Source organism: Rhipicephalus microplus, chromosome 5, assembly GCF_043290135.1.
Source record: "Rhipicephalus microplus isolate Deutch F79 chromosome 5, USDA_Rmic, whole genome shotgun sequence".
NCBI lineage: Eukaryota > Metazoa > Arthropoda > Arachnida > Ixodida > Ixodidae > Rhipicephalus > Rhipicephalus microplus.
In genome coordinates this window covers 72,041,605-72,302,320 of record NC_134704.1, presented here as the reverse complement: position 1 = coordinate 72,302,320, position 260,716 = coordinate 72,041,605, and the positions used below count along the sequence as shown (strand labels likewise).

At 45.7% G+C, this 260,716-nt stretch overlaps 7 protein-coding genes and 1 non-coding gene across 9 annotated transcripts; 4 read left to right on the top strand and 4 right to left on the bottom strand.

The window, feature by feature from the left end:
• The first annotated feature begins 19,206 nt into the window (after positions 1-19,206).
• Positions 19,207-39,268, top strand: LOC119174427 (uncharacterized). 2 transcript variants are annotated; one of them, XR_005110203.2, is made up of 5 exons: positions 19,207-19,446; positions 20,660-21,000; positions 36,512-36,661; positions 38,331-38,423; positions 38,983-39,268. XR_005110203.2 is itself a non-coding variant. In XM_037425318.2 (4 exons), exons 1-4 carry the CDS (start codon positions 19,444-19,446, stop codon positions 39,236-39,238), a joined length of 750 nt encoding a protein of 249 aa, XP_037281215.2. In that variant the 5' UTR covers positions 19,207-19,443; the 3' UTR covers positions 39,239-39,268. The 2 variants fall into 2 exon arrangements, 1 of the variants encoding a protein (XP_037281215.2); XM_037425318.2 differs by lacking the exon at positions 38,331-38,423.
• A 6,170-nt stretch (positions 39,269-45,438) lies between these two features.
• Positions 45,439-69,858, bottom strand: LOC119174428 (pyruvate dehydrogenase E1 component subunit alpha, mitochondrial-like). The gene is made up of 9 exons (XM_037425320.2): positions 69,659-69,858; positions 69,201-69,260; positions 68,024-68,197; positions 64,633-64,759; positions 61,568-61,659; positions 57,352-57,600; positions 55,860-55,999; positions 48,872-48,980; positions 45,439-45,939 (listed from the first exon to the last, which is right to left on the bottom strand). The coding sequence occupies exons 1-9, from the start codon at positions 69,707-69,709 to the stop codon at positions 45,751-45,753; spliced, it is 1,191 nt and encodes a 396-aa protein (XP_037281217.2). The 5' UTR covers positions 69,710-69,858; the 3' UTR covers positions 45,439-45,750.
• A 59-nt stretch (positions 69,859-69,917) lies between these two features.
• On the top strand, positions 69,918-72,732 carry LOC119174430 (mitochondrial pyruvate carrier 2). The gene is made up of 5 exons (XM_037425322.2): positions 69,918-70,074; positions 70,392-70,432; positions 70,525-70,609; positions 70,784-70,895; positions 72,518-72,732. Exons 1-5 carry the CDS (start codon positions 69,990-69,992, stop codon positions 72,552-72,554), a joined length of 360 nt encoding a protein of 119 aa, XP_037281219.1. The 5' UTR covers positions 69,918-69,989; the 3' UTR covers positions 72,555-72,732.
• Positions 72,733-72,788: 56 nt separating this feature from the next.
• On the bottom strand, positions 72,789-80,536 carry LOC119174429 (EEF1A lysine methyltransferase 1). Its single transcript, XM_037425321.2, has 5 exons — positions 80,382-80,536; positions 79,378-79,498; positions 78,755-78,837; positions 74,796-75,070; positions 72,789-73,172 (listed from the first exon to the last, which is right to left on the bottom strand). The coding sequence occupies exons 1-5, from the start codon at positions 80,384-80,386 to the stop codon at positions 73,039-73,041; spliced, it is 618 nt and encodes a 205-aa protein (XP_037281218.2). The 5' UTR covers positions 80,387-80,536; the 3' UTR covers positions 72,789-73,038.
• A 4,289-nt stretch (positions 80,537-84,825) lies between these two features.
• RpL13A (ribosomal protein L13A) lies at positions 84,826-89,114 on the bottom strand. The gene is made up of 6 exons (XM_037425323.2): positions 89,004-89,114; positions 88,397-88,469; positions 88,132-88,197; positions 86,638-86,885; positions 85,364-85,486; positions 84,826-84,944 (listed from the first exon to the last, which is right to left on the bottom strand). The coding sequence occupies exons 1-6, from the start codon at positions 89,022-89,024 to the stop codon at positions 84,858-84,860; spliced, it is 618 nt and encodes a 205-aa protein (XP_037281220.1). The 5' UTR covers positions 89,025-89,114; the 3' UTR covers positions 84,826-84,857.
• A 421-nt stretch (positions 89,115-89,535) lies between these two features.
• Orc3 (origin recognition complex subunit 3) lies at positions 89,536-137,311 on the top strand. Its single transcript, XM_037425324.2, has 19 exons — positions 89,536-89,701; positions 89,933-90,058; positions 92,305-92,428; positions 94,010-94,158; positions 97,293-97,379; positions 97,447-97,580; positions 113,938-114,097; positions 117,241-117,354; positions 117,474-117,607; positions 121,472-121,514; positions 124,336-124,449; positions 124,544-124,623; positions 128,979-129,127; positions 130,359-130,450; positions 132,479-132,567; positions 132,778-132,916; positions 135,504-135,623; positions 135,701-135,762; positions 136,727-137,311. Exons 1-19 carry the CDS (start codon positions 89,675-89,677, stop codon positions 136,830-136,832), a joined length of 2,049 nt encoding a protein of 682 aa, XP_037281221.2. The 5' UTR covers positions 89,536-89,674; the 3' UTR covers positions 136,833-137,311.
• A 6,015-nt stretch (positions 137,312-143,326) lies between these two features.
• LOC119173820 (uncharacterized) lies at positions 143,327-164,462 on the bottom strand. Its single transcript, XM_075895664.1, has 4 exons — positions 164,250-164,462; positions 149,186-149,223; positions 145,994-148,471; positions 143,327-144,287 (listed from the first exon to the last, which is right to left on the bottom strand). Exons 1-4 carry the CDS (start codon positions 164,350-164,352, stop codon positions 143,700-143,702), a joined length of 3,207 nt encoding a protein of 1,068 aa, XP_075751779.1. The 5' UTR covers positions 164,353-164,462; the 3' UTR covers positions 143,327-143,699.
• Positions 160,268-160,339, top strand: TRNAT-CGU (transfer RNA threonine (anticodon CGU)). Its single transcript has one exon. It is a non-coding gene; the product is annotated as a tRNA-Thr (tRNA).
• Positions 164,463-260,716: the final 96,254 nt, after the last annotated feature.

Here is a 260,716-nt window from a genome sequence, read left to right as displayed (position 1 = left end):
TTTTTTTTTATTATTATTGAAACGTACTAACTACGTGGTTAGTGAGAATAGTAGTGAAATAAAAAACTTCTCACATAGACTAATATTTATTTATTTATTTATGTATTTATTTATTTATTTATTTATTTATTTATTCTATCTCGAATTTTCGGCCACGCACAACGCCGATTCTTCGCTGACAACCAACGACGAATGATCTTGGCCTTGTAACAAAATCCGGCTTGCAATTAAGAGGCGAGAGTGCTCTGCGAAACCATATGCCAACAAGGGTTTGCGCATCGTTTACCATTAGAGGCGGCGAGATTTCATCGCTGTGCTCCATCCCCTCGCCTTCCATTTGACCGAGTCTGAACGCCGACATGCTTCACAATGGCGTAACAAATAAAAATAAAGAACGATGGCGTGCTTCTCCCGATGGTCTGTCTTTGGTCTCTATAGCTTTCCGCGACTAAAGATGGGAGACAAACAGTTCTTGGAAGGCAACGCAGCGGGCCTTCGGTGGCTACGAAAGTAAAAAGAAAAACATGCGTGTTCATAAACCTGCTATCTAAAGGATGACGTGTAAGGCTCGACTTGAAATATTAAAGCAGACATTGCGCCCCTCCCATAAGTGGAGGGGGGTGCGAATCTGCCCCCCCCCCCCCCGCCTCCCGCCACCACGCGCATGTCAACGCAGGTCTTAATTATGCCGTCTACCGCACAAGACTGCCACTTAGCGCTGTGACGTTATGTGCGTGCATGTGTGTTCCCTCTCTCTGTCTCTCTTCTTTTGCTCTTCTTTCAGTCTCCTCCATTCTTTTCCCCTGTGCAAGGTAGCATACCGATTAGGCCAAACTGGTCAAAACCATCCCTGTCTTTCCTCCCTTTTGTTTTCCACCAACGCAGCTCCATAAACGAAGTGGTGGGCATCTGCTTCCGTCACCTACACGAGCGCTTAGCCGATCGGTTGGTCTGCGTTCTGCTGGAGTGCAACAAGGAACCATGTCGACGTAAAACGGCAGTGCGAGAACGAAGAGTAAAGACGAGATCAAGACAGGACACGCGCTGTACTCACAACTGAGTGCAGAGTTGCGAGAACGCAGCATGTCCTGTCTTCACCTCGTTCTTCCTGTTCGTCCTAGCACTGCCACTTCACTCACTTTAAATCAATGTCAACCCGAAAAAAAATTCGAACGCACCAATATGTTATTCCATGACCAGGAAGCCGGCCAGCGCAGCGCGTCTTGCATGTCCGGTTCGACCGGCCTCGAGTGAGTGACAGGGTCGTCCTGTCTTCTCTCCGAAGGTCGTGGCTAGGCCACTCTGCCGACACGCATCTTCGCTTTCTACGCACGCGACATTGACCGGTATTATACACCGCTCCACTTGGCACCACTGTCTCGTGCGCAAGATGGCGACCTTTAGGATGACTGCCAGTTGGCGTGTGTGTTGGTATAGGTTCATGATAAAACAAGCGCCAAAAAGTACAAACACTCAGAAAGGACACAGAATGAAGCGCTCGTCCCGTGTCCTTTCTGTGAGTTTGTACTTTCTGGCGCTTGTTTCATCGTGATAGCGACCTTATTCGGAAAAAGAAGACTCGTAAGACACGCGCCTGTTTCACGTGCAGCCGTGATCGAGATCTCTGAAGTCGTCGCCGCAGGTAGACCAGCCATCTGCACATGATGCAATTGAAAGCACTTTACAGTGATCTAGATATTATAATGATAAGCGTAATGAAAACGGTGACACGAGCAACTCTCACAATAAAGGGTTCGAGAGACCATGCTGGTGGCGACAGTATGCAAAATGAAGGATCCTCACACTTGCTCCCTGGCGCCGAGTTTTAAGGAGACAGTATTAAATTTTAGGAATGTTGCACTTGCAATGTAGACACTACTCCCATTGTGAAAGTTCGAGTGGAAGAAAAAAAGAATTATCTTAATGATGAGTTCGAGCTTATGGCAAAAGTGAACCGCAATTATACAAGTGAGACGCGTTTTGTGCTCTTGTGAAAAAAATAAAAAATAGCGCCACGGCATCACCATTACGTGTGATAAAGAGAATGAATAAACTAAAACAAAAAGTCTGTCAAGCCACCGTACCTGCCACAAGAATAGAACTCGAGAACTTCGTTTCAGACCCTCATATAACACACCGCGTAGTAATCACACCACCAATGAAACTCGGAAAACGGAAAGGGGATCTCTCCTCATGACCGTAATGTGATGTTTTTCCTTTTTCCTCACCCCAAGTGTAGGGTAGCCAACCGAGCCAAGCTTGGTTAACCTCCCTGCCTTTCCTCTCTATTTATCTCTTTCTCTCTCACATCCTCAATGACCGTGATGTGATGACTAAAGCGAAAAGCCACTTTTTAAAGAAGTGCTTGTAAAGTTAGGACAAAATAGAATAAGTGAACCTTTGTGACCAAATTTAAACATTTCTTCAGCATACTGTGACCACACTTTATGTATCACTTCGTCTCCATACCTTGATAATGGCAGCAGCTTTTCGCTGTACGATTAACAAAATTTAGCCGTCCCGTACGGCGGATGGCCCGCTTTGCAGCGAGCGCGTACTCATACAACGGTAGCGACTCACAGGTGTGTGTAAGGCCACCCTTAAAAAAAAAGGGGGGGGGGGGCAAGGGTTTGTCGCAGTGTCCCCCCTTCTCATAAGGTCAATGTATGGAGTACATTTTGCACCGCACTCTTGGGTGACTAGGAGGAAGAGGGTCACTCCCCCCCCCCCCTACCCCGCCCTGCCCACCTCGTGCTCACGCTTATGGTGACGCATCGAGGTCACCTGCCGATGTCACAACTGAAAGACGCAGCAAGAATTCGGACACCGCAAGACAGTGAAAGCTGTGCTAATTTTTATTTTTATTTTTTGCTTCTTTTGGCTGCTTTTAAGTAGAACTACAAATTGTGTTAAATAATTTATATCGTTAATGATGCATCCCACACGTATAACGCGGACTGTACGTGATATATGCTGCGCGCCGTACAGGACGACACGCACGTACTACAATACAACGTTCTGTATTAACGTCATACATTCTAAATTTAATTATTTGGAAAATACTTCAACCTGCAGAAAGTGAAAGGCCGTCTGGCAGAATCTTAAAAACCTACATTCTGGTCATTAGAAGAGATGACAATGTGGGACAAGCATATATATATATATATATATATATATATACACGGCTGGTTTTTTTTTTCATCCATCCACTTTTCTTTCTTCTTAATTACATTCCATTGGTTCTAATAACTTCCCCTGTACATTCCTTGGCATTATTGCCTGTTATATCTCATTAATATTGTGTTAAAACACGGAAAAACGAGCCATTAGGTATACACTTCTTTCCCTTATATATATATATATATATATATATATATATATATATATATATATATATATATATATATATATATATATATATATATATATATATATATATATATATATATATATATATATATATATATATAGAGAGAGAGAGAGAGAGAGAGAGAGAGAGAGAGAGAGAGGGGGGGGTTCAGCATATGGTTTGATAAAATTTCACAACACTGCAACAAATCATCCGATTATCCTCAATTTCTTATTCGTTCTTACGTTCGTAACATTCATAACATTTTTCTGTGGACCCCCCCCCCCCCCATTTCTTGAGTAGTTTGAAGTTCTTCATTCGCATTTTTATTTATTCGTATGTCTTTCGACGTTGCTTTCTTTCACGTCTATATATTCATTAACATCCCTTCGATTATCGAACTCCCACGACGCTTGAGAGAGGTGAAAGGCCGCTTTTTTACCAAGGACAAAGGGAGCCTGATTGCAGAGGTACACTGAGCATGATGGCTAGTGAAATATGGCTAAGATTTGGAGATATGCATGCTGATTAGGCCATATATACCATTGCTTTGAGTACGGAGCGACTGATCCTCGCTTTTTATCTCACTGAAACATGCATATTCACACCTTTTGCGAGTATACCCACTGAACCTGCTGCCTTAGAGCCCCGAATCGCATGTTCCGCATTTTGTTCTGCTTTCTCGATGCAGTAGCATTTTTTTTTTAACACTATACGCCGCGCCGCACAGACATACCGTTTCTTTTTCTGTTTTTTTTTTGATAAGTTGCCAGATGCCACTTAATATGCCAAATAAGTGTGAGCTCTGGAAATCGTTCAAGGATGTTTCCCGCATTGAGATCATGAGATCTCCTCAAGCCCTTGCTTTCAATATGCCTTAACGTATATGGTTCATTAAAATTCTCTTTATATCTCTCTCTTCAACACAAGAATATGCTTAAATGCGAGCACATGAAATATATGCAGACGCATACGCTAGAGAGAATAGTCAGTAGAATATTAAGCTCGTGCGCAAAGGTCAATTATCCTAAGACGGTGATAATCTGAATGTCGTGAACATAATCAGTGAATGTTGCACAATGAAAAAAATGCGGTTGATCCCTCTAATATAGGAATAAGTATATGACACACGAAAGACAAGCGTGTCTTCACATTATTAATTTTCACAAAAGCAAATGTACCGATGGCTCAGTCTGCTAAGAGCCCACTTTATATCATCGTGCACCGAGAGGTCATGGATTTGATTCCCGGGTTTTGCGAATTCGCGTAACATTTTCTTCTGGTTTCTTCCTTTGTATCGTGCCAGTGTATCTTTTAACAACGTCATATCAGTGACGTAAGTGCGTCAGTGAAGTGTGGTCGCGGACCCCGGCGTACGACACTTTCGTGTTTAAAAAAAGCAGTTCGCCATCAGTACTTGGTATGTACAGTAAAATTCGTTACATAACTTTTTTCGTACAAAGCCATGCATAATGCAACCTTTTGAATATTCTATTTGATAACATAGTTGAGAAGCAGATTGAAACAACAAATGCATCTGTTATCATGTAATTGCGTCCTTTACGGGGAGATTCAAGTCGAAAACAAGTTTTTTTTTTTTCAAAATTACATATTTTCTGTTTTTATTTGCGTTGAGAAGTATAGTCTCTACTTTCACGACAAAAAAAGTAACTGCAGATTGCAATTAAACACGAAGTCGAATAAAATTGTTCCTAAAGAGCACAAGGCGGCTTCTAAAAACTAAAAGGAGCTCATTGTCTAGAGTTCCCTGGAAAGCGTCACTTGGCTGCTTGCCTTTGCATTCAGCATGAGCAGTTCCCTAAAGCCACACACTCAAAATAACAATAATTGCCAAGCTCTCGTGACGGAAGAAGTCATCTTAACATAACTTAGTTTTCACTTATATATTTAAAATGTGTTTTTCTGAAGATCCATTTTTAGGGAGCTTCTTGAGTTGATGCGTCATATATTTGGTATTTCTGATAGCCCGATCGGGATGAAATTTTACCCACATATTTATTTGCGTGAGAAGGCTGCAAGTATATCCTTTAAAACTTGGTATCGCCTGTACAACTATTGCAAACCTAAAGTGAACAATTAGTGGGGGCTGAGGATTTTAGGCAACCTCACATAATTTTTTATTGTCCATTAAAATGTCATATATGCACTTTCTTGATAGCTATTTGCGTTCTACAGTCAATGTAGAGCAATATGAGCAATCAATTTCATAGAACCATAAATTATTAGTTAAATATTATCGTGACATAAAACTAAAACTGCGCAACTCACCATAAAACTACTTCGATATCTGATGAGGCACGTTGCGGGGCTAGTTGGTTGGGGTTCATCAGTCATGTGGGTATAGAGCGTGTGTTGTCTCTCTTTTTTGCGTCCTTGTCGTGGTGCACAATACCCATATGAATGATACATATTTGAAATCAACCTAAAAACCTATATAAGCAGAAAATTTTCATTACCGTATAGGCTACGGATTAGTTATAGCTACCAAAGCTAACCCATATAGGCTTTGCGACCCGTCGTTAACGATTGCGCCGAGCCCAAGTTCTTACAAGTTACACAAGCCTTCGCAGCGAATAATAACAATGCAGCGTTGACAGCACTGGCAAGATACACGCCAGAGACAAATCACCGAGACACGCCAGAAATAATTGATTTTTAATAGCAAAAACATACTTCCGATCTTTTAAGGCTTTACCACGCCGTCGAACAGACCCTGCGCACGTGCCCTGAAATCTCTATATGAACAGTGCACTTTTCCACTGCCAGTATACGTCCTTGTAATACAATTCATCCCACACTGCGTATCTGGAACTCTGCCCGAAAGAGTACAAAAAAGTGTTGTCCAGCTAGTTTTAACGCTCTTAACATTTCCATCGCGTAGTCCGTAGGCCATGTCCTACCCTTGTTTTGCTTCCTTATTGTGCGCAGCGTGTCTGCGCTTCAGTGTTCTTTGAAACGAATTCGTTCTTTTTTTTTCTTGAACGACTGCACTGTTTTTTCCCATAAGCAAAAACCCGCGCTGCGGAATGGGTTTTTTGGTGATGAGGCTCGCGATTCGGGCAAATCGCGTCACTCATCAAGTGACAATGGTAAATGGTAATTTCATTTACTAAGTTGTGGGGTTTAACATCACAAAACCACGGTACGACTAAGAGCGACACCGCAGTTGAGGTCAGAACTGTGGGGAATCGGGCTGGTTGGTTGAATATGTGAAACTTCTCGTAGGACAGGAAACACGGGACCTTAATTATAAGATCGTAGCGTATACTATAGGGAAACAGTGCGAAAGACCACGGCAGCAAAGACGCACACACAACCAGACGTAGCGCTGACTGGCAATTGAAGTTGATTGCGTCGTAGAACGTAATTAAATGCAACATTCGTATCAATGCTCGTTAATATAATGAACAGGAAAAAAATTTCAGCATACCCACGGAGTGAATGATGATGAGTGGGGCGAAGCGTCCGTCTGTCTGTTCGTCTTTCTGTCCGTCTTTCTGCCAGTCTTTCTGCCAGTCTTTCAGTCTTTCTGTCCGTCTTTCTGTCCGTCTTTCAGTCTGTCTGTTCGTCTGTCTGTTCGTCTGTCTGTTCGTCTTTCTGTCCGTCTGTCTGTCCGTCTTTCTGTCCGTCTGTCTGTCCGTCTTTCAGTCTGTCTGTTCGTCTGTCTGTCCGTCTTTCAGTCTGTCCGTCCGTCTGTCCGTCTTTCAGTCTGTCCGTCTTTCAGTCTGTCCGTCTTTCAGTCTGTCCGTTCGTCCGTTCGTCCGTTCGTCCGTTCGTCCGTCAGTCTGTCCGTCTTTCAGTCTGTCCGTTCGTCCGTCAGTCTGTCCGTCTTTCAGTCTGTCCGTTCGTCCGTCAGTCTGTCCGTTCGTCCGTTCGTCCGTCCGTCCGTCTGTCTGTCTGTCTGTCTGTCTGTCTGTCTGTCTGTCTGTCTGTCTGTCTGTCTGTCTGTCTGTCTGTCTGTCTGATACTGCCGGTTTCACCTGACGTAGAAGAAAGTTAGACTAAGATGAGCTTGGCCGTTAAGTTAAAAGAGGAAAAAAAAGACACAAATGGACACCGATGCAAAAAGCTCACCAGTCAACGTAACGTGTGGTTGTATGTGTGCTGCTGTCCTTGACTTTCGCGCCGTTTCCCTACGACATATTCAACCAACTAGCCGACAAGTTGACCCCAGAAAATAAGACACTGGGCGACATATGAGCGCTATATCGCCCAGAGATTTTGTGCTGTAGCACTCGAATGTCGTCTAGTGTCTTGTGACCCGGTGGTGCAACGGTAGCGCATCTGACTCCAGTCGTCTAGTGTCTTGGGGTCCATGTTTCCTCCGCTACGAAGTGTTCCAGTGAAGGGCTCCGGAAATCAGCCACATGTGTTTTTCTATGTGCACCTAAAGAACTAACTGAACGGTGCTCAGGCATTTTCACCTCCATCAAAAATGCGGCCGCCGTAGCCGGGATTCCGTTATACCAAACGCACGTCACCAAATGCCGGGTCCAAATGCTGATGCAATATTATTCAGGTCATATCACACACATTTATGAAAGAGACTTGTTGCCTGGATTACACAAGCGCAGAATTCCTGGTGTACGCACGCTCGTACAGTATAGTCACAAATTCAAAAGCGCAGCACCAAAAGTACACCGACTTGCATGCGCGATTTCTCCTGATAAGCACGTCGTGTCGCGGCGAATCCGGTCTCTAAAGAAAATTTTGGCTCTGGTCAACATGTTCGTTATTACACGAACTTAATACGGTAGAAACAAGAACACGAGTGTTACTCAGCAGTAAAGTAAATTACCTTATTTCACTCAACAACTGCTGTAAATTTGCAGTAAGTAATACATACCAAGAAGGTACGTACGCCGAATGCCGAACGTACACAGGAGGTATATATAGACGAACGTATACCAGCTTACCAACCTTATTTCCTTGCATCTTCATGTGCGCAAGATCCTCCCATCCGCAATTTCCTCTTGCGTCTCCGTGCAGACGTAACTCCCGATGGCGCCCTATAGACGCAACAAGCGCCGATTTGGAAGGCTGTTCTCAGACGCTCGCACTGGGGCAATCACGGAACGACGGACTTTCCCATGTCAATGCTTTTCACGCTTGGCCAGTGATCAGGGCGACGGTCCGTCCACGCTATCAACGCGATCAGCCAGCCGCTAGTGTTGGACGATAATAATAGCACTACATAAGGCATCACTCCACGATAACACCCATGAAGCGGCCGTGGCAGCACCAATGGCTGCTGCCTTCAGTTTCAAGCATGCTGAAAGAATTCTTACACCGTGGTTTCAAGCTACTGTCGAGCTTGCAGAACGTTAGCCCGAGGGTGATAAGCTTTGATGGTCGTTTAGTGAGCGATGCGGCCCACGCCACCCATGTGCGGTTTCGCTCGACGGGCTCGTCGCCTCCGTCGTCCTTTCTCCCAAGAATCTGATGTGACCAAATCTACTGCCGTGGTGCCAAAGCGGCCACGGCAACATATCTGGCGGGATACGGGAGTGACTGTGGTGGTTCCTAGACGAGATATGGATGGGATTGTAGTGTTCCTAACGTATGCGCGACCTATACAGGATTCCCTGTCTAGCTTTAGTTATGATTTTAAGAAAACGTTGTCGATTTCTTTTTTTTTTAGGGATCAGTATCAATGGCGTAGTGGTTAGAGCATCAGCCTCGCATGCAAGAGGTCCGTGGCTCGAATCCCGGTGCCATGCAGTTACCAACCGGATTTCAAAAATCCACGTGGTGATGGAACTGGGTTGCGCCCTCACCGGTGACCACCGCCGGTAACGCACTCCCTCACCAGAAAAGGATTGGCCACCATAGTGCAGTATCTGGCCACTACCTCCCACATGCGTACGCCAATTGACTTACGGCCCTCAGTCCCCAGCGGCTGCGAAGCAACTGACCACGGTGGTGGTCAGCTATGAAACCCAGAAACGGGTGCTAAGAATCTCTAGATCCAGACAGGCCGCCACTGGGACCTGAACTTGGCAACGTTTAACGCTGTAACCTTATCTAGTGAATCAAATCTAGCTGCACTACTCTAGAAACGAGAGGGTGCTAAATGGGATGTGATATAGGGCTCAGTGAGGTTAGGAGGACCAATGAGGCTTATACAGTGCTACAGAATGGAAGCGTCCTTCCCTATCGGGGATTGGTTGACAGAAGAGAACTGGGAGTGGGTTTTCTTATTCACAGAAACATAGCTGGTAACATAGAGGATTACTATGGCATTAATAAAAGGGTGGTAGGTATCGTAATTAAACTCAATAAGAGATACAAGATGAAGGTGGTACAGGCTTACGCACCTACATCCAGCCATGATGACGCGTCAGTTCAAAGCTTCTTTGAAGACGTGGAATCGGCAATGAGAAAGGTAAAAACACAGTATATTATACTGATGGGAGACTTCAATGAAAAGGTAGCGAAGAAGCAGGCTGGAGACCAGGCAGTGGGTGACTATGGCATCGGTACTAGAAATTGCAGAAGGGAGCTACTAGTAGAATTCGAAGAACGCAATAATTGACGAATTTTTAATACCTTCTACCGAAAACGAGGGAACCGCAAGTGGACATAAAGGAGCCCTAATGGCGAAAATAACAACGAAATAGACTTTATACTGAGTGCACAACCAGGCATCGTGCAGGATTTGGAAGTGCTTGGCAAGGTATGATGCAGTGACCATAGAATGGTACGGTCCCGAATTCGACTAGATTTGAAGAAGGAACGACAGAAACTGATACGCGAAAATCCGATCAATGAGCTAGCATTGAGAGGGAAATACAGAAATTCAGAGTCTCGCTTCGGAACAGGTACTCGGCTCTTGTCGAGGAAACCAACCTTAGCGTTGGCGCAATGAATGATAATCTGACGAGTATCATTACAAAGTGTGCAGTGGAAGTTAGAGGTACGGCACTTATACAGGACACTGGCAAGATGTCCCAGAAAACGAAGAATCTCCATAAGAAAAGACTAAGCATGAAAGCCTCAAGTACAACAGACAAAATAGAGTTGGTATAGCTTTCGAAGTTGATTAATAAGCGTAAGGTATCCGATGTAAGAAGGTATAACATGGAGAGAATTGAACACGCTCTGAAAAACGGAGGAAGCATCAAAGCAGTGAAGAGGAAACTTGGGATAGGCAAAAATCGTATGTACGCACTAAGGGACGAGGAAGGCAAAATAACTACCAATATGGATAGGATAGTAAAAATAGCGGAGGAGTTTTACATACAATAGCCGGGACAACCAAGACTTTAATGCTATAAAAACTAGCAGTAACCCAGATTACACCCCACCAGTAATGATAGAAGAAGTCTGAAAATTCTTGGAGAGCCTGCAAAGAGGCAAAGCTGCTGGTGAGGATCAGGTAACATCGGATCTGCTGAAGGATGGAGGACATATTGTGTTAGAAAAAACTAGCCACCCTGTTTACGAGGTGTCTTCTGACGGGAAGAGTGCCAGAATCTTGGAAGAATGCTGACATCATCTTAATACATAAGAGAGGATATGACAAGGACTTGAAAAATTACAGGCCGATCAGCTTGCTCTCCGTAGTATACAAGCTATTTACAAAGGTAATTGCTAACAGAATTCAGATAACGTTAGAATTTAATCAACCAAAGGAACAAGTAGGATTTCGAACAGGCTACTCAACAATCGACCACATTCATACTATCAATCAGATAATAGAGAAATGCTCAGGATATAACCAACCACTATCCTTCATAGATTACGAGAAAGCGTTTGATTCAGTAGAAATATCAGCCGTCATGCAGACACTGCGGAATCAGGGCGTCAACAGGGAATCAACTGCTGCCATAGTGCTTCACAAAAAAAGCAACAGAATACCAATCAAGAAGGATGTAAGGCAGGGGGATACAATCTCCACAATGCTATTTACTGCGTGCTTACAGGAGGTTTTCAGAGGCCTAGAATGGGAACAGTTAGGGATAAGAGTTAATGGAGAGTACCTCAGTAACCTGCGCTTCGCCGATGACATTGCATTGCTGAGTAACTCAGGGGACAAATTGCAACTAATGATTACGGAGTTAGACAAGGAGAGCAGATAGGTGGGTCTTAAAATTAATCTGCAGAAAACGAAAGTAATGTACAACAACCTCGAAAGAGAGCAGCGCTTCGAGATAGGTAATAGTGCACTTCAAGTTGTAAAAGACTATGTCTACTTAGGGCAGGTAATAACCGCGGAGCCGAACCACGAGATTGAAGTAACTAGAAGAATAAGAATGGGGTGGAGCACATTTGGCAAGCACTCTCATATCACGATAGGTAGATTGCCCCTATCCATCAAGAGGAGGGTGTATAACAGCGGCATCTTGCCAGTACTTAGCTACGGAGCAGAAACCTGGAGTCTTACAAAGAGGGTTCAGCTTAAATCGAGGACGACACAGTGAGCGATGGAAAGGAAAAATGGTAGGTGACCTTAAGAGACAAGAAGAGAGCAGAATGGATAAGGGACAAACCGGGGTTAAGGATATCATAGTTGAAATCAAGAAGAGGAAATGGACATGCGCCGGGCATGTAGCGCGTAGACAGGATAACCGCTGGTAATTAAAGGTAATTAACTGAATTTTCATAGAAGGCAAGTGGGCTAGGGGGAAAGAGAAGGTTAGGTGGGCAGGTGAGATTAAGAAGTTTGCGGGTATAAGTTGGCAGCAGCAAGCACAGGACCGAGTTGATTGCGAAACATGGGAGAGGCCTTTGTCCTGCAGTGTACGTAGTCAGGATGATGATGATTATGATGATGATGATGATGACATGAAAGCGAAGCATGTCCTAGCGCAGAGACAGTTGAGTGCTTATCGTGCGTTGTTTCACAACAGGGGCGAAAGACCGAATGCTATATACAGCAACAAATTGCAATGTCATGCGAAGAACGGCAAGCAGCTGAAACTTGCAGCGCACACGTTAAGCAGAAAGCACGCACGAAATGAGCACACACAGCACGAACGCGGACAAACAGCTGCCTGGACACTTAAGCACACTGCTCAAATAGAAAGATGAACGAAATGAACGCACAGATATATACAGGACGAGAGCGAACAAATGTTACAATTATTATCTCTTCATGTATGAGCAGCCGCTCCTTTCATGAACGCGGCCGCAGCAGCGAGCGAAGTGACGTTCGTGTGCTTTTCGGCAGCCGTAACTTCACAGCAAACTTGCCGTGGAAGCACAAGATGTACAAAGCACCCCATTCCCGAGATAATCACGTGCGCGAGTGAGCCGCCACGCAAGAGGAGATATACGCACTTTGACCACGCCAGGCCCGTGTGCTCATATTTGGGTGCAGGTTAAAGAACCGCAGGCGGTCAAAATTTCCGGAGCCCTCCACTACATCGTCTCTCATTATCATATGGCGGTTTTGGGACGTTAAACTCCAACATCAATCAATCAGTTTTCAGCACGCCTTGTGGAGGTGCGTGCCCATTGCGAAGAGGGGGGGGGGCAAGACGACCTTTAGGGCGCGTGCGCCCAACGCGCGCCCGTCGTGCCATCTCGCTACTGCTGATGAAAACGCGCTAAAGTTAGTGAGCTTGCCCCACTGCGGTGGTCTAGTGGCTAAGGTACTCGACTGCTGACCCGCAGGTCGCAAGATCGAATCCCGGCTGCGGAGGCGGAAATGTTGTAGGCCCGCGTGCTAAGATTTGGGCGCACGTTAAAGAACCCCAGGTGGTCGAAATTTCCGGAGCCCTTCACTACAGCGTCTCTCATAACCATGTGGTGGTTTTGGGAGGTTAAACCCCACATATCAATCAAAGTTACTAAGCTCCGAGGGCCGCCGCGCCAGAGATACATGGTGTATGTAAATCGGCGCGTTAACTTGAGCAGCTCTAGCGCGCTCTAGCCATGGAGTGCGCTCCTGTAAACTAAACGGTGAAAAAGCGACTTCTGGCGCGTATTAACGGAGCGTGCTCTAGCTCCCCACTCCGACTTTGAGACGGTGCACGAGAGCGTGCGCCTAGTGTGACTTCCGGAAAAACTACAATAACGTGCTTCCGGCTTTTTTCCCCACCCGTTCTTACTGCCGCCAAACGGCCACACCGCTGCCGCCGCGCTGTCGGGGCGCTAAAGGCAGTCAGCGGAAATCGCTGTTAAGCTTCGAAGCACTCCGCTGCAGGTGTCGCACCCGAGCGCACTCGAGTGTGCTTCTTCAGAGTGCGCTAACTTAACGAGCCCAATGGCTCGCCGTTAGCAGGCTACGGAAGGTTCGCGCTGTGCCTTGGTGGTTAGCGTCGCGCGCTAAGGAGCACGAGGTCACTGGTTCAACGCCCCGCTGCGGAACTTCTCGTTTGTTTTCCTTTGTAATCTGCTAGTATATCTTTTAAAAAGCTCTATCCGTGACGAGAATAAGTCAGTGGAGCCGTGGTGGACCCCGGCATAAAACAATTTCGTGTTAAAATATGCCAACGCACTCTATGATAATGCGGCGAAATGCATTTTGATTTTATAATAAAAAAAAGTGCCGCCATATCCACGAAGTGAATGATGATGAGTGGGCGAAGCTCCGGAGGTAAACCTGGTAAACCATGAATCCTCTGTACATTTTGCCCACTCGATTTTATTACATCGCTCCCCCTAGCGTACGTCGCCGCACTAAATCGAACGATTGCCTTCAACCAATGACACGCGCCATATGTGACATCATTCCTATTTTATAAGATCTCGCGTCTTTCATCAACTACAAGTACCGCTTTCTAGTTTATAACATCTTGCATCTTTTCATCATCAGCTACAAGTACCACCATCTAGTAAACACTACAAGAACTAAACGAGAGGTGGCTACATACAGGAGACGGTACCGCCATCTAGTGAACACTGCAAGAACTAAACTAGAGGTGGCTACATACAGGAGACGGTACCGCCATCTAGTGAACACTGCAAGAACTAAACTAGAGGTGGCTACATACAGGGGACGCACAGCCCACGCCCTAAGGAGCTTCGCCCCTAAAAGCTGAGACACGTTCGGGGTAGCAGATACTGTAATAACAAACAAGCTACGACCATAGGCCTAGCTAGCGCGAACAGCAGCAACGTCCAGCACGACCCACTCCTTTGCAGCGCTGACGATATGGCTGCGGAGCTCTGCACGGTGTAGTTTTACGCTTAGCAGAAAGACGGAGCTCTATAATATAATAGTTGAGAAGCCCCTCGAAGACACGGGGCTCGTCTGCGTTTCCATACAAGTCTGAGATCCTGCTCCACATACCTCCGAAATCAGGAAGTTCCCTGAGGGAAGTGGCCGAGGTCCGTCAGGACGGGCGTATGTGTCACGACAAAAAAATTAGTCCGCATACCCACGGTGTCTAAGATAGAAGTCCGGCCTCTGGCTGGAAAAAAACAGTGCCAATTCCAAGCTGGTCAGTCGGCTGCAGAAGAAAGTGGCAGCCGCCACGAACCTGATACGACGAATCGCGAATAAGATGAAAGGAATGAAAGATGCCAAAGTAGTGAGAGTAATACAGGCGCATGCTTTAAGCCACATCACGTACGTTGCTGCTTACATCAATGAGGGCACACGCGAAAGCAACAAGCTGGACACGATCATCCACAGGACTTACAAAACTGCATTAGGCGTACCTCACTACACTGCCAACTGCAGACTCTTTGAGCTGGGCGTGCACAACACGCTCGCCGAAATCATCGAGGCTCAGAGGATCGCGCAGCTCGAAGGACTCTCGGGCACTAATACCGGAAGAACCATCCTCGACTCCCTCGAGATTCGTTACTACGGGATGCGGGGACTGAAGGACGCGCTATTGCCAGCGGTCAAGAATGCTATACTCACAGAGAATATGCCCAGAAACATGCACCCTGTGCACGATGCCGAAAGGCACAGATGCAGAGCGGGGGCGATCCTCAAAGAGCACGGCAGCCAAGAGTGTGTCCGTTTTGTCGATGCTGCCAGATACCCCCTGCCCGACCGAGGACAACAGCAGAACGAGCGAGAGCAACAACAATGCCAATCGACACCTGCCTACTCCATGGCGGTGGTCGACACGAGGGAACGAACTCTGGTGACGGGATCTACGAGGCTCTCATCGTTGAGGCGGCAGAAGAAATAGCCATAGCCCTCGCAATAATTCATAGAGGAAACGAGGACACTCTTATCGTGAGTGACACCAAGACGGCGGTCCGAAACTTTACGAAGGGATGGCGGCGCACATGTTGTCGAGGCGCTGCACATGCTAAATGCCAGAGCCGAAGATTTCAATCCTGGTGCGATTGTTGCCAAGTCTCTCAAGTGGTTTCCCGCGCACCTAGGAGAGCTTGGCAGCGACCAAAGATCTGACCCCCCGTCGAACCACAATGAGCGCACCCACTTCGTCGCGAGACTGCTAACCTGCCGCGACGCAGAAGAAAGAGCTGCGGATGTACGACACATTGACGATGGCGAGTCACCTGAAATCGGAGGACATAATACTTCTACGACGACGATAACAGACCCCGAGGCCTTACAGGACTGCGATGACATTATGGTTATTTTCCACGAAACCTTAAACCATTACAGAAAAACGCGACGACGTTACCCACCACCCCACATGCAGCTAGAAAGGTCTCAGGCGTCTGATTTGAGGCGTCTGCAGACCGACACATTTGAGAATCCCCGACACCCGCACAGACTGTGTCCCTCGCTGCACCCGTCACCCGGCTGTCCGTGGTACGGGCACGTGACAGCCGACATGACGCATATACTTTGGGAGTGTGAGTGAAGTGTTCGCCGCCACTACTCGGACCAGCGTGAGTGTACCCCAGGACGACTGGCTGAGCGGTGGCGAGCCGCCCTTCTTAGCCCACGTGCAGTGGACCAAATCTAGGCTGTCCAGCGAGCCAGGGCTATCGCCGAAGACATCGCTCGATGCTCAGCGGACGACAGCTCCTGGAGGCCTAGCCCGGGCCAGTAATTCCTCGTTGGATCCCGATAAAGTTTATTACCTACCTACCTAACTCTAGAATACATAAAATCAACCCTGCTTTTATTTTACGTGAAACTAGACGCTGCGTTCGTAGAAGATTCCACAATGGGCCCCTATAAAAGCCTCTTCGCGTCTTCATCCATAAATATTGGTGTCGACGCTCTTGGATAAATGATATTCGTCGCCGACCCCGCGACGAACGAGGTCTCGGCTATATTATATGCAGTTGGATCACGTACACCGCTTGCGAATGCGCGAAGCGGAAATCCACGCCGCGTGACATATAATCCCCGAAACTATACGCACCGCTAACGTCCCGAACGAAGCCGGAGTAGGTAACGAGCCTGCGCGGGTCCGTTATAACTCGTAACGGGAAAATCTTGAACTATTCCATCCCGGCGCATGCACCGACGCGACGGCTACCACATCCTCGTCGTAATTGATCGCTCCCTTTCGATTTCTATACGCTTACCCGGTCTAATAAAGTGGCGCGCGCCGATCTGGCACACGCCGCGGTCGTCCTTCGTACCACACGGAGAACGCGTCCGCGCTTGCTTGCTTGCTCATGGCTTCGGAATGAACCGACATGTGTGATGCCGCATATATATGCTATACACAGAAATACCCTTCAGACGTCCAGAGTGCGGGATTATCGCGGTCCCGTACTGAACCTGCGGGGTCATTAAAGACAATAAAACACAACTGACACGACAGGCGGCGCAATAACTGTCGAAATGCATCCCCGCGTGAACTGAATTATTCCTTTTCTTCTTTCTTTATTTCTTTGCTATCTCTCTCAATTTCTTTTCCTTTCTTTTCGGGCACTGCATGGAGCAAGAACGAACGGATCCGCCCGCGTATGGCAGGCACACTGTATTTGTATGCAGGCATTCGGGCGTTACAACATCGCTCCAACGAAATCGGTGCAGCACTATGAAGGTTAGAGCATAGATATCAACCCTTCCAGGTACGATTACAGGTGACCTGCTTTATCGCAACATAGATTACCACGATGCAAAAAAAACGCTAATCGTGTATCGATCTAATAATAGGAAACAATCTGCACTTATACTGATTAGTCGGGGCAAGCGCCAACTCATTGTAGTTATATTAGTAGTGCACCGTTCTCAACGTGACACATGTTGTGGGGTTACCTGGCCGGGCAGTTCCGCAATGCTCTTTGGATTTCAGCCCACGTGGACGCGTACTGAGTCAAGGGTTACAGATAAGGTAGGTAAGAACCTCGACACAGCACACAAAAGTGTTCATGGTATTTTTATGCGCCTATTCGTCCGCGAAGTCTGCCCATCGAATGTCACCCAATAAAAGAAAAATACGAAAGGCCATCTTCCATCCTTGTTGCGCAATCGAAGCACCCGCTCCGGGCGGCCAAAATGCAGATCGCCCCACCATGTGTGTGTATGTGCGTGTGTGAGTTCACTCTTAGCTGCCCATGGAGAGATATAACTTGGACGGTGTGATGTAACACACAACTGCTGCTGTTGCCGCTGCTGCTGCAGAAAGACTGCAGCCGCCACTGATTCTCTCGCGCCGACTCGTCAGACGACGTGAGATTAGCCATCTTGACGCGTCGGCGTCCACGTATACAGCCGACAAAAGACAGGTCAGTCTAGAAACATGACGGGCGTTGGGAATTAAGCCAAAAATAAACAGAAAAAGTATTGTTTTTGAAAATTGAAACGGAAGGCACGACGTACGTACTGCACAAAGACAGAAATATGCCGATATCAGTGATCTGATGTGTATCGGGTACACGTATGTGCATAACAAAAAAAATTGCTTGAAGGGTGGTGCTCTATTCCAGGAATAACCCCTAACGTAAACGTATTTGCTCAGATGGAATCACGGATAAGAAATAATATTTTGCTTTAGGTAAAAAAAAAAGTGGGATGGAGGACGATAGTTATAGCGTGAGAACATAAAGACCACAAAGAGACAAGAAGTACACGAGCGCTCTTTGCATTCTCTTTGTCGTCGTTCTGTTCTCGCGCTATAACTATCGTCATGTTACACCAACTAGCCCAAACTGCCACACTTTTAAGGGGTGGAGGACTTTCAGTGACAATAACTGTGATGGTCTAACGAGCACATGAAATGGAAACTGTGATAACTTTTAAACTACCCCGTAAAATGTGATAACTAACACTGCCAGACTACCCTGTCAAACACGATTGCTATCACTGCCAAACTTTTTCAAACAGCTTCCTGCCGCACAGAAGGGGTTGCAGATGTCGCCGTTTCCAATCTCAACGTCGTTTATCATAGTGTATTCACTCTAGTTCGCTCTCGTGCCAGTGCAGATCCAGAGGGGGGGGCACCCCCCCCCCCCCCTTAAAGTTCGTGTCAGCATTCCCCCTCTCCTCAGTACGTGTCATACACCTCCTATCATCAATTATAACTATTGAATGCGACCACTGTGAGCACGCATTAACAATATTTCTGTTAAGGTGGGGTTTTTGTGCTAACTAAAAACAAAAACGGCAGGACCCCTCCTTCAGTCTTACTTTTAGTGACACCCCCCCCCCCCCCCATTAAAGGAGTCGCTGGATCTGCCACTGTCTCGTGCGAAGTAGTAAAATATAAAAAGACAGGGGGGGTGAGAAAAATAATCATTGAGAGGTTTAAAGGCGAGGAGGCAAATCAGCACTCTTTAGTGAAATTTAAACCTATAGTAAACGTGACACGCAGTGGAGTCGGGGTGGACACGGTCCGGGCTACGCAGGAGAGCCGGCTCCGAGGGCGAGTGTCCCGCGCTCCTTCTCGAGGACTTGCGAATAAGAAAGGGGAAAAATACAAGATAAAACAAGAAAGATGCGTCGTCTGCCGCTCGGAGACCGTCGCCAGCGGAATACACCGTCGCGGCGCCGACGCGAACAGCGGGCGGCTGGGAAGCACGCGTCATTCAAGGACAACCAGTCCGCGAATCTTCCACGAGCTTCCTGCAGCGCCAGGAGTGCTTCCTAGAAAGGCACGACGCGCAGGAGGCCCCGATCCAGGTCTCCTATATATATTCACCGGCGCGGTGAGGTTAATCGGTTGCGCAGGATTATACTCTTCTTCGAGAGCCGCTCGGACGATCGACGCGGAAGAAGGCCGTCTTCGACAATGGTCAGTGCGGGACGTTTCTGTCTGCAGTCAAGGAACGGAGAGTAATGCATGGCAGTGGCGAGAGGCGTTGGATGATTCGTTGCGAACGGTGCGCGGTCGCAGTTTGAAGGAAAGAGCAGCGACGGAGCGCGGCAACGCTGATGTTGGGGTCCGACTTGTTACGCGACAGCAAATTATTCGTCGTGGAGCGGCGTAACGACGCGCGCGCGGGCTGACCCGATTTCTTCGGTGGTCATGCGTCGTTCCTGAATTCGTTCTCTCGTGTGGTTACTTCGCAGAGAGCAGCGGCATATAACACGTGCCACCACGGGTCAACAAGTTTTAAGAGTCAGCTTATAGAATCAAGATAAAACCAGGGTCCATGTGAGGACAAGGCAGGTGTCAGTGGTTGAGTTAAGAATTTCGTCAGTCCTGAACTGCTTATCCCGAGTGGCTCCTTTGCACTGAGCAGAGACAGAAGCATAGGACACATCGCTATGTGCCTGTCAATATTAAGTTTCAGTTTACATTATACATATAAAAACAATGTAATTGTGAGGACCAATCAGGTTATTAGTGGTCAAGAACTTTCAGCTTACTTGGGCCGCTGTACTTGTGCTCGTCCAAGCGATAATCCAGTCTTATGATTTGTTAATTTTCTTCGAAGTCGCGTTCCCCTCTGAGAAACGGTAGCCATGCACAGCGACAACGGCTCGCTGATCTTATCCCTGTACTGTACTATATTTAACCGAGCATCACATAATTCGTATACGTCCAACCAGAGGAGCAAAACATGGATGCCGAATGTCAGTATTGCTCGCTGTCTTAAGAGCTTTCACGTTTTTGTCAACAGTTACTTATGTTGGTTCTAATAAGCATATTTCACGTACGTTCTTTCTCTAGTCTATAGCTCTATGAACTGACCATGCTGCGCGAGACATGACGTAGTCTCAGAAGTTGACACGCTTCCGTGAGTAAAAAAAAATTCTTGGTTTGCTGGCTAACCATGAAACTTGATAGTTCGCGCTGCCCACGCCATGTGTTTTGATTCGTGTGTTCTCCCAAATAATTTTACATAAGTTTTTTCAACCACCTGCAGAGTTTTGAGATTGCGGGCTCTTGTCTACATTGTGCCCATAATCACAGCTGTGCACATCTGAGATGCGTTGAAGTTTCAGCTCGTTTGTGCAATGCAATGTTTGAGACGTCTCTTCTTGCCAAATCTTTGTCGCAGTCTACGTACACTCGGATGGCCGCGTTCTTCGCGGTGGTGGCTCTGCTTCTCTGCGTCCGGACGTCCTCGGGCCAGGGCGACTCGTACTCGGTCAGCAGCTTCCACCACGAGAGTTTCGGCCCCGACGGCATCGTGATGGGCCGCTCGGGCTACAAGGACTCGACGGGCAAGAGCCGCTTCACGCATTACCAGGTGGGCAAGGACGGCAAGCGCAAGTTCATCAGGGACGACCCCGAGGGTGACATCGAGTCCAGGAGTCTGCTGCCAGACCCTTCCAAGGTCGGCTTCAGCTTCCCAGGAGGGTTCCCCGGTTTCCCAGACCCGCATATCGAGTTCTTCAAGTGAGTACTAGAGTACAAAGACCTGAGTCGTCGTCCGTCAACAGCGCTTCCTTGTGGTCGGGCGTGTGCGGTTGGAGTCATAGGACATTGTTGGTGCAAGTTAGGGAACGTTAGTAAGCGACACGTCTGCAGTGGCAAAACGGCCGTCCAAAGCGCAAGCAAGTGATAGGTGAATAAGAAAACGCGCTATAGAAGAAAAAAAAAACCAAGCCAACGACGAAGCTTCAGAGAGTCTTCACAAGCTCACGATAATCTCACAACGAGTATTGCAGCGTCTTTTCGGAACTCTTGTTAGCCTGGATGCAGAGTGGTAACTTTTGTGCGAGCTGTAACCACGAGTTCTTCAGGAAAGAAGGATTGCATTGTGGGTTTACAAGGCGAGCCTTGGACTCTATCGCTAGCAAGATCTGGGGATTTCTCTCAGCGTCACAAGTAGGGTACTATATACGTTGAAATCTGTGGCGTCACAAGTACATAGCGTTACAGTTTAACCACGAGAACACAAGCTTAAACCTCAAGTTGTGCAACAGGTAATCGGGCACTACTTTCCTCATGAAATTAATGCACGTGATGTAAAAAAAAACTGGTCAGTGCGAATTTGCATACCGCGTCTTTCTGTTACAGGTCAGGAAACAAATTTGACTGAAAATGTTAAAAATAAATGGCAGACGGCTTGATGCGCTTGCGTTTTACCAAAATGTATCATATATACTCCTGGTGCTATTATTTTTATATCGCTTTTCTGTGTAACCTCAGAATACCCTCTGTCCTCACACATTAAAGCGCAACTCCTTCCTAATGTACAGGAATGCCAACGAGCTCAAGACGCTTTTTATTGCTCTCTACGCCCAAGTATGAGGCCAGAAGGGTAAGGTAATAGACCCTACAGACATACGGCATATTTTTGTTCTTCGTAAAGCCCCGCTGCTGCGACAACCACACGGACCTTCTACGCGACTCGGGCGAGATCCGGGACCACGTGAGAACAATAGACGTGAGCAAACTACATGAGGAGGCGGAAGACGCTACCCTATAAGTGTCACATCCGGTGTTTCCACGTGGGAGCAATTAATTTCGTCCGGCTCTTTGTCAAGCAAGGTGGTGCCCCTTCTACAAAGATTGCGCGTTCTCAGTCTTCTCAATCTCTTCATCTCAGTCTGAGTGATTCTATCACAGTATTTCACCCGAGTCTCTTGCTCCTTGGCCTATCATCCACGTCTCACTGTGTGTTCTGCCTTCTTCTTCAATTAGCCTAACTCAAAGCACAACGAGAAGAGAATTTCACTTAACTGGCCAATGCAGCGATGGCCAGCGCAATCAACGTTGTATGCTTTTACGCCTTCTCCAGCATGGTTATGACACCACTGTATGTACTCTGGCTACATTATATCTTACGGGACGCGGCATTTGCGAATAAATCTGAATTCCCGCGGAAGTATGGGCGTCCTATTCCAAAAGCTTCAATCCCTAGCAGCTTTCGCGTTGCTCACAAAACGAGTGGATCATTAAATTAGAAGCAGAGAACAGAAAATTCCGCTTGGTCTGGAATCGTGTCCCACAAATCTTTCCGACCGACTGTATACGTTTCTTTGCCGCGGTGCGCAGCGCGCCATATCATTGAGTCTGCGAGCGAACACACCCCTTTCACTACGCTCATTTTGTTTGATAACTGCCAACAGACAATGAAACAGAGGACGTACTAAAGGGAAATTCCCTCCATAGTGTGTGTGATGTCCTTGGCTTCATTGCCCGTTGACTTTCACGCGGCGGTTACTTGACTAAAGCGCAACCCTTCACTTTCCCGTGGTTCCTCTCTCGTACTAATATGTTTTGCCTGTCTGCTGACAGAACTTGTCCAGCTCTCTCGCCCCCTTAATTGCCGTGAGTGTTTTACCCGTGACAGGAGTTGCCGCGAGCTTGCCGGAGCTCGTGCAATATCTAAGTCTGTGGGGACGGTCACCACGGTCACCACGATAGAGGCGCCGCATGCCCCTCCCCCCTTCCGATTCCTCGTTAGTAAGCCCAGAATTCATCACCATTACCGTGTGCCTTCTATTCACTACATTAATCGAACGGCTGGAAACATCTCGTCTGAACACTTTTTTTTTCTTTTTTTTCTGCTTCTTGTCATAGTTCTCTTTATTTCACCTTGCTTTTTTTTTTTGTTTGGCCACTTCAGGTGCCTTCAATTTCGCCATTAATAGGGAACTCTGCTTGGAGTAACTTACTGAAGGTCCACTAAGCAAGACGTACATGTCGTCCTAACTACAATTCGGGCTGCTTTTCTCGTCAGATGCGGACAGAGACAGGCACACTTCTCAAAACGTAGTGGATACCGTAACATTAGTTGTACAACCACTGTTATTTACTTAAAGCCACCCTCTTTTTATGAATTTGTCTTGACGTTGAATAGGGGGCAGAAGTGTTTCGATAATCATATATATGTAAAAGCAGCATCCGCGTATCTACACCTGGTAGGTGTACTGAGCGCTGCTTCTTCTAATTCTGCATCTATCTCGGACCATTTAAACTGCACCAGGCGCCCGTCTAGCAGCGCTTGTACCTATCGGTCATGACATTGCGTAAAACTGTAGGTTGATAATACACATACATATGTCCACGTCGCAGGCGACGTGGCTGACTAATTGGAACAAGACCCGGCACCAGTTCGTCTACATTCGAAGCTCGACCACCGTGAAAACAAAAAGGAAGGTATGCATGCGCATTGAGAAGGCATAAGAGAACCGCACACGTCGACGATGCGCGCGAGACGTGACGTCATTCAGATCCGATTGGCTCGCGCCGTGGTGACGTGGAACGCATAACATCGACGGATGTTCGAGCCCTTCCATCAAGTGGCGACGACTCAGCTGGCGTTTCGGCATGCGACCGAAGAGACTATGCCACAAAGCGAAGGCGAGACTGTAGACGCGTGCCGAGCGTTGACGGACAAACCTGCGCGTTTCGCAAGAACGCAATAAACTGCCGTCGCCTCCTCCTTGGTTGTTTACCTCAGCCCAAGCGATCGGGCTGCGTGCCAAACCTTGCCAGAGTCTCTTTGTTTTTCTGTCTTTTCTTTGCTGTCTCTCGGTGACGGGCTCTGATGGGCGGGTGACGGGGAATGAAGTTTGACGGGGCGGATCAGGCAAGCTGGCGAGTGTATTTGCACACCGCTGCGCCGATGCGCACCTTCGGCTTTCCCGCAGATGTACGGTAGCATACGTGTCGCGACAGAGGTTCGTCGTAATGACGAAAGCGTGGGATTTGGCGCTTACGACATTCCCGTCTGTCCGTGCGAGCACGAATCGTGATCGTAGAGGCGCAGTAATTGTGGAAAAATAGATGGAGAAGTAAAACGTCTATACAGGTGCGCGCAGTAGCAACTTGAGATGCAAACGGCAGTCTTGCTTGGGTTGCAGGCTTTGCAGAATAGTTTCAGTGCTTAAAGTACACATATACTCCAAAAACTGGCGCCATTAACTCCCTCAAAAAAGAGAAGTGAAAGAGAGGAGAGGTTTACTAAGCGAGAGACGTAAGCTCTACCAGTAGGTCCATGTATCTCACATCAATGGAATGGCATACAAGCAGTTTTCACAGTCGCCATGCTGCTTCATAGCCATCGCCACATTTGCATTACGCTCTATAGCTTTGAGGCAACCTTCAGGAAAACACATGCGTAATTTGGCATAGGAGAGAAGGGGGGGGGGGGGCAGCCTGTTTTTCTTCAGAACTTCGATTTTTCATGTGTATATGTAAACACGGATACAAACGCACGCACCGATGTATACATAAGGAGTGGTTGAACCCTTCCAACCACCCCTGAGAAATACAAAAAAAAATAATATAAAAGGTAAAGGTTGCTACGGCCCTGACCCGTACCGAAGCTATTTGTATAGTATATGCTGTTTGTTCGCGTACGTTAAGCGCTCACTCATAAGCGCGTTCACTACGTTCACTCATAAGCGCTGATGTCGTCGGGTGTTGACGTGCGCACGAAACCGACATAATGGAATGGGTCCATTGATACGAAGATCAACCGCCGCTGCTAGTGTCGAATGAGCTGGGATGGTGCAGTGAAACTCTGCACGAAATAGACCAGACAACACGCGAGCAGCGACAATAGTAGCCGAGAAAGGGTCTATGCTAGACCACAGTTCCCGCTCGAGGCTAATTAATGCCTCAACAGAAGAGCATCAAGAGCCCCTTGAGGCGTAATTGCCAAACAAAGGCAGAATAAGCGGAATTGGTGTGATTAAAGCAACTGTTTTCAGAACTCAGCAAGGACATTGTGTGTGCGTGCGTGCGTGTGTGTGTGTGTGTGTGTGTGTGTGTGTGTGTGTGTGTGTGTGTGTGTGTGTGTGTGTGTGTGTGTGTGTGTGTGTGTGTGTGTGTGTGTGTGTGTGTGTGTGTGTTTAGGGCGTGTGCCACAGAAGTCTGTGCGGCCTATCAGAATCATAAACCTAGGTGCCACAAGAATTGGTAAATCCCACTACGCACAACTTTCGCAAATAACAAAGAAGGCAACAGTTCGTCCAATATATAACGTGCACGTTACCATATTCAAGCCACTGCCACGTGATAATTTGTGCTGAAGAAGGGTGGCGGCCATACTACCAGCTCAAAGCTTAACAAAGAGTGTCGAATAAAGAGCAGTGATACAGCCTACCGGGGCATCTTAAGCGAAGGCTTCTTTGGTAAACCTGTGTATAAGAGAGGTATGGTCAAGACGCAAAGAAACCATACTGCTATCTCCAAGCTTTCTAAAGAGTGCTTAGTAAGGCGCGGTCATACAAGGCATGTGAAAGACTCGCAGAACATGGAGGTGCGTCAGCCTGACGAAGGCAGTGCCACAGGCCTCACTGTTTCACCGGTGTCCGCGAAGCAAAGCTGGCTGAGTTTTTCTAGAAGTTCGATATTACCATCCAGGCGCTTTGAACGAATTTCCCGACGACCCGTTACACTAAGTGAAAAAAAAAAAAAAGAAGAGCGTATGTTACTTTTTTCGGTGGCTCGTCCTGACTCTCCACGCGTGCGACTCTTTTTGAGGAGAGACGTTGACTCTCTTTTGATATTGATTAATCAGACAGGTGAGCTAATCAGTGAGTATTCGAGGTTAAAGGACTGGGCAGGAGAACACGGGCACGACAGAGAAGTGGAAACAACATAAACGTTGTTTCTATTGCGCCGAGTTCTCTCTCATGTTCGTGCTTGCACGCGCAGACGCTTAACAAGGTCATAGGTGTGTGGACAGAGTGGCACCTCCCCCCTCCCCCCCCCCCCCCCCTTAGTCAGCTAAGGGGAGAGAGGCACAAAGTCTGTCCCGTTCGTTGGCTTAATAAGGAGGGAGGCGCTGAGGCGAGCCTTTGCCTCCCTCCCCTCTGAACGGCAATGAGTGTATAACGATACACAAAGTTATTAATCTATTTGAGGAGAGTCGTACAAAGGTGAGAGTCACAAGAAAAGTCAGACGGCTATTTTATATTTTTGCCTTAGATTGCATATGTACGTAATTATAATGGCGTGCTGTCATGCGTTATTTAATGTATTAATGTACAGACCAGTGGCTTACCCAGGAGATGCACAACGCCCCCCTCCACCCCACCTTCTTTTCTTTTCTTTTTTTATTCTGGCATAAGACCACTAAATGAAACTTAAACATATATCTGCCCAGCCCCCACTTAAGATCAAAATGGTGTCCTCCCCCCCCCCCTCCACCCGATAAAAATTTCTGCCTACGCCTCTGGTAAGCTGGCATGGAAGATTAAAATAGGAACAATTCAGGGGTAAAAGCGCGTTCTTTAGTTCTCGTTTGCGCCAGTGCGCACAACGTCAGCGCGACTTCGGCTTTCACACTGAATTTGCGGCATATGACGTCATGTGAGCCATGTTTGGCCACCTCATAGGTAGTTCGATCACGAAAACTAATATTGGTGTTCACGTTTAATTCGTCCATGACTGTACATCGTATCGCATTCAATTCAAAGATCAGTCGATTGTTGTGAGTAGTGGGCAGCTGGCCTTCCTCCATCACAGACAGAGTGCGTAATAAGTTTGTCATTTTCTTGAAGGAGGTTAGGAATCTGTACTCTTGGTTTTGTTCCTATATACGAATTGATTGAAATCGTATGGTCCTGCAACAGAAAGAAAAACTAAGGCACTATGAAAACCTCTCATATAGGTTTTATCGGCGACGTAACTTTCACAAGGTCAAGCTGACCAAAAGTAAGCCGTAGCAATACCCTTCAACCATGACCCCGACAAAACTCCGCAAAAGTGTTGATCAAATGTTTTTTTTTTTTTCGCCCTCGGCAAACTATGCGAAGAGTACATTAAAAATTCAACTTCTATAGCTTCTACAGCACGAGTAATTCATACATGGACACGCATTAAAAGAAACAAACTAGCGGGTCTGTGAAACTGGAAAGCACGTTAACTAGAAAAAAACTACCGCAAAGCTCGCCACAGCTGTGTAAATTCTTAGAAAAGCATGTAAGCGATTCGAGTCAATCCATCTCTTGTATCGCAATACAACGGCCACTCAATCCAGAGGCTGTGGTAAATCTCACGTATATTTTTTTTTCTCGCACGCAGTCATTTTAAGCGGCACCTAGAGGCTGATGTTTCGAGTGTGGTTCCCGATAATTGATTCTGAAGGCACAAAAAAAAACTACAAGCAAAGACATATTTATCAAGAGCAGATCAGCGAGACAGCGAACCGAATTCCGTTGCAGTCGAGTGCGCCTCCACTGCAGGAACGCGATCTGTTTCTTGATATGCTGGTTCGAGGCAGCGCGAATAGACGACGCTTGTTTACGAAGAACACTAACCGGTAAACAGGTTGCTATACATAGAGACTATTCAAAGGATGTGTTTAGGTGTCGCCGTTGCGGACTGTGACCTTGACGTTTTATATCATTGACCGCTTAACGATCAGGGGCGCCACGGGGATATTAATGGGGGTGGGTATTATTCAAAATTGACTTCCTTCGGGGGAGGAGAGGCGCGCGAAAAACTTAAGCCTTTTTTGAGTTATGAATATGCTGTTTTTTTTAGAGAGAGAGAGAGGGAACAATGACGGACAGGCGTGCGCCCTCTGTGCGCCATTTCTGCAAACACATCCATACCTGCACAGGCGTGCGTGCGTGTGTGTGTGGTAGGGGGGGGGGGAGGGGGTGCTGCACTACGGCGACCTTTTCGAACAGCAGATATCGCGAGGTCGATCTCGAACCTACTCCATCCCGACGCCTGAACGAGAAAAATATGTACAATAGAGCGGATATGACGCACTCTGCAGGGCAAACCGCGGTGCCGGGGCAAAAACTATACCACCGTGCTGACACGATGCTGCGAAACGACCGCATGTCGCGACGAACTCTTTCCACGGTGACATTCAACTCGGGAAATTCCCGAGCGGGATGTCTTGTTGCAAGCTTAGCCGAAAATAGAAGATCGTCGACGCGTTGATAAAGAACGGCGCTGCTGGCGGCATATTGAATGAACTCGGCACGACTCCGTGTTGTTTTGCAAGGTTCGCTCCCACCCATAAATATAGCTCGTTTAATTAATTCCTATTTCTGTGGCAAGCATTCCAGTCTTCCAGGTCTTTGACGTAGCCGTCGACTACTTGCCGGAATTTCTTTTCTCGGGGAAGGCTGGAGGGGACGTGACGTTTGTAGTGTGCTTGAATACGCAAGCAAAATTGAACTTTCTTGCTTTGTTTTGTAGGTGGGGAGGGGGGGGGTGATTTCCCCTTAACTGCACCCCTACCGGGATGCTATCCGCATAATGTTATGCTTGAGATGGGGAATTTCGGATAGCAACCATTTTATTCAAAAATGGTCTCACACTGCTGTTTAAAAAAAGGTTGTCTACACTATGTACAAAAAAAAACAAGGAAATCATAACACTCCAGTAATAAGGGTCACACACGCATGTTGTACATGCACTATGTTGTAGTGAACGCGTAATTACTCTAACATACATGGAAGACGTGGCATGCATGTACTAACCTTATTACTGGAGACTGAATTATAGGCAAACGCCTATTTTGTTTCTTGCGTTCTAATTGTGCCGTTTTGATGCATGAGCATGAATTAGAGGCCAAGAATGACTTTTATAGTGTTTTTATAGTGCCTGTAAAGCCTTTTTTTTTTCACATTTGTGCCTAAATTCCTATAAAAGCCTATCAACTCTTATTTCCAAAATAGGTGCCATTATGAACGCTATTAAACCTCAAATTTTGCTTACGAGTGCAGTTGGAGACCTGAATTGTGTTACCGGTCAAAATTGAGCTTTCAGAACTCCACAAGGTGCGACCTATACTCCATATCAGGAGTTCATTCCAGCGCTGTCGAGGCTACAAGGCCCCTTAGCCAATGGGAAGGCCTTTTAGCCTCTAGACGTTAATTCATCCGCGTCGCGTCGTCTGCTCGTCATCTCCCCGGCATCTGTACACACGCGTACGGAACAGGAGGTGCTTCTGCAGAAGCAGGGCGATGGAGAACGAATGCGAAACGGTGGAGTGTCATCAGAAAAATGTAAGGTCTAGGTAAAAAAAAAAATCGGATGTCCACGAGGTTTGCGTTGATGTTTGTCACTTACTTCCTAAAAAGTGCTTCACCAGGTCAAATAACAAATTTCGGTTAGATACTGGAAGTTGTTGCGTGCCACCCCTTAGTACCACAAGAATTCTTTAATGGGTTCATTACGAGCCGCGAAAGCACGATGCGAGGAGGTGAGCTTGAAACCTATGCCACCCGCCCGGTGTATAGACTTCGCAAAACCGAATTCTTACCTTGCCCTCTTCGGGATCGGAGCAACTCGGAGCAGGAAGATCACACGACGCAGGCGCATAAACACGTCATGCGCGAGCACGCAAGGTTACATCCACATGACATGCCCTATAGTCGGTTCGGTGTTATCTGTATTGTATATACTGCACATGTTTCTGCGGGATGAATTCCCCTATGCGTGCACGTTTTGAGAGGCTCGCATGGATAATGTATCCTCATCACGATACACAGAGTCGCACTGCTGGAGAGAGAGAGATCTGGTATGGGGAAATACAGGAAGGTTAACCGGAAAGTAAGCATTTGGTTTGCTACCCTGCACTGGGAAAGGGGTAAGGAGAGGCAGAAAAGTATGAAAGAGGGAGGGAGGGAGGGAGGGAGTGGAAACATACACCGCTGGAACTGCTCTGGTGCACCAGAGACACTCCAAGCATTGTCAGTGCTGGCACCGGCACGATTCCAGAATGGCGAGAACAACGCTGACGAAATGGAGGCAGCTTAGTCTCGCATCTTACTCAATACAAAGTTTTAAAACATGAATAATTAACAAGCACATATTCCGTTTGTATGTTTTAATATTTCCGTCAACTTTCATTGCTCTATTCAAGCAACAGATTGCAGAAATTGCACACGTCGCCTCGAACAATTTCCGCAGTGTCACGTACTATTACTAGTGAGCACCCAGTGCGTGCACTTGTCTAGCCCTCTCGAAATGCTCAAACCTGGCGAGGGGAGCTTCAAGGTGTTCACAGACAGAGGAGAAATTGACCCGTTGATTAGACTCGGTTAATACGAGGCTGAGAGGGAAAGTTCAGGAATTCAGAGTGTCGCTGCAGAACAGGTACTCGGCTCTTAGTGAGGAAACCAACCTTAGCGTAGATACAATGAATGATAATCTGACGAGTATCATTACGGAGTGTGCAGTGGAAGTTGGAGGCAGGGTAGTTAGACAGGACACTGGCAAGCTTTCCCAGGAAACGAAGAACCTAATTAAGAAGCGTCAAATCATGAAAGTATCAAATACAAGAGACAAAATAGAACTGACAGAGCTTTCGAAGTTGATTAAGAGACGTAAGGTATGCGATGTAAGACGGTATAACATGGAGAGAATTGAACACGCTCTGAAAAACGGAGGAAGCGTCAAAGCAGTGAAGAGGAAACTTGGGATAGGCAAAAGTCGGATGTATGCACTAAGCGACAAAGAAGGCAAAATAACTACCAATATGGATAGGATAGTTAAAATAGCGGAGGAGTTTTACAGAGATCTGTACAGTAGCCGAGACAACCACGACCTTAATACTATAAGAACTAGCAGTAACCCAGATGACACCCGACCAGTAATCATAGAAGAAGTCAGAAAAGCTTTGGAGAGCATGCAAAGAGGCAAAGCTGCTGCATGGTGAGGACCAGGTAACATCAGATCTGCTGAAAGATGGAGGACAGATTCTGTTAGAAAAACTAGCCACCCTGTTTACGAGGTGTCTCCTGACGGGAAGGGTACCAGAGTCTTGGAAGAACGCTAACATCATCTTAATACATAAGAAAGGAGATGACAAGGACTTGAAGAATTACAGGCCGATCAGCTTGCTCTTTGTAGTATACAAGCTATTTACAAAGGTAATTGCTAACAGAGTAAAGAAAACATTAGAATTCAATCAACCAAAGGAACAAGCAGGATTTCGAACAGGCTGCTCAACAATTGACCACATTCATACTATCAATCAGGTAATAGAGAAATGCTCAGGGTATAACCAACCACTATACATAGCCTTCATAGATTACGAGAAGGCGTTTGATTCAGTAGAAATATCAGCCGTCATGCAGACACTGCGGAATCAGGGCGTAGATGAAGTATATATAAAGATTCTGGAAGAAATCTACAGGGGATCAACTGCTACCATAGTGCTTCATAAAGAAAGCAACAGAATACCAATCAAGAAGGGTGTGAGGCAGGGGGACACAATTAATCTCCCCAATGCTATTTACCGCTTGCTTACAGGAGGTTTTCAGAAGCCTAGAATGGGAACAGTTAGGGATAAGAGTTAATGGAGAGTACCTCAGTAACCTGCGCTTCGCCGATGACATTGCATTGCTGAGTAACTCAGCGGACGAATTGCAACTCATGATTACGGAGTACGACAAGGAGAGCAGAAAGGTACGTGGGTCTTAAAATTAATTTGCAGAAAACGAAAGTAATGCACAACAACCTCGGAAAGGCGCAGCGCTTCGAGATAGGTAATAGTGCACTTGAAGTTGTAAAAGACTATGTCTACTTAGGGCAGGTAATAACCGCAGAGCCGAACCACGAGATTGAAGTAACTAGAAGAATAAGAATGGGGTGGAGCACATTCGGCAAGCACTCTCAAATTATGACAGGTAGATTGCCACTATCCCTCAAGAGGAAGGTATATAACAGCTGTATCTTGCCGTACTTAGCTACGGAGCAGAAACCTGGAGACTTACAAAGAGGGTTCAGCTTAAATTGAGGACGACGCAGCGAGCAATGGAAAGAAAAATGGTAGGTGTAACCTTAAGAGACAAGAAGAGAGCAGAATGGATTAGGGGACAAATGGGGGTTAAGGATATCATAGTTGAAATAAAGAAGAGGAAATGGACATTGGCCGGGCATGTAGCGCGTAGACAGGATAACCGCTGGTCATTAAGGGTAACTAACTGGATTCCCAGAGAAGGGAAGCGGGTTAGGGGGAGACAGAAGGTTAGGTGGGCAGATGAGACTAAGAAGTTTGCGGATATAAATTGGCAGCAGCAAGCACAGGACCAGGTTAACTGGCGGAACATGGGAGATGCCTTTGTCCTGCAGTGGACGTAGTCAGGCTGATGGTGATGATGATGAATACGAGGCTAAAATAACCTTGTGGCATATTAGCGGTATGGATATTTGCTCCTCTGCGACCATTCTCAGCCATGCCGAAATGGAAGAGACCCAGGAACGTGTTATCGATAGTGGACACATGAGTCACCATGCTAGACAATAAAAGGAGAGGCCGTGTTTTGCAAACTCTGCGGGAAAAAATGAAATGGCTATAGTAGACCATTGGTGCATTTGCATTGTTATGAACTAAATGATTCGGGTCCCGCACGTATTTCTTCGAAAATTGATTTTTCGTGAAATTTTGTGCGTTGAGAAAAAAAGTGGTTAACGATTGAGAGTACTAGGTGCTCTATACTATGGGAGAGTGTAAAGCCATCCCGGGGTCCTCACCCTTGATGAAGCCACCTAGTATAACCTAGGCGATTAGATAAAAAAAAGGTCAACGATTTCGAGTACTTCGTACTCAACTATGGGAGAGCAGTGAGCCGTTCCGATTAAGAAACCTAACAATTGCTTTTCACACACCAAGGAGCATTGAAAGACTTTACTCTAGCTGATTTCACCAGAACCACCGTTATCGCTCAAGCCCACTAGGCATACAGTTCCTGCGCAGTTGGTTAGTCAGGGCACTTAAAAAAATTCAGAGGTCCGTGCACTTGCACATTTCATATTCGGCGTGCAGCCTTTAAACTGAATTCCCAACACTGTATTCGGAACATTTTAATACAGCTAGCTTTCTTGGGCCCATAGTCGTGACATGCGCTTCGAAACCTCTGTACACGTAACATTTAGTATCTATAAGCTGGACTACGTGTCGGTGTCGCAGCGAGCGAAAAGTGATTGAAAGTCTCATAACTGTTCTTGCCGTACCCGAAATGGATTATACTTAAATGCATTATAGTGGGGGTACAATAACTTCTAATAACATCACTTATACTTCCCTTGGTACGATTCTCTGTTAGATCTTATTGTGTCTGACAAAAAAAAACAAGCCCTTAAATCTACACTTCTTTCTTCTATTGTGCTGTCTGTGTCTTGATTTTATCGTTCCGATTACGGCCTCCCGGGGTTGATGCAGGAACCGACACTCATAGGCAGAGAGTATAGCTTGAATGCAAAAATAAATGTGCGTGATTTATTAATCTAATTCCGGTGTCACACGGACACATTTAATCGCGATCAGGGCGATCCGGATCGGTTTTATTAATCGCGGTCAGCTTTATGGCCCCGCTGCACTTCCCAAGCTAATTCGGTCCGAGCTTGGGTCAGATGAAATGCACCAGGCGGCACTTGTGGGGCCTAAAACATGTCATTGGCGAAACTCAGCGTACTATATTTCTAGAGATCCCTTCATCAGCAATGTTATTGATGCAAGAACCGCTCGAACATCAAAACTTTGCGTACCACTACAAAAACCATTTCATTTTCATTAATCCATTTTCCCTTTAACTTTAAGTTTAAGTTTAAGTTTAAGAACTTTAAGTTTTCCCTGTCCTTAACTGTATTGGTGCGTGAGATTATCTCCGCTTTTATGTCTGGTGGCAACCGCTCGAAGCCTTCTACTCGCAGTAAAGCGGCAATTTCGTTGTACGCGCCAGGGTTTTACTTCTTGCTCTTCAGGTCTCCCAGTCGCTCCTGCCAGCGGTAAATTGCTGTAGAGGTCTCTTCATTCGACCACGAAGTACGCACATGCTGCGACGTAGTCGAAAAGTTGGCGACACCCCTAATGAGTTTGTTTTGAGGGGCTCCAACCTCTGCTACGGTGCGAGAGTTCAAGTAAGCGCGGAAGAAGACGGTCATCTGCTCACCGTCTGCTTCTCCCATAACTACATGCGGTCAATACGACTCTTAAAATATGCAATATTTCAGATATTGTTCTAATTTAAACAGTCTACAATTTTCTTTTTTTAAAATAAAAATCTAGCTGTTTTAATGTGTCTTTATTTAACTACGCTCGGTTTACTTGTTTATTGTGCTTTCAAGAAGCTTGGCCAGGGGGCGCAGACGACAGCGAAATCGCGATCTCCCAGCCAGATCACTATGCGTGCATCGCGATAGTCTTGATCCTGATCGCACCTGATCGGGATTAATAGTGACCGTGCAGCAGCACCTAATCCAGATCGTGGTTAATTGGGATCGGCACTGCTCTCGATTAAAAATGCCCGTTCGACACCATTCCATAAGAGATTAGAAACGTAACGCTATGGCGTATCTGCAGCTGGGGGCAGACTGGTGTTGCATAAGGACAGGAAGTCCATTGCTGTTACACAGTGGCTTCGGCTGTAGTGATGTCTGTGAAATACAGCAAAACCTCGTTAATTAAACGCTCGTCATTTCAGAATATCGGGCGATAAGGAGGTGTTCTCTGGTTCCGGCCAGCACGTAGATTGTCAATGACATCAAACTCTCGTTAATTCATGCTCGGGATGTGTCTTCAGTCTTTATCACTATGTTTGCGCTGTTTTTACATCCAAAACATGAACCACAAACTAGCCCAACTTTCACTTCCAGCCTCATTAATTCGGTAAAACTAGCTGCTCGGCGAGATGCTTCGTAATTATAAACAAGAAAAGAAATAGTTGCGCAAAGACTAGACAAAGACACAGAAAATATAGGCGAGCGCAATTTTCTTTTTTCTCGTTAACTCGGTCATATTTGGGTGAAACCCGGCTAATTTCAACGATTCTTGGAGTGCGTCAAGCACAAAACGACGCAAGTATGTAACGTAAAACAGCGAAAACGACGTTCGCGAACAGCCGATACATATTTCACACGCTGCGATCGCATTGTCTCTTCGCTCGTCCCGACGAAAGCGCTGGAAGCTAAGCAGGGAGGGATGGGAGGAGCAAACAAAAAAACGTCACTCGCGCCTCGTGACCTTAGGCACTTTTTTTTCTTCGAAAATGCAACTTTTTTAATGCGATTGCGCGCGCACGCGTGGACAAGTGGCGGCCTCTTGCGGCGACTTCTGTAACAACCGAGCGTACCATGTTCAAATCGGCCAATAACTGAATAGATGGGCTTACTACGAGTGATTTTTGGGCTTATTCCGTAATTTGTCGAGAGAAGAGAAAGCTATTTTTGGCTGACTTTGATAACTTACTGTGAATTCTAGGCCGCGTGCTGTGCTATAATATTTGGCTCGTGTGTTGTCGGGAGCCTCTACTACCGACAGGCAGCGTTTTCTGACCATGCTCAAACAGTGTTGCAGGGGCCCTTTAATGGGTCACTAAATTGAAACAATAAATCGCATTACATTTATAAATTGTACTGTGCGAAATAACATTGCTAAGTTCACCATAATAGGTTTATTAACGGGTCAAAATTCGGGTCAAACTATTATTGTTAAATTTCACATCGGAATTTCCGTTCGTGGAGTCACTCATTTCATTCAAAGTAAATATGTTTCGTATTTCACCAACATGGACTACACGTCATTTCCTTAAACTCGGTATGTTGGGTATGTGGCTCCCTCAGAAAGCAATGTACTTCACCTTTACTGATTGTGAAGTATATGCAGATGTTGAAACCCTGTAGACACCATTGGAAACTATGAAGTCACGGCATTTGGTACGGGAACTTTCAGGTGGCGCGGCCACCCGCGTTTTGTTCTTGTGCTTTTTTTTTCGCTTACCAAAATCTTTGTGCCGGCAAGCGAGATGATTTTGGAATAGCGAGGGAGAAATTCACTAATACAAGAAAAAATCTTTTTTTTCTTTTTAGTGAGTTTTTAAGAACAAAACTGATTTCCAATTTGTCTTCCGCTAATGACAGCTACGAAATAGAAACTGATGCCAATGGTATTCCCAAAGCATATTTCACCAAGCTGTGTTGATTTTGTATTGGGGTTTACTGTAACTCAAGCAAACTCGCTATTCGATTCGTGCAGGGCCCTGGGCTTCCCCAAGAGCGCCTTCTTCCCCAGTTTTCCCCAGGATCTGCTGCCACATGATCTCCTGCCACCTTCTGTAGCCAGCGGATCCGGAAGCTACGGTCAAGGAGTGGAAGGTCGCAAGGGCAGCACGAACAACAACTTCCCGTGAGAAAGTCAAAGCTTCGACTTTTGCATGTTCAAGCTTTACAAACTGCCCAATGTTTGCTACTACATCAACATCGCAGAAGTTTCTTCAGCCTAGTACAACACAAAGGCTGTTCATCAGGTTGAAGGCTGTGTAAAATCCCACCTGGTATTACACCAGCTTAAAACACGATGCGCATGGCAATGTAATGAGATACACAATGGCATAAGTCAAGCATTTCGACGGGACAACAGCGACATGTGTAGCTTCGGAATGACCAATGCCGTAACATCCTGCATGCCCACATGTGCCGTCCTTGTTACCGTAAAAAAAGATTGCGAGGACCAGTGGCGCAGCCAAGCCAGGAGAAGCGAGGGTTCATTGCAGGCAAGAGAAAGGGAGGAGAGCGACAGTTTTGCGGGTATCTTCATGGGTACGCACGAGACGCGAGCATGCGTATCTTGGCACGAGATGCCAGCATGCGTAATGAGACGCGAGATGAGGGCATGCGCAGTAGGGGTGTGCAGAGGGACAGCGTTACATCGGCTAGTCATAGAGCTGCTTCGCATCTAAAAATTTTAAAAAAAATGCTCAAGGACATGACGCACGCAGATGAGTATGGTAAGCTTGTAGCCCCTTGTCAACCCCCCTTCCTTAATTAAAGCCCCTATTCACGGGTACGGAATTGAAGAAAAAACGCTTGAAGCATGCAACCAATCTCTGTAACTTAACCTGTGCATGACGAATGCTAAGAATTATTGTGAGACAAATAGTGAGGCAAAAAAGCACCTTAATAAAACCACTCAACACTCAGGAAACTGTTGCAGGGCCCCTTTAAGTTCTCGCGATAGTTTGACGTTTCCAGTACTTGACAATGATCCCAATTTGACGTAATTGTCTGTTACAACTGACTCGATCACACTGACAATCATTGCTGTGGTACAGAAGTAAAAACTTTCAGTCATGCATATTTAGCCATCCTTTCATTGCATGAAAGATGGCTAAATTACACAGTCTAAACAATATTTAGTGTATACATTTCACGTCTTTAGAGGAGGAGTAGAGGAGGAGTACCACAAATTAAAAGACACTAAATGAACAGTGAAACAGTCATCCCATCCATCACACATAAAATTTTTGAAGTGTAATGCTACATTGCCCCTTTTTCAAATCTAACTGCACCCTCCTTAAATCAAACGTACAGTGCATGCATGGCATGTGACATAAGGCCATACTGCATACCAATATATGGCCTAAAGCATTCTGCACCGATGCCAAAAGCCCTCTCTATTCAAACCTATCTTCACTTAGAATTTCCTCTACTTTCCTTGAATCATATGCATTATGCATGATTGACATGCGAGATACCTTTGCAAATCAATGTATGGCCTACACGGTTTAGCACTCTTGCCAGAAGCTCCAACCTTCGCAATCCTTTCTTCACTTGGCATTATCTGCACCTTCTCTGAAACATATGTACCATGCATGCACGGAATGAGCAATAAGGCCGCTGCGTATAAATACACAGTCTATGCCATTCTACGCCCCTGCCACGAGCTCCCCCTACACACATTTGTGTGGATGAATCTTTACACTCCCCTACCCCAAGTGTGTTCCAACTTGCACGTGTGTTTATGATCCAACCCTTGCCTTTCTTGCTGTGTCCTACTGACCTACTCACGCATGCAGCTCGTCTGCACGTGCACGCCCCTCCTACTGAGATCCCGGACAACTCCTTCCTCCCGTACGGACACTACTGCATGACGTGGCGACTCTCGAAAAGTAACTAAAGTTGTCTGATTTTTCATACATAAACATGTTTTTTTCTGAGAGCTAGTTAAGGGACAGAAGCGAATAACCATGGGAACTAGCAGGCTGTTTTGACGAATTGTTTGCATTGACAAAGTAATGAATTTTGTTATACCCCCTATAATATATATACATGGATACAAAACAGTTGTTATTGTTGCGATTAAATGTGGTACTTTTGCTAAGGAATGTAATGCAAAGCAGAGATGCTTCAACATTCAAAATGAGAGTTTCCGAAAACAAGACGAAAGAGCTTCATTAACATTTCCTAGGTGTTGTCATGATATTTTCATAATGACTGCATTTAGCAAGAGATATGGAGAAAAGAGCCAGATTTCTATTCTCAGCTTCAAAACTGAAATAAGCTACCTGTTAGCTATTTCCCCGATATAGTCAGTTTGGCCTCTGAAAGTCGCGTCCCCCCTATAGGCAAGAAGATTCATAACTACAGAATTGAAATATGAGAGCTGAAAGAACATTATGACGTGTGCTAGAGATCAAGATAACCATAACGTTTTGGTGCGCTATGCAGAACCACATCAACAACAAACTTTTTCGGCGGGTCTCTGCTGCCGCCTGTCATCACCACACACCACTTCTTTCCGCCTGACCTTCTTCCACGAGAACTGCAGACCACACCGTCCCCAGGAGCCAGTGGGGCCAAGGGTACTCGCCCCGCCCCCCTGCCTGCATCGGGTCTCTCGGAGACCTCACCGCCACACAACAGGCACATCCCACCGCCACCAGTGCCTAGGGAGCAGGCAAATCAACGCTACACACTGCAGTGACAAAACGAAAAATAAGACTCGGGCCGTCAATGCCTCCTGTTCTTCCTCCCGTCAGGCAGGGAGCTGGTTGGGTGTCGCTGCTGTAGGACCACTGTCCTTGCATGAATGATGTGGAAACATCCCAATGATGTATTGAAAATGCTCCTTGGACTCTGAAGCATGAACTCAACATGAGAAACTAAGGCTCATTCACACCTGCGAGTAGCACCGGTAGCATGACCGTTTTAACGACTGGCAACCAAAAAGCAATTCAAGACACAACCTATACACATCATTGCACTAAATTTGCGTCTCCTCGCATTGCCACAGCCTCGTGAAGTAAGCTGACATCCTGTTACTGACATCTCACTGGTTCAAAGGTTAGCGGCCACAGTCACATGACTTAAAGATCAAGCAACGAGCGACCGAGCCAGAGCAGTCGCTTAATGACTGAAGTGACTATTTGCGACCAATCACCTTGCAGCTAGATTGGCCGCATGGCTTGTGCTAGTCCCAGGTGTGAATGAGCTTTCGCTGTGTTAAAGTACCATTTCTGAGCGATTCCTATGACGAGTTCCTTAAGGAACACTACTCTCTGTTCTCGTGATTTCCATAAAAGATGTCCCAGTCATTACAAAAAGCTCTATAATCCCTCAGTGGCAGTCACATCATAGCAACATAACCCAAAATGTGGCACTCTTTTCCATGTGGCATTCAGGCAGAAGCTTCGCATCAAAAAGAAGTTATGAACACATTTGAAAGTAAAATTTTGCAGTGAATGGCAGTACAGTCAATGCATCGGCAGTGAGTGGTCACGCACTGCTCAACTGTATGTAATAAAGTTTTCGCAAAGCTAGAGCAAATGTCGTCAAAGTAGCTCCAACAAAGACGTTGTCACTCATGCCGGTGAATAGATTTCAAGATGTGTAGACTAGATTCATCGAGCTAACCATTCTTTAATTATTGCCTTCGTGTTTAAATCCAAGCAACATAAGAATTTCAAGTACTGATACACTGTCAAGCCTCCATTATATTGGAAGCCGTGTAAGCAAATTCAGCGCTAAATGCAAGAACATAAAAGTATTATATGAAGAGTGTGTAAAGAGACTTTATCGAGGCATAATTGTAATAACAATGAGCAAGTTTTTTCTCCATGCATATATGAACGAAACATCCCATTTTCGCACCACTTTCACAAGAGAGTTCGTTCTTTTTTCCATGCCAGTTTGGTGCTTTTGTCAGAACTGTACCAGAAGTCTTTCCAGCCAAAGAATTGTGCACCTGTCATACCAATCACTTTTATGTCACGGACTTACTTTTACAGCAAATAAAAGCCATGTACCTTTGTGGGGAAAAAAATAAACATGTTGCAAATACTATGCAAATATGTGTAGCACACAGCGTGAAGCTCCTTTAGCTAAGCCACACACACACACGCACTAAAGAAACATGCGCCTGCAGTACTGCAGGAGGGAAAGCGTAATGTGGTATTCTATTCAAACCGTTTTCCCGTGAAGAGGTTGAGGTCCATATTACCTCGTTTACTTTGTATCGATAAGTCCTGCAGCAAAAAAAAATAATAACATAACGAATGACACTTAGTAAAATTAACAATCAGCAAAAAAAAAAGCATACTAGCACACTGAAACGAGTTGGTAATGTCGTGGTCAATGCTGTTTCACCTGGATTCCAGCACACCAAATCGTGGCGGGTGTGTATGGGAAGAGCTCTGTATCTCAGTGTGGTCTGCTGGAAAAAAATCAGTGGTGTGTCAGCGTTAGCCTGGAAGAAACTGAATATGGGGGGGGGTGTAAACCATTGCGCTACGGTAGATAAATAACATTAGTGAAAGCAAAATAAACATATCTATTTGAAGGTCAATAAAATACGCAACAGGAAGAAGCTGAGCAAGCGTGACGGCTACCCCTGCAGTGTAAGCATTTAGCAACAGAACCTTCGCTATCCCCTCCACCCCAACCATCGTATATTTTTGAACGAGTCATAAAAGTGTAAGTTTCATTGCACTTGAAAGCTGTTTACGAAAGGGTTTAACCGTAGCCATGTTTTCCTGGGTACGCAGTGGGACATGCCAACTGGAAATGCAACAAGTGCCTTTAAAGTGGGAAGCTGTCTTTTTTTTTTTTTTTTTCAACGAGAAAGTGTTTCAATTATCTAAGATGGCATGATGAAAGAGATTATGTGTTTCACGTGCGTCTACGAAATATCAAGTCAGTCTTTATGTACACTGTGCCATTAGTTTTAAAGTTTGCCTTCAGTGAAAGTATCATTTGATGACATTTTCATTAAAGTGGCAGCACATCTCTCTCTATGCTATATGTCGCCATACTCTTCACATGTTACGAATTGCAGCAAGTGCTGTGTTATAGTTCTAGCTTTCCTAGAACAAAAGTTATGAAGTTTCAGAGTCCTAACTTAAATGACTGTGAAAAGTGCCCTTTGTATTTCAGCCTCTCTAAATGCAGTTATGCTTGATGATGATTGATTGATTGGTGGGGTTTAACGTCCCAAAACCTCCATATGATTATGAGAGACGCCGTAGTGGAGGGTTCCGGAAATTTCGACCACCTGGGGTTCTTTAACGTGCACCCAAATCTGAGCACACGGGCCTACAACATTTCCACCTCCATCGGAAATGCAGCCGCCGCAGCCGGGATTCGAACCTGCGACCTGCGGGTCAGCAGCAGAGTACCTTAGCCACTAGACCATCGCGGCGGGGCAAAATGCAGTTATGCTACCGAGCAATTCTCATTTGGTACCTTTCCTGAAGCAGCAAAATTCTAAATTTGGAGAATGAAGGGTAGGCAACAATTTGCATCTTGGAGCACTTCGGAGCAGGTAACTTTAAATAGGCGAGCGCCCTGGAGACGTGTCCCTTAAAGGCCAACTCCGGCGATTTTTCAAGGTCAATGGATCTCTATGAAATTTGCTAGGTATGTTCCTTTGCACATTTTCATCATTTATGCCAAACTACAGGCTTGAGAGTCGCACTGAGTGTTTGCAAATGAATTTTAAAGATTGCCTCGAAAAGCTCACCTCGCAAGCCAGAATTATTGGCAATACTGTCTGTGTGACGTCATGTTTTGCATGTCAACGGAAGTGAAGCATCCGATGGCATCGCTGCTTTGGCTGCTACAGCATTTATTTTGCTGGCCACAAGGTAACGGCAGCAGTGTTTGGCACGGCTATAGCACGAGAAAGCTTTATTCCTTTCTCAATGGTGTTAGGCCGGCGGTTCGCTGGTCTGTCTTTCACAGTTTCCGTACTACGCACTGGCGGAACCAGTATACGGCCTCGGGTTCTTACCAAATAGTACATCATACGCAGACAGGGCGCTCAGTCGGGTTTCAGTTTTGCACATCTTTTGCTTATTAAAAATTATTTTTGAATTTCCTGAGCATTTCAGCTATCGGGCTCATGACAAGAGTGTCTCAGGAACATATAAACAGCATTACCTTGACATGTTCGAAAAATTGCCGGAGTTGGCCTTTAGGATGCGCTTTTATACTTGCGTGCACGTATCTTGAATTTCATTTTGATGAATTGGTAAAATTCAGTATTAACCGACACTTCTAGTCTGGTATACTTTAGCTGTCTTCCTAGACATAAAGTAGAACCCTGATTATACAACTTTCAGGGAACCAGGTAAAACTGTCGTATAATCCGGGAGTCATATAATCAAAAATTAAGATTATAGGCTGCGACACTCAGCCTTGCCCAAAAAACGGGTACAGACCACCCGAATAAGCCCACGGCACGACCTTGTGCCTCTGAAAGGAAGGTAGATTAAACAATTCTTGTCAGTGACAGCTGATGGCAGCATTAGTTAGTTAGAGAAGGTGGGAGCGAATCTTTATTCTGAACCTTTAGTAAAAGTCGAATCCAACGTGCATCTTTCTACGGATAAACAGCCTGAGCGTGAAAACGAAAGCGAAACCGTGTTGCCAACATCCTCTTGTCAGAGGAGTCAGCCACATTGTCATTGCTATCCCTTAATGGCGACAGACCACGAGTTGGCGTATAATGCTTTCGTATGCATTATAATTTGTTGGCTTGCGGAATGCAGCTAGTGATGTCTCCCTGTTATTATGAACGTTGACGTCAAGTGAAAATAATTTTGCACGGTGAAAATGAATGCGTCGCGCCCTTATGTGTGCGCAAGCCTGTGACTGCGAGTGCGAAAAAGGAGGAGATCAGCTGTATGTCGACCAAGAATAGTTTCCACGGAGCAAAAACATGAAAATATCAGCTTTTTGGCTGGCTGAAGCTACTCTGTCTGGATAGAGCTTGGCTAGGTAATGACCATGAATACATACGCATGCCATCGCGGCGTATGTAGAAGCACATGAACTTCCAGGAGAATAAATTTTCCATTCCAAGAAGACATCCTGTCTCACTCTACTTTTCCAATCGTGAACCTAGGGGAACACAAGTTCATATTTTGCAATCATGAATATTTGGTCGACGTTTGATTCCAGGAAAGGTGTTTTTTTTTTCTTCCTGACTTATGCAACATCACATAGAACCTTGTCGTCGTATAATGAGGGGTTGACTGCGTCGTATAATGAAGATTTTTCAATACGTTATTTCTATGGGGATTTTGCCAGGACAAAAACCCATTCGTTGTAAAGTGCAGGTTATTGCAAAACTGAGGGACATATAACCGAAGTTCCCCTGCAGTGTTTAAAGTTAACAAAAACTGGTATGTCGCGCAGCCCAGTGGAAGAGCCTTGAAGCTGTAAATGTGAAGTCGATTACTTCGGTGTACGTAGTCACGTTTTCTGATGCTCTCAGGCGTGCCGCAATTAGTCCTAAAAATTAGGATATGCATGTTATCTATCCATTTTTTATTTTTCGCTGCTTAAGAGGTAAAAGGAGGCGCACGGTGAGCAGTGGTGCTGCCTTTGTAGTGTCCAGCAAAATATGCCAAGCCATGACGCAAGCATGGGCTGTGTATGCATTCGCAGCAAACTGTCATTCTTGAACACGAACTGCTCTCGTGCTCACCGTTCGCTCCACGGGTTGTTTCTCGTGTTTGTAGGCAAAAAAATTCGGAATAAAAATGTTTCACAGCGTTTTCCACATTACCGTTCTGCGATTAGACATTCTCACAGGTAAGCTTTCAGCTGCACAAAAGAAACTGGGCACCATGAAAATTGGTTGTAGGTCCCTTTAAAGGGGCCATATAACGCTTGAAAACATCAGTGCTGACTGCACAACTCGTAGTGGCACTCGCCAGAAGTATTGCGAGAGGAAATGACAATAAAAGGCACAGACCTGTGATTGCATAAATGTAACGTTAAATGTTACCGCAGCATCACATCAGAATACGGATTACTATTCCATTTCCTTTTTATTTAGCATGGTTTTTCCCTGAAACCGGAAGAGAGCAAAGCTCTCCGACTTTTCCACCTTAAAAACTGCAAAGTCGGTGAAAGAAAGCACGAAACGCTATGGTGCTGGAGGAAATGCGCTGGATTACGATTCAGGCACCGTTGTTTGAAAAAAAAAATAAAGAAAATGTAAGGGTGTTGATAGACGCCACTGCAAAAAGAAAGATCAGTAAAGCTACAAAACATTGTAGAAGCGTTCGCAAGCTGCCTCGTTTCGCAAGTGTCGTTCCCTCTTCAAGTACTACATTATTTGTTACCATCACAACGGAGTCCTCAATACATTGGGAATAACGAGCAATATGGCAGGCAAGCTTTCCATAGGGTAGGGCTTTCAATTAATTTCATTGTACAGCCTTCCTACATGACAGGGCGAGGGAAACACGATCAGGTGAGCCCGCGAAGGGCATGCATCCATTTCATTGTACTTTGATATCTCTACGCTGAATAACTTTGCACTGCGTGGCCCTATCGCTGCCGTTCTTGCAGCACTTACCTCTTAAGCCTTCAGTATAAGCAACCAGTTAGAAAAACATGTAAACAATTAGGTCGTGAAAAGTGTTAAAAGGGCCCCTTTAAGCGTGGTACTGCCTTAACTAAAGCGATTGTGTGCAGGAATACACTACAACCTAAATTGATACAGTTACTTCAGGCAGCATGATTACTTGATTCAACATTACCTCAGTGTTTCTGGCATCTTCCTTGTCAGTAAAGAACAGAAATGGCTAAGTCAAGTCAAGTTTCTAAATGATGACACCACGTAAGAAAGAAATAAGTAGGCAAATAATGTACAATGTGACTGTAGCAACAGTATAAGGGGGCAGCCTGTTTATTTTTCACACCAATGCCTGCACCTATTATGTTTTTGACTGGCAAAATAGCTAAGTGAAAAGTCTTCTCCACAGATGCTTTGTTTTCAGGGGACTGCTTGAGAAGCGTTGGCTTCAAGTGAGCAACAAAAAAAGAGGAATAAACATTAAAGTACAAAATGCACAAATGTGTATAAAAAAGACTAAGACGAAATTATACATTTAGAAAGTGGAGAGTGAGTGTGGCAGGGGATTAAAGAAAATGCTGGGGCAATAAATAATAAACCCTAGAGAATCGTCACTACTTGCAGCAGCGTCACTTGAGGTTGAATGGCTGCGTAATCCGCATGTGCTTGTGTTCCGTGAACGGAGTGGTTCCACGAATCTTCGCGACCAGCGGATTGACATAGATGTCGGCGTACAGTTCCTCGAGCGGAACTTCCCGGCTCGTCTTTGACATTTCCGTGGCAGCCTCCACTTCGGCTTTCACCTCGGACTCTAGTTGCTGCGAATTGAGGAGAAAAAAAAAAAAGAGTGCGCAGTGTCATTGAAGCAAACCCCTGTTAAGACCAAATTATGGTGACAAAACTTACGAATATGATCAACGCAGCTTCAAATGTAGTCATCAAGAAAAACTGAATATAATAAACCCCCCATATAACAAAATCTCTGTTTCAATGAAGTGAACTAATGATTCATAAGTGGGGCTTAATGTCCCACAACCACAATATGACTATGAGAGACACACGAAATAAACTAAGAATAGTCTTACAAGAAATATAGTGTTAGGAATATATCTTTATAACAAATTTTCAGATATAAACAACTTCATTTGCTTTAATATTCAACTTTGTTAAATTGAGGTTTCAGTGTATCGCCGCTTATTTAGTCATGTATTTACCCATATGTACTAGTTTACAGCCCTCTATAGACATTGAAAAAGAGAGGGGCTGTTGATAAAATAAACACTCGTATTATACTGTAGAATTATCACAAGTTTGTAGGATTGAGTAGAGGCGAAGGAAAACAAGCGAAATCCTGTATTTACCGGATCAAAACGTGACCGCAATAGTAACACAAGAGAAGGCTCTCGATTATGCCCAAGATGAAAAATAGAATTTCCGTATTCAATTGTAACATGAATGCTGACTTTAAAATAGCAAAGATATGGAGAAAGACACTGGACTCTTCAGACAAAGCGCATTACACAATTGGATTCATTTAAACGAAAAAGTCAAAAAGTGGGGGAGGAGAAAGATGACATATAAAGGAGAGGGCAGTGAGGGCAAACTGCGCATGATCTTTCAGGGGTTGCTATCTGTACAGTGAAACATGCGCACTATCATGCACTTGTGCCATATTTGATAAAGGTAAGAAGCAGAAAAAATGTAAATATTGAATTTGATAAATGCACGTGCTTCGCTACATAAGTAGCAACTCTGCAGGATTATGCATGGTTTACCATCAGTGCCCTCTCCTTTGTACGACACACGTTCCATCCTCCTCCCCTTTTCGCTTTTCTGTTTCAATAAATTCAGTTGTTAATTGTGCTTTGTTGATGATTCATATGTGAGGTTTAACGTCCCAAAACCACCACATTATTTTCGAGAGACGCCGCAGAGGAGGACTCCGGAAATTACGACCACCTGGAGTTCTTTAACGTGCACCCAAATCTGAGCACACAGGGCTACAGCATTTCCGCCTCCATGAAAAATGCAGCCGCCACAGCCGGGATTCGATCCCGCGACCTGCAGGTCAGCAGACGAGTACCTTAGCCACTAGACCACCGCGGTGGGGCTAGATGCGCTTTGTGTAGTCCAGTTCTTTCCTGTTCTCCATTTCGTAGTGCTGCCTTTGCCTACAGTATGTTCCAACTAGCGCCCACACAATCTTTTCTAAAAAAAAAAAGAAAACTGTTACATTTGAGTAAATACAGTAAGATGGAAGCAGAAACCCATGTGATAATGTACAACAAACTTTAAAATGCTACAAAGAAATCGAAAATGCAAGAATAAATTCAGAAGCCATGTCCCTATGAAGAAAATGAAGGCAAGCAATGGTGCTTGTGTGCCTAAATGTACTACATTTGGTCCTTTCTTTCTTTCGATCACAATGTACAATTGTCCCTCCAAACGGTTTTCTTCCTCCATGCTGGTAGTTGAACCTTTACCATTGGTAAGCAACAGCTGAAGTGTTGCTTACCAATGTAACACTTCAGCAGCTACAGGCAACAATGATGGTTATGCATCTACGTCCAGGCAACATCTAGAAACAGCTTCTACATGTTTTAGAAGAGTTTGATGAAAAGAATTTGATTCATTAACATTAGTATGTTCAAGTTTACATTTTTTTCCCCCACACTTTGTCCCAAACCTCCTTAAATGCTACGAATACGATGTAGCTACCTGTACATGGGTTACTTTGGTATTTACTACCTTCAAGTTTAGCGTGAATCAAGTTAGACTTCGTTAAACTGAAAATCCTTTATTCTGTTCATCTTGCAGCGCAGGAGCTCTTGGCTTGTGCGACCTTTTTTTATGAAATAATGACCCCCTATATTACAAGTACAACCTGTAGAACCATATAGTACTATTACTGTACTACCCAATTTTTTGTATCCAACATACTATGTTCGGTTTACCAGCACAGGTGGTCAGTGTTAATGTATCTCTGAACCAGTTTCATTGGTAAATACTAGTGGATTGCATTCTGACCTCTCCCATCTTTGGTGTAATAAATAAATTGCATATTTAAAGAACAGTTGACGATTCACACTTTTGTCCATTACATGACACTTATCTGTGCTTTTTGACATAAAAGCCTCTATTTCAAGGCCACAAATCAAAATCCCGCATAAAACAAGAATGATGGGCCTAAACTGTTGTTAACAATAATATGCCATATTTTCCCACAAATAACCTGCCCCTGCTTATAACCCACACAATAAGCTAAACTTCGGAAAAATTAAAATAAAACAACAATCCCCACATATTGCTGTCGAGCCACCTTCTTTACATTACAATGAAGCAGTGCAGCAAAGTCAACTTCACGTCAAAATTTGCATAAAGCTTACATTCTGACTTAAGCTCGAATCTGCCACATAGTTTGTGCACGTTATACGCAAGGGAGTTTCATGAAAACGAAACACAAAACAACTGCAGCTAATTTATTAAGAATTCTGGTTAAAACACCAATAAAAACTCACAAGTAGTAGACAGGGCAGCCCTTACTAGTGAGTGCTGTCTTGTCTACTTCTTGTCCATGTTCTTTGGGGCACCTAACAAAAATTTTCAAACATGAACGTACACCAACTGGCCCAACTCACTATCTTGCTGATTGATTGGAGCCTGGCATTTCTCCAAGTGATATTGTGACAAGAACAAAAATTGTCTCACTTTCCAAGAGGTCTCTTGCTGTGCGCGTAGTGCGACACCTACCTTTATCTCATCACTTGTAGCCAACTGCGCACTGATGAGCTTGTCCTTGAAGTGAGTGATGGGGTCCCTCGTTTGCCTCACTTCTTGTACTTCCTCTCGCGTACGATAGCTGCAAACAGCAGACATTAGATGAAAAAATGAAAAGATGCTTAGCTGCTGTTCGGATAAACAGAAGAGGAGATAGTATGAGGATACCTGGCTTCAAAGCCAGATGAATAGGGTACCTAAAACCTTGGTAGAGATCACTCTTGAGTGATCTGGATCATGAATACAGCTGTTTCCAAGTCTCAGGATTGAGGAATGGGCAGCAAAACAGCAGTAGTTCTCTTTTTTAGGGTCAAAGCTCCTAAAGCCGCGAGTCTGTCCCTCGTAGCTCATGGTACATGACCGCCTACTTCGATGACTCACTCAGCAGGCGCAGGCGTACGAAAAAAAAGACAGATGAATGAACAGACAGACAGACAGTATACAGTTTATCTATAAAGCCCTTTGAAGTTTCGTCCCACTGATCATCATTCACTCTGTGAATATGAAACTCATTGGATCGACCACAGCAACTTTTTAAAATAAATCCAAATGATATTTGCTATCAGTAACAGAGGCTTTCTTGAACATACAACAGTCGAATCTGGATACACTAAATTTTGCATAGTATACAGCAGTTGTAGCGACTCCTTGAAAATTCCATGCAAAGTGTAGCACTGAGCTGCATGCATTTTAAACTCTCATTCATTTCCACATTTCACGCGGAGGCACTGCACCACGCTGTGCCCCTTCGAATGTGGTTCTCGTATTTTTTTAAAACTGTCACAATCTTTGAGGAATCTCTCTGTCACGCAACAGGAATTGTCCTCTAGCTTGCTTGCATTTTCTTCATTGAAAGCTAGGCAATTTCAATTTTCCTTTCAAATATGCAATGGTGTGCTTATAGTGTTCTCAATGCTTGTGATGTTGCAGTACCAGGTGTGCTGTGTCAGGCAAAAAAAGATTTAAAAAATGGCGATTATTTTAGCATTACAAATATAGCACCCCCCCCCCCCCCTCCCTAGCGTGTCACTGTTCTTAGAATGTAACGGGCCCCTGATCATGTGGATCATCATAAATATAAAAGCTAGGAATATGGTGTTATTTTGACACATGTCGGTAAATAATTCCCTCAATTTGAAATGCAATGTAGACTATACAGTGCAGTCCACTTATAACAATGTTAAAGTTCCCAAGAAATCCCATCGTTATAACGAATAATTGTTATAAGTGGGTTGACAAAAATAAAAAAAGGAAGAGCGATGAAAACATCTTAATTGCATGCAAGTAAGGTAGTGCAAAGGTCGCCGAATTCACTCATGAGTCGACTCACTTGAACTCACTCAGATTCAGATCGAGATGCGAGTGAGTTCGAGTGAGTCCGGTTGAACAAAATTTTAGCAAGCGCGAGTTTGGCTCAGTAAAATTTTGGCAAGTCCAAGTGAGCTCGAAGCGCGAGATATATTTCTTGAGTAGCACTGAGTGAGTTCCACTAATGTTTGCCGACCTATGGTCCTATCAACTCATCCTCGGCATTACTATGAGGCTTACCTGGATTTGTGTTTATACTCACATCTACCTACAAGTATTCAGAAACAGTGTCTATCATATACCATTTCAATATTTATTGATCAGAGCCATGAATCACATAAGGGGGTGCCTTGTACTCCTCTACCCTGCCAACTCTCCCAGAGAAGTTCTTGATAAATATATTTTATGTTGTCATCTATTTCAAAAATGATGCCCTTGCTGATCTGCTACCACTAAAACCTCGTATATGAAGGTACTAATCGAAAGGGGTCAAGAAGAGCACCGATTACGTCAGATATTGGTGTTAAAGAGCATTGACACCATGGTCGGAGAAGCTAATTCTAGACTTACGGACCCATGAGTTGACTCACTCTGACTCACTCAGACTCAGATTGAGCCGTGAATCTGAGAGAGTCTGTGTGAGTAATAGGCGAGTGAGTTTGATACTGAGTGAGTCCAGATGAAACTTTTTGTGAGTTTGTGTCCAGCTCAGGAAAATTTTGGCGAGTCTCAGTCCAACCGAGTCTTGACTCCTAAGGGCAAAATATATTTCACGGGTGATTCTGAATGAGCTGCAGAATTTTTGCCAACCCATGTCAACTATACACTAAATGTTTGCAGAAAAGGCATAGTATGTCAGCTTTGATTGCTTTGCGTAAAGCTGGTGCACATCTTTCTCAAGAGCATCTAGGTGCTTGATGTAGGTGAGCAGGAGGTCCTTCGCAAAAGCAAGGTCCCGGAAGGACTGTAGCATCTGCTGCGCCTCCTGTGATGACAGTGCCTGGGTGGGCTGCTCAACCGCGTCTTCGGGGTCGTCACTATCACCCCCATCCGCAGCACGGCGCGGTCGGTGCGAAGACCAATTTGTGGCGTGCGCTGTAGTTGGATTCAATTGCTATACAGTTGAACCTCGTTATAACGAGATGGGCTATAACGAAATAATGGATATAACGAGCAAATCCTAATTCCCCTTGAAAGTCCCCATACAAACCAATGTATTAAAAGCCTCATTTTAACGAGGCAAAATTAGCCTGTTATGGGATATAACAAACAAATTTTGTTAGGAAGTAAAATTTTGAGCCGATGTCACGACAGTGCACAACGCGAATTTGAGACGGCGCGCAACGCGAGAACTGTATTTAGCAGTTCAAAACTCCCGCCACGCGACCTCCAGCAACGCGCGCAAAGCAGACGGCACGCGCTGTTTCCGGAGGAGAGGTCGCTGCACGTGCGCCGCTTGGCTACCACCGACAGCGGAGCGCTCCGCAGCTCCTTGAACGTCTCGTTCTTTTCTTTCCTTTTGTGTCTTCTTTATATTCTCCCTCTCCCCTTTCTCATGGCGCTGAGGCACGCTTCCTAATCTTACATATTCCCTTCCCCTTGAGTAACCAGTTCCTAGAGGGCAGTGCAAAAGAGCGCCCCTTCTGCCCCTTCCTCTTCACAGTCACTTTCTCTGCAAGTGTTCTCGCTCGCCGACGTGAGCCGCGTTGCTTTTGCGTGCGTGTTTCTTCTCTTTTTCGACCGCTTCTGCCTTAACTTTTATCGTGCTGCGCTCGTGATTCCAGCAACATGAATGTGCCAGGCGGGAAGCGAAAGCGCATAACGCTAGATCAGAAGGAGGCTATGATAAGAGCCGTCGAATCGGGGACTAAGAAAGGCAATGTGGCAAGAGACTTTGGCGTATCGACGAACACACTGTCAACCATCTTGATCAAGCAGGAGTCGATCATCGACGCTGTTGCACGTTGCGTGAAAGGAAGCGCTAAGAGGATGAGGGCACCTGCCTTTGAAGCGGTCGAAAGGGCCGTTTTTAAATGGTTCTTGGACATGCGGGCCGTGAATCTGCCGGTGAGCGGCGCCTTACTGCAAAGAAAAGCGAGAGACTTTGCCTGCATCATGGGCTATGACAACTTCATAGCAAGTTCGGGTTGGCTCCAACGCTTCAAGGAGTGCCACGACATTGCCGGGAGAGCGGTCTGCAGCGAATCGCAATCTGTCGACGAAGCAGAGGCTACCAAGTGGGCGAAAGAAAACATCGTGCGGCTGCTAGAAAAATACAGCGCGGAGGATATTTTTAATGCGGACGAAACCTCTCTCTTTTTCAAGATGTTGCCGCACAAGACGTTAGCCCTCAAAGGCGAGCCCTGCCATGGTGGCAAACAAAGTAAGCTGCGGATCACTGCGCTACTTTGTGCAAACATGACCGGCTCTGAGAAGCTGCCAATTTTCGTAATTGGCAAAAGTGCCTCCCCTCGCTGCTTTAAGGGGAAGAGGCAGCTCCCAGTCAAGTACGTAGCCAATCGCAAAGCCTGGATGAACAGGGAGATTTTTTCAAAATGGCTTTGCGAATGGGACGAGAAGCTGGCAGAGGCGAACCGCAAGGTGTGCCTTGTTTTAGATAACTGCACCGCCCACCATACTGCTGCCGTGCTTCAAAACATCGAGCTGCTGTTCCTTCCTGCCAACTGCACAGCAAAAATACAGCCGCTTGACCAAGGCGTGATTATGTCGCTGAAGGCAGGTTACCGCAAGCGTGTGATAGACAAGCTCCTGCTCAACATGAGGATGAAGCGAGACACCGATGTTGACTTGTACGCTGCGCTCGAAATGCTTCAGGCGGCGTGGATGAGTGTGACGGCGACCACGATCGCAAACTGCTTTCGACACGCCTTATTTGCCACCGCACCAGACGCCAGCGATGAGCCATCAGACGAGCCCACTGTGCCGGATGGTTTTGCCACATCAGACGAAGCCGCTGCATCATGGACGGCACTTCGTGACGCCGGTGTCGTGCCTGACAGCGAGTCGTTTTGCGACTATGTGAGTGCGGACTCGGAAGTGGTGGCAACGGAGCAGCACCCAGACGACGATATTGTGCGCGCTGTCAGTGATCGTAACGAAACCAGTGACGATGACTCTGTCGACGAACAGGAGACAAACGTGCCGACGGCGTCGGAGGCATTAGACGCGGTGGACGTACTGCGCCGCTACTCCGGCGCTCATGAGGGCGGCGAGGATGGCTTGAACATTGGGCCGCAGCTGAGCGAGCCATCGTTCGCATCAGCGAGATGCATCAACGTCCAATTACGGACTTCTTTGCAGCTAAGTCTGCCTGAAATGCAAGCCGTGTATTTTGAAGTGCATTAAAACAGGTGCATGACTTTTTCCTTTTTATTTGGGAATGCGGTTATTTTGTTGCATACCACCGTGCGGCGGGATGCTATTTCGCCCGCTATTTTTTTGGGGTAAGCACAGTGCATAACATTTGCGGTAAATGCCCACTATGGCTATAACGAAATATTGGTTATATTGAGCAAATAGCGGCGGCCCTCCAATTTCGTTATAACGAGGTTTAACTGTATACAATATCGCCGCACTTACGCATCATATTTAAAAGTTTATTTTACAGTAGACAGCACACAAAAGCAGATGGTGCCATCATTGTTCACTGTTATATCCAATATATTGTAATAAATGGTATCGGTATAGTGGACTTGTCTGTCGAGAACAAACAAGAGCGGGGTAAGTGGATTATAATATTGGTGGCTCATACGAACATTATTTTCATCTTGTAAGGATGCGTACATTATTTTCATCTTGTAAGCATGAAGTTGGTACAGCTAGACGTGGTCAGTGTGTGACTTTTTAAACTTCAATATTGGAGGCCACGCCAAGCCACGCGTGGACGACCACGGACGAGGAGACAACCACTGCCGTAGCTCAGAGACATCGGGTGCATAATCCGCAGGTAGCAGGTTCGGTTCCTGCCAGCAGCAAGTCTTTTCATCCACCTTTCACATATACATCACAACAACTACAACACACTAAAACAGTACAATAGACATCTCCCGGTTTGTAAACAAAACAGTTTGACTTCACCTACAAGTACTCCACTCACAATTCCCAACTTCGGAACAGGCGCTGGCTGGCAAAAAAGTTCCGCCAGGGGAATCTTTCTGCATAGCAGCACTGCGTGTCTGCATTCCTTTCACAGAAATTTCTACGAATCGATTTTTCTTATGTCAAAGCTTTAAGAGTCACTTTTAACAGAATCGTGCTTACTGTGATTTGCTCGTCGTACATACCAGATCTAAAAAGAAGTTAATGCACTTCGAAAGCGAATGTGCATTTTCACGGTGACTGGCGCTTGGAGAAATACTACTTCCATGGCATGGATATGAATGTACTTAACTTTCGTCGCAATATCTGCACTGCAGTGTTAAACGAGGGGCAGTATTGGTGGCAACATGGTTTTGAGCTGCTGTGCTCGAGGTCACAGATAAGGTTCTAATGCACAGCACAAAATTGCGATCGATAATGAATAAAAAAAGAACAATGAAACACTTTCTGCCATGCATTAGACTGAGATTAACAAATCCCCGTGAAAATTAATGTGAAGTTCCCCCCTACGGCATGATGACGAGTGCAAATCAGCGCAACCGACAGGAGAAGACAGAAGAAAGAAGACAGAGTGCTGAACTTTGCAATCCCGCGCACTTTACGCATGTCTGGGGGAACTTCACTGGCCTGGCTTTCGCTCTCGGTGTTCACAATGCATTCAAGTTGCAAGTCTCAGTACTCGGTGTCCTCTACTGTCAGTTGCACTGATTGGCATTCATAATCATGCTTACTGGGTATGCGTATTCCCTGTGCCAAAGTGTACATGCCGCTTTGGCAATACTGAAACATGATGATAGCTTATGCGCATTTGTACCTTCCAGCCCTGAAATTATGCCATTTTTTCTTTCGCATTCAGTGCAATTGCTGAGATATACGCACTTGTAGACGAACGCGTCAAATACATTTTTACCTTCACTAGTACGTCAGATCGCGTTGTTTCGTCGACGACCAGTCATTGCCACTGGCCCACAATGAGAGGCCATGTTTTGCAGACAAGATGCATCGTTATTCACACACCACACACGATATTCTCAGTTGCACCACCCGTACAGGTGAACCAATACCATCGATGCCTCTCAACGCACATGACACGCCACAGTAAACATGGCACATTTTCAAAGACAGTGCCACTGTTCCTCGCACAGGACACTATGTAGGTTCACTACTCCAAGATAAACAGCCAAGCCAGCAGCGCAAATTTTTCATCACGCAGTTTATAACACACCTAGTATATGTTCTCTGACACATACCACAGCTAATCTGGCAAAAGTAAGGCGAAGTTTAAGCTTTAAAAAGAAGCAGCGCCTCGAGCACCACGTGACTGTACTACACTCAGCCAGAAGCGGGGTTGTTTTGGCGACCTCCACCATTGCCCCACGCCGGTGACATGACGCTGTGACGTACCCCAAGAGAGGTTTGTTAGCACCCCCTAGACCTTCTTTGGCTTCATTATCTGCTGGTTTTTACTGAGCTTTCGATGCGCCACTCACAATCCCCAGACTACACAACGTCTCACGTAAAACTTTTCACACACCTTGTCCCAGGATCACTCATGCTGTGACCGTAGTACCGGTAAGTTTCCACCTCCATGACCAAGGGCCCTTTGCCCTTGCGGCACATGTCCACGGCAAACCGAGTAGCCTCCCTCACGGCCAGCACGTCCATGCCGTCCACCTATGTAAACAGCAGCAAAAAATGCCAGCTTGTGAGCACACTAAGAAATCGGGGCTCACATTCAAAAAACAGCTTTGCTTGGCTAAGTACTGCCCATACTAAGCCATAACCACAGTGATTGTTTTGGTATTAAAGTGTGAATACGTTTTGGCATTAAAGTTGTGTATGTCCGTGTCCGTAATTCCAGGCAGTAATGTAAGAGAAGGCGTGCTCGTTTAATTTCAAAACTGTGGTGAACGAATTTATTTTTATAACCAGCTGCAATAAAGAATAAGTGAAGGCTGGTGGAAAGGATGAAAAGAAAACTGGAACATCAGTAACATGTGTAAGCTGTCACAAGAACACAAGCACCACCACATTTCTGTTGTTGTGATAGAAATTGTAGAGACAAACACTTTAGGCAAAAGATCACTGTCTGTGTAGGTAATGTTGCACTATTTTTTATAAAGGTCAAAAGCGATTAGGCCCAAGTACACAACATGATGTGGGTGCAAAATCAAGTTTGAGGTGGAGCCAAGAAAACTGGTGATTCTGTGCATGCTGCTCTACTTCATCGTGACAGAGAAAAAAAAGAAAAAGACAACAAGGTTTTGGCACTAGAAAGTGCAACTCGCTCAGAACTGATTGCCTTATCTTGAAGTTCTGACAATACACTGAAGCGAGGGGACATGTGATCCATTTTCTTTCTTCTTTCTATGTTGTTCGTCACATGGCAACTGAAACAAAGACAAGCCTGACTCATAGTAATTGAGTAAAATTTCTCATGTTTTTTTATGCATTCGTGGTTCTACATTTATCTCTATCAGTAAGCAAATGTTTACTGAAGCGTCCACTCCCGGTAAAGCTACCAGCTGTACACTGCTATCAATATCAATGCCTTTCATGTGAAAAACAAGCACAGTGTAATAAACAACACATTACCACAGGACTAGCCTGCATGGTCAGCAGTGCAAGCTTGGTTGTGACAGCGAAGACATGCGTCTCCACAAGTTTTATTGTAACGCACAAGGTCGACCACTGAACATTCTGGTGCACACCGCAATCTATGAACTTTTCAAAAAAGTATAAGCTTCTGGGGTTTCTATGTGCCTTATCCGCCATGACTTTGAGGCATGCTGTAACGGAGAACTCAAAACTAGTTTTAACCGCCTGAGGTTGGTTCTTTGACATACACCTTGAAAAATAGCTGCATGAGCATATTAGGATTTAATGCCTTTCTCCGTTTCATCTTCTCTACCGATAATCAAACCTACGCACTCCTTGCTAATGGCACAATACTGTAGCATTGAGCTTAATCTCATTCGAAAATGCATCGCTGAGCCAACAAGCTGAGTTCACGAGCGTGCGCTCACCCAAAGACCCGGGATGTAGTCTCCACGAGTGTAGTAGTCTGTAGAGGCAGCACCTCTGTTTACACTCGTTCCCATGGCAAAGCCATTGTTCTCACAGACGAAAATGCAGGGCAGGTTCCATAGCTTAGCCATGTTGTAGGCCTCGAACACTTGGCCTTGGTTGGCTGCACCATCCCCGTAAAGCGTAAGGCAGACCCTGTCCGTGCCAAGGTACTGGTGGGCCAGAGCAACGCCGGCTCCCAGTGGGACCTTCAAGGGACGACACAATGCCTCTGTTGAGGTGTTCCAATAAAACACCTAAGCCTGTCAATAATAATATCTCGGGTTTTACATCCTGAGAACCCGATATAATTATGAGAGACGCCATAGTGGAGGGCTCCGGAAATTTTGACCACCTGGTGTTCTTTAACATGCACCGACATCGCACAGCACACGGGCCTCAACCATTTTGCCTCCACCGAAATGCAACCATCGCGGCTGGGTGAAACCAGCAACCTTAGAGTCAGCAGCAGAGCACCGTAACGTAAGCATGTTAAAGAGGAACTGAAGCGAAACAACGACTTGATTTAGATAAATAAACTGTACACTGAGAAATTTTCACACTCATAACTTCGTTACTGGAGCAGAAAATCGAGGTTTAGGTTTCATTTTTAAGTTTCGCGCTGAAATCTCTGCACGTGATGTCACCGATTTCAAGATGTATTTTTCGTATTTTCACGACATTGACTGGATGACATTTTCTGAAACTTGGTACGTTAAGTCTATGGCCCCTCAGAGATGAATTCAATCTTCACCGATTAATCAATTTTCACCGATTAGGAAATTCGTTACGTACATTAGATACTGTCAAAATCTGTGACATCCCGTTGTTTGTTGCAGCAATTTTAAAGTGGTGTGCCCACTCGAATTTATTTTTTGCACGTTTTCTCACTCAGCAGGCGTCTTCTCGCAGTATAAGTGGCGTTTTTGGGATGGTGGAATCGTCCTGTACTAATACGCAACAAACAGTTTTTCTCTTAGTGTCGCTTTAATGCATTCAGGCAAGTCAAAGCAGCCTCTAATTTGTAATTTGTAAGGTGCAAGTGCATAGTTGTTCAGTGACATTGCACAGTTGTTCAGGACAAAGGTCTCCAATGATTCCTGAGACACAGCAGTAACTACTGACCATTGTGAACCACAGCCACAGCAGACAAGAGATTGTGCATTAACTTGGGTACATCACCTAAGTTATGATAACTAATGAAGCATAGCTGATTAAATTATAAATTGAAGGGACCCTGCAATATTTCATCAGCATGATCAGAAAACTCCGCCGATAATCAGTTGAGAATCGTTAGAACACGTGAGCCAAACAATATACCACAGCATGTGGCCTTAATCTTACAATTAATTTTAAATGTCAGCTACGAATTGCTCGCTTTTCCATAGACAAATGATGTCATACGCCGTAGTTACTCAACTGCAATGTGACCACAATTCTAACTTGATGTGCGATTTCTCATTGTGTCACAGGAAGAAAAACAAGAATTTCTGTATTCGATCGCTATGTAAGGGTAAACTTTAGCAAAAATCTGTAAATAAACTCGAATTATATTCATGTAAATATGGTACCCAAATCACTGCACCATATACCAAATGCCCACAGTGGTTGGCTGACATAAGTAGCGTGACCTGCATAGTTATGCGAACGCCGCGAGATGCCGCCATGTGCGCATGCACACACTTGCAATCACTCTGAAAGTGAGCCATGCGTTTGGAAAAAACATGAAAAGTGCTCAAGATTGTGCCATGCGCTGACGAAGGGGCGCATCTGGGCTTTTGCAAATATTCAGGCAGTTATAACATTTGGACGAATATTAATGTATTCAAATTCACTATAAAACAAATTTGAATCATCCTAAAGTTCAAAGTATTCGAAATGAATGAATAAATCCGAATGTAAACCCCCTCTTTTAATGATGGTTTCACTGCAGCGGAGGAATGCTGTGCCGTGAAGACACTCACTGTTCAAAAGTATTATGCAAAAGTACCACCACCCACCCACCAAAAAAATCTGCACTGCCACGAAGCCCCCCTTCAAGGTTAAATGAACTTATTACCCACACATTCGAATTAATTTTTTAAGTGTAAAAGCTTCTCAAATCGGCTTATATGCACTAAGTACAGTGAATTTTAAAGTCTAAAGTATTTCCCAGGTAACCACTTGAATTCTAGTGAAAGTCACATCCTGCTATTATTCGAGTTCCCATCACTTCCTTTTAACACAAAAAAAAAAAGACCCACATGCCTCGTTTTAATTTTAGAAATATTGAGCCCGTTAGTTCAGTTATAACAAATACGCTCATTTTAGATGTGAAGTGTCTTAGGACTGAGCTCAATCCGGTGTGTGGCGTGACCACCCTTACTGGGCATGCATGCCCCTTTCCCTCTCCCATTTCTCCTATGCTCCCCTCTCTCGCTTCCCAATGCCGACACAGGCAGCATCTGCTAGCGAGTGTGTTTAAAATAAACTGTGGATGCTTTAGAGCCCTGTAAGCACTCAACTATGGTATATTCAAACACTGTCCCTGTCCCTACTGACTGAGTGGCACTGCTTCGACAGCATCTGTATGATTGAAAAAAAAAAAACAGCTGCTCACGCTGCATAACCGTTCACTGGCCCCCTTGTATATATAGGCACTGAATTTGACCTCCAAGGTAGTGCTGGTGGGTGATTTCTCTGGTGCCTTGATTAACAATAAAAGTTCGCAGCATGCGCATTAACGAAAAGTGGACTGAGAGTCTCTGTGTCCAACTGAAGTCTTCTGTCTCTCATTGCCCATTAGCAGCGATTGGAATTTTCCAGTAGGAAACAACTGTCTATCACTGCATGCTTTGCAACTCCCCCGGTTTTTCTTCTGCACAATGCTACAATGAGCACGAGCGTTAACATTGCCACCAGTGTAAGCGATAGCAACCATTGCTTTGCATCTACACATGGTTCCCTTTAGCAGGAGACGGTGTAATTTTTTTTATATATAGTATGTGAAATCTACTACTTTCGAATTCATTCTGAAATTACTCGAAGCAAATCACTGTTCACTTTGAATTCCTGTACTTCCGCTCGTACTTGACAAATACAAAAATTGTTTGCAGCACTCAAATTGTGAGGCAATGGGCTCTTTTATTAAAGTCATTAGACAATTATTTTGAAAAGTGTTGCATGGCTCCTTTGAGTATCGGTTAAATACAAAATAATTTTTGATGTGATATCTTTAGAATGTCACATCAAAAGATATCACATGCACTATACAACTCCTATTTTCTAATTAATTTATTTTTTTACATAACTTTCTGTGAGCAAGTCTGATATAAATTACGTAACACTCATGGAGACCCATTGCATGATGACCTTGCGCATAAAGAATTGCTATTACCATATTTACTCGATTCTACCGCGCCCTCGATTGTAACGCACACTCGGTTTTCACGAAGAAAAAAAAAAGTAAGACATCGATTGCAACGCGCACCAATTTTTCTCGTTGGCCCGCACCATCACACTACTCAGGAAAACGACTCCTTTCGGGAGCGTCCCCACAGCCCCACACGCACGTTTCGGGAACTCCGAACGACCGCGATGCGGCCCGATTTCCGTCTGTTTCGGCACATGCGATGACTTTTCTTTTAAAAGCAGCATCGTGGTGCACTCGTCGAGTTTCTGGAGTCGGCCCTTCCATGCCGTCGATGCTAATGCACTACAAGATGACGAACTCCTCAGCACACGTACGAAGTGCCGCACATGGGAAACGCATAGGCAGAAATGGCCAACGCGCCATGCCGAAGCACGTAGAGGGCGGCCATTTTGGAAATGCCGATGGCAATAGAATGACGGTATTCTTTTTTTTTTTCGCACTCGATTTTAACACGCATGCGATTTATGAACTCGCTTAATCGGAAAAAAGGTGCACGTTAGATTCGAGTAATTACGGTACTATCATGAACATACAACAATTCAAAGAGAGAAAAAGCAGCAATTCTAGCAATGGTTGCATAACAGGCATGACCCAGCCACCTAGATTAAAAGAAGAGGAACGTGCGCCACATTGCAGGCAGCATACAGGCATTCCAGACATAGGCCTAGCACACTATGTTAAACAAGAGTTTCCACACAGCTTTGCGAGCCTCGCATCAAGGTTGAAGCCACTTGTACAGCAATCAACAAACCGTTATTTCATACCTGCGCGCCAACAATCCCATTCCCTCCGAAGAAGTCGGGACAGTAGAGATGCATGGAGCCTCCTTTGCCTCGTGAGCAGCCCGGCTCTCGTCCTGCAAAGAAACAGAACAAGTGGATTTCTATGCGGTTCAGGTCTACTTCAAGCCACCGATGACAAATGGACTTTCTGCACAGTATTGTCACGCTATTACACACAAACTTGTCGCATAATATATCATGCAGTCATATGACAAAGTTGAACAGACTAACACAAGGGTCAGTTACGTAGGGCCGGGTCTCTTGTGATCACTTATGAGTTAGTCACGGAGCTACATATCAGTTAAACAAGGGTCAGTTACGGAGGCTGAATATTTCAAGCACATCCAATTACTGGCAATTTTTGCCCATCCATCTACTATATACTGATGGAATGAACCATTGGCCGTGTATAAGGAATGAATGAGGGGTAAATCTTCAAGATTCTTAGAACCATAATGATGAGATTTATTTTCAGAACCTCTCACAAGGCACAGTTACTTGGTTAGCTTAATCAAGAACCAAAGGAGAATAAGGGCACTGTGTCTCTGCAGAGCTACTACAACACATTCACTGGTAAGCATACAAGTAAACTAAGCAATGCAAGAATAGATACATTGCAGGAGGAATCACAAACCAAAACAATGAGCTAATGTAATTTATGATGTAGAAAAAATGCTAACAGCCCATGCAAAATATAGCCATTAACCCAGAAAGAGAAAACAATGTTTACACAAAAGTCCAAGGACTTAACCCTCTCACTATCATAAAAAAAAGAAAATTGTACGAAACTTACTCAAACAATTTTTTTTGGCATTATTCGTAGCAGTTCGTTTTTCTGCATAAAACAGTACCATTATATCAATTCATTGGCGTTACTTTATTTCACTAATTACGTAAATAGGGACACATAGAAGGTGGCTTCACTGCACAGCAATACAATGAAAGATGGCTATAAAATGAGAGCCAAGCATGAAAAAGTGTAGCCATGTCCCTTCCAGAAACACAACAAAGACAAGTGTTGTCATTGGTTTCATGTTGGACCAATTTTCGTTGGCGACAAGTATTCTTGCCATCGATCATTTTGGTACAAAATCTTACGACTATGATTGTCAACAGGAGAGAAAAGGTTAACACCAAACGCTGCTGGCAATTCTAACAAGTGCATATGATATTTAGAAAAAAGTTTTTCCACTATAGCATGTTCATTAAGTGTAATCAATAGCTACGCCAGATCCCAGCAAGCCTGAGCCTGAGCACAGTAGCCTGAGCACATGCATAAACAAACTACAAGAGAATACTGAAAAGAATGTTAGTTTAAGCATGGTGATATCTGATGCTTTTGAGGCTTGAGCAAGTCCAGAAGTTTGTGTTGGTGCATAACATTACGAAAAAGTTGGGTTCTTTATTATTTTTTTTTTTCTGCATAAGACTGCTGTGCAATAAACTGTCCGGCCCCGCCGTGGTGGTCTAGTGGCTAAGGTACTCGGCTGCGGACCCGAAGGTCGCGAGATTGAATCCCGGCTGCGGCGGCTGCATTTACGATGAAGGCGGAAATGTTGTAGGCCCGTGTGCTCAGACTTGAGTGCACGTTAAAGATCCCCAAGTGGTCGAAATTTCCGGAGCCCTCCACTACGGCGTCTCTCCTAATCATATGGTGGTTTTGGGGCGTTAAACCACACATATCAATCAAATCAAATCAACTGTACATTTTATTTTTCTTATAATATACAAGTAGCCAGTGTCAACAAAGTAAGGAACTGCTGGATATTTGGGTGTATATTCACTAGGTTTGTGCGAATAGTGAACTTTTGGTTCGAAGCGAGTTGAAGCGAATAGTGATTTTGATCAAATAATTTTGAATCAAATTCGAACGATATGTATAATATAAAAAAAATAGGAAATATTTATCATGACCCAACTAACCTGCACAATATTTTTTTAATTGAAATAGGGGCTCTATGCAAATGCCATTTATTTTTTCATTTAAAGGAAGTCGAAACAACCTTGAGTAGTAGTTTCGGTAGGATGCGAGTGATAACCTGAAAGATACTTAATGTTTTAAAATTTATTTTACTTGGATCCTATAAGTCTTCATAACAAGCTTAGTAAAATGAAGAATTGATTCGAGGGTAGCATGTTCTTTTAAAGGGGCCCTGCAACACTTTTTCAAGTAGCCATGGAGCCAGTAAACATGCTTGTTGCCTCACAAATTTACTGCCGCAAGTTTCTAGAATCAGTCCAGTACGAGCGGAGTTCCAAAAACTTGTTGCATGTTGCAATTAGATTCTCTCTTCTCAACCTGATGAAATAGCTGGAAGCTAAGCAAGAGGAATGGCATGGCGAAAAAAAATGTCACACGCACCTCGTGACCTTGAGCACCCTTTTTTTTTCTCGAATACACGGCTGTTCGGTACAATTGCGCACATACTCGTGGACAAGCGACGGCCCCGGTAAGGACGAGAACGCCATGCTCAAATCAGCCAATGGCTGTGACCAGAGCTGTATATTCCTGCTTGGTTATGACAAGTGATTTTTGAGCTTGTAGTGTCATTTACTGAGAGAAGAAAGCAACTTTTAGCTTTGAAAATTCATTGTGAATTACAGGCCGCGTGCTGCGCTACAATATTTGCCTCGCGTATTCTCGGTAGCCTCGACTACCCATTGGCAGCGTTTTGTGAACACAGTAAGTGTTGCAGGGCCTCTTTAAAATAGAAGAAAAGCTTCGCGGCAAAGCAAATTTTCCCTGGATAGATATTTTCACTGCTTGGCACCCTTACATTGCAGTGAAACCACCTTTAGAAGCAATAACATGCGGATTAATATACACCTATTCGTTCATTGCGAATAGATCATATTCGATAATTTAAGTTCGAATCGAAGCAAATTCAAATACTCAACTATACGTTCGAATATTCGGAGCATTCGAATATTCGCACAAGCCTAACATTCACTCCTTCATGCCCATTATAAAACTTGTGCATAGTGACTGACAAGTAGGAAGCTCTTTGGTTAACAAGTACACAAAACATGAATATGTTCAGGCTCACCAGTTAGTTCGCAGAGAACCCCGGGTATGCTCACGCCTCGCAGGTAAGCCCAGCCGTGTGCGCGGTACGCTGTTATGACACTGTCACCCTTCTCGAGGACTGCCTCCATGCCCACTGCACAGGCTTCCTACAAAATAGTGAGACTGAAGCTACGAAAGCCCACTACATCGCATTCTTGTCACTGTGTTTAAAACGGGACAAAAATAAATGCAGATCTGCACATATTTCAGGGCTTAGAGAATTCCCACAATGTTCATGAGTATTATCACCAGAAAAGAACTTATGAAGGAAGAGAAGGCCCTGCCCAAATGATCAAACAACAGTAGCAGAGTGCCTCCAAGGGGCAGTTAACTCCCCCCTTTAGTAACCTGAGAGAGGGGGGCACAAAATTGGCCCCATACGTTGACTAAACAGAAAGGGGGACGTTGCGGCAAACATTTGATTCCCACCCCCTCTCAAGAGGAATACTGCACCAGCCTCTGCAGAAATGTTCTCATCTGGTAATGTCATCAGACCAGGGAGCACGAACATTGGTACATGGTCGTGCGCCTTAATGGTGTAAATTCCACTGGCTGCTAAAGTTACTAACTATCAACCAGATGCATTCATGTGTGAACCCATTCAAAACTATGTCGTGGCCCAAAACCCACATATCTAAGGAAAAGTCGCCAATTATAGGGCAAGTCAATGCCCAGTAGAAACAGGAAAAAAGAAAAGGCAAATCCTCTCAAGCATTATGAAATGTTGAGATTTTGCTTTGCCTATACTTGTGGGCAACTTTTTTTTTGGCAATAAAGGGAAACCTATGATGGCAAAGCTACTGCGTGTGTACTCCTCCGCGAAGTAGTTTGGTTTGGCTTCCATTTCAAATGATGACAGTGTTCTAATAATAATAATGCCACATGCAATCTGCTACGTCTGCATAGACAGACACTTGGGAGTGAAATTCGTCACAAGCTCCTTCGCTGAGTGATCGAAAGAGCTGGAGGGCGACGAGTGCTCACCAAAAGATGAAGATGCCATTTTGACTGTGAGGTGCACACAAAACGTGCGTTGTTTTCACACTTGCAAAAATGCAAAGTGACACTGCATAGAGTAAAACAAACTATGAATGCCTCCTTGGTGTATGCTGTGTCTCTTTAAAAACAACACCCCAGAGAGAATGAAGTTATGTTTTTTTTATGATTTTCACATTGGACACAGATGCGCAATTGTGAGATTGTAGTCTGCAGCGGTGGAACACGCCCACTTTGGCTCCCTGGCCTTTCCTTCATTGCCAAGAAATGTTGTCCGCGGTTATAGAAGAGCCACATTAATGTGCTGTCAGTTTCACACGTGGAGAAAATCTCGGAGCGCATGACATCACGGTGAGGCCAGTGCTGCAGTGGCAAGCCACAGTAACAGGTGACACAACTCAACACTACGCCCTTCAAGTATCTGTACTAAGTGAGCGCTGCCAGCACGTGACTGCAATACTGGCCACACCACAATGTCATGTGCTCCGAGATTTTCTGCTTAGTGTGAAACAGATTGTACACTAATTGAGAACACGTAATGACCTTTGTGTTTATGACTGAAACAGACTGTACATTAACTGAAAACACATAATGATCTTTTTGTTTATGATTATAGAAGCAACAAATGAAGGCATCTATATACTTGCATTGGAATAAAAAGGGGGCAAACCATTAATGCTGATGTCTATTGGCATAGCCAAGTGTTGTGGGGTTTAAGATCCCACCTCCCTTCACCCAAACACTTTCAGTTTTGCATGTGTATACCAGGTGCTTCAGGAAATGTGCCGAAGATCAACAAAAAATTTGGAAAATGCAATATTTTTTTTATACCTTCACAATAACTGTTTCTATAGCTGCAGGCATTTCAAGATGGCTTAAGACATCATTTGAGACAGTAATGAAGTAAGTTAAAATGCTAGTTAACCTTTCAATTGGCAGAATTAGGCAGTTATGTCAAATCGGAGTACTGAAGCCAGTCATGCGAAGAACCTGCCGCAGCTTTGAAACATAACATTAGTGGCCTAAAGTAGTTGTGACGTAATGAAATTCGATAAAATTTAAAGACAAAACCAGTAAACAGATGAACACAACAAACAGAAGACCAAAGTGACGTCACAGTTCGAAGACAATGATTACAGAGGTAATTCTTCCATGTTCGTGAACGCCATGTGTGATATAATTGAAGATGCCGCCTGCAGACCCACACACTGAAGCCTCTTGATCGTTTATGTAACAATGCTCACTCAATCTGGATGTCTCAGGAGAATATGGCCAGTTGCACTCTTCCACGTAACGGTTTCGCTGCTGAAATCTGTTGAATTTTATCACTTCACAAGTATTACTAGAGGGTGCTTTATCGAAATCTCAAAGCTGCAATAAGTTTTTACAAGAGCGACTTCAATTCTCCTATTTGACACAACCACTTCACTACACCACTTAGAAAGATAATTAACTTTTTTAATTACTGTCCCACATGATGTCTTTAGCCATCTTAAGATTCCTATGGTTACAGAAGTAATTGTGAAGGCATCAAACAAATATTGCCTTTCCTTGATTTTTGAGGATTTTGCACACATTCCTGAAAAACACCTTATATACAGATGCACATACAAATGTGAACATACAGAAAGGCTGGTTGAAAACTCCCCAAAAAAATTCCTGGCTATGCCCCTGCCAGTTCCTAGATACGAGGGCAATTTAATAGCTATTTATGTCACTTAAGTTGCTAAGACTCCGAAGAGGTATATTATAATTTTAATGTCAATTTATTTACCAACACTAGTATGTGATGAAATGCATTCTAGCAACAAAAATAACAAAGAAAAAGTTTCATTCTATCAGCTAGACTAAGTTTGAAACTATTTTCATATTGTCCACTACACTATTAGAAAGGAGCAAAGCTGATGTGAAGTCTATAAGGAAGACCATCCCCAGCTCAACTACGAAGTGCCTTTGCAAACAAAGAGGTTAAATAGATGAGTCATACTTCACTGCATTATTAAATTTGAATTTCAAAAGCTCAGGGCTCCTATGATTTGCTTCTTGCACAACTCCAACTGTTGCAGCATTCACAAAACAAGTGCATCAATGGAAGGTAATTAGAATAGAAATAACAAAATTTGTTCAGAATGAAAAAAAAAGAACATAAATACCGTGCTAGAGATATAAACCTTATCTGTGATCTAATTCAACTTTGCGGTGCAATATCATGACTTTAGCCAATGACATCTTTGTTAAACATTCGTGTTATGCTAGCCATTTTTCTTCAATTGCAGAGCTCTTGCTTGAATGTTTTGTCTTGTTCACCCCCTGACTGTGTGTGCAAAGGTAATTCTGAATACCTGTCATATACGTATTTAGAAACATTTTATTACCTGACCAGAATACAGGTGGCAGAAACCCCTGATGATTTTAGATTTGTACAAGCTGTTTGCCGCCGCTTCCAAACGACGAATCGCAAACATCTGCCTGTAAAACTTCAGTCCATCCTCTCTTGTGCAGCTAACGTCGGTCGATGGTCCCTTGTCCAACTTGTGGAGCTTGTATGGCTTTCAGTAAACAACAGACAATGTGTTACCATACAATGAAAAAAAAAAAAAAAAAGCAGATGGACACTGAGAAAAACTACAAGGTGGTATAGTTGGTGCTCATTTATCTTCCAAGGGTGGACTACTTTAAAACACAGACACAGTACCAAAAAAAAAGCATGTTTGACATCATGCGTCTAGTTTTTTTTTTTTTTTTTTTTGTTCCGTACTGTGTCTATGTTTACTAAGTGCATTTCTGATTAGAAAACAACAACACTTTGAGCATTGTTCAGAGCTAAGCTTCGCAAACCTCGAATTAATCAGTGCTAAGCTTTGCAAAGCTCGAATTAAACTAGTTACAGCTTTGATCGCTCCAGAGATGCTGATGCTAGGTGGGTGAAGCTTACTACATCTTTTTGGCTTAACACACATTACAAAGCAATGACTTTTTGAAAAAAGGCTGCAATTACAGCATCATGCGTGAATAATGATTTATACGAAACAGCAGTTTTGCGGGAGATGAAGGCATACAAGCAATATGTTGCCATTGAACAAAGATAATGATTGGAGCTAACATTTTGACGAGGAGAACCCCTAAGACGCGCACCTTGTAAAACTATTGGCACACAAACAACTTTAATCAATGACTTTTCATGCGTAGTGAAGGAGAATATAGCAGAAATTCTCAGAGGTTATAGCCCATGGGCAAGCACAAAGATCCCGAAATCGGCTATTTAAGTGTCCACAGTGAACGTGTACCGTGCCACCTGATCGAGTTCAGTTACTTCTTTGGAAGCACTCCCAATTACCTATTACCACTTGATGCAGCTTCTGTAGCTGATGTGTCGGTGAAACCACCCTCGCATGCATAACTTATTCATGCAATACTTGGTTACATGTTCTTACTTAAATCTTCAATTGAAACCCCCTTCAATACGTGAAACTATACACATGGAGATAGCAGCAAAAGAAAATAAAATGCGGCGGAACACTAACTTGGAGAAAGTAAGTTCTGTGCCGTTACCTTGGTTTGGAAGGTAGCCTCGGAGGCATTTCGCTTGCTAATAACCGCGAAGATGCACCTCTGCAAGAGAAGACGAAACCATAACAGGTTAAAATTGTTAAAAAACTATGACCCGCAACTCGAACTTGGCGCGCAATATGCCCTTGGGCAACAGCAACTCTATAACAACTGTCTTAAATGAAATGACAAGCACAGCTAAGGTGTATCACTCTGGTGCTTGTAAAACCCACAATACGAGAACACAGCGTTCCACCGGCGATCTTCATTGGCTTTGGGCAAGGGTGTGTTCTGCCACGGCCGCATGATACAAAAGACTCAGGCGTTCCAAAAGCGAGCGTCGGTAGAACAAATGAGGAGGTATCGCAGCTTTCCTCAACAAAGTGGGTGCCGTACAAATACAAACAACAACACGGACACAAGTTTTTCTCAGAGTCGGGTTTCGAGCATATCGCGCTTACCTTGTGTCCACTGAAGACATCGGAGACGATTCTCCCCACCGAAGAGTGCATGGTTCCTGAAGTGTGGGTAGCACTTTCAACACACACTCATCACCTCACTGCAAAATTTGCCAATCGCTGAAGCTCCAGCAGTGCGCCGATAAAAACGAGAATGACTAGGGTCGCTTCGGACTTCGGCGCTTTCGGCTGCTGCGACAAAACCCCGTAGAAGTCGCAAGGTCGATCATACGACGCTTTCGCCGCCTGGCGGTATTTCCTGTTATTTTCCGTCGTAGTTTTGGTTTTCCTTGTCCCATCGAAAGCAGAGCCACAGTGCCCGTGTTTTGCGGCGATGGCTGCTCTTTATCGTGCCCTTGTCGCTGCAGGGGACAGAGTTGTCCCTGGAAAACTTCGGCCGCTATGGGAACATCCGGCAGGTGAGTTCGAAATGAAGTCCTGTGCGGAACCTTTTTTTGCGTGGCAGTCGTTTCGAGTGGTGCACCCTGCTTCTCTCGCCCAGACCCATTCAAACTACGGCGGATTCTCACTAAAGGCAGTGAAAAGTAGCCGGTAGTTCGATGACTAATGTACCAAAATAAAGCAGCACTGCGCGCTTTTAATATACTCGAGGCCGCTGGCCTGCGCCTTGACAGATAGCGCGCAAAAGCACGCTCTTTTCGCGTCAATCGCTAGCCGAAATCAAATGATTGAGCCTCTGATCAATAGATTGCTCGTTCTTCAATTTTGCATGCAGGCCCCAAAACAATTTTCTTCTGGGCACCGTCATTCAAATGGGTGAGTAGTGGGCAAGACGTCGTGGCGTTCAGGTTTAGGGACGTACTCATTTCTATATTCTTTTCATGCCTTGCTGTTCACGTTGTGCGCAGGCGTTAGTGATTGCCGGAATCGGAGACTTGGCGAGACCTGCTGAGAAGTTGAGCGCCTCGCAGTCAACAGCGCTGGCTGCTACTGGTATGTGTTCCTATGTGTGCGAGCGTGTCTTGACCTCATTGTCTGTTCATTTCATTGTTGTGTTTAATGAACAAACGCCTAGAACAATTACCCTTCTCTTGTGCTTGATCAGAGCGCATGCACACACGTCTCTGATCGGCGTAAGCAAGGCTAAGTCACTTTTTCACTTTGCAGGAATCATCTGGTCACGGTACTCCATGGTTATCATCCCAAAAAACTACAACTTGTTCAGTGTCAACATCTTTGTAGCCTTGACTGGACTCTATCAGTTGCTCAGAATCTACAGGTACAGTGCACTTCAGGTGTTGCACTTTGTGTGCACCGTCAACCAAATTATAGAAGGAGCTTCAAGCTGTAATTTATACATAACCTTTGCCACCACCCCCCACCCGACTCACACATACACCTGTTTTTAATCAATGGGTCACAAAAAGAGGCCAAGAGCCCATCTGCACACTCCCTTAAAAAGAAATCATTGATAAATCGTTGGCTCAAAGCTTGTACAGGCTACCTACACGGGGTTTATCTAAAAAAGAGTGAGCGCACATATTCACAGATGACACATATTTTAGTGTAACATGACACATGAATACATGGCATCGAAAGCTTGGAAGACACTGTAGCTTTGCCTGCAAAACTAGAACCTGATAGTGTAATCAAGCCTCGTGTGCATCGCCTTTTCAACTGCTAGCCTGCTTTAGTGCTCAGTGCATACCTCAATCGTGCGTTAAAGAAAAGAACTACTGTGCATGCAACATTGGTCGTTTCAAACCATCCCATAATTCCCACTGCAAGTACATTTATTTAGTGCCCACTACGCAATTATTTTTTATTTTGCGAAAAGCCCACCATTTCTTCGTAAGGCAAAGCAAGAACCTACACAGCTGCTCTTGTTCACCTATTGATCGTGGCGCATACCCACTATGGCAAATTGGCCAAGAATCGAGTGGTTTTAAAAATTATTGTTCAGATTTAGAATAATGGAGATATAATAGAAAGATTACCGATAACCTAGAAAAGTGTAGTGCTTTATTTAATGTATACAATTACTTAGATAAAGAAACGAATTTATTTTTAGAATAGAGCAGCTCACATTGTTGATACTTTGCAGCTGATGATGATTACATATGTCCAAGTGCTTTGTAATGGGTAAACCTGTTGAAACACACACTCGTCACGCAATTCACATATTTTGATGCCTGGCCCGATTCTACACTTAAACCACGCATATTAAATGTATCGAGATGACTTTTTTTTTTCCGAAGCAGTTTCCAGCATTAGCATGGGTCTATGGTAGAACACCTACTTGCCACACAGAAAGCCTGGGTTTGATTGTCGTTCAAACCTATAGTTTTTTGTTATTTATTTTATTTGCATCTTTGCTTGATTTCTCGGTCACAGGCAAAGTTATTTTTTGCTCAAACCAATGACATTGACAATGGCACCGGAATTTCTGTGAAACAGGCTTAGTAACGCTATTGTATTAAAATTCTTGCTTATATGCTACAGAAAGCCCGAGTGTATGAGAACCAAAAAATGTGCAATATATCTGTACGGCTCGTGCTAGAATAAATCGTGATGCAGTACGAACTAGCTCACTTTGCTTTTCATGGTAAAGGACACATTGTGCAAACACGGGCACCCCAGACAACACTAACGCCAACTACCAACTTGAGTTGTTAGTCGACGTTTGTGTTGTCTCCCAGTCTTTTCAACATGAATATGTACCAACTAGCTCAGCCCCTAGTTATTCTAAGCTCAATTTGCTAGCTTGCTAAACGACACAGAAGCTTCTAAAGATAAAGCTGCCTGCACATCGCAAAGTGTTGTGCATGTATCGCAATAGCAATTAATTAAAAAAGTGTGTGCTTGGTACTAAAATGATGCCTCTCCTTTTCTTTATTTCAGATACAACCAGACCTTAAAGGTTGAGACGAAAAGCTAGGACAAGTAGGTCCTAGTCTATTACAATGGCACAACATTTGTGCAGAGATTAGCTCGTGTATAATCTGTCAATACCGGCCACTCTTTTGGAGATGTTGTATGTACGCGAAATCAAGTTACTGCAATGTAAGCTATAAGTATTTTAGGTAGGTAAAAAATAAACTGGCTTATTCGAGGCATTTGTTTTACGGCACTGGTTATTGTTACAGTTACCATCTTGGAAGTCAATATACCATTTATTGACAGTGCTTTCTTTATTCACTTTATTTTGGGCATGTATGCAAGTCTCCTCTGGTTCTTATAAACAGCAACAAAAAAAATACTGGTTACATAAAGACTAGGGAAAAATACTTTGATTAGTCAAAAACTACTAGCGATAGCGTAGACTAAGAAAACAATTCTATTAGTCATAAGAACTACGGGCGATTGTTAGGACTAGGAAAATACTTTGGTTAGTCGTGAAAGCTGCTTTCGGTCGCGGCACTTCAGCTGCAAAATTCATCCATGTTGTAATTGGCGAAGCACTTAAATTCATTGCCAAGCTTTCGCGTGTGTGTGGGCTCAAATTTGCATAGCTGGAGGCCAAGGAGCTGTTCTGCATAGGGCTCCATCACTGCACCTGAAACCAAAGTGGATGGAAATTTAATAAAGTGACAATAGCATGATTCGAAGTCACTAATGAGCACCAAAATACTACTGGTGAATTTCGAAACACAGTCTGATGTCACCGTTGCATTAGAATTCATAAACCTTTGCCTATACTGTTGGCTTGCACAGAATTCACTTGCTGTGTTGAGTGTCCCAGTTTGTGAAATTGCCTGCAATCTTTTGTCCAGATTAACAGTTTTCTCTTTCATTATCATTACTTTTCCTTGCTGGCTTCAATAGAACTGATTTGTTAAATACTATGTATACTCATTGTGTTTAAACACCTTTGAGTTGGCTACTTTCAGACTTATATTCACGTAATTGCACGCTCAACACAATACTAGATTTTCAATAGTGTGCACAAAAGAATGCAGCAGGTCTGGCTGTAAATCTGTGGCCTTGAAAAGTGAAAATATCCCGCGATGCATTATCTGAATATCACCTGATTTCTTCAAAGAAGTACATCGTACTGAAACGGCAAAAAATTGGATTTTCCCGTACTCAGAACCATTGGTATTTCATGCTCTGTCTGCATTAGGGAATCACATGCAGCTGACCAGCCTGATACGACCCTTATTTTACTTAGAACCACCATCTAAACTGTTGTATTGACGAATTACACTCTAAGCCAGCCCATTTGATGTAGAGGCCTCAAACTCTGCTCAGATAGCAAGACACAATCAAGAAATTTTATCCCACAAGGGCTTGGACAGCCACAGCCAAGGAGGGGAGGGGGAAATAGAACAAAATATCTGAAAGATATTAGGCCTTTTCTATATTTTATGAATGGGTCATTTCTGAAGAGAATTTCGCATCAGAGAATTGAAATCAAATATTGGTACTAATCTGCAAAATGCTAAGGCGTAGACGCGATTCTGATACACAGAGCTTTTGTTCTACTGCATAGAGTACCCCACAAAAAACAAAAAAAAGCTTGAGGTAAGTTACATCTATGTAGCATGCCCTAACAAAGCGTTATTAATTGCAACAGGCAAGCAAACAATGCCAGTCTGGTTAAGCAAAGCCAGAAATTTAGTCACAAAGTAAAAAAAATTAAAAAGTGGAATGAAGACAGTCATGTGCAGGTGCAGCCTGCAACCACAAACATGCACTGAGTGTTTATGACCCCTGATTTAATGTACATTTAAACTCGTTATAACGAACCTGGGCATAGCAAAATATCTACTATAATGAAGTAAATTAAGAATAGTCTTGAAATAGCTATAAAGTCATAAGCAAACCTTTATAACGAATTTTCAGATATAACAAACTTATTTTTGTGCAAGATGCAACTTTGTTATAATGAGGTTTGAGTGCATTCTACAAAAGTGCACCATTTGTCATGGCAAAGGCTAAATCTACATGTCAAAACATGGCCTCAAGACTGTCACGCAAAAGCATCTTTCATACACGTTACCTTGCCCCTACTGTCGCTCATTTCAAAAGCTGCATCAAGAAATTCAAAAATCTTGGAGGACTGGGAAAGTGTGTTACATACACTGGAGAGCAGTTAGTTCACTTGTTCACCTGAGGCAACAGAAACCATAATGGAGTCAGGAGAGCACGGAACTTGAAAAGCAATCACTGTCCTCACCTGTGCACAGAATTATAAACGTGGGACGAAGGAATTTGACGGTTTGTGCAGTTTTTGACAAGCACTCTTCGGACAGAAAAGGGGGATCGAGCACAGCCACCGTGAACTTTCCCTGCCACTCCAGAGGTATCTCGAGCGGAGCGTTGTAGTCGTAGTGTACAAAGTCTTCCTCGTGACACTCGAACCTCCGGTCGAACTCGAGAAGCTTGAGCGTGTTCTTGCAGCCAAGCTCTCGAAGCTTCGCATACAGAGTCGGACATGAGATACAAGCAATCCTGAAATGACACCACCATTAAAAAAGTATGTTTAGTTTCTTCTGCCTTCGACGGTTTTAGAAGCATTAAAGATGAATCAGCACTGAAAATTGGGCTGGTTGTTAATGATCCATCACCACCGGCAAAATATATATATAATTGAACAAGAAGCATTACTGGAGCCAATGTTTTTTTTTTTTTTCATCATTTTTTGCCTACATCTTCCTGAACTTCAATCTGGTGTCCACCATCAAAAGCATAAGACTAGGGTGCGCAAACATAAAACATACATATATCTGGGGGGGGGGGGGGGGCAAAGTAATGGACAAATTACAGAGAACATTGAAATAAGACAGAACTGTCCCTTTACTTCACCTTGCATTCTCGGTGTTAACTTTAATTTTCTCTAAAAATGTACCACTTTGCCCAATTAGCTATCTTACAAAATGTGCCTGTCAAAGGGATGCCGAATGAAAATGGCAGGAACTGAAAAGAACATCTGTGCGAAAGGTGCGAATTCCCATAAACATTCGCACCATGGGCTTTGCCCCAACTGATTGCAGCGTTCGATGCTGGTGCCGTTCGCAGTGGTTCTGAAAACCGTACTAGGAGACAAGCGAGTTGAAAAATGTGGCTGACTGTTGGGATTGTTGGCTAACCGTTTTACAGTGCACAACACAATGTTACAGTGCATAAAATTGCCAAACGTCACATCCTCTTGTTCACAGTGCGGCCGCTAGACACAGCGTTGTGTGACAAACGCATTAAATTCATTATTTCCCTGTAGTTTCTGCATATAATGAAGGTTGAGTCTATTGTTGCAGCACCCGATCTTTCTATTTGGCTGCAAATCTTGCAAGCAAAAATTTTGTGCAGTACCCTTTTAAGTGATGCAGTTAGAAATTAATGAATATGCATCATGTGTTGTTAAAAAAGAAAAATGCTACACAGATACAGCACAATTTTGGATCTAGATGACTAATCTGGTTTAATATTTTTGAATGTTTGCCATTGGGATGCTTGGCACATGATTCTAAGAATAAATACAAAATACAGCCGACTATAGTTAATTCAAACTCAAAGGGACCCCTAAATTTTGTTTAAATTATTAAGAATTTTAAATTATAGTTCTGAGATATATGAATCTGAGCTAGGTGACACCACACATTATGATTAGGCATTGATTTTATTACATTTGAAAATTCCTTAAGCTAACTGCACCCAATGAACAAAAAGCAGAGGTGTAAGGTCCACAAGTTTATTGGTCATTTACTGCTGATCAGAACTTTTAAAGAAATCGTGAATTGCCAACTGCTTTTTTTCTATATGTGCCTTCAGCACAAACCTCTCTATACCAGTTGAGAAGCACCACAGTTTACCGTGCGTGTGCTTCATTTAAAACATTTGTTTACTAGCAAAGCTTTTTTCCTCAAAGGCCCAAGGTGGTTATTTGTAATTTTGAGACTGTCATAATTATATAAGCACACAAATTTTTAAATAGTAGTGGGAAAGCAGCAGATAATTTTCAGTATGGAAGTGCAAAAACTGTGAATTAACCAAATTATGAGTTTGAATTAAGAGGCTTTTGAATACATTGAAAGTATAGAGGGCCAACCGAAAAATCGAATTTCATTTTAATCAATCAAAGGTATGAATTATCAAAGTTTGAATTATCGGGAGTCTACTTTACATACATGAAAGATACAAGGTTGACGGACACAAAGAAATACTTTGTAGAATGAAACAGTTCGGGGGACAAGAATTTTCGTGAAACTAATCAGTCGCACTGAAGAGGATCGCCACTGCATAAACATGAAAACACTAATGACTGAAGTCGGACATGCAACATAAACAAGGTAAGATTTGGAAGTGGAAAAGTACCAAAAAGCAGATTCTGATGCCCAGATGTGCGCTGAAGCAGGATTTTGCGAGTTAAATTAATCAAGCTGAAAGTGCTCCGCACAATATTCAACTCTCACTATATGAATAAATTACGGTTGTTGCAAGATTAAACTGCTTTGTAGGCAGGCATAAAGTTCTGAAACTTGTAAAACTGTGCACTCCTGAATGTCAAGAATATCCCATGACTTGGCACATAGAATTGCGTTTAAATATACACTATAATAAAGCAATAAATTAGTTTAGACTAATAAATTACACTCTGTAAACTAGCATCATCGTAAAAAAAATCACTTAAATTTTCTGCCAAAATATTTTTTTTTGTCGTCGTAGCCGTTGTAGTAGTCGGTTGCATAGCATTTCATGTTAACAAAGATGGTGTCACAGCATATTCACGGAGTGAATGATGAGTAGGGTGAAGGGTCCGTCCGTCCATTTTGGGCGGTCTGACCTCGTACTTCTGAACAATGTTGAGCTTCCAGACGTCGGTGGACGAGGCAGTGACGTTTGCTAATTCCTCGTTGGTCTTACGCACTCGTATTACTGCGGGGACGGGCTGCGGAGAGCTTCACCTCACTCGTCGTCATTCACCTCGTGGATATGTTGCAATTTTTTTTTATTTGGCCACATAGGCTCAATGAAATTTTCTAAAACATTGTATGTCAATTCTCTGACTCCCTAAAAAAGGCAAAGTGCTGAGCATTTAACGATGAGCTATGTAGGCCCTAGTACATGCTACTAAAGTGCTTGGTGCCACAGAAACTGGTGCGGTGATTTCAATTTAGGGTGACCACCAGTATTTTCTTCAATATGCATCTTCTCGCAACAAACATGGCGATTTTCGGATAGTAAAAAAGTAATATACTAATGCGAGGAAAATCTTTTCTCTTCAAGCTTTTTTTAACAGCTAATGCTCCAAATGCTTAAGCAGATAAAGAAAGCTAGCTAATTACCATGCATGATGTAAACCTTGAAGCTACCTTGTCTGCCAAGCCCACCACTACTACTAAATTGTGCTGCAGCCACTTCAGTGCTTTAAATGTGCCAACTTTCACCACAGCTCTTGCTACTGGGGGGAGGGGGTGCGATTCTTAAATGAAGAAAAAAGTGAGCCCCGTAACTGTCTCTCGGGAGGAATCGCTACTGACTAACACTAAGAAAAGCTAATTTAGTGTTTAGCATTACCTCAGTCGGATGCCAGAAGCAGTTCCTCTTACCTATGTGAACGAAGTTAGTCTTCTCAAGTCTGATGTGGTAAGTACTGTATTTGTTTGCAGAAACAGAAAGGTGTGTCTCACAATCATCATGGTTTTGGTAAATATAATAGCAAGATTGTACGTACTGTATTTTCTCCCATATAACCCAGACCAAAAAAAAAACTGAAAAATGTGCATAAAAAGTGGGGGTGTAGGGATGTGTGTGTTTTTATTTTCTTTTTTAGGGTAAAAGCAATATGTGCATATTATGTGTGAGAAAATACTGTAAATGCAAACCAAGATATCAAGATCTTAATAAAACTAGCTAAATTGAGTTGCCATGTTTGCCCTGGAAATAGAGTTCTCACAAGCTTTTGCTGTATTCAAGAAATACATTGTTGTTTTTTTATCTGTACACAGATGAAAAATCTGAAGCAGTACCTGTTCAAAAAAACAAAAGAGGCTTAAACAGCTTTATGTTAACTTATATTCACCATGTGTTGACTTATATTCAGATTACGTCAAGCTGTGGGCAAAATGTTATTCAACCATGCGATGCGCACGTAGAATGAAAATAAGACAACAAAATTGAGACATAATGCCAACTTACGCTCCTTCCGGCCCAGCTGCACGTAATGCTTCCTTGGCCAAAGCCGTCGCTGTCTCGTCACTGTACCAGAACTGGCTTAATTGCTTGGGTCAGCAGCAACATGAAAGGAAATCAACACAACTCAGATGGTTATGGCAGTGCTGTAAATTTCACTGTACGAAAGGAAGCACTTAGGCAAGATGAGACTCTGTAATCATGTAAGGGTGTAGTTGTGGAATGTCTGCAATCTCACACTTACGAGGGTGACATTGCACTTTGACATCAGCTTTATTATTTTTTTTTACGTAAGATAATATCTTAATGTACGTACATTTCTTCAGAATTCATTGCTGGATGAGGTGCATGCTGAATAAAGACAGCTATACTAAATGTTGTATCTCATAATTCATGTTAGAGAAATACCGCTATAACACGCATTATGTAGCGAGTTTTTCAAGCTATGGCAAGAAACCGAATTTCTTTCACTGTTTTGCTGCCCTTTTTAGCACCAAGTCATACAATGCGAATTTTTCGGAATTAAATTTTGATTGGCCTAGGGCACTTGCATGTTTATCGAATGGCTATATCGCACCTGTACTTCCAAAAACTATAAACCGAGCAAGACTTCTTGGAGAAGAACCAACCCAGTCCTCCTCCGGTGCGGTCCCCTTTTCTTGCTCCTCTCTTTCTCGCAAAAACTCCTCCAGCGCAGCTTTCGCGTAGTCCGACAGTTCCGGTGGGCCTTCGTCATCCGATTCGCCGGACCTGCGCAAGGAACGCGCGAACTTTCGGATATGCTTCGTTCGCAGCAAGGATGACGAAGCGAGAGGAAAACTAGTCAAGTGAAGTTTATTAAATAGTTCAGTTAAGTTACATGGTTAGCGTTATTACAGCAGGAGGTCCCAAAGTTTCAGAGAAACTGACAGGGGGACCTCCTGTGGCTACATGGATGGGGTAATTACAAAAAAATACAGCAATAGTATACGGACTTGTGAGGAATAATGAATAATCTTGATTAACAATAAAAATACGATCAATACACCACATAATGGTAATACTCACTATTGAAAAATAACATGGAAATAGTCAAAAGCAAGTGAACACAAAAAACAATATGAATGAACTCTACGTGACAAATGCAACACGTTTCATTATCAGTGTTATCAATTATACAAAGGCAAATTGAAGTGATAAAATAGCACAGAACTGTGGAGAGCTATTAACAGTTAATTACACAAATCGGATGAGTTGATTAATTCCTGGACGTAATATTTCTTACTGAAATATGTGTAAGAACGGTCTGTATATAGCAGAGTTACGTTTTTTTTTTATGCTGTTTGTATTTTCCTGCTTGGCCGACGGTCCGAAAGACGGTCAACCGCATTAGGGAATACTCCGGCCATGAGCGATTGATAAGATCAGCATGGGGTAGAGCGCAACGCACCGCTGCGAAACAACAGTCTACGCAGGCGCGATCTGCAGGAGCCAGTAAAACTGGTTTCGACCTGCGCTCTAGTTTATCGATGTCAAGCGATGAGTTCACAAATCGAAAAACCGGTTTCGTCAGCGCTGCTAGCCGCTCCCTTTACAACCGTAAAAACCGGTTTTTCGGCGAGAGACTTCGTTTGGAGGTAAATAAAGCTTTTACCTCATTTCCTGCTGATTACCAACTGCACAGAATAACTCTCCGACCTTGTTACTGCGATTCCTCAAGAGTTCGGTGGTCGCTTTTGTATGAAAGTTTTGGTCACAATCCGAACAAACTGGGCGCGGCCATTTTGACGATGTCGATGTTGTTGCTGTAAACAGCGTCGTGTTGAACTTTCGGTTTCTGAATCGTGTTGCGAGCCGACCAATGAGAAATGTCGCCACAAAATATTCCGCGTTGCTGTAGCAACAAAACTTCTTGTCGCTCGCTGTTCTTCGCTTTTTATTCACTGAAAACACTAGCCAGCTTTTCGATTCAGTCCCGTTAGCTCTCGCTTTTATTAGGGATACCGTGCGACGGCGTAGCACATCATGGACCGTCGGTCCGGCCGGGGAGTACTCCACGTTCATCTTCCAATGAGCAAGAACAAAGTGGAAGCTGCTTGTCGTTTAACGGCACTGTAGAGCACGAGCTTTCTGAAATGCTAGGGATTGATGCAACAAACCTCAATGTGATATATATCGTGAGATCCTGTAATCTCTTTAGAAAGCAGAGAAATAATATATCCGCACCAGAAATTACATAGGCACCCTCAAGCTTAAAGACCTAGGACGCTGGCAAACACACAATTCTTTCAGAATCATGTATACACATATACACCCGCTTTTACACGCATCTATGTCCGTGGGGTGGGTACATGTATACCCAGGCACATTCAATGCGGCTGTAGCAGTAAACCAGAAGCTTTTTAATCGAACGCTAACTGGTGAATTGTCTTAACCGGTTCGAAACCCGCAGACCAAGGAGTAGCAGGGCTATCACATGTGCCATTTCAGGTTACCAACACCTTCCCCGAATTTCGCGTGACTGTCCGGACATGTACTCCCGGCGTCCGTCCGTTCCCTGCAACGGTGCCAGCTATGAGCTCTTCCACTTACACTCCCATCGATCACGGGATTGCCGAGAGAGAAAAAAAAATGGGGGATTGCCCTTAAGAGTTGAACGGGATAGCGAAATCCAAAGCAAGAGTCACATGGCCTCCAAGATACACGCCGCGCGCTCGGCATCTCGGAGACTATAAAGAGGCTCACAATGCCTCACAGATAGCAGCAAATTACCCAGCGTTTGCTTTTTGCTTGATCAGCGCCTATGGAAAGGCATATGTTTTCCGCTAGATGGGCATAGTTGTCCATATTTAGCGCTGTTTGAAAGTTCCTGTGTGTTTTTAGCGGCGATGGCTGAACTATCCCGGCCTCTTTCGAGTTTGAGGCTTCCCAAATGCGCCTACAAATCACCGAACGGGCTCGTTTTCGTCGTGACACCTGTCGAATGAAATGCGTTAAAGAGTCATATTTGCAAGATTGTTTCAGCGCGCGAACAATGGAAAAAGCACAGGGTAGACAGAAAGAGCGCTGACTTCCAACTAACTTTATTTCACAGAGTGGCAAGAATACATACGTCTAAAAATGATGATTACAGAGCATGAAGGTAAAAAGCAAGCCTAATCTACACACCAGTAACAAAGCACGTGTGACGGGTCCTATATTGCCTCAAAGCCCAGCCAGGTAATCACATTCAGCTTGTGATAAAGCAACCGAAAAAGTGCTTACGCATTTATCTCCTAGCACGTGCATTTTTTTGGCTTCGATAATTTCTCGGGTAAGCTGGTCCCTGTGCCTTGCCAATATAGAGCACTGATCAAAGAGGGGCGTGCACCCACAATCTCGGCAATGAATGCCAAGATGCCCTTGTACCACATTGTTTCGGTGTTCCCGGAGCCGGCCTGTCGTACTACCTTACGTGCACGACGTCTCACACAGGCTAAAAAAGATTGCTCAAGAAGCCAACGTTCTTGTGGTTTTTTCAGCACCGGAAAAATTGCAGAAACTTTGCAAACGGGTCAATACACATTGCGCAAATTTTGCCTCGTGCTCTGTCGCGCACAGGACACGCTACGTCCCATGCGCAGTGGGAGTCGTTTACTTGATTCCACTGACGTGTGGGTGCATCTATGTCGGCCAAACCGGCAGGTGCATAAATGACCACCTCCGGGAACACCGAAACAATGTGCACATTGTTGGCCCCGTCGGCTGGATTTCTGTGACACGAGCTCTCTAACGCTATCGCGTTAATACATGCATAGCCGCACAGCCTTTCACTAAACACCAGTCTAGTAATTTACCACGTGTCCTTCAAAACTTTCGTACGTACAGTATATCGAGTACCATGCCGTCCTTGTCGGAACATCTATTGGTCCAGGATTCTTTCCGGAACATCCAAATAATCAGAAAATTTATGTCATCCGACCATTAATGCGCGTCACGGAACACGAATTTGACACGAATAGCATATGTACGAAGCAACGTTGCGTCGGCTGCGAGGGGCTTTATGCCACTGTGGACGAAATTCTACGTCAAGAGGTTGAGAAAAGGAAAAGACGCAACTTCTGCGGCTCTAGAGCAATGGGGTGAGGGTACAATAAAAAAAAAAAAACGTGGAAAATATAGAAGTGCGACTTTTTGATTACGTTCTCCAACAGCTACTTCTTTAAAGCATATACAGTACCACATCATGAGGCAGCAAACATATAGGAAATAGATTTGTCGGGAAGATGGCATAAAGAGAACTAATTTCACAGGATCCTCTATGCACACCTCATCCCACATCCCGGTCTCGACTTCCTTTATTGAACAGCTAGGGTATAACCATGAAAATATTGGCCTATCCACCTAGGCCAACAACATCTTTGGAACCTTCAAGGTGCATTTTCATTCCATATATTACTTCTAAAAACGGCCATCCAAATACCATACCAAACATCCAACCACGCGCGTTCGCACGTGCTTGGAAAATTCCTCTGGAGGCATAATTTTGTGGTGGTTAGAAGAGGAGAAAGGCACCTAATTTCTGCAGCCCGGTCGGGAGCACGGCGCAGTGCCTTTTTTTGACACCTCTGGAAACAAGTCGTGAAGCCACAGGAAGCACCCTTTCAGTCTCACCTGCGAGTTGCCCCTCGCAGCCGACGCAACATTGCTTCGTGCATATGCTATTCGTGCCACAGGGAAACTAAGCAGTACATCACAAGCACGACCATTGTGTATTAAACCCTCATTCTCTTGCTACGTGCCAAGCCCTCCTGCAGGAAACGATTCACGGAAAAGAAACAGGTACACTACGCTGCTACGAATCCAGCCACTAAAGCTATATTTGCTCTAATGCAAACATACTTCAATGCATAACTGAAGGAAACAGTAGTAGATTCATCAGTTCTAAACAAAATTTATAATGAAATAGTGCACATACTGAACATAGCTTTGCAGAGCACAGAGAAGGCAGGGAGGTTAACCAGTTAGGGACAGTTGGCTACCGTACCCACGGGAACAGGATGGTGCAACTTGAAAGACTGCTAGCACATACGCAGTGATAGTAGAAATATCGTGAGCACAGTTAACTTTACCATCACATCCACTCATCTAAGCCAAGAGCTGAGCATATCAATAACGAAATGAATTCCCCAGCCTAACAAATTAAGAAGGCAGACTGGTCTTAGAAATTTATTTCTTCAGTAATCTTGATCAAACTGCACAGGATTATGCAGTTTTTCTGCCGATTTCAAATATTTAATTAGTGTTCCTGAGCTAACAAGTTTCGCCCCCTATGGTTTCAGACCGCCATAGAAAAAGTGCTTAAAAGAGATATTTAAAATATGCCAACATAAACTAATGACTATAGATTGAAAGTATGAAAGTTTTTTTTTTGTCTTTGGGCCTTTCTCGGTTATTCTACAGCAAAATGAACTATACATTTTCAAACGCAGTTGGAATTGTTACAATTTTTGAGTATTTAAAAAGGCTTGTGCTCTAAATTTTGCTGCCATACTTGCATTCTACACACATACAAGCGTCCACTGCAAAAAAAAAAAAAAATTTGCAGATACATTGAGGCCTCAAATTTGAAGTTGCAAATTTACTTTTTTTGAGGAAATTGAAAAAAAAAAAACAACTAAAACACACAGCTTCAAAAAGCAACAATCTGATGCACATGTTTTGCAATCCTAATAAAAGTGCTCAAATTCATAGTAGAGCTGCTAACATTAGTGCCAGCAACATAAAAAAGCCTCAAAGTTGGTTCCCCATTTTTTGCAGGTTCTGCATGTTAAAAGCACCAAGAATCTCTACAGTTAGAATGACATTACAAAATATTACAACTTCCTAGAGTGTGAAAATTTACAGAGAAAAATACTAACAAACCAAATATGTGAATTAAATAAAAAACGAATTTTTTTGTCACTTTTTATCCCAAAGACCAGTTTGCCCCCTTAAACCAAGACAGGTCACTAGATGAGTTTTTTAGGAGTTGGACACTCCAAATAAATATCCCTCATCAGCTTCAGCTGGCATTTATTGACAATTAGCAGATCACCCACCAATAATACAAGACCTCATATAGCCCATTCTCTTTTATTCTTGCAAATTACTACACAGCATAGCCATAGCTCTTGATGACCTTTGCCATTGGTTCCACCTGCTTGGCAGAGAGCTCCTTGGCCTTTGCAAGCAGTTTCTGCAAGGAAGAAAGAAGGAACACATCAGCTACCATGCTTCACACATATCAAACCAGAGTTTATGTGGCAAAGGATTCTCAGTAAAGTTTTGATATCAGGTCATCAAACAATGTAGGTATGTAAGCATCATGGAATCCAACAGTTTCAATGCATCCTCTACCAGCACCAACGAGCACTTGAGATACTTGCACATTCATAATAGTTTTTATAGGATGAAGATATCAATGTTTCTACTTTGCATACAATACGCAAAAAGCAACATCGTACCCGTGGGCATCACTTTCGAATGCATAACACATTACGGCTTACAATTTAGGTAGCAAGCTAATGTTATGGAAATAACGAAATCAAGTAGTCGTGCAGTCTTGGAGAGGGTGCACAGACGCTGAAAGCCGATCAAAGCAGATTCCACCCTCACCCTGTCTGACTTCTTGGCCTTGTGGTAGAGGGCAGCCTTGGCTTTCCTCTTGAGCTCAAGGGACTCAATGACACTCTGGTACTTCCAGCCGACTTCGTGGCCAAGACGTCCGAGCGTGCAGTACTGCGGGTGGAAGACCCAAGACCAGTTTACACCAAGCCACCGGCATCATCTATACCACAATATTCACACGACATCAGCTTCTGAGGTTGATTGCACTGCCCTCCACAAGGGGGGCTCAATGTAGGTAAGGAAGTGAGGCTCATCACGACAAAAACGCAAACCCAGTGAATACAACCAGCCATTGTACTTTAGAATGTGGCAAAAATCAAGGCTAGCTTATGTTAGTGTGGCTGCTGAGTACACAGAATACATAATGGGATAGCACGTGCGCCCATGCTTCTTTTTCCCTGATGAAAGCACGGTGTTAGGACAAACTGGTCCTTCCGAGAGAAACATTGAAGCCATCTGCCGAGAGCCTTTCACTCTGCAGAAGGCGCATGCCCACCCCAGCATCTCCTTTCATGGCATGCACTTTTCTACCTTGGCGGGGGAATGTACTCTGTCTGGGGTGAGAAATTAGGACAAGTAACAAAACTGACAAGCAGACAGATGCTCTGTTTTGTTCTAGGAAGCAGCCATCGACTGAAGAAGTAAGCCCTTACCCTTTGTTCTCTTCGCAGGGTGGATTATCCGATGCATCATTCACATGTTATTGCTATCGTTGCAGTGAAGTGTTTGTCGATTTAGCCTGTTGCTGTATTCGCTCAAGCACGTAGCTGCGATGAATTGAGCTATAGGAGACCGTTTATGTGCGTCTGGAATCTCGAACTAGGCTTTTGCACTAACCATGCACAGAGCAGACCTCTTCAACAAGCACTTGTCAACTGCTCTTGCCAGTAGATATGTTGTAGCATGGTACAACTGAGCATGTTGCAGGCAAGTATTTCAATGTTTGGCACGGGACACTATCAATCACACACTACAAACACACTTTACATTGCTTTATAGGTTACAATTAATTAGCTGATTAGGCCTTAAACGAAGTAGCTGTTTTTGAGATCTCTTAACTACTCATTATATATAAAAAAATAAAACAGCTGAATATTTGAGATCAGCCTACAAGTATTCATGAACTTTGCAAGTTCAATCAAAATTTACCTGGAGTGTAAGAAAAGTTCTTTAATGCCACATATCCATTAAGTGAAACTCTGGTAATCCATCGCTTGAGGCCATACACTACACGCATCGAGCAAAGCAGCTAAGTATCGCACCCTGCGCCTTGGGTTGAGTCGAAGCACACGCAGCGCCGACGGCACCACCATGCGCTTCATGCGGTGGTATGGTGGTGGCACACCCTCGAAGACCTTCAGGCGGTCCAGGGCAAGGGAGCCACGCTTCGTCTTGTGTGGCAGCATGCCACGCACAGTCCGCCACAGGATCTTGCTAGGAGCCCTAAAGTGGTAGGGCCCCCTCGCTGGATTCACATTGCACCGCTTGCGCAGAAAGTCCAGGTACTTCACTGTGCATGGTGTGTGAGAGGAAAACCAAGAAGAGCACAGATGAGAATTGTCTAGCAAGAGTGCTAGACAAAACTGTACACCGATCTATTGTGTACAAAGCACCAGCACTCAAGATCAGGCAACCACTGTCCCTACCGCATAGCTTAAAATGCGTGTCATTCAATGGGGTTAACAGTACACTAAAGGAACACTACCTGGACAACACTAAGACCACTGCACTACATGTGCTGGGCGTTCATGCCCCTGGTGGCCATGCTTGTTAAGTGCCCTATCAAACAACTATGTAGCTTTTTGTGGTGTATATATGTTTTAATGCATAACAATATTACTAGTAACGGAAATGACAGGTAAAAAATACCAGCAGTTCTTCAGATAACATTTGTTCTTGAACCACAGCTACCCAGGCTAGACATCTCGTAGTGGTGAGTGCTTCTAGCAGTTTCCCTCAAAGTGCACCAGTGTTTGCTCAAGTTACAAGGGTTCAAATTAACACTTATTGTGCCCCTAGTGGGACATTCCCATAATAAGGTTGTGATGGGGCACTTCAGTAGTATATTCACCAGACTGAACTGCTAAAATAATGTGGCAATGGATTGCAAGATGAAATAAAACAAAACACAAGCTAGGCATGTAATGACATTTTGAGAAAACGTAGATAGAGTAAGGCTTACTAAAGCTGTTCGTAGCAATAGGTGCCTAACAGCCACTCAATAGGTGCCTAACAGTACTAACAGCCACTCATCTCTACAGCCATGCCTTCAGTCAATAGGAAACAAAAGGATACAACTATTCAAGTAGTGTCACAGCCTATATACTCACAGATCTACCCCACAACACTAAATGCAGTCGGAAGACAGATTCCTTTTCTGGCAACACAGTTACACTTGAGGCAAGAAATCGAAGCTCTGCCTCTCAGGTAGCACAGCGATGGTAGTGAACTATCCCGATCAATAAGAACTTGAGCACACAGGCGTGTGTCGTACATCTTTGTAATGAGCTGCCATTAATGCATGTGTAATCCGAGATAGGTGCTGAAGAAAAATACGAACGGAGGCTGCTAGAAGGCATAGGCCTGAAGTAAGACCTTAGCTTCCGTCATTTAAATTAGTATTACTGTGGCACCAATCAGGTACCGCCAAAGACACCTCCAAGGGGCATTTCATATGCAAGAGCATATCTTCGCGAAACAGCAATGGGCTACCCCTAGTTCAGCAGCACGTGCACCAAGTGCCCGAGCATACTTACGCTTATTCCTGAAGAAGCTCCCGGATATGCAGATCCCTTCGCATCGCACGACCACCACCCGCTGGCCTGTACGAAAGAGCAAAAACAGGCAAGTTAACGCACAACAAGCGACGACGTTTCGGCCGTAGACACGGCCGACAAAGAACTCAGATGGTGATGCATGGTTAAGGGTATAATCACATCATTTTCATACGTGTGGACGTGAAAGTATCATCATGTTTGGCGTATTACGGGAATGCCAAACGTATGTGAAAGATGTGCTTACCGTGAAGCAGTGTCTTTGCTACTAACGCTGACAGACGGCCAAGTAAGTGGCCTTGGCCGTCTATGATAATGGGCTGCAAGGGAAGAGAAAAACGACAGTCAGCGACTTGACACACTGAAGACTCACCACGTCAAGATTAAAAGAGCTGTTTTGTGTAGCGAATGCAACGTAGCCAACTAATAAGCTCACCAAAAAAAGAAAATACGAGCATGAATACCGCAAGGTGGTTCAGAACGCTCACACCGACATACCGGCATGGATAGGCCTAACACAACATGTGGTCCTACTTTGTAGATATTAACCGCTCAAAACGAGGCGAATAAAAACGACTGTTAAAGCCGTACTGACAAAGAGTTAAGTTAGGTTCTCGTGCTTCGGCTAGAACACCAATTAAACTATCCCTGGCACACTCCAAAACGAGGGCACACGTCAGTTTTCGCCACGTGAAAATAATACAGCAAGAAATAAACGAGTTTTAAACAAATACAGGCGAAATAACGCACAGTGCAGAAACATTGGACGGTAAGGAATCGGTCGAAAGAAGAAAAGTCTGCCACTGACAAATATTTAACTTGACGCGAAGCGCAAAGCACGGAGCACCACGCACCTTCCGCGAAAACCCAGTCATGTTGACCGGAGAAAAGAGCCAGCAACGGGGTTCTCTCCGACGACAGCACGACACACGCACGGTTGTCAGACCAAATGTAGATTCGCAAGATTACTAACATGGTGGCTATGACGATTTTTTATGAAGTAGCGCCAAACTGGTAGGTGTTCTGCGGTAGCGCTAAAAACAGAGCCTTTGAGATCTAAAACTTTTACAAAGCACAAAACTGATAAAAAAACTTAAAAAATTTTACACTCAATATAAAACTTAAAAAATATAGAAGTTAAACAAACAAAGAGTATTACAAAAATTTGATATACGTGCATTAGATAAAGAAGTGGCACTGGTGTTGGCAGCTAATTATTATTTACTATTACATCATTAGTTTTTTCATTAAGGATAAACCTTTTAATATATCTCATATAGGTTACTTCTAGATTTCATGGCCAATCCCCCATAGTGGGTATGTGCCAGTGCGAAGGGGCAACAACAACAACAACAACGTTGGCAGCCAAGCCAAGCTGTTCGGAGGAACCCGCATGTTTCCGAAGTGGCGCGTTTTTCTTTCTTGCAGACGCCGGCACTACGTTATTTGCCCTAGCTTTCAATATTTTTCGTGTTCTGCATCTCTATCTCGCTTGAGGCACACTACATTTTAACCAAGCTTCGCAATGGAGGACCTGAAAAGCATATCCCAAGTAAGTTTTGGATGAGAACTAGCTCGCCTCTGATTATCTTTTTTCATGTTTAGGATCCTCGCGTGTTCTCTTCTCTCTCCTCCGTTTCAAACTATGGTGTGTCTCTGGAGTCCGTTTCTTACGATACAGCCTTGAAACATGCAGTAACACCTCGACATAGTTAAAATAGTGTCTGGTAACTGCTACAACGAGGCGATGTCTGATTGTTCTTCCTGTGTTTTCGCTATGCAGGCGTGCTTTGTTTCGTTACCACGGAAAGCGAAACCGAACAAGCCTGTGCGGTCTACGGAACAGGAAATTGGTCGTAGGTACAGAATATTTCGGGAGACCTGGGCGTACCTGGAAAGAGAAGTGCTGGTAAGAACAATGGTCGGTTCAATCTTTGCTCCCGGTGGCTTTTAAGTGCGTAGCACCCTAGGGTCCCGGCTTGTTCATTCGTAGGCCTTACGTTATCACGCTCAGATGAGTCAATCCAGGCCTAAAACAAGGTTCTCAGTGCTCAAAACCGGGTAAAAACGAACGTTCAAGGCATGAAATAATATAATTAGCCCAAGTTACCGCGAAGTAACCGAAGTAATTGACCTAAAAACGTTTCAAAAACATGCGGCCGACAACCACGCTGTGCAAGAAAAGAGGGCGCCACTGCCTCGCCAAGTGCGCAATTGCTCCTCCCACCGGCGCTTCTCCGGTGCCTTTGCTACGTCTAAAGGGGTAAAAAAAACAGACGGAACGTGCTGTAGATGCCATGAATCTCGGAAGTGCGTTTAGGTGGGCTAGTTGGCCAAACATTTTAAAAGGTAAAAACAGCACGAACTAGACAAGACAAATGAATTGTAAAGGTTAAAAACAGCACAAACAAAACAATGCCACACAGGACGAGCAGCGCTAGTTCGGTGTGTTATTTTTTCATTTGTTTCATCTAGCTTGCGCTTTTTTTACCCTGTACAAGGCATGAATTTAAACTGCCGTAATAAGCAGGAAGTGGATAAAGTAAAGCGAAAAGTAGCACGTATGTCACACACGGAGTTTGTGAATCTGCCTAAATTCTATGCATGCTGGTGATACCTCGCATGTTTGCCTCAAACATTCACGTCATCAACGGTTTGGTAAACAAAGCAGAGGGATCTATATGTATGGGAATTGCTGGGGGCTCGTCTCCTGCACTTGCTCAGGTTTCACAGTAGCAGAGCTGCATTGAGCGCAGGATCTAGATTTACATGTTGCTACACAGTTATTTGTTTTTTTGTTCGGGGTTTATTCATTCTGCATTAAATGTTTGATATTATGGTTAATGCACCGTTATGGCTTAACAGTCTGTTAAGAGTGCTGCAGTCTCCCAAGAAACTTCAGTAATAGTTTAAATGAAATATTCCTGAAACAAGTTGGTTCTCAAAAGAACTACTAAGAACATTACTGCTGGTACTCTGATTCCGTGACACATTTGTTGTCAAGTGGACTGTTTTACAGTAAAGCCGTATGGCTAGGATGTGTTAAGAAGAAGTAAATAATAATTTAGGGCATAATCTCACTCTATTATGAAACAGCAGTGAGCTGCCGCGGGGTGACTCCATCTAATGAACTACTTTTGTGACGTTTTCCAGTCTGGCCCGTGAGTGCATACAAACTATAATACAGAAGCAAAGCCAGCATACATTACCTCGAAGGGTCTCTGTGCTTGCACTAGTTTCTATTTAGGTTTTGTCAGCATACATAGCTAGGGATGATGCTCACCACAGCATGAATCACTACTTATGGAATCCTTTAGGTGCTCTTAAAATATTCTTTACGCTATCATCACCAAAAGCAAGCTTTGAAGGATGCATCTCCTAAATGTGGTGATTGAGAATTCAAACGCTACAATAGGAGACGCTTTGATAAATCCTACTTCATTTCACAGATCAGGCACAACATTTTGGAGACCAGCAATACTTCTTGCAGTAGATGCATTCACAAGAGAAATAGTTCTGTGATTTTACCGCCTATAATATCATTTCTTTTTGCCTCAAAGCTGGGTAACTAACGAAGGTGTTTTGTGCTTCAGATACAAACACCATTACAGCAGACACTTGTTAAATGGAACCCGAAGGGACCTGGCTAATGTGTACCATTTAACAGCAGTTTGTTTACTGAGAGGGGAACAAGGGTGCAGAATTCAGGTACGAAACCGACCGTACTGGAGGCAGTCATTCCATTTAAGCAGCAGTTCATTGTAACAGTTTTTTGTTTACTGAGAGTCTACTGTATATAGCTGTCACTAAGTTGTTGTGAAGTGCTTAGCGTCTCTTCGTTTTCGCTGTCCGGTGTTTCATTTGCAACCTAACGCCATGCATCACGCGTGGTTTTGTGTTTGGCTCAGGTGAACGTTTACCACAGTAAAAGCGAAGCGTGAGACATGTGGACCCTTGCATCTTGCTGGCCAAACTTCTTGCATAGCCTACACAGTATTGTACCTGATGCATGAAATGAAGCATAGGGTGTGATCAACACAAGGCCACATGTTTAGCTTTGTTGATTTGTACAGAGTGCTTGGGCAGAGATTTCTTGGCTCTTTGTTGCACTTAGCTGAGCACACTATTTACAGCGTCCGCTGTCTTTTTTCACAGAGGTGCCAGGCAGAGGCACACACTGATGTTCTCGACAATGTTATGTCATTCGTTCTATCACATAATCCTGCCCTGACTGAGACGTCGAAGAGATTGGATATACCTGTTGCTGCCCTTATGATGGGTATGTGCTGAAATTGTCTGCTAATACTGTAAGCAATATTACTATTTCTCTTAGGTCTCATTTCTATGTAGCCATCATCCCTGAACCTCATTACTTGAGTGGAGACATTTCCTGTGGAATAGTGAATGAGCCTGCTAGCATTGTGTGGCCTGGTTGGGACACGTCTTATAATCCTTTTCATATATGCATAAATTGCTGGCTCGCTCACACCCACAAAGATTGCGGACTGCACTTATGCTTACACTTCAGCAGCCTGCAGGTTCAACGTGACATGTTAGCCCAGATCTCTGAATACCTCCTGTTGCCTTATTTTTTTCAGTTGTAAATTTTCAGCTAAAAGCTCTCGTGTAGAACTATGTACCTCTATCAATAATAGATTGCAGAACCAGAAATTATTAATGCATAATAACTAAAGTCTGAACCAGGCTGTTAATGATTTTATGTGCTTTGAATGTGCAACATAAGTCCATAAAAGCAGCCGTGCCTGCTCAGTACCTCGGTATCATATTAAACTTGAAAAATGCCCACGCATGCATTATGTATGTGGCACCCCTTTGACTGGCACTGATTGTTAGGGAGAGAACTTCTCGCGAAGAAATGACAGGAAAAGCTTCTTGAAGGAACCTGCTTTGGAAATTTTTTATCACACCGGCAGATAAAGGAAATGTACCTGTAATCACTTGGATAACTTTTTTACATTTACGTGTCACCTAGCATTACCTGGCAACTTGTCCTTGTGGCTTAGTAGTTGATTTGTCAAGCTATCCATAAAAATTCTCTCCTGCTTACAAAAAAAATGCTAGCAGGACTTTTTAAAATTTTTCTTTATAATCTCCCTCTCATTCTTAAATTGGAAGTACGAGTGATGAAACTACTCACAGCAAAAATAATGGATTCTGTTTTGCAAAGTAGCTAACAACATTATGATAGAAACGTAGGTTTTTTTTTTTTCGGTAGGGAAACTTTATACTGCACAGTGTAAAATTTTGAACAAGCCTCGCCTCACTCCGCCCTGCCCGCCCACCATTTTTTCAACCTGTTCTCAAATACAAAATCCTGCAGCAGTGAACCCAAGTTCTGCGAGTTTTCAGCTGTGCACGATTTCTTAGTACTTTACAGTGTGGTGCTTTGGGGTTGTTATCTGAGTTGCCACAAATCTTCGAAACATTTGAAGAACATCTTTTCCCTCTTGTCATAACACATGAAATTGCACTCGAGGATTTTCTCCAGTTCAGTAGAAACAGAAAAGCATGCATATTCAGTAAAGCATTTCATTAAAAGTGGTGGGGAACATTCTTCGCTCTTTTGCTGCCACCTTGATTTTTGGTCTGTGACCAAGTGAGAGCCCCCCCCCCCCCTATTTTCTCTTTACCTTTCACCAGTGGGAAGAGCCGCTCGCACTGGATTTCATAGTAGTGCATAGAAATACAAAGACATGATGATACACAATATTATTTCGTTATATTTTTGTGCCTCCTCTTTCATCTTGTGCTGCTCAATGAGTGACGAACCAATCTGGTACTCGATTTTTGCTCGCCACTGTGGTTTTGATTGATCATTCCATCACTCTCACATGTTCAGGTGTCAACATGTCTGACCACACTGCTGTCTTCAACCTACTGGCAAAGAGGCTGCGCTCCTCCGTGACTCCGATGGTCGCTAGGCTGCACGCAAAGGACTGCAATTCCACTGCTGCCATGATACAGAAAGTCGTCACGGACACCATGCAGGTACATCGACTAATTCAAAGCCAAGCTGTGTGAGAGAGAGAGAGAGGGACTAAGAATAGAAAAAAGGCAGTGAGGTTAACTAGGGCTGATTTCAGTAGGATACCCTGCTCTGGAGAAGAGGGGAGGGGAAGGAAAGTTTCAGAGGAGGTGAGAAAAGTCACTGTTTGCGCAGACGCACTACGGTTTCACGTTTGGCATCACACAGCGAATCTGACCAGTGTCCCTTACAAAACGCAACAGCGCTTTCGTTGCCTTTCGGAATTGTGATGGGCAGCCCCATGGCCCAATACCTTCTCCACAGTTCAGACAATACCTCGACAATACTTTCTTGCTTCCGTTTAGTTCCCATTTGCAACAAAGGCGAATGGGTTGGCAGTGGATAATTGCAGAACTAGCTATGCATTGAGGGTAGTTAAAATTTGATACCTTATTTTGTTATGGTTCATTCCGGCTGCGTATTACCCATCTGGACCAAAATACAGTTGGCATATAGTCTTCTCGGCTGTTGTTGGAGCTGTTGAGGGGACCCAAGACAGAAATACGAATTTTCTGGTATTAGTTAATTACTCTTCCTCATTTCAGAAATCGTCGCGCTTGCCACAAGACGCTTGGTAAGCGAGAAAACGGGCTAAGAAAAAGTGTGGGTGGCGACACCACCGTGCAATTTCTGCACAAAACGCTAAGTTCTTCCCGATTGGTAAAAATATACATTGTCCTGTGAGTGGGCCACAGACTTAACATACTAAGTGTTGGGAAATTTTGTTGAACCAATGCCACCAAAGTATGAAAGATACATTTCAAAATCTGTGGCATAACACGTGGAGTATTTGGCACGAAATTTAAAAATGAATCGCTCACTTTCTTCTCTATTAATAAACCTATTATGGTGAAAATAATGACACGAGAGTTCTGCGATTGAAATACATCAATATAATCTGATTTATTATTTCAATAAATGCCTAAAAGAGGGAGGATGTACCGTTGCCTCCTTATTCGACTGATGCTTCTGATTCTAAGTAATTGTGGTCATTCATATCTGTGAACTCTCTGTTTGCCTGGGAGACTCCCAATTTCTGAATAGTCCTCCTGATTGAACAAGCGTTTCTGTAAATGTGATAAGCAGTTCCTGCCAGAAATGAAAATGAGGGACAGTGGCAGTAAAAATTTCCTTGACGAAACCAACCCACCGATACACATTGAGAAGAGGCCACCACGTTTGTGTAGGGGCTTGGTTATTTGCAGCTCGGCGTGTTATTTTCATCTCGATGTGGAACTCGCAGTAAAATATCGGTGCCATGCATACAACGTTAGCTTCGCCGTCATGCAATTTTAATGTGGTCAGGTGTGTTAAGTTTTGGAAGGGTCTACTAGATTTTGCGTGTCATAGCATATTTTGCCCTGCACATGTGTAATTAATTACTCACATGTACTAGAATTGCAAGCACTCATGTGATCGCTGGCATCGAAATGGCTTATTGCAGTCTCCCAATTTCCAGAGTCCCTAGGTTGATAAATGTGGCGAGGTGTTTCATTGCAGCAAAAATTCGCCTGACAAAACATGCGATGATAGCACCCATTTCTTGTATTAAGTAAAATGAAAATCTGGGCAAGTTGGCGTTTGTTCATGATAACTGAGGGGGGCCCATGTCCCTTGTGCTCCTCCTATTTACTTGTGTGCTGTGTATTTCACGCCCCCCTCAGAGGTCCAAGTTTTTCTTCTGCATTTCAGTGCTAAATCATTGAGGACATGAATGTATTTACCAAGCAATGCATTTAGGATCACTGTACAAGTTCTGGAATTTTTGTATTGTCATTTATGCATTGAAATCAAAGAAGTATGAGAGGATTATCGCCTTTACAAGAGCAACTTTTTAAACGAAATTTCAGTTTACATGCCTAAAGTCGTTACGTATTTGCCCATTAGGTGTTCCCCTTCATAATGGTACTGCCTGTATTTATATGTAGCATGCATTTGTTAGAGGTCTCACTCAAATATTTCTGGCAGAGAAAAACTGCCAATCTTCAGTCATTCTCTCTTTATGTGCATCGTTGTAGTGGCATCGTACACATCATTGCTCAATTGTGATGCTACTATGTTACTAAGTACAGTAGACTCTTGTTAAACGGAACCTTAGGGGACCAAGGAATCGTGTTTAGTTTAACAGGAGTTTCATTCATTGAGAGGTGCACGGGAATGCGAAATTCCGACACTAAATTAGTCATATCAGCAGCATTTGTTTCATTTTAGTAGTAGTTTAATTTTAGGGGGCAGACTGCTCTTAGACATTCTTTCTTTATTTCTTCAGTGATCTTGATCAAGCTGCACAGGATTAGGCAGTTTTTCTGATGATTTCATATGTTTAATTAGTTTTTCTGTAACTCATCTTATTCCTGAGATAACATAAGTTCACCCCCTATTGTTTAAGGCCGTCATAGAAAAAAAGTGCTTAATTAAAAGTGATATTTAAATATCCAAACATAGACTGATGACTATGGATTGAAATAATGCAAGAGATTTTTGTTTTTAAGCCTTTCTTATTATTTTACAGCAATATGAACTATCCATTTTCAAAAGCAGTTGGAATTGTGTTAAAATTTTTATGAGTAATTAATTAAAAAGGCTTGTCCTTTAAATTATGCTCCCATACTTGCACCCTACGCACATACAGGTTTCCATTGTAAAAAGAATATTGTTGTACCTGCCCTAGCTGCAGAGATATTTAGGCCTCAAAACTGAACAGCTGTAAATTAATTTTTTCGAGAAAAATGGAAAAAACTGAAAACACACAGCTTCTTCAAAAAGCAACAATCATAATGCGCATGTATTGCAATCCTCATAAAAGTGCTCATAAATTCGTAGCAGAGCTTCTAACACAGGTGCCGGCAAATTATAAAGAGTTCTGCATGTTAACAGCACCAAGAATCTGGACAGTTAGAATAACATTACAAAAAATTATCACTTCTTGGTGTGTAAAAATTTGCAGAGAGATAGCAAAATACTTGCAGGTACCAAATATGTCAATTTTAAAAAATGATTTTTTTTGTCACTCTTTGATCCCAAAGAGCAGTCTGCCACCTTAAGAGATTTCCATTGCCGGAGTTTACTGTTTGACACAATGTTTCATTGCGCGCAGGTGTCGGGATCTGAAGATGTCGAAGTCAAGAGGAATGTGTGTACAATGTCTATGCTAGCAGAATGGCATGATTCAGTGGTGATCAAGGTAAGCTTCTGTTAAGATGTTGCGTTGTGTGGACTGTTTTCTTGAATGACTCTCTACCTGATGTCAGACTCCAGGGTCACCATCCAAGCGACAGAAGAAAAGCTCTCATGGAATCCGCAAAGAGGATCCAATCGTTGTCATACTTGAAGACCTTGAAGGATTCAAGGTTTCGGCCTTGCAGGATTTTATACTGATTTGCAGGTAACGTTTTACGCTTTCATTGGGAGGGAGTATAACACGATCGTGTAAAAGCATAGTTATGACTTTAAATGTTAATGTCATGGGGGGAAAACAGCCCGCACTGTGTAGCATTGTGTTGCTGAATAGAAAAAAAAGTGATGAAGTAAAACATCACTTGAATTAACTTCAAGGAACCCCAGAAAAAAAAGCTTGTTAAAGGAGCAACTTCCCTCTGCTCTCTGCCTAGTGAGAAGGAAACTGCCGGACTTTATTTAAAGTTTATTTGTTTATTCAAAGTGAAAGTGTACTGAACTGAAATAGCAATGTTGCAACGTATTATCAGGAGTTAAACAAAAAAAAAACATGAATTTCTGAAACAAAGTTAGCACCCTTGCATTTTCTGTTCTGCTTAATTGAATTGAATTTCTACTTAATTAGTATGTTTTGAAGAATACAGTAATCTTTTGCTGGCACTTGTGCACTTATGACTGCAGTGGTCACAAATTGAGTTGCCGTGTCCAAGGTTTGATAGACCCTCTTCAGTAGCACGTTCTGCTCAGTCGAGGAATCTCTAGTGCTCAGTTTCTTGCGCATGTACCCAAGCTGCGCACTTTCCATTAGAGCCGCAATTATTCCATGCCGACTCTTAATTGTCCATGATGAAGTTCGTTGCAGGGTATGAAGCATCGTTATTAGTAGATGCCAGATTTTTAGGCTCTAAAAAAGTGTTTTAGACGCCAAAGACAGGCAGGTAAAATACCATTTTAGGCCCTCAAAACCATAATTATAGGCACAATGAATTTCTACAAAAATTTAAATATCCCCAAAAAACGATGTCAGTGACTTGTATCTACGGCAAAAAGCTAAGAAAATGATACTGTCTAATATAGCAAAAAGGTACTAACGATTGAACATTGGCATGCATTTCCCATGTGATTCGAAGTATGTAGTCTTTCGTTTTATTGCCTAGAAATGTGCGTCAAGCGTCCACAATTCAATTGACACTCTCCTGGGTCTTTTGTTTCGTTGTTTCTGGGATGGGCATCTCAGAAGCAAATAACCAGACCACTGATACCCCAAAAGAGAGGGATGCTAGGTCTAACCACGTAGGACCAATTTATCCCCTATCGGTGAACACCTTAAAAAGCCCCACACTAGGTTTGGGCATTACGAGTTGACAAGCGTAGTGATGCACTGGGCACTCCAAATCATTCCTATTGAGATTTGCAAAATTACATGTCGCGGAAAAATGCTCAATTTCTAATAAATGCCACTTTCCCTTCTCGCGGCCGTGCACCCCAACATTTACGTCGTGTTTTTACGTCGCTGCTTTATGTTGACATTGGTGGGCTTGCGTTGCATACCGTACGCTCTTCATTAGAAGTTCGCTAAATGCTAGCTATATCTAGGAAACATGAAAAATGTCCTGCCTCCCGATTATATCCTGCATTTTGAACGGTACCTCATTAAGAGCATTACATGTAGCATTACTTTACTTGGCATGTGCAATTTGTGTGTTCTGTTGTGTAGCATAAATGAGGAGTACTTTGGTTTGGGCTAGCTACTTCATATCATTTTGAAAGGGAAGCACAGAGACAAAGAGAAAAGAAAGACAATGATCTTCGTCTCTGTCTTTCTTTTTCCTCTGTCTTAATACTGCCCTTTCAAAATCAGTATAATGAATGAAAGCTGAGAAAAATAATAAAACACGCAGACATAATCTCAGCTTGTTATTATTTTTATTTTTGTTTTAGAGAGGGGGGGAATAGCCTCAAGGTGCTATTCATTAATCGGCCCTCGTTGCGCGTCCGCCTCGGGAGACCAGTTGCTATAGGGTGCTCCGCTGCTAAACCGAATGCCACAAGTTCGATTGTGGCCGCGGCAGTCACATCTTTATGAAGGCGGAAAATTAGATGCTTGTGTACTGCGCGATATCGGTGCACGTTAAAGAACACCAAATGGTCAAAATTTGCGGATACCTCCACTACAGCATCCCTTATATTCATATCGTGTTTTTTTTTAACCTAAAACCGCACATACTATTACTATATTACTATATACTACTACTACTACTACTATTACTACTATCCGATTTCGCTTGCGTTCATCATTTCTGCATCGTGTCTTCGCCAACGCTGACAACGCTTAGCTCGTGTTTGGTGCGTTGACTCTGAACGCAGTTTCAAAGGGGTGACGTGGTGTATTGCGGTCACAATACATGATCTTTGCCAGCCTCTCCTAAATTACATGCACTGACTGATCCATCCCACAGAAAGTGGTAATACAGAACAGAGAACGCCGAGACGACACAACATCGATGGCATACGTGCACAAGTAGGCTGCGGCACATCACGCGTGCGTGACCTTGCTTACCCATGTTGTTCTTAGTGCGTATGTGTCGTGTGATTCTCCAGCCCCGATACCAAAGAGAACAGGGAAGGAATGAGGCGCGACCAAACAAGGCTTTTGTACAAGTTCAAGAGACACTTCCGATCACTACCCCATGTTGTACGTGATAGGAGCTTTAGGAGGTTCACCGCTTTCAGACATTTCATTTTTACATGTTTAATATGGGGAATAAACGTGAGCTTAGAATCTAAAGTGGTTCCTAGGAATTTATGCTCGCTGCTCACAGAGAGTTGGTCTCCCTTGATCGCAATATTTGGTAGTGGCATTACCCCTCGTTTGTTGGAGAAGAGTACGCAAGTACTTTTCTGAGTGTTTATTTTAAAACCATTCTCATCCGCCCATTTAGAGAATTTATTCATTCCAAGCTGCACTTGTCCTTCGCAGATAGACATATTGCATGATTTGAAACTCATCTGCACATCATCAACATACACAGAATAAAACATCGTGCTTGGAATGATTGACTGCAGGGAGTTCATTTTTACAAGAAAGAGTGTGCAACTAAGCACGCCCCTTGCGGAACACCAGTCTCTTGGGTAAATGATCTAGAGAGAGCATTTCCCACTTTTACGCGAAAGGTTCGATTAGACAGATAACTTTCAATTGTGTTTAGCACATTCCCATGGATGCCCATGGCGGCAAGATCGCGTAGAATCCCGAATCGCCATGTGGTATCGTACGCTTTCTCCAGGTCTAAGAGTACCGAAAGTACAAACTGCCTATGAATAAATGCATCTCTGATGTATGTCTCTATGCGAACAAGGTGGTCAACTGTCGACCTTCCCTCTCTGAAACCACACTGAAGGGGGTCTAGTATACTGTTACTTTCTAGGAAGTGGGTTAAGCGCCGGTTTAACATTTTCTCATATAGTTTGCATAAACAGCTTGTTAACGCTATTGGCCTGTAGCTGGCGGCCAAGGACGGGTCTTTGCCTTGTTTAAGTACCGGGATGACTATCGCTTCTTTCCAACACAATGGAATATATCCAGCTTCCCACATGGTATTGAAGAGGGTTAGGAGCGTCTATTGTGCTTCTGGGTGAGGATACTTGATCATTTCGTACGTTATACGATCGCCACCTGGCGCCGAGTTGTTGCAGTACGCAAGAGATGCCTTAAGTTCAGCTAATGAAAATGGGCAGTTGCAAGCCTCCCTGGATGGACGTTTAGATTTAAGGGGCTGCCGCTCTTCGCGTTCTTTGAATCTTAAGAACGTTTCTGTGAAGTGCGATGCACTTGAGACGTATTCAAAGTGTTCGCCTAGGCAGTCCGCCTGCTCCTCCAGGCTCTCCCCTCGGCTACTTACCAAAGGTAGGGGGTGTGACTCCCGACCCATTAACTTGTTTACCCTATTCCAAACCTTCGTTTCGTCGGTGTAAGAATTTATACTGGAGATGTACCTATTCCAACTTTCTTTCTTTGCGAGGTGACGCGTTTTTCTGGCTTGGGACTTAACCTGTTTGAAATTGTTGAGGTTTTCAGCCGTTGGGTAATTTCGGAGTAGTCTCCAAGCTTTATTTTGTCTATTGCGCGCTTTCCGACAATCGTCGTTCCACCATGGGATGCGACGTTTATTGGTCATTCCGTTGGTTCGCTTGATACATTTCACTGCAGCGTCAATAATAAAACCTGTTAGGTATGCTACAGCATCGTCTATATTAAAATCAGCAATCTCATCTCCGTCTAAAAATGTAATTTCTCGAAACAGTTCCCAGTTGGCTGACTTGGTGTTCCAGCGAGGAAAGTCAGGCGAGCATGTATCTTCTTTTGTTAACTTTAACATAATCGGGAAGTGGTCACTCCCAAAAGGGTTCTTGAGAATGAAGCACTCCAGATATGGAATTATAGCACTCGAGACAATACTCAGGTCTATAGAAGAGTATGTGTTGTGTGTAGTGCTATAACACGTTGGTTCTTTTTTGCTTAGTAGACATGCACCTGACAAAAACAGAAAGTGTTCTATTAGCCGTCCTCGCGCATCTAAACGGGAGTCGCCCCATAGGGAATTATGTGCATTTGGATCACCAACGACTATATATGGCGGAGGAAGTTCATCAATGAAGCTTTGAAATTGTGTCTTTGAAAGTTGATAGCACGGGAGAATGTAAATAGAGGTAATTGTTAGTAGCTCCCCGAACAGCACTGCTCGGACAGCAACTGCCTCAAGACAAGTTCGGAGGTTTAATTGCTTACAGGCAACACCTTTATCAACTATTATAGCGACACCGCCCGACGAAGCGGCAGGGTCGTCACGGTCTTTGCGGAAGATGGCATAATGCTTTAGAAAGTTTGTTTGTGTGGACTTGAGATGTGTTTCCTGAACACACAGCACCTTTGGAGTATGTTTATTAAGAAGTTCTCTAATATCATCAAGGTTATGGAGAAGTCCTCTCACATTTCACTGTAAGATCTGTGTATCCATTTTAGATGTGTTTTGTGCTGTGTGCTCAAGGATGGAAAGTTAGCTCACGGAACCTTTCCAGGGGCCATGACACGAGATTTTTCTTTTTTAGATCGGTCGACGGAGTCGCGCCGATCCTTAGGCGCTGGCTGCGCCCTCACGCTCGGTGTTGTGTCCATTGCCTCTTGCAAGGTGCTGGACACGCGCTCTTGCGAGCGCTGCGTTTGTTTTGAGGGCCTCGCCTCAAAAGATGAGACCTTCGCGGCCCCCAGCCCTGAGGTTGGTGGGTCTTTCTTCGATGGCGGAGCAGCACTGGCTGCAACCGCCGAGGGGGCGGATGGCGTCACCGCTGGCTCACTACGCCTGTGCCAGACAGGCGCCGGGGGCCGTCGTGGCACTGCCCCCTGACGCGCCACTTCGGCAAAGCTGGTTTCTGGTAGGCAGGACACCTGCCTTCGTGCCTCCTTAAATGAAATGTCTTGTTTTACTTTAATTGTGACAATTTCCTTTTCTTTTTTCCAGCATGGGCATGACCGCGAGTATGCGGCATGCTCCCCATTACAGTTCGCACAGTGAAGAGAGTTTTCACAGGCATCTGATGTGTGTTCTTCAGCACTGCATTTCGCGCAAGTTAAGCGGCCTCGGCAGTTCTGTGAACTGTGGCCGAACCGCTGGCATTTGAAACATCGGAGAGGGTTTGGTATATATGGTCTCACTTGAAGCCTGATATACCAGACCTCAATGGAGTCGGGCACTACACTTGAATTGAAGGTGAGTATCAGGTGCTTAGTCTGGACTTCTTTGGCATCACGCCTCATCTTAATTCTTTTCACGTTGATGACATTCTGTTCGCTGAAACCCTCCAGGAGTTCAGCCTTCGTCAGCCCTAACAGGTCATCATCTGAAACAACGCCACAGGTGGTGTTCATGGTTCGGTGTGGGGTTACTATTATTTTAGTATCTCAAAATTTCACTAGATTAGGCTGTCTCTCATATTGTTTCTGGTCGCGGAGCTCCAACAGGAGGTCCCCACTTGCCATTCTCGATGCTTTATATCCTGGGCCAAAGATTTCCATCAAAGACTTTGATACTAGAAAAGGTGAAAGTGTTCGCACTGATTTGCCGGGTGTGTCAGCGTGGATAACATGGAATCGGAGAAAAAATACTTTCTGGTTACCAAAAAATTGGAAGACTTCATCGGTGTGCCCTCTTTTCTTAGGGGGATCAGGGAGTGGGGGGAAGGAACTAGCCATAAGAGAAGGTTTATTTTCGGCAGCGGCACCAGCCACCCACCATAGAGTCCTACAAGGGGACGCTGCAGGGTCTGTAAGCACAGGCCCTGCAGACGCCAGCTGTACACCACCACTATAACCGAATATGGTGTATCTAAGGTAGGATAGCCACACAGGGTTAACCCTTGCCGCCAGGAAACACGGAAGTCAACGGAAGAGAGTAGAGGACAGGAAAGAGTTAAAGTAAGAGAAAAGACGAAGATGTGAGGGGGAGACAGGAAAAGGCGACTGCCGATTCCCCCAGGCGGGTCAATCCGGGGGTGCCATCTACGTGAAGCCAGGGTCAAAGGGGTGTGTTGCCTCTGCCAGGGGGCCTTAAAGGTCCAATCACCCAGCGTCAGCTCAACCCCGAGGATCCTCTTTTTCCCGGACACGGCAAAGCCACGCACAACTAGGCGTGGGAGGGAGTCAAAACTCCCCCGTCAGCTCTGGTCCGTGGTGTCGCTACACACCAAACGCCTACTTGCGCAGGCGCCCCTGCGGGTGCCCTGAAGAAACTGAAGAACCGCCCTGAAAACCTGAGTATTGCTGTGGGAAAGGAAGAGCAGGTTTTTCTGGGCAGCTGCGGGTAGCTGGAGAACGAAGGGAAAACCCATGGAGGGCCACTCGTGGAATGCTCGTGTTGATTCAGTGGTGGCAAAGGTCGCCAAATCATTGTACTACTTTATACAGCAAGGCCTGAGACATGTGCCGGCATGTTTACATTCAACGGTGTACTTAGCATACATTCACCGTATGCTTGAATACTTGTTTTGTATGAGATCCTTTGTCATATGTCTTTAAGTGACAAACATGAAAAAATAAGGAACAGGGCTTCAAGGTTTGTCCTAAGCAATTACTAAAAAATGACAGCTGTAACAATATGAAAAATGAACTAGGATGGGAATTACCATCATCGTGCCTAATTAAACTGCGGTTAAAGCTCCTATGTCAAGAATTTCATGGTAAAACTCGTTCCGAAATGAATGTACCTAAACAGTTCTCTTTGCACAATGGTAATTAAGATTTTAGAATGTCGTATCAGATGTCGAGTGGATGTCGAGTGGCGTATCGAATGTCGAGTGGCAAAGGATTCTAGCTTGCTTTTTCGCATCATGCTTTGGTGGCTCGTAACGAACGAATTTGAAAAATCACCCTGGTAGAACACTTTTTATTGGGTGCGCAAGAACTTCTAGTGTCTGACTACAACTTATTGTGTCACCTAAAAAGGGACGCTTAAAAAGTAAATTACAAACAAAACAGAAGCCGCATACACATCACATTTTTTACCCGAAGGCGCTGCAGCAGATGGGTTACAATGTTAAAAAAAACATGCCCTCATTGGCACAACACACTTTGTTGTCTTCATAAGCCATTTCATAGGGTCATGAAACGAACAAAAAATTAATAGAAAAATTTTATCTGATACGACATTCTAAAATCTTAATTACCATTGTGCAAAGAGAACTGTTTAGGTACATTCATTTCGGAACGAGTTTTACCATGAAATTCTTGACATAGGAGCTTTAACCGCAGTTTAATTAGGCACGATGATGGTAATTCCCATCCTAGTTCATTTTTCATATTGTTACAGCTGTCATTTTTTAGTAATTGCTTAGGACAAACCTTGAAGCCCTGTTCCTTATTTTTTCATGTTTGTCACTTAAAGACATATGACAAAGGATCTCATACAAAACAAGTATTCAAGCATACGGTGAATGTATGCTAAGTACACCGTTGAATGTAAACATGCCGGCACATGTCTCAGGCCTTGCTGTATAAAGTAGTACAATGATTTGGCGACCTTTGCCACCACTGAATCAACACGAGCATTCCACGAGTGGCCCTCCATGGGTTTTCCCTTCGTTCTCCAGCTACCCGCAGCTGCCCAGAAAAACCTGCTCTTCCTTTCCCACAGCAATACTCAGGTTTTCAGGGCGGTTCTTCAGTTTCTTCAGGGCACCCGCAGGGGCGCCTGCGCAAGTAGGCGTTTGGTGTGTAGCGACACCACGGACCAGAGCTGACGGGGGAGTTTTGACTCCCTCCCACGCCTAGTTGTGCGTGGCTTTGCCGTGTCCGGGAAAAAGAGGATCCTCGGGGTTGAGCTGACGCTGGGTGATTGGACCTTTAAGGCCCCCTGGCAGAGGCAACACACCCCTTTGACCCTGGCTTCACGTAGATGGCACCCCCGGATTGACCCGCCTGGGGGAATCGGCAGTCGCCTTTTCCTGTCTCCCCCTCACATCTTCGTCTTTTCTCTTACTTTAACTCTTTCCTGTCCTCTACTCTCTTCCGTTGACTTCCGTGTTTCCTGGCGGCAAGGGTTAACCCTGTGTGGCTATCCTACCTTAGATACACCATATTCGGCTATAGTGGTGGTGTACAGCTGGCGTCTGCAGGGCCTGTGCTTACAGACCCTGCAGCGTCCCCTTGTAGGACTCTATGGTGGGTGGCTGGTGCCGCTGCCGAAAATAAACCTTCTCTTATGGCTAGTTCCTTCCCCCCACTCCCTGATCCCCCTAAGAAAAGAGGGCACACCGATGAAGTCTTCCAATTTTTTGGTAACCAGAAAGTATTTTTTCTCCGATTCCATGTTATCCACGCTGACACACCCGGCAAATCAGTGCGAACACTTTCACCTTTTCTAGTATCAAAGTCTTTGATGGAAATCTTTGGCCCAGGATATAAAGCATCGAGAATGGCAAGTGGGGACCTCCTGTTGGAGCTCCGCGACCAGAAACAATATGAGAGACAGCCTAATCTAGTGAAATTTTGAGATACTAAAATAATAGTAACCCCACACCGAACCATGAACACCACCTGTGGCGTTGTTTCAGATGATGACCTGTTAGGGCTGACGAAGGCTGAACTCCTGGAGGGTTTCAGCGAACAGAATGTCATCAACGTGAAAAGAATTAAGATGAGGCGTGATGCCAAAGAAGTCCAGACTAAGCACCTGATACTCACCTTCAATTCAAGTGTAGTGCCCGACTCCATTGAGGTCTGGTATATCAGGCTTCAAGTGAGACCATATATACCAAACCCTCTCCGATGTTTCAAATGCCAGCGGTTCGGCCACAGTTCACAGAACTGCCGAGGCCGCTTAACTTGCGCGAAATGCAGTGCTGAAGAACACACATCAGATGCCTGTGAAAACTCTCTTCACTGTGCGAACTGTAATGGGGAGCATGCCGCATACTCGCGGTCATGCCCATGCTGGAAAAAAGAAAAGGAAATTGTCACAATTAAAGTAAAACAAGACATTTCATTTAAGGAGGCACGAAGGCAGGTGTCCTGCCTACCAGAAACCAGCTTTGCCGAAGTGGCGCGTCAGGGGGCAGTGCCACGACGGCCCCCGGCGCCTGTCTGGCACAGGCGTAGTGAGCCAGCGGTGACGCCATCCGCCCCCTCGGCGGTTGCAGCCAGTGCTGCTCCGCCATCGAAGAAAGACCCACCAACCTCAGGGCTGGGGGCCGCGAAGGTCTCATCTTTTGAGGCGAGGCCCTCAAAACAAACGCAGCGCTCGCAAGAGCGCGTGTCCAGCACCTTGCAAGAGGCAATGGACACAACACCGAGCGTGAGGGCGCAGCCAGCGCCTAAGGATCGGCGCGACTCCGTCGACCGATCTAAAAAAGAAAAATCTCGTGTCATGGCCCCTGGAAAGGTTCCGTGAGCTAACTTTCCATCCTTGAGCACACAGCACAAAACACATCTAAAATGGATACACAGATCTTACAGTGAAATGTGAGAGGACTTCTCCATAACCTTGATGATATTAGAGAACTTCTTAATAAACATACTCCAAAGGTGCTGTGTGTTCAGGAAACACATCTCAAGTCCACACAAACAAACTTTCTAAAGCATTATGCCATCTTCCGCAAAGACCGTGACGACCCTGCCGCTTCGTCGGGCGGTGTCGCTATAATAGTTGATAAAGGTGTTGCCTGTAAGCAATTAAACCTCCGAACTTGTCTTGAGGCAGTTGCTGTCCGAGCAGTGCTGTTCGGGGAGCTACTAACAATTACCTCTATTTACATTCTCCCGTGCTATCAACTTTCAAAGACACAATTTCAAAGCTTCATTGATGAACTTCCTCCGCCATATATAGTCGTTGGTGATCCAAATGCACATAATTCCCTATGGGGCGACTCCCGTTTAGATGCGCGAGGACGGCTAATAGAACACTTTCTGTTTTTGTCAGGTGCATGTCTACTAAGCAAAAAAGAACCAACGTGTTATAGCACTACACACAACACATACTCTTCTATAGACCTGAGTATTGTCTCGAGTGCTATAATTCCATATCTGGAGTGCTTCATTCTCAAGAACCCTTTTGGGAGTGACCACTTCCCGATTATGTTAAAGTTAACAAAAGAAGATACATGCTCGCCTGACTTTCCTCGCTGGAACACCAAGTCAGCCAACTGGGAACTGTTTCGAGAAATTACATTTTTAGACGGAGATGAGATTGCTGATTTTAATATAGACGATGCTGTAGCATACCTAACAGGTTTTATTATTGACGCTGCAGTGAAATGTATCAAGCGAACCAACGGAATGACCAATAAACGTCGCATCCCATGGTGGAACGACGATTGTCGGAAAGCGCGCAATAGACAAAATAAAGCTTGGAGACTACTCCGAAATTACCCAACGGCTGAAAACCTCAACAATTTCAAACAGGTTAAGTCCCAAGCCAGAAAAACGCGTCACCTCGCAAAGAAAGAAAGTTGGAATAGGTACATCTCCAGTATAAATTCTTACACCGACGAAACGAAGGTTTGGAATAGGGTAAACAAGTTAATGGGTCGGGAGTCACACCCCCTACCTTTGGTAAGTAGCCGAGGGGAGAGCCTGGAGGAGCAGGCGGACTGCCTAGGCGAACACTTTGAATACGTCTCAAGTGCATCGCACTTCACAGAAACGTTCTTAAGATTCAAAGAACGCGAAGAGCGGCAGCCCCTTAAATCTAAACGTCCATCCAGGGAGGCTTGCAACTGCCCATTTTCATTAGCTGAACTTAAGGCATCTCTTGCGTACTGCAACAACTCGGCGCCAGGTGGCGATCGTATAACGTACGAAATGATCAAGTATCCTCACCCAGAAGCACAATAGACGCTCCTAACCCTCTTCAATACCATGTGGGAAGCTGGATATATTCCATTGTGTTGGAAAGAAGCGATAGTCATCCCGGTACTTAAACAAGGCAAAGACCCGTGCTTGGCCGCCAGCTACAGGCCAATAGCGTTAACAAGCTGTTTATGCAAACTATATGAGAAAATGTTAAACCGGCGCTTAACCCACTTCCTAGAAAGTAACAGTATACTAGACCCCCTTCAGTGTGGTTTCAGAGAGGGAAGGTCGACAGTTGACCACCTTGTTCGCATAGAGACATACATCAGAGATGCATTTATTCATAGGCAGTTTGTACTTTCGGTACTCTTAGACCTGGAGAAAGCGTACGATACCACATGGCGATTCGGGATTCTACGCGATCTTGCCGCCATGGGCATCCATGGGAATGTGCTAAACACAATTGAAAGTTATCTGTCTAATCGAACCTTTCGCGTAAAAGTGGGAAATGCTCTCTCTAGATCATTTACCCAAGAGACTGGTGTTCCGCAAGGGGCGTGCTTAGTTGCACACTCTTTCTTGTAAAAATGAACTCCCTGCAGTCAATCATTCCAAGCACGATGTTTTATTCTGTGTATGTTGATGATGTGCAGATGAGTTTCAAATCGTGCAATATGTCTATCTGCGAAGGACAAGTGCAGCTTGGAATGAATAAATTCTCTAAATGGGCGGATGAGAATGGTTTTAAAATAAACACTCAGAAAAGTACTTGCGTACTCTTCTCCAACAAACGAGGGGTAATGCCACTACCAAATATTGCGATCAAGGGAGACCAACTCTCTGTGAGCAGCGAGCATAAATTCCTAGGAACCACTTTAGATTCTAAGCTCACGTTTATTCCCCATATTAAACATGTAAAAATGAAATGTCTGAAAGCGGTGAACCTCCTAAAGCTCCTATCACGTACAACATGGGGTAGTGATCGGAAGTGTCTCTTGAACTTGTACAAAAGCCTTGTTTGGTCGCGCCTTGATTATGCCTCTATAATTTATCATTCCGCAACGCCAAGTGCTTTGAAAATCCTAGACCCCGTTCACCATCTGGGTATCCGACTGGCAACTGGTGCTTTCAGGACAAGTCCGATCCAGAGTCTCTATGTAGAGTCGAATCAGTGGTCACTTCACCTACAGCGATCCTATAGCAGTTTCACTTATTTTATAAAGGTACGCGCAAACATAAAGCATCCTTCTTATTCAGCTATAAACGATATGACCGCTGCCACCCTCTACCATAATCGACCCGCAGCGAGAAAGCCGTTCTCTTTGCGTGTGAGAAGCTTAAGTGAGGAAATGGGTGTTCCGCTGCTAGAACTTTGTTCTATGCCCACAACAAAACATTTACCGCCGTGGCAGTGGCAGCTCATACATTGTGACGCTTCCCTTGCCGAGATCACTAAACATGCACCAGAAGCACATATTAAAATGCATTTCCGACAACTCCAGTCCAACTACTCATGCGTAGAGTTTTATACTGACGCTTCCAAGTTGCATGCAGGGGTGGCTTATGCAGCCGTCGGGCTATCCTTCTCGGAATCCGGTGTGCTGCACCCGGAAACAAGTATATTTACGGCTGAGGGTTATGCACTATTGTCGGCTATGAAGCATATACGGCAATCAAACATACAAAATCAATTATATTCACAGACTCGTTAAGCGTCGTAAATGCATTAAGATCCCTTTTCAGATTCAGAAATCCGGCAATAATTGAGCTGTATTCCGTTCTGTGTACAGCGTATATGTCCAACCAGCATGTTACTATTTGCTGGGTTCCTGGCCATAGAAGCATCGAGGGCAATGTGTTAGCTGACCAAATGGCCACGTCAATTATATTGCGCGCTATTAACCCCACCGCTACTGTCCCTGCAACAGATCTATAACCCTTCCTACGTAAGAAACTGCGAAACCACTGGCAACGCTTGTGGGACACAGAAATAAATAATAAGCTTCACTTGATTAAGCCGCGGTTGCGTTACTGGCCCTCCGCTACAAGAACACGGCAAACTGATCTCTTATTCTGTCGCCTCAGAATAGGACACACTTATGGTACCCATAGCTTTCTGCTGACTGGTGATGGACCTCCTACTTGTGGTAGATGTGGTGAGAGGCTAACCATCCTCCACGTCCTCCTGGAGTGTCCGGAAGCTGAAAGTGAGAGAAAGAAATATTTTGCTTTTGCATACCGCTATAATCTTCCTTTACATCCGATTATGTTTCTCGGTGAAGAGCCGCTTTTTGATGCAAAATCAGTTTTAAGCTTTTTAAAAGATGTAGTATTGACTTTTTTTAGCCCAACATTGAATGTTTTTAGCCCAACAGGTTCATAGCGTATCCTCTGTTCAGAGGATGTCGCTGTGATAGCAGCTTTCAATGACCCCAGGCCTCCATGCTCTTGTTTTAAGGGCTCTGTCGAGGCACTGGTGCTCCATGCCAAGTTTTTATTTCACATACATTTCACTTTTAAACCATTTTATGTCTCCATAGCACACATCATTTGTCATTGCCATAATTTTACTATATATATATATTTACGCACCTACAGCGACTGTTTTTTAGGCCCATTTACAGCCACGTCACATCTGTTTTATCTACACTGCACATCGCACAGTTCATTATCATCGCTCTGGCGCTCTTTGGCCACATCTGGCCCTTGCGCCAATAAACTCCACTAATCATCATCTCTCCTCCTTCTCCTGCAGACGCTAAGACGTACTTCCACTTCGGGATGCAGAAATGGTGTCTTTTTCACTCCTCATGCTCCTCCTCCAATCGCTCGCGGCATGTCAGCTTTGTCTTCGTTGAACCTTACAGTGTTTAGAAATATTAATGTTGCCTTTTTTACCTGAATAACGGTTTCACACCACGCTCGAAAACAAAATTTGGTCTTGAATAGTGCTCATATAGGCGCTAATTTGGAAAATAGGCATTTAGGCATGAACACCCAAAATAGGCATTTATAGGCACTATAAAAACACCATAAAAGCCCTTTATAACCTCCAATTCATGCTCATATATCAAAATGGCACGATAGGAACACAAGGAACAACATAGGCATTTGCCTATAATCTGGTTCTAGTTATTAGCATAAAATATTGGCCTCCTAGATAGATGCCACAGCTATGCTGCAGGAAGTGTGGCTGTAGGCGGGGTGAATATGATGTAAAAGGCATTGGATGGTGTCGAAAAATATGTTCGTAGAACTGAAATGCACTCTCCACTATATTTTGTGTATCTGAAATACGTTAGCGTTGGGTCTATTGGTGCTTTGGCAGGGGAAGTACAGAAGTTCAAACAACTGAATAGTTTGTGTATCTGATCTTTGTTGAAGTGGTACTTTACTGTAGTATGCTTAACTGGGATTCCATTAAAGGCTATAATAGAAAAGCACCAGCCACATTTCTGCATATGATAACATTGCTGAGTAGAGAGTAAGTATTCAGAAATTCTGTAAGAAAATAAAATTAGTTTTGTCAGTGAGAATTTCTTTCACGGTGAAAAGCTGCATAATCATTAATTATCTTGGATTGTCTTCTATTTGCCTGTAACATGTTAAATAGTGGGGCTGGTGCTGATTACTTGCAACAGTGTGCTAGTTCTGTTCTTCATCTATGTACAATTTTTCTATTGAAAGCTTGCATTCTCTGTAAAATTGATGCTTTAAATATTTTAAGACTTTAACGTAACCTAATCGTTCGGGTTGAGGATGTGTGCAACATGCTGAAATGCAAATTCCTGCTTTCATAAACTAATGTCTCGGTATCCCACTCTGGCACCGATTATTACTGTCTGCTCAAAATTTAGCTTTAGTGATATCTTACATTGAACAGTATTAAGGAGGGCTGAGAATACTTGAAAATGTTCATTTTTATTATCTTCCAACCAATTTGCATTTGTGGGCTTTACATGAAAGCTTAGGGTTGCCACTTTTAACACTAGAAAAAAAAAAAACGGCTCTGATGAGTGGGGGTTGGGGGGGCAAAGTGGCTTATTTATACACACGGCATGTTCAATCTTTGACTTGTAATGTCATGTATTGTGACATTGTTTGCCTAGTCAGACGTGAACATTGTGTACGTGAACAACACATGTACATGCACGCACAGCTAACCCACTAATCTCTTACCATGAAAGTAAATGCCATCATTTGGAACCTAAAGACCCAGCAATTATTATTAACACATGTTGTTCAAGGCATTGAGCCAACTGTTCTTAGGTTGGCATCTGTAGTACTTCGGAATGCACATTGATGATTTTCGCTGCAGGCGGAGAATTCGCGCTCATGATGCAAGCACAGCAAGGCTGGTGCTGATTTCTCGCTCTAGTTAAATGACGGGGGTAACTAGAGGGATCAGTTCGCTTTTTTTTAGTGCGAGATAGAAATTGGTTGAACATTGCTTGAGAGTTTTGGTGACGTACAAATAGTATTTAGAATCTTTGAAGTTGTTGAATTTATGCTTATAAGGTGCCGATAATAGTAATAATAATAATAACTGCGGTGCGATGACTAATAAGCCGACAATTGATGTTTGGTCTTGTATGCGAATTGGCAACCAGCCCACTGTCGGCAACCTTATGAGCTCTCCGGTAGAATATGACAATCCTTCGACAAGATTAAAATTGACTTAATTTGTGTATGTTATGCACGAAAGCACCACAGTGACCTAGGAATGGTTGATTTGTGTTGTATATCATTGGTATGAAAAATGAAAGGACTAATTTGCGACATGACTGCACCTTGAACCAGATGATACTAAGACATCCGTGTTGCAATACTCTTTTGTTACATTGCCCATACCGATGGGTCAACAGTGACCTGTTAAATCATTTTTTTCACAGACATTGTTTTTTCAAGTAATATCTTAACATGCCCACCTGTAGAAACAGTTGCTTAAGCATGTTTTTTTTTTACTGTTACCGACTTCTGGCCAGCCTGTTGCTTTCTGTGCAGTTATGTATATTTTTTGCACATCTTAATGTACTAACGGTATAAATTACTACTACTCGTACAAGCGGGAACTTCAAGTAGATGTAAAGTGTCAACGGGGATAGCGTGACTATTTTTGAAGTGTTTTACTTTGCTTCCCAATTGTCTATTGACTACTGCAAGCATCTGTGAAACCTGGCACCTCTTTTTTTTTTTTTTTAATGCCCACCTACTTCTTTTTCAGCAAATACTTAGAGAAGCTACCTATAGTTCTCATCTTTGGTGTTTCGACAACCGTTATGGCAATACACAACATGATCCCGCAGAGCGCTTCATCGTGCCTGGCCATCGAGACGTTCTTTTCCATGCCCGTCACTGAATACTTGAGTCAAGTGTTTGAGAAGGTAAAGCGGGCAGCATTCATCTTTCCATGTGTTTTCTATTTTTATTTTCCTTAATAGTTGTTGGTCAAGTCAGTGCTGCTTTCATGGTCATGGCATGCTAAACTTTTCATAGAGCCATTTCTAAAACGACAGTAGTAGCTTAGGTACTCTCGGTGGCAAGACTTCTGGAGGTATGATACTTGTGAAAAGTTGAAATCTTGCTTGTACTGGAGACACAGTGTCTGATTAAATTGTTTTTGTGAACCTATAGAGATATCCACTACATAATATCGCATTTTTCATAGATCATGTGTTCTAAGAGCTTCTGCTGGCCACAGTGAATGGGTAAAAACAAACAGAAGGGCCTTGTCATATTTTTTCTTCCCTACGCATGTGAGTTTTGAGTTTTTTTCCTTAGAACTGGTCTCCGTGGCATGACTTAATGGCTGTCACTGCAGGTCATAACCTTTGTGCTTTTCATAACCATTGTGCTTTTTTTGCTGCTTATTTCGAATGTTTCACTGTAGATGGAAGTACCATGATTTTACTTTATGACCCAGCTTGCAATGCTGATAGTGGATTGTGCAGACAACAAAGGTTTTTCATTGCACATTGGTATTACGATGAGAGCTGCTATGGGCCTGCTTAAATCTGTAAAGACTTGTTGTATAAGAGGGCATGCGATCATTTGAATGACATTACAGGGTACAATGCTACATGCAGTGCTCCAAAATTTTGCCTGCATTGTTGGGGAATCACATACGAAAGATTCTTATTGCGAAAGCAATTATATGGGCATCGGCGTCACCGTCATTCACCATATGTGTATACTTATCTGTATCTATAAAAACGCAAGAAAGAAAAAAAAAATCCAGAAATAGACTGCGGCACACGGAACCGAACGTCCGACCTCATTTGTGAGTGCGTGGCATTAGCCACTGAGCCACGATGGAGCACCTTTTTCATAGTTGAAACGGCACGCTATTTATATCTATCACTTCCCACTGGCCATAACCATCGGGGGAACCATCGTGTTTTCAGCATTGCCAGCAAGATGGCGCAATGGGTGCACGTCGCCAGATCGTCACAACACGCCGGCGCCCGCTCTCATCTCCCCCGTTTACTTTGCTCACGGAGGGTGAAAGATGGACGCTCAAGTGTGCATGCACTTATCTCGCGATGAGGAAAATCCTATGCCTTGGGCTTTCACTGGAACGATTTTGTTGTAGTTACCACGTGCACCAAGGTCATTGCATTCGCTGCACAGTCTACATTTGCGAAAAGGGTGCGCTTTTCAGACACAGCGAAGTAACAACTGAGACTCTCATTTGCGTTCATCTGTACCTGTGAGTAAGTTTTGTGCGTCATTTCTGCGTGAGCAACGCGGGGCACATTTTTATCTGCTTGCCGTTCTCCGCGTGACATTACAATTTGTTGATACCGCATTCATTGCTTTGCTTTTGCCGCAAAGCTGTGACCTTTTTTTTTTTAGGGCGCAGCTTTCAAAGCTTTTTCGTGCAATTCACTGTCAGCATATCCGAAAGAATCTATTGGCAATAGGATGGATTAAAGAGAGCTGTTGTGAAGCTCAGCCAAGAGTGAGTGATAGCGAAGAGAGAAAAGCCGAGAAGGTTTCAGTGAAAGCATGAGGAGAGTAGAAGCTGAAGAAATTCAGTGCGTTGAATGTCTGTCTCTGGTGACTGCTGTGAAATGCACCCACACAGCAGTGCAATCTGTTATACAACACACTGTCCGCACTAGCCACGGTACTCATAACGGTTTTATAACCGAATTTCTCAGCCAAATGCACCTCCCCCCTCCAGCAGGGTAATTTTTTTTCTCATTATAGTTTTGTAATGTGCAGAGTGTCTTTTTTCTAGAAAAAAAATTTGCCTGCGATTTTGTAGGGTGACCATATGATGAAAAACAAAATATTTTTGATAGGTATAAATGCATGCCTTATTCACGCATGATAAAACTTAAACCAGGAAGAACCTTAGATTATTAATCAGAAAGTAAGTTCTTCAGAATATGTGTGTTTCAGGGGCTCAGAGAAATTCCCAGATTACTCTCACTTGTGTACAAGTCAGAATTGTGTCATGCCCACTTTGAGTCTGTGCTCTCCATTCAAATTCGATTTCAAACTGGTTTGTGATATCCTGTATGAACACCTTACATGCACTGAATATGGAATGTTAGCAGTAGTGTAAATCGAAGGCATTGCCGCTTGACACACTCAGAGCGGAGAAACCCACGAGCATGCCCCTGTCGTCGTCCCTGTGTATGTGAATGCATGCAAGAAAGCTCTATGGTTCTGTGCCCGTCATGGAACCCGACAAGCGAGACGCTACGTCTGGTGAGAGTTAATGATATTGCCTGCGAAAGGTTACGAAGTCTTGTAATGGTCTGTAGCATCTTTCTTATACAAAGTATCCTTCGCATATATCAAACAGTGCCCACCTGTAAATTGATTAAAGCGCACTCCGGTGGGCTCTAAAGGAGCTTGTGCCAAGTGGTCATTATTTTTGAGAGACGTGAAAAGAGATAAGCACCAGAGTTTGCGAGTGGAACACTTTCAAACTCCCTGTAAGGCAAACTTACACTTACTGCAGTGCATGCATGAATGTGTTAGCCTCCACCAATGTGCCAGCCTTTATAAACCTCACAATGAAAAGTGAGAATGAACAGTGCAAGAAAAAGAATTCCACAGGATGTCAGCACTTGTTGGGGGGGAAGGGGAAGAAGTGGCGCATTTTTGTACACGCAGAGGGTGCCATAAACGTACGGCGCCGGCCAGTTCGGATTTGTTTTTGGCACTGCGTATTTGTCAATTACAAACAGCCATGCTCCTTTGCCTTAGGAAGTATCGTAATCATTGGGAAACTTTTTAAATGTCATTTTGAAGAAATGTTTTAGTGAGCTTTAAGGGTGACAATTGAAAAGTTATAGGCATTTTATTTATAACAACTTGCAATGGATAGTCAAGCTAAAAAAAAAACACAAATCTAGCTTATCACTTTTTTTTAAGTACTAATAGAATGGTTTGCAGTGCAAGTAGGTAGTGTTTATGGTGTTCATATCACTCACCACAATTAACTTTAGTCAATTGGTTGAATCATCTGTGTTGAGTAATTATAGCATGCTGTGGTACATTGCTTTTCTAGGTTCTTCTAGAACCATCCATTTCCTTCAAGCTTGGCCATGCTGTCTTCCAGTTCATTGTGGATGTCGTGCTGTTTCACGACTTTTCTCTTACAAACTTGCTTCAGATGATGAAGGCAAGTTCTATCCACAGGTTTTTTTTAAAAGATAATTATGTAGTAGTGTTGCTGTGATTGTATAGCTCCAATATATCACTCCTTGAAATTGTACATCACTTTTTCATGCTCTTTTTCAGATGGCCATGTTTGAACACTTTTACCACAATCCCTCTTCTCTCTTCTGCTGCCGCCAAGAAGAGCTGAAGGATGTGCTTCAGTGCATGTCGCAGATGGATATGAACGATGTCCTTGGCCAACCATCATACCAGAGGTACTGCGCGATATTTCTTTTCTATATATGGTCGTGGTACAAGCACTCAACATATGCATGCTCTGTGCAGCGGAGGTCCTGCTGTGCCATTCGCACTATGTTGTGTTACAATTTTGGTGGTCTGTGCATTGCTGCTCCTACACGAGATCAGCCTATGCCAACCATGCTTGTGTTAGCTACTTTCTCCTGCTTAGACAGCCGTCAAACACTTTTCGCCTTAATTGTTCCTTGTCTGGCAACTAGCCTTTGATACTGATGACGAAGCTGGCCCAATCTAATTTGAGTTCCATGGGTCAGCCTGTTAGCATTGTATTGGAGCGCAAGTGCTGCAGGTGATGTTGAACTCACTTCGATTATACCTGACTACTGGCAGCAGCATAAAATATTCGCATTGCAGTGAGGCATACCGAAAGCACTTGGAGGTCACTATACGTTGTCTAGCATGTGTTATTAACGTATCCTAAGTCTGTGCCCCCACGCATCATTTATGTGCTGTGAAATTATTTGTATGCTTAACAGTGCATGTCTAAACAATGAATATGGTGGTATTTTTTTATTATATTGAAGGTTTTTTGGTTGGCTTCATTTTTCCGGGTGAAATAAAGTTTCGACAATCCTTGCAAACAGGAACTGTGCATTCCATGTTTGCCTTCGGGGCTATGTTTTTGCCACTATACACATATTTTGTATTATGGTGAGGCATACATAAAGAAACACATCTGTCAGAAGGCAAGCATTTTTTAGCGGTTTCTTTCTGTTTGATTGCTTGGTAGCGCAATTTAGTTGTGATGCTGTTGTTTGTACTACACTTGGCAGCATAACCTTAATCTTGATTTATGCCATGGTGTAGTAATAAAATAAGGGGGTACGTCACAATTTTTGGCATGCCGTGCTGAAACATTGGCATGCCCTGCTCTAGAGCACTGTGCAAAGGACCATTGTCTACATTTAGCATGATAAAACTGACACGGAGCAGCTACATTAAATGTGTTGCGTATACTAGCACAAACACAAAATAATAGGCCACAACACCATAAAACCACCGGCATTTAACCACCCATCAATCAAAGCATATAACAGAACAATGAGTTAACAAAAGCAAATTGTGAACAAGAATAAAAAAGGCCGCGATTCACGATCCGATTCACACTGCTTCACCCCATCATCGGCATTCATTTCGGGGGTATGCATAGATTTTTTGTTGAAGCTCGTTCTTGTATGGAATCCCTTTACCGCCTCACAAGCCAGGCGCTTCGATTACTTCTCTATGCTGTCTACAGGTGGGGTTATTACTTCAGCTAACAGCTTTCATGCTGTACATGGCCTCCACGATTCTAGCTCCAACACCGACGAATTTCCGGAGCTGAACACAGAACTAATCATGGACCTGATCATGGTGTGCTACCGCTTATGAGCATTGGATGACATGTCACGCGGAGACGACGCCACCGTTTTTTTTTTTTTTTCACTCGGAAAATTTCAACAAAATTGCTCAGGGAAAACCTGGAAAACTCTGGGAATTTTGAAATGTCAATTTTGTAGACACCACGGAATGGATGCTTCCTTACGTTTCGCCTTATGTCTGTGACTAACAAAGCCAATAGATAACAAAGGCGATGAAACCATGCAGGACATTATTAGTAATTTTTAATTGAAATGAAGTAGGATATAGAGGAAAATAAAAGTGACTAAAAAGCATTGCTATGATTTGGAAGGGTTTTTTTCACCTCTATTTGTCTCATAAATGCATACTGTGTTAAAGTATAGAATACAAATAAGGATTCGTAGGGTTTTGGGGCTTTTATCATTAATTAGTTTCATATTTATTTTACTTAGTAATTTTGTTCTCAGAACATATACGTGTATACATTAGTGAGATGAGCAGCAGTTATGTGCAATACAATGAGCAGTCAATACAATATGTTGACTACACAGCTTCACAGCAGCAAAAAAAAATCGCAAATCCCAAGTACCTTGGAAATCAGTGTTATGTGAAGCATGTGCAGGAAAGGTGACTGTTGTAATTTTTTTATTCAAAGAAACGTAACGAAGTGGCGCTAAAATGTGTACAAATGCATGTGCAGACACAAGTTAAATAGCCGCATATTTTTTATACTACCAGTTGCTTACAATTGTGTAACAATGCCAACAGCAACATGGATATTAGCAACACCAGAAGCGGTAAGGTGCTGTTGTTCATGAGGATGGTATTCCTGGACACTGCTGCATAAATAAACTTCAGCGGATGGTGTTTAACTACAATCGACATTAACCCAATGCGATGGCTGTATCATATAAGCACATATGTAATGTTTATTAAATTGGATAGCCAGCACTGCAATCACAATTGAGGTTTCACAAATATTAGGGCTATTTGAAAAGTTGTTCCAAGTCCTGGTGTTGCTCAGAATATTTGATTGCCACGCAGAATGCTTGGGTTCGATTCCAGCTGGGAACCTGACTTTTATTTTTCGCATTCGCCAGGTCAGTGCTGCCGATGTTGGCTTTTTCTTAGCAATCGCACGTTGGAATCGCGCATGTCTGTTCTCGTCATTTCTGGGTCAATATAATCAACTGTCAACCACATGTGGCACTTACTCGCATACTGTGGCACATACCCGGCCATGGGTATGGGCCACACGTCTGGCAGAAAGGGTTTGATGACGTACGTGACATGATTGTGACATAGACGTAGGTGGCTAGATAGATACCTAGATAGATGCTCAAAGTGCCTGCAGTATGCAAAGAAATGGTTCGCATAAAAAAAAAATGCCGGGAATAGTTGTATAGGTACAAACTGAACGGGTAACTATAGAAGTAGTGGCTGTGTCTAACGAAAACTAGCAAACGATCTGTGTTCAAATACAACCGTTGAGTGAAGCTTCTTAGATATGGGATGCAAACGACTATGCGCCTGATCACGCTGCTGGCTTTCATGAAGAGTGGTAAGGTGGGGCAACGTTTTTATAACCAGTACAGTTTCGCAGCTCTGCTTGTTAGTCGGCACACGCAGTTGACGCGTGAACTTACGGCGCTGCTGTCTAAGTTTACTTCTCTTGCTGTGTCCCGCGGGATCAGATACGGCAGGGCACCGTACCTCTCAATGGCACATTTCCGAAGGTTATCGTGGTGGGGACGCACATGCCGCAGTGAAGTGAGACATGCAAGGAGCAGCTGCTTGCAACGTGTTGCACGTTTCTCCGTGCTCGCCTTCTTCATACTCCGCGGGTGATTTGCGAACACGTGAGGCATGATGCAAGATGGAACTGCCAGCGTCTCTAGTTCTTGCGTTGGACATTGCGTTCATTTCGGAGAGCAAGCGTCTGTTGAGAGCTACAAACCTGGCCTGATTCTAGAAACGCTAGGGTGAGGAGCGATGATGCCGCAGGGAGCATCGACGGCAACAGCGGGGTGCAAGCCTAAGGGACTTCGCTCCCAGAGACAGGTGCCTCAATGCGTTACCCTTTCGCTGATTACCACAGAGAAGCTCTTCCTGATGGTACAGTAATAGAAAGCTGACCTAAATAAGATTATCCACTCACCCCTTTGCATCTCCAAGAAGCTTGTAAAGAGCGTTTACAATAGACACTCAATAAATGGAACATGACAGGACCAGGAAAACATGTTCCGCTTGACAGGAGTTCTGTTTACTGAGAGTTGAACACAGGTGTTGAATACAATGACGAAACCAATCTTGTCAGAAGTATGTGTCTCATTTGAACAGTTCCGTTGAGCAGATTTTTGTTTACTGAGAGCCTGCTGTATATTGTTGCAAAGCATGCATTGCTCCATATCACTAATGGCTACCCTATCACATTTTGTGTGTCCGGTGTCTGTTGGTAGATTGAATCATTTTTATTTCAGGTATTTGATGGAGCAGAAGCCTTCTTCGGAAAAAGCGGCTAAGGTTGGTGATGTTTTGTTGACTCTATAGTTTAATTTCAGTAAAACAGATGGCCCTTTGTGGCAAACAAGCACCGTGCTATATGGCAAAAGTGCTGTTGGGGGTAGAAGTGATCTTTTGAAGATACGCAGATAGAGAGCTCACCGTGTTTGCTTTATTGTAAAGCGACCATGATTGTAATGCAAGGGGTGACTTTTCGTTTTTTTTTTCAGTAAGAAAAAATTAAATTTCACTATTCGATTGTGATGCCAGGGTCGACTTTAAGTCGCAAAAATGCAGAGAAAAAGTCTGGTTACATTTGAGTAAATACAGTACTAGGGACACCTGCCCTTCAAACACTTGAAACTGCTCTGAAATAATTTCAGAACACACTAGAAGCCTAAGTTTAAGCTGTGTATATGCAGAACAACAACCTTGCGAAATGTAACATTACTGTGTTGAAAAATAAACCTTAGAAAGGGTCTGTTAAATAGTTGTTTCTAATAACAAAACAAAAAGAAAGCCACCGGTAGTAGTAGTTGGGAGTGACGCATGAATCAGACTGTGCGATTCCTCAACACAACCTCTGAAACAATCTTTATGCCGACAGAGTGTTGGGAGATCTTGAAGACATTGTTCTGGAAGTTTTCTAATATATTGAACTACTAACCACAAAGTGCACAAATTTGTCCCTAAGGTGACATGGAAAGGTTGTTGGCGAGAGAATCAGTACACAATTACTAGGCCTGTAGCTTTGCCATGATTTCTGGAGGAGTACACGCTATTTGCGACTCCAACTGAGCGCTGTGCCTGGAAACGGTGCTAACAGGGTCAACCTTGAAAGGAGATATTTTACCTTGTTGTGTGCGTTGAGAAGCAGCTGCATGGTTCCTTTATTCTCGCCATGCTGCACCCGCAAACCAGAAAAAGAAGAAAACAACGTCCGAAGACCATGGAAGTATGCCGCAGTGCGTGCTATGGTGGTGAAAAAATGGCAATGTATCGTTCTGTCACTCTATACCTGAATGATGAAGACGACGCATCACGGGGAATGGTGCAAGTCAGAAACTTGCGCATTAAAAAGAAGGCGAAGGACAGCACAGCAGTTCATTCTAATTAATTCACTCGCAACAACTCAATTGTCCTTGGCGAGTAAGCCATTATTTAGCATTTGTACATAAGTGCGGAGTGTAGTTTGTGTATATAAGCAAGCGCTTTACGAAATTTGTTGAATGTGTGAGTGTATTTTTCTCATACGCTAGTTTTCTGTGCAAGTCGTAGTGCTGCCCATTCTCAAATAAAGCTGCTTTGATCCTTCCTCCCTAACATTTTGATTCGAATGTTTGTATATACTGGCACACAAATGCATGCACGAAGGTTGTGCATGTATGCATGCATGTTTGTCCGTGCATTTGTAGCATGCATAGTGTGTGTGCATATATCTGCTTTGAATATCAACTTATTGATACTGAAATTTCATGGTTTCCTGTGCATATGGGACAAGTGGACGAAACTCGAGTCACCCTCAATGAGGTGACGAATGACCTGGCACGAGGACTCGCTTGCCATGCCGGTCAGACCCGATCCGACACCCACTACCATTCCGGGGGCTATAAAGATAATTTAATCACTTACAACCACATCACAAAACATTATTACTTGGGGCGTAGGCAATTTCCGTTGCCACACCCAAATTGAACAGGGCTGTCACGCTACGTTTACTGCAAACCGGAACTTACCCCACTCAGTATTTTCTACATAAAATTCTCCCCGAGAGTGAAATTCAAGACAAGTGTGACGCATGTGATGGCATCATAGGGATCAGACACATGCTGGCAGGCTGTCCCGCTACTCTCGCCGACCCCGAAGATCAATGGCTTTACTGGCAGAGGATGGTGCGAAGTGCGTCTTATCAAGACCATATTGGGCAGTCCAGAAGGTCCACGATGACGCCAGAAGGCTCGGCCTGACGGTACCAACGTGGACGCGGCCCGCCTTGGTCTGAAAAGACCGGGCTTCAGTACACAAATAAAGTTTTGTGAATGAATGAACACGAACAAGCGCGTGTTCGGAAGCACACGACTTTATTGATTAGAAATTAAATAATATGGACTGGTGAACAAAAAGAAAGGAGCACTCCTATTAAAATCAAAACTACGATTTGCCTCACCTCGAAAAACACTGGCCCAGGCAAAGCTCTGTTCTGTAATCAAGTGAATGGCATGTGTATTCAGCTTTTGACGGGACAACAGAACTTAGTGGGATACGTGCAACCGACAGCACGAGTTGCAGTGTAGATTTACCTTGAAAACTGTTAAAGCCTTGCCTGTAGCAGTGTAGCAACCCAGCGCATAAGTGCTAGCCCCTCAAAGAGGCCCGCTGCACATGAGCATTTGCCTTCTTCCACCTCGGACTCGTTAGACAGGCTCTTCAACTTGAAGTGAATTTCATGCGGTTTGCTCGAAGAGGCTCGAGGAATAGTTACGCGCACAGCCCAACTATTCCTGCTGTTTCACCACTGAAATCCTTTATGCCGATGAGAATGATGCAGTCTGCGGCCAGCACCCTTTCACCTTCAATGAAGTAATGCGATCCGGTGCCACAATCAAGAAACTTCAGCAAAGCGTCAAGCGTAAGTACCGCGTTGGCCCTGTTGGGCACAGTCATCTTTGTTTTGTTTTTTTACCAGTGTTGCCAGCACTTAAAGCATTTTATAGAGTTGCGAATCCATTTATTACCGGTTTCTCTTGAGTTTCTCTTTGATATAAGGAACTTCTCGAGTACTAACTCTTCTGGTCTCACTGTGCACCTGACGAAGTTTATTATCTCCTTTTACGGTTCGCAGAGAATTTGTAGACTGGTGAATGATTTGCACAGCCACCACAAAAATAGCCTGCACTTGCTACACGTGTTGTACAGCTTTGCCAAAAAGCTCCCCAGCTGCTCCCTTGGAAACCATGTAAGTTGTTGAATTGCTGCGAATTTCAATCACGAGTCATTCACTGTGATAGGCTTAGCTAATGATGCACTTGTTTTCTTTTCTATTCTTTCAGTTTAGGGAAGCGTACATGACATTTCTGCAGGCACCAGTGTCTGAGACTGAAGATTTCAGCAAGTTGGTGAAGCTGATACGGTAATATTTTTTCTTTTTTTCCGGATTCGTTTTGAAAAAGTAGGCAAAGGTAATTTTATAAGGGCGTACTCTGTATTATTTTGTGCGCAGTACCATGGCAGTGTTCACAGTACACAGTATCTTATAGCTACTGCATTGGCTTTGTTATGTGGGATTCTGTTCAGTTCACTCATTAGCTCTTGGAACATATTACCAAAATTAATTGGTGACAGCAGTTTGTTTCTTCAAGCGGCTCGTACAGTTACAACTGTTTCTGCTCACAAAAAAAGATACATTTACATTAACTTATTATTTTCAACATGTTTGATGACCTATTTTATGTTCAGCAAAAAATTTATAGCGTATCTGTGTTGTTTTTTTTGTCTAGATATTCCTCGAAAATCCCCTTACGTTGACTGATTGACCCATATTACTACTCTAAAAAGCTTTTTTGAGTTATTTTTGCACCACAATTCATTCTTATTAAATTTGTAATAAGCAATAAACATCAATGAAGAGTTCAGGACATTTCTAACATGAAACACATCATCAGCAACAGCAGCTTGCACAAAGTACTGTATGTAAAACAGAATTCATGTTCAACTTCTTACAGAAACATAATCATGGCACTCACTTGGGTCAAGTTTGATTAAGCCCTATGCAAATTTTGTTCCGATGACACGTTGCTACAACAGACAATTTCATTTCATTATGAATATTTGCTCCTTCTAGCCTTATAAACACTGGTAAACTAAAAATGTTAAAATCTCTTCATTAGGTAAAGGGTCGTTTGTAGACCAACAATAAAAGAATGTTAATTTGAATTATCTTTGCCACCAAGAACACTCGCTTAACCTCAAGTAATCACCTTGAAATGAATAACACTGTACTAGAAAGGGTTAGTTATACAAAATTTCTTAGTGTATACTTGGATGAACAACTTTCGTGGCACACTCACGTACACGAGACAACACTTAAAGTATGCAGAAAAATACCTATCCTTTACAGGCTATGCTACCTTTTCCCAATAAGAACAATGTTAACATTACACTATTCTTTTATACATTCACACATCATATATGCTGTAGTAATTTATGGATTAATCTACCCGACAACACTGAAACCCCCTATAGTAATAGCACAGAACACAGCAGTACGTGCCCTTCTTTTGATACCAAGAACAGGCTGGACTTCGTATGCTTATAGGCTACTGAACATACAACCCATCATGGTTTGTGTAAACTATCATGTATTATTATTTGCCTACAAACTTCTGCATAATGTTGTTCAATGCCCGTCAGTAGCTCTGACATATAAAATGCCCACATGTTCATTACGTTCTACATCAACTACATCATTATGCATACCCTGCATAAGAACTAGCTACGGATCACACTCATTTTGTTATAATGCATCGAAACTTTGGAACACGCTACCTTGTACCATCCCAGCATCCGCATCACTTCATCTGTATAAGCAATTTCTTTACGATCATCTACAAAACTTATAGCAGTTATACTTTAATTCATGAATATCATTCTGATTTGTTGTAATAATATGTATTTGAATTGTTATGTAACTATTGTATTTATTTATTGTATTCCTTTGCTTTTGTAGCTACTCAATATTTTCCTTATAGCTCAGCAAACTGCTACTGTTAAAAAACGGACCCCTGCAACTGCCCTTCAATGGGCTCTGGGGTCCTACCTGTATATTATTAACCAGCAATTCTATGTATTTTACTCAATAAACTGATTGATTTATTTATTGATTGATTGAGCAGTCAGTGATGAAATCTGCAACATCATGGCAATGCAGATAGCAAAAAAATTTTGTGCATATTGCCTGTTCTTTGGCTATTTCCTTTTTCTATATATATGTTGACCGTGGATAAACCACACAACCTCCCTCCTTATGTGTAGAAAAGGACGAAGGTTTAACATCTGTTTTGCAGGCTCTTTCCGGGGAGTAGTGGGAGTGAATTCTTTTAGAAAAAAAAAAAAAACTTGACAGTTTGGACACATTGACTTCATAGCTTTCATAATATGCCCATTCTGTGTCAACACAGCATTTCCAGGGGTACTGTCAATTACTGAAGGCTTCCTGGAATGTAGAAACTGGCATGCTTTTCAGCTCTCTTGTTATGACAATTTGAATGGCTTGGGCCGAGCAGTGGTGCCGTCTTTCCGTGACGATCTTGAGTTGGGGAATGAATAAAAAGTTTGAACTGACCACATCTTGGCTGTAGTGTAGCTGGGGAAGGGGTGTGAGGCCATGTTTGGTAACGAAATCCACGGCTGTGAAGTTGGTGTGGTTCAGTGTATTAGGATGACATTTTCGTCGTTAAACAGCATTTTGACCGTCGCTCGTGTTCAATTTGCTCTCTTCCCTAGCATAACTATTTTTGTGACTCTGAAGCACTTGATCAACCCCTGGTGTCACTGCCATAAGCAGTCTTGATGATCATGTCATGAGTCTCACTCACAGTTTTACACAGTTTGAGGCATAACTACTCCATGCAACGCCGCTCTATTAAACAATTCATTTTCGAGATGACAAGGAGCATTGTGGTGGTTTCACCTTGAACTCTGTACGCATTGGGAACGCTAGCAGACTGGTGACTGGTGCGCTGGTAGTTTAGATTCCTCACCAGCCAACCAGTGCAATAGCATTCCCGTCCTTTGCCATGTATTTACAGGGAAAAATCATTCTTATTATATTCCAGACAAATCCTGTATGTAATGAACTTCAATTTAAATTGGAATTGTTCTTTTGCTGCCTGTACAAGTAACTTGATGGCACTGAAGAAAACTGGGATTAAATAGAAGCTAATACAGTGAAAGCTCAATAAATCAAACTCACAGTGGACTATAAAATTGTTTGAATTAAGCGGAGTTCAAATTAGCGGGTGGGTACTAGAATGAACAAACATCGTGCCACACTACGCAGGCAGTTCTCAAAGAAGCCATCTCTGGACTCCTTATGATAAACTAGGTGCTACTACTCATTTGTGGCAGGTGATATTGTAAAATATTGTTACGGGGAGAAGGCGTCTGAAAAATGCCTTTACTTTTGGTAAACAGGCAGGCATACAATAAAGAGCGCTCACCCTTTCGTACAGCTGGAGCCATTCCTCCACGTCAGTACTGTCACTGCCCGAAAATGTGCCTGAGTCACGCGGTTGAGTCAGGACGACGGTGCGGTTAGTAGCAGCTGGATGCGGTGCTGTTGGTTGCTGCGTAGTTGGACGAAGCACGGTTGGGGTAGTCTCCGAAGAATCCTCGTGTTCGTCTTGATCAGGCATCGCACAGGCAGCCAAGGAACGTCCGCTGCGTAGAATCGTCGTGGTGTTGACTGTGGGAAGACCCGCACTCTCCACCAAAATGTTACGGGGAGAAGGCGTCTGAAAAATGCCTTTACTTTTGGTAAACAGGCAGGCATACAATATGGAGCCCGGTCTGCACGAGCTCGCGCTAAACATCTTCCTCTTTTCTAGAATGTTCATTTGTGGCGCCCCGTAGCATCATGTTTTGGGAGATTTAACAGCAAATAAAATTAATTGATCAGTCAGTGATATGCCAGAAAGAAGTACTTATGCATTAATGAGAGCAGTCAGCTTTGGTGTCAAAATATGAGGCTATTAGTGCTCTCAAACAGGTTTATTTACATAGCAGAGTTAACACAATCAAAACTAAAAGTAGTCGGTAATTTATACTTGCTTGCATTTCTTCTGTCACGAAACTATCAGCATTGTTTTGCAGCTTGCGCAAGAGCTCCAGAGGAGCGTCTGAATTCTCATCTGCAGAGAAATGCGCTGTTTCATTGTTTTGCATCTGTCGTAAATGTGGTTTAGTTTGGTTTTGCAACACATTGTGATCACTGTGGGCCGACACCTGCGAGGGGCTACAAAAACCAGGGGCTCCTGGTTCGAATTGATTGTTGCAGATACAGACACGTTCAAATTATCGGGAGGTTTGCCCCATATAAGTACCACGACCAGAATGTGAGTTTAAATTAACTAAGTTCTAATTAACAAAGTTTGAATTAAATAGCTCTCATTGTATAGCTTACGCCTATCATTATTTACCAACTACATCTGGTGTGATTGCATCCCTTTAGCATTCTGATATGTGTGTTGACTTAAGAGAGATTTCTAACGGCGTATGTATATCTATACACTCAAACCTCATTATAACAAAGTTGGATCTTACAAGAAAATGAGTTTGTTATATCAAAAAATTTGTTACAAAGGTATATTCATAACACTATATTTATTGAATGACTATTTTTTATTTAATTTGTTATAACCAACATTGTCTTACACCGGGGTTCTTTATATCGAGGTTTGAGTGTATATGTGTTGTTTGTACCTACAGGGTAATGTCCATTGATGAGTTACAGAAGAGAATTGGTGATGCCTTGTTAGCTTTAGAGTCCCAGACAGACCAGTCGAAGACTCCCACAAACGTTGCTGATTTGAAAGTCCACCTTGAGGGATACCGTGAAAAATTCAAAGCTTTGACAGGTATGTGTTTCTTTATGTGGCTAATGCTACCGAATGTATTTTGTGCTTGTTTCCGAGTTAATTTATGGACGTTTGATCAGACCTCTATTTGCGTTTATAACTCTGACAAGTGTACTGTGATGAGAAGGAGCGGAAGAGGAACTGTGGAGAGGAGGCACAGTGAAGAAAAAAGAGGCCTCTCTCATTTGAGTTGTGACAGGAGATGGAGAGGGGTATGAGTGGGACTCTCTATCGCTGGATCGGTTGTGTTGGAAGGGACATGGTCCCCATTGCAGCGAATGCACAGCCATGCGTAATCGTGGCAGAAAGGAAGTGCTTCAAGCGCTCTATTATTACGTGAAAAGAGACATGTCACTTGAAGCTGCTCTAAACAAAAAATTTGGAACTTAATGATAATGAGAAATGGCCAGGACTTGAAGAGTTTCTCGTGTTTTGGACAGTCGGCCCAGTCTCTACTTAGCCAACAAGCAATTTTAATTATTTCTTTGCAATTTTTTAGGTACCGTGCATTTTCTGATCGTATGCAAAGGTTGCATTTCTTCATGTGTGCTGTGCCCATTCATGTACAGCTCTGTTGTTCCAATTGTTTAAGAAAGTAATAGTATGCTGAGACTGAAATGAATACTTGATATGCAGATATTTAAGCCATTTTGTCATGAAAATGCCTGCCATAAAATAAAAAGGTGGGTTATTTATATTGTTCATGAAGACAGTCATTGTTCAAGTAAGTGGTACGATGGGGTCCTTTCATTGTTACTTAGCTTCACACTTTGACAATGCTGGCTGATGCTGAAATCAAAGATAAAAAAGAGGCATGCATATGGCTGAAATTGGCTTCAAATACTATTGGGGACAAAGAAAGAAAATGCGATCTTATAGGCTCCGTGAATTTTGTGATTGTGTTAACGTGCTAACATAAAATCTTCGTGCTCAAGTTGGTGTTCACCAAAAAATATAGTAGTTTATAGTTGTCACTTAGTTTTATCAACTTTAATTTTTAGTTCACTGCCATTATTTATCTTGTGCCCACTGGATTGTTCAATACTTTACTGTTATAGCAGTGAAATAAACTTATGGTATCTCTGTAACTTGAAGCCTTCATTAACATTCTATCATGTTAATGTGTTTCTGGCTGAGCTCTTAATTTGCATATTTATCTGTTAGCCATACGTGTTTCAGGTGTTTGCATCCCTGCTACACATGGCTTACTGTTTTAATTTACTTCTTCGAGATGACGTTCCTGAAGCACAGGATTCAAGTGAAACACCTGAACCGGTTGTCTTGGATTGGGGGAAGCTGAGGAGCAGGTCACAGTTCCAAGAGGTGAGATCCCTCTTATGGGAGTGAGTGCTGCTACGTTTACAGAGTAGTTTTCAGCGGGTCGTTACTTTGCCTGGAATTTGATTGTAATTCTTGCATTATTGCAGAGAGCGTATATTTGCGAAATGATATGCTGATGCATTTTAATAATTTGATCCTGTACTACACCTTAACTTGAGTTTACTTCGTACTTTATAAAAGAATCTAGTAGTAGCATCAATCTGTTATGAAGTGGCATTTCATGCCTTTACATATGAACTATAATACAGTATCAGTTTAGACAGAGATTGATGAAGTGATCTTCGTTGTTAATCTTTAATACAACCGGCGCATACCAATCTGGAGCTTCTCTGAAAACTTGACATGTCTAGTCTAGGTCTAGGTCATTTCCCTGAGGCTGCGAGTCGCTGCGATAGCACAGCAGTTGTGGTGTTCGGCTACTGACGTAACACATTTAAGTTAAATCACAGCCACGGCGGCATCATTTCTGAATAACACATCCGATGCTCTAGGTGGAGCATCGCACACGTTATTCAATAACCGCAGCTTTCGAACCCTGCTGATGGCAAGTGATCTCTTTGTTTGCTTTCCTTTCTTCACAGTATTATTGGTACTAATAACCACCTCTATACTTTCCTTGGCACCGTTTTCTGTTATTTATCATGAATATTGTCTAACAAAGAAAACAAGCCCTTAAATTTACACTTTTTGCCTTCATTCAGTGTGCTAAGCAGCATACGGATCGGTACAAAGGTAGGCTCGCGTACTTGTCGATAAACAGATTTTCGTAAATGGTCACATTTATCTCGTGTATTTTCATAGACATCTGAGTGCGTGCAATTGCCAACCAACTCACTATTGTTTGTTCAGCCATCATTAATCTTGCTCCTGTGCTCTCTTGAAATGCGATGTGGCTCTATTGTAGTGTGCACTGTGCTGCTGTGTGGTTGCACTGCAAGTTGAAGCTTTTAATTTCCCCACTCTCTTCTCGTGTAAGTTTTTAAGATTTTTTCACTTGTGTTTTGCATACGGGATTTATTATGCAAGTGCAATTCATGAGGTACTTTTGCTAATGGAGTGCTTGTTCAAGGTGATTAAATTGTTTTGGATGAAAGCAAGTTCTCAACTTGAAGTGACACTATAATTTTACAACATAAGCTGTTATGAGCTTACAGCAACAGCTGAATTTGGTGCTGTTATCCACCGCCACTGCTGTGGGTGTCCACTGAAGCTAATGTGCACCATGAGGAAAAAAAGAAAGAAAGGTTCGAGGCAGACTTGAACCCAGGAATTCCGCACGACAAGCGTTTCAAGACATAGCCATGTGCTTGAAATGTTTTTTGATAAAGACCCGACAACGAATTTCATGTACAGTGAGGAATCACATCAACAAATCTTATATCGTGTGGCAGAAGAGTAAAATCGGACCAGGCATCACTTTAGGCTAGGACTCCAGCACAACCTATTAAATTCTAATAAACTTCTTTCATCCATTCATATATCGCACCATAGGATTGCATAACGAGCGAGTGCTGTAAAACTTCCCACCCATTACAGAGGGCTCGCGCAGAATTCCTCGTCCTGGTCATCATCAGGCATAGCAACGATGAAGTGTGCAAATACATAGGTGCACATATTGCTTTGAGATGCATAATGAGTGTTTCGCAACTTCACAAAATGTGATTTGTCGTGTAGTAAGGGCATCGCAACTGTACTTGCAATAGACCCTCTCAAATGGAGTTCACAACGGATGCTCTGAAGGCGCTCGTCTAGCCTAGGCTGGGAGGTGTGCTGCTTGCTCCACAGAGGCGTGACACTTTTTTGTTGTGCCGCTGTTTTGAATATCAATAAAGGCAATGCGTGCTGTTGAAAATACAGCCTGTTCGATGAAATTGCTTACACTGAAAAGTTAAAACATAATGGCTAGAGCAATGTCTGGCTGAATAGGGTTAATGCATATGCCATGTGACAAGCAGAAAAAGATCTTTACTGAGTTATTGCAAACAGATCCTTTTTTTTTGCTTTCAACAGAAACTGAAGAACCTTACGAAGACAAAACGAGTGTCTCCATTTGAAGCCTTGAGAGATGAATTTGCAAGCTTCTTTGCTGATGCCTTTGGGTAATATTGTTCAAAAATAATGTTTTTGGTTTTATAGTTGTTTTGTACTGCAAAATAATATGCACTATCAAAGGTAACCTAGCTTGATACCTACCTGCAGCTACAACTTTAATATTATGAGTAGACATAGAACTTTGATTTTAATACCTACTTATTTGGATATATCTTAGTGTAGGGTTTTTTACGTTTGGTGATTTTCTTTCCACGCAGTGATCTAAAGCCGCCATCAAGCATGCCTCTTCACGAAGTGCTCTACTATAATGATGCGGTGGCACTGAAACAGTACTTCACACCATCTCCTAGGACAGTGCTGCATGCTGCATTGACCAAGCCTCAAACAGTACTGAGGGTAAGATCTACATTTTTTTTGTGATCTTTAATCCATTCCACTCATTAGACAAACTACCCTTGCCGGCACAGCCTTATTGAATATTATATCGATAAAGAGATGTACTTATCGAGTACATTTCTATCTACCATGTGGCTTCTTTTCTTCAGCGTCAAATCTTCATTCATGCTATCAGCAGTATAGTCACAATTATGGTGGGGCTCCCGACGTAGCCCGATTTGTGCCTGTGTCGGTGGTTTGCGATAATATACGATTACGGCTCCAGACTTTTGTTGTAGGCGTGCAACGGTAAGTGGTACTGTACTTTATGCGTGCCTTAGAATGAATAATCGATAGGATGGCATACAGTAGAACCCCTCGTAATACGTTTTTCGCGAGACTTCATAGAAAGAAAAAGAAATAAGGCAATAATAATGACAATATCGGGGGTTTTACATCCCACAACCACAATTCGATTATGAGAGATGCATAGTGGAGGGCCCTAGAAATTTAGACCACCTGGGGATCACGTACACTTATGGCAGTACTATAGCACAGTTTGATGTGAATTCACCTACATTGATGCCTGTAGTGGTACAGCTCGCTCCTAAAGATAAATGCCCAGGATAGTAATTGAATCGTTGTGGTAGCTGAAGTTGTTTGCACACAACTGGAGACGGAATATCATGAACCCGGCACAAAGATTACATCAACAGGCACATACAAAATTCACAGTTTTGCCTCAGTGGCGAAGCTGTGAATGTGACATATAGAACGAATGCGCAAGTACACACCGGACGAGCGCGGACTAGGAACGATCACAGCTGTTGTTTCTTTTTGTTTGAGCAGCATGAGCCTTTTATGTAGACGGTAGCTGCAGTGAGCGAACAGACCTTTGTGCACTCTGTAATCTTCCGCAACTTTTGTGGTCAAGGCACAAGACGTACAAACCACCCTCCTCACGACATAAGCGTGGGTTACCACTCCTTGTAGGGCAAAGTAGAGGCGTATGCGCTTTGCACCGAGCAGGGCAAGAACTATTATAAAAAGCGCCCTTCGCGCACTTTGCACCATCTTGCTGGCAATTGTAAGAGCAAGCTTTAGTGTTTCCTGAGCTCTACGTACTGCCAGTGGTAAGTGGAGTATAAAAGAAAAAAGCTCGCCGTTAGCATGGCGAAAAGGAATTGCTCTGTGGTTAAGCTGTTAACCACCGTGCGCTGTAGAGCGAGGGCTCGTCTGTTCGATTTTCGAAGACAGAGCTCTCTCTTCTATTTTTTTCTTTGTCATCTGTTTGTGTACATTTTGCAACGTCACGTTTGTGATAAAATTAAGTCAGTGAAATCACGGTGGACCCTGGCACAAAACACTTTCGTGTTAAACAGAGGAAAGACAGATATGGTTTGGCCTTAATCAGTTGTGTGCCTAATGCCTTTTGAGTCACTTTCACTGCAGTACACTGGTACCATGCAGAAAAACTTACTAAGCTTGGGAGAGTGCAGCCAGTTGTCGCGGAACACTGCACATTTGATCTCTCAATCACCATTCTGTGCATGTGCCTTATAAGAAAACGAGTACCAGTATGATTTCTGACATCTAGGAAGGTTACTGGCAATCATTCAGAGTGGTTTGTGATGTCGCTGTAGCCCTAATAAATAATAAACACTACAACACAAGTGGGTATGTCGCCCAAAGTCATTTCTGACTACTACTGACAATTCAAACAAAATCCTTGGGTCCCTCAAGTTTAAGTTACGGAGAGCTTACCGTACTTCATTAAAAAAAAGAAGTAAACATAATATCACACCTTAATTGCAACTGAACGATTTCGTGTTTGTTGCATTTCGTTTCTTTTTCATATTTGAACGCAATAGCATTGAAGGACTCGTTTCGCAGAAATTTCGGTGTCGGTGTTGGCAGGGACATGTTGGTTGTGAGCGAAAAATTATCTTGTCCGTGATTGAAAAACTGACAAAGATGCTAATAAAATTAATAAAATAAAAATTACCAGGTCTGATTGAGGATCGAACCCAGGCTGTTTGCGTGGTACGCAGGTGTTTTACCACACAGCCATGTGTCTGCTTAGAAATGCAGTGAAAATAACTTTCATGCTTCACAAACAAGCGCGTCCTGTTTACAGGCTTCACAATACAACACATAATATCACAGTAATAATGCATGATACAAGCACACATTGCCATCGTGCGTCAGAACATGCAATATTCATAACGACTACGTGGTTTAAAGCTGGCCACCATTACAGAAGGCATGCACATTACTGCGCATATTACCTTAATACCCAACCACATAATGGGTGCATGGCAAGTTCAAAAACATTTCAGGTGCATAATTGCTTGTGGTTTAAAGCATGCTACCCATTATACAGAATGCAGTCATATGTGAAACCTTCATTACCACAAGCCACTTTCAACTTCATTGATGACATTGTAATAATCCACAATTTAATATTCTTGAGTAACATTCTACAATAAAAAGTATGCACTAAGTGGTTGAAGTATGCACTAGGGACATGATATCGCTATCATTTTTACATCTTGAGGCGAAGCTTCGGGGTCTCCCAATTTTTTTCTTCTCCTTCGCTTGTTGTCAGTGCGAATGCTGCAGGAACACTGGCGGTTGCGAGGTCTCCGCATCACTTCCTGACCTGAGCATCAGCTACAAGTTGCACCTGGAGAGTGGGAAACTTATAAACTTGTACGACATGATGCAGGTGCGTTATCACTTTGTTGTAGCTTGCAGCTGACGTATAAAGAGCTGTTCCCTGCTGTATTGTCTCTTTTTTTACAGTCCTTCAAGTCTGTTAAATGTGGAGAAACGACTCTGTCGGCAGAAGAGGAGAAAATCGTGCAGTATCCTTAGATGTTAGTGGGTTTATTGCACTGCATCGCGCTGAGGTGCAATTTAGCATAAAAAGTGAACGAGCTCAAGTACTATGACAAAGTATGTAAAAAGGTAGCCTGGAGCAGGCAGAATATTTAGTTAAAATAACCGTACCGAAACTACCTCGGTTTTTGATTTTGAAGGGCAATTGTTAAGCTACATATTCAGACATGCATTGTTGTCTGTGCATATTTGTCCGAACACTTTTTATGAAATAAGCATAGGCATAATATCTGGAGTGTCAGATTGCATTAAGGTTATAACGATGATCTTGTATGTGTCTACCTTCACATTTTCGGTGAGATCCGCAGATCTTCATCAAATTATGAGTCCAGGACACCTGAGAATTCGCCATTTATGGCAATGCCATGACAGGTGGCCTTTACACACTCGAATCGAGTCTCATTCCTAGCTTTTAGCTTTTTACTCTATTAAGAACACCGCGAAGTAATTTGCTATGAATTTTTAGTTGCTGCTTGAAGTATAAATAAGGAATACAAGTGTAGGGAATATGACGAATGTTTCTCTCTTGTCACCTGTTTCGATTATAAAAAACTCTAGCATCAGACAGGGCACTGCTCTAGGAAACAAGATGGAATATTAACCGGCTGATGGTGCACTATTGTGATGTCACTGTTAATACATAGCTGTATCTCTTTTGCAGGTTATCGGGCTTACATTATTTATTCCTATGGTATATTGTTTAAGTTACAGGTGCAATGACCTTGCTGCTCTATGGTAACCTTAGCGTTAGTAATTGAAAGTTAAATAGGGAAGGCAGTTTTCATTTCTGGATTATTAGGATTGTGTTTCTTGTTTATACATTGTTTTCCACTTGGGCTGATGAATAATGATTCATTGGCAACGAAATGTTCTATTTTGCTGTTTTGTCCATTTTTTTGAGACAGTCGAAACCTTGACAACTGACTGTAGGGCGCAATTTTTTCGATCCATTGCGGAACTTCAGTTTCTGGGGCTTGTGAAGCCAACCCAAAGGAAGACAGACCACGTGCAACGCATGACGTGGGGATTCTGCTGATGTTGCAAGCTGAGGTGGTGGCTGTCTGACACTGTATATTGCACCATTATTTTTGTTTTTAACATATTTGTGCACTTCTCATCTATTTGTGTCACTCATGACATCGCATTGTGTTGGGTAAGAATGAAACCTCCAATACTGATTTTGATTGAGCAAATATGATTGTGTTGAGTAATATCACAATAAATAATAGGTACTAAATAAGTGAAAGAAGCTGCACATGGCCTCAGGGCATAGCCTAAGCTTGGTGAATTCATCAATCTAGTTTCTCCATAAGCAAGCTTGGTGTGTCATAGTTCAATGGGCCTTGTCTGCACCATGGAGAGACTTTCCCAAGAGACCATACTGCCTCAAAATGGACGACAATCAGTGCTCCTTGGAGATCTCTTTGTGTTTCGTCTTTTGTAAATTGAAGTATGTAAACTTTCCTAAGAGACCATGCTGTCTCAAAGTAAACGACAATCAGTGCTCCTTCCAGATCTCTGTGTTTTGTCTTTTGTAAATTGAAGTATGTATAAGCTCAATGGCAAGTTTTAACTAGGTTTGCAAAGTTTTCATATCCTGCACAAGCATGAAAAAATGTACAGGAAAAGCTTTTTGATTCGAGCTCGAAGGTGACTATAAAATTGTTGTTCTTAAGTGCAGTTAGAATCAGCAGGCGAGTGCTAAAATGAATGGGCATCATGCTGCAGTGCGTGGGCAGAACCCAAAGAACTTGAAAGAAGTGATCTCTGGGTTCATTATTGGTATTTAGGCAATACTTTACATTTGTGCCAGGGGTTTCGTAAATTAAGGTTATAGAGCTCTAACAGTGAACAGAATTGACTTATCAGTTATTGATACACTAGAAATAACCAACAACTTACATTCATGTTAGCAGTGAGCCTTAATGTCGAAATATACGACGCTGTTTATGCTGCGAGAGATGTTCGTTTATATAGCAGAGTTAATGCAATAAAAATAAATCTAATCAGTAATTTGCTTTTGCTTGCGCTTTTGTCATGACTTCATGAGCAACGTTTGCAAATAGCCCAAGAGCCCACAAGTTGCATCCGATTCGCTGCGTCCGATTTCTCATGTGTGTAGAAATTGTGCTGTTTTTTCTTTAATATCTGGTGAACTTGATTTGGCATGGTTGTACAACACATAGTGATCACTCTGGGCCTACTTCTGCGAGGAGCAATGAAAGCCAGGGGGTTTCCAGTTCAAATTCACCGTTGTGGGTATACTGAACACATCCAAATTATCGGAAATTTTCTCCAACAGAGGCACAGGGCTGTCCCAGGACCAGGGTAGGGCGTCAGTTAGAATTGACTGTAAGTTCGAATAAACCGAGTTGGAATTAATGTGGTTTTACTGTATTACTCTCGAGCTTGACAATATAGCTGGGTTCATGAAATTGCAGTACGAAAACCTTGGGACAAAGAAAAGGAATAGCACTGTCGGCTATCTTTTTATAATAAAGTTTATATGGCACAAGCAATTGCTGTGCATCACTTCACAAGAAAGCCCTGGCGTATAAATTTCTCTAATGTTTTTCATAACATTCAGGTTGTGAAACTATGGGAGTATTCAGGCAGTGTTCCATCCTTCATTATGTAGTTTTGTACATAGATGTAGCCAATATATACACGTAGAGCAAATGGGTTTCAAAAAAGCTGCAATTTTGTATCAAACATGCCTCACAGTGCGATTGCGCTGTGAGGCATGCCCGTTATTTCAAGTCTAGCTAGGGCACCATCACTAACTCTCGACCAATATAACTGTTAATGGAAGCTATTTTATTTACTGGAATCCTAAATAAAATAATTACAGGAGCAGTTTATTGCTAAAAGCTAGAGAACTGCATTAGCATTGAATTTAGTTTCCATCTGGTTAGCTTCAGTTACTCTGATAGATAAGTTGCCAAAATTAAGCTATTGCTGGTTCTATATTACTGCAGATTAGTGACTTTATATTTTATATATTACTAACTACACCGCTCTCATGCATAAAGCTTGGTTAGTCTGAAGAAGAAAAACTGGTAGTGTCGCCGCATGAAAGCTTCCGGGTCAGTTGGCCGTGACAAGTTGTAATATCACGGCGTCTTCTGTGGAGTGTTATTAGACTACCAACAAAAAGGGATATTAATCTGTTGTAAACGATACATAAATTGAACCGATGAGATTTGAAAAGAATTGCCGATATAGAAAGTACACCTCAGGAGTGAAGTCGTGTCCATCCTAAGATGGCTGTCACTACCACTGTGTGGGGCTAGTATGAAATGGCAACATATCAGCGAAGGGAGCGTTTTCACAGCACGTCCTGTACTAGTTTATTATAGCGCTATTTCCAGGACACGTACTGCTGATTGGTGTCCTTGTGCTTCCAGTTCCTACAAGAAACTTCTAATGCATAATAATAATATCTGGGGTATTATTTCCCAAAACCACAGTATGACTGTGAGGAACAGCGTTGTCGAGGGCTCCCGAAATTTTGACCATCTGGTGTTCAGTGCACTGACATCGCACATTAAACAGTCCTTTAGCATTTCGCCTCAATCGAACTCGCGACCTTTGGCTCAGCAGCCAAGCACTCTAACAGCTACACCACCGCAGCCTAATAAGCTTCTACTTCATAAAAAAACAAAACAAAAGAAGGGGGATTTTATAGGGACCTTAAAACGGTTTTTTGAAGTCTTGTGAGTGTTTAGGCTAGATCATCATCAAACCATTCGCACCACAAATTTAGTGACACGCTGTGTACCAAGGCCCTCTGCCTGGCCTACTAAACTCATCAGCCACGCTGGCATCACTAGCTATCGCAGGGCTCTCATGAGTGCGCTCCACGATTTGAGCTTTAGCCAGTCTAGACCTCAAAGATCGCATGAAGACAGGTAGTGCACAGACTTGGAGGTCATCACACAGTGCGCCTTCTGGCAGCATGGACCCCGTCTGGCAACAGAGACAAAGATCGAGGAGTGGTTCATATCTACTCAGACAGGTGCCGCCATCCTACCAGCTGATCTTACTTCCATGCATTCTACAGCCCATGACAGCCAAGCAAACCAGCAGCCACATTGACGTCTAATGGCCAGAGCATGTCGCTCTATGAATGGGCGGTTGAAAACGCGTTTGGGCGAGCCGCAGCGATTTGCACCCGTCTGAAGCAATTCCCAGCTTTAAACCATTTTAATAAGTTACGTAGTTTATGCAGAGAGCTCAAATTGGTCTCCAAATGACCCTTAGGACTGGGTCTACTGGCCCAATCTGTTGGTACAAAATCACCAAGACCGTCGACGGCACCACACAAAATTTCTCCTACAACCTCGAAAACAAAACAAAACCTGCTCATTATTGGAAAAGTATTTCTTCAACTATCACTGTGATTGTCGCCACTACTGTTTCATTTTTGCGAAGCGTGGAGACATAAAGAAGAAGCTTGACCGAACTCATGGGTGACGACGGCGGGCAAGCAGAGGCGGGAGGGTGGCGTTTTCGGGATGAAGTGCTTAGTTTGTTTTGAGAGATTCCACACTGTAAAATACTACATTGGTTTAGATTTTGTCTACTCTAGGGCATAGCAGGAATAAATTTCCCAATTTTGTCATTTCATGACTACAGGGTCATGATGACCTAACTTGATGTCATGTCTGTAAATCAATAAATACTTACACCACTGAATAATTTTTTGTTTGTAATCTTGTGAGGCCCTTACTTTAAGTAGACTACATACTAAAGACGTCTCTGACAAAAATGAAAATTCCTGGGCTGAAAGAGTTAAAAGGCCTTCTGAGCGCCCAGTGGTCAAAATTTAGTTGCGGTGTTGCAGTTGGGCACGAATCTACCATGAACACATCGTCGCCAGAGTTTTTCGAAACAGTGTCGTAATAGTGGAGTTTTACATGCGTTTGATCACACAAACAAGGCCTGCGTTCATTTAGCTTTTTCCTTCGCTATGTTTCGTTTGTCGGCTGCCTCTTCTCCTGGCCGAGTGTTCCTCCTCACCACGCGAGGACGAAAAGCGGTGAGCGGACAAACAGGCATTGCGATGACGAAAATGTTGACGTCACATAGAAAGCTGAGGGTTGTCGAAAGGGCCGGAGAAAAAGGGATCGTTTCTCGGGATGTGTGGGGCGCCCGTGGCTCGTAGCGCTCCCGTGTTTGGCACTGTTAATTATGAAGTCATTCTGAATGGATGCACGAGTTCAAATTTTAACTCAATCGTTGTGTTTTAGGGGCCCTTTAAGACAGATGTCTCCAACGCGTGGCCCGTCTACCTCTCGCTAGCGGCCCGCGGCATCACAAGGAATGAAGTTCTTGCGACTTTGCTAAATGGTATGCACATTATTTTCTCGGTTATTGCGATCATTAACGCTTTGTTCGGGGGAACTTCAAAGACGGGACTGGTCCAAGCGTTTAGGAGCATGCTCATGAAGCTTCCTATGCTCGCGCCTTGTCCTCTGTCGGCGGCGCGTACACTAGCTCTCATTGCTCCTGCTAGAGGCGCCGCTGTGCTCTCTCGCATAAGGTCCCTAGATGAAACATGTTTCATCTAGGGACCTTACTCTCGCATGAAGCCCCTAGAACTTCTTTTTAGGGTCTTTACGAAGTTTTAGGAGGCTTTACTCTCGCAGCTGCGCCCTTCGGTCAGTCACGCAAGCAGAGCCGCCTGCTGTAGTTAGGTGAGTGCTTCATTTATTCTCGCTGGAAGCTCACTTTGTGAATACTCTTCGTTACCGCTCTGCAGCGTGGACACCCCGGAGCAAGGGCGTCGGCAGGATTTTGCCTTGGGGGGGTTCACAACCGTGTTGCATCACGGCTGGGGGAGGGTGCGCTCGTGTCTTTGGCACCCCACTGCCGATGCCCATGCCCCAAAAGACCAATGCTTCAACACGACTGGCTCGCAACGCAGCAGCAGCTCGGGCTCGCCGCCAAGACCTCGCGGCACGGCTTGCGGTGAGAGCCACGAAGACCCAAGCGAACAGGTCTCGCCGTGTGTGTGGCTTCTCAGTGCGATCGCACGCGCGGACACTTCGTAGCTTTCCGTGGCGACCCCAGTAACTCCCGAGCGCGCTTTGTTCAAATCAGCCAATGGCGTGGAACTTGGGTGTGTGGCGTAATGATTTTTGAATATAGCATAATTTGTCGAAACAAGAAAAAGCGATTTTCAGCCAGCTTTAATATTTTATCGTAAATTAGGCCGCGTGCTGCGCTATAATATTTGGCTCGCGTGTTCTCAGGATCCCTCGACTACCCGTCGACAGCGTTTTCTGACCATATAAGCGATTGATAAAACGCGATCGATTCTCCCCATTGCGATTCGTAAGCGCGGTAGTGGGGCTACTGCGTAATGTTAGCAGGCTATGGAGCGCTGCGCCGTTACGTGGCGACAATCCGTGTCAGGAAAAGCATCTGATCCCAACGCCACCCATGCTTTATGTCGGCTATTGGCCAATAACATGTCATCTGCTGTTCGACGTCACACAGCTGGCGCTGGCAGCTCTGGAGAGTGAGGCTTATTTATCAAAAGAAGGTGTCTGAGAAAATTATAGCTTAATTCGCACTGTCCGTTAAACTTATTGCCGCGAACGACTGCAAAGCTTGGCTGCGCTGTTCATAGCAGTGTGTTGTGTCCGCACGATGTGTTTTTTCGTGCCCGACGAGTGGTTTCTGCGCCGTTTAATAGTAAGCAAATAGGAACTTTGTTTCCGTAACTCTGCTTACACATCCAGTCGCCATGTGTGTCCTGGTGTCTGTTTTGACTGCACAGACCCGTTTAGGGAGATTTCGTTGACGGGACTCGCTGGCACACTTACTCTGGAAGTATAAACATACGCTTTTACGTGAAATGGAACGGGAGCGTGATACATAATTAAATACATCTTTATTAAACAAAAACGCTAAAAAATAAGGACATCTCTCACTCAAGTAAAAAAATGAGGTCAGAAAAGTGCTGTTATGTACAGAGTAAAAAAAAACAAGAAAGTGTAAAGATGGTCTACGATCCTGAACCCTGCCCAGCAGTAGACGGACCGCAGATGTGTCAATCCGGCAGTGTTAATGCTCACGGAGTCGGCTTGGCGGCCGGGCTTACTTGCTTCACCTTGTCATCTCGTAGCGGCCTTGGCCAGCCACACAAGCACCGGGTTAAGTGAGTGTGCACACACGGATCCCTTTCAGTCTTGCACCCCCCCAACCACCCCCACCTCTCCCCACCCACTCGCCAACTTTGCGTATGTCCCATCCCTCCTCTATTCTTTGTATGTAGCCCGTGCCGCTTTTCAATGTACCCTTATCTCCGGTCTACAGTTCTGGCACTGTGTATTTGAAGATTTTCACTCGCGTCGCTGGTGTGCCGTAAGTGCGGTCCTGTACACCAATGTTCCCTAAGAGTAACCATGCCTTGTGCAGCTTTCAGTACTATCCTATCACTTGAGGATAATTTTTTTTTGTTTGAGGCAAGCTCTAAGGAAGCGAGTTCAGAGTATTCCAATCACTTAATGGCATTACATATCGTTTAACAACACTTCATCTCCCAGTTAGGCATCCTCGGCACGCACAACGAACGGTTCAACCGAAAATCTTCTTGTGAGAACTACGTGGTGGGTGCGAAATGTGGACCGGAAAATACAGTACTTCGACCTCTGTTGCATATTGCACGACCCATCTGTAGAGAGTCAGCCCGTTTTGCTCTGCACATTGGAGTCCATACACGGGGAGCGACGTTACGCCAACCATAGCATATGCGCGGGACTCTTGCCGAGTTGGCATGTTGGAGGTCTAGCCGCTTCGTCCCGTCTTTGCGGGGCTTTTTGTGCGCTGTTTTCTAGTGGCCGCGTCTTTCCTCCGCCTTGGTTCGCTTAGCTGGGGCGACGTTGCTGGGTGCTCACTCCGCGCTAGATTTGGCGTCAGGCGACTGCGTCGTGGACGATTCTTTGCTCCGTTGTCGCGTCTGTCCTCCGGCCACAGTGGACCCTCGGATCTTCACCAGCTTTCGCGCCCGCACGACTTTCTGGCCTCCTGCTTGGAAGGTCACAGTAGAGTTCTGCAGCTTGCCCCTGCCGAGGCCCAACGTGTACTCCGTAGACTGTCCTCCTCCGCTGCCGGTGAAAGGCGGCAGCGTGTGGGCCTTTGTGCCGGCGGCGATGCTGAAGCTGACGGAACTGCTGTAGCTGGGTGGTGGAGGAGCCCGAGTCGTGGATAGCGGCTGGTGGGCCGCGCTCGCCGGAGGCGACAATGGTCGATGCTGCGGCTGCTGCGTTTCGCTGGGCCACCTGTACACGGGGTAGCCGACGTCTTCCGTCAGGCTCTGCAATGAGGAGTCCTTGACGGTCTGCTGCGTTGTCTTGGTCCGCTGTGGCGGACAGGACACATCGTGCCACCATTTGCACATCAGCGACTGCTGGCTGAAAGCGGTGCCGTTGGGACACAGGAGCGTCTGCAGGGAACCAGCGGTCGTGCAGTGGTGGTACACCTGAAAGTTTGAGAATGCGGGGAAAAAATTGTAATGTACTACACTCGTGCTTGATTTGTTCAGGAGCATCTAAATAATGTTGACTTCGTAACCAATGCACTATTCACCCGTGATCTCTGTACACAGGGAAAGTGTTATATACCGTAGCAAAGTGACGTGTCCTTTCACAGCTTCCATTCGCGCTTTTTAGTCTAACATGAGGAACACTCGCAGAGAAAGTCCGGACAGGACATCACTATGCAGTACGTATGAACCAACTCGCCCAAGAAGTTTCACTACTGATTACACGTCTTTCCTACAACGGCAATGAAGCAGAGCCTGCAACTAGTTACTGATACCAGCATTTTGTTTGAAAATGAGGCTATTGAGGGCTCACACTAATAAGCGTTCCCTGAAATGGTTGGCTCTACAAAATAGGGCAGTAAGAATACCTGTCTTGCTCGCTTCCTTATATTGTGCTTATTTGTACAGTGTATGCGATTTAATATTGGAACTCGGTTCTGATGTTGAAAATTAGGTGCGCTAAAGTATGAAAGCGACTTAAACCGCACATACGTATCAAGGCGGTCTGACCCGATAACTGTTTAGTCATTGAGACATGAGACACATCGCTTTTGTGGAGTGTTCTGTATCGGGTTAAGCCACGAGTTAAACCACGACCATGAGTAGCCTTACCAAAGCGAAGCTCTAGAATTAACTTAATTGTTTGGTGTCTTCGACGTAGGTCCTCTAAATTAGAAGTTAACGAAACATATGACAAAATTTGTTCGGAGAAATTGCCAGGTTGCATAAGAAAAAGGTAGTTCATTCTTAAATTGATTTACACTGAACTGTATGAAAATGTTCTCAGGAAAACATTTTGCGTGTCAAGCTGCCTAATATATTTGATATTGTCATGTCTTGCATATGAGGTCACACAATCTATGCTGAAGTTCGCGACCGGGTTTGATCTCCCACCACGTTGGTCGCATTTCTATTACGGCAATACGCTGGAGGCTCGTGTACTGTGAAATTTGAGAGCCCGTTAAACAATACCGGATGGTCGATATTTCCTGAACCCTCCCTTGTGGCTGTTCTCATAATCTTATGGTAGTTTTTGCATTTAAAACCTCAGCTATCATCATCATTATGACTATAATCACTGCTTCAATTCTGGAAAGCAACAAGACTGTGCTACTTTTTAGTGAACATCGACGCTTCACATTGCTTATTTATTCCTAGCATTTTCCTCACTTCGCATTCACCCAGCACGGTGTAGCCAACAGGCCCCTCTGTTGCTGCCACTAAAGACCAAGGGCTGTTCAAGTCCACAGTTTCTTTATGGTGCAACTGCACACTATTGTTTTTTTTTCTTGTTTTCTATTTCATAACCTGTGATTTGTTGTATTTCCTTCAATGCCATCATTTTGCGGTGTTCATATTGTACCCACCCCCTCCGCAACACTCTCTGGGTACTGAGTGTATACTAATGAATAACTGCCATGCCTTTTATCTCTACCCCACCTGTAATCCTATTTAAATACAATGGTCACATATTCAGTGTTTACAAGAACATTCAGGGCTGCCGAGACTCAGCCTCTTGCTTCTGATATTAAGCTTTGTTATTTGTTAGTTAATATTTTACAGCAAAGCTTTGCGATCTATAATGTTACGACGTTTTTTCTGCATAACGCTCCCGTGAATAGAGCAAGTCATGGGATTCGTACCTGACATCTGTGCTCGGTGCTGGCGTAGTATCCGGGCACCTTGTCGTGGCAACTGAAAGACGTCTCGGGGATCTTCGTCAGTGCCGGGTACTCCTGCGCCGAGTTGCTCACCAAGGGCGTAGGGTAGCCCGGGTCGTACGGCAGCTCGCTCAGCAGACCGTCCGACGCAGAGGAGTACTTCCGCCTGGCATACTGGGAGACGTGAGTGGTGCGTCTCTGTGCCGCATCTCCGGCAACCGATGACGAGGATGGCGCTGGTGTTATCTGTTGCCGGTAGTAAGTGTAGGTAGACGGCGTCCTCCTGGCGTGGTTAGAAGACGATGAGGACGGTTTCGTTTTGTGGCGCGATTGCTGCCGCGGTCTGTCCAGTTCGTAGAATGGAGATGTTGCACTGAAACTCGTCTTTCCCAAGTTTCCAATCTTCGGCTTGCTGTTCGGCAAACCGAACGATGCGGAGCTTTGCTGAGTGACAACTTCGTAAGGAACCTTCGGCGCCAGGTATTGGGAGGTCGGTCGGTGATCGTTGTACACTACAGGCACCGGTGTCGACGTTTCGGCCGAATTAGGTGGCAGCCGTTTGTTAAGCGCCGTCGGCTGGTAGTAGGTGTTCGTCGCCGGGCTAGAACGCGAATTCGGAGAAGCTCTGTTCGGCTGGTTCCTAGGAAGAGCGATGATGACCAGCTTGCTCTTGTTCTGGTCATTACCGGGACCATAGTTGTACGTACCGGGGTTGTACTGCGGCTCCCCTCCGAATTGCTGGTACGGACCTCCGGTGTTTATTGTGCTGGAGAAGACTTCCTTGCTCGTGCCGTCCATGGGATTCCTGACGAGAATGCGAATAGCAGTTGGCTGTGCGTAGCTTTGTGACGCGTCGACGGGGTGGTAAGTGGGCTGAATTCTGTTATCAGGAGAATCCAAGCCATTGGGTGGCCTCATGTACGTAACTGGCATAAAGGATTGGGCAGCGACATGTCCTCCATGTCTGCCGGGCCCCTCCTGCTCGAAAGAATCGGTGAGAGGACCCGCCTCCTTCTGCTGCTTCTCCTGTAGACCATCAGTTCTTGGTGGCAATATCACGTACGACTGTCCTCTGGGACTTATAAGGACGCGATTGCTGGTTGCCTTGTCGAGGGTCTCTTCAGCTACTTGATCAATGTTTGATTGGATTGGAACGATGAGCGCTTGCACGTACTTTTCGCGATTTTGGGGCGCCTTGTTGGGCAGGTGGAAGACTATGGGTTGCATGTCCTTGTTAGACGACGGCTGTGGCGAAGACTCGAGCTTATTTGGGAAGAAACTCGAGGCCTCGTGACGGTCCCTGAGTGGCGTGATGGCGTCGATGTGCGGTGAGAGGACCATCTTAGACTCGTCGAGGAGCCCCGAGAAGTCTTGGTGCCTCTGGGGCATGAGACTGAAGTCGTGTATCACGCTGCCGGGTGAACCCGTGTAAAACCCCGGCGAACTCGTGGTCCTCGGATTGCTCCTCTGTTCTGATGTCATTAGTGTGTCGAAGCGGCTGCTGTCCGGGTGAAAAAAGCGTCCCGCGTTGGTGCTGTACCGCAGAACGTTTCTCGGTCCCGTATTGATGTCGTGCATGAAGCTACCGGACGGCTTGGGCACCTCATCCTCGAAGCCGCCACCGCCGCCCCGCATACCGTAAGGCCGCGACTCGGGCATGTCCTCGATGTAAGTTACGGGCCTCTTGCGACTTGGGTAGGCCGATTCGTCCTGCTCGTCGTTGTCATCGCCGAGTGGTGGCCTCCGGCCGCGGAAGCGGTATGGCTTGCGGCCGCGCACCACTATGGGCCTAGTCGAGTCGTCTTCCTCGCTGGACACGTCTTCTTCGATGACGATGGGACGCCGCCGTTTGCCGTGGTGCTTGCGGCCGCGTATGATAATGGGCGTCTCGTCTTCAATCTCACCGGACTCGTAGTTTCCGTCGCTGCCCTGCGGCTGCTTCTCCGCGAACAGCACGTTGGGCCCCGGCCCGGGCCTCTTGTTGGTCTTGGGAGGTGGTGGCGGAGGTGGCCGCGGGCTCGGAGGAGGTGGGAGTACGGCGAAAGGCGACGATGGCAGCGGCATGCCAGGCATCATACCCGGTCGTGGGTAGTACGGTGGTCTCATTGGGTGGAAGCCGGCCATGTGATTGGGCATCAGATACATCGGAAATTGTGGTGGTGGTGGGTGACCCATGGGCCTCATCGAAGTGGGTGCCGGAAGCCTGGGCATGCCGAAAGGTGCCATGGAGGACGGGTAAAGGTGGCTCGCCTGGGGAGCGCTGGCGCCGCCCTGCATCGGCGGCGTGGCGTACTGCTTCAAGAGGAGCTTGTGCAACGTCGGCATTCCCGGTTGCGCGCCGTTCTGGAGGAAGTTGGTCAGGTCCGTCTCCATGTTCTGGCCATTCTGAAGCGGCTTCGTCGGGTCCTTGCGGAAGAAGGGTAGCCGCAGCCGACCGGAGAGCCTCGGAAGCTTGATGAGCTGCGCAGTGATATGAGCGCACAGATGAGAATTTTTGTTGCTTTGAAGTACTGAATGCTGGGTAAACTCGTTATCAAAATACAGTTGTTTGCGCTCTTGTCGTGTGTTCCAGCCTCTATCTCATGTTGCTTGCACTGTTTAGCCATTGAAAAGCCAAGAGAATTGGTTTACTGTTTTTCGGTCTTCAAGAACATGCACCGAGGAAATTTCCGCACCATTAAGTGCACTGGATTGTCGGTACCTTTACTCTCAAGTGTGCAAAGAAACGCAATGTGGGTCTCAGGTTTAGACGAGTATTACTCGAGCCGAGCGTGCGCTGTGACAGGTGTGACGGCAAACAGCCTCTTCCTATGGAGAGAGAGGGAAGCGCAGCTTTAGCCGCGCGACCCCCTTCTCTCTTGGGAAAGGGCGCGGTGCGCGTCATTAATTTAATACACGCGCTGACGCGCTGCAACGCGCACGTCTGGTCAGGCCTTAAGCGATCGAACATCGGCGCTAGGGACGTGACGAAAATTCTATTCGCTTGCTCTCTCCGCTACAGTTCCCGAAGTCCCCGGCAAGAAAGTTCTGACTCAAAGCTTTGTAAACTCGATTATCGAAAACAGTTCGTGACGCGTGTTCCGTCAAAATCTGTTGCTTTCCGCGTGGTTTCGACCCGCTTCGCCGTGATAAAATGTCCAGTCCCAAGACGGGGAACGACTCCGTTCTGCTTACCTGTGCTTCTGCGCCATTCGGTAACCACAGGAGGGGACCTGCGTGGACAGTGAAAAAGGAACTACGCGTCACAACTTGCTCGAGGAGGTAAAGCATAGTAAGGTAATGTATACACTACACATCGAGGAGGTAAAGCATAGTAAGGTAATGTATACACTACACATACCCAATGGCCACAGTTTGTAGCGTTTTCGTTTCTTTGTGGTGCCCGTGCGCCTTTAGTGTATACATCGATGACTCGTACTCGACGTAGCTTCCCGATATCAAAGCGTGAACCCAAAGATCCTCAGACAGCAGGAAGGGAAGGCCAACGGCACGCTGGCGCGCGTTTGCAGTGACCGTCTCGCCGTCGCTAGGCATCCCGTCCGGCTTTCGTCTCTGCGCGTTCCACTTTTTTGCTTCGGATCATAAACTTGTCCCACTTTTTCTTCCTAACTGTCCGAGAGTTGTGCGTACTTGCACGCTCAAACGAGTTGTACAGAGCTTTTATAGCGGCCGCCCGTCAACGCGTGCGCATGTTTCCAACAGAGAGAGAGAGAGAGAAAAGGCAGCAGCCGGCAGAAAAAAGCATGGCAAAGGCTCGTCACAGTCGTGTTTCGCTTTATAAGAAGCGGCGTCGTGCATCATTTTGTTATAGAAGCGGCGATACCCTCAATAGCGCGTAGCCTTGGCGCGTAGTATAAGTGCGAGTACATGCGTATTGCGCGGCTGAGCCGCACCGCCATTCCAATGGGCATTCACGGTTACGTCGTGAGAAGACGCTTATTCTCTCTCGCTGCAGCTATGCGCCCGGTTCGTTCTCGGCTTCTTTCGAGAGCATGGCATCTATATTGCACAACTCTGCCGGTGGGCTTGTTTGCGGGGCGCTCGAAAGGAAGTTTCAGTGCACTTGAAATGACCTGGCTGTGTAGGTGCGCGCGCCACTGCTCGCGGAGTAATGTGTGGTGCGCGCCGTGCTTCAAAAAAAAAAAAAAAACGACTGCACGTTCTTAAAGAGTTAAAAGAAAAGTGGCAATCACGAAGTCTAATTTGTAGGGGCCGTTCGGCGTGTAGCTGTCCATTCCGTGAACTTGACTTCCCCTGGTTAAGCGGCTCACTTACGGAATCTGCGCGGACTGCTTCGTGAGGTGATAGCGGCGCGAGTTAGAATTTATACACTGTCGTAACTCGGGGTGCTGCGTCGTATCCTACCGCTGCCTCCCAGTTGTCGCGATCCCACCGCTGCCACCAGTTGTCGCGATCCCACCGCTGCCACCAGTTGTCGTAACTCGGGGTGCTGCGTCGTATCCTACCGCTGCCTCCCAGTTGTCGCGATCCCACCGCTGCCACCAGTTGTTGCGGCTCGGGGTGCTGAGTCGTATCCCACACCTTCCACACCGAGCCGCAACAACTGGTGGCAGCGGTGGGATACGACTCAGCACCCCGAGCCGCAACAACACGTATAGAACGAAGAACGTGGTGCAACAGTTGGTCGCTTCGAAGCGCTCTACGAGAACCACTTGTAAACCTAACTCCCCGTGGTGGTCTCGAGTTGTGCACGACTACCGACCCGAAGGTGGCGGGGTAGTGCTCCTGCCGCGGCGGCCGCATCTCGATGGTGGCAAGACACAAGAGGCTCGTTTGTTTAGATTTTAGATTTAGTAACAGACTGACAGACAGACACAGAACTTTATTGAGGTCCTGAGGGACACTACCTCAAGGAGGTAGAGCAGCGGGCCGCTACCACGTCGAAACGCGTAGGTCGAGCCTCACCGCCGCATCGTGGTGCCTCTGGACAGCCCAGAGTTGGTGTGCAAGTTAACAGGTAAAAAAAAAATAACGTGGAAATTTTCGGAGCGGCGTATCTCATAATAATATCGTGATTTTGGGACGTAAAACCCCAACAGTTGTTATTAAGAGCGAAGGTCTGAAAGCTCGCGCAAATGCGTACGGCGTGGCGCGAGACGAGCGACGAATGGTCCGCGCTTCTACCGGGGTTGCCACATCAATTCCTGCACGCTAGTTTTGGCGCTGGAGTTTGGATATTCTCGCATGGTTTGTGACGGGCCGTGGTTCGACTCCACATTGTCTACGCCAAGAAAAGACCTAGCATCAGCCAAGAAGGCCGCGTTGAGCTTCTAAGATCAACCATATATTCGCTGTTTCTTATTATTACTTCTAAGCCGTTCAAAAAAGGGCCAGAAATGTTGCAATTTGTCATGCACTTACTACGACGATGATTCAAAATCTCTGGCAGCCAATGTAGTTCCCCCTAGGGACCAATATCGCACCAAATTTTCGACCCTTTACGACTTAAAAACGCCATTTCCTGCTGCATGCCTGCAACTTTCCTTCTAAATTTCGTTAATATATATACTGGGGCTTTAGTTGCGAAACCGCGATATAATTATGAGGTATTGTAATGAAGGGAATCCACATTAATTCTGGCCGTCTGGAGATCGATTAACGTGGGCCTAAATATAGGTGTGTAGCATCCCCCCTCTTTTTTTTTCTCACGTAGAAGTGCGGGCATCGTGGCGTCCAGGAATTCAACCCGAGTCCTCGAACTTTTAAGAATAGCACGTTAGCTGCTGAGCAATCAATACCATGGTGGACAATACCATGGTTTATCCGTAGGGCCTGTTTCCCTGCATAGTTTGATTACGTTCCCTGAGCTATCCTTTCTATCCATATTTTTCACTATAACAAACAATAATCCATCTTTATAGAACATGGCATGGGGTACAGCAAAAAACTCAAATAAGACACACCACACTTCAATCTGAACTTTATTGCACTGTAATACTCATGAAGCTGTCTCAGGCTGTGTAGAAAAGCTCACTTAATGTTGAATTTAGTAAAGTTCTGTTGAAGGTCGACGTTTATCTCTGTTTTGCTTGCTGCCACCGCTTCTACTGCACGCACACACACACTCACAAACACACACAACAAGCAAGCAAGCGCGTGTGGGTGTTCGTTCCTTTATTGTTTACGTTTGGCTTAGCGTTCCAAAAGCTGCTTCATTATACTTTCGGTTTAGGCCTTGTCGTGTTACTCTCGCAGTCCCAACCCGCCCTTCTGTTTTTTATACAACATGGCTTAGATTAAACGCGCTTCAACCCTGCTTCAATGCTCTGAATATTGTAATCACGAATTATTGTTATTTTTTTTGGGGGGGGGGGGGCTGTCGCACTTTATATTGTTTTCTTTTTGCGCGTGTTTGATTCTTAATTACAGCGCTAGATATTGGCGTACGGTTCAACCTTAATATCTTCATCACAATGTTCAGCAGGGATCGGGGTCCCTCGTAGTTCTGACGTGTTAACTAAATAATTGATAATTAATAAATATAATATTCATTAACATTTAGAAATATGACTGCTCAAGTGCTGCAGAGCGGATCTTAGAGCATTGCTCGTCTTGGTTGATAGCTTACGATGAAGAAAACCTGGCTGACTAACGTAAAAAAAAAAAAACGACGTTCGCTGTGGTGGTGTAGCGGTTAGGTATACTCGGCTGCTGATTCGAAGGCCACGGGTTCGATCCCTGCGGAGGTGGTCGTATTTCGATGGAGGCGAAAGTGCTGTAGGCCCGTGTGCTCAGATTTGGGTGCACGTTATAGAAGCCCGGGTAGTCGAAATTTCCGGAGCCCTCCACTGCGGCGTCTCTCATATTGATATGGTGGTTTTGGCACGTTAAGCCCCACGTATCAATCAAATCAATGGGTGGTATGCATAACCGTCACAGTAGCCCTTGAAAAGGAAACAAGACTTCTTGTTCCGGTGATATAACGGAGCGCATCAGCGATATCACCCTGGACGTTGCCGCATCCCCACACAACCGGCGACGCGCGTAAACGCTGCTCGCCGAGCCTGATCCGCGCGCGCATCACGATCGCATTAAATACGCGCCCTCCCGGCGAAAAGGTCGTCGTCGTGAGACCCGGCAATCGCCACGCGATAATCCGTCAGCGGAACGAGATTCGGCAGTGGGAAAAAGCCCGTCGGATGCGTAATACGTGCACGGCGTGCAAAGCTAAACGAAACAGAACCGCGCGCGCCGGCCGTGCATCGTAGGCCTCTACGCGGGGCTTATAGTGCGTCGTGTGTATAGCAGCGCCGCCTCCGACGATTCACGAAAGCGCGCAGCCGGGCCTAATGAGTGCAGCCCTCGCTGTCTTCCCGCACGGGAAACCGGGCGTGCCGACTCGAAACGCAGCGTCGATTAACGCCGCCTAGTCGGATGCGCAGTCAAGGAAGGAAAGAAAAACATGGCCGGAGGAAGGAAGTCCTGAAGTGAGGCGCCAATCAGACCTTGACACTGGACCGTTTGCCGGGAACGGCCCGCTGTTCATGTGTGTTTGTGTGTCGACGCGCTTGGGGGCGCCGCGAGCGAGGAAGGAGCGTGCAAGGCCACTGATCTGCTGCTGGCCTTTGACTTCCCATTTCAATGCCGAAGTCGACGACGCCCAGCGCTCAGCGCCGAGCGTGAAGCGCGCCTCGATTCGCGTATGGGGTGTTTTACGAGGGCGAGTGCGAATTACGCGCCATTCAACGGCCCGCCGTCAATCTCTGCTTTGTTTCGGTACTTCACTTCGTCCTGCGCATGTGCGCTCTGTGGTGCGTTTACACTTTCGGGTGATGAGCGCGAAGGACAGAGACTAAATGAGAAGAGACGCGCGCACGCTCACCTTTATATTGAAGAGTATGGACTGTGCTGGTAGATTGAAATCTCTGTGTGATCAACCCATTTTATACTAGAGTTACTGTATACGCTACCTTAAAGGTAGCATATACAGTAACTCTATTTTATACTCGCGTGCTGCTCCACCTGTTGGCGGAACAGGTACGTTCGTCGGGCATTTGTGCCGTTGGTATCGGTTTCCGTCGTAGACCTCGCAATCTCGAGGGAAACAAATTCAATATTCAATTTGATAGCCGCCGTCATCAACTAAAACCTATATAGCTAGATAGTCCTAGTTTGTTTCTTGTATTAAGCACGTCTTAATCAAATGGATTGTTGCGCGTATTTCCCCCTATTAAACGAGCACGATCTTCATGCAAATTTTCGAAAGCATACGCAAATTTGTCTGCTCAAATTTACGCTTGTTCCTATAAATGTGTCGCTATAGTAACGTAGACATGTCCAATATAATTTCTTCGAAACTTAGCGAAAAAAAAAAAGAAGGGACAATAATGTCACAAGCACTATTATGTTCCGTATGCGGTCCTATGCTGGTGAGTGAAGATAATAATAATAACCATTTTTAATTCCTTAAAAAAAGCGGGGTGGGGGAGAAGCTTGTACAAGCGGTGTAAAGTTAAACAAACAAAAATTCTGGCAAGGTATTTTCTTGGCGCAGACAAAGTAGAGTCGAGCCACATTCATTCACAGACCATGCCAAAATGTCAAAAACTCCAAAGCCAGAACTAATGTGCAAAGCGGGTCCCAGGTAGAATAATACCCCTGTCACACGGGCACCTGTGAAGACCGTTTAACTCCCTCGTTCTTACGACAATGAAGATGCGGTCCGTGTCACACGGCCACCCTTACGCAAACGAAGATAAACGGAGCATTTCGCAAAGGACGTTCAACGATCTCCCTTCGCAGAGAAACGAGGTACTCTCGACCCCAGCAGTCTAGAGGTCAGAGAACAATTTCGAGCACTAAGTGGCCGCAGTGAAAAAATAATACATTTTGGCAATATTAAACGTTCTTTCGTTGTAGTACTCATTCACAACGGGTGTCTGCATATATTTACGCCCGCCAGAGTTCACTTACTCTCAACACTGATGCCCTACACACCATGCCCCGCGAGTCGGGCCGGTCGGCGCCAGCCGATCAACGTCATTACCAGCGCATTTTCGTACCACTTCCTCACGTCGTCCGCTGTGTCACTCATGGCTGAAGAACACAAATTGTGCGCCCACAAGGCAAGGAAGCATAATAACTTTCGTACCGGTACCGGGCATATACACAGCAGCAAAACAACTAAAAGCACAATGTGGCCAGCGTCACTAGCAGCATCGCTACATTTAGCAAATGCGTTTTTATATGAAATTATTTTTAATGTTGTTCGAGGTATAGCGCATCCAGGACGGGACAGAGAAGAAAACACAGAACACATACACGGCGCTAACTTTCAACAATGCGGTTTAATCCGAGAAACAGCAATACTTATACCCATACATGGCGCGCCACAACCACGTGCTAGAACCAGAAGACTGATCTACTGCAACTCATGCGACATTCAAATAATGCAATTATTTCAATGATAATTATATCGATGGCTTGCTTATACACGCGTCCCCAAACTTAGCAATGAATTTTGCTTCTATGATGAGCCTTGTCATTTGGTTAGTGCTTCTTCCGATTATGCTGGTGCGATTAAAGAGGGGTTGGCACCCGCATTCTTTGCAGTGAATTGCAAAGAATGCGGGTGCCAACCCCTCTTTAATCGCACCAGCGTAATCGGAAGAAGCACTAACCAAATGACAAGGCTCATCATAGAAGCAAAATTCATTGCTAAGTTTGGGGACGCGTGTATAAGCAAGCCGTCGATATAATTATCATTGAAATAATTGCATTATTTGAATGTCGCATGAGTTGCAGTAGATCAGTCTTCTGGTTCTAGCACGTGGTTGTGGCACGCCATGTATGGGTATAAGTATTGCTGTTTCTCGGATTAAACCGCATTGTTGAAAGTTAGCGCCGTGTATGTGTTCTGTGTTTTCTTCTCTGTCCCGTACTGGATGCGCTATACCTCGAACAACATGAATAACCAACAAGCCCGCCGTGCAACCTTATCTTTAATGTTTTTTTAGTCGCATACCTACTTAACAGTGCTTTTTGTAAAAACAGCATAAAAAGGATTCACAAAAAATCAATAGAGATGAAATTAGAATACTTTTTCGAAGATGAAACAGCGCCAGCTGAGCCTCCTCGCGGCAACTGTTACAACCTTGTCATTGCCGTGTGACACTGCCACAACTCCTTCTCCGTCGAACCCCCTAAGGGATATTTACGTTAACGGTGTTTAACGGAGTTTGGTGGTGGCCGTGTGACAGGGGTATAAGCGTGCCTTTCGTCGCTCGTGCTCGGCTCGTGCCATACCGGGAAACTAGGCGCGGACTGTGTCCGTTGGTGGGCGCGGCTGATAACCGACGTTTTACCTTGACCTTTAAAAGCGAAGCTCTCAAAAATGATGGATTGATATGTGAGGTTTAACATCCCAAAACCACCATATGATTATGAGAGACGCCGTAGTAGAGGGCTCCGGAAATTTTGACCACCTGGGGTTCTTTAACGTGCACCCAAATCTCAGCCAACGGGCCTCCACCAAAAATGCAGCCGCCGCAGCCGGCCGGGATTTGATCCCGCGACCTGCGGGTCAGCAGCCCATCTAAAGCATGCTATCTTTACAACCCGCAATGATAGAACGCTGGTTATTACACGTCCAAGCCCATTCACATTAGTCCAGCAAGCGATCCACGTAAATGGGCAACCTTGTTTCGGCTGGTTACGTAAGCGTGTTTCAACGGTCGCAGTTAGCCGTGGCACTTGGAGAGAAATATAGCTGTATGTTGAGAAATCCGAATATGGGCGTGCCCCCATCTATTAAAAAAAAATGCTGATTGCTATAAAACGCGCCGAAATTCCAGTAGTGGTCAGCCTTTTCTTTCTTTTTATCAACAAGGAAATCAACTCTCCTCGCAGTGAGCAGCCAAAAGCGCGAGTAAATCTTAATAAAAGCATCTACAGCATCCAGTTGGTGTGTTGCATCTTGGGTAATCGCGCTTTTTACTGTACAGAGACGGATTAAATAGTTGTTAGTCTGCGCTCTGCGTTTGTGGTGTATTCAGTCCGTCCCTGTCCGATAAAAAAGCGCGATCACCCAAGAATAAATCTCGATGCATGCAAAAGTGGGATATTTCGAAACTATGCAAAACGGTGCCCGCACAGTGACCCTGTGACAAATATTCTTATTAGGCACTTGTTCCTCTTTTCTTAAAATGCGACTTTAAAAAGCCTGCCCCTCATTCAGAAGCCCATTTGAACTACGGACTATATACAGCACGGCAAAGAAATATGAAGGAAAGCGCACTTTCGAACTGGGTCTCAGCAGCGGCCAATTATCGTCTATTTATGCGGCTGAAAGACAACATGCAAAACAACTGAAGATGCAACGCGGTCGTTCCTTTCCCAGAATGAGAAAATAAATGAAAGCGGAGAAAGGAGATGGGACGACAGAGTGGTTTCGCCGGTCCCCTTTCTCGTCGTCGTCTCGTCTTGCCTGCAGCGGTAGACAGTGAACTCGCTTTCTTTTTTTTTCCCCAGTGAACGGAGTTTCTAGCGTAGCTGCCGTCGCTGTGACCCACACGGTGACATAAACGACACAAAAGCGCTGTACTGAACTGCATCTACGGCGGGCGACGAATGTGAATGGCGTTATGCTCACTTACGCTCACAGCCTTTTCTTTCTTTCTTTCTTTCTTTCTTTCTTTCTTTCTTTCTTTCTTTCTTTCTTTCTTTCTTTCTTTCTTTCTTTCTTTCTTTCTTTCTTTCTTTCTTTCTTTCTTTCTTTCTTTCACGTCGCTTGTTTCCACTTTGGCTATGCGTCGTCTCGCACTCGTATATACATACACTTGTTTACGCGGCGCGTCCTGTTCGCATGCGCCGAGTTGGTTCTCGCGTCGTGCGCGTGCATATGGAAAGCCGTAGCTCGTCCCGAATTCTTAAAAATGAGAGCATTTCGCAGACGTTCTTGTTTTCCACGATATGCACTGAACTTCACGCGTCGTGAGAAAGAGGGCAGCGGCGCGCCCCGTGTTGCCTACCGCGTTCAGTTTAGTATAGAGTGCCGTTGGCCGCCCATTTTGGCATAGAATGATTCCCAGTTTTCGTCTGTCATTTCAGCTTCGCCCTCCCTTCTTGTCGATTTTTTTTTGGCGGCTTAAGGAAAAAAATTAGCTTCAACCACCAGCTACATTCGTGCTTTTAAGATGCACGAATACAATACACATGATTGGTACTGCGCCCATAGGTGTTTTTATAGCATATTTTGTTTATTGCAGGCGAGAATGGCATTTTCGTCAAAGTAGGACATTGTTTGCAGCTCGTGAGAACGAAGTTAATCTAGTCAGGTTCATCCTCCATTCCCGTAACGTCACGTGCACTCAGTGTAGATTAGCTAATCGATCGATTGATTGATCGCGTTGGAAGACGCACATAGAAAAAGAGAGAGGGAGAGAGAGAACAAACGAAGAAAGGAAGGCGAAAAAAAAAAAGACGTATGTACACGATTACTATGTCGCTGTAGGAATAATTATTTAGTTTCATTCGACATACTGATACTTTTCTCAGCAAGCTTATAGTAAAAGCACATAGGCAGTGCATGCACGTACATATCTTTACACATAGAATACGCGCACACATGCACACACTAAACACGTCGAGATTTACATGTGCTGATGCCCACATACGCTATAATATCACGAGTGTCGCAAACGCGTGTTACAAGAAACTGCGTCGAACTGATTGCATAACAACAGTCCTTTCGAAATCGTCCACAACGAATGCGCCAAGATACACACATATGTTGATCAATCATCGAAAGCCGTATGAAACGTTACGTAAGCGCTTATTGTTTGTTTTGTATTGATCTCGAGGGATGATCCTCGCTGTTTTGAAATGAATATTTTGGCAGTCTTTTTTGCAACGAGCAAGCAAAAAACGTGAAATAACTGCGTTACACGAGACAGTAAAGACCGTAACGCAGAGCTATGTAAACAAACAAAAACAAACAAACAAAAACAAACAAACAAACAAAAACACATTGCTGTACGCTTCTCTGTACCTCCGACATAGTGCATTTGATGTTTCTGTGTAATAAGATATGACATCGAAATGTCACGTAACCGGGTGGAAAATAACAGAGCTTATGGGAGCTTGCTGATTGACGCGTTTAAAAGCAAACAGCAAAACAGACTAAACAGATTGCGTGATACGATATGCTGGGATTTTCTTGTTTCTTATTTCGAAAGGCTGCCCTTAGGCTATATAATAATTTGTGGTGTCAAAAATACGCATGCAAGTTCGCCTCACGTATGAAGTATAACAGTGAATGGCAGAACGATCCATGAACCCATTGGTCGAAGTCGAGTGGTTTGCCAGCCGTGATGAATTTAGCACGGAGCCGGCTAATACTTCGTATGCTCCGTATGCATCGTGATTTTGCATCGAAGTGTCATATGGCTATAGGCGAAAGCAAAATTCGTCCGCGTTATGTACACAAAAGCTCCTAGCGCCTGCGGGCCCCAGAAGTCGCGCCAATTCTATATTCACCACTGTTCTAATAACACTCGTTGTTGGGATAGTTGCTGCATTGCATTAAGAAATTATATCCAGCCAAAAAAATGAAAGTACACCGGAAGTCGAGAAATGAGCCGCTTTCCTGTCTTTTTCGTTTCTTGTGTACGTTCATTTTATTGGCTGGATATCATTTCTTGATGTAATCACCACTGGTTCACTAAACAGGAAAAAAGGAAACACTCGAGCAGCGGCAAACACGAGATGAGATTTCTGGGCAGACGTAAGCAGTAATGGAGAAAAACTTTATCGAACTGTGGGGCCGCACGTTTTAGCTTCTTTAGCCAATCATCTGTGCAATATATATATATATATATATATATATATATATATATATATATATATATATATATATATATATATATATAAGTGAGACAAGTGTATACCTAAGGGCTCGTTTTTCCGTGTTTTGACTCAATATTAATGAGAAGAATGTATAGGGTGTGTTATTGGAACCAATGTACTGTAAACAAGAAGAAAGAAAAGTTCTAATAAGAAGAAAGAAAACATATTCATTAACGAGGGTCTCGTACTGGCAGACTTGGTGCCGTTAGGTTGTATATGAGGGACTATTGGTCAGCTGCCAGCTCGTAATAAGTTCACGTGCTACGTGACACCATACAGGCTCATAAAAAGAGTGTACCACACTCGCCGCCATGGCTACAGGTGGCGCTGACTGACATTCCCACGTTTGAATTCACATATAAACCCAATAGAGTGGCTGCGGGGATAGCCGCCGTGATAGCTCAGTGGTAGAGCATCGAACGCGTTATTCGGAGGTCGTAGGTTCGATTCCTGCTCACGGCAAGTTATTTTTCACCCAGTTTTCTTTCTCCATATTTACATTGCATTGGTTCTAATAACTTCCCCTATACATTCCTTGCCTGTTACATCTCGTAAATATATATTATGCTTCAGTGTTTTATTTCTGTGAGCGGTACTTATAGCCCTGAGAACTATGCTTCATAGTACAGCAGCGTAACAGGCTGCTTCGCTAGTGGGCGAGCATTGCCATTGTGTATGTTAGGCATTACACATTCATTACGGTGTTCTGATGACCTGCACTAAAAATAAGGATGTGTGTTTGTCACAGTATTTATAGTTTCAGAGTGCCGCTACACTGTGACGGAAGGTTCACTACACTTGCACAACAGTTTCAGATGTGCAGAATCAGACTATGTACCCCTGAAGCAATCTACACTTCTACGAAGAGAGCTCTTGTAACGACACTTTGTGTAGAGGACTTCTCTCCGTTTATGCTCACAACAGAAGCTGCCTGAAATGGCTTTTGCAAATTGAAACGAAAATGCGGCTCATATGCTTGACAGAAATAAACAAGATATACGTAATGGGGCATGCAACTCAAAGAATAAACATCACAGTTTTCTGTACCAAAGGGAATTTTTCTGCATTCCAATATACCGCGTGCCGCACACTGCGACTCCGCCCGGAAAAAAAGTTTGACATATTCTTGCGGTGTTGTTGATGCAGTGGCACAGTCGGTAGCTAACACCATTGATAGCCTGAGAAACAGTAAGCGCTTCTGTATTAAATATGTACAATGCGAAGAAATAGAAGAAACACCGCAATATTGTCTGTGCACTGGTGAATGCGGCAGCATTAGAGTACTGTCTCAATTATGCCTGTTTCTTCATGTCGGAGGAAGTGATTATCACATGTTGATGATATGTGGGGTTTAACGTCCAAAAACCACCATGTGATTATGAGAGAAATTGTGGTGGAGGGAGAACCCCAGGGAAACCACCTGGGGTTCTTTAAAGCGCCCGAAAATCTGAGCACACGGGCCCACAGCATTTTCGCCTCCATCGAAAATAGTTATCGCATGTTTGGCACCTTCTTGTAGAAATTTCGTGTATATGCGTCGATGCGATGCGTTTACTTTCGTTTTGGTTACTCGGAGTGAATTTACTTTCGTTTTGGTAACTCGGAGTGAATGCTTTTTCTCGATGGAATGCGTTTACTTTTCTACTGGTTACTCAGAATAAATGCACGTTATTCTAATATGCCTTGAAAGATGCAGGAAAGCATTGGAAAAAAGATGGCTATTGAACAAGAAGATATTGTAACGTGTTTTCCTTCAATTTTACCGTCATTTGTACAAAAAAAGGTGGGAGGGTAAGGGGTAATTTATATATATACTAGTAAGTAACAAGAAAAATGAGTACGTAAATGATGTCATCGAAATGTTTTCGCATACGTCCATAATTTCTTTTAGTTGTTTCCTTCTAACTCACTTAGTAACAAGTGATATGATGAAGACTGCTGTCGTTAATAAAGTTTTCTTCAGGTGTTATGCTGCGCTGGTTTCGCCGCGTGGTTGCAAATGTAAGCGGGCTTGATTCATGAATTCGGTGCGTTTCGTGCCACAATTTTCCGCCAAAGAACCACGAACTAGGCTGATCGGTCCAGTTACATCCTAATATAGGACAGTGCTACGTTACCGTGAAGCGCCCAATTTAATTCTCTGCCAGTGTAGCTCATTGTTCCGTTCTTTTCTCCCCGAAAAATTGCTATATCAGTGCTAACGACCTTGTGGAGTGAAGACATTTGTGTGTTGGTTTCAGATCGGACAGTAGACAGTACAACACGCACGACGCGAATGCGTTGTGCCAGATATTGCTGACTAGGTATTTTTTTGCAATAAGCACATTCTGTTGATGAACTTACGTCTCGCGAACACAAGTCACGAGATATTGCGTAAATAATCTGGCCTTCGACAACGTAAATACTTATTCAATTGCTCGTGTGTGGAACTTGTAAAGGAAGCTTACCACGCTGCTTTGAAGCAATGTGGCGAAGGACGCTTCCCCGACTTTGAAAGAATGGTCGTGCGCGGTGAATAATACTTCACGTTCCCGTTACGTCAAGTAAAGACCCAAGAAGTGCTCTCTTAGACCATTTTAACTATTGCATGTTGAGTTTAGCGCGTTTACGGCAAAAATATTGGCCAGTTTTTTATTTTTTATTTTATGGGAGCATTCGTGGTAAAACACGAAGTTAAGCATGCGGCGTTATTCGTGTCATTTGCATCAGGTATTCGAGCTGGCCAATGCTGAAACGCTAACCTCGATATAGCGTAAACAACGCAAAGCTTACGGAGCGCGCCAAGTACCAACGTAAGCAGTGCCCTACTTAGCAGGTCATGTTACGCTCGCGATAACAGTATGCTTCTGACATGTCTTCGTGACCACTTGACCCCTTCACCGTCCTTTTATCGAGAAGTCTCCATAAGGAGTTGCTGGCAGATGTCAGAGTAGAATCATAAGAAAGACGGGCATCCACTTCTCTTTATGATGGTCGATGGCACACGCTGCATCTGAACCGAGTTATTCGCTGCAGCGATGTTTGGCGCGCCAAGTCCACAAGGTGTCACTCTTGCAAGAGGAACAATGTCGGACTATGAAAATTCGCAGCCATTCGGCTCTAATCTGCGAGTACATTTCTTCCTTGTGAGTCGGCAGTCAAGCTCAGTAGCACTTGGGTTGCAGTCGTGCTTTGCGTTTACGGATATGTTCAAGTGCTATGGCGTTGTTCTGAGCAGCAGTGCCGCAACTTACACTAGTTACCAAAAAGCATCCCAAGTGCCTCACTATATTGCACTCACGTACCTTAAAACTCTAGCTGCTGACGTCAACGGTAATATATCCGGCCTGTCAACTAGCGGGAGTCATTACAAAAAACAAACAAATAATTGCTCTAGTTCACAGATGCTAGCATCCAGGTTAGGCCAGTCGGTGGCGGTGACATCAGTGATCAATGTCGCACCTCCATAAGTGACTGAGTAGAAGAGTGAGCGCTGCTCCACGTTTTACATATGATGAAGAGCAAAGGCGTTGGTAGTCCAGTGCTGTCGGCGTGACTGATTGGACGCAGACCACGCGTTCGTATTGTGACTCCAGCTAGTCGATTGCAAACGAAACTGCCCTGCGCACATATCTTAATCCGTGCACGCCGGGAAACACAGTCCTGTAATATCACATTCAAGAGCTTCGCCGCAATACCAGGTATCTATGGTTACGCATGTTAAAATGTGAGAACTAAGGTCGCAAGAGCAGAACTTGCTCGTACGGAACTGTTTCTCAGCTAAAGTTTCACGTTGTTGCGAACGTGGGAACGTAGAATGGTCGAACTGCCATGCACCGTAATGGGTCCAATCGCTTGTATTCTTCCAAATTCAGACACAGAGGCAAGTCCTTAGGACCGAAATATTTCAAAATTATTTTGACTTTTGCGGAATTTTCTACAAAGCGCGCCATACTTCCAATACACAGGCTTAATTCTTCCCTTTTCTTCCTCTTACAAATGAAATTTTAATTGAAGTAAGCCTGCCTGCTATTCGTTCAGAAGCTACAGAAGTGCAGTGGCAAACGTATAATTTAGTCAGCCTAGTTGGACTATGGCGGGGCTTTCGTTAAACTATTTAATCACTTTTTTGTTTATCACTCCTTTTTCATCACCAAGTTCGTCAAAATGATTGAGACAGTCGAAGCCGGGACCACGTGCGAGCGGGACGCCACACTAGGTACGTCCCCGTCGACCCACTGCGGGGGTCTGCGCCCAACGGACGATCCTTGAGAGGTCGCGGTTGCCGTCTCCGCAGAATTTACCCGCTCGCAACCCGTGGTCCGAGCGACGCAGGATTCGTCTCTCGAACCCACGAGGTTCTCTCGAAGGACTAAGAGCACATGGCACTCACCGATGAAGAGTAACAGGGTCGCAGCCCGGGTTCCGTGCCGGAGCATTAGCAGGGTTCGCAGCCGCCTGGGAGGCTGCTGCTGCTGGCGATGGTTGTGGCGCATGGCTGACGGCTGGACCGACACTGGCGGCGGTCGAGTGGCCGTGCGCGCCTCGCGAGGGCGCCCGGGATGATGAGGCGGTCGTCTGTCCCGCTGACACGCTTTTTTTCTGGAAAGAGAAGCGCCATGTTTTGCTCTTCTGTTTTTCTTTTTGTCGCGAACCGCCGCTGCTCCGCAGCCTCACACCGTCCTACCCTCCTCTTCTCGTGCACCCCCACTTCACCGCTCCGTCCTCCCTTCCTCACCGCTCTCTCCTCACCCATTCCTCTCCCTGTTTCACCAGGCCGATCGCCGCCGCATGCGAACACCATTCCGTTGCAAATGCGAGCGCGCGCGTATAAGACGGGAGTGCACCACCGCTTTGAGAAAAAAAAACAAGAGAAGTATGTTCGCGGCGCTTCTTTCTCCGCGCATCTTTTTCCATCGGTCTGTGACTAAGAAGCACCTCTTCCCTCCGCCTCCTCGCCGGCCGAGAACTGCTGTGGAACGCGGACTTCGGCTGCTGGGAGGGGCGGCGGCTTTTTTAAAGCACGCAACAACCGTTTCGCGAGGAAAAAGTCGCGCGTCGTCGCTGACCCTGCGCTGTATCGCTTAGTTCTCTCTTTCGCGTCTTTGCCGCGTAATCCGCCTAGGGATGAAAATTCCACGCGCCAAGCCCAGTACTCGCAATGCCATTTCACTTTTAGGCTACTGGTGCAACGTCTCTGTTTTATTTTTTAGAAGAATAGGACATTGACGGGGGGGTTCTGTGAAAGTTGTTTCAATGAAATCGTGGGGTTGCAGCTGACTACTTGTTTGGAAAAATTCAGTGAGAGTCTGTGTGGGCCAATCACTGTTAATAATAATAATAATAATAATAATAATAATAATAATAATAATAATAATAATAATAATAATAATAATAATAATAATAATAATAATATGTGTGGTTTTACGTCCCAAATCAACGCTATGATTATGGCGGACGCCACATTCGAGGGCTCCGAAACTTTTGACCAGCTGGTGTTGTTTCATTTTTTAACGTGCACTGAAATTGCCCAGTACACAGGCCTCTATACCGGTGAGCCTCCATTTAAATGCGACCGCCGCGGCCGGAGTCGAACCCGTGACCTTCGAGTTTAGCAGCCGAGCACCTATTTATAGCCACTTATCCAGTTGGATGCTTTCGTAGCATTTGCAGCACCTAATCTACGTAGAATCATGCGCCATCTTTGTCGACTGCTATACGACCGCGAAGTTCGCCCACTATTCATACTATCAATCAGGTAATAGAGAAATGCTCAGAATATAACCAACCAATATACATAGCCTTCATAGATTACGAGAAGGCGTTTGATTCAGTAGAAATATCAGCCGTCATGCAGACACTGCGGAATCAGGGCGTCGATGAAGTATATATAAACATCCTCGAAGAAATCTACAGGGGATCAACTGCTACCATAGTGCTTCATAAAGAAAGCAACCGAATACCAATCAAGAAGGGTGTAAGGCAGGGGGACACAATCTCCCCAATGCTATTTACCGCGTGCTTACAGGAGGTTTTCAGAAGCCTAGAATGGGAACAGTTAGGGATAAGAGTTAATGGAGAGTACCTTAGTAACCTGCGCTTCGCCGATGACATTGCATTGCTGAGTAACTCAGGGGACGAATTGCAACTCATGATTACGGAGTTAAACAAGGAGAGCAGAAAGGTGGGTCTTAAAATGAATCTGCAGAAAACGAAAGTAATGTACAACAACCTCGGAAAAGAGCAGCGCTTCGAGATAGGTAATAGTGCACTTCAAGTTGTAAAAGACTATGTCTACTTAGGGCAGGTAATAACCGTGGAGCCGAACCGCGAGATTGAAGTAACTAGAAGAATAAGAATGGGGTGGAGCACATTTGACAAGCACTCTCAAATTATGACCGGTAGATTGCCACTATCCCTCAAGAGGAAGGTATATAACAGCTGTATCTTGCCGGTATTTAGCTACGGAGCAGACACCTGGAGGCTTACAAAGAGGGTTCAGCTTAAATTGAGGACGACGCAACAAGCAATGGAAAGAAAAATGGAAGGTGTAACCTTCAGAGACAAGAAGAGGGCCGAGTGGATTAGGGAACAAACGGGGGTTAAGGATATCATTGCTGATATCAAGAAGAAGAAATGGACATGGGCCGGGCATGTAGCGCGTAGACAGGATAACCGCTGGTCGTTAAGGGCAACTAACTGGATTGCCAGAGAAGGCAAGCGGGTTAGGGGGAGACAGAAGGTTAGGTGGGCAGATGAGATTAAGAAGTTTGCGGATATAAATTGGCAGCAGCAAGCACAGGACCGGGTTAACTGGCGGAACATGGGAGAGGCCTTTGTCCTGCAGTGGACGTAGTCAGGCTGATGATGATGATGATGATGATGATATGACCGTGACTGAAAACGCAGAAAAAAAAAATCACCGGCCAAGCACTTCATACAGGTGTCCCGCCGGCGAGGTCGAAACGTGTGATCCCGCTGTTTATCACCTGCAGGTGTTACTCCCGGCAACTCAATATTGTCTTTCTCAATTATTCATTATGTGCGTCCAGAAATCCGAATCGGTGGTTGCCGCCAGTGTGCATCCTTCGTTTTTGGCTGACTAGGGGCGATGTTCGCCTAATTTCTGAGGCATGCGTGTTTTTTTGCCCGTGTTCATCTTAATATTTAGTGGGCGAACTTCGGAATCGCATAGCCGAATGTAGCATCGCCTTAAAGAAAGACAACAATAAAAAAAAACGTGATTTGTGGCGTTACCTAAAGATGCAGTTTTCAACGGGATGATTAGGCCTTTGTGATAGAGTCTGTTGATCTTGCGAAACTCCTGTAAGCTAATCTATAATAAACGAAGCACATGGCTCCTATTCCGATAATGGTGTAATGCCAAATGCACGCCGAGCGTCGCCATCAGTGCCCATGGTACGCACCACCACCACAACCGTCAGCGTAATCATTCTGACTGCACCCGCCACAGGACAAAGGTCTTATGGTTCTCCAGCTAACGTAGTCCTGCGCTGCCACAACTTGGCGGTGGGGCTTGCTCCGCCCACCCCCACGTGCGTGTGCGGCCCGCGGCCGAGTGTCCCCTGTGGGGAGAATCGGCCCCTCGGGACCTCAGTATTCTAAGTTCTTTGACTGACTGACTGTGGCCACGTCATCTTCCGCAAACTTCCTTATTATCATCTTCTCCCTTTAACTTTCTGCCTTCCCCCTGGCGTGCTTGCCTCCTCTCGTAATCTTGGTGCGGATAAACTGGTGCTAACTAATGTTTGGCGCAGCTAGAAGGCGAAAAAAGACAAAAACAAAACAGAGTTGGGGGGAATTCCCCCCCCCCCTTGCACACACACACATACTCACCGAAAATTTCGACTTTTAATGTGTATATATACCATGATCAGAATCGTAATAGCTCGGCAGCAACGCAAGGGACAAGAAGAGAGCAGACAAGCGTTATATTTAAACTACCAGTAGCATAACAAACCAATTAACCTTATCCGAAAATAGATAAACTCGCCTGGCAGCAAGTTTTATTGATTATAGTTTCAACGGACCAAAGTGACCTTCACTTGCGCCCTATATTCGAATCTGTCTCGCTCGTTGCACCACGCGTAAGGAATCGAATTCACGTCATTCGCCACGCCTCGACATGAAAAAAAAAAAGAAAAAGAAACGTTAGAGAGAGCGAGAGAGAAAGAGGTACGCTCGTTTTGCTACCGACTTACTTCTCTGGACTCTCTATAGCTTCCTTATCTCGCGCTGTGAGAATGTGTACAATTTATCGCCCAGAAGCGTTACGGCAGATGCCGGCCGCCGAGGGTTACGCCCTGCATTAATTGCTCCAAAACATCACGTTCAACGTGTACATACTCGTACAACGAAGTAGATTAAGCTGGGTGCCTCGATATAACGAACCGAACGCATCGTCAAGCGACGCGCTCGATCATCAACGCGCAGAGACGCATCTCTGTGGAGCGATGGAGCGAGAACAGGAAAAAAAAATAATGAAAAGAAACTATCGAAGAAAGAAGTTGATGAGTACGTGGCGATCGTTTTTTCCGCGCTCTTATCTGGGACGTATACACTTTCATCCCGGCTGATTTATATGTAGTCTAAATACCGCGTGCGGCGTAAGACGGCAATCGGGAAGCAAACGACGTTTCGCAACGACTTCAGTGAATAAGGGACGCGCGTAAGATGAATACCCCCCCCCCCCCCCCACACACACACACTTGAAAGATGGACTGAATGCTAAAAATAGATCGCATCGTTTTGTGCAGTTTTTTCCCCCTTCGTTAATGATGGCTCCTGCATAGATCGCTCGGAGTGTTTTATCTTGTCGATTATTGATTGCATTAGTTAAGCTTTGTTGGGTACTATATGGCCATTTTACTGTCGGCCGCCATGTACCGGCCGCGGCAACCTTGTTGCTTTGGCTCTGTGCGGTTTAGCGTGAAGGTGTGGGGTTAGATTCTACCTGTGGTGGATACAAATGAAATACTCACGTATTTTAACTCTCGCGCGCGTCAGGGCACGGTTGGTGTTAGAAATTCATGTTCTCTCCCCCTCCCCCTTTTAGACACTCAAAAGAAACGCAGCATCGTGCGTCATAATATGGTTGCACGTATAACTTTTCTGAGTTATTTCATCTAATATTTTAGCTTTTCATAATTTGTCGCTCGTTCCTCAAAGGCCTGATATTTTAACGGAACCATTTTGTAACTCTCCAAATGAATGTTGGTGTTATGTGGGAGTGTTAAGACGGATCTGGTTCGTAGATGCACCCCTGGGCACAATCAAGCTGCCACTTGAGTGCATTGATTGATTGATTGATTGATTGATATGTGGGGTTTAACGTCCCAAAACCACCATATGATTATGAGAGACGCCGTAGCGGAGGGCTTTGGAAATTTCGACCACCTATGGTTCATTAACGTGCACCCAAATCTGAGCACACGGGCCTACAGCATTTTCGCCTCCATGGAAAACGCAGCCACCACCGCCGGGGTTCAATCCTGTGACTGGCGGTTCAGTAGAGGAGTACCTTAGCCACTAGACCACCGTGTCGGGACTGCGTGGAAATCAAGTATTCTACCACTGGTCCACGTCAGGTCTCGAAACTGCTTTGGAACAAAAAAAAAAAAAAAGAAAAATCCGTCCGCATTTCCCCATTGGGGGAACTCGAGTAAATCGTACCACGTGAATGCTGCGTAAATTGGTATGGTTCGGGAATGCTTAATTGTAATTTCTTCTTTATTATTCTTAATTAATGAATGAAAGAGAAGCGAAGGCAAGGAATGCAAAGTTAAAGTGTTAAGGCTTTAAAGGCCGCTCTTCCAACTTTCGCTGTGACTGTGCCACGCATTCTGCGCAGGCCTGGCGATTTTTTAAGAACCGCTTTTTTCACGCAAGCCCAGAATACCAGTTTTTTTTTTCTCGACGACTTCTTGCTTATCTGTAATGTCTGAGATATCGGGTCATTTAGCGTCTCGCTCTTTCTTTCACGGTGACCATCGTGCGTTCTTTCAAATCCATAGCTCTTTCTTCTCCATCCCTTCCCATTACAAAAGGTGGGAATCGCGGCAGACCCACTGTCTCACAACTGCTGCCAAATCCGGCGCTGCTCCGCTTGTCGAAACTGCTGGACAACCACATTGTCACTATAATCCAAGGCTTTGCAGCGTCACGGTATAATGCGTTCTGACGGACAGGCTGAGATGGTGGTGGTAGTGATGGTGGTGACTCAGTGCTTTGTATTAGTCTGGCCAGAGTACTTCAATGTTTTTACGGACGCTGGTCTGGCCTATACATAGCCGACCATTGCTCAGGTGCACGTCAACACATATGATGTCCACCTGATCTTCTGCGAGCGCACGATCGTGTGTCACCATATCCCTGGATATAAACAATCACTTAAAACACCGCTTAATAAAGCTTTTGTGGTTACCAAGGTAAACGACGTGACATGACAAGTCTGTGAATACCGTTGGGCTAACAGGAGCTGCCGAATGCGCTCTGTGAGGGCTCCCTTCAGAGCCGGCATGTTTCGGGGGTCTAAAAGGAGAGCGCTGCAACCCCGTGGCAAAGCGTGATAGCCATCGATGCTCAGAGAGATTTTTTTGATTAAAATGTGGAGCACGAAGAGGTCCATGCGTTTAGTAGACGTGAAATCTCATTCGTTTTCATTTTGCTCCAGCGGGCGTGCGTGGCGACAATGGTATAGCGGAATTGCGTGACTGGTGCTCTGACTACAATGATTTTGACGTCGTTGAGGCGAGCGAGTTTTCAAACGATACCTGCGCCGGATCGTTCAACCAGCGAAGTCCGGTTGCACTACTCAAATACTCTAAGGACTATAGAAAGCGATGCATGACTGCTGGAGCTCAACTTCAGAGTCGAGGCGGCAGCCACGCGGGAAGCGTCGTCGTTGCATGCACTAAAGTCAGAAATCGCTAACAGTAGTGAACGGCGAGCGTGCTACATAGTGCGACCTACAAACCCCGCGTGTTTCGCGCGCCCGGTTTTGCCACTGTGGCGCTGAGAATGCAACGGCGTCGATTGTTTCACGATACGGCACATTTTTCCTCGCTCGTCGCTCTCCCACCTAATCTTTGAATGCGCACTGCATTCCAGCGGTGGATCGTGTGAACTACTCTCATTGATCTGCCACGCGTTCTCCACACTGCGAGGCACCCGTGTTTCTGTTCTCCCAACGGAATTCGCCGCACTGTATCTGCACCGCTCACGTGAAGCCGATTGATCCGTCTTATTAAATACCACGGCTGCACAAACACCGATACAGCCAGTACACATACAGGCATGGCGAAAAGGGACTCCGCCCTCCCGCTCGAGATCACCGCTGTTCGATCTTAAAGCACCCGCTTTCGCTTCGCGCCGTTCTCCAGGCCTCATCGGTGCCGTGTGTTGAACGATACACAGCCGTCTCTTCCTGTCACAACCATTTCCGCTCAGTGATCAACATTATAGGCACAGCAGTGCCTATAACGGTTATGACCTCACGGCGAGGACTGAGACGTGCGGCGCCTCTTTATTAAGAGGAACTTTCAAGGATGCAGTAATTAAGAAAGCGCTGGTGAGCAGCTTTGCTTTCATAGGGGCCGCCTTCAGATCACTCAGTGTCCGTGTGTCGTTGTCGTCCGCAGCAGATCTATAGCGTATAGGTACATGTTAACAAACTGAAACATCTGTGAGCAACAAAAAGGTTATCAAAAGGCTGTTAACCAGAACAAACAAAATAAAAGGCCTCAACGCCATAAAAACATGGACATGTACCAACTTGTCAATCAAAGCATATGGCAGAACGAAACGAAAATGCTGCTAACCAGAACAAAATGGAAATTCATGGTCCGATGCACACTGTTTCGCCCCATTATCGGCATTCACTTCGTGGATACGCGTGGGTTTTGTATCACAGAGCAATTTCCACTCAGACGTGAACGGCAATCGTGTGCGAACGCCAAATGGACGACCGCACTCGGTCTTGCAAAGCGTGCTCCGTGTAGCATTGTTGCAATGACTAAGAACACGTGAGCAGCGCTCTGTACAGTACACGAAGTGATGGGAAAATAGTACGTTTTCTCGAACTGGATCGCCGCCTGAGCGACTCGATGGATTAGACGAACGTCCCACTTTCGCTTCGCGGCATTCGCGGTCGAGCCTTGCGGCTTCGTTAATGTCACGGCTGCTTTGCTCCACCGATTCGCACGACGAGCCCTTGGCGCGGCCGATCATCGCCGGTCGCCGCCTGCACTCGGCCCCCCGAACGTTGATCGTGGGACTTCTCGATGGTCCGCCAAGGCCCGAAGCGGAGCAATTAAGCGGAAACCTCGTGATCCCCATTTTCGCCGTAGTGCGAAAGTATATATGTATACCCGCGGCTGTGGATCAACGGTTATGGCGATCCGCTGCTGAGTGTGAAGAGGCAGGTTCGATTCCCCCCGATGATTGTGTTCCCAAATGATCAAATGCATATAGGTCGGCGAACTCACTCGACTCGCTCGCACTGACTCCGACTCAAGTCGAGCTGCGAATTTGAGTCTGAGTGAGTCCGGGTCAGTGATGTTTCGGTCAGCTTGAGTCCGAATGAGCGCGGCTCAAGATTTTCGTGAGTGCGAGTCTGAATTAGTCCGTGCAAAAAAAAAAAAATTTGGTGGGTCTGAGTCTAAATGAGTATTTAAGTGCAAACTATATTTCATCAGGCAGTCTGAGTGAGCCCCACAAGTTTTGCCGATCTGTGACCAAAGGTAGCCCGAAGAGACAGGTACACGTTTTCTTGCTCCGATGATGCTCTTTCCCGTCGCGTTAAAATTACTTGCATTCTGCACACAGAGCGATCCTGGCTCAGAAGATTCTTGGTGACTTTCAGTCTGGCTGAGCACATGTAACCTTGGCAAGTGTGACGTTGAATGAGCTCGACTGACTAAAACTCTGATGAATCTGAGATCCGAGTTTAGGACCAAGTCTCCGTGATTTCAACTTGCTGACCTATAGGGCTGGTGGTCGGAGACGCGCAGCGATGGCCGTATAGTTTCATTCCATGTCTCTCAGCCGTTTCTCCGTATTTATACTCTGTTTCTTCACCTCCGTAAACGTAAGAGGGCATTGCGACAACATTCAAGGTTCTCTGGAGAAGGTCTGTGTATATGCCCCGCTTTCAGATGGGCGTCGGGGGCACGACGTGGTCACATTGACGCCACTGCCACGGACGACGACCGGCCCTTCGCACGCCCCTTTCGGCTGGTCATCGTCGTCCATCGCGTATCGTGGGAGCCCCGAACCGATCGAGGAGCGTCGTATGCCGCGCGAGTAATTAAGAACATCGCCGCCGCGTGGTCACCGTCTCATCCCCGAGGTGGTGGCCCGAGAGCTCTAAATTGCCGGCCTGCGCGGCGCGTTCCTTCGTAATGGCCGACTCGTAATGCGTGTCCATAGGCGCACTCGCAGAGTTCAGGCAAGCAGGGCGAGCTATAGGCGTTTTGTGTGTGCTGTTGAGAAACGGCGGACCGATCCCGCCGAAGCCACCACTGTTGCGAAAGACGGCGACGCCGACGCGGTCCCGGAGGCGCCACTGCTTTCGACCCCGCCGGGAAGGTCACCAGCCGTTTGGTAGCGTATGTTTCTCAGCTCGCGACTGCTTCTGCGCAGAGCTGAGGAGACGAGCGGACGAGACGACGGTGAGTTAAACAAGGTTTATGTACAGCATATATACAGAGGCGTTACAATTTCGGCACTGGGGCCGGCAGAGACTCGAAGAGCCGAGCTCCTCTCTCTAACACATAGGTCAGCCTTTCGCCTAAAACCGCTGACTCGCATACATGTCGGCCCTCCGACATGGGGTCTCCTCTCTCTAGGACTGCCGATCGCGACGCGCCGCAGGGCTTCTTTTATTTACACCGGGTCCAACCAAAATGTCCAATCAGAAGCGCCGCTGGTCGTCCGGGCAGATTCCGCCAATGGGGGTCGCCGCGCCATGCGTCAGACCACCAGGCACGAGAACGCCGGCTCGCTGTCACGTGCGCCGATGACTCAATGCACGTGGGCGAGAGGAGCGCCGCGCGTGTTCACGCCGTCGAGGTGATCGCGCCAGGCCGACTGCGGGCTGGCCTTGACCCAGATTGCCTTTTTCAGAGGCACGGTCGTTTGACGAGGACTCGCTGGCATAACAGCACCCCCGCCGCCAGACAATGCACCGGAAAGACGAGCTGCTTCCACGGGGCTCGGATGTCAGGTGCGCTCGTTCGCCAGGTCCCTCCAGGTTCGCCTCCAGGGCCATGGGGAGAATACAGCTCCAGACTGTTCCGGGAACACATCCCATTTTTGACGACGGATCCCAGCTCCACTGGCTTGTCGCCACAACTTGCTGACCAGCTTCACTCGTCTCTTCTGACCATCTTCGGGTTCAGCACTTGTCGATGGTTCTGCAACTTGCTAAGAACGGTTCGACAACAGACAACACACGACACAAGCAAGTGCCCTCGGTCACCCGACAGAACACCAGACAAAGTATAGTACAACATATACCTATCTACGTGTCTATCGGAATTTTGTTCCCTCTACATCAAGAGGCACATGTGGGACAAAAGACCCCTAAAATGACAACTCAATTTTTTTTCCACGTACAACAACGTAACGGATTAGAATACCACATAAAGTTGGCCCCTTGAGATCACTCTGAACGAGAGCGCTCAGCCCAGGTCGTGATGAGGTCAAAATTTTGCCCCGAATCGCCAGCCAGAAACCGAAAGGTTAAGAAGTTACTAGCTGGAACGCACTGCTCAATGCACCTGCATTAGCGTATAGCTTTCTCTTTTTTTTAGCGAACGTCAAAGTTGCCCTGCCGGAGTACCACGCTCCATCTCAGTAACCGGTCACTTTTAGGCGACGATACCTATGCGGTACCAAGAGCGGCTCACACTTGCGACGTTCCACAGGAGAACAACGATACGGCTTGCTATGGATTGGCTCCTCACCGCTTAGCTCGATATCGTGTTCGATCACCCTCGTGTTTCCGGGGCGGTCCGAAAACACGTCTTCAAACTCGGAACCAATCTTTCTCAGGTCCTCTTTCTCAGGTCCTCCTTCACTTAAGCTAGGCTCTAGGTTTATCTGCTCCCGGATTACTTTCGATCCCCCTTCGATTACTTCACTAGAACTCAAATTTTCTGCTTCCTCTTCCTCCGAAGCCTTCAACAGCTGATTTACGACCGCTTGATGTTGAACATTGGGTTTCATCAAGTTGTAAATTTTGTTCTGCCGCCCTCCTACTTGCACCTCATAATTTGTATCGCAAGGCTTCGATAATACTTTGGCGGGCCCTTCCCAATCAACCTCAAGCTTGTTCCTTTTGGGTGGCTGCAGCCGCATTACCTGATTATCAACTTCAAAAGCGCGCTTCTTCCCCGATTTCTCGTAGTGCTCCTTCGACAGCACTTTTGCCGCGTTTTTCTGGCTTTCCACTCGCGCTTCAATTTGGCTTTCCACTAGCGCTTCAATCGAGAGATCCTCACTCTGCCCTCGAATGAGCGTCTCTCGATCAACTCTCGGCAGCTCGCTCCAACTTTCCGCTACAGGCGAGAGCGTTGCATCCCTCTCGCTCTGACTCAAAGGCGCCACGTCGTCTCCCCCAGAGCATACCGCGCCGGCCGCTCCCGCGACGGGCCGCTCGCGTGACTGCTCACATGACTCATGCGGAAAATTTCCTTTTTGGGGTTCCGTCGACCCGCCGACAAGGTCACTTGAGAGTTCACCGCATGGAACCAAGTCCAGCTTCCGCGAAAGCTTTCGCGCTTGCGATCGCGTGAGAGCCATGCACGCTAAGTTGGGGAAGAACGATTTGCCCTGCTCTTTGAGAAGCTGCTCTGAGTTGTTGGAGAATAGATAAGGAAAACGATCATTTAGCGCGGCAGACACAGCTGCTTCGGTGCAAAGCTTACCGAACGGGCCTTCAATGACAACCGTGGCGATTGGTAAGCGAACACTCTGCTCCTCGGCGACTTGCCTGATCCACGCGCATTCTCCTGTGAAGTCATCCGGAGACACCAATGAAGGATGGACAACGTCCATGGTTGCCGCTGAGTCTCTAAGTGCTCGGCACGTTTTCTCATTCACCCTAATTTCTTGGAGATACGGCTCCAACAACCGCATGTTTTTTTCTGATTCTCGGGTCGTTGCGAAGGCAAACTTTTCCTGAGAGTTTCTCGCGATGTGCCCTTCCTTTTTACAGTTGTAGCAGATTAGCGGCTTCCGTTTGTTTTCCGGTTCTAATGCCTGTGTGGTAGAAACCTCACTAGATTTCTCCGCTTCTGTTTGCCCTTCCCCTACACTGTCCTTCGTAAGAGACGGGTTGTGCCCTCGCGATCTCCGACTTCAGCGTAGCTCCCGCCGACTGGTTCGCCCTCCGCGGTCTCCTGATGCCGTGTAGCTCTCGCATTGTGGCACCCCGCCCTTGGACTGCTTCGACCGGATCCCCACTTTCCTATCTCCTTCTTTTTCCTCTCGTTGGCTGTCTTCTTCTGCTTCTACTTTCCTTCTATTCTTTTTATCCCTCCTTCCCCCCACCCCTATAAGGCACTGCGCCGTGTCGCCTGAAGGCAGACAGAAATTAGGTGCCTTTTTCCTCTTCATTGTAACCACTACCACCACCACCTTCTTGAAATTACGGTGCGGAGCGGGTTTCCGTTGATCAGGTTTCTTTGAAAAGCCCTCTTTTCTTTCATCCTTTTCAACGCGCACTGCCCTGCTATGCAACTTTCGGCGAGTATAATACTCCTCAGCTAACTCTGCTGCCTTGTTTAGCTGTACTTCACCAAGTTTGTCCTGCAGCCAAAGTTTGACATCCTCCTCGATGCAGCGGTAGAATTGCTCCAATGCAACGCATTCCACCACTTTATCGCGGTCGTCATAAACACCTTCGCCCTTGAGCCATTCAATCAAATCGGCTTTAAGACGAAACGCGAAGTCAACGTGTGACTCATTCCCCTTTTTAGCATACCGGAACCTTTGCCTGAAAGCCTCGGGTGACAACTTATAACGTCTCAAGAGCACTTCCTTAACCTCGTCATAGCTCTCAAACGCTTCCCTCGACAAGCAAGTTATCGCGTCGGACACTTCGCCGGGAAGAAGAGCTAGCAGGTTCCGCGCCCAAAGAGACCGCTCCAAAGCATTTCGCTCACAGACGTGTTCAAACTTGACGAGATACTTCGCCATGTCCTCGCCTACTACGAACGGTGGCAGTTGGTCCCGAATTCTAAAACCGCTGACCTGAATCGTCGGAGAAGCTACGCTAGGCGCCTGCGAACACTGTAGGATTGCCAATTCTAGTCGTTTCAACTCTAGGCGCTCTTGTCTCTCGGCCTCCTCGCGACGTTCGCGCCTTTCAGCTTCTTCGCGAGCTTCGCGCCTTTCAGCTTCTTCGCGAGCTTCTACTTCTCGCCTTTCAGCCTCCTCACGGCGTGCTTTAATATCCACCCAGGCCTCATCGACTTCCTCAGCCGACACTCCCTCATCCTTCATGATCTCAAGGATCGCTTGCTTTCGTTTCGCACGGCCCAAAGTAATGCCGAGTTCCTCACAAATTTCGATGAGTTCCTTCACTTTAAGGTTCTCCATCGTTCACACTAGCCTCTTGCTGTTTGCCCCTGTTAACAATTTACTTGCCGTACCCACTATAAGTCAACTAGCAAGACGCGCAAGCAACTTTTCACTCTCCCGTGTTTACCCCCTCCGCATTAACTTTGGTTTCAAAGCACTTCGACTTTGCTTGAAACGATCAAAGCTCACTCTAATGCTTCACACAGCCCTTCTCTAAACTACTACAACCTGAGCTAGAGTAGTCTGGTGAACTGAGGGGAAAACCTCAGGCACTCACCGCATCGATGTCGCTGACGCCGGCCGATCCCGCAGCTGCCAACCACTGTTGAGTACGACGGGCCTATCCCGCCGCTGACCTCCACTGTTGAGAACGAGGGGACCGATCCCACCGAAGCCACCACTGTTGCGAAAGACGGCGACGCCAACACGGCCCCGGAGGCGCCACTGCTTTCGACCCCGCCGGGAAGGTCACCAGCCGTTTGGTAGCGTATGTTTCTCAGCTCGCGACTGCTTCTGCGCAGAGCTGAGGAGACGAGCGGACGAGACGACGGTGAGTTAAACAAGGTTTATGTACAGCATATATACAGAGGCGTTACAATTTCGGCACTGGGGCCGGCAGAGACTCGAAGAGCCGAGCTCCTCTCTCTAACACATAGGTCAGCCTTTCGCCTAAAACCGCTGACTCGCATACATGTCGGCCCTCCGACATGGGGTCTCCTCTCTCTAGGACTGCCGATCGCGACGCGCCGCAGGGCTTCTTTTATTTACACCGGGTCCAACCAAAATGTCCAATCAGAAGCGCCGCTGGTCGTCCGGGCAGATTCCGCCAATGGGGGTCGCCGCGCCATGCGTCAGACCACCAGGCACGAGAACGCCGGCTCGCTGTCACGTGCGCCGATGACTCAATGCACGTGGGCGAGAGGAGCGCCGCGCGTGTTCACGCCGTCGAGGTGATCGCGCCAGGCCGACTGCGGGCTGGCCTTGACCCAGATTGCCTTTTTCAGAGGCACGGTCGTTTGACGAGGACTCGCTGGCATAACAGTGCCTACTTGTATAACAAAGCGGCGCTACAGTTTGTTCCCAAGTACGGGAAACATTTCATCTTCCTCTGGGGCGCGCTGAGAGTGCACGCAGATGCTACTGGCGGGAATGTTGTTGATGGAACAAAATAAACGAGGAAAAGGCGAGCAAGAGAAGGGATGCGACGCGCGGTCGAGTGAAAATGGCTCGGCTAATTAGGCGTGGCACGCGGGAAAGGAGAAAGAATGTGGAACGGGGTTTCTATGCGGCGACAGCGCAGTTTAGTGTCACGTGGGCGCGATACGGGAACGCGTTGCGATGTCCCGCGGATAACTCTGTGCAGATAACACTACAACCCATGTTGGTTCATTGTTCGCTTGTACAGATAACACTGTGTACGATAAACCACGAAAGATTACTCCATGTGCTGTATAAGGCAATATTTGTCACCTCGCGATGAATATTGGCGCTACTTTTTTTTCTTTCCTTATGCAACATGACTTTACTGATAGGGTCGTTAATAAGGAACACCTAACAATTGATTGATTGATATGTGGGGTTTAACGTCCCAAAACCACTATATGATTATGAGAGACGCCGTAGTGGAGGGCTCCGGAAATTTTGACCACCTGGGGTTCTTTAACGTGCACCCAAATCTGAGCACACGGGCCTACAACATTTCCGTCTCCATCAGAAATGCAGCCGCCACAGCCGGGATCTGAACCCGCAACCTGCGGGTCAGCAGCCGAGTACCTTAGCCACTAGACCTCCGCGGCGGTGCAAGGAACACCTAACAAGGGACGATGTAAACTGCAAGTGACGTATAAGTTATCGAACAAGGAACTTCGCTCCGTGGCACCGGCGTTTCGAAAAGGGGACTTGTTGCTTGCTTGACGTGTACGATGCCCCATGCCGGACTTTCAACTCTAACTGTGATAACAGCATGAACTGAGTGAACCAGTGTGTACTGCGCATGTCCTGTGTTCGAACTAGCACCACCAAGTGAAGCGATAAGCAACCCACCGTATAGTTTGCGCAATAAAGCATTGTTGCAAAAGCTGCTGCGACGTCCACGTCGGTCATTACACCAACAAAAGGTACTTGTTCACGCTGAGTGACCTGTTGACATCGAATGCCGGCTACGGCGGCTGCCTTTCCGATGGAGGCGGGAATGTTGTAGGCCCGTGTGCTCAGATTTGTGTGCACGTTAAAAAACCCCGGGTGGTCTAAATTTCCGGAGTCCTCCACTACGGCGTCTCTCATAATCATATGGTGGCTTTGGGACGTTAAACCCCCCAAATCAATCAATAAAGGAACAAATGTTGTTCGAGTTAGCGCAAGTGATTACAAAGCAGTGCGGCTTAGTCATAATGTAGTATAGTAAGGGTTCCGGATCACATGTTCGATCATAGGTGATCTCGTCGTTTAGCTAGAAGCTGCGATAGCTGTAGGGAGTGACGTATCCGCGGCTTTCCTCTAAATAGCGCAAGTATCGAATACGTTTCCCACGAGGTCACGTGATGCGATGGCCCCATCTTCGTTCTTATATAGGGCGAGGTTCACTTGCCAGCTAGAGTTACTGTATATGCTAGCATATATAGTAACTCTAGCCAGCGGCGAAACGAAGTAAAAGCGTCCAGCAAATCTGTGCGTGGATGCTTCCTATTATATATAACCCGCGTACGCCTCCACGGGTTGAAACGCAACGCATGATTGGCAGCCCGCACTGTGCATGTTCCCTGGCCAAAGGGTGCCTTGTACGGTGCTGTAAGGATAGTAAGTGACATAGCCACATTTTCGTTTATCACAGCACATTCAGCAAACTGTCACCTCAACCAGCGCCTCACTGCAGTGCCTCAGTTTGTGTACAAGCTCTCGCATTCCTGTTTCTGTTACTTCCCAGTGTGCCTTCGCACTGGGGGGGGGGGGGCAATTCACGCTTCCGTCAGCGCATCCAATAGAGAGATGATAGGTAGAATGATAAGCAGATAGGGGAACGTAGTTGGCAGTGGAGGAAAAACAGGGTGTCAGAGATTGCTCCTCGAACATAATAACAATAGTAATACACGTCGTGTCACCGTCAGCGAAGCCGAAAATGACAGCACGACGCGGATGATACTACGCGTCATCCAGGGCGAGGCTCTGAGGAGGACGCGAAAGGAAAGGCACATCTTCGAGTGGCAAACTATCCAGCAAAAGCCGAGAGAGAGAGAGAGAGAGAGAGAGAGAGACCCACTGAACACTCCAGTAGTACTCGAATCTGCCGCGTTGGTGCACGTGTGCGTGCACCAATCCACGAGAAGATGGGGGGAAGGGGGGGGGGGCGAATAGAGGGAAGAGCCAGATCCAATCCACCAAACTCGGTGAAGGAGGCTGTACAGGAAAAAAATATATATATAATATGTATATGGGTATATAAACAAACGGCAACAGGGTGGTTCGGCGCAAATATGTACACGCACACAAACTGTTGATCATGCAGCGGGCTACAAGACAGCTGCTAGCGAGCAGGAACGTATATTAAAACGCACGCACGCATGCCGCGGCCATACGACGACGTTGATTACGCACCATTAGCAAATGGACGTCGTAGACGAATCGCTAGAGTTGCGTGCTCTCCTCCACAGCGCGTGGTAGCTACGCGCACCTCAGGGGGGGTCTCGCCCATCTTGGCGTTACACGGGCGTCGCGTTCGTACATCATGCGTTTCTTCTTGGCATAGGTGAAAGGAGGATGAGATGATTTCGGCCGCAATCGGAGGAGGGGGCTCGACCGTGCAGACGCGAAAAGCCGACGCATCGGTGGCCCCCTTCCTGCTATGTATACCGGGTGGCATTACGATTACACGCGATAGAAATTAGTTAGTACTAATAAAGAAAAGGAGAAACAACGGCGCGAAAATGACGTCGTCGTCATTAGTGATATCTCCCCGCTACCACAGTCAACGGAAGCATCGCATTGCTCTAGGAAATCGATACCAAGAATGACATCGTGTGAACAACGAGATAGAACCACAAATTCCGATACAAATACTTTTCCAGCCAATGAAACACTGACAACACATACACCAAGAGGATTAAGCCACTCGCCACCTACACCACGAAAGGTGATTGTATCGTCCCATGAAAACAAAACTTTGCGACCTAAGCGGTTTCTGAAGGCGAGGCTCATCACAGACACAGTCGCCCCAGTTTCAACTAACGCCATCGTCGGTATTCCATCAATCAACACATTCACTTTGTTTTTGATCATAACAATAGGCAGAGACAAGTGGTGTCTCGTCCATCAGAGGGCCACTGAGGGCGAGTGAGTCTAGTAGGAGACGAGGTTGCGCGAATGAGCAGGAAAGTTTTTTTAGGAATCGAGCTCATGGTGGTACGCATGTGGATGACTAAGTGACTCCGCCTTTGTGACGGCCCTTCGCAAACGTTTATAGAATGGATGTTCGTGGCATTCATCCTTCCCCTCTCTCTCCCACCTCACCCAACGGAATTATAATATCCGGGATTCTACGTCCCAATGTCACGATGAGAGTATGAGGGATGCCGCATATCCGTAAATTTCGGCCACATGGTGTTCTCGAATACGCACTGACAACGCACGGTAGACCGGTCTCTTGCGTTCTGCTTCCACCGAAATGCGACCGCCGTGGCTGGGATCGAACCCGCCACCTTCGGGTCAGTAGCCGAGCAGCGTGACAGCATCAAGGCGGACGTCTTCTACCGGAACGCTTCCAAGACATCGGACGAAGAAGACGCAAGATAACGCTCCAGGATAACAGGCGCGAGGCCCTAACTTCGTTCGTGTATCGTCCGCGCCGTGCTCAAGGAAGTGCGCCCGTCCGAGCGTAGATTAAAGAAATATTAATGGAAAGCCAGAAGGTTCATCAGTCGACCCACATACTCGTTCGTCCTCCCTATCGTGACCGTCGGTGTGAACCGTTGCGTACAGCAGAGGGCGCAGTCGTTGCCGGCGTTACGGTTGCGACGATCGATCATTTGAGCGGAACTTCGCTTTTACCGGCATTTGTTTTGGAGGACCTCGCGAGACGCTCGCGTTGCGTGGTCCAGGAAAGAAGGCTGCCTTATTGACGGAACAAGGAGGTCCTCGAATGTTGCTTCGTCGGAACCGCAGAGCGTAGTTGTGGGGGAAAAGCACGTTGGTTTGGACCAACTGTGTCTCGCTGACGGGCACGCAAGTCTGATCACACGAATGTTTTTTTTTATTGTTTGCTTCACGTTTCGACTCGTGCATGTAAGTTAGCCTGACGCGGCTGCAGTTTGACTTGCGACGCTGAGTGATACCTTCTCCACTGTGCTAGCTAGCGCCGAGTGTCGCAATCTCTCTTTACCGAAAACTGTTGAGAAGGATAAATAGTAAAGGAGGAAAGGCAAAGAGGTTATCCAGCTCTGGACAGTTGGTTTGCTATCCTAGTCACGGGAAATGGACGGGAATATGGGATTGGAAGATGGAGTGGACTCCGCCAAAGAGAGGCCACACCGCTTTATTGCTTATGGTTATAGCTGTTGCATTCACGGTGATTCTATATTCCTTCGACATAAAAGGGTCGACAATGCTTTTTTCAATGCCCGTCGTTTCGAGGGGACGCTGCGACAAGTACGCTGTGACTGTTCATTATATATAGTGTCCAGGGACAGTCACCGGCGTCTGTTCTAGTGCACCCTTAAACTATTACATGTCCTTCACAGAGGACATCGCAGCTGATGTCAAAATCACTACTGAAGTTTTTAGGAAAAACGGACTTGGACCAGTAGCTGTGACCAGCGATGTTGCGTGTATAGCAAGCCAGAGCGATAGACTGTGACTGACTGTGCAATTGTAGAGCGACTAAAAATCGCATTGGGTACTCGCAAGGCCAGTTTAGTGCGTCCTCAGCGTTTCGTTATACAGGTATGAACGAAAGAAGGGTATAGTCGACCGAGAAGCTCATTTTGGTTTGACAGAAATAAAATAGAAAGAAAGAGAGAGGAACTTAGACGGGGAGGTTAACCAGTAGAAGTCTGCACTTGAACACCCTATAATTAGGAAGGGGAAATTGGCTGTAAAATTAGCAAAGATAGGAAGAAGGGTCTGCCACGACTCTGCAACATCACAGCTATGGCACAGCCCGAATGCGAAACGGCCTGTCAGGGAACAGTGCACAATTTCCTGTTTAGTCCAGCTTCACGAAGAAACCACAGGAAGCTAAGTAAAGCGTAGTGGACGTAATCCTTATAATTAGGGTGTAGTAACTTTATGCTAAAAACTATGAAAGGGCATCGAAAAAAAAAGTGATCTGTACTGGTGGCGACAGAACCCACAACTTTTTTTATTACGCTTTGCATTGAGCTATAGTTGGTGATCTTGGCATGATGCAACGTGCTAAGCGTTTTAGTAGGGTATTTCATGACGTTTTCTTCCACATCCTAAACGTACTCGATTTCATTATGTATCATCACCTGTTATTCAATGAAAATGCGATGTAGATCTTTTAATAAGGGTTCTGCAACGAGACTTTCAACTTTTCAATTGTGAAGGTCGCTGGTGTGGTCCCTGCCAGCTGCAAGTTGTTTTTTTTCGTCCACATTATTTTCTTATTATGTATATCACATTTATCACGGTACTCTTAAAACGGTACAATTAACATCCCGTATGCCTTCCATGACTTCATGATCTGCTGGTTTTTCATGAAGGTTGTGTAGATCACAGAACGAGCATTCTAAAATTACCTTCCTTCATTCAACCTTTCAGTGGATCTTTCAACAAGGATCCTTCGCTAAGACTTTCAGTCTTCCAGGAGATCATTCGATAAGTCTTTAGGCAACGGAACCCTGGCCAGCCAACATCTATTGTTTCTTTTCTTCATTCGATCTTGATTTCGTTAACGCTCGCTGTTCCGAGGAAACCTGCTCCTAAAGTTACACTGAATCGCCGCTGCAGCCAGCCGCGCCTCCTTTTCCACGGTCTGGGGGAAGCGTCGCCGCCCGTCGCGAAGTAACCCACCCACCGCGTACTCTTCGAGGATGGATGACGTAACGCCGGAGGCCATCGCAGTCCTCGCTTCGTTTCACTCTGATTAGCGCCCGCGGAAACTGACTGCGCGGAGCGGGTCGCACCGCTCCAGTCGTCAAAAAAAAAAAAAAAAGGCAGCCGCGTAGACATGGACGCCACATTCGCGCACCCATCACCGAGTTCGGCCGCGCTCCAAATATAGTGGGCACCCATCTCTGGCCCGCAGTTAAACGAGCACGCCCAACTATCGCCTCCTCTTGATTCTGTGTACGCTCGTTTCTTTCCATTTCCAGTTCTGTTTCCTCTTCCACTCCCCAGAATCGCGCGTAAAGCCGGCGTAATTGGCGTTAAGGTAGCGTAAAATCACCGTGGCTTATGTGCTTCTGTGTGTGCGTGCGTGCGTGAAACTTGAGTGCGTGTGTGTGCTGGCTTGCTTTAGTTCTTTCCTTTCAGCGGGGAAGTAACGAAGATGGATCGAAGGCGTCTATGTAATATACTGCAGTTCCCGTCTGTCACTTTGCGCGCGGAGAGCTTGCGAAGTGAAGTGATAACAACCCCACCTGCATTCTTGACGCCTTGTTGTGAAGACAGCAACGTGAGGACAGCGTGAAGACAGCGTCGGTCCGGATCGCCGAGTGAAATGCTCGGATAATGACCGGTTTCTCGGGCGGATACTCTTGAATAAGCCATCGCCTCCGCGCAAGCTCAGTCGGTTCTGCAGGGCGTTCACAGTGGCGTTCTCACCGGCGATATCGGCGCGAAACGTGGCCTGCTTCGGTGTGAAACCACAGTTTACACGGTCGTTTTCGTCGGTGTTGCAGGAAAGGGGTAATCTACCGCTGCGTCGTCGCGTCTTGCTTTACAGCAAGCGCACGTGCGTGGGATAGATGTTTATACTGAAAGATATGGGTGTGCTCAATAACAAAGCATGGTTCACTGCCGATTATTGTGAATGTAACAAAGGTTGTCAGGTCGCGAGCAGTGGTGTTTCAATCGAGGTTGGAGACAGTGGGGGGGAGGGGGAACTGCCACGGCAGCTGGGACCGCTCGTATCGTGTTGTGGTATTGGTTCACGTCCTGCGACAAGTTAAAAAAAAAAGCGTGCTCTAGTTTTACGGCTCGGATTGTTGCGGTGGAGGCTTTAGATACAGAAAGAGTTAGATGTTATGATGACTTAACCAAGATCCCCAAAAAAGGGACCCTGCCTAAGAAGAATAGCGTATCCATTTCAACGATTCTACGCTGAGAGAGAAAAAAACACGTTGCTCACTAAATTATAAATGTATCATTATCGTGACAAGCCTGATAACACCCATTGCAGAGCAGAGGTGTCTCCCTTGTATTGCAGTTAACTTATAAGTCCTGTGCTTGCTGCGACCAAGCTATCCCCGCAAACTTATTAATTAGATCTGCGTCCATCTAACCTCATTCCTCCTCCTTTATCGCTTTCTTTTTCTTGGAATCCAGTCTGTTCAACTTGATGACCAGTGGTTAGCTTGCCTTCGCGCTGCGCACAGGTGCCCATTTTTTCGTATTAATTTTTAACCAAGATGTTCTGTGCCCTGTATCACTACGTAAACCGCCGTGGAAAATACGTCTGCAAGAAACACCTTATTGAAATGTCGGAAGAGTCTCGATTACGCCATCAAAGACATTGAAGACGATAAACTTTTTAGGCCGAGAGCCATGCAAGTAGCGATTTTTTTTTCATGGTCATCTGGCCAAAACAACAGAAACGCCCACTTTCGCAGTGTTCTGAGAAACGCGCAGGTTTCTTTCTATCGGAGGTAATTGGACAATTCGAAAAGGGATGGCGCAATCAATATACACGCGTGTAATATATCCTTTTTTTTCTGGGCTATCTGTCCTGCATGGAAGCCGATAGCCCTAAGACGTATTCGCAGCATAGAAAGTTCTTTTGCCAGAACTTTTCCGTTACGAACACATACATGCCTGCCCGCCAGCCATACACAGTGCCGACCATAGAATATGACGGGGATCCGCGGTCGGCTCACTTTTCGATTGCGAACCGTGAAGACTGCGATGCGTCAGTTGAAGCATGCTTCATCCATGACTAAAGGCTTTTGCGAACCTAGAAGCTGTGGGAACTCAGCCTCCTGGCTTTTCTGTAGAGAGAGAAGGAATGTAGGAAAGGTAGGGAGGTTAACTAGACTACGCGTCCAGTTTGCTACCCTACACATGGGGAGGGGGAGAGGGGAGTAGAAGAAAGAGAGAAGGATAGACACATGTCACATCACACACACAATGCCGAGTTTCACAGGCGGTCCCTCAATGAAGTTGCTGACAAGTATCTCAGGAGGGCTCGTGTGGCTTTCTGTGCTGATGTGCTGCGCGACCAGGCTCCTAAGATCTTTGCTTCATTAAATGGCCGGTCATCGAGTCTATTCAAGGCACACTGGAGAGTCCGGCGATCTTCATCAAATTGGGCACAGTGGCACAAGAGATGTTCAATAGTCTCTATACAGTTGCAGCTTTCACACATGGATGAATCCGCCATGCCAATGCGATGGCTGAATGACTTAGTAAACGCTACCCCAGTGCACAGCCGGCACAGCATTGTAGCGTCACGTCGAGAAATCTTGGATGGCAGTTGTTTCTGGAGTAATGACTTAAGATTCTTAGGGCGATGATTGGAGTTAAGTGGAGAATTCCAGTGCGCAAGCGTGGCATTATGCGCGATGTGACGAAGTTCTCTAGCTGCGTCTACTCTTGACAAGGGTATTAACAGTGTGGGCGCTCCATCGAGGGCACATCGGGCAGCGTCGTCGGCGAGGTGGTTACCACTGATGCCACAGTGGCCCGGCAACCATTGTAAAACAATCTCGTGTCCTTGATCAGCAGCGCGATTACAAATTTCATCAATACGATACACCATCTGGTGGTAGTTTCCACGTCGTAGTCTTCGCACGCATTGAAGGGCTGCCTTGGAGTCGCAGAAAATGGCCCATCTACTAGGGGATTCTTGCGTAACAAACTCCACAGCGGCTCGAAGAGCGGCGAGCTCGGATCCCGTAGATGTCGTGACGTGTGATGTCTTGAATTTGACGGTGATTGATCGAGATGGTATGACAAAGGCACCTGTCGAACATCCTGAGACCGAACCGTCCGTGTAAACATGAATTCGGTTAGCATACGACAAATGCAAAAGGTCCAGTGAGATCTGCTTGAGGGCTGCAGATGACAGGCTTGCCTTTTTAGATATGCCCGGCACTTCAAGGTGCACAGTCGGTTATTTCATGCACCACTCTGGAGATAGTGGTATGGTTGCGGGCGAGAATCTCCACGAGATGGAATTCTGGTTAGCCGCAACAACTTTGGAAAACGCTGCCTTTGGTCTTTCTAGTGGCAAGCTAGCAAGGTGGTGGTTAGGCACTCTGGATATGTGACGGATATGTGTCCGGAATGTGTCGACAGTTATATATGTCGTGATCGGATGGTCATTAGCAATACCAATTGTTGCTAACGTATTAGCGCACCGAGGTAGCCCCAAGCATGTGCGGAGGACTTGGCCTTGAATGCTTTGCAGGACCCTGATGTTAGTTTTTCCGGCGTTGGAAAGCACGGGTGTGCTATACCGCAAATATCCCAAGAAGAGCGCTCTGTACAGCTGAAGCATAGATTTCTCGCTGGTAAAACGTGGGGCACATCAGTGTCATCTGGCTTTTCTGTAGCCACGCAATATATTATACGCCGACAATTGCTGCTAAACGAACTCTTTGCCGCTATCGCGTTAAAACAGGAGGGAAGGATGAAGATAATTAAAATAGGATATCTTCTACCTATCCCAAACAGGGCTAGATGTTAGAAAGTCCTAATTCATTTACCGAACCGGATAGCAATTTCTGTTGAAAGAGGCCGACATCTCTGCATTTCTGTGAATAGATCTGTCTCTTTATCTCTGTCGAAAGCTTTGTATTTATAAAGTACACATGCATAGGTCGTGAGAAGACGAAGGAAAGGATGAATGATTTATGTTTTAAAACAGAGCATTTTGCTTAAATTCGTTTTAGTGCGATGCACACATCCATTACAGACTTTCTTTTGAGAACTGCATCAAATGAAAGTTGTGATTTTAAATCTTCAAAAAAGAAACTGTCAGAGAAAAGGGTGGAATTATTAGATAATACTTATTTACGCTCTAAATAGCGTAAATAAGTATACCCTGTTGCTAAACGTGTAGCCGAGAGTAGCCAGCTCCCCGAGAAGCGGTCGTTGGTATAGGCGAGTGTGAAGTCGTTCGCGCACGAGGGCTTGATTTACCGCAGCTGTCCCGGATGGGCTCATGCGAAAAACACCACTCGCGCGGCTGTTATTAGAAACTTACGCGGGAACAACGTGGTGTGAAGTGACGACACCGCCGTGGCCGTCTCGCACCCGCAAATTTTCCGCCCCGCAGCCTTGCGCAAACTTCGTCAGAGCCCGGGCTCCTATTAGACACCGCAACCCCTCATCTGGGCGCGAACTGATGCGTTTCATTGATGCTTTAGAGCGCGGAGCAATGCTGGTATAGTGACCTGGACTGCAGGTAAGCCTGTCTATTCGCAGTGAGGAGATGTGCGGAGGACCGTTACAGACAAGCGCTGTTGAGATGGCGTGATTGGGCACGTGTAAAATAATTTTGTGGAGAGGGAAAGTAACTTAACTATAGATGAGAGAATCGCTATTGCTAGACTGCACGTGACGTGATGTACACAGTTGTGTAAAGCGATTGTAGACCGACATGGCGGCTTTGATGACGTCGGGGCAGAGTTCCCCTTATTTTGATCAGATCTTAGCCTGCACAAGGCTACCACGTGAGAGAAGAAACGCTGGCTTTTTGCCAACCACTAACCATTTATATAAGAGAACTGTCAATTGTTTCGGGCACTGCTTAAGGGAACGTTTTTCTTTTTCGACAGCACATGAAAAGGTAGGTGTACACGACGAGCACAAGTGCATGAATGTAAAATTGCACAAAGCAAAAGAAACGCCTAACCCCCTGGGTCACTTTTTCTTTCGTCCACGTACCCTTGCGCGCGTAGCTTGACCTCTGTGAAGACACGTACGCGCCTTTTTTGCGGGCGTTGTTTCACGCTTCCACTTACCGCTTGCGGTCGCTCCTTCTTCTGACCGGAGAGACGATATACTTCAACCGGTATGCGATGTCGGCGGTTGTTCGTGCGACGCACACAGGTGGATCACGCTGTCTAATTCCAACGGTGAATCACCGGAGCGGCGCTGGGGCTCGGAACAAGCGTCCACGTGACAAATGCCCCCCAGAACAAAGACCACGCTGCGCTTCCACTCGCACCTACAACAGAAGCACCTGAACGCGCCGCTCTTCGCCGTCACTTGGCAGTGTGTAACTGCGGCGCAAACTGTGTGTCGGTACACGACGACTTAAGGCACGTTGGCGCGAACGACATGTATCCAGGGGAGGACTTCAGAGAGCTTCGTGGGAGGGAGGAGGAAAGGAACAGTCAAACAGCACACCCTCCGCACAGTTGGCGATCTCCTCTGCACGCCGCCGCTGGAACCGTGAGATCTGGGTTAAGCTGCCCCGTGTCGCGGGAGCTCGCTTCATTGCGCTTCTAAACACGCCCAACTCAATCGCCTTTCGCCCCTTTCACGCCACTTGTCGCCACCTCTTTTTTTTTACGAACGGCTCTCCTTCTGTACGCTTTTCAATACACTGGCAGCAGGGGAGTTCTAGAGGATATACGTGTATTCTCACAGCCAGTAGCACCAAGTTTTATATAGTATAGGTTAAGTATAGGTCTTCCCAGCATCGCTGCAAGTGCTGCGCGATTGCGTGCTGCTTGGTTTGCTGGGTGTTGATAACTTCGTCGTTACGGCGGCCTGACCTGGCCAAACGTGCTCCCGTATCGGTGAATAGGCATTGTGATTCGTTGCGTCGTAACTATAACCTTCGTGGCGGCGTTCACACGTGCCTGTGAATTAGCGTATACGCCTGTATAAATAGTATGGCATTTCTCAAGAGTCGTCGAGGGATCTATGTAGGGTCGGCCGCTGACCCGCAAGTGGCGGGTATGATCGCGGCCGTGGTGTTTCGATGTAGGCAAAACGCTAGAATCCCGTGTAATGAGCAATTTCAGTGCATGCTAAACACGAGATTGTCGACATTTCCGGAGCCTATCACCGCGGTTCGCCTCAAAACCAGATGTTCGTTCTGGTACGTAAAGCTTCACATGTTATTATTTTTTGAGGAGCTATTATTAGAACGACGCCCTCCGCGTGGAAACGCATCGAGTTAAAATCGATCATACGTAGTAGGTTTTTTTTAACGCTACTTGGATTGATATAACCAGACATTTTGATCTACGTTCTGCGGGGAAAAGCCAATGTACGCGAACTTGAAATTCGCATGTCTGAACTAGAGTTTGTAGAAGCAGCAGATGCCGGAAAGGCCATACCGCCACTCGGCCGTGTGCCTTGTATTGGCTCTAACGTAGTCTTGCGCGGGGAGAGATATTTCCTTTCTTTCTCTCCTCATTCTTTCTTTAGCCATTGCTTTGTTTGCATGGTTGCTTTCCATTTTCTATGTTGGTAGTCAATGCGTACCGGAGAACAGGGGCTTTCTTTCTTTTTTCTTTCTTTCTTTCTTTCTTTCTTTCTTTCTTTCTTTATTTCTTTCTTTCTTTCTTTCTTTCTTTCTTTCTTTCTTTCTTTATTTCTTTCTTTCTTTCTCTCTTTCTTTCTTTCTTTCTTTCTTTCTTTATTTGTTTATTTGTTTATTTCTCACAAAACTTGACTCGTCCTTCTGCATCTCGCATTATCGCCTCATCGCGTTCATACACAAAGTGCAGATTTATTTGGAGAACCCTTCTCCATAGCCCTCTCATTGTCAGTCTGTCGAACTTGCAAACATGTGTCATAACAACTGCTTGCATCCATGTTCGGACAATTATGTCGCTCACATCGTTTCGCCTGTGTGTATATACCCACGAAACATGAGCGGCTCAGCGCGGCCCATTATACCGCAGCGAAATTAGCCGCCACAACGCTCGGAGCTCACGTGATGCATGCGCTCCCGTTCTGTAATTACAGCGAATTAAGCGCACGTCGTTCGGCGAAGAATGAGAACATCGACGAATCTCGACGTTGCGAGAAAACCTCAGCGTCCAGTTTCGGCACAAATTCCAAGTATCTTATACAGCGACGCAGCGGCGTCATTCGCAGCACAGCCAGTCTGGACTCCCTATTGCGTATACTTGTGCTGACAGCACGTTGGACTGGTCCCCCTCGCTGTAAACGCACTGAACCGTTTCACTTGGGACAGCTCCTATATTAAGTGAAGAGGACACAAATTCGGTGTTTTTTTTTTTCTATTTGGGGGACATCCGCCGACTTGCTCTTTTTCCTCCGCCCCCTCACGAGAAAAGAAAAGCAGTCCTCTCCTTTGTTACGCTCTGCCCAGATGATTGCCCTTGCCTGTGGTGTGCGATGGCCCACATGTGCGAGTGGTGACGCTCGATGGGCCTTTGTTTGGTGCTAGGAAGTGATGAGAGGACGTCTGGAGTGGAGGTGAGGCGCTGAAAAGTGTATAGTAGGAGAAGCAACGGATGGTACGGCTGATATCAAATAAGTTTGATGGTAACATATAAAAATCCGACCACTGTGCGTCTTCTTCTTTTCTCCTGCTCCTCCTTTTCACCACCACCGCCACCATCGTCGTCGTCATCATCATCATCATCATCATCAACGCTGTCATCGTCACCATAATCATAATCATAATCATTTCCAGCCTATTTTATGCACATTGCAGGACGAAGGCCGCTCACAATGATCTGGAAAGTGCCATATCCCGTGCAAGCTTGTTCCATTTTATTTCTGCGACCTTTCTGAATTCGTCACTCCACATAACCCTATGAGGTCCTTGGCTACATCTTGCATTCCTTGGTAGCCATTTCTTCGCTCCAACTGACCAACGTTCATCTGCGCTTCGCATCACGTAACCTGGCTAGGCTCACTGTTCCTTCGTAATTCCTGCTTTAATGCTGGATACCCCAGGGTTTCATCTAATCCACTGTCTTCTCTTACGTTCCCATAGCGCTACGCCAAAAAATTTCGGCTCTGCTCCCCGTTTCGATATTTCTAACTTCTTGTCGACGTTGTGCCCCTTTAGGTAGTGTTTGGCAGCCTGTTTTCTCTCTATCTACTCCATGTTTTCATTTTGTATGTGTATCCGAATCAAAGAACGAGTTTTTTTGTTATCCTCCTACTGTTATCCTCCGGCGAATAACATGCTTAGGACACCGACTGGGCTGATATACGAGCAATGAAAGCTCCGGTATATACTGTATACCATGGGCAGTGGCATAGTAACTGTAAAAAAAAGATAAGAAAAAAAGAAACGAAAACAAAAGAAGTTTGCTTGTCGCGAAGCTTCCATCAACTTCTGAAACTGCAGCTTCCCGCTATGTGATCCATTCCAGAAAGGCCTGCTTGGGTGTCCTTATAACAGCTTATCTAGAAAGACCTGAGTAGCATTTTCACTCATTTGAACGAGTTTTATGAAGCATACCGTCACAAAAGCGGCGCAAACAAGGGAGAGTACCTTGAAATCTGTGACGTCTGAGTGGCATACTGGCGGTGCAGCTTGAGCGCGAAGTTAAATAAAATTTTGCTTGTGCACCTAGTGTTTTCACCTGTGTCTTCAAGGAACCAGACATTTAATGAAAAATGCTTCGCTTGTCAAAATCATTTTGCTTCCTATGTGAGCCTCAGTAACCTTGCATTACGAATGTTTTCCAGGCCTGATGGTTTTGTCCGGGATAAATTTTACCGTTTGACCTCCAAGGGGTGAAATTTTGAGTTATTAAGCTTCCGAGAAGCAAAACAATATCTAAAACACTTTTTGCGGAAAGGAGTGGGCAACAGGGCCACTGTACTTTTAAATGCAACCCTACCCACCCGGCCCACCCGACACCACCACCCAAAGGCCTTGATCCCATATTTTGCTCGCACAGACCTACTGAAGTATTCGTACTTTCCAAGAACCATATGTGAATGGAACTGTCTTACTGATACATGTGATGAATGAACTAACCTACCAAACAACCTTCTTCGCCCTTTATTGTTTCGTTTCGCAATTATTTTATTTGTATTACCACCCTGCTTGGATCTCGAGTCTGCAGTATTGAATAAATAAATAAATGTGGAGCACTGAGCTGTTCCGTGTCCAAAGAGGCCCCAACGGCACTTGTCGGTATCACTTGCTATCCGTTTTCGTGGTTGGATGGAGATAGTTTTGATTAGATCTGGCGATATTAAATTACATTGGAACAAGAGGAAAAGTAAAGGAAGGAAACAATTGAGGATGTTTTTCAAACTACAACTTCCTTGCGAACGTCATTGAGATTCTACTGGATCCGTTGATAGGCTAGCTATGATTGGCTAATGTTAATTCTGTGATGTATAGAGACGTGCGAAGGGTACCCCTTCAGGAGGGGCGGCAGTTCACTGCAGCGCCCCCTCTCCCTATTAAATCAATGTACAAGGCAGACTTTGAGCCTCGCCGTGGTGGTCTAGTGGCTAAAGTACTCGGCTGCTGACCCGCAGGTCGCGGGATCGAATCCCGGCTGCGGCGGCTGCATTTCCGATGGAGGCGGAAATGTTGTAGGCCCGTGTGCTCAGATTTGCGTGCACGTTAAAGAACCCCAGGTGGTCGAAATTTCCGGTGCCCTCCACTACGGCGTCTTTCATAATCATATGGTGGTTTTGGGACGTTAAACCCCACATGTCAATCAATCAAGGCAGACTTTGAGCCCCCATCTCAATCCTACCCCCCCCCCCCCCTCGTGCACACACTTATGCTATGATTCCCTTTGAGGCTGTGATACTGCCCTCAGTATTGGCTTGCCTTGCAAGGCAACTTAAAACCTGTTCGAGAACATTTTAAAGCGTTTTATCAAGCCTTTGCACGCGCCTGGGAGTTATCCGCCACGCACAGGTCGGCAAGCTTACTTATGAGTCGACTCGCTGAGACCTAGATTGAGCGTTGAGTCTGAGTCCACGTGAGAAATACTTGGGTAGTTTGAATCCGAGTGAGTTTGGTTGAGTAAAGTTTAGTTTGTCTCGAGTAAGCCTTAGGCGCAAAGTATATTTCAGTGAGTCTGCTGGTGTCCATTATAGCGCACTTCACCATAGACAAATGTCAGTTGAATCTGTTCTAGCATGTCGTCGACAAAGGACACTGCAGCTGAAGGTGACCAATGCACTGCTGAGGTTTTTGAGGAAGATGGGCCTGGTCAAGCTGCCGTAAAAGTGATGTCACGTTCCACGCCAGATTATTCGGCTCGTACTGACTACGTGCTTGTGCACGAGCTGTGTGACGGGCTATCTCTCTGTCCCTTTTCTCTCTCTTTTTTTTCAACCCCCCCCCTTTCCCACGTGTAGCGTAGCAAACCGGTTATTCTGGACTGGCTGACTTCCTTCTCTCCCATGATCTCTCTAAGTGAGTCTTAGTAAGCTACACACTTCTTGGTGATCTGTGGTCTTATCAGTTCAACTTAAGCATTACCATCATGCAGCCTTATGTGGGCTTACATTTGTACTCAGCTCTACTTACGCGTACTCCAAAGCACTGGCATTCGTACGATAGCTGAATGATTATTGGTAGGAGTGAGTTGAGGAAAAAGAGAAATGCCTTGACACCCCCCCCCCCCCCCAAACTCTGTCATGATAAGTTCTCGTTAAAAATGTCACATGTGAGGCATGTCGTTCAATAACAATATCCTTACTGGATTTTAAGCACTGTCGATAAGAACATCCTTACTGGATTGTAACCCCTGATAACTCGCATTTGGAGGTGCAAAATAAAAAGCGTCATTTAGAGCACTGATAAATCGAGATATCGCTTCTGAAGAGCACTGATGCCATGGTAAAAAAAGCTAATTATACACTAACAGACCCACGAGTCGGCTCACTCAAGCTCAAATCGCGCCGTGAGCCTGAGTCTGAATGAGTCCGGGTGTGTTTAGTATTTCTACGAGATTGAGTGCGAATGAGTCCGGTTGAGAAAATTTTATACCGTTGTGACACAGTGCACCTTTATAATCGACCAAGCCCGATTGTGATCAAATTTCACGGAAGAGATGGGCTCACATTCGCAGCTTCTGTAAACGAGCGGCAATCATCATCATCGTCAGCCTGACTACGTCCACTGCAGGTCAAAGGCATCTCCCATGTTCAGCCAGTTAACCCGGTCCTGTGCTTGCTGCTGCCAATATATACCCGCAAACTTCTTAATCTCATCTGCCAACCTAACCTTCTGTCTCCCCCTAACCCGCTTGCCTTCTCTGGGAATCCAGTTAGTTACCCTTAACGACTAGCGGTTATTCTGTCTACGTGCTACATGCCCGGCCCATGTCCATTTCTTCTTCTTGATTTCAGCTATGATATCCTTAAAAACCGTTTGTTCCCTAATCCACTCTGCTCTCTTCTTGTATCTTAAGGTTACACCTACCATTTTCCTTTCCATTGCTCGCTGCGTCGGCAATCACAACAAACAAATTGGATCCGGATCAGGCCTGGTCGTGACCGCAAGATACCGCGTCACAAAGGTGTTAGTCTCAGTCCAAGTGAGTTCGGCTGACCTCTCTGCCTTCTAATAAATCACCTCTCTCTCATTTTTTTTTTTTTGAGTGCGAGTCTGAGTGAGTTCCGAAACTTTCGTTAACCTATGCCAACACGTCGATCGCCGCCTTCGCTTGTACTCTTTCCCACCTTCAAGGGACTCTGCGCTAAGCCATCTGCGCTAAGCGATAGACTCGAATAAGACTAATGTGCAACGGAAAGGCAGGATTCTTTTAGCGCGGAAATTTATATCCGCACAATATACGAAAAAACGCCCAAGCTGTTCTCCACCGTATAGGTGGCTAAGAGTGCTGCCACTCCAGTTGGTTGTGTAACCACCTCCGGTTGGTCACTACGTTACCCTTCCCATCCTCTCCTTCCTCCCGAAGCCTTTCGTAGCTGTTGAGAAAGAGAAACCAGCCGAGGGTGACACAGTGGACAAGTCACGGCTGCCTGCTTCACTGTTTTTCTATGTGCGGTACGCGAAATACCGCGACAACGCGAGGATATAGACCATTGTGCGGATGCCCAGCGGTGATTAGCGGTCGTAATACGTACGTACGAGTACTTCAATTTGTGTTTTCGTTAGCGAGTTAGACGGGGGGAGGGTGGAGAAGAGGACGATGGTTTCGAGGCTTTGTTTCGCATTCACGTTGATATATGTGCTGGCAGCCGGGATTGCTCCCGGCGCTGCTTGTTGGGAATATAATACGCGGCGCGTGCCTCTTTACCGGCGACGCTGTATTCATTGTTGTTTGCTCGGAGAGCTCTGCTGTCCAGAGCAGCAACCTTTCTCGAACAGGATCGCATTGAGCTTTTGTTAGATGCACGCGCTCCTATTCCTGCGAGAGCGTGTGCATATCGTGCATGCAGTGCTGCGTGCAGATATAGTCAATCAATGAGTGAATGATTTAGCGAGCTAGCGAGTTGTTGAGTGGGGAAATGAACAGTTGAATGAATTAGTGGATTAATTTTTAGATGAGTGAATGAGCGAGCCTATGGGGGAATTCTTGAATTAGTGAGCGATCGACTGGAAGAATGAGTGATTGATTGAGGAAAGGAGTGAGTGTGTGAGTGAGAGTGTGAGTGAGCGATTGAATGAAAGAATGCGAATGATTGAGGTAAGGGGTGAGGGAATGAACGATTAAGTGACTGAGTGGGTGAATGCGGGAGTGATTGAATGAGTGAGTGATTGATGGAGCGGTCAAGTCAGTGAATGGGTGAGCGTGTGAGTGAACTTCCGAGTAAGGGAGCAATCGACCCAATGAGTGGTTGTGGTAGTGGTTAGAAGAGGAGAAAGGCACCTAATTTCTGCAGCCCGGTCGGGAGCACGGCGCAGTGCCTAGACTGAAAGGAGAAGTGAGGGATTGCGGCAATGTGTGAGTGGTTGAGGCAATGGGTGAAAGAGAGAAAGAGGGAGCTAGCAAGCGTAATTGAGCCAGCGACGTCGTAGACGATAGAGTAGTTGCAAGAGAGCTCCAGCGAGTGAGCAAGTGGGTCATTCATATACTGACGCCACCGCAACACGTCTCTTGCATTGACTTCTGAAAGTTGCAACAACTGTGAACGCTCTGCTCTGCTAGTAGTTTCCAATCAAGTATACCGAATTGTTGCACCCGATAGTGACCACGGGCGGATCAGAAGAGTGGAGGTCTGGATGTCTTGACTCTCCTGTTTATTTCAATGTGTATACGCTCAGATTTAGTTACCAGACTTTCCATAGGCCGACCCTCTCTCTGAAAGAGCCTGCATCTGTTATCGCTAAAAGCGTGAAATCATACGTCATTATGAGTCACCAATTACACTGTTATAGAAAAACTATGCTGTAGTCACTATTCTGTTGTAATTGAGTCCAACTTGCGCGCATCACATGTGAAGCAAAGCGGTTGGTTGTACAGCGTCGTAGATGTATATAGCACCAAGGCGTTTTCCACTGGGACATAGCAGAAAAAAATAAAAGGAGGGGGAAGAAAGAGACAGACCATATATGCATATAAATATCACAAGTCGTTTCTTTGTAGAGCAAAACGGGGGCCCACCCGTTCAAACCGAGCCGCGCTGATGACAGCTTCGGGTTTTGCTTTCTTTTGTTTTCAACCAACCCACGTGCCTACATGTGGAATGTCAAAGGCCCCTGAAACGGGAGTGACCTCCTTCGAAGGCTCCGGCGTGTAGCATCGCGTGTTTTCACAGCGCTTGACTATCACTCGGTGGTCGCATCGACAGCGTTCTCGAGCATCGACATAAAGGACAATACAAGCAAGACAACCGACTAACGTGCACCACTCCGCGCATACAGCGTGTACAACACGGAAAAACCGGAGCAGTCTTTTAAATGCCATTGCCCAAACATCGTCACGACGTGATTCCTTTCGCTGGCCGTAAAACGCGCGCGAAGAACCACCGCTGGAGGGCGCGCGTAGCGGTGACTTAAGCCTAACAGGAACGCCACCGGAGAAGCGCGCATTCGCGAAACAGTAGCGGGAGAAGATTTGGGCGCGAAGCATTATCTTGGCAGCAATCCAAAAAACGAGCGCGTGCGTGCATTCGAACGCTTGCGTTCGCCTTCCCAGCGGCGTCGTGTCGGTGGCGCACGTACGCCGGTTCTTCTTTCGCAATCGTTGCACGGTCCATCATGGTCATGGTCAAGGCTGCGGGCCCTTGCACTCTCCTTTCTCTGTGCCGCTCTACTTGACGTCCACGCCCCGCTTGAAAGTCGGCCGGCCGGCGCCGCGCTTCCTCCTGGACGAATGGCTCGTTCTCTGTGCCGCGCAGCGTTATGCGGTATGCTTTACGTATTCGGCGCTATCGCCGCTAAGGGAGCGCACGTTGAAGGGAGGAACGCGTGGGCGCCATTGCCTGTCATTTTGCTGCGAACGCCTGTTTCAGCGTTTGAAAAACGAAAGCCGGTTTTGCTACTACGGTTTCGCGCGGTAGTCGAACGATATGTCCGTTTCCAAACTCTACGTTGCCTACAAGAAGTGCGCAGTTGATTTCGCGGCTCTTTCCTTTTTTTTTTCTGATGATTATCTGCAGGGAAGGTAGATCAAAGGAGTACGACACAAGGCATACGTTCTTTTCCTTTTCTTCTTATACTGAACAGACATTCTTTGATGGTACCTACTTCCTTACAACTAGTTTTTTTCTTTTACTTTCATCAACCAGCATAAGTTGTGCCGCGTGCGTTGTGATATTTGTAGGCCACCGACGCAGTTGCAATGCCCGTTATGTTTAAGTCCTTTCTTTTCTTTTTATCCCCATAATTTTCAGCTTTCCTTATTGTCCCCTCTCAGAACCACATTTACAGTACAAAGACAGTTGTATCTTGAAACAGAGCAATGCAGCTGCGTCAATTTTGGCATAGAATTTCAAAGGCTTGGGAGAAGCTTAAAGCTAATCCAGAAACAACGTGAAGGACGAGTACAAGAGCGGCTACAAACGCAGCGCTGTGTTAGCAGCCCGCGCACGATTAACAGCTATGGATAAGCAACAAGCCACCATTGCAAGCGTAAAGCGTTGATGCGAGGGTATCTATTAAGTGGCGCTTCGAGCGAACAAACCGTGGGTGATACAAAATGTGCAAGAGATCACGTAGGATACTTTAGCTGGCTCGCTTTCGAGTAGAAGTTAATTGAGGCAAATATAATTAGGGCAACGAGAATAACGCGAGGCGCACGGACTCCATTTGTTGGACTTCCATCTCGAACTTACTGATTTTCATGGGCGAAGATCCTTATGCCATGGGTCGTGCGTCCCCTATGTATGTAGTAGTAGTAGTATAGTAGTAGTCGTAGTTGTTGGTTTAGTCCTTGAAATGTCCGCTGGATGGCGGTACTTGTATATGATGAATATATCATGAAAAGATGCAAGATGGTGGTATTTTGAGGGCTCACTAGATGAACTGACGGACGGGCAGAGAGATGGACGGACGGACGCACGGGCAGAGGATTGAGAGACAGACAGACAGACGCATGGACGAATGGGCAGACTAATGGACGTATGAGAAGACGCACGGACGGACGGAAGCATTGACAGACTGATGGACGCTTGGCTTCATTTATGTCCATTCACTCCGTGAATATGAGCCTGGGAGACGCTCTAGGTGCCGACCAGTGCGGACGCGCGAAGATCGGCTCCTGCTTTCAAGAATGCTTTCCCGTGGTATTCACGAATTTGTCGCCGAGTTTTTAGTCTCATCGTGTGCCTAAGTTCTCAAGAAATCAGCAGATACCACCTTTGTGCTGGTGAGTGGACTTCTAAACCGTTTTTTGGGACATTTTTACACGGCAACGCCACCGAGGGATTTAAGCCTAACCAAGGAGGCGATTGTCGCCGATGCGCCGGCCCGGCGCCAACGCGACTCAACGCTCTGCGCGTTCCAGGATCTGCAACTGAGAATGGAATACCAAGTAGATGGAGAGGACATCTCTCCAGAGGATTGCACGGAAGACATGGGTTGGAAGGAAGCCGAAACGAGACGCTCAAGGAATAAGCAAGCCGCGGTTAGTGTTCCTGCTGCCAAGGGTTCGACGAAGGCCGGCGTTGCGGGAGACGCTCGAGCCAGTCGTAGTAGGTATGACACCAAGCATACAATCGTGCGAGCTGGACGCATGCCGCCACTACCCAAGGACTTCAGCAAAATTGTGCTACGACCACGTGGAGGATTAAATATCTCGAGAATTGGCACTGGAGCCGTGGCAGACGCGATAGTACTTGCGGCCGGCGTCAAAGAGGAAGAGGCCATGCAGGACATCATCTGTTCCAACTTGCAGCAGAACATTAGGGTGGCAAGCACTCCGGACCAAGACAGAGCTTCAAGATACCTCAAGGTCAAGCAAATTGACATTGGAGGCAAAGTTTTCGAGGTTAGCGCGTACGCCGCGGCACCCCACGATACTTGTAAAGGAGTGATTCGCGGGATCCCCGTAAGCGATACTCAGGACATTTTGACCCGAAAGATTGTGAACGCGAACAACCCCCTCGCGCTGCAGACCAAGAGAATCAAGGACACCGGGACAATCATCATAGCGTTCGAAGGACACAAGGTGCCCAGATTCGTGAGATATAAACCTTCACTTTTGCAGTGCCCCCTTTACCGCAAGAACATCGATATTTGTTACGTCTGTGGAAAGCTGGGACATCGGTCTGACGTCTGTCCGAACCCAGCTGAAACAATCTGCCGAGGCTGCGAGATCAAGAACCCAGATAGCCTGCACCAGTGCAATCCAAGATGCAGGCTGTGCGACGGTCACCATCCCACGGCCGATAAGGAGTGCAAGAACAGGTTCTTAGTGCCATACGTCGTCAGACGCAGACGTTGGGAAAGATCGCGAGCAACCGCAGAAGCCCGGGACGCATCAATCACATCGAGTCCAGACATCAACGACAAGCAGCTTATTCCAGCCTACGGGACCCAGAGCATCCAGACTATACAAGGACAGGAAAGGCGGCCCCACTTCAGGGGGAGGTCGCGTTCCAGAAGAGGTTCTAGACCAAAGGCCCGCTCCCAATCACGGGGGTGCTCGAGTTCTCAAGGTCACCATCAGGGTCGGGATCAGCCTGGGCGGCACCCGAATAGATAACTGCCTGGCGTTCAGTTCGAGATCACGGCTTCACACCCGGGGAGGACGCCTGCAGTTACTTCGAAAGGCAGCTGGGCTGAGCGAGTGCGCAACAGCGGGGCAGAGGTGATGACAGGTAAGCTGCCAGAGCATGATAGAATTTCACAGCTAGAGCAAGAAAACGCGAGACTTACAAAATCGAATGAGAGGCTATCAGCTGAGTTAAAGGAAATGAAAATTCTTTTCACTAAGCTAACCAGCGCGCAATCTTCACAGCCAATGCCTCAGCCAGTTGATGTCCCTGTGGCTGAAAACGTGGGGGACTCGAGAACCACGAAAAAGAGGGCAGTCATGGCAGAACACGTGGAAGCAAACCAAACGACCATGTCAGATATGAAAGAGGTGTTTGACACGCTCAGCAAAGTAGTAGCCAATCTTAGCGAGCAGATGGGTAGGTTACAATCAAGCGTGGCGGCACTGGAAGAGCATATGACTTTGCGCATTACAAAGGTCGAAGCATATCTGCACAGCACAGCAAGGCCTCCTCATGCACCAAGCTCACCCCTTCGGCCACCAATACTAGTGGTACCAAACCTGTCGACAGGTGCAGCATCAGGCTCTGGCCGCCCATGTAATAACCATGATGGCAGTGCTACGTGAAGCATTTCGTATCTGGCAATGGAACTGTAGAGGTTACCTTAAAAAGAAGGCAACCCTGCAACAGTATATCAGGAGCAGCCAAGAAGAGCCTCATATTATATTATTACAAGAGACCCTTTCACCGCAAGTAACGTTGCCTGGATTCCGGCCTGTAATAGGGGATACTGAAGGGAGGGGAGTCTGCACCTTCGTATGCAACAAACTAACGCACGTAACCCACAACCTCAAGATAGAAGCAGGCCAGTTGGAACACGTCTTGGTAGAGATCGTGCCGGGTACCAGCAACCGTCAGAGCATTTTCATTCTTAATATATACAGCAGTCCAAAGGAACAAAAGCAAGGGTTCAAGACGGTTCTAAAGAAAGCTGTTAATATCGCCGGGGAATGTCCACTCGTCATAGCAGGTGATTTCAACGCCCCTCATCATACATGAGGTTACAAGTACAACACTGGGAAAGGAAATCGACTTTGGCAAAGTGCCAGTGAACTTGATCTCACTCTAATCACAGACCCCAGCCTACCAACAAGGCTTGGTACATCTTGCTGCAGGGATTCCACCCCGGACCTTACATTTGTAAGGAACATCAAGAAGGCCCAGTGGATGAACCTTGATGTAGACCTATAGGGAGTGACCACTGCATTCTTGCCACTACCTTCTCCGTGGAGCGTAAAAAGCAGAGAGAATTTCACTTCACAGACTGGGATAAGTTCAGGAAGATAAGGATGGAAAGGGAACAAGATGGCCACAGACAAGGCTTGGAGCAGTGGGTCAAACAGATTAAAGATGACATCAAATCTGTCTCCTCCACCATTAACACAGATTTTCCGGTTGAAAGAATGGATAGCCGGCTCGCTCATCTTCTTGAGGCAAAGCAAGCACTACTGAACCGTTGGAAGGGTCAGCGCCTGAACCGAAGATTGAGGAAGAAGATAGCTGAGGTAAACAGATCAGTCGAGGAACATTGTCGCGCACTATCGAGGCAGCAATGGGACGAAATCTGCAACTCCGTCGATGGTCAGATGCGCAATGGCAAGACATGGAATATGTTAAAGCATCTCCTCAACGAAAACACCACCAAAACAAATCAAAAGCATGTTATCACTCGAATTTTGCATAAAGAGATAGGGCGCACTACAGAACAGCAAGTTGTCCAGCAGCTCGTGCATAAGTACCTCCCAATCAAAAGAGGATTGGCACCACCAAGTAGACAGTACCAGGGCACGCCAAATCCAAGTCTTGAGGGCGACTTTAACATCGAGGAGATCAGAAGAGCCTTGCATGATCTCAACGGCAGGTCGGCCCCTGGCCCGGACGGTATATCAAACAAGGCCCTGCGTAACCTTGATGACAATTCAATTGAAACCCTGAGGGATATGATCAATTCAGCATGGAAAGAAGGCAGGGTGCCAGAGCAGTGGAAGCTGGCCAGCACGATCCTTATTCCTAAGCCAGGAAAGCCCCCTAACTTGGACAACATGAGGCCAATATCCTTGACATCATGTATCGGCAAGGTCGCAGAACATGCCATACTGCACAGGATAAACAAGTACTTGGAAGATAACGACATATATGCACACAATTTGGTTGGATTCAGGGCAGGGCAATCCACACAAGATGCATTGAAGCTTATCAAACACCAGGTCATTGACAATGAAACCAGAGACGTGAGAGCCATTCTGTGCCTAGATCTAGAAAAAGCGTTTGACAACATCCACCATTCATTCATACTCGAAGCAATTTCGAAGCTTGGTCTAGGGAAAGCCTTTTATGACTACGTATGGTCCTTTCTTACAGATCGGAAAGCCGTGATGAAGATTGCAGATATCGAGACCGCAGCAATCGAACTAGAAGCAAGGGGCACGCCACAAGGGGCAGTGATTTCACAATGCTGATTTCACCAATGATTGGGCTGTCAAAGAAATTATCGAGCATTGAAGGATTGAAGCACAGCATCTACGCAGATGACATTACCACCTGGTGCACAGGTGGAAGCGAGGGGCAGATTGAGAGCGCTCTGCAAGAGGCGATTGACACCGTAGAAGACTACCTTCGCCCTTCCAGGCTCAAGTGCTCCTCGAGTAAGTCAGAACTTTTGCTTTATCGGACTGCACGCCGGAGGCCGAATCCCAGGGGATGGAAGCCGTTAAACCAGATAGACATCCATCTCCGTACAAATCAAGGGGATGCCATCCAGAGGGTCGACTCCATCAAAGTCCTGGGAATGCTGATAGAGTCTACCGGCGCCAACAGCAAATCTATAGCCAAGTTAACTCGGAAAACAGACAGTGCGGTGCACCTCATACGCAGAGTGGCCAACAAAAAAAATGGGATGAAGGAAGACAACCTCATCAGGTTGATGCATGCGTTTGTTCTAAGTCACTTCACATACGAGGCAGCAATGCACAACTGGTCAAGAGCAGAGTCCGAGACACTGAATGTACTCCTCAGGAAAGTTATCAAGAAGGTTCTGGGCCTACCCATACATACCCGCACCGAGCGTCGGCTTGAGCTTGGCATACACAACACGCTCGAAGAAATAGCAGAAGCCCAAGAGAGAGCACAGTTTGCAAGGTTATCTACTACAAGGTCGGGGAGAATGATCCTGCAGGAGCTGGGCCAACACCCAATAGCAATCAGACGCAATTACAATGATATCGCTGAAAACATCAGGGAGACTATCACGGTATCTCCTATACCGAGAAACATGCATCCAGAACACAACGTTGGAAGAAGAGTAGCGAGGGCCAGGACTATACTTCGTCAAGTCTCAAACGAAGAACGAGGGCTCGTATTTGTTGACGCGGCTTCCTACGCCAATGGGAAAGCGTTTGTGGCAGTGGTAGTCGATGGGGCTGGCCATGTCGTCAACTCAGCGACGGTCAGGACGAAAGACCCAACCATTGCGGAACAAGTGGCCATCGCCTTAGCACTCAAGATGGATAACATTGAAGTCGTCTACAGTGATTCCATGGCAGCACTACGGGCGTTCGACAAGGGGACGGTCTGTGAACAAACGCTGAAAATACTGCAAGGCAAGAACATAACACATCATCTTCTGAGTTGGTTCCCAGCTCACCTTGGACAAATCAACGATTCCCCTCCCAATCTCAACGAAGCAGCACACGAGGCGGCGCGAGAACTCTCCAACCGCGCCTCCCCGGGGATGCGATCTACCGGTGAAGGGGATAACCGGGAAATTCTTACAACATATAACAAGCTCACTAAACATTTCTACCTGTCTAGAAAGATTTTCCCTACACCTCACAAAAATCTAACCCGGCCCCAAGCACTTACATTAAGGCTTTTGCAAACGCGGATGTACCCTACTTTGAAAATGTTACACATCATGTACCCTGACCTATACCCAAGTAATCTTTGTCCACATTGTGGGGAAATAGCTTCATTAGAACACATGCTCTGGCAGTGCACCAAATTCGCTCATTTATCGCACATCACCTCTGCCAGATGGGAGGCGGCAATCCGCAGCTCGTCCTTGGCAGATCAGCTCTGGGCTGTCCACCAAGCCCGTGAGGCGGCTGAGGAGCTTGGCATCTCAGTCCCCACGTGGGAGCTGCCCGCAACACAGTGATCTGTGTTTTGGAGGACCAAATAAAAGTTTATCCAATCCAATCCAATCCAATCCACTCCGTGGATATGCTGTGATTTTTTTTATGTCTAGATGTTTTCACCAGCTCGTGTCGCTTAGTATGCATAGCACCCCCGTGTCTCAAGCGCGCCACTTTGCATCCAGTATTTCAAGATATTGCGCCCTTTAAGATGAATCAAAAGCGCTCTTCAGGTTCGAACAACTCTCACACATCACTAGAAGCAGTGAATAAATCCGGCAGCATTCATTCGACGTATAACACCGAAGACCATCGCGTATGCTGTACGCACACAAGGAAGTCGTACGTGATCGCTCAGTGTGCGCATCTCAAGCAACACTCATACTGACGTCCACACATGCGTCGGTCCGTGTGTTAAATTTTTTGTCTTACTGTGTGGGCGTGCTTGAATATCCGTACTAGGTGCATACCGTAGCTTTCGGACGTTCACACACATTTACGCACACTGTGGTGAAGGACGCGCGGAGCCCTTCGCCAGTTTTCGTTTTCCTCTTGCGTAAGCCCTCGGTGGTGGTGCTCTGGTTCATTCGAGTACAGCCTTCCCTCACCCTCTTTTCCTATACCTCGTTGCTTTGCTCTCTCTCTCTTCCTCTTTCTCTCTTCGCCAAACGCGGCACGAAAGTCCGGCCAACCGTGACGATCTCTCCTCGCGATGCCTCTTTTACACGCTCTGGACTCGCGTCTTGAGTCTCGCCTGCCGGCCTTCTTCACCCCCGCTCCAAACTTCCTTCCACTCGCATTGCGTTATCTTTATTGTTTTGTTTTTATCGCGCTTCGTGATGTGTTTATGTGTGTGTGTTTTGTATCCGTGTGAGGGAGGATGTAGCGACGCAGGCCGTCGCCACCTCGCTTGATGTGAACAGGGGCTGGGTCGTTGTGTCTTTCCCGTTTATTTCTTCCTTCGATCCTTGGTTCCTTCTTTTCAACTTTTTCCGTCTCTGTTGCCTCTGCGATACTTCTGCCATTCTGAAGTGAAATTAGCGCAATTTTTGTCTCCACAAGCAATGCCTAGACTGTGAGCGACGGTGCTATAGAAAGAAATAATATAAAATATAAATATATTATATAATAATATAAATATTTATATATATATAATATTTATGTAAATATATATATATATATATATATATATATATATATATATATATATATAACTATTTACATAAATATATATATTTATATATTAATATAAAAGTCCGTCAAAAATCTCGTGAGTGGCTTAACGTGAAACCTCCTCTGGGGGAGACGCGTGGTTCAATGTATATCTGTCATGGACAAGTCCGTGTAGATTACTCTTGGCCGCTGTTGTATACAAACCATGAAATGATATATATATATATATATATATATATATATATATATATATATATATATATATATATATATATATATATATTTATTTATTTATTTATTTATTCAGTTACCCTCAAGGCCCGAGGGCATTACAGAGGGGAGTGGGTACATACATACATGTACAGCATACAAAGCAAAATACAACAACTGAAAAATTGCAATCATCACTTGCTACAGGGTTGAACTGAGGCTACGTACAAATAAAATTAGTGACGGCAGTTTTAAATAAAGCGGCATCTTTTATACCAACAATATCACAAGGAAGATGATTCCAACATACAGATGTTTTTGGCACAAATGAATCATGAAAACACTTGGTGTGCGCTAAAGGAAGTCCTACTTTATGGCGATGATCAATGCGAGTGGAAACGTAAGTTGGTTGGGCCAATAATCTGCTTCTGAGTAACGGATTGGTGAAGTAAATTTTATGGAATATACACAGCCGAGACACTTTCCTGCGAAGAGACAGTAGGGGTAATGCTAGTGTAGTTGTCATAGATGTGACGCTCGAGGGGCGATGGTAATTTGAAAGGATGAAGCGCGCTGCCCGATTCTGCACTTGTTCTAATTCATAGATAAGCGAGTCATGACCAGGGTCCCAAACAGATGCTGCATATTCTAATCTGCTACGTACCAATACTTTGTAGAATAAGAGTTTCAAGGAAACGGGTGCCTGATTAAAATTTCTTCGAAGGTAACCCAACATGCTATTAGCTTTACCTGCAATATATTCAATGTGTGTCTTCCAAGACAATGTAGAAGTTATGTGGATACCCAGATACTTATAAGAATTTACTACTTCGAGAAGAACATTATTAATATGATACGACCTGATACTAGTGCTGTGTCGGTTAACATGCATGTACTTGCATTTGTTAACGTTTAACGCCATGCCCCAAGTCTCACACCATTCCTGAACCCGATCCATATCAGCCTGCAATTCTAGAACGTCTGAATGACCCTTAATTGCCCGATAAATTACGCAGTCATCTGCGAAAAGACTCACTGAAGAAGTAATGTTTAGAGGCAAATCATTTATATAGACCAGAAAGAGCAATGGTCCCAACACAGAGCCCTGTGGGATCCCAGAGCCAACCGGGACCCTGGGCGAATCAAAGTTATTAACAGTTACAAATTGGGAACGGTTACTGAGAAAAGCAATCACCCACGCGAGGACGTTATCATCTATATTGAGGCTCCGTAATTTTAAAATGAGTAAATCATGAGGTACTTTGTCAAACGCTTTTGAGAAATCTAAAAAGATACAGTCAATGGGTGTGCCGTTGTCGAGAATAGAATGCAAATCATGTATAAAACATATTAGTTGCGTTTCACAGGAAAAGTTTTTACGAAATCCATGCTGCGAATCAGTAAAGAAAGAATTGCCCTCTAAAAATTTTACAAGCTGCGAATAAATTACGTGTTCCATAATTTTGCATGGTATCGAAGTGATTGATACTGGTCTGTAATTTTCCGGACAAAGTTTATCACCTGACTTAAAGAATGGAATAATTCTTCCCACACTCCAATCATCCGGAAGACAGCCCGCTTCCAGAGATTGCTCAAATATTTTTGTTAAGATTATGGCGCTGTAGACTTTAGTGTTGATTAAAAACTTGGAAGTAATGTTGTCAATTCCGGCGGAAGACGAGATTTTAAGATTTTCTATTATTTTTTGTACACCTGCTGTGTCGAAACGAATTGCTTCCATCGAGAGATAACCACTAGCTTGACAAACAGGGTTTGAACCTTTGTTGAGGAGACCTGACACTGCCGCCGCGAAGGTGTCACAGAGAATAACAGCGCAGTCATCTTTGTGGATTACCCCGTCCGAAGTTTTAAGTGTTATTTCGCGAGTATCTTTTTTATTCACCACCCTCCAAAATTGTCTCGGGTTGTTGGCTAACATGTTGGGGAGTGTGTTATTAAAGTAGGTTTCCTTTGCTGCTTTTGTGGCCCTCCTATATTCCCCATTAGCAACGTAGTAAGAATCCCATCTGGCCTGCGAGTTAGAAACTTTAGCGGACCGAAACAGCCTTTTTTTCTTATTAGCCAACCTTTTCAAAGATTGGCTATACCAGGGAGCATGCTTGTTGGTGGTGACTAGCCGCAGGGGAACAAACGTTTCAGTCAGGTATGCTACTTTTTCTTTGAACAAAATCCAGTTCGAATTAACGGAACGAGCCTCGAATTCATCAAGATAGCTGTCCAGAAATAAACAAAGTTCTCTATTGATGGCATCAAAATCGGCAGCAGCGTAATCTCTAATGCGCTTAGTATAATTTTCATGGTGAGGAACGCAAACATCCATAGTGAAATGGAGCAAAGAATGATCACTTAATTGAGGCAAACAAAGTGGAGGCATGAACAGGTCAGGCACGTTGGTTAACACGAGATCTAAAACACTCGAAGTAGTAGGTGTAATGCGGGTTGGTTGGGTGACAATTTGCGTAAAGTTGAAATCAGAACAAAAGCTCAAAAAATTATAACTGTCAGTAGAGAACGGACTTAACTCAGGTACATCACTGGACCAAAATATATTTGGGTAGTTAAAGTCTCCGGCTAAAAGGACTGGTACATTAGGAAAACGTTCCATAACTAAGTTAACCACATCATGAAGGCTATTAACAAAGCTCGGATCGCAGGACGGTGGACGGTAGCAGATACCCAAGATAATCTTTTTATAACATGTGCAAATTTCAACAAATATGATCTCTAAATTGGTTACAACAGGCACAAAAGACGAAGAAATATGATCCGCTACAGCAACGAGTACACCACCGCCGCATCTATCACCTCTATCACGACGATACACATTGAAACGCTTTGTAGAATCAAACAATTCACTGCTGTTAATTTTAGAAGTAAGCCACGTTTCAGTTAGCAATACAACGTCAGCGTCACATGAGTCGACCGCCGCATTTAGTTCATCGCGTTTCGATAAGACACTCCTGATGTTCGTGAAAAGAAAAGAAAGCGAATTATTTGGGCACCGCCCCCCACCCCTCGCGTGTCGCTACTGCGGCGAGTTTGCAGCTGATAACGGTGCTCTGGATACTGAGGGTTCGCCTGAAAGCTGCCGATTAAGGAGTTCCCCAGAGGCGCCGCCAAGTTCGTACACACTGTCGTCAGAAAAATTGTAACTGTAACGTTTGTCACCTATGTGCAACCTATTGTACCGAAGCTTGAAAGAAACGTCCCGTTGTTTGGCAAATTCTACAAGCTTCTTTCGCGCCTGCCGTGTTTGAAGGGAATAATCCTCACTTACAGTGATGCCATTCTCTTTGAATTTTCCGCTGAGCGATAGTAGTTCCTGCTTTAACTTAAAAGATGCAAACTTAGCAATAACTGGTCTATTTTGGTTGGGCCTGTACGTTCCTAGCCTGTGTACTCGCTCAAGAGCTTCGCTCGGCACTGGTGACTTAAAAACGGTACTGATCTCTTTAACCAGTTTTTCTTCAGTTTGGTTCCATTTCTCCTGCGGACAGTCTGTCAAACCGTAAAACAAGAGGTTACTGCGTCTCATTCTATCCTCAAGCTGAGAATGTTCATCGTGTAACCTAGCGTATTCTCTGCTCAGATGGTCGGTTAGCTGCTTTAGCTGCAAAAGTTCATCCCCGACCTCGGCGTTGTCACACGCTTTTGCTTCGACAGCGGCAAGCCTACGGTCGATGTCGTTAACTTTGCGCTCGATTGCTTCCTGGTTGTTTTTAATTTCATTCACGCTAGATATTAACTTCACTTGGTCCTGTTCCATTTTTTCGGTTCGAGAGTTCACGCTCTGCAGAAGAGCAAACATGTCACTAAATTTTGGCTCATGAGCCCTGTTCGATACGTCAGACTCAGGAACCTTTTTATTGGGCCCTGGGTTTTCTTCAACGTCGCCAGATAGCAAAACATGCATAGATATAACATCTACACATTCACTTAACAGAGACAACAAGACTCCCGGGCGTGGGAACAGCATCAAGCACACATTGTTGGACTTCTTTGCATATAAAGGAGTATTGTTACTAACCTGTGTGAACAAGCGAGCAAAGTTACGGTGCCGCATTTCTGCGCTGTTCCCACGCCCACTGGAGAGGCCAGGTTCGTGCCATTCGTTTTTATCCTGGGCTTGCGATGACGTCACGACCGATAAAGTGGCCGCCTGGCTCGGAAAGATGTTGCAGGGGTGTTCCCGGCCAAATCCTGGACTGGCCGAAAACTGGCCGCTATCAGGCAGAAGCACTGTCCGTGGCTCATGCCCAGCAGTCGGTGATAGCCACGAGCAGAAGTGAAGAAGTGAAGCAACCTGTGTGAACAAGCGAGCAAAGTTACGGTGCCGCATTTCTGCGCTGTTCCCACGCCCACTGGAGAGGCCAGGTTCGTGCCATCCGTTTTTATCCTGGGCTTGCGATGACGTCACGACCGATAAAGTGGCCGCCTGGCTCGGAAAGATGTTGCAGGGGTGTTCCCGGCCAAATCCTGGACTGGCCGAAAACTGGTCGCTATCAGGCAGAAGCACTGTCCGTGGCTCATGCCCAGCAGTCGGTGATAGCCACGAGCAGAAGTGAAGAAGTGAAGCAACCTGTGTGAACAAGCGAGCAAAGTTACGGTGCCGCATTTCTGCGCTGTTCCCACGCCCACTGGAGAGGCCAGGTTCGTGCCATCCGTTTTTATCCTGGGCTTGCGATGACGTCACGACCGATAAAGTGGCCGCCTGGCTCGGAAAGATGTTGCAGGGGTGTTCCCGGCCAAATCCTGGACTGGCCGAAAACTGGTCGCTATCAGGCAGAAGCACTGTCCGTGGCTCATGCCCAGCAGTCGGTGATAGCCACGAGCAGAAGTGAAGAAGTGAAGCAACCTGTGTGAACAAGCGAGCAAAGTTACGGTGCCGCATTTCTGCGCTGTTCCCACGCCCACTGCTATATTGTATATATATATATATATATATATATATATATATATATATATATATATATATATATATATATATATATATATATATATATATATATATATATATATATATATATATATATATATAAATATATATATATTGTACAGAAGCCGCCGAACACTGAAGTGGGTCGAACTCTTATGTGCTTTCTAGTGGGTCTGCCCAAAGAGAACGCCGCTCGCGCGGAGACCCCGTGTTTTGGCCGTTACTGTCGCCATTGTGTAGACTCGCTGTGTGCCGGCTAATAAACGCCATAACAAATTGGTGGAGAGTGCTACGATCCCCTTCGATGCCCTTGGAACTACGCTCACGTACGCTGCAATCTACCATGTCCCACGACGCCTCTCAGAAAACGCCTCCTCCCATGCCACCCCCATGTCCCGGTGTCCCCAGGATCCGCGATCCACCCATCTTCACGGGCGCCGATGGCACTGACGTGGAGGACTGGCTCGCCATTTACGAGCGCGTGAGCGTCCCCAACAAATGGGACGAGGACGGCAAGTTGACAAACTTGGTGTTCTACCTTGCGGGCGTTGCAAGTTTGTGCTACACCAACCACGCGTCCGAGTTTGCAACCTGGTCCGGTTTCAAGACTGCTATCACCAACGTTTTTGGCCGCCCTGCCGTTCGCAAGCTGCAAGCCGAGCAGCGCTTACGCGAACGCGCTCAGCAGGCCGGTGAGTCATTCACCAGTTACATTGAAGATGTCCTGGACTTGTGCAAGAAGTCGAACGACAGCATGTCCGAATCAGACAAGATCCGGAACGTCATGAAGGGCATTGACGATGATGCCTTCACGATGCTGCTTGCCAAAAACCCAGGCACAGTAGCTGAGGTCATCACGCTGTGCCAGAGCTACGAGGAGCTCCGCCGGCAGCGTTCGATGACCCGTCGCTCCACACCACGAGATGCTGGGCTTGCAGGCTTGGAAGCGAGCTGTGATCAGGTGGCGCTGCTGGCAGATCTCAAGTCCTTCATACGTGAGGAAATCGCGCGGCAGTTCTCTCTCCTGCCCTTTGCCCACCCACCGGCTGCTCAACAATCGGCCACTACCATTCTTCCACCCATCCGCCGAGCGATTGAGCAGGAAATAGCGGAGGTCACGCCTGCGTACCACCCCCAACAACTTCCGGCCCCTGCACCCCCAAGTTACGCCCAAGTGGTCGCAAGGCCGCCTCCAGTCGTTCAAGCGCCTGCACCAGTGACTTACGCCGAAGCTGCCGCACGACCTCCGTCCTTTGCAGCGGGTATGCCGGCTGCATATGTTGGCGCAACCCCTCAGCCTCATTTTCAGCCCACCATGCAGCCTTTCCAGACACCGTTCCGGGCGAGACCCGCCCCGGCAAACCGATGGCGCACACCCGACAACCGGCCCATCTGCTTTGCTTGCGGTTACGCCGGTCACGTAGCCCGTTATTGCTCTCGACTACAGCCGGCTCCCACTTCTCCTGTTGCTGGCCACCTTAGCCGTTCGTATAACGAGGAACTGCCGTCTGTGCCACTGTCGTCTCGCCCAGGTCCGTCTGCTCGAAGGTCACCGTCTCCACGACGTCGGTCTCTGTCCCCCATGCGGCCAAGTTCTTCTGCTCATGAGCGGGAAAACTAGTCGTCGCAGTCCCAGAGGCAAGGACTGCGACGCTATCGCATTGTGAAAGCCCTCAGAGCCGCCCATCTAATGTCATTGACGTGCTTGTGGACGGTGTTCATGCATCTGCTCTTATTGACACTGGAGCTGCGGTATCAGTTATGAGCGAAAACCTTTGCCGCTTGCTTCGAAAAGTGACGACGCCGATTTCTGGACTGTCCCTTCGTACCGCTAGCTCACATCGTATTAATCCTACAGCAGGCTGCACAGCTCGCGTTGTCGTTCAGGACGTTCTGTATGTCGCCCAATTCATCATGATTCCTGCATGCTCTCATGACGTCATCTTGGGATGGGATTTTCTCTCCCGCAACAACGCCGTCATTCATTGTGCCGCCGCCGAAATTGAACTCTCGCCCTTCTCGCATTTGACGCCAGAAGACGGTCCCTCGACACTGAACAAGATTCTTGTGAAAGACGATACTATAGTGCCTCCAAGCTCGACGATGGGCGTATCGGTCTACTGCACCGGTCTCTCCGACACAATTGCACTTGTTTCGCCATCCTACCACGCTTCCAGGAGGAAAGGGTTGCTAGTACCTTTCGCGACCGTGCAAATCACCCAAGGCAACGCCGCTATTTTTGTGACCAACCCATCCCCGTACACTGTTACCTTGGTTCAAGGGGAATGTCTCGGCAGAGTGGAAGCAGTCGACGACGCACAAGTCCTGGACGTACCCGAAGACTCGCGTTGTCCCGATTCACGTACCATCAGTGCTGTTTCTACTTCTGACCCATCATCTCCTGATGTATTTGGCCCATTCATTGATGACAACCTTACGTCAGTGCAGCGTTCCCAGCTTCTAGACCTGTTGCAAGAATACCGTTCTTCTTTCGATGTCGGGCGAAGTTCTCTCGGTCGCGCGTCCACTGTTACGCATCGTATTGACACTGGTGCCCATCCACCATTACGGCAACGTCCATACCGCGTGTCGCCTGCTGAACGCCGGCAAATTATCGAGCAGGTTGACGATATGCTCCGACGCGACGTCATTCGGCCCTCGGACAGTCCATGGGCGTCTCCTGTTGTTCTTGTTGCGAAGAAAGATGGTTCTGTGCGGTTCTGTGTGGACTACAGACGGCTCAATAAGATCACTCGCAAGGATGTCTACCCACTGCCGCGCATCGACGACGCAATTGACAGAGTGAAACTTTGGGCTAGTTGGTATTGCATGATGAAGAACGGACAGCGCTTGTCTGTGTCCCTTCTTTAGTATTCCCGTCTTGTGTTCGCGCTGTACGTTCTTCATCATGCAATTGACAGCCTTCACGGAGCCCAATTTTTTTCTTCTCTCGATCTGCGCTCGGGGTACTGGCAAGTACCCCTGGCTGATGACGCTCGACCGAAGACTGCCTTCATCACACCCGACGGCTTGTACGAATTCAACGTCATGCCGTTTGGTCTGTGTAATGCACCTGCGACATTTGAGCGCATGATGAACACCGTACTGCGCAACTTGAAATGGCACACGTGCTTGTGTTACCTCGATGACGTTGTTGTCTGCGCTCCAGATTTCTCCACCCATCTCCAACGTCTAAAAGAAGTTTTCGCACGTGTGAGCAATGCCGGCTTGCAACTAAATCTGAAGAAGTGCCGCTTTGCAGCACGCCAACTCACCATCCTAGGGTACGTCGTGTCCAAAGATGGCATTCTTCCTGACCCAGCCAAGCTTCGGGCCGTGGCCGAATTCCCAAAACCTGCGTCCGTCAAAGAACTGCGTAGTTTCGTGGGCCTGTGCTCATACTTCCGACGCTTTATACGAAACTTCGCCACGATTATATCACCGCTGTCGAAGCTCCTCGGAAGTAACGGGCCCCTCAATTCGTGGTCGTCAGAGTGCGACAACGCGTTCTTGAAGCTCCGCCACTTGTTGACGTCTCCTCCCATTCTCCGCCACTATGACCCTACGGCCCCAACAGAAGTGCACACGGACGCCAGTGGTGTAGGCCTCGGCGCTGTCCTGGCGCAGCGCAAACCCGGGTTCCCTGATTATGTTGTGGCATATGCAAGCCGTACGCTCACAAGAGCCGAGACAAACTACACCGTCACGGAAAAAGAGTGCCTGGCGATCGTCTGGGCTCTTACAAAGTTTCGACCTTATTTGTATGGTCGCCCATTCGATGTCGTCACTGACCATCATGCACTATGCTGGCTGTCATCATTGAAGAATCCCTCAGGCCGCCTCGCCCGTTGGGCTCTTCGCTTACAAGACTACGACATCCGCGTCCTCTACCGCAACGGACGCCAGCATGCTGACGCCGACGCCCTCTCGCGCTCCCCTCTGCCTGAAGCTAACGTGCTCTGCACAATATCCTCGGTTGTTGTTTCTGCCATTGATGTTGACATCATCGCTACCGAACAGCGAAAGGATAATTGGATCGCCCAACTGATCGACTTGCTCTCTGATCCGTCCGCAACGCCATCCACGCATGCCTTGCGCCGTCGAGCTCACCATTTCGCCATTCGTGACGGCCTCCTACACCGACGCAATTACGACGCCGATGGCAGGCAGTGGCTACTCGTGATACCCCGCAGTCTGCGGTCGGAGATATGTGAATCCTTCCATTCTGATCCACAGTGCGCGCACTCTGGGGTATTCAAAACCTACCATCGCATTAGACAACGCTACTTCTGGCGCGGGATGTACCGCTACGTCCAGCAGTTCGTTCGCTCCTGTCTCGCTTGCCAACGCCGCAAACCGTCCGCACACATGTCACCAGCCGGTCTGCAACCGCTACCTTGCCCTGACCGTCCGTTTGGGCGCATAGGTATCGATTTGTACGGACCACTTCCTCTGACGTCCACTGGAAACCGCTGGGCCATCGTCGCCGTAGATCATTTAACGCGATACGCCGAAACCGCCGCTCTCCCTGCGGCTACTGCGCGTGATGTTGCGTCCTTCCTACTACATCGATTTATATTGCGCCACGGTCCACCCCAGGAGCTTCTCAGCGATCGAGGCCGTGTCTTCTTGTCAGAAGTCGTTGATGCCATTCTCACTGAGTGCCATTCTGTCCACCGCAAAACTACTGCTTACCATCCGCAGACGAATGGTCTGACCGAACGCTTTAACCGCACCCTCGGCGACATGCTGTCGATGTACGTCGCCGCCAACCACACGAATTGGGATACCATACTGCCCTTCGTCACTTACGCCTACAACACCGCCCCTCAGAGCACGACTGGTTTTTCACCTTTCTTTTTGCTGTACGGAAGGCACCCGTCACACACCATCGACACGATACTCCCGTACACGCCGGATCCATCTGAGTGTACACCTATTTCCGAGACCGCCAGGCTTGCTGAAGAGTGTCGCGAGCTTGCCAAGACTTTTACGACGCATGAGCAAGAGCGGCAGAAGAGTATTCGTGATGGCTCCGCCACTTCTGAGCCCACCTTCCTTCCTGGTTCCCTTGTATGGCTCTCAATCCCGACTTCTGTAGCTGGCCTTTCTTCCAAACTACTCACGAAATATGAAGGTCCCTACCGTGTGATCGAGCGCACATCTCCGGTCAACTATCTTATCGAGCCAATTGAACAATCTTCGGACATGCGCCGCCGCGGGCGCGACATAGTCAACGTGGAGCGTCTGAAGGCTTACTATGACCCGCTCGTAGTGACAAGCTGTTAGGTCGCCAGGCGGCTCCCTCTTCGACCCCGGGGTAATTGTACAGAAGCCGCCGAACACTGAAGTGGGTCGAACTCTTATGTGCTTTCTAGTGGGTCTGCCCAAAGAGAACGCCGCTCGCGCGGAGACCCCGTGTTTTGGCCGTTACTGTCGCCATTGTGTAGACTCGCTGTGTGCCGGCTAATAAACGCCATAACAATATATATATATATATATATATATATATATATATATATATATATATATATATATATATATATATATATATATATATATATATATATATATATATATATATATATATATATATATATATATATATATATATATATATATATATATATATATATATATATATATATGAAAATACTGCATGTTTAGCCTTTTTTATAAAATCACAAGTTTTTTCGCCAGTAATATATTTACATTTTATGCTTTATTTGTTCCTATAGTAAATGATTAAAATACTTTAGAGCAAATAAATAAACAGTATTTCCAAAATCTTTGGACAAAGGACAAAGTTAGGAAAAGCAATATCTTGGCTCATATTGCGGCCTAGTTCTCGCAATGTAGCGGTCAAAGTAGAAATATGGCTTTTATAATGCTGTATAGTATAGATAGTCAGTAAGAGAAGCGGAAAGCTTGAAAAGAGTAGTTTTTGTTTTAAGGCAGAAGAAAAAAATCCAAATGAACAATCACAAGGTATTAGGAAGCCTGCCTTTGCCTCACATTCACTGCATAGCACGTCAGCGGGAGGTTTCATCTGGTCCCGTTTTGCGGCAAATAATGCATGTCATACAACTACTTGTCACTTGTTTTAGTAGTGCTGCTGTATTTAACGTCAAAATGGGGTAATAGTGCTTTCTTTATGGACCAGTATCTTCCCGCTTGACCATCAAAGGGCAGGTTATATCGAACCGCCTCTTAGTTCCAAGGGCCATAATTATAACGCAGTCAATGGCCTGCAATACAGTTTTGAGGCGTTGTGTTTGGCTTCTGATAAATAATACACATTATCTTAATGATACTTAACGTCATAATTGACGTCATATCTGAAGCATATTTCATTTAAGCAGCTTTTATGATGTTTCAGGTACAGGCTGATGCGTGATCGCTTAAATAATGTGAGCACCCATATACATTGTGAGCGCTGACTATGTACTACATCATCTATAACCAAACCATGCATAGGAATGATCGTCATCGTACCTCACGCGGAGTGGAACGCTTTTCAATTGTCCACTCCGTTTGAATTCGTGGCCATAGACTTACATGGACCCCTACCGCCTACGCCCGCCGGTCTCCGTTCAATTTTTTTTATTAAAATGATGAGATAGGAGAGGTTGGTGCCATTATGGTGCCACCGGAATTGCTACTACCGTGGACCACCATACTCGGTACGAGGAGACAGCAGCTCTTCCGTCTCGTGCTACTTCAGAAGTCGTCGATTTTGTCCTGCGTGCCATTATTTTACGCCATGGTGCCCCTCGTGTGTTTCTTAGGGACCGTGGCAAGACATTTCTTTCGCATGTCCTTGCTGAAGTCCTCCAGGCCTCTGACACCATCCACAAGATCACACCAGCGTATCATCCGCAACCTAGTGGTCCGACAGAGCGTTTTCACCGAACTTTGTCCGGCATGATCTCCATGTACGTTCGACCAGATCACAAAAAACTGGGACGCTGTACTTCCTTTTGTCCCGTTCGCATATCATACCGCCATACAACGTACGACGAATTAGAGCCCGTTCTTTCTGATGTATGGCTGGGCACCGAATTTTGTTCTGGGCACCACCTTTTTGTCCACATCTTATGCTCCCAACACTGCTACCATTCAGGACAAGAGGAAAGTCGATGTTGATGCGAAACGTCGAGTTGATTTATTCCGGTCAGGCGACGAAGTCCTTCTGCGGACACCTGGTCGCGCACCTGCGCTCTGCGAAAAATTCCTTCACCGGTATCTCGGTCCATACACCGTGCTGATACGAACATCTGACGTCAATTATCGCGTCGCTCCTGTCAGCGCAGCTCCTGATCTTCGTCGCCGCAACACCGATATCGCTCACATGTCTCGACTAACACCTCGTATTAGCGTTCCTACCCTTTCCAACTTGCTGCCCTCTTTCGCAAAGGAAAGAAAATAGTGTGAGCGCTGACTGTGTACTTTGTCATCTGTAACCAAACTATTGTAATGATCATCATCGTTTGCCACGCGGGCTGGGCCGCGTTTGGTCTCGCGCGTCGGGATAATCGAAAAATAACCTGGCTACTGCTGTACCGGACTTCTTCTCATAAGATATAACACGCTCCCTTCGAAGTTTGTGGTTGGTAGTTGAACTTACTCCATGCTTATAATGAAGCCGACTGTGCAAACAATAATCTATTTCTTCTAACAACTTAATTTTTGCCTACGTGGAAAATATGAATGAAGATCAAGTGATCTTCCCGTGGCCATCGCAGAACTCACTTATAAAGGAAAGCCATCTTTCTTTCTTTCTTTCTTTCTTTCTTTCTTTCTTTCTTTCTTTCTTTCTTTCTTTCTTTCTTTCTTTCTTTCTTTCTTTCTTTCTTTCTTTCTTTCTTTCTTTCTTTCATTCTTTCTTTCTTTCTTTCTTTCTTTCTTTCTTCGTTTCTTTCGTTCTTTCTTTCTTTTTTTCTATCTATCTATCTATCTATCTATCTATCTATCTATCTATCTATCTATCTATCTATCTATCTATCTATCTATCTATCTATCTATCTATCTATCTATCTATCTATCTATCTATCTATCTATCTATCTATCTATCTATCTATCTATCTATCTATCTATCTATCTATCTATCTATCTATCTTTCTTTCTTTCTTTCATTGGCAGCCCAATATACAGCGGATATGTGAGGAGGAGGAGGAAAAATTAAGCGGAAGGACAGGGAGGTTAGCCAGTTCTTAGACCGGCTGGCTACCCTGTGCTGTGGAAAGGGGTGAGGGGAATAAAAGATAGACAAAAATGTTTCAGAGAGAGAGAGAGAGAATAAAAAATAATACAGAGCAAAGGCAACATCAAACAGAATAAGACACTAAAGTCTGTTTTTGAGGCCAGTTGTCCGCAAAAAGCGTAGCAAGGCTTTCAGAGCCTTTTGGGCTGAGGATGGGCTCGGTCAATGACCCAAAATTTTTTGTTTTGACAAAGGCCGATCATCTAGTCTATCCAGAGCTGCTGTAAGTTTTTGTCTTAGCCCTTCGAAATGGGTGCACTCACATAGAAGGTGCTCGATGGTTTCTTTGCAGCTGCAGTAAGTGTTGTAGAAGAGCTGTTGATTCCAATAAGACAGGAGTATGCGTTCGTGAAGGCCACTCTAAGCCACAGGCGGTTTAGAGGAGTCTCCTCAGCTCGAGATATTCCTGAGGCAAGACGAAGCTGGAGATTGGGATCTAAGTTATGCAGGCGCGCGTTTGTGAATTTTGTCGAGTTCCACTGTACCAGTGTGAGATCACGTGCAAGTGAACGAAGTCTTGTAGCTGCGTCGGTTCTTGAGAACGGGATGGCTATGTATTGATTACCGTCGGTGCAGATCTAGCGGCCTCATCTGCGCGGTCATTGCCATATATACCGCAATGACTTGGTATCCACTGATACACTATGCTGTGTTAATTCTCGATTGCTTGGTGATGAAGAAGCTTTATTTCAGCTACTAACTGTTCATTAGGTCCATGGTGAACGGGTGTCATGATACATTGAAGAGCTGCCTTCGAGTCCATGAAGATAGACCAAGTTTCCGAAGGTTTTCTATTTGAGGTTTTCAAGCAGCGTAGTCAACAGCGCTGGTGGGGTTGTGAATAATTCTGCACCAGGGTGCGAGCGAATTCCGAAACTACACGGCTTGATCAGCAGGTGAGTCTTGGACGTATCGCTAGGCAAACGCGCTTTGCTAAATCGATTGGCATTAAAGACGCTTCGTTGCATTGCTTTATACAGCGGTCCACATCGACCAGATTATGCAGTAATTTTACCCTTCTACTTGAATAATGAGCAAGCATGGTTGCTGCCATATAGTGTAAGATTATTCGTACTAAGGCAAGTAGCAAGCTTATTGGGGCTGGCCACATAATCAAGCCAATTTATCGACTCGGCATTGTAATCAAGTTATCATGTAAGTACGGATGGTTCTTTGATTGGATAGCTTCCTTGAAACGTTCTTGAGTATCATTGTTTGTGCACAGTTTGGCCATGTAGTCGGCTTTGTTGTGGAGTGTTACAGGCAGCCCGAAGTGACTGCTTTGCGTAAGGCGTGCCGTCGAAGTATAGTAGACGAGCCGTTCGGTGTTTTGCGACGATCCTATTCTCTGTATTCCGCTCTCCTTTTAGAGCGCCCCTCATTGAGCATTGAGCGGCGTTGGCATAACCGATAGAGCGAACGAGGACGAAAGAGAGTGAGCACGGAGTCTGTCAATACCAAAAGCCACTGACTGCTAAATTCGCTTTCTACCTCGAAAAAAAAAAAGCATGCTATTGAATTAGCAGCTTCCTCCAAAGCAGGCCTATCAAGCTCCATGGCCCGGCACTGCGATGGAGTCCCAAAACATATTACTTGGAGAGTACCCCAGGGATCCATCCTCTGACCTATGCTTTTTATTCTAGCCATGATACAAGTGGAAGAAAGGCTTGAGAGAGACACTACGGCGCGTTTTATATACGCTGACGACATTACAATATACACGGAAGCAGAGGATTATCTCGACGAGGGGAATATGCAAACCGAACTTCAAGCAGTGATTCTTAGCGTCTTTAGTGTATACCTTAGATAATCTCGGACTACAATTGTAACCAGAGAAGACGGATGGGAAACGATCAACAAATCCAAGCAAACAGACTACAATGAACATGGGCGAAACAGATATCACACCTTCAAATGGACAAATCAGAATTCTTGGGGCAGACATTGCTAGCCGCGATAGCCCTTAACGTTGGAAATGCTCTTTAGAACGTAACTGGAATCCGATGATGCGTACGATCCGACGCACATCAAATAAGTATGGCGGGGCACGGCAAAATGCATACCAAAACACTTTCAAAAGCAGTGTCAGTTGGGTGGATTCTGTACGGGGTACCTGCGCATGACTTCTCCAATCGAGATATCAGCGACATTGGAAAGTTGCACAGGGAAACTATCCGAACGATCACTGGACTGCCAAAACAAACAGGGAACGCCGACCTGCTCAATCGAGAACCTATAACACCAATGCGGAACATAATCGCCAAGCACAATTTAGAATGCGAATGGAAAACACACCACAAGGAAAACAGGTCATGGCATGGAATAACTGGGTGCACGTGATGCCAGTGGCTGAGGACCTGCTAACAAAGCTACGATGGGAAGTGCCGCTAGGTACTCGGAGGAAACAATGCCCTATCTCGAGACGAGATGTGAAAGTCAGAAGACTACTTGAGAATAAATTGGCTCAGGACATCATTGACATTTACACTGACGCTGCAATCAGCGACGAAACAACCAACATGGCCTGTGTATGCACGTCTACACCACAACACAATGGCTTTCACAGTTTTAAACTTCCCGGGGGTTCAACTCTGCACGCAGAATTATTGGCTATATGGGGGGTTGTCAATACTATTCGCTTCAGTTTAGGAGGCATCGTTAGTGAAAGAATGCGCTATTGCATCCTTAAAGATTTGTACTAGGCAGTAACTGAGCTGACGGCACCAACCACTGGACCGAAGATGCTGTAGCCAACGACACTAGAAAAAAGATAAAAAGATTTCAAGACATCGCAACAAATGTTGAAAATTCTATATATAGACACCAGGGCACACTGGCACGGACGGGGGAAACGCAGCCGCTCATACTGTTGCCACTCAAGCGGGTGGGTTTCACCACATATACGATTCCCCTCACTCCAGTTCCACGCCAACCATAGAATACCAAAATCCATATTTCCAGATATGGACAGTGAACTCTTCTAGCAGAACAGTGGTGCATTACATTCGAACTAAAATCAAGTAAGACAGAAAAAATAGACTTATGGAAGCCACATCATCGTGTATGCTAAATTACAAAGGGGGGTTCCCACATCAACAAGATTTTTTTTAACAAAGTCAATACCAACTCAGTATACACACCACATATACTAGACAAATCACAGCAAGCTAACAGACCTTGGAGTGGCAATATATCTACGCGATCTACACACTGTCAGACGCTGTGCCGAGGAGATTTAGAACACCTGATTTCGATATGCGCGGCAGTCTCAAAAGGCAGGCGGCACATTCAACATCTGGTAAAAGCCGACATGAGCACGAAATTTTAAAAAGACCATGAAGCACACGGGGATGCGGCGATGGCGTAGTGGTTAGAACATCCGCCTCGCATGCAAGAGGTCCGTGGTTCAAATCCCGGTACCGCGCAGTTTCCAACCGGATTAAAAAAAAAATCCGCGTGTTGATGGAACTGCATTAAAAGGCCTGGGGTGCGGCCCCACCGGCAAACACCGCCGAAAACGCACTCCCTCACCAGAGAAGGATTGGCCACCCTGGTGCAGTATCTGGCCACTACCTCCCACATGCTTACGTCAAATAACTCCCGGCCCTCCGTCCCCAGCAGCTGCGAAGCAACTGACCACGGCGGCGGTCAGATCTGCAACGCAGCAGAGGGTGCTAAGAATCTCTGGATCCGGACAGGCCGCCATTGGAACCTGAACTTGGCAACGTTTAACGCTAGAACCTTATCTAGTGAGGGAAGTCTAGCTGGACTATTCGAGGAGCTAGAGAGTGTTAAATGGGATATAATAGGGCTCAGTGAGGTTAGGAGGACAAATGAGGCCTATATGGTGCTACAGAATGGGCACGTCCTTTGCTACAGGGGCTTGGCAGACAGAAGAGAACTGGGAGTGGGGTTCCTAATTCACAGAAACATAACTGGCAACATAGAGGAATACTATAGCATTAATGAAAGGGTGGGAGGTATCGTAATTAAACTGAATAAAAGATACAAGATGAAGGTAGTACAGGCTTACGCGCCTACATCCAGCCATGATGACGCTTCAGTTGAAAGCTTCTATGAAGACGTGAAATCGGCAATGAGTAAGGTAAAAACACAGTATACTATAGTGATGGGTGACTTTAATGCAAAGGTAGGGAAGAAGCAGGCTGGAGACCAGGCAGTAGGTGATTATGGCATCGGTACTAGAAACACCAGAGGAGAGCTACTAGTAGAATTCGCAGAACGCAATAATTTACGGATTTTGAATACCTTCTACCGAAAACGAGAAAACCGCAAGTGGACATGGAGGAGCCCTAATGGCGAAAATAAGAACGAAATAAATAGACTTTATAATGAGTGCACACCCTCGAATCGTGCAGGATGTGGAAGTGATTAGCAAGGTACGATGCAGTGACCATAGAATGGTATGGTCTCGAATTCGCCTAGACTTGAAGAAGGAACGACAGAAACTGATACGCAAGAAGCCAATCAATCAGCTAGCACTGAGAGGGAAAGTACAGGAATTCAGAGTGTCGCTGCAGAACAGGTACTCGGCTCTTAGTGAGGAAACCAACCTTAGCGTAGATACAATGAATGATAGACTGACGAGTATCATTACGGAGTGTGCAGTGGAAGTTGGAGGCAGGGTAGTAAGACAGGACACTGGCAAGCTTTCCCAGGAAACGAAGAACCTAATTAAGAAGCGTCAAATCATGAAAGTGTCAAGTACAACAGACAAAATAGAACTGGCAGAGCTTTCGAAGTTGATTAATAGACGTAAGGTATGCGATGTAGGAAGGTATAACATGGAGAGAATTGAACACGCTCTGAAAAACGGAAGAAGCGTCAAAGCAGTGAAGAGGAAACTTGGGATAGGCAAAAGTCGGATGTATGCACTAAGGGACAAAGAAGGCAAAATAACTACCAATACGGATAGGATAGTTAAAATAGCGGAGGAGTTTTACAGAGATCTGTACAGTAGCCGAGACAACCACGACCTTACTACTATAAGAACTAGCAGTAACCCAGATTACACCCCACCAGTAATGATAGAAGAAGTCAGAAAAGCTTTGGAGAGCATGCAAAGAGGCAAAGCTGCTGGTGAGGATCAGGTAACATCAGATCTGCTGAAAGATGGAGGACAGATTGTGTTAGAAAAACTAGCCACCCTGTTTACGAGGTGTCTCCTGACGGGAAGAGTACCAGAGTCTTGGAAGAACGCTAACATCATCTTAATACATAAGAAAGGAGATGACAAGGACTTGAAGAATTACAGGCCGATCAGCTTGCTCTCTGTAGTATACAAGCTATTTACAAAGGTAATTGCTAACAGAGTAAAGAAAAGATTAGAATTCAATCAACCAAAGCAACAAGCAGGATTGTTGACAGGCAGTTTGACAAATTATGACAGGCAGATTGCCACTATCCCTCAAGAGGAAGGTATATAACAGCTGTATCTTGCCGGTACTTAGCTACGGAGCAGAAACCTGGAGACTTACAAAGAGGGTTCAGCTTAAATTGAGGACGACGCAGCGAGCAATGGAAAGAAAAATGGTAGGTGTAATCTTAAGGGACAAGAAGAGAGCAGAGTGGATTAGAGAACAAACGGGGGTTAAGGATATCATAGCTGAAATCAAGAAGAAGAAATGGACATGGGCAGGGCATGTAGCGCGTAGACAGGATAACCGCTGGTCATTAAGGGTAACTGACTGGATTCCCAGAGAAGGGAAGCGGGCTAGGGGGAGACAGAAGATTAGGTGGGCAGATGAGATTAAGAAGTTTGCGGGTATAAATTGGCAGCAGCAAGCACAGGACCGGGTTAACTGGCGGAACATGGGAGAGGCCTTTGTCCTGCAGTGGACGTAGTCAGGCTGATGATGATGATGATGAAGCACAGAAAGCTCCCGCGATATACCGTAGTCAAAGCGGCCTGTTTTGAGTAGTGTATAGGAGAGGTCGCCTGACCCGTGCGAAGGCGTGACACGAAGCTGTTCCTCACTCTTTACGCCCATTGTCCCTTTTTCACCTCATCATCTACAGCAACCAAGAGACGTCTTTTTCTTTAATGAATAAAGGTCTCATTCATTCCTCCGGTACGAGCCCACGGCCCTCAGTCGGAGCTCCTGCGCATGCAATGCTGGTACGTGTACCGAGGCTGGCTTCACTTGTAGCGCGGGGCTGTTGGCGTTTCGCTTGGTTCTCGGCGCATGCAACGCACAGAGTGGTTGCACGTAGCGCTGGTAGTTTCTGTGGTATTATACGTAACGAATGATGGACTGCTACATATGCGGATAGCCAGAAGTTCAAACACACTTTCCCTTGCTCCGACAAGAAGCTGTGCTCGGAATTTGCGCTGGACAGTATCGTAACCTTCGGGGAATTTATTTCGCAATTTCATTTCACTCCTAACGTGTAGGGTAGCAAACTAAATATTATAGTTAACCTCCTTGCCTTTCACGTGTTCCCTCTCTTTCAGACTGCAGCTCATGCTCGTGCCTGCGCTTCACTGCAGCATAACGAGATCAACTATTTGAAGCCCTATTATTACTTCCATAAAATTTGCAGCACCAGTTTTATGCAGTGATTTGTTTATATATTCTTGCACAAAAAAAAAAATTGCACGCGAGTTGTTGCCTCGGCGATTCGTGTCACTGACGTCTCTACTTCATTCATGGCCTTCGATATGAACGGCGGGCGCGCTCGAGTCAGCCATCTTGGAGGCCATGTACTCGTTTTTTGCTGGGGAGCGTGGTGATTGGGACGGCCGGAGAGAAACACGCCACAAGCCCGCCATCTTGGAGGCCATGCTTCATTGCTTGAAATAACACATCGAAGTTGTCACTCGTGTCATCGTGTAGTAGGTGTCGTACAGGCACAGAAAGAACTTTATTCCGTCAGAGCTACGTAGGGTTATGAGGCGTCTTCTTCGTTGGGCGAGATCGGTGGCTGTCAAGCGATGTTTTATGGTTTGATTGATCATTGATTGACTTATATGTGGGGTTTAACGTCCTAAAACCACCACGTGATTATGAGAGACGTGGTAGTGGAGGACTCCGAAAATTTAGGGCCACCTGGGGTTCTTTAACGTGCACCCGAATGTGAGCAAAGAGGCCTACAGCATTTTTGCTTTAATCGAAATTGCAGCCGCCGCCGCCGGGATTCGATCTCGTTTACCTGCGGGTCTGCAGCCGAGTACCTTAGCCACTAGACCACCGCGCAGAGGTGATGTTTGGTGGCGATCTAGCTCTTCAGCTCAATGTATAGTCCGAAGAAATGTATAGTACGAAGAAAGTGGAGAAAGCTTCAGGGAACAAACGCGTATTGATTGCATCTTGGCCGAACTCAAAGAGAAGAAACAAGCAAGGGCAGGGCATGCTATGAGAAGCCAGGATAATAGCTAGTCATTAAGACTTTCCTTGAGAAATAAGAACTTTTATGATTCTGATTTGGACTTTCCGTGCTGGATTCCAAGAAAAGGCAAGCGTATGGGAGGTAGCGTAAAGCGAAATGGGCAGATGAGGGTGATCTTTACTGTAGGGCGTTGGTTTTAACACAGTATAGAGAAAGAACACAGATGCAGAAAATAAGCACTCATCGGGGTTGTTAGTCCATTGCTGAATCCGCGCAAACCATTAAAGATCATGAATCAACTCGTCCGCAGATGAATGCTGTTAAGATGAGGTCAAAAGAGACACTAATGTCAAATAATCTCTTGGTTTGAATTGATAAACTGTACTCCGAAAACTCTAACGTTGTAAGTTTCACTATCATGAATTCAAAATTAGCAAAAAAAAAAATCAAGGCCGAGGTTTTATTTTTAAATTTCACGCCGAAATCTCCGCCCGTGACGTCACTAATTGCAAAATGCATTTTTCGTATTTTTGCGACAAAGGCTCGATGAAAATTTTTGATAATTCGTGTATACTTCGTGATACTTCGTGTATACCGACTTATGACAATGTAGTTCATTTTTACATGATTAGAAACTACATATGACATATCAGATGCCACAAGAATCTATGACGTAACGACGTTTGGTGGGGAAATCTCAAGGCGGCGTCTCCAACAGCATTTTTCTTTTCACGCGTTTTCTCAATGGCATGCATCGTTTCGCGGTAAGAGTGGTGTTTTTGGAACTGTAAAAATTACGCTTTACTTATACTCGAAAAATTGTTTTTCTCTTTAGTGTGCTTTTCAGAAGTTTGCGGCGATGGCGTGGCCACATGCACACCGGGTGAATAGGACAAATAAATATAAGAAATGTTTTTATCCTGCAGTGAGCATAGTCAGGCTACGCTAGTCAGGCTGCTGCTGATGATGATTATGATGATTATCATCATCATCGTCATGAGCATCAGCAGGAGCAGCCCTGTTCATTTTTCTTTTCTAATTGACACTGCCTGCTATATGTTTATGGTGCGGGCCAAGTATATTATTATTATTATTATTATTATTATTATTATTACTACTAACCTAAAAATAAAACCTATTAACCTAAAAAATAAAAATGATTATGATGATGATGACGATGATGATGATGATGTTGACGTTGACGACGATGATGGCCTGTAGTTGGTTGTCCAGGCTAGAATTAACAGAATTAAGCAGACTGCATTCAATGTGTCAAGTGAGGGAGAGTCCATGAAATTACCGCATTTACCCTATTCCAACGGGCCCCTAATTTTAACACACACACCTGACTTACATAACCTTAAAACAAGAATACAGCTATGGGGCAGTTTAAACGCCTGTTCTCGAATCTAACGTGCATGTGATCTTAAGGTCCATTTTTTTCCCCAAGAAAGGTGTGCGTTGGAATTAGTTAAATATGGTAGGTGGAGCAGAAAGTATTTCTTCGTAACACTCCTTTTTTGAGTTATTCAGTGTAGCTAGTTGTCCAAACTGCGCATCACAGTACTTCTGCCACAGCACTTATCCTCCTTTGTTACTAGACAAACAGGTCGCCGCTGAGACAATTTAGTGGCCTTGTATGCTGTGTTTACAATCGTAGTACGCGAGATGTGAAAGCAAACGCCAGGGAAAGCAGATAAGAACGCGTTTACAAGTGTCACCGATATAACCGGAGTGCGTCGGCCGACTTAGTGGACAACGAGCGAGCACTCGGCGGAGATCGCCGACCGTCTCAATGATGCGGTTACGAGCGGCGTTTACGGAAGAGCGGCGTCCACTTATCGACGGGACCGATCTTGCCCTTGTGGAGGACAGACGTTCGCCGGGTTTTTTATCGTCGACTGAGGCAACAAGGTCAGACAGCGGATCGTAGGTCGATAAACGGCATCTGTATGAAACTAAAGAGCAATTTTACCACGCGACGCTCGACTCATATATATATATATATATATATATATATATATATATATATATATATATATATATATATATATATATATATATATATATATATATATATATATAAACTGGCTGATCCCACTTTTTTTGGAATCAGTATAACAAGGAAGCGAAACGTGACTTCACCGAGGTAGTTGAGCGTTTCTATTTTTTTCACCGGAAGGGCGAAGGAATATATGCTACATCAACAAATTGCAATTTCATGCGAAGAATGGCAAGCAGCTAGAAACTTGCAGTGCGCACCTTATGCAGAAAGCACGCACGAAACGAGCCCACCCCACACAGCTCGAGCGCGCACCAACAGCTGTCTCAGCTCGACACTTAAAGCATGCTGCTCAAACAGAAAGAAATACGCACGAAACGAAACCCACAAGTATAAACAGGACCAGTGCGAACTACTGTCGCAATTCTCACTTCATCGTATGTGAGCAGCGCGCTCCTTTCGTAAACGCGGCCGCGGCAGCGAGCCAAGTGACCTTCGTTCTCTCCTTAATCACAAGTTTGATCTCAGCAGCCCGTGCGCAGTCCGAGAGACCGTGCCCCGTGGAGGCGTGCGCTCAAAGAAACGCGAGAGGCGCCCAACGCGAGGCGGTTGCGCCATCTCGCTACTGATGACAAAAACGCGGTGAAGTTGAGGAGCTCCGAGAACCGCCAACGGTATATGGTGTACATAAATGGCTTGCCGTTAGCCAGCTTGACAGCGTACGCTCCGTGGCGTAGTGGCTTGTGTCGCTCGCTGCAAACTGAAGAGTACCTGGTTCGACGTCCCGCTACGGAACTTTACCTCCTGGTTTTTACTTTGCAATCTCATAGTCAATATTTTACCGTGCCATATCCGTGACGAAAATACGTTAAGGTGGGTTCACACGACAGAACGGAGGAGCGGTATTTCGCAGCAGATGGTGCATCACGTGACGTACGCGTCATCAAAACTTGCCGTCCTCACTTCATCCGCTCTCTTCCGCTCGCTGCACGGATGGAAATGCGTCACCGCTGTTTCGATCCGTCCATTTGACGGTCGTCTGCCCTCGATCGAGAGCATTCAGCGTCAAATCTGTCAACATTGGTCGGATTGACGTGGCTAGAGTATGGTGATGTCGATTTTAAAGCCACGTGTTTTGTTTTTGTGGCAATGACCGAATGTGTTTCGTGTGACAGTGGAAGAGGCGAGTGGTTTTCGGCCGCATAAGTGGGCCGCATAAGTACACTTCTTGTACACTCTAGCATAAGCATAGGAGTCGAGAACATGCACGGAAAATCCGCGAGCGTAGCTCCGGCTGTGTGCATGCGACGTCTCCGCTGCTGCGCCTGATTAAACTAATCACGTGACTATTCGGTACGCGGAGCAGTGGGATTTCGCCCTTGCGTGTGAATCTAGCTTTAGTGAAGCCTTGGTGGATCCCAGCATAAAATACTTTCGTGTTAAATAAAGGCCGTAACACAGAGACGTAGCTTCACCGCGGATAGGTCGCTGGTTCGATCCTGGCTGCAACGGTCGCACTTCGATGAAGACAAAATGCAGGAGGCCCCTGTACTGTACGATGTCAACGAACGCTAAAAGACCTCATGTGGTCGAAAGCTCCGAAGGCCTCCACTACGGCGTCTCTCAAAATCGTATGGGGGCTTCGGGACGTGAAACCAAAACAATTATTATTATTATTATTAATATTATTATTATTATTATTATTATTATTATCTCATGTAAGTACAGTGAGTACTAAACTACTTCTGTAAAGAGACGTTTTACTTTCATGTTATACTCATTCCTAAGACGGAGTGATAAACCATGTTTTTCATCGGTGTCCCCGAAACGAAGCTGGTTTAACCTTTTTTGTTTTTTTATAGAGGCGGAGACAAATTTCATAAGGGCGTGGCAATCTAGTACCTCATAGAATTGCGTAATTCGACCTGCTTTTACCTAAACGACGAGTGCAAGCGGAGCACAAGGGGATGTGAGAAAGGGGGCAGGCACTTTTTTCTTCGGCGGGAAATGATCCGTGAACTTTTTTTTTTTGCGTAAGGTGGTGCGGGAGTATATACGCCGTATATACTTCAGCGAATAGGATGAGCCAAACTGCGCGGTAAAAACATGAGATGCATCTTGCTTATACGCTATAGCGGGCGCGCTTCGCCGGGCAAACGCGTTTTTCTCACTTTTTCTCTCGGCTTCTGCGCTCACTGGCCGCAAAGCCTGATGCCGTCTTAGAGGTGAATGAAACAATGGCCCATTTTTCGTTCTTTCTTTATTTTTACGTGGGACCACTTCTGGCGTGGTAGAGCCTGGTCTGTTAGTCAAGATGCCGTCACGGAATATGAAATGCACCAGATCGTTTGTTTGTATCTGTCTGTGATGATGTTTGACAACTTCGATAATGTTAAATTATCAGAAGCCAACCATATGTCTTTTCCCCCATATATTCACTGCCTTAACGGAGGATCATGTATACCGCACATAAAAACTAGTTTTCGGCTTTTATTAATTTTGTTATATGGGCACTGAACTGCGGAACGCTACCTTGTAACATCACGTCATTCACATAGTTTTACTTGTGTAGGCTACCTGTTCACGTTCATCATCATGACACAATACTCAACATGTTACACTCCCCCCCCCCCCCAATCCCCTAAGGGGAAAAGGAATAACAAAAAGTTTCGCACGCATTCTTAAGAAAGATGTGACATTTCGATTTTTTCTCTTTCGATCCGAGGTTTTAGTTTGGCACGTAAAGTGTCGCGCTGCTGAACTTGATGCCATAAGTTCTATTCTCTGTCAAAGCGGTAGCACTTAGATGGGGGCGAAATGCAAAGAACGCCCGTATGCGTAGACGTGTGCACGAAGAGGAGGGGATGGTGGGCTTCCCCTTTCCACCTGAACACGTAGGAGGGTGGTGCAAAGTCTGTCCCATCGGTACACACTAAATTATGTAACCTAAAAGAGAGTGAATGCGAGCCATTTGGTAGGTACAAAGTTCTTACGTATCCTTAGTTTATTTCGCACGGCTCTTGACTAAGTTACGGTTGCGCTGGTTTTCGACAATAATGGTGGCCGAAGGCCCCGGATTTCGCCTTCCAGGAACTGCTTTCTGCGCGTATTTATTTCAGCAGAGCCAGGGAACCAAAAGTAAGAAGCGCGTGACAGCTTCTTTTAAGAGCTTGCCAAGCAAGCTTCTTATGCTCGCGCTTTGTCCGGCCGCGGCGGCGTGTACACTTCTCCGGTGACTTCAGAAACGCTCTCGGCACGTGAGCTTCTTCTCTATTCGTCGGGAGCTCACGTAGTTGAATATCTTCGTTACTGCTCGGCCGCATCAACACCTCGAAAGCCAAGGCAGCTGCGTGGTGGGCTCGAAACGCAGCCGTAGCTCGAGCTCACCGCCAAAACCCTGATGGGACAGCCCGGGAGGCCGAAGTGAAGAGGGCTTGCCGTCGAACAAAGCCGGACCTGTGGGCCAGCGAAGCCGCGAGTTAAGGCTACGATCTAGAACCATCCTAGATACCAATCGAACCTCGCACGGTCACGCTCACCCTCGACCCCAAGATGCAAGCGGTTCCCCCTCGCCCAAGCCAGTGTCATGACGACAGACAAGACTCAAGGAGGGAACGTTCTTTTCGGTGGTATACGACTACAGCAAGATGAACCAGCAGACACTCGTGTACGTGACACTCATTCAGTGTACCAACATTGACAACTATTACCTGGCCAGCGTCATCAGGGATCACCCCTTCTACCACAAGACCTCCAATGAACACACGGACATGCTTGGCGAGTTTCGGTGTCTGGAGCAGCACAGGTTGTCCACGCTAATGCAACGGTATCTTCGTGCCCTGCGAGAAGACGTCGACCACACCACCGAGTTCACCCTTGCTCTTCTCAACATGTGGTCCCTCAACGCACACGTTGATGGAGTCGAACATTACCACGTCTTGACAGCAGCCGACGTGCACTGCTTCGCGGAGACGTAGAACACTGGAAACGTGCGCGTGCATCAATGCATTCGTTCCAGTCGTCTGCATTAACGAAGCGGAGCGTCCCGCGGGCGGCGTACTTTGTAAAATGACATCTCGTGTGTGTATATGTAATGCATATAGTTCATGCGTCATAAAGCAGTAATATTTAAAGGAAAATTAGACCCAGAGCTCATCGAGGGACGCCCTTCTTGTACTTTGCAAAAGAACATCTCTTGCGCATAAATAATGTATATAGTTCATCAAAAAATGTCGGTATTGCATACAAATGTAAATGAATAAACATTGTGTATGTAATGTATTTATAACAGCGTTGCTATGACTATATATGATGGTAGGAGATGTGGTCGGAGGATTTGCTGGTTACCCGATCATCTTTGAGCAAGCTCCTCTAACATAATTCAGTTTATCGTTATGATGGTGATTTATTTCATTGTTTTATCTGTTGTGAAGCATGTTGTCTTTTTTAACTCTACCAGGCAAGGGGAGGGGAGGGGGCGTTGCGAGAAGATTTTGTTCCTCGGCCCTCTTCCCCAGTGGGAAAACTTGAGCACGCTTACGCTCATGTGCACGTAAAGGAGGCCCATGTGACCGAAATGAACGCGGAGTGTCCCGACGTGGCGTTCCTTGTAACGACACTGTTGTTTTGCCGCGTAAAACACCAGCATTTATTATTATCATGTTGGCCGTGTTCAGTTGTTAACCACTCCCGCTAAATACGTATCCTAACACTACCCTTGAAAATGTTCTGGGGTCGTGCCTCTTCAAAGGTCCCGCCTTTATATGATCACAGTCAATAATAATTTAATGATTAAGTCATTGACTATTTGATCGATTGAAGGAGATGCCTTCCGTGACCTCTTTCATGAGTTTTCTTTAACGCGTGTCTGATGAAGTCCGCAAGAACGCCTAGAATTTTGCTCCAATTCAGTTCGCCTCATGCAAATATTTTTTTAGCCTTCTCTAGTGTACGTACGCGTACTACCATCGATTGTTATTGCTGTCCTAAATATAAATGGCGTTTTTCAATGGTGTTCGCATCCGGCAAAATGTTTGCTAGCACACGTGGTAGTACTCGGCCACTATCACTAAGGAAGAAAAAAAAAAGTCTGCCCCGGAATGCACGGCAGTTTGCGAAACGCTCGAACATCTTGGTTGGACGCTAGGAGTCGCAGAGTGCGGACGCACGTTGTGTAGGCTCCGCAGTTTTCAAATGATTTTTGTTAAAAAATTGCAAAACTTGGCTAAAGTCTCTACGCCAATCGACGGAGGAAGTTCAGCCGAACACCTGGATACCAACTATTGCAAGGTGGGCCCGCTTTTTCGGCACTGACACCGATAATTCTGAGTCGCCACGAAGATCAAACATTGCGTCTGCCGCCGCAGCGGCGGGGAGAGCTAGGTCCAACGCGTCGACGAGGACGCCTGGGGCGACCCCGGAACGCCTCGACGGCGCGTCTAGCACCACGATGGAGGTTGTAAGCGTGGAAGGAGAAGATATGCAACCGGAGGACTTTACCAACGACGCCGGATGGTGCGAAGTCCGCAGAAGAAACATCACGAAAACATCTGGAGGGATTTCAGGCCCGAAGAGAACCATGCTAAGAGACGCTGCTGCGCCGACGGGCGCGCCTGGGGACAGCAAGTGGAAAGGTGAACGAACCATACGACAAATTTCTAATGCAAGCAGACTTCCTCGTCTACCGGCAGAAGACTACAAAGTGATCGTGCGACCACGAGGAGGACTCAGCGTTTCGGAGCACAGGCAGGCACGCATATACTGCTGCCTGAGAAACGCCGCTGGCGTCGGTCGCGAAGCAGCAGAAGAAGACAGTATATGCATAAACTACAAGCAGAATATCGTGGTCGTCAGCACGCCGTCCGAAGAGCGAGCCAGGCGGTACGGAGCCATCACGAAGATCCGAGTGGGAGAGCAAGAACACGAAGCCAGCGCCTACAGAGCAGCGCCGGAAAACACATCTAAGGGACTCATAAGAGGGATATCCCAAGAGGAAAGTTCCGAAGATATTATAGACAACCTAGTGACAGCAAGAAACCCAAGCATATTACACGCGAAGAGGATGGGCAACACAGACAATGTAATCGTGCTCTTCGACGGACTACACGTGCCGAGATACGTGAAATACGGAGCGCTCATCGTCCGGTGCTCGCTATACAGAAAACACATTGACATTTGCTACGAATGTGGGAGGCTGGGACACAGGGCGGACGTTTGCCCCAACCCAGACGAAAAAATATGCAGAGGATGCGGCGTGGCCAACCCGCCGCAAGAACACCAGTGTGAAGCAAGATGTCAGCTATGCGGGCAAGCTCACTTTACGGGAGACAGACGCTGCAAGGCAAAGTACAAGATACCGTATTTGGTCCGGCGAAGACGCTGGGAGCGACGAAGAAGAGAAGAAGCGGAGGCCGAAACACCATACGGCATCAACGACTACAACAAACGAGCTGGCAAAGCAACGAGCGAGAACACCCAGGGATCAGAAGGCCATCGCACAGAAGGCTCACCCCCGGGACCATACGAGGGGGACAGTCGGAAGCAGCCCGGTCGCAGACCAAGGTCGAGGACCCGGTCCAGAACCCGTTCGAGAACCCGATCGAGAACCCGATCGAGATCCAGGGCAACGTCAAGATTGCAATCCAGCCGAGGAGCGGTAGAAACTCAGGCACAGGTGAGCTTTGCAGACGCGGTCTCTGACACTGCTGTTACACCTACACGCGCGGGGTCCGCCTTAGAACAGGAAATAACACAGATCAGACAGTTGTTAGAGCAAATAAAGCGAGAAAACGCGACGCTAAGGGAAGAGGTAAAAATGCTTAAAGTAGAAAACGCTAAGCTTAAGAACCCAAAACACTCAGAGATGACCCATACCACGCCAACACCCATTAGGGCGTCGACATCTCTTCGAGCTCCGGCGACGCCCGTTCCCGCGTCGATGAGTGGAGAAACGCCACCGCATAAACGAAGGGCAAAGGAAAACGCCGATGAGCAAAGCGACTCTACACTCGGAGAAGTAAAAGGCATGTTTCAGGAAATGTTCGTAGGTTTACAGCAGCAATTCATGCAGATGCGCGCGGACCTACAACAGCAGATAACGCAGATGCGAGATGAAATGTCTCAGAGGTTCGACACCCTCGAGGGTAGGGTAGGGCAGCTAGAAAACGTCTCGAAAGACGCCCGACCCGCAGGAGCGAGGCCGGTCAAGAGCAAGCCGTACAGCAGACCACCTGCGGCTGAGAACAGCTGCATAGAAAACTCGAGTAGCCAACATGGCGCCGCCTAATGAATACACGATTTGGCAGTGGAATTGTCGTGGGTTTCGTCGTAAGCGGGGTTACCTGCAGCAATTCGTAAAAACCAAGCAAGCACCAGATGTAATCGCCCTCCAGGAAACTGGGGGGACCGCAAAATTATCAGGATACAAATCATATAGCACTTTAGCTGAAAAAGCAACAGTAACCACACTGATACATCGTAATATAACGGCTGTAGAACACGATACTGGCGTACGCAACATAGACCACGTCCTGCTAGAAATTCTCCCGTCTCGAAAAAAGGAGGGAAGCTTGTTTGTGTTGAACGTGTACAGTCCACCACGACAAAAGGTAAAGTTTGGCTCGCTTTTCCGCAAAGTGCTAAACGTAGCGGGCAGACAAGCACTGATCGTCGTGGGCGACTTTAACGCACCACACGCCACCTGGGGTTACACCATCGAAAACGTTAAAGGCCGCAACCTGTGGAACGACGCGCAGCACGAGGAGCTCACGCTAATAACTAACCCACAAGACCCTACCAGAATGGGGAACAGCGTCAGTAGAGACACCACGCCGGACCTTACATTCATAAGGAATATATCCAACCCTCATTGGACCAACACTAACGTAAATCTAGGCAGCGATCACTACATTGTATGCACAATTTTACAAGCAGGTCCGCGTAAAAAGAAAGGTAGAAAAATAATGTTAACCGAGTGGGACACCTTTCGTAAGATAAGAGAGGACGATGCTACAGAGACCATCGAAGATATACAGAAGTGGACAGACACACTCCAGCGTAGCGTGCAGAAAGCCACCAAACATGTTCCCGAAGAGGCAGGAATGGAAGAAATGGACAGCAAGCTCTTACACATGTGGGAGGCAAAACGCAGCCTGCAAGAGCGCTGGAAAGGTCAAAAGCACAACCGGCGTCTAAGAAAGAGAATCGTCGCGCTCGACAGAGACATAGAAGACTACGCAAATAGGCTGTCCCAGCAGCAGTGGGCAGGCATGTGCACTTTAATGAACAGGCAGTTCGGAATGTCCAAAACTTGGAACATTCTCCGAGGCCTCCTTGATCCAGAAGGCACGAAAACAACACAAAGACAAAACCTGCAACGGATACTACACAGCTACGCAGGTACAGAAGCAGAGCTCTTACGCGAGCTACGCCAGACATACGTAGGAGATGCCACAAAGGCGCGACTCCCAGAGTACGAAGGGAAGGATAACGTCGACCTCGACGCCTCCATAACAGAGGCAGAGATTCGATACGAACTCGGACGACTCAATCCCAAGTCCGCCCCGGGTCCCGACGGTATAACAAATAAAACACTTCGCAACTTAGATGACGAATCCGTCACTGCTCTCACAAAGTACATAAACGAATGCTGGGAGAAGGGCGCCATACCCCAGCAATGGAAAACCGCCAAAATCATATTAATACCCAAGCCGGGCAAAAAGCCGCTCATCGGAAATCTCAGGCCCATTTCATTGACGTCCTGCATTGGAAAGCTCATGGAAAAAGTAATTTTAACGCGTCTCGTCAGATACATGGACGACAACGAGCTATACCCACACACCATGATCGGCTTTCGACCAAGACTCTCGACGCAAGACGTCATGTTGCAGCTAAAGAATCAAATCATAGACGCCGAAACGCACACCCTGGATACAAAAGCCATTCTGGGCCTTGACCTGCAGAAGGCATTTGATAACGTCACCCACGAGGCCATATTGCGCAACTTGCAAAACCTACACGTAGGTCGGAGAGTGTACGATTACATAAAAGATTTTCTCACCAACCGTAAAGCTACAATCACGGCCGGGGAAGCGGAATCCGAAGAATTCGTTCTAGGCAACAAGGGAACACCACAAGGTTCGGTGCTTTCCCCTTTCCTATTCAACGTGGCGATGCTTGGTTTACCCTCAGAGCTGGAACGCGTCGAAGGGCTTCAGCACAGTATCTATGCGAATGACATCACCCTATGGGTGACGGGCGGGAGCGACGGTCACATAGAAGAGATTTTACAACAAGCAGTAAATACGGTAGAACGATACGTGGAGAACAATGGCCTAAAATGCTCTCCTCAAAAATCGGAGTTATTACTCTACAGACCTACAAGCAGAGGTCGCAAGCGCATTCACGAACGACACAACATCACAATCTTAGCAGGAGGTTACCCAATACCTCAGGTACAACACATAAGAGTTCTGGGACTCCGAATATCCGAGAACGGACATAACGGGGAAGCAATAAAGTTACTGGATAACAACACCCAACAAACCATTCGAATGATTCGAAGAATCGCCAACAAAAACTACGGCGTGAAAGAACACAACTTAGTGCAGCTCATCCAAGCCTTCGTCGTCAGCCGCATAGTGTATGTGACCCCATACTTCAAGTTGCAAGTGGCGGAAAAACAAAAGATAGAATGCATAATTAAAAAAGCATATAAGCAAGCCCTCGGATTACCGATCACCACGTCTAACGAAAAGTTCGAAGCGTTAGGAATGCATAACACGCTAGACGAACTTATTGAGGCTCATATGATAGCGCAATATGAACGACTCGCGCAAAGCAACACGGGAAGACACATCCTGCACAAACTTGCAATAACGTACGCTGGCCAAAGCGGCAATAAATACGATATCCCAAAAGAAACCAGAGAGCGCATCATAATACCTCCGTTACCCAGAAACATGCACCCCGAACATCATTGGGAGCGGAGGAATGCAAGAGCGAGAGCACTGCACAAGAAGTTTCAACATGACGCGGACGTGGTATATGTAGATGCAGCCGAATATACAGACGGTCGACACATGGCAATAGTCGCTTCAAATCAAGCGGGCCACCTGCTTGCTAGCGGCACCATTAAAACAGGAAATTCGGAAATCGCTGAAGAAACGGCCATAGCGCTGACGCTTGCATCCACAAGGGCCAGCGTCGTAATCAGTGATTCTAAAACCGCGATTCATAACTTCGCTAACGGAAGGGTCTCGAAAGAGGCGTTAAGAATCTTAAATAACTTTCGCGGAGAGCGCGACGTTTATGTTATATGGACGCCCGCCCACTCCTCCCTCCCGGGCAATGAAACCGCACACACCCTAGCTCGAGAGTTAGCGAGCTGAGCAGGGGCAGGAATGACGCGGAGCCCGCGTGTGGAGAGAGACCGCATGTTCAGTTACAACGAAATTACCAAGCACTACAGATTAGGGAGGCAGCACTACCCGCCACCACACTCCTCATTAAATAAGCAGCAGGCGACAGCGTGGCGCCTATTACAAACAAACACGTTCCCAAACCCAATCGCTTATAATCATTGTTACCCGGACCTCTACTCAGACAGATGTAAACACTGCAATCAGCGGGCGGACCTCAAACACATTATCTGGGCTTGCCCCAACATCGTGAAGGGGCCAAACACATACATGAATACGGAGCAGTGGGAGACCGCGCTGCTAAGCTCAAGCATCGAGGACCAACTACAGGTCATCAGGCAAGCCGAAGATGCCGCTAGGGCCCAAGGACTCCTAGCTGCCATCTAAGGGAGGGGAGTCAACTCCTCTAACACTTGCCGTTTCAATAAAAGTTGTTTCTCTCTCTCGAACATCTTCGAAATACGCTTGTCATTGTGTGTCATCGTTTCCTTCTGCCGCAGTCTCTAGGTTTCTTTTTCATTCGCACTCGTTGCGATGAGCCGAACCTCCATTTCGAGACGAAATGCACACAGGCGTTTCGTCTCGATGACGCACGCCGTGTGTCTCCTTTTACGAGCGCGCTTTCGAACTCCACGAGCAAGAGTGCTTGCTGCTTGAGCGGGAATAGTTCAGGTTTTGCTCTCTATGCCGTAATCGCCTCCCCTTGGCTGTGTCGCCTCGTCGAGTAAACGTCCACTCGAAGCGGTGCGTTCGTCTGAGAGTCTAGTTCATGGACGTCGGCATGATTTCGTCATAGGTGTTGCGAAGCCATGCTGCGTTGCGTGGGGAGGGAGTACACTGTTGTGGCTTGGGTGGGAGCAAGTGCTGATGTGGCTGAACGGGAGGGGGAGAAAGCCCTTTGCACCCCTGCTGCTGATGGCCCATGTAGATTAGGTCCTGGTGATTTATTAGGTCCTGGTGACTGACTAGCAACCCCAGCTACGCGGCGAGGTAGTGCACGCTGTCTGCAGGTGGCATGTCCAGCGTGTCGATGATCGACTTGCCTGGAGAGCCGCCGACCGGTCATGGACTTGACTAGCGATCGCTAGTGCCAACATAGTTCGCTGCATGGTGGCATTGGGAAATACAAGAACTGGTCCAAGCGTCAGCTCCTCAGGAACGCATGGTTGCAAGCGCGCTTGGAAAACAGACGCGCAACTCGGGTACCTAAAGGGAGTGACATACAGTAACTATACGTAAGGTTAGAGCACGATGTCACTTTCTGACGGAAAACGACGATACTTTGTTCAAGAATTTGCAGCGGAGCGCCGGTTAAAAGAAGTGACCACTCGTTTCGAGTGGTGGCGCTGCCACCCAATTCCTCGTCAAGCCCCTCGTTTCCTCGAGTTCGCTACAGGAAGATGTCCGGTATGTGCGACTCGCCAAAGCTCCTGCACGATGGAAGTCGGGCAGACGCGTTTACGGCCTTTTTGAGCCGGATCTTCAACACAAGCGTTCTTGCGTAACGGCTTATGCTGAAACAATAAGGAAAATGAAACAGAGAAGTCAGAACCAGTCGTCCTCTCTCGAAGACAAAATGGCTTAGCTATACTGTTGTTCGCGGGCATGTTTCACAATGACACGCTGAAAGGAGTCGACCCAAAAAATAAAAAATAAATAAAAAACTTCGAGCTGTTTCATCCATTTATCTTTATTTTCTTTTACATAAAAAGTAGGGAACGGAATTAAAAGCCTCACTGCAAATGTTAAAGCAATGCTTGATAATGCTTGCAATGCTGGCGACGCTGACAAGGCTGCCAATGCTTGCCAAGCTTTCAATGTTTTTGTAAAGTGAAGCCAACGAATGAAAGTACAATGCACCGCAGAGGTTATATGGCCAAAAATCTAAGCTCCTCGCACATACGACAGGTGGACGCCGCTTTTCGAATGAAACCTGAGCTTGGAAGCACGATCGAAGCCGTCACTGATGATTTTATTTTTACAGATATTTGTTTTGTGTTGAGGAGACAATTCGGCCCCCTTCGAAATTGAAGTAGGTGGTTGAAATTTGCCCTAACAGCAAACTAGAGGGAGTCTGCATGCGCGAGACTCTTTGCGAGTTGCGTGGTTTAACACAAACCCAATATATATAACCAAAGTGTTGTTTTCATTCTTGTTTTTGGGTTAGGTGATGCTGTTCGTGACGAGTCAATATCAACTGGTTCAACTTTGGGTTGTAACATTACATGCACTTAAGTCATTACTGCTGGGAAACGCTAGTACATGGGACGTTGAATTGTAGCTTGGAGGTTTACACGGCCCCTGTTATGGACGGTGATAGCACCTCCCGTAACACCATGTCACTGTGCACAATATCGTTCTGAGTGACAAGAAGGACATAATAATAATAATAATAATAATAATAATAATAATAATAATAATAATAATAATAATAATAATAATAATAATAATAATAATAATAATAATAATAATAATAATAATAATAATAATAATAATAATAATAATAATAATAATAATAATAATAATGTGGGCCTAAGAACAAATTATCAGCATTACGTCCAACGACGTCTATCACGGTGACGCATTGGTCTCCCCGTCGCCACTTTGCGTTCGTAAAGGCATAGTTCTTCCATCCGGTGTCGTTCATTTTTGCAATGACTCTGCACTTGCCACCGCTGTAAACTCTACACCGGAAAAGATCTTACTGGCACAGGGCACTACTGTGGCCCGTGTTGCCGACTTCGAACCTGTATTTGTCATGCCAATTCAGGCCATCGCATCCAAAGACCCTTCCCTCGGTGAGCATGTTTCTTCCTCCGCCTTTACCAGCGCTATCAGCAGCGACTTGACAAATTCACAGACGCAGCAGCTGCTCGCATTGTTACAGAAGCACGCAAATTATTTCGATATTTCCTCGCCTAAGCTGGGCCGCACTACTACTACGGCACATCTAATTCAAACAGTTGGGACATCTATCGTACACCGCCGACCCTACCACGTGTCTCTAGCTGAAAGAAAAATTATAGAAGAAAACGTTGCTGACATGCTTAAACGGGAAGTCATCCGTCCCTCATCTAGCCCTTGCTCGTCTCCTATTGTTTTGGTCCGTAAAAAGGATGGCTCTGTGCGTTTTTGCGTGGACTAGCGGGCGCTCAATAAGATCACCCGCAGGGACGTGCACCCTATGCCACGCATTGACGACGCCCTTGATTCCCTACAAGGCGCGGAATTTTTTTCAAGCATCGACTTGCGTTCTGGGTACTGGTAGATTCCCATGCATGAAGACGATAAGGAGAAAACGGCATTCACAACCACCGATGGGCTATATGAATTTAACGTGATGCCTTTCGGGCTCTGCAACGCACCCGCGGCTTTTGAGCGCATGATAGACGCCGTGCTGCGCGTCTTGAAATGGAAAAGTTGCCTTCGCTACCTGGACGACAATATTATCTTTTCGTCAACGTTTCCTGAGCACCTAAAACGATTGGATCAAGTCCTGACGTGCGATGCAGGGCTCCAAATAAACACTAAGAAATGCTCTTTTGCTAGAAAATCTATCAAGTCTTAGGACACGTCATTAGCAAAGATGGCATTTGGCCCGACCCTGACAAGATTTCTGCAGTCCTTCACTTTCCGCGTCCCGAAAGACCAAAAGAGCGCAGTTTTCTTGGCCTCGCTTCCTACTTTCACCGGTTTATCCAGAACTTCGCCTCTATTGCTGCTCCATTACACCAGCTACTTACTCCCAACGTTCCCTTTATGTGGTCTCAAGAATCTCAAACGGCATTCGACCTGTTGAAGCGGGCCCTCACATCTGAACATCTGTTCTGCCACTTTGACGAAGCCGCACCGACTATCCTCCATACCGACGCTAGCGGCCTTGGTATAGGTGCAGTTCTTCTACAACGCGACAAGTCTTCCCTAGAGAAAGTTGTTGCATATGCCAGTCGCGTACTCACCCCTGCCGAAAAGAACTACACGATAACTGAGCAAGAGTCTTTGGCTGTGGTTTGGTCGGTGTAGAAGTTCCGTCCCTATCTCCACGGCCGTCACTTTACAATCGTTACGGACCACTATGCCTTATGCTGGCTTTCTACACTGAAGAACTTGTCTGGGCGCTTGGGTCGGTGGATACTATGCTTGCAGGAGTACGACTTTGACATAACTTACAAGTCAGGTAGAAAAAATTAAGACGCTGACGCTTTATCTCGTTGCCCGTTTCCACCTACCCATATCAGTTTGGTGAGGACTCAAGCGCATCATCTACCAAAGTTCATACGCTTGCATCGATACGGCAAGCCTTTTCGAACGGCGAACCAACATTTATCTCCCGCCAGCAATCCGACCCATACTGCTGACGCATGATGGACCACCTTTCGGGAGTTTCACATCCACCAAACGCGCGACTTCGTCGCCAACTCCTGCTCTTTAAGCTGGAAAATAGGGTTCTCTACCGCCACATTTACCACCCTGACGGTCAACGCTGGGTTCCTGTACTGCCATGGTCTCTTCGACTTCAAGTGCTCGAAGCCTTCCACGATGACTTCATTGCTGGTTACCTTGGTTTAAAAAAAAAAAACTCTTGACCGCATTCGATGTCGTTATTACTGGCCTGGCCTTTCTTCTAGCGTAGCGCGGTACGTCGGTTCCTGCTACCCATGCCAGCGTCGTAAACTCCTGACGTCTGCACTTGCGGGACCTCTACAGCCACTTCCGTGCCCTTCAATGCCGTTCGAGGTTGTAGGTGTCAACCTTTACGGGCCTCTCCCCGTAACATGTGCTGGCAAACGACGGATAGTGACTGCCGTGGACCACCTGACACGATACGCTGAGACGTCCTCTGTTATTACAGACTCAGCTGTAGAAGTTACATACTTTATTCTTTACGCCATAATCCTGCGTCATGGAGCTCCTCGTGTACTGCTTAGTGACTGTGGCAAAGTGTTCCTGTCACAAATGGTAAATGAAGTACTGCGCGCATCTGCAACTACTGACAAGACAGCTTCGAGCTACCAACCTCAGACAAATGGTCTCACAGAAAGATTTCATCGAAGCCTTGCTGACATGATAGCCGTTTACGTCCAACCCGACCACAAAAACTGGGATACCCTTTTACCATTCCTGATCTTCGCCTACAACACCACCGTTCAACGAACAACTTTTCACTCACCGTTTTACCTCGTGTACGGACGCACCCCGACTACCTTTCTCGACGTCTCTTTCTTTAACAGCCATGGCAATTCATGTCAGTATTCTAGCGAAGAATACACTTCCCGCTTGGCGCAGTCTCGCCATCAGGCTCGCATCAATACTGAAGCGAGACAGCACGAGCGGAAGATCATCTATGACGCATCCCATCGCGTTGTGTCTTTCCAACCTGGTGACGAGGTGCTGCTTTTGACACCAATTCGCACTCCTGGTCTCTATGACAAATTCTAACCACGCTTCATCGGGCCATACATGGTTTTAGAACAGACTTCGCCGGTCAATTATCGTGTGACACCACTTGTCGCCCCAACAGACCGCCGTTACCGCAGCACCGAGATTGTCCACGTTTCTCGCACGAAACCTGTCACGCGACGTTCCCCGTCAATTTGACTTACGGCGGCCAAGATGTCCGCTTCCAAGTGGGGGGAATTAGGGGGGGGGGCGTTTGTTACTAAAATCGTTCTCATCCCTGCATGATCACAATCACTATCATCCGCTAGCCTCTTCCTCATGGCCACTCTGTGCCATCATCATCGTCATCGTCTGTGTACTGGCTCTGTCCGTTCGTTTTACGAGGTCTTTCCTCAACTAAACGCTATCGCAACCAAGACTACCAAGAAATAATAATAATAATAATAATAATAATAATAATAATAATAATAATAATAATAATAATAATAATAATAATAATAATAATAATAATAATAATAATAATAATAATAAATAAATGCAGAAAGCTTTTTTCTGTCGGCATGGCTGTACGAGTCACACACTTGCAAAATGACGTGGGAATCGTTTTGCGGTTCCCTTACTTCATTTGTCATACTCATAGTTATACAGTAATTGTTTATGTCCAATGACCCAGCAAGATTCCTTCGCTATAGTGAGCTTTCAAATGCGTACATCAATGAGAATTTCGCAGGAAGCTACGCGTGCTTATTGATATATAACAATACTTAGCCATTACCTGTTTCGTTAAGACGTGAACTGAATGTCTAGGGTCGACCACATCTAAGATGAACACCTAAAAAAATATAGTATTGAAGACCTCGAATAAGCTGACATTTAATACATAAACGAGACATTTATTTTTTACTTCATCAATTTAGTCATTACATGTAATACAACGGACATGTTTCTTGTGAAGTATAATGAGCATTTTTAGTTTTGAGGCTTGAATACTAATGTGGTTTTAGCCTTATGTAGAACTAATGAACCCTGTGCACAATAACTGCTTGGGTATTACGCATCGAAATGATGGTATGATTATGACAGATGCCGTACGGAAGGTCTCCGGCAATTTCGACCATCTGGGGGTCTTCAGTGTGCACCTAAATCTAAGCACACGTCACTATAGCATTCCGTCTCCGAGGAAATGCGGCCGCCAGGGCTGGGATTCAATCCGAGGACATTTGCATCTGGCCCTGGGCACGTCAAACCTGCAAGTCTTCTGCGCTTAAACGAAACACTGCAGGCTTGTCTGTACAATAAAAATAGCCGCAAAGTGTGCTACGTTTAATGTATGTACATTTTCCCAACAGCCTTATAAATTGGCGTATCTTCAAGCATAGGTCGGCCAACTCACTCATGAACTTACTAACTTACTCTCATTTACGCAGACTCAGAATCGGCCATCAGTCTGAGTCTGGTTGAGGAAAAGTTTAGCTAGTCCGAGTTCAAGTCAGTCCGGTTGAGGAAAATATATACGCGACTAAGTGCTTGATTTGATTGACATGTGCGGTTTAACGTCCTAAAACCACCATACGATTATGAGAGACGCTGTGGTGGAGGGCCCCGGAAATTTCTACCACCTGGGATTCATTAACGTGCACTCAAATGTGAGCACACGGGCCTACAACATTTTCGCCTCCATCGAAAATGCAGCCACAGCGAGGCTGAGTACGAGTGAGCCGAAAGCACAAGATATATTTATTGAGTGAGTCTGGGTGAGCTCTATTTTATTTCTTTTTGCCAACGTATGTACTGAATATTAAAGAACAGTAACAAAGCTTACAGAAGAAAATAACGTGACGTAACCACCATCGCGTGCACATGGTTACGTCAATGTCTGTTGCGCCCTGACATTCATATACGGCGCACGAGTGACTCGTGCTTTACCTCGTTCTCCTCGAAGGGCGGCGAGAGGAAAGAGCAAGAAAAGAACGAAGGGCAAGAAAAAATTACGAATCCGGGGTAAACGTCACGCAGCGCGAGCTCACGACCGAGAACTCGCCCTTGACAAAAATTTCCTCCCGTCGAACGTACTACGGCCCCTTACGCGCCTCGGAACTTTTTTTCTTGATGAACTCTTTTTCTTTTATTTCCCAGCTGCGTTATGTTACACCGGGCTTGTTTCGTTTTCGCATCTCTTCATGGACCGTTTACTGACTTACTGGCGCGCTAAATGTTCCAAGGGTAGGTCTATCATTTTTTTTCTTCTTCTCCTGCTTCATCTTTCCTGCACATTCCTCTTCTTTTGCAGTCTTCCAGGCATCGCGCTGCTTACAGATCGCGTATATTACCTCGTGTTTTTAGGGAGGAACCGTCGACGCCTCGAATTTGCTCGAACGATTGCGTGCGAGGCCGTAGGAATCCGTGAAACATTACACGCACAGTCGGACGTTTGCGGGCTGGGTTCCGGGGAGCACGCAGGCTTCCTCGGAAGCACTAAATGCATCTCATTCTAGATCTCTCGCGCTACTGAATTCCGGAACGACGTTTGTTGCCTGCCGCCAGCTGCCTTATCTGGGTGCCCTTGTGGTGTATACGGTAGTAATGTTGTTCCGACTCCCTCCCCCCCCCCCCGCGCCTTTTCTTCCCACTCGCATGTAAAGAATATTACAAAGTAGGCTACGCTATATAGAGCAGGCTATCGCATCATCATGATGTCAATATTGAAGAAAACACACAGGCACGAGAAGGGATAAAACGAATAAATGAACGTCATCCTAAAAGGCACAGGAGTGACCAGTCGCTACCCCAAACGACCGACCCCATCCGCAGCGCCCACCGATATTGCTCAAGGTTCAGCATTCATACTTGTGCGATTGTCAATTAAAAAAAGCCATTATTGCGCATTTGTGAGGCACCATGACAATGCGTATATATTTTGTATGTATATCGTTTACTAGACAAGGCGTACATAAGCAATTTTTATGACCGTATACGTTTATCACGCTGCGCTGACCATGCAACGCTTGCACGAAAGGCAGGTGTTTCGAACGCATTGCTAAGATGACATGGTGGTGGCACCTACCCGTCGCATTGCGTTCTGCACCTTATCACCTCCGAGACGGGCGGGCACGCCGCGCGCGCGCTTCGTTTTCCAAGATAGCCGCCAGATGGCGCTCATGTCTCACGTGTAACGTGACTTTATGCGTTAGTCCACCTCCGCTGCACGCTCAAGGCAATCTAACTCAGCACCTCCAGAATACATGATGATATATGGTGTTTTTCGGCGCAAGGGCCATTTGATGGCCAAAGAGCGCCAGTTCATGGGACAAGAGATGTGGACAATGATTGTGATTAGCGGCTGTATAAGGGCCATAAAATTCCTCGCGGTAAGGCGGGTAAAAACATACAAGTAATAAAATCATGACCACGCCGTGAAAGGTGTGTGTGGTGCGAATAGATGAACAAAGTTGGTGATAGTAAAAGACGATGATGGATATGTATGGCATTAGCACAAGTGCCTCACTCGCTCATACCCTTGCGTCCAAGGGCCGTGAGGCAAGTGCTTTCTTGTGTAGCCACCGCAGCAAAAACCTCTCAAGAGAGGTCGTGCTACGGAATGCCCGGGTATATGATATGAAAACTATGAATTTCTTTTAAAAAGGCTAGCAATGATTTATAACTAAAAAACGGTTCCCTACCGACGAACATTGCAGGGTGTAAAGGTATATGTTGTCGGTAGGGTAATGGAAAGTGTTGTTTTCTTATAGTGTCCAATTGTTTGCACTGAATTAAAATGTGAAAAACTGTTAGTGCTTCACTACATCTGTCACACAACGGTGGGTCGCCACCGGAAAAAAGATATGAGTGTGTCGTGTATGTGTGTCCTATCCTGAGTCTCGTTAGTATTACCTCTGTATGACGCGATTTTGATACTGGCAGCCAATGACCAAGGTGTGGCTTAATAATGTGTAGTTTGTTTTGTGTGTGTGTATCCCACTTGCTCTGCCAGTAGTCCCTGAGGTTTCGTTTGAGAGAGGGCTTAAGATCAAGGGCCGGGAATAATATGGGTATATAGGGGCAGTGCTTTTGTGGACGGATGCAGCGAGCTGATCCGCCCTCACATTGCCTTCGATCTCACGGTGCCCTGGCACCCAGCACACTACAACATGTTGTTTGAGTGTGTAGAGTGTGCACAAAATGGAGTGAAGTGAGACAAGGACCGGGTTTTTTTGTTTTTTAAGACTGAACAGAGCCGTTACCACACTGAGGGAGTCTGTGTAAATTACTGCTTTTTGTATTTGTAATCGTTTGATGTGTTTAGCTGCCACAAGTATCGCGTAAGCTTCTGCTGTGAAGATACTTGTGCCTGGATGTAGAGGGCCAGCATCCGAAAAGGATGGGCCGACAGCAGCGTAGGGCACAGAGGAGTTGGACTTGGAGGCATCTGTAAAGAACTCAGGACGTGTGTATTTGTGTTGAAGTTCCAGGATGTATGTTCGGATACGGGCAATAGGCGCATGTTTTGTAACTTCTAGAAAGGACACATCACACTCTATAGTCTGCCATTGCCTCGGTGGCGGATATGCTACAGGAGCCATTAAACTGTGTTCAAGTGAGACCCCAGTTTCCTCAGCTAGACTTTTCAGGTGAACTGAGAAGGGCTGCCTCATCGACGGCCTGTTTTGAAACAGAATTGAGCTCGACAAATCATTAAGAGTAGAGTATGAGGGGTGCTTCTTATCCGCTTTCACCTTAAGGAAATAAACAAAGGACATGTAAGTTCTCTGCAGATGAAGCGACCACTCATTTGACTCAACATAAAGGCTTTCTATGGGGCTGGTGCGAAAAGCACCCGTAGAAAGGTGGATGCCTTAATGGTGCACGGGATCCAGCATCTTCAAAGCACTTTGAGTTGCAGACTGATAAACAACGGCCCCATAATCTAAGCGGGTGCGAACGAGGCTTCGATACAGATTCATGAGGCATTGCCTGTCACTACCCCAAGTAGTACGTGACAACACTTTTATAACATTCATGACTTTTAAACATTTTGTTTTTATATACTTTATGTGTGGTACCAAGGTCAACTTGTTGTCCAAGATTAAGCCTAAGAATTTATGCTCGGCTTTGACGGACAGACGTTGCCCGTTCAGTCGAATGTCAGGTTCCGAGTGCATGCCTCTCTTTCGAGAGAACAAGACACACGCGCTTTTTTGTGGGTTAAGTCGAAATCCGTTCTCCTCTGCCCATTTGAAGACCTTGTTTAAACCTAACTGAACCTGCCACTCACACATTGCCAGATTGCAAGATCTAAAGCCAAGCTGGACGTCATCGACATATGTACAAACATATTGCGAGGGATGGACAAGCGCAAGGAATTCATTTTGATGAGAAAAAGTGTGCAACTAAGCCCACCACTTTGTGGCACGCCTGTTTCCTGGACAAATGTTTGCGAGAGAACACTGCCCACACGGACACGGAATGTCCGGTTTGACAGGTAACTTTCGATTATGTGAAACATTCTTCCGCGCACACCAGGGTGGGACAGGTCTCTTATAATTCCAAAACGCCATGTTGTATCATAAGCCTTTTCGATATCGAGGGACACAGAGAGAAAATATTGTTTATGGACGAAGGCGTCTCTGATCTGTGCCTCGATACGAACAAGGTGGTCTGTGGTGGATCTACTTTCTCGAAACCCGCACTGAAATGGGTCGAGCAAATCGTTTGTTTCAAGGATATATAGAAGTCGGCAGTTTATCATTTTTTCTAAGACTTTGCACCAGCAGCTTGTAAGTGCAATAGGTCTATAGCTTGAAGCTAAAGAAAGGTCCTTGCCCTCTTTCAAAATGGGAATAATAATAGCCTCTTTCCAGGAGGTAGGGATAGTGCCAGAAAACCAGATAGCATTGTATAAACAAAGTAAGGTTTTTCGTGTTTCGGCTGGTAGGTTTTTTAACATTTCATACACCACACGGTCAGAACCTGGGGCAGAAGTACTGCAGGAGTTTAGAGATGTTCGGAGCTCAGCTAGACTGAAAGCTTGGTTATACGCCTCGTATCTAGTGGATTTGTGTTCGAGTTTCTGCTTTTCTATTCTTGTTCTGTATTTTTGGAAAGTGTCGGTATAGTGGGATGAGCTGGATATCTGTTCAAAGTGTGCACCGAGGAAGTTTGCCTGATCTTCCAAGGTATCACCCTGAGTGTTTACGAGTGGAAGTGTGTGTACTTGTTTTCCTGCTATCCTACCGGCCATGTTCCAGACTTTAGCCTCCTGTGTGTATGAATTGATCCCTGACAAAAACTTCTGCCAGCTTTCTCTTCTGGCCTGCCGACGCGTTCTCCAGCCTTGAGACTTTATTTTCTTAAAGCTCTCAAGGTTTTCCGCTGTCGGCGAGTTTCGCAGCAACCTCCATGCCCTGTTCTGTTCCTTTCGCGCTTTACGACACTGTGTTCCACCATGGAACGTGTCGCTTGCCGGGCTGTCCAGATGTTTGTGGGATGCATTTGGCTGCTGCGTTAATAAGGAGAGCTGTGAAGTACTGCACAGCTTCATCGATGCTTAGCCCACATATGTCAGTCCAACATAACTGAGCATTGTTATGAAACTGTTCCCAGTCGGCTTTGTGTACAAACCATTTGGGAACTCGTGGAGGACATTCGTATGATGTTTGTGTACTCAAAACAACAGGAAAATGGTCACTTCCGTAGGGATTTTTTAGAACTTTCCATTGGAGTAATGGTAGAAGTGAAGGAGATGCGATGCTGAGATCTATGGAAGAGTAGGTTTTGTTGGCAAGGTTATAATATGTTGCCTCTTTCCTATTGAACAGACAGGCACCGGAGGAAAAAAGGAACTGTTCAATGAGACGACCTCGTGCATCGCAGCGAGAATCACCCCATAGACTGCTATGAGCATTCAGGTCACCAAGGACCAAATAAGGTTCGGGTAGTTGATCTATTAAGGACTCGAATTCTAGTTTTCCAAGACGGTGGTGTGGGGGTATGTACAGAGAGCAGATGGTGACGAGCTTGTTGAAAAGAACTGCTCGAACAGCCACTGCCTCTAGTGTTGTTTGCAGTGGTAAATGTGTGCATGCTACTTTTTGATTAACAATAATGGCTACACCGCCGGATGATGCCACAGCATCATCTCTGTCCTTTCGGAAGAGAGCATACCGACGCAAAAAAATTCGTGTTTTTAGATTTTAAATGAGTTTCCTGTACACACAGCACTTTCGGCGAATATTTGCAAAAGAGCTCTTGAACATCATCGAGGTTTCTAAGGAGTCCTCTGACGTTCCAATGTATTATTTGTGTTGCCATATTGGAGGTAACGTAGTGCTGTGTGTAAGGAAAAATGGGTGTGTCTGCTTCTTAAGCTAAGCGTTAAGACTCAAAGAACAGGGCCGTCGCCGGGCCCCGCTATTGGCTTTTTATTTTTTTTTGGCGCGCTCCAGGGAGCTACGCCGATCTTTCTGCACCACGGGTACCGTGGTGTCCATTGCCTCCTCAGAGGCACTGCGTGCCCGCATTTGCGAGCTGATGTTTTGGGCTTGGGACCTCGTCTGATGAGACGAGGCCTTCATATAGGCCGACCCTGGGGTTTCCTTCACCTCGGGAGGCGAAACCTTCGGTCCTCTTGGGCTAGAGGTCGAAGGAACCTCCTTTCGTGCTGGGATACCCTGGCCGCTGCAAGAGCTTGCAGCGGCCGTGGTTGTTGCCGTGGGGACGAGTGGCAGGGCAGCCTTGGCTGTTCCCGCCGTGGGTGGGGGCATTGGCGACCGCCTGGGCACACTGTGCCTGGCATGGGCAGTTGCCGCAGGCCGTTGTAGTGCTGCCCCCTTTTGCCCTACATCGGCGAACGATGGTTTGTTTGTGAAAAGACCAGATACTTGTTGACGGGCTTCTCGGAAAGTAATGTTTTGTGTGATTTTGATTGTAACAATTTCTTTTTTCTTTTTCCATGTTGGACAGGTTCGGGAGTATGCGGGATGGGCACCATCGCAGTTTGCGCAGTGGGCCCCACCCTCCACCTTACACTCGTCCGTAGCGTGTCCTGTGGTGGCACACTTTCCGCAGGTGAGTTGGCCGCGGCAACTCTGAGAGCCGTGACCAAAACGCTGGCATTTGAAGCAACGTCGTGGGTTGGGAATGTAGGGTCTCACATTCAACTTCAAGTATCCTGTTTCGAGATGTGCAGGCAGAGTACTGGTGCAAAATGTCACAATTATGTGTTTTGTTGGGATTTCCTTCTTATCACGCCTAATTTTGATTCTTTGTACTTGTGTCACTTGCTGGCCCTTCCAGCCCTCTAGGAGCTCATCTTCAGTCAGGTCAAGCAAGTCTTGATCAGATACAACGCCTCGGGAAGTGTTGAATGAGCGGTGTGGTGTAATTGAGATAGGTATGTTTCCAAACGATTCTAGTTTTGAGAGGTTTTCATACTGGCTCTGACTTTTAACCTCGAGGAGGAGATCCCCACTGGCCATTCTTGTAGCCTGGTAACCTGGTCCAAGTGTAGTGGTGAGGCATTTGGAAACAACGAAAGGCGAAATAGTTCTGGCGTTCTTTTCAGCGGTTTCACAATGGATTACATGGTAGCGGGGAAAGGTTTCTTTCGGTTTGCTGAAATAATTACAAAAGTCTTCGGTGCGCCATCTCTTCGAGAGAGGACGATCGTGCAATGAAAGGAGAGAAGAAAAAGCCATAAACTAAATATGAGTTCGGCAGCCATGCCAGCCGCCCACCATGGAGCCCAACACGGGGACGTGACAAGTCCTAAATTTAAATGAGGCATGTCAACGTCAGCTGTACACAGTCGCTATAACCAAATATATTGTGCCCAAGACAGAGCACATACACAAGGTTAACCCTTGCCGCTAGGAAAAATTGGAAGTAAAATGAAGTGAGGAGAAGACAGGAAAGATGTAAAGTGAGAACAAAAGACGAAGATGTAGGGAGAGAGAGATAGGAAAAGGCGACTGCCGATTTCCCCTGGGTGGGTCATCCCAGGGGTGCCGTCTACGTGAAGCCGGAGCCAAAGGGGTGTGTTGCCTCTGCCGGGGGGCCTTAACGGTCCAATCACCCAGCGTCGGCTCTACCCCCAGGATCCCCTTTTCCCCGGACACGGCAAAGCCACGCACGGCTTGGCGTGGGAGGGAGTAGAGAGATTGTGGTTATATCAGAAGAAAAGAAAAGAAAGGTGCCGACCCGTAACTGTCTCTCCTTACGAGGACACCTCAACAGGTCAGCAGAGGAATGGGATATGGGGAATTAAAGATATAGGGAGAAGGAAGGAGGGATAAAAGATTAGAAGGAAAATAGATGGATAAGAAGCCGCCAGCCAACGAGAGGAAAAAAGAAGGAGATAGGAAAGAGGGGATCCGGTCGAAGCAGTCCAAGGGCGGGGTGCCACAATGCGAGAGCTGCACGGCATCAGGAGACCGCGGAGGGCGAACCAGTCGGCGGGAGCTACGCTGAAGTCGGAGATCGCGAGGGCACAACCGTCCAGCTTGAAATCCTCCGAGCGAATCGGGGGGGGGGGGGGTAGAAACTCCCCCGTTAGCTCGGGTCCGTGGTGTCGCTACACACCAAACGCCTACTTGCGCAGGCGCCCCTGCGGGGACCTCCAGAATACCATTCACCCATTTTCTTGCGCAGTACACCAAATAAACGTTTTGTTTTCTCTCTCCAGACGCAAGACTAATGTCTTTCGACGACATTTGCAGTGTAACATGCAGATACGGGGTCATTTTTTTTTCTTCTGACAATTTGGGGGCGTAATTCTAAAGGCCCGTGTGCTTAGATTTAGGGGCACGTTGAAGAACCCCAGGTAGTCGCTATTTCTGGAGCCCCCTGTGGACATGTCCATCTAACCCGATGGTCACCGCAATCACCTCCCTAGTCACCCTCTACCGGAGCGAGCTGGGAGGCTGCCCTTCTCGGCTGCTCGGCCTTGGAGGACCAACGAGTCCTCGTGGCCAGGTTGTGTGGCGCCGCAGTAGTCACATGTCGCCCCGGACTTCTAGAGTTTGTACAACGTCGGCCCTTAAGGGCGCCAATATCTCTCCATTTTACATAGCTTAAATAAATGTTTTCTTCACTACCCCCAAAGTGCCTTTTGTAATTGTTTAATGGTATTGGGAGGTAAAACACCAAAAATTATCATTACTCTATCTGGCTACAATTTCGCCGAGCGCCACTTTATTCCCAAGTCACACTTTTCGCAGTAATTTCTTTTTCTTCATCGACACCACATTATTTTGTACATATACAAAAAAAGGAAAAGAAGGAACGGACCGGGAGACGTGACCACCATTCAGATACAAAATTCTGTTTTTCTCATTCTTTCTCTCTCCCTCACACTGACATCTGCCCCTGAGCAAGAACACTCTGCATTGTCGATATATTGTAGTAGGTGTGGGTATGGCGGGATGGCACAGTACATGACAGTAATCAGACTACATGGCACGACAGCACTCACAATACTGACCACGCCCAATGCTTCTTAGCTTTGGTTACCGGACGAGAACCGGTGCATTCAGCATGGTATGACCCATGGCTGCCGTGGTCCCTGTGGAGTCTACAATGTATCGCAGTACGGCAGAGGGCTTCAGAGCACTGCATTGCTGTAAGCTGTTGTGATGCCCTGACTGATACTTGAGAATTATCGTCGGGGTGCTCGTTTGTTACACTTCAACAGAAGGCTTGTAGTGTACAAAGAGGGCCCTGCGGTGCTATAGCGTTGTCGCGATCCTATATGTTATGTGTCTTCTAGGTGATGTTACACAAGGAAACGACTTGAACTGCAAGATACCGCAGGAAAACAGACGTTTCCTTGAAAATCCAGTGCACCAGAGTTGGTTACCGTTAGTGCTTTTTTCCCCTATTGACACGACGAGGCCATTTACGCTTTCAACTATTACTGCTTACGTCCGCGACGCCGTAGTTGCGGCACTAGGCAGTGCACGCAATACAAACAAGGCTGGGTGTGCGATTCTTTCAGGAAACCCTATCGTGCGTGCGAGTATACGTACATGCGTTTCACAAGAGTCACGTGCAGACGTGCAATTAGTTCATTTCTCGCTTTCCTCGCAGACAACGAGATTAATTGAAGCCAAGGTCTAGCTTCCATATCTCTCTCACGACTCGGTATTACTTTCTCAACGTTGCACTGGACCGCCCATTACACCGAGGAGGCGGCCGGCTAGCGTCGCCATCACCCCAGGGCTTGGGCCACATACAGCAACCAATGCTCCAGATACCTGCGAATTGCATCGCGTGCGCAGTACAAAAACCCACTCTCGTGTTTCTTCTTCATTCTGCAATCGGGGCCGCTTTCTCCGCTGTAGACCGACTCTGCTCCACCGAAAAGAAACTCGAGGTCGTTGCTCCCGGTGTTTAAGTATTTGGAGGCTTTCTCTCTAATTCGCCCCTCATCCAGCGTCGTCGCGCGCATCTTTGTCTTTGTGTTCTGGCTTCTCACGGCAGCAAAGAAGAAAATAACAAAGAGACGAGCTTTCATACCGAAAGCGAAATGCTCTTACGGCTTCTGGCGCTCATCTCCTCAGCTAAGCAGCAACAGCGAGGCTTCAGCTCTTGTAGCTCGGGGCAATCGACACGTACGCCATCGCCACGTACGCATCCACCACCACCTCCGCCGCTATAGCCTCGCGCCTACAGTATATGTAACTCGCAGCCGGTCAGCTGCAAGAATGAGAGCATGCAGAACGCCTCGAGGAAGGCGCAGATGAGAGCTCCCCCACTTGCGCCGCACTAATTCGACCGGCAGAGCTCCCTTGATGCCCGAGGGCTCGTGAGGACAACCGGCCGCTTCGCCGCTACCACACTGCGAGCGTAGACGGCCATATTCGGCGTGTACACACAAGCACGCACACCTCGCAATTGGACGAGACGTGCCTTTCCAGAACTGGGTGGCGCCCCCGTGGGAGAGTTTAGCGCGTGGAGAAAGGGAAATGTTTTCGCTCGGTTGAGTGCCGAGTTCTTCGTGCATGGTCAACGCGCCGTTTTTCGTTGGCCTACAGTAACGGTTAAGGGAGAATTTCACTTGAAGCGCACGAGATGAGGCCGACACGAAACAAGACGATACCGCATAACTAATAGAAAGGTGAGCAAACAAAAAATAAAGCAAGCGCGAAAGATGCAGAGGACGTAAGGTGAAGCGAAACGCCTGCGTTGATACGGCGTGGCCTTAAACGCAGTTATTTCTTGCTTTTTTTGCTTTCACTTTCGCGTAACCAGCTTGGCTCCGCACCACGCTGGTTCTGCAGCAGTGACTTTCTTTGCTGCCGCTGTGCGGTGCTTCTGCGTGCAGTGTAGACCGCTGGTTTTTCGGCGGCGAATGACCGCAAATATAAGATCGCGGTCAACTCGTAGTATACTCAGGAACCGGGTGCCACAGAGCTGCCGAGAAAGCAGATTTGGTCGGCTTTGCGTTCCCGTTAACTTGGAGTCATTCGCTTGGCTGCCCACGACAGCGGCTCCGCGAAGGCTTTCTTTTGAACTATAAACACTGAGGTCGGTTCTTTGAACTGCCGAGATTTCTGTCGGCTGCTTTGGTAGGAAGAAAGGTCACGTAGCATTGAACCCGGTCGAAGTTTACATGGTATCTTCAAATAATTATTCCGTATTGTATTGCCTTGCTAAGGGCGTCATGTCACTTTGGTAACTGTAGGGGGTGGGGTACATATTTGCTGTTACGAAGGAATAAAATGTGGTAAATGCAAGGCGGTAACCAACTGTACCTAGCAACATCAACATTGCATGTGCCAACTGTATACGTCACGTACCAGCAAGCGAACCAGCGAAAAAGGTTTACATCAGCAATGAGTGTTTGAGAGCTATGCTTGGCGGTGCGCCTAATATAGCCCCGGTATAGTACCAGGCTGATAAAATTAACAATGAAGTGATACGCTCAGTGTGTGTCAGATGCAGGTAGAACACACGCGAAAGGCAAACGAAACACTGAACAAGCTAAAATATTGCAATGAGATCAGCTTTTGCAGAGAACTTCATAATGACATTCACCGCCGGATTTGCACAGTCAGTGTTGGCTCGCGGACCGAGTGCGTGTGTTTGCTCTAGATGCGACACTTGTGTACCCCGTTCTGTACGGACATGGATGTTATTGTCCTTTGGCTAAATAGCCTTCAAAAGCTGATTAAAAGGGCTCTGTATGTCTTCGCGTATACTTTATATATAGCTCACAGTGGCGACCTTACTCATCCGACCTTAAACAGTGAACCTTGTTAAAGTGACTGTTGAATTGTAAGCGAATAGGATCAGTTTGTTACAATCATTCCCTTATTTAGGCACATTTACTATTACGCTGGTTGAGTAAATATGTTTCTTACGCGATTTATTGTGAAACCGTATGTATGTATGTATGTATGTATGTATGTATGTATGTATGTATGTATGTATGTATGTATGTATGTATGTATGTATGTATGTATGTATGTATGTATGTATGTATGTATGTATGTATGTATGTATGTATGTATGTATGTATGTATGTATGTATGTATGTATGTATGTATGTATGTATGTATGTATGTATGTATGTATGTATGTATGTATGTATGTATGTATGTATGTATGTATGTATGTATGTATGTATGTATGTATGTATGTATGTATGTATGTATGTATGTATGTATGTATGTATGTATGTATGTATGTATGTATGTATGTATGTATGTATGTATGTATGTATGTATGTATGTATGTATGTATGTATGTATGAGTACGTTCGTGCGCAACGTTGTTGCGCGCATATATAGAATTTACGCATAGGCTTCTCAGCACGGCTGTTGACCCCATTTTCTCATTCACACGCGAACGCGTATTCGCGTAGACAGAACTCGAGTTATTCTCGAAAACGTGACACGGCGGCTAATTTGAACGAACAATAGATGATCGCACCAATCGCAAGCCATCAGGGAGAGTCGCGGGCAGAACGCGCTTTCGCGTGTATACGCTGGCTACACCGTTCGCTCTGCCATGCATGTATACGTGTGCGTGTGTGTGAGTGTGTGTGTACTTACATCTGCAGTGTACTGACGCCCGTGGTGGCTTCGTTGGGGCGTGCGAGGTTGTCTGCAGTTTCTTTAATTGTTCGGAGTCGCTGAACGTGCCATTTCTTTCATTATCGTATTTGGCAGCCCGGAGATTTTCTGTAGCCTCAGGGAGCTGGTGTAGGATGAATGTAGTAAGAGCGGCCATGCTTTTGCTTAATTTTTTCGTTGATTACTTTTTTTTCCCATTGGGCACGCCACTCCTGGTTTCTGTTTCGGCTGGGCTGGGTGTGCTCTCGTTGTATTACAGCGGTGGTCGCCGGGCGCTCGCGGCGGGGCACGTGCCGTTAAGCCCATAACGAAGACGTGTCAAAGCTCTCCTCCGAACAGAGCGCGCGTTAATGATCCACACTCACTCCATGCGCAGTTTTCGCGCCAAAAGAAAAATCGCATTCTTGTAAGAAAGAGCATGGCGTAAGATAGCAAACCGTAAGGCTGAACGCATTTTTGAACGTTAATGGAACCGCTGTTTGATTGTCTTGAATGCGGTAGCGTTAGAGCTGGCTTCGCAGAAATGCCGGCTTTGGCGTCGCAAGTTTCGAGTGATAAATCGGCGTTGTCTGTAAGCGAAAATTCGGGGTATATGCAAATAAAGAAATATTAGAAACATTTGATCTGGGTGGCTATCGAACCCAGGCCACCTGCTTGGCAAGCAAGTGTTCTAGCACGCAGCCACGTCACCGCTTGAACCTAGTTCGTAAAAAAAGAGCTATAATTATGTCGTGTAATCGGCGGAGTCTCCTTTACGCATGCGTGGTGGAATCGTAGAACCGCACCAAACGCGGAAACAAGTGAATCACTCGGTGAGTGGTTGTTTTAAAACTACCCGCCCATTGCAAAGTATTCGGATTCGTTGGTGCGCGTGGCACCTAATGTGGACACGTAACGGGTGCTTTGCGAAGTTACAAAAGGAACAATATTGGCACAGTGGGCTCTTGGCATCCAGTAGGAAATCCAGAATAGTACAACCAGTAGGCAGTC

What these genes read in the sequence shown, in the direction of transcription:
- LOC119174427 (XM_037425318.2), top strand. An exon ending in CCGCATATCGAGTTCTTCAA is followed by an intron (nt 21,001 to 36,511) that starts GTGAGTACTAGA and finishes CGATTCGTGCAG; the next exon opens with GGCCCTGGGCTTCCCCAAGA. An exon ending in AGCACGAACAACAACTTCCC is followed by an intron (nt 36,662 to 38,982) that starts GTGAGAAAGTCA and finishes TGCGCTATGCAG; the next exon opens with AACCACATCAACAACAAACT.
- LOC119174428 (XM_037425320.2), bottom strand. Translation starts at nt 69,709, where the DNA reads ATGCACTCTTCGGTGGGGAGAATCGTCTCCGATGTCTTCAGTGGACAC. An exon ending in ATGTCTTCAGTGGACACAAG is followed by an intron (nt 69,261 to 69,658) that starts GTAAGCGCGATA and finishes CTTCTCTTGCAG; the next exon opens with AGGTGCATCTTCGCGGTTAT. An exon ending in GGTTCTCTGCGAACTAACTG is followed by an intron (nt 61,660 to 64,632) that starts GTGAGCCTGAAC and finishes GTTTCTTTGCAG; the next exon opens with GACGAGAGCCGGGCTGCTCA.
- LOC119174430 (XM_037425322.2), top strand. Translation starts at nt 69,990, where the DNA reads ATGGCTGCTCTTTATCGTGCCCTTGTCGCTGCAGGGGACAGAGTTGTC. An exon ending in GCTATGGGAACATCCGGCAG is followed by an intron (nt 70,075 to 70,391) that starts GTGAGTTCGAAA and finishes TTTTGCATGCAG; the next exon opens with GCCCCAAAACAATTTTCTTC. An exon ending in GGGCACCGTCATTCAAATGG is followed by an intron (nt 70,433 to 70,524) that starts GTGAGTAGTGGG and finishes CGTTGTGCGCAG; the next exon opens with GCGTTAGTGATTGCCGGAAT.
- LOC119174429 (XM_037425321.2), bottom strand. An exon ending in CCGCACCGGAGGAGGACTGG is followed by an intron (nt 78,838 to 79,377) that starts GTTGGTTCTTCT and finishes TGCTGACCCAAG; the next exon opens with CAATTAAGCCAGTTCTGGTA. An exon ending in GCAGCTGGGCCGGAAGGAGC is followed by an intron (nt 75,071 to 78,754) that starts GTAAGTTGGCAT and finishes GTGTCATTTCAG; the next exon opens with GATTGCTTGTATCTCATGTC.
- RpL13A (XM_037425323.2), bottom strand. Translation starts at nt 89,024, where the DNA reads ATGACTGGGTTTTCGCGGAAG. An exon ending in AGCAAAGACACTGCTTCACG is followed by an intron (nt 88,198 to 88,396) that starts GTAAGCACATCT and finishes TCTTTCGTACAG; the next exon opens with GCCAGCGGGTGGTGGTCGTG. An exon ending in GACTCAACCCAAGGCGCAGG is followed by an intron (nt 85,487 to 86,637) that starts GTGCGATACTTA and finishes TTCCACCCGCAG; the next exon opens with TACTGCACGCTCGGACGTCT.
- Orc3 (XM_037425324.2), top strand. Translation starts at nt 89,675, where the DNA reads ATGGAGGACCTGAAAAGCATATCCCAA. An exon ending in GCTGCTCCCTTGGAAACCAT is followed by an intron (nt 124,450 to 124,543) that starts GTAAGTTGTTGA and finishes CTATTCTTTCAG; the next exon opens with TTTAGGGAAGCGTACATGAC. An exon ending in AAAATTCAAAGCTTTGACAG is followed by an intron (nt 129,128 to 130,358) that starts GTATGTGTTTCT and finishes TACTTCTTCGAG; the next exon opens with ATGACGTTCCTGAAGCACAG.
- LOC119173820 (XM_075895664.1), bottom strand. Translation starts at nt 164,352, where the DNA reads ATGCGCCACAACCATCGCCAGCAGCAGCAGCCTCCCAGGCGGCTGCGA. An exon ending in CGAATGGCGCAGAAGCACAG is followed by an intron (nt 148,472 to 149,185) that starts GTAAGCAGAACG and finishes ATCACTGCGCAG; the next exon opens with CTCATCAAGCTTCCGAGGCT. An exon ending in GCACCGAGCACAGATGTCAG is followed by an intron (nt 144,288 to 145,993) that starts GTACGAATCCCA and finishes TCAAACTTTCAG; the next exon opens with GTGTACCACCACTGCACGAC.